Consider the following 213,205-nt stretch of genomic DNA (forward strand, 5'->3'; position numbering starts at 1 on the left):
ACAGAATCTCTTCTGTACCTGTATTTATTTTATTATTTTCAGATGTGTCTTCTCCACAGATTACAAGTTCCTGAAAGCATTGAATGTGTCTTCTGCATCTTTGTGTCCTCTAGGGTAGCCATCAGAGAGCTTTGTACAAAGTATGAGCCCAATAAATATTTGATGGATGGATTTCTGGGCCAATAAGTGGATGAAACAAAGGACAGCAAGGAAACAAAGGACAGCTAGGAAACAAAGGAAGGCAAAGAACCTATAATGGAGCTAGCGGTGCAGCAGAAAGGGCAGCAGAGCCGTCTGGCTTCACTGCCTTCCAGTGCCTTCCACTGCCTTAAGAGTAAGAAACAACATCACTGAGAGATCCAGAAGGAACTGAAATCTGAAAATGACAGTACTTTAAGTCTCTTAGAGGGAGGTGAGGTAGAGTGATAGAGTTAATGGAAGAGAAGCAACAAAGTTACTGTGATGAAGATCTCTTAAAGATGCTTTCCTCACAGGCTTGTAACTAAGCAACAAGCAGTATTAGCAGGAGGGTGGTCTGTTCGTCTTTCTCACCATCACCTCCCTGAGCCCCCCTTCTCAGAGCCCCAAGTAAAGCAGTTTCCCTGTTCCCTCTGGCTGCTGCACTTTTCCCAGTAACAGCGTCTGGGTTTTGTTAAGGAAGATCTAAGGCAGAGACGGCATCTTTAGGGCTGAAAACAGGAGAGATTATTCTTTGTCTTCAAACTTTGCTCTTCCCCACCACTGGTACCCAGTCTGATCTCATTCTCCCTGACATGTTCCTGATCGTAGCATCTGCAGCCAAACTGCATTTGAGTAAGGGAACATCTCAGGATACTCAGTTCACTACCGAGGTCACAAAGAGACAGGAAATGCCAGTGCCACGAGGCAAAATGACCTGTTACGAGCTTGACAAGATGTAGGTCAGTGTTTTCCCAACCCTTTTCATTCTTTGACTTACCTTCGGATGTCTAAATATACTAGGATGACATGTGGGCTCAGAGAACAAATGCTTTGGAGAAGCCCTGGAAAGGTCTGCAGGTGACTAAGAGAAAAGCAAAAGGGCAGGAAAAAAAAGGGAAGACTAGAAGTCCAGGGAACAGAGATGAGATGTGAAGGAGGGAGGACAGCAGGGGGCAGGAGGCATCCTGCTTCGCTTTGTCAGTGGACCTTGCCTCTCTTGTGAATGAGTGTGTTGGCTGTGGTTTGAGTTGAAAGAAAGTGGGGCTCACTTCTGTGAAGAAGGGCAAGGATACCCTTGCAGAGCCCTTTCTTCAGGGTGGATGGAACTGTTGGTTCATTTCTCTGCTTTCCCTACTAGACTGTGGGCTTCTTGCACCTACAACTTGTTGTAGTTATCTTGGTGTCCCCAGCACCCAGCACTGTGCCTGGTGCATTGGTTGATGCTCAGCAAATGTTTGTCAAAAGAAATGAGGAGAGTGGCCTTGCCAGAACTGTCTCAAGGGGGACCCCCAGAGTCCTTACCACCTTCCCCTCCAACTTTCTGTCACTGCCAATTAGACTTAATATGACTTCTCATAAGAGCTGAGGTCACCTGGGAAGCATGGCTTAGGTATCTCACCATGGGCAACAATGTTGATTCACTGAAGTTTAAATGCTTTGGGATAATGTCCGGACTCTTTCTCAAAAGCAGGCATTTTAGATGGGCTCTCTTCTCCACTAATTTTTGAACAATAATTTTCCCCCATGCAATGCCAGGCCTTAAAGTCACCCAGGTGTCTGTGTGATTTTCAGCAAGTTGCTTCACTTCTTTGTGGCTCAGTTTACCCAACTGTAAACTAGGATAATAACACCTGCCTCATACAGTGGTTATGAAGGTTAAATGAAATAATATTAATTATTGATTCAAACTGTGTCTGGTACATAGTAAACATTATATTAAATGTTTGTCTTAGAAAGTTGTTTGGGAAACACAGCTTTATATTTTAAAATCTTCTCTATGTTTTCTTGCTTTATACCAAAATCCCCGTTCCTCGTGTTCATTTTTTTTTCCTGATGGAAGGGTCTTTTAAATAGGTCTGGCAATGTGAGGATGGCCTTTTGGTTCAGCCTACTTCTAGGACAACAGAATTTTCTCCCTGAACCCCTTCTAGGTCAGGCTTATCTACTGTGGGAAGCACATCCACCTGCAGGACTCAGATATCAGGGCAGGCCTAGAGAAAGGTGCAGCTGAAAGTCAGGAAATCTGATTTTTCTAGGATAGAACCAAAAGAGGACTAATTTCCTTTACAGAAATACTACGCATTTCATAGTAGAAAAAAAAATAGGATACCTACTACGTGCCACTTAATCCTTGTCTCATTTAAGGCTTATAAACACCCCCGCAAAGTAGTCATTATTTCTGTTTTGCAGATGAGGAAACTGTAACTGGGAGAGGTTAAGTCAGTAGCCCGAAGTCACACAACCGGTTAGAGGCAGAGCCAACTTTTGAACTGAAGTCTGACTTGATTCCAAAGCCCTTTTTGGACGCCCCAATGCTGGTTCCAGAGCATGTGCTGCAGGCGTGCTACCAGAAGACAGAAGGAATTTCAACCCGGCAGGGCAGGGACCCGGGCCGAGGTTTTATTAGGACACCAAGGTTTCCAGCAAGCTGGTCTGGTTCTGTAAGCCTGTTGCAAAACCCTCCATTGCTGAGTCATTGAACAACAGCGTCCTGAAGGCTGGAAGGAAGCTTTCTAAAAGTACCTGGTCCCTCCCGCCCCCTTCAGGAAGTTCAATGCCAAACACACGTGGTAATGAAAACAAGCCAGTCCCTTGTTTAAAAAGACCAAACCCAGTCCTCCAAGCTGAAAGTTTTTTCTCCAGTGCTGTGCGCTTTAAGTGGCACAAAAGCTGACGCTGGGCAGGGGTCCCAGAGGACCCTGTGGTGACTAGAATCAGGGCAGACCCCAGGGCTTCTGCTGGGACTCAGGCAGGGCCCTGGAATCTCTTCAGCTCAGGTCCCTGCTTTGCTGAGAGACTGTCCTTGCTCCCACTTCCTGCAGGATGAACTCTCACCTTGGTTTGGGGCTCGAGACCCTCCGTTCTGGAGCTCTACCCTCCCCCATTCTCAGCTTGCTTAAGTCTCTCCGCCTTGTTCCTGCCAAGTGGGTTTGCTGTGTGTTACCCAGAGCGCACCAGCGCCCACCTGAGGCTCTCACATCTGTTCCCACCTCCCCTCCCTCTCCCTCTAACCACCCCAGCCTGCAGTGACCTCTCTTTCCTCCGACCAGTTCCAACTGGTCTCAGAATTTATTATCTTGAGCTGTTACGTAAATCCTTCTTTGTGAACTTTTCACATGTTCGCTTCTTGCCTCTCTGACTAAATCATCAGGGACTGGAGGTCAAAAGCCATGTCTGATTCAGCCTTGCATGTCCACAGTATCCTGCACAGCGCCTGATGCCAGGTAGATCTCAATCAGCATTTCTAGGTTTATTTAGAAGACTGACCAACTCTTCTCTCTGCTCCTACCTTTCTGTCTGTACCAAGTGGAATTTGAGCAAACAAAAAAGGTATTTGGCAGCATATTTCTTGCAGACTGTACTTGAAGTTTAGCATTTCAGAGGATCTCTTCTGTCTCATTGGTGGAGAGTCCACTATATGCCAAGCATTATGATAGGGCCTTACCAATAATGCTGGAAGAAACTGAGCTAACAGGACCCAAGCAGTAAGATCCCTGAAACTCTGGACCCAGTTTCCCCCAATATCCTCGAAACAAACAAACAAAAACTTGCGATGGTGAAAACTACTTCCCTCCATCGTTCCCATCCATGAACACCTACAGGAAGCTGAAGCATCCTAAAAAAGCAGAGACCGGGTTGTTTCTGCTGCAGTTGCTACTGTTCCCACCATAAAATATAGTAGAGAATCGGAACAGGATGCAGATCTGTCAACACATCCTTCTGATGTCACAAGCAGGCACTTTTACACTCAAGGAAAGGGGGCCCTCCCAGTGGAATGCAGCCAGATGTCTTATTTCCAGCAATTAGCCCTGTCACTCCACAACTACAGGAGCCTCCTGACTGGGCCAGAGTGGCCCGGGCCTAGCATCCAGAAGCTACTGCTGTCAGTCCACATCCTAAAAGGATTTCTTTCCTCTGAAGCCCTGCCTGCAGTTACCAGGAATCCCAGATCAAGGTAAGATCTTGACATTAGCATTTTAAGTTCCCAAAGAGATTTTCACGTGCAGCCAGAGTTGAGAGCCCCTGGGCTTTCTGCCATCATCTCCATCCCTACATTTTGCCCAGCTCCTGCCCCGGACCAATCCTGCTCCTCCCTAAGCATTGCCCCAGGTATTAGGGAAGGTAGATGAATAACTCTCATGTTCCCTTTCTTCATCGCAAGCATAGGTCCCTCCTCCTCCGTGAGCCTTTCCTGCACATCTCAGCCCACTGCGCCTTCCCTCTGCGATGGTAATGATCCAAGAGCTGTCCAGCACACACACACTCACCCTCTGCCTGGCAGTGGAAGGCAGCCCCTCACATGGGCATGCCTCTCTCTCCTGAAATCACAAACTTCTTGGAGACAAGAGCCATCCTTTGAACCTCTTTATGTCCTGATGGGGATGAGCATGGAATGCTGTGCACACAACAGACATAAGAGGTACTTAAATATTAATGGAAGGAGAGAGGGAAAGGGAGCAAGAGAGGATGAATTCTGATTCAACAAATATTTATTGTGCATCTATCATGAAGCAGATGGAGAAACAGTGAACAAGTAAACAAAAGATTCTATTTCCCAGCTAGTGGTAAGTGCAGTAAAAAATACATAAGCCAGGGTAAAGAGACAGGGAATGGATGAATGAATAAATGAATGAATGTCTAGTAAATGCAAGCTCCACAGACATTTAATTTACATCTATCCAGGGTTTTCCCCAACCAGCTTGTGCAAAAGCATAAAGTGAAGGGGAGAGGGTATAGCTCAGTGGTAGAGTGCATGCCTATCATGCACGAGGTCCTGCGTTCAATCCCCAGTACATCTATTAAAAAATAATAATAAATAAATAAACCTAATCCCCACTCAAGCAAAATAAAACAAACCCCCCCCAAAACAATAACAACCAAAAAAAGCAGAAGGTGGCCACTGAGTGTCTATTATTTTGCTAGGGCTGTTGTAAGAAAGTACCGCAGACTGGGAGACTTAAACAACCGAAATTTATTGTCTCAGTTCTGGAAACTAGAAGTCTAAAATCAAGATAATCAAGATGTTGGCAGGACTGATTCCTTCTAAGGGCTATAAGGGATGTGTCCCAGGCCTCTCTCCCTTGTGTGCAGCCTAATGACCTCACTGTAACTTAATTCCCTCTGTAAAGACCCTAGCTCCAAATGAGGTCACATTTGAGGTACTGGGGGTTAGGAATTCAACATATAAATTTTGGAGGAACACGATTCAACCCATTACAGTGTTCTTTCTATCAGGATTCCCATAGCATTCAGAGTTTTACCACTTAAAGGTTATTTTGTTCAGTTGTAAGCTCCTTGAGAGCAGGAACTCTGTTGTTCATACCTATTTCTCAAGTCACTAGGACCACTCCTGGCACATTCAAGGTATTTCACAAATGTCAGACTGAATTCACTTTTGTTCAAGAAAACTCAGAGCAAAAGGCAAAGCCATTTAACCCAGGAAATCAAGGAAGTTTGATAGCCTGCAGCAATTCTTGGAATCCTCTGAGTCAAAGGAAATTATGTTTCCATGACACAGAATCTGGATTTCTTAATTAGAGGTATTTGCATGATGAGAGGAGACTTGTTTCTGAATAGTCATTGCTTTCCTTCTTTCAAATCAATGGTCTCTGCTTCTGACATCAGAATTATCTCTACAGCGAGTACATGAGTCACAGAGAGGAGGTCTGGCTGTTAGTAGGGGAATGAAGAGTAGGACAGAGGGAAAGCATCTTAGGATAGAGACCTCTTACCAAGATGTACAGGATAAAAGGAGGGCCCACAGCTCAGCCCCTCAGTTACCAGTGCAACAGAAACAGCAAATTAGCTTTAACCAAGTGTTGCCCCACCTTCAGGATATGCCGCTCCTTCCCTTCTCGCTGCTCAGTAAAGGTCTCCGAAGCCCCACACCAGCTGGGCACCCTACCCTCAGTCCCTGGACCAAATGTGAAAAGCTCAACACCTAACAACCCAGAAAAAAGACACATGGGTGTGAGAGGTGCGGGCTATTACCACCATCCTGCCTGACACTGAGGTCTGTGGTGTGCTTGCGTTGTTCCCTATGGATTTCAGACATGGCGTCTCAGTCTAACCACCTCCAGTTCTCAGAATAGGGGTATTCCATACTTGAAGACATGCTTCCTGCGTCTTCTTCTACCACTTGAAATGTTGAAGGAAGATCTCAGCAAGGCTTTGTCAGAGTGGGCAGCATCCTTAAGCTCTATTTGTTCAGGTAACCAAGAAAGAGGAGTCAGGTAGTTAAGCAGGTAAAAATTCCTTCCCATGCCTGCTCTTCTGCCTCCATCAGGTATCCAGTCCTCCAGGTCGGACGCCAAGCAAAACCCTAAGAAAGGCTTTTGGAAGATGATCTACAAAGCTAAGGCATGTCGATCTGAATTCCAGCCAGTTATAAAGGCAGAAGAGAACTTTTTCTCACACTGCTGTGCAGAGGCTTCGGAAGAGCCAGAATGCAGCTGAAAATGGTTAAAAACAATGAGGGGCTGTTACTGGTGTCTCTGAGGGAAAGAGACCAAATCCTTGACCTACAGCTTCCCCGGGGAGCTGTGGGGAGAGGACTCTTACAGCAAGTGCACACAGCCCATGATTATAGGACTTTCGACCTTCACTCCAGGAAGTTGGACTGGTCCATGTTTGTTTGTTTTCCCCTACGGCCTAAGTCTTGAATCAGTGCTTCTCAAGTGGAGACGATATTTTCAAAGAACCACAAGATCTCTTTGAGATTTTTTTTGAAATTTGGCTTTTTATTTTAATGATAATATAAAAATAAATTTTAACTTGTCCTGAATCATCTAGATGACTTAGAACAGCTCCAAGAAATTTCAGTACCAAAGGTTTTACTTGTGAATGTCTTCATAACAAATGAAGCTCAAATGACGTCAAACAAGGGTTTAAGCAAGGGTTTTGAAATGATTTGAATGTAAAAAACTAGGGGGAGAATTGAATCATCACATGGTAGATGGTAAAGGTGGAAGACTTGTATTGTCCAAAAACGGGCTCAGCAATATTCCTGGTCCCATGCTCTTCCAGAACCTTGTCACTACCCCATCAAGAAGTAGAGTTTTCATTTCCTCCCCTTCAACCTCAGTGGGCCTTTGTGACTGCTTCGGGAAACAGTGCGGTTGAAGTGATGATGCATGGCTTCTCAGGCTAGGTCATAAAAAAGACAGAGCTTCCTCCTGGCTCTTCCTCTCTGAATACTTGCCTTTGGAGCATAGCTCTATATTGTGAGGAAGCTCAGGCCCCACGGAGAGACCCACAGAGGTATTCTGGCTGGAAGATTAAGATAAGGGTCGGCAGCCAGCGTCAACTACCAAGTATGGGAGTAAGGAAGCTTTTAGATCAAGGATTGGCAGATTTTGACCTGAGGTCCAGATCTGATTTATTGCCTGTTTTTATTAATAGAGTTTTATTGGAACACAACCACACTCACTTATTTGCCTATGGCTTCTTTTGTGCTACAAGGGCAGAGTTTAGTAGTTACAACAAAAACTATATGGTCTGCAAAGGTGAAAATAATTTACTATCTTTTACAGAAAAAGTTTATCAACCTCTGCATCAGATGATTTTAGCTCCTGGTCTTCGAGCCACCCCCGGTAAGTCCTAGTGGTGCAGAAACAAGCTGTACCTACCAAGCCCAATCCAAAACATAGATTTCCAAGCAAAATAAATGTTGCTTTAGCCTCTAACTTGGGTATAGTTTATTTCATGGCAATAGATGATTGAAACAGTTTTATAAGTATGCTAGATTCAAGAGGACCTTGCCATAGCAGTTGATTTTATATTCAGATTCTATTGCTCAGAGTTGATCTTTGAATGTACCAACTTGCAACAGTTTAGTAGCAGTAAGTATGGTAGGTAATTGTGATAAAGGACTTTTTCATTCCAAACTCTAATAAGAATTAGATGAGATACCTCCTTTAATTCAGATTTCAATAACATCACAATGATAATCTTATCTCTAAGAAAAGATAATTTTACATTATTATCTAGTAAAACTTTATTAAAATTAGTCTTCAGGACTTGCTTGCTGGCATCATTATGTTTCAATGTGTGGTTGGATTATCCTGCACCATCAAAACAAGTTTTGATGGTACTAGTAACATTTTCTATAATATGCTTATTGCATACAGTTATTCTCTGCATTAAAATAATTGAAGTCAAAATACAGACAGAAACTAAACATAGAACCAGAACCAAAACTCTTTCTATTATTAAACAACTTTGGGGTTTTGCAAAACATCATCTCTCACGTTAAATTTAATTATATAGGATTTTGTGGATTTTTAGGTTTAGTTTAATGATTTGGCTTTCTAATTGCCTAACTTGTAAACAGAACTATACACATAGGAATCTATACCTACTTTTATATATACGTGTGGATGTGTGCAGATGCGTGTGTAACCTGAGAACAGGTGATAGAATCAGTCTGTAATATATATATTTTTCCTTTAAAAGAGGCTTGTATAGACACAAAAGGACAAATATTGTATAATTCTACTTATGCGAAGTGCCTAGAATAGTCAAATTTATAGAGACAGAAAGTAGAATAGTGTTACCAGGGGTTGTGGGGAAAGGGGAATTAATTTAAGCTACCATTTAATAGGTATGGGATTTCAGTATGGGATGATGAAAAAGTTCTGGAGAAGTATGGGGTGACGGTTGCACAACAATGTGAAAGCATTTACTGCCATTGAATTTTATACTTAAAAATGGTTAAAATGGTAGATTCTTTGTTATTTCTCTTTTACCAAATTGAGAGAGGCCTGTAACTTACTTAAATATGAGAAATCCCAGCCCAAACTAAAAGCAGCTGAGGATGTCTCTAAGTACCTATCCTTCAAGCCGAGATGCTTAAAATCTTTGAGGTTTTAACACTCAGAAAGTGAAAAGAACCACTTTGGAAATGACACCAAAGAATTAGGGCTCCGGGAAAGAACATCTCTCGCTCAGACTGAGCCACCCACCCCTCGACTTTCGGTAAGAAGCCCTTTCCCCGCGCCTGAGCCTGGGAGGGAGAAAGTGGTTCCAGAGGGGAGGCGGGCGTTCTGCAAGAAGGAGGCCCCCCACCTGGAAGCACTCAAAAGCTTCAGCTGTAACACATCCTTTTGTCTTGCACCAAAAGAGAACTCTTAGAAGATGGGGATCTTGGAGTAACACTGGAGCCTGAGGTACGCTTCCAACAGAAGGTAGGGAGGTGCAGCGAAGGAAATGGGGTGATTAGAAGGGAGATTTGAAGGTAATGATGGAGCATCTACTAGGTGCCAGACTTTGTGCTTTACATTTCTTATCCCCTTTAAACCTTCACGTAACACTCATTGTTTTTAATCTCTGTTTTATAGAGGAGGAAACAGACCAGAAAGATGAGCTAACTTGCCTAAATGGTCATATGGGTCATAAGAAGCCAGAATGAGAGCTGTGTCTGTCTGTCTGTCTTTCTATCAAATCCCCAGTCCTTGCTCCTTCTCCTTCTGTGTCATATGCACCCTGGCCTCTCTCTCACCTGCTCTGGAATGGCTCAGCCTCACTACAGCCTCCTCATCCAAAAATACCTTCTTCACAGGCTAGAAGGAGCCCTTGGGCTCTCTCTCATTGTAAGAATTTGGCAAACAGCAAGGGACCCTGGAGAAGTGGAGTCCAGCAGGAAACAGTGAAACAGACCACCCACAACTGGCACCATGCCAGGGCCAGAGGAGCCACCCCAAATCACTCAGGGGGCACTGATAGGGAATTCTTTCTTCAGAGTGTTTAATTTAACATGCTGGTGCACCTAGGAACAAAGCCCTTCTGTAAGAAAACTAGGCATGCTAAACAATCTTCATAGCCAAACTGCACCACAGCCCTTTCTAGCCACACTGCTTGAAAGTAGCTCTAAAAATAATATCATGAGCAGCTTCTATTTGCCCCTTCCCAGGAAGGTAAACAAGTAAAATCAAAGGCAGCTGCTGCTCCAGCAGCCTCTTCCTGTATTTGTTTCTTCTCTGGGGACAACCCACTCCCTTGCCCCCACTCCTGCTTTTCCTGCTTTCTGGTTCCGCCATCAATTTCTCTCCTCTGTCAAATTAGACGCAGGCACAGGATCAGTCACTGACATTTTTTGAGTAAGCCTTTACACTTTAGTATGAATTAATGTATATACTGCTCATTTGACATTTGCACAGTTGGATCAGTATTCTCTGGTAACCCACCTCAGGCACTAGGACTCTGAAGAGGGCAAAGGAGGTTATACTAAATGACATGTATAGACTATGATGATTCCATACCTGAAGAGACTGCAGGTGCCTAGACTGGGGCTCACATTTGGGTCTGGGCCACTAGATGGCAATTACACCCTCTTCCACTATTGCAGCTAGCCCTGCACGCAGCCTGTCCCTGGAGCACTGCTGCCTGATTTCCATGTCTTTCTGGGGCAAAGATCTTTGAGAAGCTCTTAAATGCCCCCTTTCATTACAGCAATCAACTCTTTCTTATCTGCCTTCACCTTTACTAGAAATACTTCTAACATCACTCAGAGAAACATTAAAAGTGAAAAGAGAAAACCCTCATACCTTAGGAGGAGTTCTATCTGATCAAATATTTAACTAATATTGAGCAAGGGCCTTTGCTCCACTTTCCGTCTCCTTCCTGATGTGTGTTTTGGAGAACCTTGATCCAGGGGACTCTTCTTTGGAGCTGTCCTGTCCTCCTAGCTTTCCTTGTGAGGAGGCCTGTTGGGGTACTCTGCTTAGGCCACCTTCCTGTGCTCCCATGCCGTTCTTCTGTGAAGCCTTGTCTAAGTCCTTTCCCAAACCTTAGCCCTACCCTTTCACCGGGTATGTTCAAAATAGATATTTGTCATAAGACTTCTGAAGACTTAACACATCATTCCATCGTTATTTGCTCACGTGTCTTCCTCACTAGGCGGCAAATGTCTAGAGAAGAGGGACAAGGTTTTATTTATTTCTGATCCCCACAGTGCCCAGCCCAGTGAGCTGCCAACTGCCACCTGGACAGCAGGTGGAGGTTGAAAAGATCCTTGTTACCCTCTCTGAAAATCCCAGCTGTCAAAACTAACCATTATCTAGTCACTGAGCAATTTCACATCCTCTCTTCTGCCCTGTCCTAGGGCCTTGAGAGCTGACTCACTAGGTGGGTGGGTGAGAAATGGGGTGTGTTTAGGTGAGTATTTGAGGAGGTAATGTGCCATGGTGTGGAAATACTGACATATGGCTGGATTCCTCTTGGACACTAATCTGTTCCCTTATCTCTGGTTACTCCCAAAGAAATGTCATCTATCTGGGGAAAGTGGCAAAGTGAATGAAGGCCATTTCCATTTGTCTCAAAGATGACTTCCTTTCCAGCTGCAAGCAAATTGTCCATAGAATGACATAATTTGGAATCATGTCCTAGAATATTGGCCATCTGCTTGGCTTCCTTCAGAGTCTTGCTACTTGAAGTGTGGTCCTTGGAGCAGCAGTATTGATATCACCTGGGAATTTGCTAGAAATGCAGAATCTCAAGTCCCACCCAGATCTGCTGAATCAGAATCCACATTTTTACAAAATCCCCAGGTGATTCACATGCACAGTCAAGTATAAGAAGGCTGATCTAGGGGTTGGGAAGGGATAAATTGGGAGTTCAAGATTTACAAATATTGACTACTATAAATAAAATAGGTAAAAACCATATTTCATCTGTGTAGCACAGGGAACTATATTTAATATCTTATAGTAACCTATAATGAAAAAGAATATGAAAACATATATATGTATATGTATGACTGAAGCATATACTATACACCAGAAATTGATACACTGTAACTGACTACTACAATTAAAAAAAAAAAGATGACTGATCTACAGCATGCTTTGAGGTCACAGTATTTCATAGTGGGTGTGGTGTCTCTGTAAACTCTGGGGTGCTCTGTCTCATCCCCAGAAGTCACAGTGGGATTAATCAAATTCTGCGTGCTTTAGGTGTTTAACAGAAAGCCCATTATTTGGCAGTGTTGGGGCATTAAACAGCCCTGACACTTCCTCAGTTTCCTGGGAGTTAACCTTAAAGCCTCAACTGTGGTAAGCTGGACCCCAAGCCAGGGACTCTGTCAGGCTCTCAGAATATTCTTCAGCATTAACCAGGCCATGATACCTGTGGTCACCTAGGGTAGTGGATAGACCAGGTGAAAACAAAATGAAGAGTTTCTCATAGGCATTGAAGAACCACAGCAGTCCAGGTGAGGTTTTCTTAGTGACTGCATCAGACAAGTCTGAGAATGAGCAAGCCACTTGGGGTGGGAGTGAAGGAGTCATGTGATCTGTGGAGGACTGCAGCCTGGGCTTACTGGAATGATATTCATGAAGTCTGAAGTGATGCCTGACTAAGCCATGGGAAACCCCACGAACCCTCCACAGGGCAGTAGGCCCAGCAAGGGTGGCCTGGGGCTGACCTCAGCCACACTCTGCTTTCTGTAATTGGGGCAGGACACTGTTCCCAGGCCCCCCTGAGGTCAGATGAGTTATGGGTCAGCGCGGAGCCCGTTCTCAGGGATGATAGGCACGAGTCCACCTGGGAAAGGAGGCCGTGCCATTCATGAAATTGTAGAGATTGTCAGGGTGCGTCCCCGGTAAATGAACATCTATAGGGCGAGACAGCAGGTGGCAGCCTGCGGGTTAGGCAGCCAGCTTGTTCAGGGCCAGCTTAATGTGAAGGAATCTCCTGAGGGCCTGTGAGGCATTGTGCGAGCTTGACAATAAAGCCAAACGCTCAGGAAACAGGCAGAGAATAAGCTCCAGTCCTAGGAAAGTTCTAAGAAACAGAACTAAGTGTGGCAAAGAAGGGAAACATTCTTTCATAATTTTAATAAAGATACAAAGTAGAAATGGAAGAAAATGGGGTCCAATGAGATAAAAATATTGAACTATTCTGTTTATAACCCAATTTTACCCTGAGCTGACCTTGAGGGTAGAGAGCATGTATCATTTAGTTTCTTCTTTTATCTTTCTCCTGGTGTGCAGGAAGTGACTCCCTCACCCTCTTCTCCCCACTCAGGTCTTAATACAACCCTTTCTTGCTGTCTCCAGGGGCACTGGCTTTTCCTAAGAGAATTTGCAGGGGCCAAGTGTGCCTAGTGTGGAAGCTGACATTGACCTATGAAGTGTCCAGTCAGAAATTGTTCCCAGACCAATGTGAACAATGTGTGCCTTTAACTACACATATATACATACATATATATGAATGTGTATATTATATATATATAATTTTATGGTAACAATTCAATAACATTTTAATTTTTTTGTGTTTCTTAATTTTGTGGTAACAGCTTAATAATAACTATTTGTTACTAAAGATTTTATATTTTACTTAAACTTTGTTTGTTATAAAACCACAAATATTACCCATAACTTTTCACCTAAATATAACTATTTTTATCTCTCTATCATTCCTGTGTGCCCTAAGATGACAAAAAAAAAAACCCACTTCTGAATATAACCCATGCTGTCCTAAGCCACATCAGTTTGAAATAAAATAGTCACAGAAATGGTAAAAATTGCATTTCTCTGGCTCTGCTGTTACCTTCAATTTTGAGAAATCTGACCACTCTCAAATTCCACCCACCTATTTCTGACAGTCCCTAAGCAAAGATGAGATTGAAGGTGGCCTCTTGTGTTTTCCCAAGCATTTTCAGTTACAAAGCGATCTTTACCATACATCCCTCAACCCCTCCCTGTTCTAAAAGTTTTGTTGTTAACCTCCTGCATATCTCCACACCCAAATGATAACTCCTTCCCTCAATATCCCCACCCCACAAGTAACTATGCCTATTATGGATTTAGAGTCATCTCAAAGGCCCTCCCCTCCCCTTTGTCCTTGCATGGAACTCTCAATGTCTCCAAGCCTCTGGGTCTCCAACACGACCCCTGAGTACTGGGCAAAAGGGCAGGCCTAGGGAATGACGGGATGCTGCTCTTAGAATCGTACAGTGAGACACGCTCCTGGGCAGACCCACGGTTATGTGTACTTGCTGGTGCTGCAGAGGTAGCTCCCATCTAGAAAGCCTGCGAGGACTCAAGTGATGGAAGGTGGTATTAATGTGGGAAGGAATCTTAAAATTGCTTCTATTAGTTAATTATTTAAAATTTTACAATCCCCTGCTTTAATGCTTGGTGATAACAAATGGTGACATTCCTCACAACCTGAAACCACTATTGAGAACTGGAGAGCTGGATATTTTTTGCTGTAGGAATTCAAAAGATTGACTCAACTGGGCTGAGAATCATAGAAGTCTTTGCACAGAACTTGAAATTATAAGCCCAGTTTTTAGAGATAAGTAAAACTGATACGGGTAGGAAGAGCTGGTGAAAGCTTTGTATGTGGAGACTGTATGAACAGAGGCACAGAGGCAGGAAAGCACAAGGCTTGTTCAGTGACCCTTTTGGCTTTTTAGGTTCCTGTGGGGAAATAGTGAGAGACAATAGCTAGAAAGATTGACTTGGGACTGCCACATTGAAGAGAAATCTTAATGCCAGCTCAGGAGTCTGAATTTTTCTTAAAGGCACAGAGAGATATTGAAAGATTTTGTGCATGTGAATGGCATGATGAAATTAGCATTTGAAAGAAAATAGTTCTGGTGTTTGTATTCAGAAAATATAGGAAAGAAAATCTGAAAGAGCTGAAGACAAATTTAGTTATTTTACCTAGGTCTTTATATTTCTTTGAATCTTACTTTAAATTATTTGTTTAAATATATTTATTGCTAATTCTAGTGAATGTATGGATACATATTATTCTTGACAGTTTTAAAATGTCATTTTTAAATTGAAGAATAGTTGATTTACTATATTATACTAGTTTAAGGTGTATAGCATGGTGATTAACTATTTTTATAGATTATGCTCCATTAAAAGTTATTACAAGATAATGACTATAATTCCCTGTGCTATGCAATATGTCCTTGTTGCTTATTTATTCTATACACAGTAGTTTGTATCTCTTAACCCCATATACCTGTTTGCCCCTTCACCCTTCCCTCTCCCCTTTGGTAACCACTAGTTTGTTTTCTACATCTGTGAGTCTCTCTCTGTTTTGCATATACATTCATTTGTATTATTTTTTAGATTCTACATATTAGTGATACAATATTTGTCTTTCACTGTCTGATTTATTTCACTAAGCATAATATCTAGATCTATCCACATTGCTGGAAATGGCAGAATTTCATTCTTTTTTGTAGCTGAGTAACAGTTCATTCGATATATATACTAGATCTTCTTTATCCATTTGGTCTGTTGATGGGCATTTGGGTTACTTCCGTATCTTGGTTATTGTAAATAATGCTGCTATGAAAATTGGGGTGCATGTATCTTTTCGAAATAGTGTTTTCATTTTTTTCTGGATATCTACCCAGAAGTGAAATTGCTAGATTATATGATAGTTCTTTCTATCTTTAGTTTTTTGAAGAACGTCAAAATTTTTTTTCAAACAAGGAATAGAAGTGAACATAATTAATCTGATAGTATCAACAGAAACCCTACATGGATATAATACTGACTTGTGAAATGTTAAAAGTTCCCCTCTGATACCAGGAATAAGTTAAGGATCCTTGCTGTTCAATATTAGACTGGGCATTCTAAATTTAAGACAGTAAATTTAAGACAAGAAAAGAAATAAAATGACAAGAACTTGAAAGGAGACAACAAACTGTCATTATTTGCAGGTGACACAACAAAATAACCCACAAATAAATTAATTGAATTTATAAGAAAATTTAGCAGAATAACTGGATGGATTTTGTAAATACACAAAATTAAGTGTTCAATACTCAAATTTTAAGCCCTGCAAGAAAACTACAATTATATGAAGATGAATAGGTTATTACATGTTGTTTGTGATAGCAACAAATTGGAAATGATTCAAATGTCTATTAAAGAAAAACTAATTAAACTAGGATTCATACTACTTTGAAGAATTATATAGTAGTTAAATAGAAAGAGGAAAATACACATATATATATATATACCAACATGAAAAGATATCTAAGATGTATCCTTCAATAAGAAAGTTAATTCCAGAATGATATGTATGTTACATCAATTTTGTATAGATGACAATTTAATTATTCAACAAATATTTATTGAGCAGCTACTAAGTGCTGAACACTATTTTAACTATTGGGGATCTAGTGAAGAATAAAACAAGACCAAACTGCTGACTCTGTGGGTCTTAAGTTCTAATGGTGGAGACTGAAAATAAACAAAATAAATAAATTTTTTAGTTTAGAAGTGAAATGCACAAAGGAGAAAGATAAATCAGAGAAGGAAAGCAGAGAGTCTTGGGAGATGAAGGATGCAATTTTAAATACAGTGATATTTGAGCACACTTGAGAGAGGAGAGAGGACATACCATGTGTTTGCTGCAAGAAGGGATTTCCAGGCAGAGGGAACAGCAAATCAAAGGCTCTGAGGAAGGAGAATGCCTGTGTTGTTCAAGGAACAGCAAGGCCAGTGTGGCTGGAACAGAATGAGCTTTGGGTTTATATATTGAAAAATACAGATATTCACATATGTAATAAATAGTTAGCTTCCATGGGCAAGTAGACAATGGCTATGACTAAATAGTTCACATGAGAAGAAACTGAACCTCAAACCAACACCTAGAACATTTATATAGCTTCTCTAATGCAAAAATGAAATGTTTGAGTCAGACATTCTTCACAACATGTACCCTTGCCATATGCCTGCCATACAGTATTGGAATTGCCCTGTATCCTCAACTAGTCTGTGAGCTTTGTGAGTGTAGAAGCTGTTTTTGTGTTTGATGTACATACAGTTTTACCTCGGAGTGTAAACCTTTTATTTTAGCTAATTTGTTAAGTATGAAGTGTTATTTCCTATGTTCCTGATATGTTTATTGAGCATATTCATTAAAAGTCACCACTAAGGTGCATACTTTTTAAAAGCAGCAGAAAAATGCTAGCAAAAGACTAGAAACAACCTAAATATTCATCATTTTTGGACTGGTCAAATAAATAATTGTACTTCCACACAATGAAAAACTATGCTGCTGTTTTTAAAAAATGAAACAGAACACTTTGTACAAATAGAAAATGTCTCAAAGATGTATTGTTAAAAGATAAATGTGAGATACCGAACAGTATTTCCTTTGTGTTACAATTATACCTCCTCCACCTCCCAGCTTGTATGTTCATAGATTATCTGTGAAAAGAGACACCACAAACTGGTAACAAAAGTTGCCTCTGGGTACCAGACTTGGTTACAGGGACTAGGTAAAAGAGTGTATTGACTTTTCTTTATACATCTTTGCATATGTATTAATTCATAAAATATGAACAATTAGATACAAATGGAGTCCCAATCTACCTAAATTTCATGCATTGTTAATTGTTGCCAAATTATCTGGGATGTCAACCCAGATCTAAGTTTGACACTCACTACAATCTTTTGCAGGCCTCGTTCACCTCACTAATTTGGTTTCCAGGGCTGTTTTGTTGGCCTTTCTTCCGGTGCTCAGCTCTTAATTAGTTGTCTGTCCTGTTTTATCCCTGGCAATGTATCTGTTCCTGTATTTTGAAGCATTTTCATTTCAACTACCTGAGGCTTCCTGGTGGTATAATCAGCAAGAGAAGAGGCCTTTTTTTATCTTTCCACTGACCCCATGAGGTTAGAGAGACACCTGCCAAAGCAAACAAACAAATACACCCCAGAGTCCAGCACCAACAGAACACTCAGCACCATCATTTCTTATGGTCTCATCCAATCAGGAATTTCTTCTGACAATCTGAATTTTTTCTAGCCAGCTTCGTGAATCCTACCAGGTACAAATACTTCTGTGCAATGGGACTTCTTTATTGAGCCATGAAGTGTTGGGGTTTACAATGAATTGACTACTAAAGATTCCCTGAGAAAGATTTCAAGGGGGCATTTAAAACATAATTTGAACATATTTCTGCAAAAAGTAGTGGTATTTACAAACTCATAGAAGGTACAACAAGTGAACCCTAATGTAAACTATGGACTTTGGTTATTATGATGTGTCAATGTATGTTCATCAGTTGTAACAAATGGACTACTCTTGTAGGGGATGTTAATAATTTGGAGACTATGCATGTGTTGGAGTAAGGAGTATATGGGAAATGTCTACCTTCCTCTCAATTTTACTGTCAACCTAAGACTGCTCTAAAAAAAATGAAGTCTAAAAAAAAGATGGAACCTAGGTAATAAATTGAGAAACAAAATACAGAAAATTTTGGGTTTAATAAACTGTATTTTTAAAAGCTTGAAAAAAATAGTGGTATATTGGATTGCCTGAATGTAACACTGTACATAAGCGTTCAAATACCTAGTTTGCTTATAATTTCCCTTTTTTGAACATCTCACAGCCTCAAATTATCAGAGAATCATCACAGTCATAAGAAAACTGAAGAGGTCAACTAGTTTCTTCTCCCATAAAGGATTAAAATCACTGCCACACTCTTCATAGCATGTGTTTTCTGAAACTTCTAGAAAGGCACTTTCTCCCAAGGCAACCATTTTCATTTCTTAATGGTTCTCACTGTTAAAAAGTGGTTTGCATTTTTGTTTTGCTTTGTTTTTTTTGTTAATTTTTAATTTTTTTAAATTGAAGTATAGTTGGTTTATGATGTTAATTTCTGGTGTACAGCATTTGCTTTTTTTTTTTAAATGTCAAGTTGCTTTCTGTCTTTTGTAATTTCTACCCTCTGATTCTTATTTGCCTTCCACCTAGGGAAAAAACTGATATGGTCCTGATAGGAAATACATGGTATGTTCTAAATGGATGACTAAAGAGTTTAATAAAAGGACCATTAACAAATATGCCTTTTCCCTTTAAGATCAGGAGTGAGACAAGGATGTCCATACTGTATTCAGAATTGTACTAGAGCTTCTAGCCAATGCAATAAGACAATAAAAAGATTCCTGGATTGGAAAGGTAGAAATAAAAATCTCCTGATTTTGTATAGCAAAGGTGTACTGATGATAAATTCTTTCAACTTTCAGCTTTTGTATGTCTGAAAAATTCTTTATTCCACCTTTTTGAAAGATATTTTCCCTGATATAAAATTCTAGATTGACAGTTATTTTTTTTCTCTTTCAGGACCTTAAAGATGTTGTTACACTGTCCTTTCACTTATATTGTTTCCAACAGAAATTTCCTGTCATTCCTTCCTGTCTTTGTTTCTCTGTGCATAACATGTCTGACTTCTTTTAAGCTTTTACCCTTATCACCTGTTTTGAACAATTTATTGTGTGTCTTCTTGTAGTTTGCTTCAGGTGTCTTGTGCCTAGGGTTTGCTAAACTTTTTGGAGTAGGGGTTTACAGTTTTCATCAGACTTCAGACAAAGAAGGCAAGAATATACAATAGAGAAAAGACAGTCTCTTCAGCAAGTGGTGTTGGGAAAACTGGATAGCAGCATGTAAATCAATGAAGTTAGAATACTCCCTCACACTACACACAAAAATAAATTCGAAATGGCTTAAAGATTTAAACATAAGACAATACACTATAAACCTCCTGGAAGAAAATGTAGGCAAAATATTCTCTGACATAAATCTTAGCAATGTTCTCCTGGGGCGGTCTACCAAGGCAATAGAAATGAAAGCAAAAAAAGGGGGGGCGGCACTTAATTAAATTTAAGGTTTTGCACAGAAAAGGAAACTATAAGCAAAACAAAATGACAACCTGTGGAATGGGAAAAAATATTTGCAAACAGTGCAACTGATAATGGCTTAATTTCCAGAATGTACAAGCAGCTCATAGAACCTAATAGCAACAACAACAAAAAAAAAACCCCAAATGACCCAATCCAAAAATGAATTGTCAGAAAACCTAAACAAACAATTCTCCAATGAAGACATACAAATGGCCAATAGGCACATGAAAAAATGCTCAATATCAATAGTTAGCAGAGAAATGTAAACCAAAACTACAATGAGGTATCACCACACACCAATCAGAATGGTCATCATTCAAAAGTCCATGAATGATAAATGCTGGAGAGGGTGTGGAGAAAAGGGAGCTCTCCTACACTGTTGGTGGGAACATAGTTTGGTGCAGCCATTATGGGAAATAATATGGATATTCCTCAAAAAGTTAAAAATAGACTTACGATATGATCCAGCAATCCCATTTCTGGGCATATATACGGAGGGAACTCTAATTCAAAGCAATACATGCACCCCAGTGTTCATAGCAGCGCTATTTACAATGCAGTTTTCATCAAAATTTTGTCCATTATTTCTTCAAATATTTTTTTGTCCACCCTCCCTCTTTCAGTAAGTCCAATTACTGCTTAAGTTTTTCCACAGCTCACTGATGCGCCATCATATTTTTTTTTCAATTCACTTTTCTCTCTTTGTTTTATTTTGGGTAGCTTCTATAGCTGTCTTCAGGTTCATTCATCTTTCCTTCTGCAGTGTGTAATGAGTTGTTAATCACATCTATGGTAGTTTTCATCTCACATACTTGTACTTCTGATCTTTAAAATTTTGATTTGATTCTCTTTTATAACTTTCGTGTCTCAATTTAAGTTTTTGAATCTATGGAACATCATTTTAATATCTTTATCCAATGATTCTAAAATATATGTCAACCCTGGGTTGGTTTTGATGGATTGATATGTCTTTTCACAATGGGTTAAAATATCCTTCTCTTTTTATGCCTGGTAACTTTTTATTGGATTCCAGACATTGAGAATAATAACAATATGAGAACACACTACACAGACACAGACACACAGACACACACACACACCCCTGTGCAATTTCTCAATACAATGAGAAACATTCCCTAATTTTTAGTCTTCATCAGCTCATTCTCTAGGATATGAGAATGTTCTGTGACCTAAGGTTATTTTGTAGCTTATAATGTATGAATTTTTGAATCATATATTATTATTGGCAGCTTCTTTTTTCTGGTAATGCTGAAAGAACTGAGTTATGGTTGATGGAAGCAAATGCTTCTTTTAAAAATCAATGACGAGTACTAGGCGGAATGAGATTCCAGATTCTTTTCTATTCTTTGTTGGTTGATGAATGAACCAAATGGGACCAACTGTTTATTGCTTAGTAAAATCTTCCTGTTCTCATTATTGATTCTTTAAATGATTTCCTATGATTTTCTTGAAGTATTTATTTGCCTGTAGTAGCAGGTTGATAAATTGATGATTTTTTTTCATTCCTCTATATGGTCACCTGAAATTAGTAAATAGTTTAAAGGACAATTTTCAATAGATTTAACCTTTCTGATCTTCAACTTTCTTATGGGTAAAGAGAACACATAATAAATGTTATTTACTATTTAGATATAATGTATAATAATATAGTATTATTATAATTAATAAATAATAATAGCAAAACTTAGATCACAAGAATTAAATGAGTTAACATGTGAGAACCTGCCTGGGAGAATGCCTGGCATATAGAAGATCCAACATGAATGTGAGTTTCTTTATTTTGGGGTGAGTACTGTGAAACTTTGTCAATATTTCTCTATTTGTGGCCCTTTTTGTTTGAACTCTGCTCTAAATCAATCCAATCCTGAAGAATTTTTAGATTGTATGAGAAATCTGTTTGAGAAAGCTCAAATGCTTCTGCCTGGTATATCTCTTTTGATGCCACTCTTAGCTTCTACATATGGTACCTGCCATTTAGGCCACATGACCTCTGAGGAGCAGAGCAGACATTAGCTGAGAGTAGTGGTTCTCAAACTGAAGTCCTTAGCCCAGCAACATCAGCAACACCTGGGAATTTATTAGAAATGCACATTTTCAGGCCTTACTCCAGACATTCCAGATCAGAAACTCTGGAGTTGGGACCCAGTAATCCGTGTTTTAACAAGCCCTCCAGGTAATTCTGATACATGTTAAAGTTTGAGAATTAATGCTGGAGCAAAGGATGAAGGAAGAAGCCAATTGTCTTCTAATAACTGGAACAACTCAGCAATGTTGAAGGAAAATTGCAAGTTCAGAAGAAAGTGTGTGTGGGATGGGGGATGGGGGACTGAAGAAGGTAATGTATAAGCATATAGGACTTGGAGCCAAAGATACATCCCTAAAGGGCAAAGAAGAGGATGTGAGGTGAGAGGAAGAGGATCTCAAACCCTGGGGATATGTTGTGTGTGTCTACTTTTTGAAAACCAGAAACAAAATGATTTCTCTCAGCCGTGGAGAGTAAGGTAAGCCTCTTAGGTCATAGTGTAGGCAGTAACCTCTAAAAGAACGTTGAAAAGTTGTGTTCTTTCTAATATATTTTTTAAATTGACATTTAAATGTTTCACAATAAGTTTAAAGGGCTCAAAAGGATATAGTTTCCAGCATATTATAAATAAATCTATTTCATTGCTTGTAAGTTTTACCAATGATATCTAAATGCCAGGGTATCTTGATACTCATCCATTTTGAAAGTTTATACCAAACTCTCCTTTCACAATTGAAAATTTTACATGACATTTTTCCATCTCATTTCCCCCAGAGATTTTAACCTAGTGTAACACATTTCTCTGCTTGGAAGTCCTTTATTGACCACCCTATCATTCTTCAATAAACATATATGTGTAAATTGCAAGTTTAAAGCATTTCCTGTGACCATAAAGCTCTAAGTGCTGAGAAGTTTCTTTTGCATTGAGTGCTGAAGTAATAACTAGGATTGCACAATTGAGCAGAACAGTCCATAAATTTCAATAATCTTATGAAATCTAAAAAGGTTCAATGAAATCTATCCATAACAGTCTATTAGCATTTTTCTCTTTCATACAGTGAGATCTGTTGAATACCTGGTACAGTCATAGACCTATCAAGTGCCTAATTCTAGTGTCAGTTAGAAATTACAGTGAAATGGTAACTAAACTTATATTATGTTTTAGAACATGTAAGTCATATGAATCTTATATAGATTTGTTTCTTTTTACTCGCATGTATTGTACAATGGCTTCTCAGAATAGCAGTCTGTGTTTACTGCTTTCACTTCATTGCTACAATTTTAATCCTTATTTCTTAGCTACTTGCACCCTGGGTCCAACTTCACTGGAATTATTTTCTCCAAGGGTATCAAACACCTCCTCATTGATAAACTCAGTTACATCTTAAGAGCTTTTTTTCTCCAGGAGCTTTCTGCTGCATCTGATGTGACTCCTTTATCTTCTCCTTTCTGTAACTGTGTCCAGCTTTGGCTGACCCAACTCTAAAGCCATCGAATTCTCCTCATACTTTCTGAGCACTGCTCTCTCTCTAGGAGACTCCTTCTCCAAATACTGATTATATATGGCTGTTGTTAAAGATTTTGTTCTTATCCAAGGGTTTTTGTTTGTTTGTTTTGTTTTGTTTTTTGTTTGTTTGGGTTTTTTTTTTTTTTGGTCTAGATGATCTTCAGCATTCGTATTCTCTGGGTAAAGCTTCTGGCATCTCTGTTAATGACTAACAAACCTGCATTTTAGCTTTGTGCTCTAAAGTCAGAGTGTTACAAAATGTCTGTCTGCTTCTAGATATCCTCAGGCCTTCAAATTCAACATGCCCCAAACCAAGTGCTTCATTATTACCTTAAAGTCTGCCCCTGAATTTGACTAACTCTTTTACTGAGACCATCATTCTCTTAGTTGTCTAGGCTAGAAATCTTGCTGCCTTTGACTTTTCCCAACATGCTTCTATATAGTAACTAGGAAAAATACTAAAGACTTATAAGGAGTAGTATGCTTTCTTCAGGGACAGTGAGGTGGGGAGAAGCTGGGAATTAATTCCTAGTTCATAAGTAGTCTGTAGGGAGAGGCATCCACTGAGAACACATGCTAGCAGTCACTAAATCAGTGGGCTGCAAGTTCCGTTGATAATGCCTCAAATGTGTTTCTCTTCTTCTCATTTATTTCTTCCTTTCTGGCTACACTGCACTAGTTTACTACCTTGTGTCTCTGGTCCTGGGTTATTGTAATAGCCTGCTAAATGTAAGGTGTTGGGCTTGATTTTCAAAATCTATCTGCACAAGTTAAGACAGGATTGATGTGAGTAAGCCATAGAACACAGAGGAGGGTAGAGTGAGTAGGGAGGATGGACTGAAACATGAGGCCACAGTATGAAGTGGACCTCAACAAAGTTAGTGCCAACTGGGTCACACTGTAGGTCCTAGAACAAGAGAGGTGATTGGACCTATCTAGTTGGAGGGTATCACAAAGTTGGACTATTGCCTTCTATTTTTAGAACAACATATTAAAAGAAATAAAGTGAAGTTTATTTGAGAAGATAACCAGGATAGTGAAGGGCCCGAAAGTTGTATCTCATGAGGAAATGCTAACCAACTGGAGATACTTAACTTGGAGAAAATACAAGGGAGTTATTATAATTGTTTTCATATATATAAAAGACCACCTTGTGGAAATCACCTGAGAACTCTGAGTGTCAGAGTTGTCCTGAAATTGAATGTGTTCATTTCAACAAATATTTATTGTATGCCTGCTCTTTGGTAGGCACTGATAGGCCAGACAATCCCTACTCTGATGGAATTTGAGTTCTAGTCTGAAAGACAATACACGAGTAATAAACAAACAAACAACTGAGAAGTATAATTGCAGGTAGTGACGAGATCAGCTGCCTTAGGAGAAAAAAATGTATCTTTTGCTAGAAATATGTTAGCCTAAATTTTACGACCACTTGGCAGGAGGCTTTTGGAAGAGATTTAGGCATTGGATGATTTATTGGATTAGATGACCTTAGGGGACCCTTCGACTCCAAGATTTTATGGTTCCACCTTTCTACTGTCATCTACCAAATGAGGATTTCCTCACAGATACCCTAAGGCTTAGAAACCCTAAACTCCCTGCTATTCCAGGAACAAGCCCTGCACTGAGGTTAGTGAGTCAACAGTGACTCAGTGTGAGTATTTTCCCATGTGGTTCCTTTGCCCGGAATGTCTTTCTCTCACTTCTCTCACTCTCAAAATTCTCCTTGTCCATCAACACTCAAAGATAAATTTTGTAATCAAGCTTTCTGGATATGACTGAAATATGTTGCTATCAGCTCTGAGCTCAGTGGCTCTTAGCTTGTAGCACTATTAAAGCACTTACTGCATTTTAGTTGTATGGGAGTTCACTATTTCTCAGTCAGCTCCCCTACTAGCTTCTGATTTTCTTGAGGGCAGGGACCATATGTTCCTCCTTTTATAATGCTCCATAGTTCACATCTCCTAGTCGTTGCTTTGTACCCAGCAGGTATTCAACAAACAAATGTGACAACAGCCAATACATTTACTTATTATTATTTGGAGTGACTTAAACTGCTTGAAGTATAAAAAGAATAACCTCTTGGTTTAACTAATAACTTTCTCTCCAAATCTCTGCTGTATCCTAACTGTGCTGATCATGTTGCCTAAGATCTTCATGCCTCAGTTTCTTCATCTATACAATGACAATAATAATAGTATCTACTTCTAAGATTGTTGTAAAGATTAAATACAATAGTCCATGTCAAGTGCCTAGATCAGTACCTACCACACAATTAGCCCTCACTAAATATTATCAATATTATTATTATTATTGTTGTTGTTGTTATTGTTATATAGCCCTTCGATATCTTTATGGTTTAAAGGTATGGTTTAAGGGTTTAAATATTGATTTTATATGGTAAATAGGTAAAGTTTCCATCATCCTATCAGTCAAAGATAATTTGAGATACAAAATTTAAAAAGAAGCCTTTATTTGTATTGAATTGTTAAATAGTATAATAGAAAAACTAAATATAGTTAATAGCAAGAGCCCCTGTAGGGGCTGGTAATTAAAGATGACCTCTTCTATATGGAAAAGAAGCAGATGGTTCAGGGAGGTTCAGTGACTAGCCCAAGGTCACACAGCTAAGGATCAGAAGAGGGAGACTAACTCTAACATTTCAGGTTCACCTGGCTCCTTAAACACTGCTCTTTCTCCTGTACCCTGGGACCAACACAGATTAGAGATGCTGTTACTCCAAAGCCTCACAGGCCCTGATTCTTCACTGCTAGCACTCTGTGGGCAGCAAGCCTAATTTCAGATGGTTGGGGCTGAGACTGCTGATACTCTTCCGGCCGTAGGGAGAACTGACTCATGGCTCATGCAGGCTGGGGCCTGCAGGTGAAGGTTACCTAGGGCTCCATCTGTGAAAGGCTGGAGGCATGGCAAAAGCAGAGGATCTGAGGCCTGTCGGACATGCATTTAACCCAGGAGAAGAAAGACAGAACTTCACGATTCTGCATCTGGTGTGTCAGGAAGACAAACCCAGGAATGGATCACAGCACACCCGAAATGCCAAAGCCAAGCCAAAAAGGATTTTCAAATTACGCTTGGAGTAAGAAGCAAAGATCGGAAAGGACAGCCCTTACCCCTTGCTCTTAGAGAATTGCTGTGATGGTAATAAAAAACTGAAAAGAGGTAAAGTTATTCTGATCTCAAGCAAGGGAACAGTGTTCAACTACAGAGGTTAGGCTAAACAGAGAGAAGAAACTGAAGCCCACCTAAGTGAAGAAGCGGTAAAAGCACAGCTTGCTGTTGTTCATGAGTCATGGGCTTTAAAGAGTTACATACCAAAGGACTGACTGGCTAATACTGATCTTTATATTATTAATGTATTTCTGTAGACCTTTTCAGCTACAAAGAGTTCTCATTTCAATAGTCAACAATATTCCAGTTAATAAACGTTCAGCGAGCTTTTGCTTATGCAAAGTGTGACCACTTTTCCCCACTCAAATTAGATGATATGACTTGTAAAGTTTTTCCTAAACATAGATTAAGCACACCCTGCTTCTCACCCTGGGTATGGAGGGCTCTTGGTGTACCTCTGCCATGTGCCAGGAAAGAAGGAAGCCATGGACGAAATGAAGTGTCTTCCTGAGGAGTCAGTCACTCGAGGGCTTATGTCTGTGTATGTGTGTGTGCGTGCGCGCGAGTGTGCAGAAGTTGGGGGTGCATTTTTGTATTAAAACAAACAACCATTTTCCATTTTGTGGAGTAGAGGACAGAGTTTGCTCCTTTGAGCTTTGTTGTGAGCAGATCTTATTGGAATAGTTTTGTGTTTTGTTTTTTTTTTTTTTTTAGTGCTAAAGTATGAAAAGCACTAAATCTTGACCAGGGCACTCAGACTAATGCCTCACCCACTTGTAGACATATTGAAACTTCATTAATTCAGGCTCCAATTATTTGGAATTTGTAATAATCTGAATAAGTTCTATAGTCTGTGTATATCTAAAAATGATGATGAGAGATTTTTAGTTTTTTAAGTTCCAGGGTGATGCTCTAAATAATAAAGAAAACTTATTTTTAAAAAAAAACCTCATTTTATAAGGAGTAATTTATATTTAAATACTTAATACCTGAATTATAAGTATCCTTATCTACTCATCAAAGTAGATGTAGAAAGTTGATCAGTCTCATTTTGAATTACATTATGTATTTGAACATTTACAAGACTTCCTTTGATTTTCTTGAACAATTTTCATACAATCAAGGCTTTTCCTTCACTTTTTTCCTCTTCCTGCTATTCATGATAATTAATAAGTTTTAAATCACTAACCACCTCCCACTTTCTACCACATAAACTTTCTAAAGAAGGTGTGGTTTCCTAGCTTCTAGTTGGGCAAGTTGTAACAGGGTCATTGTACAGAAGTTCCTCAGTATGATTACCCTTCAAATGACCTTGTTAACTTCAGTTCAGAGGAAAACCTTGGCAACTAATAATAACCCAATGGGCCATTCCCCGGGGAAACCCTGTCATACCTTTAAACGTTTCTAGCCCTCAATAATTCATTCTATTTAGATAGAAGACAATTGTCCAAGTATTCCTTGCAAAGCCAGTAAAACAAAATTTGCAGATTAATCCCAGCTTTAGTTAATTCCCTATTGAGAGGGTCACAAATTCTACATAAAGGACATTTGTTGCAAACACAGTATGTTGCAAGCACATTGGGTTTTTAATTCTCAGTATTGCTTTATGCATCATTTATCCCTTGCCAGGCTGTTCCCTGGGTACCAGTTCTACACATCCTGTCACAGTGCTTGGGACCAGAGGAACAAGTTGTGTAGGGAATGGAAAGCTTGTTGTCTTGGCCACAGTGGAAGGGCCATGTGTGGCCTTGGGAATGTCACTTCACCGCTCTGGGCTTCAGTTTCCCCAACTATGAAGTACAAAGATTGGATGAGCACCATCTTTTTTTTTTTAAATTATTGAAGTATAGTTCATGTACAATATCATATGTTACAGGTGTACAATATAGTGATTCACAATTTTTAAAAGTTAAACTCCATTTATTGTTATAAAATATTGGCTATATTCCCTGCGTTGTACAATATATCCTTGTAGCTTCTTTATACATAATAGTTTGTACCTCTTAATCCCCTATCTCTATAGTACCTCTCCCCCTTCCCACTCCTCACTGGTAACCACTAATTTGTTTTCTGTATCTGTGAGTCTGCTTCTTTCTTGTTACATTCACTAGTTTGTTGTATTTTTTAGATTCCACATATAAGTGATATCATACAGTATTTGTCTTTCTCTGTCTGACTTATTTCACTTAGCATAATACCCTCCAAGTCCATCCATGTTGCTGCAAATGGCATTATTTCATTCTTTTTTATGGCTGAGTAGTAGTCCATTATATACATATACTACATCTTCTTTATCCATTCATCTGTTGATGGACACATAGGTTGTTTCTCTATCTTGGCAATTGTAAGTAATGCTTTTATGAATATTTGAAGCACCACCTTTTTGATGACTGCCAGCTGTAACAGTACCTGCTTCTACAATGTGAAGCAGGAAGAGGTGAGATTGGAAGGATGGTGGAGGCTTGTGGGTGAGTGGAAAGCATGCATAGTTGAAGGATGACTTTGAATACAAGAAAGAAGAGCCTGTATTTTCTACAACAGATAGAGGGATCAATTTAGGTTCCTGAGCAGCTGGGTTAAGTGATGACAGTGGTGTGAGAGTTACATCAATCTGACAAGTGTGTAGGATGCACTGGGGTGGATTTAGGGATGTTACAAATACACAATAATAGCAAAGTCAAGGCAAACATCTCATTATTTTTGCCTCCCAGAAAGGGAAAGATTCCACTCCAGTCTTATAAAAAAAAAGAGCTAATTAAATAAGAAATTGTAAGCTTAAGGAAAAATTCTGAGCTTAAGCTTTTGTTATCTCCTAATAATCACCCTCACCCATATTCCCTACCTGAGTACCGGCTTTTAAAGTTTTCAAACAGTTTTCACAGGTGCTGTCACATTTCATCAGCTCAAAAACTAAGTATTTTCCAACAGCATAAATAGTCCTAAGCCAAGGCCAAGAAGCAAGTAACCACAGATTCTTTTAGGCAGCCTGGCCATGCCAGCATTTCATTATGGAAAGGCTCACTTAGCTGATATCTACTCAGAGCAGGTATTCTTGGGCAGTGGGCCGTGAGTAATGAAGCATGGAAGTCCATCTCCTGGGGTCAGCTGAATGGCAGGTGGATCCCCAAGCTCCTGGACATCCTCATGAGTGGATGTTCACTTAGATGTGCTGCCCAACATCTTGGGAGATGAGAGTTTCTCCCACAGCCAAATGCTTTTCAGGACCATTATCCCCTCATCTAAGGGCAGACTAGGCATCATATTGGAGCAATCCATAGGCAAGGAAATAGGTTTCAAATGATCTGACAATTCCCACTGATAGGCAGTGCCTACTTAAGGTGCTGTGTAGATTGAGAAGGACCCTGAGACTGAGTTACCTGTTATCCATGTCTGCCATGTATATAGAAATGGAATAAATAGTGATTAAGGTCCTCATTTTTGCTATGCCTACTCTAGGCTTTAACACGTAGGGCTTAAAACCCCCACCCAATGATTTACCTTTACCAAGGTAGTTTCAGATTTGCCAGGTCATTAAAGTAGTGCCACGCCCAGCTATGACTATTTTGCTTTCAGCACAGTTTTCAGCATGTCCCTCAACAACTGTCTGGAAGGTCATTCCTAATACCCTCTCCCTTCTGGGTTATATGAGGCTCCTTTGCCATCCACAGTGGAATTTGTTATTTTTGGTAAATCATCATTTGGCTGTCAGCATAGTATGCACCCTCTTCCTAAAGCAAGGTAATCCTAATTTTGGCAGGGAACAAATTGTTTCCTTAGGGAGCATAATGAGGCCTCTTTTCCTAAGCTGTCATTTGAATGCCAATACATTATAGCCACAACATTATAGTTCAAGGCAAGGATCAGTGTTTTAAATGGGCACCTGGCAAAAGCACTGAAGTTTGTCCCCAGATTCACTGGGTCCTGAGCCACTTTCCAAAAGAAAAAAAAATCTATTAGATTTCTTGATGAAGCTTTAGCCAGTTTCTAAAATTTACAACTTTTGACTCATTCACTTTGGAGATAAATTTTAGTGTGTCTTCCCCAAAATCCTATAGATTACTATTGTCCCTGCAAATGTACAAAATATCAGTGAGGATTATCTCAAATTAACTGTATTTTTTTCATGAAACAGATTCCAAACTGTGCTCAATTTTCCATTGTATTAGCAAGCAAAGCAAATCTTAACTTAGAAGAATACCTGTCTCTGTGCCAACTCTTGGCTTCTAAAATGATCATCATACTGACCTCAAAGTGCTCCTCTAAGACACTATTGGTGTTAGGACAATTTCAGTTTTGCTCCCAAGATAAGGGAGCAAGTTTATCCCAAGATAAACTAGTAGCCCCATATCTTCTCAGTATACTCTTACTTATCTCTAATCCCTGATTTCCTTAGCTTAATTATTCTTTTATCTATTCAAAGTTGCTCTACAACCTGACCTCACCTACATAATTCTGACTCCACATAGTTATAGAGGAATCTAGTGACTTCTTAATGATAAATATAACATCATTTTGCAGTCTTTTTTTAAAAAATTGATATAATGGTCTGTTGTTTACCCTCTTGAACTGTTCCTTCTGCTATCTCCATAACTTCACAATCCTTAAAAATGAGGGAGGCAACATCTCAACTCTGTTCTCTAATTTCACTGTGTTTCTCAGATGCCCCATTCATCCTTACAGAGTTAGTGGATAATCTCTTGTTCTCTTGATATAGCTTCTGATTTCCTTCTAGGCACTGGCCTTGCACCTCCTGCTGCTTTTTGGGTTTGGCAAATACCCTATTGAAAACCTTTAGTTTTTAACTAAATAGGCCTATAGTGTCCAGGTGTAACTGTAGTTTTCTTCTTCCCAGTGTGCTGCCCCAGCCTTTCCTCTTAAAAAAAGTTTGTAACAGAATTCCTCTTTCTTGTGGAGAAATAACTCTATTCGCAGGAGTAAGAACAGAAGATGGGTCTGACCAGTGGCTTATTCCATTCTCTAGTTGAACTATCGCCTGATCTCTTATATAGACATTCCCTCATTTTCTTGGTATTTATCATATGCTACTTTGGACCAATAGTGAACTTTTCTAGTCATCCATCTATTCACTCATTCAATAAATATTTATTGAGGCTTTTTAATATACCTAATCTATGTCTTATCCCCTCCTAGTCAGATTAAAAATTACTAAGGAAAGTGAACATTTTCTTCTTTTTTTATGTTCTTCTTTGATTCAGTCTCATTAAGAACAGTACTTTGCCCATGGCAAGTATTCAGTGTGTTCACTAGCTAAATTCCAATTGCAACCATATTTCAAATCTAGAAGGACTTTATATGTACATCTTTCTTTAAGAAAAAATCTCTGATTCATATAGTAGGTGCCATGAATATTGCTCTGTACTCAAAGAGTATTGGTTTTCAGTGCCTCTATTTTATTCTTATGCAGCTATTAAACACAAACCACTACAACACATAAAGGGAGTAAATAGACAAATGAGAAAAAAATGCCCATGAAAAAATTTTTTAAAAGGATGTCACTTTTATCTTTATGAGAGACTTTTCTTGCCTGCTCAGAGCACATACCTTCGTGCCTTTAAAAAATATTATTCCAAGAACATAGTGGAATGCCATATACCTGTGACTACTCAATAAATATTATTGACCAATGTACTACGGTTGAGCCAGAAAAGCTAATTTTAGTTCTCCTTACCTCCATTTTTAATCTGTAAAGTGGGAGTAATATTACCTGTTTTCTACCTTATAGGTTTTGGTATATGTCCAATAGTATAACATTCATTATAAACTATGAAGCAGTACATGAAAGGTAAACCCCTGGAGTTGCCTCTTTGGCAAGCTTTAGGCTTTGAAAACAGCATTTTTTGGAGGTATACATTCAAAATTACTCTTTAAAAGACCTTAAATATCAACAAATTCAGTCCAGCTAGTTTTTTCCCCAGTATTGGAATATATCCTTGTTTCTTTGGTTGAACAACAGGTGGAGAATAGTGTTTAACTTGTACTTATGGGTCATGTTGTAAGAAAAATATGCCCTTTATCTGAAAAACTGTCAGCACTGTTAGTTCCATGAAGTGCTCACACAAATAAGAAGCACGTAGGAATGGGGAGCATTGAGTCAGATTCAGCAGATTTGTTTTTCACATCTCATATTCTTTATCAACCAAAGCCATAATTATGAACTTATTACCAATGGTTTTAAAATTCATATTTCATTGGCTTTTGCCTCTCCCTGCTGATGCAGGACCTCCAGCTCCTTGCAAAGTCCCCTGCCCATAATTTCTGAGAGCCCCTAGTGTTTTACATGGACTCCAGAACAGGTCTTATCTATGGCCACGTGGATGTCTGCTGCTGAGGCTTCTGTCGTCTTTGAACACTCCTAGTACTCATTACTGAGGCAGTCCTGTTAATTCAGGTCACCACCACCTTCTACTGGGCATTTTCATGATCTCCAGTGTGGTTCTCAAGGAATCAAAATGCTTCTGTGTTTTCTGCAGTCTCCAATACTGCAAAATTATATCATATTTCCTGCAGAAGTGGAAACAAACCCAATCACTCATCTTTGGATTACATTTTGTGATGTAATAAAGATTTCAGCACATTCTTGTTCCTGGTCATGATGCTTTCTGGGAGGAGTCCATGAGACTGTGTTAGAGTATGAATCTTCAAGGTAGGTAAGCAATATCCCCTCAACCCAAGAGTACCATTCAAAATAGGGTTCGCTGGCATGGCACAAGCATGGACCAATGGGAATACTGATTAGTGCATTGTAGCAGTGCAAACCGAAGGAAAAGTAGCCTGGCCAAACCCTCTCCTTGATGGCACCCATTTCTTGGCAGTCTTTCTGCCAAAACCCTTATTTAAACTACCCTCTTGGCAGCCTAAAGCCACCAATTCGCCAGATATGCCAAGATATGTCTGAACCCCAGAGGTGAACAGAGCTTTGTCCCAAGCTGTGATTCTCTGTTATGTTTGAATGCATCTAATTTAGAAAATTTGATATGCAAATTATATTGTAGCAACAATAATGGAAAAATTTTAAATGTAAGAAAAAACTTTCCAAAAGCCAACAAATGAATAAAACAAATATTTTTATTTTTGGACATTTCCTCAGAGTCTTGTCCATATGCAAACATTTTATAAGGTTATAATTTTAATGCTTATAATTAGGTTTCACTTTTTCAATTGTAATCATATCGTTCATTCTGCCAGCATTTACTGAGTTCCTGTTATGTGCACAGCATCAACTGAGATCAAGAGAAATGCTTCACAACTTCACGTAATTCCATTTAAGCAGGAAGAGAGTTAGATATAGAGGCAGACTGTGTGTGTGTCTTTCGGCAACTCCTGTTGACGAATTTTTCACTCGATAGTTTCTCTGGAGCTAAGAAGTACTTCACTTTAACTCCTCTCATGCTACATTAAAAGTTCAACTTCCATAGAATAGTTTACTTACATAGAGTTCCAGCTGACTTGGCTGTGTAAGAGATTTGTTTTTAATTCTAAAAGCCATATCCCTCTGACCTTGAAAATATTTTAAAAATGCAGTAAACAGGCCATAATTAGGTTTTAAAACATTTAAGCAGTTTTCTCAATTTGCTGCAAGCAAATGTGTTTCACGCAATATCTGGCATCATTCTGGGCACACGGGAGACACACAATAGGCACTTCCTAATGGTATCAGGGTATTAAATATTGTGTCTTTCATGTATTTTCCAACACAAAACACCAAAATTTATGAAATTTTATAGAATCATGGCCAAAGCATTTAACGATAAAAATTAGAGTAACTGGATCACTTTTGATTAGAGGACTAAACGTGAAAACTGTATTCAGATTGTCAAGAAAGTAGAAGAGTACTGACAGGAGGATGTGCTCAGCCGTCACAGACATGTTGATACCTCAAAAAAAAAAAAAATCTGAGTTAGTGTTTTCCTGAGACTCTTGAATGTTTCTAAACAAGTGGTAAGAATTATTTAGGGAATTAATGGTTCTTTTTCCTTAATTATTCCTTTTATCTTCAAATACCGGGCACTACCAATTCATATACAATATAACTTATAAAAATAAGGAACAATAGACATGGTGAAATAGTAATGGGTTTACAAAACTGCGCTATAAACCTCTCCCATGATAATCCTTTCTGGTCTGATATCTGCCACTTTCTACTCCTCTCTGATCCAGATGTTATACAAGAACACACATTGCTTGGGGCTTTGTGCATTCTCTCCCATTCCCTTTCAGAATTTCATCGCACAAGGCACAGAAATGAAGTCCGAGCAAGGATGTATCTTGATGGCCACAATCCCAATGAAACTGTGTCCTGACTGAGGAAGACAGGCCCTCTCTGCGTTCTGGAATTCCTTCTTGGGTAACCTTCTTGGGTAACTTCTTTTTAGGTATTTTCCCCCCATCCAAGTTAAGCTATTCAACAGCCAGGAAACAGAATGACAACTTTCTTGTAGCTTTCACATTCACCATCAATGTGATATAGATTAAATATCTTACGATTTTTATTCTATTCTGAGATGTGAGTCTTACTTCCATGTGAACAAGAAAGTATAACCTTTTCTGATTTACTGCTGGCTAATGAGTTCCTGAAGTATTTATTCCAACTGAGAATTTTGCAGGCCTATATTTAATACATTTTAATGCCCATATAATAAGGCTGAATTACCTAGAATGTTGTAAAGAAGTGTACTTTACAAAGCGTTCAGTCAACACACTTATGTTTTCAACTCATGTGAAATCACTTATTCAATTCAATGTGAAAATATTTACACTCTGGCTGGCCTAAAAAGCTCGCTCTAAAAAATATGAATAGAAAAGGAGTAAAAGAAATAAAATTGAAACAGCTCAAAATAATCTTATCAGTAAGGGTTTGTTACTTACTGAGGGTTTGTTTTCTTTTCATCTTATGCTCCTTTAGATGTTAAAATTAGAGCTACTCAGGTGGCCCATGTACTTCTTTATATCAGGTGCCTAGCAGATGTCTTGCATATAATAAATATTGGCTAGTTTCATTAATACAGTATAACTCTTATTACAAAGGATTATCAGCAAAAATGTCAGTGTTGGAAAGCTTTGCTGAGAAATTTGAAGTTTTTCCATTAAGAATTCCATGTAATCAGAGGCTAAGGAATATGTGAACAAGTGAGTTATTTTGAGAGCCAATTCCCTTTTAAAACCAACCAGACACTAATTTATTGTAAAAATATGAAATAAAAATATTTAAAGTGAATATTTTCATCTATAGTTAAATATGCCAATATATTAACGAAATTATTCTAATTTCTGTCCTTTTCAATCTTGATTCAAATGTTCATATATTTTGCAGAATTGGAAATATGGTAATATATAATCTGAAGTGCTGTATTTTTACATTAGTATTATTTCTGAGTTGCTATTAGTCTTTGCTTTTATTATTTTTATTGATTGAATAATATGAACTTAATAGAACATAATTTACTTAACTACACCTCCATTATCTGATACTGTTTTTCTTTATTTTCTCTAGGTCCAGAGCTTATGTGCTACATAATTTCAAACTACCTTCAGCTCTCTGAATACCTTGTTACCTACATTTCTGCCACTGCATATCCTCTTCTCTTTGCCTGGAATGTTTTTCCCTTCAGCTATTCCAAAATCTGTGTCATACATCACATCAACAAGGAAAAGGACAAAAACCACATGATCATCTCAATAGATGCAGAAAAAGCATTTGATAAAATTCAATACCCATTTATGATAAAAACTCTCACCAAAGTGGGTATAGAGGGAACATACCTCAACATCATAAAAGCTATATATGACAAACCTACAGCCAGTATAGTACTCAATGGTGAAAAACTCAAAAGCTTCCCACTAAAATCTGGGACAAGGATGCCCACTATCACCACTCCTATTCAACATAGTCTTGGAAGTCCTAGCCACAGCAATCAGGCAAGAGAGAGAAATAAAAGGGGTCCAAATTGGAAAAGAAGAGGTAAAAGTGTCACTATATGCCAACAACATGTTACTATATATAGAAAACCCTAAAAGGTCCACACAAAAACTACTAGAGCTGACCGAAGAATTCAGCAAGGTGGCAGGTTACAAGATTAACGTTCAAAAATCAGTTGCACTTCTTTGCACTAATGATGAATCAACAGAAAAAGAAAGTAAAGAAACAATCCCCTTTAAAATAGCACCCAATGTAATAAAATACCTAGGAATAAATCTAACCAAGGAGGTGAAAGAATTATACACAGAAAACTATAAACCATTGATGAAGGAAATTAAAGAAGACTTTAAAAAATGAAAAGATATCCCATGCTCTTGGATTGGAAGAATCAGTATTGTTAATATGGTCACACTGCCCAAGGCAATCTACAGATTTAATGCAATCCCTATCAAATTACCCAGGACATATTTCACAGAACTAGGACAAATCATAATAAAATTTATATGGAACCATCAAAGACCTAGAATTGCTAAAGCATTACTGAAGAGAAAGAAAGAGGCTGGAGGAATAACTCTCCCAGACTTCAGACAATACTATAGAGCTACAGTCATCAAGACAGCACGGTATTGGTACAAAAACAGACATATAGACCAATGACAGAATAGACAGCCAAGAAATGAACCTACAAACTTTGGGTCAACTAATCTTTGACAAAGGAGGCAAGAATATACAATGGAATAAAGACAGTCTCTTCAGCAAATGGTGTTGGGAAAACTAGCCAGCAGCATGTAAAACAATGAAGCTAGAACACTCCCTTACACCATACACAAAAATCAACTCAAAATGGATCAAAGACGTAAACATAAGACAAGATACAATAAACCTCTTAGAGGAAAATATAGGCAAAACATTATCTGTCACACATCTCAAAAATGTTGTCCTAGAACAGTCTACTCAAGCAATAGAAATAAAAGCAAGAATAAACAAATGGGACCTAATGAAACTTTACAAGCTTCTGCACAGCAAAGGAAACCATAAGTAAAACAAAAAGACAACCTACGGAATGGGGTAAAATTTTTTTGCAAATAATCTTTGTTTAAAACAGTGGTCTATAAAATTTTTTGTTCTTATACTCTACTAGTAAATAATTTTTAATGGCAGCTCCAATACACTCTGCATATTTATAAAACATATACTCTTGAACTCATATGATATGCACACCTAAGACATATATAGGAATAAAAAGATGAGGCATAATAAACAATACTTTAAAACAATTTTTATTTAAGGCTCCAAACTTTTTTATTCTCACCCCTCCTCCACACCAAATTACTAACTGTACCAGATGCATAGTCTTTAAATATTTTGGTAATTGTGAAGACTGGCATTATTAGCTACATCTGTCATACTTAAACTTAGGGTAGCCTCTGACTGTAACAATAGTAGATGGTAACTTCGTATTTCAAGAATTCTTGAGAATCCCAAAAATTTCAGGCCTACTTCTTGTCAAAGTCGATTAGCTCATTACTGTTCTTTACCCACTGATGTGACTAATGAAGGGTTCCTATTCAGGGTAGAATGTCAGCTTTGCCATTTTCTGTTTGTTCTGTTATCTATACTTTATTTATAGGAATTATTTTCAATCTGTGAGGGTCAAGTTAGTTAAAAATCAAATAATATGACTGGAAATCCACTTAATTAAGCACAAGTGCCATATGTTGCTGGAAATTTTAAAAAGCAGGATGGCACCTTGTATTCACATTCCCTTCTAGGCTGTGGAGTCATCCCTTTCCTTTAGGATAGCTCTTTGTAGACCCTGTGACACCTTTTCCTTTGACATAGGGACTGAAGAGAGCACTAGTGTCTACCAGTAAATTAACCATTAGAAAGGTAATTTCTTACTTTTTAAGATAGAAATAAGATCGAGCAGGTCTAGCATTCCAAAGGATCATCCTATACAACCTCTGGGTACATGCACTCGACTGTGGAGACCAGTAGTTTAAATACAACTTGGAAAATGATTTCTGGGACACCTCTCCTCCATAGTGCCCAGATGATATTATGGTGTTGTCTGTTTATAGGTTACTCTACTTGAGCTTCCCTAAGACTGGAGCAAGACAGTCACCTCTGAATGACTTTTATTCATCTTCACAGTCCTGGATTCCTAAGATCTGGCACAGTGCCCTATAAATCCAGTTGATTTAATCAAATTGAGCAGTTTCACACTGCTTCTTCTTTTCTTTGGTTCTTCTGCAGTCTTTGTTTTCTCTTTTTAAGTACTTTCCTATGTAAAAATGAAGATAATACTGGAAAGCATGAATACAATATCATCCACAATGTCATCAAAATTAATTATTTCCAGACTCCTGTGTGTGGGTGTGCAAGCACAGACACATATAATTTTACATAAATGGGATAAACAATGTTACTTTTTGATGCAGGATAGAGTTATCTAGTAGAAAGAGGGTGGATCAAATAGACTTGGCTATAGATTCCACCCCAACTCTACCACTTTTTAATTGTGTGACCTTGAGTAATGTACTTACTGCTCACTTTTCCCCTCAGTCTAGTGAAAAAAAAAAAGGGGGTGGGGGAAGTTAACAGTACCTATCTCTTTGGGTTTAGGGAAGAATTGAACAAGCATTCAATAAATGCAAATTTATTTTCCCTTTCTCTTAATCTTTACATTGACCTTGATAGTGGAGGGCTTTCCTAGGGTTCTCTCATAGTATCTTCCTGCAAGTATCTGGAGCAGACACATTATCTTATTAAAGTTGGAAGACTAGCACCCAACATTTAGGTGTTTAATACATATTGGCTAAGTAAATGAGATCCTAGAAAGAGCTTGCTTGTGGAGTTCTGTTTGGACTGAGTGATTCTGGGTTCATCTAAATAAACTGCATCTCATATTCCATTTGCTATCTTCATTATTAAACCTGCATATATTTTCTTCTAGTTTCAATTAAAAATGCATCTAAGTGATTCTGAGCAAGTCACTTACTCTAGTGTGCAGTTTCCTCATTTGTAAAAACAATAATGGTTCCATAATAGTACTTCCTAAGTGCGAAGTACTACGCAAATACTTGTTATTACTACAGAAGCCAGTTCATTGTTCATTTTAATTTGTTAACTATTACCTTGTGGACACCCTTACCAACCTCTTTTTTTTTCCCCTACCACACTACTTACCTGTACTGTATCACTCAGCTTTCTTGGATATTTATCTTTTTCTAATCCTCTGGTTTATTATTATTGTGGCTCAGAATCACTGATCTCTACAAGGGACCACCTGATGAGCCCTAAAGGAAACCAAACCGGTAAAAACCAAACTAGAGGATATAATCACAACTAGGCACACAGAGTTGAAAACATAAGGCTTAGACTTTTTGATAAAGGAAAATATACCAAGAGAGGCAGGGACTGTGCTTGAGAGAGAAGTACAGGGGATCTGAAGCCTGGTTCTGTTTACTTTAGCTCTGTGGACCTCAGGTAAGTTAGTACACTTTTCTGGCCCTCAGTTTTCTCATCTTTAAAACAGAGGTGATAACAGTACTTACATCATAGGATTATAATTTGAGATAGCGTGTGTGAAGCACTTAAGAATAGTGTCCTGCACATTATAAACACTCAGTAAACATTAACTGTTAAAATTACTATAAACTGATAAGTGGTTTAAAGCAGGCGGGAAGGCAAAGCAAGAGTTTAAAAGGTTGGAGAAACAATAAATGTTAATTTCAGTCATTCTGTATTTTCTCTTAAATTTCTCCCTTCTTAAGTCCTATTTCTAGACTAAACTACTTTTTTTCCTATAAAATTTCCTCCCCACCTTGATCAGATATTTTATATTAAACAGCATCAGTTCAAAACATTTGAAGGCAGCAACAGTAAAGCTACTAATCATAACCTTAAGGTAGACTATTCTTGTACTTTTTTATACACAAAACATGCATGTTTCTAATCTGTATAACCTAAACAGTTGCTATTCACTTTCCTGCTGGTATAATTGGGAGTAGGGATGGGAAGTAAAGAGAAAGGTAGGATTTCAAGCTTTGTCTCACAGCATTTTAGGGACCAGTGGCAAGTCTTTCCTAATAGTTTGCATGGAGAGGTAACAATCATCTGACAAAGCTGCCACGTAGAGTTTGCTTTTAACATTCTTTACTTTCCTCCATGACATCTAGAGAACTCACATTCACTCTTCCCTGCAAAGAAAAAGAGCCTCTACCGCTCTTGGGCTATAAAACCTATGCCCAGGTTTTAGATTACGGATTGAATGCATGTTGGCCACATCTACCCTGGGAAGTTTTTAGCTTGGCTTGCAGAGCTTGGAAATACTGCCAACATTAAAAAATCGAGAGATTTCATGCAAAAATCCTGCTTTAGGGTTTCTTTTGGGGGCGAAAAAACAGAGAATCTTAGAACACTGGATCCACATTCCTCAGGGCAGCAATCTGCTAGAGCTGAACAGCTGCTCCCTTCAGTTACAGCACGGACACTCCAATTTGCCACGTTCCTTATCATTCCCTGTTGTCTTATACCAGTACAGTTTCACTCATTTGCTTTAATTTTCTGGCCCCTGTAGACATCTGAGTTTGCAAACGCTATCTAGACCTTTCCTGTCTCCCATAAAAGCTTACTTTGTTCTGTCCCAACTCCCTCATGAGTTTCTCAAAGCAATAGCTAATTAATCTGATTAAGAATGGGTATTTCTGTATGTGCTCTCTAGCGATCGTATCTTAACAGAAAGGGGTGACTCTGCAGGTGGATATTAGACACTACGGGATTACAGTCAGGATGTTAACTGTCCACTCTGCTTTTTCCGCTATCCTTACGTAGCCATACCTCACTGTCCTTAAGGCAAACCACAGGAATCGGTTCTCTGTAGAACAATGAACACTGGCGTTATGTGTGAAACCTACTTAGATAGTACTTTTATAGCTCGCCCTAGTTCCGAAGGACCAAAAACTACTAAGGGCTATTCCCGTTTCCTTGGAGGCTTCGGGATATCCGGCCTGACGGCACTTCCCCTCACCTGCTTTCTGGGATCGTTTTGCGCTTGGCAGTCTCGCCCGAGGAGCGCGCGCATCCAACATGAGCTCATTTCTCAGGGGCGTTTCTAGAAGGCCGGGCCTGGCCACGCGCACCAGGCGCAGTCGGCCCCACTCTTATCAGTGGCCTCGGCGACTGGGCGGGGCGCGGCCGCCCAGAGACATTGCCTTTCTAGAAGCTTTGTTCTCAGTTTAGCGTCCGAGAACTTGCACGCAGCCCGGGAAGCGCCCTGCATCCGTTTGGCCCTTTCTGGAAAGAAGCCGGTACTCGGGACGTGTACCCCGGGCGAAGGGGAGCCTGGGGCGCGCAGAACGAGCCCCTCCCCGCCGAGAGTCTCTAGTGGGTGGGGAGAGCCCCTAAACCCTCAGCTCGCTGGAGCGCTCCGAGCCTCGCCCCTGCGACCGCAGCAGTTTCGCAGTGGCTCGCGCTCTCGGGCTGCGGTTTCCACACCGGCTGCGAGTAGCCGCAGGCGAACCCGTCAGACTGTCCGCCACGACCCAAGTCGCGCTTGTCCCCGCTGCTGGGACCGCCGCCGGGGGCCGAAGGCCAATCACATTGCAGCTAGGTCTTGCGATTGGACGGCAGTGAGTGCCGATTGGCTACCATTACGGGTTTCGGCCTCCCTCCTTTTCACTTTGGCCCGCACTCCAACTCCAAAGCTTCAGGCCAATGAGAAGGCGCTTTATAGACACCGTCCCTTCGCTTTCCACTTCTCCCCACCTCGGCGAGGGAGGAGACGTTCTGACTGGCCAGGCTGTCCTCGGAAGCCCAATTCCCTTCACCAATCACCAGAGGAGGTGCACTCCCAGCGGAGTTTCGGCCAATTACAACGCGGCCGCGGTGCTCAGCAGTGCGCTTTAACAAGCGACTCCGGGCTTCACTGCCCTTAACTCTTCAAGCTTTCTCGTGAGGGCCGGCGGCTCTGATTGGCCGCTGTTGCCATTGTCGAATTTCTCCTCCAGCCAGCCACAGAACGAGGCGAACCCACCTTCTTCTCTATCGGCTATCTTCGGCATTTTCCGCCCTTGGGCGTGAATTTCCAGCGACATTTTCTAATTGGCTCCTCACGTGGATCGGTTTTTTCCGGGAAGAGCCGCAAACAAACGACGTCCGTGATTGGCTCCGCTAGGGCTTCGGCTCCCTTGCCGAAGGGGGCGGGCACTCCACTCGGCCGGCGATTCCCAGACGCCTGTTACGCGGGCGGCGGGGCGCTGGGCGGTGTAAGGCTGGGTGGGGGAGGAAGGAGGCGGAGGACGAGTAGGAGGGGGGAGGGGGAGTGGGGAAGAGCTAGGCGGCTGCGCAGACGGCGCTCCTTACACAGAGCAGCCCCCGACCCGGGCGAATGCGGGTTTGTGCTGCCGCCGCCGCCGCCGCCGCCGCCGCCGCCGCCGCCGCCCGGGCCGAGTGACAAAGGAAGGAAGGAAGGAAGCGAGGAGGAGCCGGCCCCGCAGCTACTGACAGGGCTCCGGGCTAGGGGCAAAGCGCGGACACTTCCTGAGCGGGACCGAGCAGAGGCGAGGGGCGGGAGGGCGGCCGCGCTGGTGCCGTGGACGGGGGAGGGGGCCCCGAGGGACGGAAGCGGTTGCCGGGTTCCCATGTCCCCGGCGTATGGGGAGCAGTCGAGGAGCCGCTGCCTGGGGTCTGAAGGGAGCTGCCTCCGCCACCGACGCCGCCATGGCCGCTGGATCCAGCCGCCGCCTGCAGCTGCTCCTGGCGCAATGAAGAGAGGAGCCGCCGCCACCGCCCGCCTCTGACTGACTCGCGACTCCGCCGCCTTCCAGCTCGCCGGGCCCTCGCCGTCAGCCCGTCGGATCCCGCCGCTGCCGGAGCCGCAGCGTTTCCCGTCGCATCTCCGAGCCACCCCTCCTTCTCCCTCCCTCCTTCCCATCCCCCCTTCTTTTCAAGCGTGAGACTCGTGATCCTTCCGCCGCTTCCCTTCTTCATTGACTCGGAAAAAAAATCCCCGAGGAAAATATAATATTCAAAGTACTTATTTTCAATCAAGTATTTGCCCCCGTTTCACGTGATATATATTTTTTAGGACCTCCCCACCCATTTCTCCCCTCCAAGGAAAGGAGGAGGAAAGAATTGTATTTTTTCCCAGCCCCCAATCATCTATATGTTAAATATCCGTACTGATCTGTCTTCAAGGAGAAATACATCGCTCGCCTTTTTTTATAGCTATACAAAAGGACTGAAAAGCCAAGAAGACGAAGTCTTTTTCTTTTTCCTGTGGGAGAACTTAATGCTGCGTTTATCACTAACCTAACACCCCAACATAAAACAAAAGGAAGAAAAGGAGGGAGGAAGGAAAAGAAGGTGATTCGGGAAGAGAGTGATCATGTCAGGGCGGCCCAGAACCACCTCCTTTGCGGAGAGCTGCAAGCCAGTGCAGCAGCCTTCAGCTTTTGGCAGCATGAAAGTTAGCAGTGAGTATTGATTTTATTTTACATCCTTTCTCCACCTCACCCTGAAAATAAGAGACTTTGTAATACCATGATCTTAAAATATTAGACCTCCTGATAAAACAATCAGAGATAATGGAAAAGGGCAAAAACCTGTCTTCAGTCAAGGATGAGGCAGCTTCCTCTTTTCTCCTCCCATACCCCCTCCCCCGGTCTCATTAACCTTGAATTGAGAAAATGATTTTTATTTGGACGGTTTGTTTTGAAACATTTCTTACAGTTTTCTTGCTGTTGATAGTCATCCTTATCAACTGGTTGAGAATGTCCATGTTAAAATAGTGATGGAAGTGTTTACTTGCTCATCCTTTTGAATAAAGAGGACAAGGTTTATAACCATGATGTGCTTTTGCAGAGTGTGTGGCTATTGGAATGAGGGATAGTTTAGTTAGCTCAGGTCTCAGGGGTTATTATAGTTTTGTATAGTTAATAGGGGAACTAAATGTTACTGTCTCCTAACATTTATTTCTTGCTTATATGACTATACAGAGTATTTATTCTTATTCCAGACATGAACTTGCTCAGTACCAAACTCAGGTTTGGAGGCCAGCATTGATTCCTCCCTTTAGAAGGGACTGGTGGGGCTGATAATCAGTAGCAGTAGTATCTCAACACACATTGTTTTAAATTGAATAAGTGGTTTAATATGTTATCTCTTAACCTTCCTGATGTGACATTACCAGTCTACCACTATAGAGTTAATGTTTAATCAAAAGGTAATTTGGAAGTAGGTCCAAGTTTTGATTGAGGTTTGTATTGTCATGTTGCCAAATAGTAAGTTGAATGTGAATTGTCATTGACTCATCATTTAAGTTCAGTTTTGGGGTGCCATTGCATTCAGTACTTGTTAAATGATCTGGAGTTCAGGAATCCCTTCTTGGAACTGTTTAAAATACTCTTGAATTGGTTTCTTGTGGAATTTAGGTAAGAGTTAGTTAGAATAATAAGGATTTAGACTTTTCTATCATAGGTGTTGCAGAAGGCCGTGGTCCTGAATATCATACGGATATTTGGGCTCTGTTCAGGGTTGTTGCTAGGCTGTACCCTCTTCCCAGATTTGTGCAGAAAAATCTATGTTCTTGAGTGTTTCATATGTTAAGTATTCAACATTCCAGTGTATATTTATGAATGTTTATGTGATATTTAATGACAGTTTATTTAAACATACAGAATTTGACAAATATCTATTTTGTTTCCTTATTCCTTGAGAAAGGAGCACCATGAGGGTAAAGAAAAGCTATTTTGTTGCTTAGAAGGAGGAGAGAATTGAAGAACTGAGATTAAAAAAAGTGTATGCAGTTATGTGAAATTGATTACATCCTTAAGCAACATAAAATGATCACTATTAATTGAACTCAGGATTTCAATTCATACTGGCTTTTGAAACTTGCCTGAAACGGGGTAGTCTAAGGTAATAGCTGAATGGGAGATTATTTTTGAGAGTTAAATATTTTTTTGGTGACTAGCTAGTACAGAATGCAGGGTATGTGAAGAGGGAAGCTGATGATGCATCTTTCAGGGAATGGTCAAGCTTTCTAAGCACTTCATGGGGTCATTTGAGAGGAATATTTAAAAATTCTGGGGTAATTTTCAGCTATGATGAAGCAAATCTTTTAATAGCTGCTTAAGAGGCTCTTGTGGTACTGGAGTGTTTGTATGTTTTTCATCTTGGTTTAAAAACCACTCGAAATCAATTTTAGGTAATTAATTATATCTGTTTCAGAGAGCAAAATAGAACAGCTTATAATAAATTTGGGGCCTTTCGTTTCCAGGATTCTCTTTGAAAATGACCCCTTAATTCTCAATTGTGTGAATGTTGACTGAGGATGGAGTAACTTGTAAAGTGTGTAGGTTAAAATGTTGAATTTTCTGTTACCATATAGGTTGACTTAACATTTAAAAAGTTGGAGTTCAGTGCTAATAATGTGTTTTTGACAACATTGACTTTAAGGACATTTTAGAAGAAATGATATGGGCTCTATTGATATTTACTGTAGAAATTAAAACTGAGGGAAAATGTTAAAAATTGTTAATTCATCAAAAAATAAGCTTCAATAAAAAACTAAATGAATAGTAAACTCATGGTAGGGGAAATAAAAAGAAAGGGAAATAGTTAGCATTTGTTAGAGCGCTAGTGTTCTAAGGGACCCCTGTTGAAAAGAGAGATACATAAGAAATTATAGCCATCGGCCTGAAAAGCTTATCACTTAGTTGTGGAGGCAGGTTATAGGACAGAATGTGAAAACAATAGCCTGATGACTGCAAGATTATAAATACAAATAAAATGCTGTGTTTAGAGGGACAAAAAGGGGTGAACTAGATTGGTTGGAGAGAGAAGACTTCCTATAGAGGGGTGTTTTAAGACAGGCATTAAAGGAGGCAGTAACTTGAGTTGATAGAGAAGCATAAAGGATTCTAGATGGAAGGAATGGACAGAGGCACAGACATGGTGATTGTTGTATGACAGATCAATAAATTTTGTGCTTATAAAGCAGGTTGGTAAATCTGAGTTAAAGGGGTCTAAGTAGAAAAATAAGAGATGCGGTTTGAGAAATATGTTAACGTTAACTAATAGGGGGCAGAGGGGGCCTTGTAAGAGTTTGGTTGAGATTCAGGAGAAATTGGAATTTACTAAAGGTTACTGAATAAGGTGCTTGAAGGTGATTTGGGCAGCCAAGTTGATGGATTAGAGTAGAAACATTGGAGCCCTTTTAAGGAGTAACAGGGTATGTTGTAAATAATTAGAGAATATAAAGTAAAATGTGAAAGTGGGATGAAAAGAATACATTTGAGAGACAGTGTGAATGAAGAACTGGCAGGACTTTGGATTGGATCGAAGGGGAATATTTGGGAAGGAGTCAGGAGTTAAAAATAAATTCTGATGTTATTGGTCTGGAAGACTTGACCGCCAAGTTATATTGTTGATTGTAATGGGAAAGTTGAGAAAATACTGAGATGAGAAGGTAGATGAGTTCACTTTTTGAAAATTTAATATACCATAGGTTTCCTTGAAATTCAGTAGACAGCGGTTGGTTACTGGCAATGATATTTAACTTTCTAGTCTATTAATTGCACTGTTTCTAATTTTTCTACGCCTAAAAATGGTGGGTTTATTTTCAGGAGTAGTATGCTAAGGGTTTTTATTTATATGCTTTCCATTTGAAGTCCTAAAAAAGAAAATAATTTTTTATGTAGATTCAAAGGCCTCACACTTAAAACCTAGTTGTAATAGCCCCATGGTAATTTATTTGAAAATATGAAAATATTTTTTAGACTAAACTGTGACATAAAATTTTTAGATGTTTTATACAGCCTTTATTGTTTGTTACATGCTTAAAACTTTTTTTTAAATAAATAATGGCTATTCCTAGGTAAACCTTGCTTTTAAAATGATGGTAATATGAAGACTAGCAGAAATTAAAAGTTTATTTTATAACAAGCATTTCTTGCCTTTTTTGTTAAGCATTTATGCCAAGTTTAAATCAGTATATTTGAATTTTTTTAACTTAATATGGTGAAACCATTTCTTTTTTGTCCATATCCAGATTTAAGTGTTAATTAAATAAATTTTAATAGTTGTATGGTTCTTTCTGTAGCATCATATGTAGTTTACTCAAAATAGATATGTGGTGATTTTGGTTACAATATTAGTGATAAATTATTTTGATAAGCTATTAGTGAAGATTTAGCTGGTTACCTAACTAAGTTAAATCACTTAAGTTATTTCTTCATATAAAACTTTTCTAGATCAAATTTTTTTTTTTTAGTGAAGAGAGAATAATTAATACCAGCATATTACTGTACAGTATTTAGTTATATGGTGATTGAAACCAAACAGCAGGTGCTAACTTAGCGTTCTATTCCCAAAGGAGCTCAATCGCTTTTGACATGTTAAAAATTAGGTTATTAGAATTTAGCCGATTTCTAGATTATCCATGTTAATGTAGAAGAGAGCTCATGTGTGAAACTGAAAACCGAAACCTTTCATTAAATTTTCATTCCTTTCCCAACTAGACCTTTCCATAGTTGTTTAAACACTAAGACCTTCATGTAAGAATTGCATACTTTCTTGTTGCAGTGCCTCTAGAATGCTAATTGTGAAATGACTGTAAGGCAAAAGTTCTAGGAAAAAACTTGAAGGGAACCCAGGAGATTCACAAATCAGTTTTGACTGATAGGGAATTGCATTTAGAAAATGAGGGTGACATCTCATTTCACTGGGATAGTTCTATTGAAAATCAGTACATACTTGTACCCTGTGCTATCTGCCCCTTGTTTTGTACTTGGGTTGCAGGTGTGAGATAGTGTTCTGGAGAAACAGCAAGGCTGGGAAAGTGTAAGCAGAAGATTCTGAGACCAGACGAGCTCTTTTTTTGTGTGTGATTTATGATTAGAGAAGGCTATGAAACATACATGTGCTGTGTGCCAACCCTGATGCCACAGTTCCACACTTTTTAATAAGACTCATGGGAATTTGGGACAGGGATGGTGTTAGGCAGGCTGTGGAAATGCGGTGTCTCTTATGATGCTCCACCCTGCAATGGAGAATTGAAGGGGCAGAGCACATGGGTGTGATGGGACTATATGCTGATACTAACAGGACCAACCTGATTTCCCTCCCAGATATTGTTTTACTGAGACCATAATCACCATGAGTAAATGAATTTGTTGGAATGTTTAACGTCATTTTCTAGCTTATTTTGGGGGGGCGGTTTGTGGAGAGGGAATCTTGCATGATTTCAAGAATAAGAGTATTTTCATGGTTCATTGGTTTTAAAGTAGAGATTGCAATCTTTGCTTCTCTCTTGGATTGTACAAATCTTCCTTGGTTATATAAATTGTCTTTGAAATTGGTTGAGCATGATGTAGAAATGTATATTTATGGAAAGACCTGTATGAAAAGAACAGCAAGGAAAAACTGACAGTAGAGTTAAAAGAGCAATCTGTTTTCCCCAAAGCTTCCTACTATTAAATTGATAAAATAAAGGGAACTTACTCTATTCTATTATTGAGTTTTTAGCCCAGTTTTTTTCTTTAATGAGTTAATATTCAGCACATAATAGACATTCAGTAAATTATTTCAGTTTATACCCCTGACTGTAATGTACTTGGTCTGGTACAAGATATAAAGACACAACTTTGTAGATTTGGATTCTTAGTTTACAGTCAAGTCTCCTTCCCCACTTTTGCTTATGTTTTGGGGAGAAAGGACTATTTTCAAATGATATGCAAGTTAAAATTCTGTAAATGGTTGAATCTCATATTTTTGTATTGAGTAGTTTACTTAGAAGCGTTTTAGTTTGATCAGATTGAGACTATGATGTTTTGGTTTTTTTGAAACAAATTCTGCCAAACCAACTTTTCCTTTGGTCTCCAGGGTACCATGGCCAAACAGTGGCATAAATATGAACCCTTATCATGTTCCCTTATTAGCATAGTTTGGTGTTGTTAATTTCTTGATTGTCCTTTTAAATCAATTTAGTAATAAAAAGTAAACATTTCTGACGGAGGCATTATTTTTCTAGAAACTTGTATTTTAGTTGGTGGTATAATTTAAATGAATATATAGGCCAGAGAGATGGTGGGTAGGAAGGCAAAAATATTAGTAACATTGGTGCATAGCAATAACATTAATACTCCATTTTTTCATTACCATTAATTGTATTATGTTGAATTCCTTGGCTTAGGAGTCTAATAAATAAGTTGCTTTAATAGAAAGTGGCTGTGAATGATGTGATTGACTTGTGATATGCCTATTGAATGTTTACTGTGTGCTAATAATCACTCTGCCAAATTCTTTACATGCAATAGCTCATTTTAATCATTACAACTTTACAAAGTAGCTAATACTATTATCCCCACTTTATAGAAAGGTAAATGAGATTTAGAGAGGTGAAGCAACTTGTCCAAGATTACCTTGCCAGAAAGTTGCTGTCCTAGAATTTAAACCCAGGCATTCTGATTCTAGAGCTCTTGCTCTTTATTATATATGTTACAGAGAATGGATTGCTGTTAACTTAACACTTGGATTCCAGAGATAAGCTAAAATGCCTTTTGTTTTTAGGATAGTCTTTCATTGATAATTTAGCAGTGAACTGTGTAAGACTTTCATGATTAGTTCTGCTTTTGAAATTAGTTTCAGGCATGACTGTTAGCAAATATAGGTGTATTGGAAAAAATCCTCAATTCTTCTAAGATTTCAGGGAAAACATCTTAAGACTAACATTGAAAACAAAATTATTACAGCTTATGCCAGCACTAAAAGAAAAATAAGTAATATATGGTATTTTTTGGTTAAATGTTCAGTTGGAGCAGTGGTTTTTTTTTTGAAAAGTACTGCTTGTTTGTAAGTAAATCTGGTATATTTATATTTCTAGGTAATATTAGAATGTGATTCTCCAAATTAGCCATAATTAAGGATTATTATTTCTCTCTATCTCTTCCTGTAGGTTGTGAAGTGTTCTAAGTGTTCTGCTCTTTGTTTTAATATTTGACAGCAAACTTAATGAAAGTTTTTTAAAAAATTATGTACACAATCAAGTATCTATTGGACACCTGTTATGTCAGGAACTGTGAGCCTTCCGTTTTTTTGTTTTGCTTTTTTAAAGAATCAGTGTGCATTGGGAACATCACCTTTTTGGAATTAATTGATATTTGATAATCAAGAATTAGACCAAAAAGCTCCTGAGTAGCTGAAATCCCCAGACAAATAGTACATACACTTTCCTCATAGGTTATTTTTTGGCTTTTAGTTAGAGTTCTTTATTTTTTAACACATAGTTCTAAATCATTCAATTGCCTTTAAAAACACCCTGAAGATTAGAAAGAATGAATGTACACTGATATTAAGCATTACAGCTTCTAAAAAGAGTAGACAGACAATTCAGGAAAACAGGCATATTGGGATTATTTAGTATAGGCTCACACAGCTCCACGGGAAATCACTCTGATTATTGTTCAAAATGTTGATCTGGAAAAAGTTTAATTATACTAACTTCACTCTCTTTTGAAGGGACAGAAGGCAGGAAAATCTTTTCTGGATAGCTGAGTTTCTGTAATAACTTCTCACTGCATCAAACAGTCTAATTTCTTTGTCACTGAAGTGATGAGGAAGAGAACTGGGTCATCTCTGTCTGGTTGACCAACTCTTGTTGGTTCTCAGTGATGTGGATAAAGGTACTAAAGTGTAGTATTCTAGCCCAGAGAATAATTTCTAGCTCTTTCTTTCATTGTCCATCTCTGTTTGTTACTCAGCAACAGCATTTTACGTGATTTAAGATTTGTTGCCTTATTTTTTTCTTCTGTGATATATATAGAGTTGCTGTTTGGATTTTGACATGCCTATACCTTCTATTTGTGGGATGCTTAGAAGGCACTGCGTGGAGTCATTTAAGCTTTCTTATGAATTAAATTAGCTATAAGAGAGTAACTTCACCAAATACACTTATAGCCTCTGTAATGAGAATTGAAAAGGTAGGTACCTTAATTGTTGATATGAGGAAAAAGGCCAATCAAAGCAAAGTACTTTTTTTCTCTTTTGGAGGTCTAAGAAATTCTTAGGGGCTTAGTTGGCTAATACAAGTGAAAAGGTATTTCAGATTTCTTTCCAATATAGGCTAATCTATCTTTTAAAAATGTGACTCCTTCTATTTCCCCTTATTTCATAAAATCAGTTAATTCTTTTTAATTGATCAACCATTTTCTTCAAAATTTGTGTTGAAGTTACTGAGCTAAGTCAAATTGCTACTCCAGCTCTGAAGGGAAGGGAAAGCTTTGAGTTGGTAGGGCTTCAATAATAATATATAGTTATATGTATATTATATTTGCATGATATATAGTAACTACCACAATAGTATTATTAATTGGATGCTGTATAATAGTTCCATACTGTCTTATTTACATATTATGCTTTAAAAAACTGGAATTTACTTGCATGATACAGAATTTAAAAAGTATTCATGATGTCTTCTTCCTGCTTCTGCTCTGTAATTACCAGTTCCCTTTGCTGGTGACAGCCAGCATTCCAATTTCTTAAGTATCATCCATAGACATTCTGAATCTTTACAGGGTATTCCTGCTCTGGAATCATATTTTGTATATACAGACCTAAATTAACACTGGCTTTAGCATAAGAGTGTTAGAATTAAAACAATGTTTCTGTCAATTATTCTAGAAAACTACTGTTGTTTTTCATTCTAGTAGATTACTAAACTTGTTTTTTTGAATGTGATGGGGAGTAAGTACAAAAATGAGAGAGTGCTTCTGTTTGGCTATAAGAGGTAAAATGGTAATAGTCATAACTGATGAACACTTAAGCAGGACACTGAAAATATTCACCACTGTTTGTATATTGAGAAACGATTTATAGTGTCCAGCAGATACTGTCTGTGTCCTTGCTGGAAATATTTCATGGTAAAGGAAAAAGACAAAAGATTATTGATATTCTCACTTAACTTCCCATTTTTCAAACATCTTAGATGAGAAAACCTGTTCTCTTGAGAGATCAGAGGCGCAGAGTGCGTCAGTGTCAGTGAAGCCTGTGCCTTTTACCTCTTTAAGAGCGCACGGTTTCATTCTTCTCCTAAACTGAGCATTCCTTAATATTAAAAAATTAAAAAAAATTTTTTTATTTAATAATGTATTCTAGTCATATGACTTAGTCTTGTTACGGAAGCTAAACTTCTGTGCCTCATGTTTCTTAGAGGCAACCTTAGCTATGACAGCTATTTCCTCTAGGAGTTTTGTCATAATTTTAATTAGTATGCTATTTGTCTATTTCTTAAAATTATTTTTAGATATTATTGTCATCTCATTATGGTATGTATTATTTATTGTCATCCCCATTTCCCTTTTACTGATATAATTATACCACCAGTTTTAATTATTTTATTTACTTAAATTATTATTCAGATGATTAATACTCAGTATCTAAACATTAAGCAATATTCTGTGCAGAATTGAGTACTGTACAATGGTTACCTTTCCTTTAAAAAAAACTTTTTTTGAGATCTAATTCACATACCATAAAACTCATTAATTTAAGATATATAGCTCAGTGGTTTTCAGTATTCATGGAGTCTATAACCATCACTGTAGTCTAATTTTAGAATATTTTTATCACCCAAAAAAGAAATCATGTATTCATTAGTAGTCATTCCTAATACTTCCGTTTTTCTAGCTTTAGGCAACCACTAATCTCTGTGGATTTGCCTATTTTTGACATTTTATATAAATGGATTCATACAATATATGGCTTTTTGTGACTGACTTCTTTTACTTCATGTAATGTCTTCTAGGTTTGTCCATGTTGCAGCATTTATCAGTACTGCATTACTTTTTATTGCTGAGTAATATTCCATTGTGTGGAAATGACACTGTTTGCTTATCTGTTCATCAGTTGATGGACATTTGGATAGTTATCTACTTTTTGGCTATTAGGAATAATACTGCTATGAACATTTTTGAACAAGTTTTTGTGTGGACATATATTTTCAGATCTTTTGGGTACATAGGTGTGGAATTGCTAGGTTGTATGGTAACTCTGTTTAATAATTTAAAGAAACTCACATATCCTTTGCTTTTACATTTTTTTTACACTTTTTTTGTTGCCATTTTTTTCTTGCAATTTGCAATGATCACAATCTTAATTTTTTTTTGCCTCAATTTTATTAGGCATTATGTAGATTTTGCCCTGCCCTCTGTTCTTTTCCTGGAGTGTCCTTTTCCTAGAGTCCTGTCCTACTGCTGGGATCTGGCCTGGTTGTTCTCCATGCCCCCACGGTACATCTGTCATCCTCTGATTTATTTCATTGCTCTTCAGAGTCCACTCTCCTATTTCCCAGATCCCATGTCTGCATCACCATGTAGTTCTTTTCTAACTTAATCTCATGACATCAGCCTGGAGTATTAACTGTTTGGTAAATGTACCTGGAAAAGTTTTTATTTGTTTTTTTCTCTCACTTTTGGTCCAAAAGAGTAGTTAAGAAGCTGACAGGCTTTTTTGACAGTTGTCTCACCTTTCATTAATTTGTCACTGAGGCATAGATGTTTTGGGAGGTTACTTTGTGTCATATGATCAAGTGATTACCAGGCCAACATGAAGCAACAACATGAAGCAAGTACAGAAATCTGAACAATATAAATACTAAGCAGTTGTTTAAGCCAGAACTATTCAATAGAAATATACAAGCCACAAGTGTGAATCACATATGTAATTTAAAATTTTCTAGAAACCACATTAAAAAGAGTAAAAAGACAGGTGAAGTTAATTTTTTGAATGTATTTTATTTAAACCAGTGTGTCCAAAATATTATTTCAACACATAATCAGTGTAAAATTTACTAATAATAAATTTTGCATTCTTTTTTTTGGGGTACTAAATCTTCACAACCTAGTGGGTATTTTATTCTTACAGAGCATCCTAATTTGGAGTAGCCACATTTTAAGTGCTCAGTAGCCACATGTTGCTAGTTGTTACTGTATTGAACAGTGCAGGTTTAGAATTTTCCAGGAATTATGTTATTGTGTGATACTGTTGTCAGTCTGTCTAATCATATATGTGGTCTATTTATTCTAAAGGAATAGATAAGGGGAATGTAGATTAAAAACACTTCATTGATTTGTCTCATTGCTTTGTTTTGTTTTTAGTCATATCTTCAGTTTATTTTGAAATTTTATACCACATTAAAGGAGGTTGAGAGATTTATGTTCTTCAGAAAGGTGCTTGGTATAGGAGGTAATGATTTTTTCCCCATATTTTAGCATAACTATTAAAATGTATATTGAAATTCTTATTGGTATGCTTGTTAGATATTGTCATTGCCATAGTTGATCTGGTCCTCGTGGAATCCTATTAGTCTAAATATTCTTTGTCATACACTTTCTCCCCTTGCTCTTTCAAAGACCTACCCACGTTTCAGAATCTCATATGCCACATCAGCTACTTAGTCTGCTATGCCTTTTACCGTAAGGTATGAAAGGCATTTGTGTGTAACTCCTGTAGCACAATCACTCTTCTTATATTCTGCCTTGCATTCTGGTTAACTTGTTTTGTCTCTCCCCAGGTGATTATAAATCCCAGTATGGCAAAAACAATATTTTACTCATCTTTATATTTCCTGCAATGTAGATCACAGTGCTTTCTATACACTTAATACATATTTGAGTTGAAGGCAATTTGTCATGATAGTTACATTTATACTATACATGGTAGTTACATATGGTATTAGAGTTTCCAAGTCATCAAACTATTGCTGATGTTTCTAGAAACATTTAAGTTTTGATATAAGAAATAAATATATGAAGTTAAACCTGGGTTTTTGTTTAAACACAAAGGAGCAATAGTAGGAAAAAGAAAGAGACTCAGATACAGACATTTATGTTATCCTATGTGTTTAGCACAGAGTGGCTGTGAACTCTTTGGATGGATAACTGAATGAAAGAAAGAACTCCGGTGCTAGGTTGCATTGTTTGATAAGTACAGTACCTCTGAAACACTGAGCCTATCCAGGTATTATAATACCCCAAGTCCTCCAGAAGTTTATTTGGAGTGGATGAGGGTAGAAGACAGATTTAGAGTAATGAAAAGTGACAAATCAGTTTATTTTCACCAAGTAGGCTATTCTGCAAGAGATAAAGTAAACTGACTATTTAAATATGAATAGGCCCTTTCACCATGGATGTACTTAGACATGTAAATTTTTTGTGGGGATTTATGAAAACTATAATTTTTACAGGCCCTCTTTTTACATCTCTCGGATACTGTTTATTTGTCTGATAGACTAGTGTATATTTGTGTATCAATTCAAGACCTTTCCCAGAGAAAGTAAGAAATACTAATAAACAATATAGATTATCTTGCTAAATAAACCAACCTCTTAAATAGCTGTAAAGTTTGACTGTCTGTATTGTGTTTTGAGAAACCATGTTTTCAGGATAATTGGTTTCTACTGATCAACATGGTATCTACTTCTGTGACTAACTGTGTACATTGTGAGATGGTTGGCTGGCCTAGGGCATGATTCTTACACAAAAAGAGATTTATTTTACTTTCTCTAAGTAGTAAGTGTTTGTGCCCTTCTTGAAATCCAATCAGTTCCGAAAGAGCAAAGCATAATTCTATTTAAATTCAGTTGAACGTCATGGATAACCTTTATTGAAAGCCTTTTGAAGCCTTAATATTACAGTATATATTTACGTTTTATCAATTTCTAGAAAATTAAAGAATGGCTGTGCACTTTCAAAGGATAGACGAAGTGTTCTGTCTATCTGTCTATTATTATATTTCTGCTATAATGGAGAATGAGTACTTAGTAAAAAACAAAGGGTCTGTGTGTCGTGACCTCTAAAGTAAGAGCAGATGGACCAATTCCTGGGTCCTTAGGAAAGAGAAATCCCCAGTGGCAGAAGACTCTGACTACAATGTCTTCTACATGGTATCAACATAAGTTGTACAGCTTGTTAGCTATCAGTATTAATTTAGGAGTAAGATATTGTTTAAAAATCTGGCTTTACTTTATGTCCAAATGAAACATCATCTTTTTGTTTTTCACATGTACCTGGGAAAGCCTGTATACTTTCTAAAGTTTAGGGAAGAGGTAAGAAATGCTGCTGTTGATCACAGGAGTGAGGGTTGGGGAAGAAGTTAATTATAGAAAAGTTTGTAGTTATGATGAGTGTTGAGTTTCCCTGGATGCTAATTGTGGTAGCCTAGATCTTAGAACTAGGATAATTGCGATTCAGCTACCCGTTGTGTATTTACTGTGTGTCAACCACTGTCATTTCATTTAACTTTCATAATACTTTGAGGCAATATTCTCTCCCATTTAATGGATGAAGAAATTAAATTAAAAATATTTTAATTGATTTATTCAGATCTCACAGCTAGTAGGAATAGGCCTGGTGTGTGGAACTAAGGCCACCGGCCTTCAGGTAAAGACAAAAAATTTTCATTATTTACTATGTTATTGCACTGTATTAAGCAATTTATTTCTATCTCATTTAATCTTTACCACAGTCTGGTAAGGCAAATAAAATTTACAAATGAGGAAACTGAAGCTTAGATGGCCCTCCTTACACAGCCAGCAGATTTTGTAGCCATACTTTGAATCTGTTCTTTTAATTGCTACACTCTATGACCTTTATAATTTAGAAAGAGAATAAGAAGATTCTGGGAAATTGGTTGATTCAAGTTTTCTTAGGGTAAGGCTTAGGAACTTTTGCTTTTTATTAATGTTACCAAGGAGAAAGTAAATTGTCAGTCATATACAAGTAAAGTGTTTTATCCTTTTGAAATAAAAATTTTAAGAGCAAATACCTTGCTTTTAAAGTTAATACAGACCATCTATGAAACAGTGACTGTAAGATGTGGGTAATAAATACAGTCAAATCCATATTGCAGAGTCAGTTATTAGCCAGATCCCATTATCGTTTAGGAAACTGAGGCTCAGAGAGGTTGGGTAAATTTTGCTGAGGTTTTATAACCAGCAACACTGATGGCAGATGCTTGGATTCTAACCCAGTAATTTAATCTAGAACTCTTATTCTTTACTGTCCTAAGAGAATGTGAATGATGTGCAAAAATGGAGCCTTGCTACCTCTGGGAACTTGGTGAAAATTGGTGAAGACACCAATTTTGAGCTTGTTGAAAACATCATAGCTTGACTCAAGGCAGGTGTTAGACATCACCCACCTGCTTCCATTTTTATTGTTTCCTGTGGTCTCTTGTCTCAGTTTTTTTTGTTGTTGCTTTGCATTATTCTTGGACATGAAGATCCATGAAGATCCTCTTTATTTAGTTGATGCTTAATAAATGTTGAATGTTGAAAAATAAATCAGATTTAAAGCATTGAATCTTGAATGTGCAGACCAAATTTTAATACATCAGTTCATAATCATGTTTTTCTTTTTAGTATTTTTGTAGTTTTGAGGGTAGTTACATATTAATTTAAAAAGTTGATTTATAGTTTTCATGACTTGGAGAAAATTTTCTGTGCTTCTGAGGAACTTTTCTTAGTTGGCAAGTGTTTTAAATGTCAGATTATGGTAAAATTCTGTGATGATACAAAATTCAGATACAGTATAATTGGCTCTGATCCTCTGTACTGCATTTTTTTCTGCAGGTGAGGCCAGGTGCACATTCTGTTTGTAATAATTGGTTTATTTCATACAGTTCTGATAAATGTACACTGATACATGAACTTTTTTTTCCTTATCTACTCTAACTGAAAGACTAGTGGAAAAAGTTTTCTGTTTATATTGTGATAACAAGCCCTGTTTATCCTGCAGTTGGATTTTTCAGGTCATATTTGAAAGAGGATGTCTGGGTTTTAACGTATAATAGTTAATAAATGGAGTATTCATGTATCTACAAGGCATTTATGTGCCAACTCAGCAATACAGAATGTAGGCAGGAACTAGACTGGATAAAAATGAACGCTGAAGAGCCAAAAGAGCTATCATAGAATCTGAAGCAAAGTGTTGTTTTGTTTTTTAACCGAGATGAAAGTCCTTTGGTCAGCGTTTCCTATACCAGTTACTCTAAGCAATGCTGTATAATATAATACATTATAATGCTGAAATAAATATTCTTTGGCCAAAGAAGTTTAGGAAATGCTGCTTATGGGATCCCTTGAAGGATTGGTATTCCTTGGATCACACTTTGGAGGCTTTGTCTTAGGTATTTGGAACTTGCTTTTATTTTACAAGAGAAGGGAAGAGAGCCAACATTTAAAGAGCATTACTCTACAGGACTTAGGTGATATCTCCATTTTACCGACAGGGAACCTGAGGCCCTTCTGGAGGGTAAAGAACATAAAACTAGTAACAGGGCAGAACTGGGAATAAATCCCTAATGTCTCTGAGTCCTAAACCTTTGCTGTTTTGACCTTGCTATGCTACTGTGTGATTGTAATGAACTACCCATTTGGTTGGATTTTACACTTTAGAAACAGCAGTTAGCAGTAATACTAGGAAAGGGACTAAGCTGCCCTACTTAGGGAAGAAGGAAAGGATAATTTACTACCTGACACGTGTTCTGTATCCTTTGCTTTGCTTAGATGAGCTCCATGTTCCGGGAGGGAGGGGGAAGGTTTCAGAGAATACTCTGTAAGTTAAAGTGCTTTTGGAGTGAAATTTGATAGTACCTTTAGGTATGTATATCTTTATGTCTTTTTTTGACATTTTAAAGCCAGAGCCCGCTCTTTTATTAGGTATAGTGGGCTTACACAAGTTACGAACTTTTTATAGCTTCAGTTTCCTTATTTGGACATAGTGATAACAATACCTGCATTTCTGGGTGATTGTAGTCCTTAAAGGAGATAATAATGCATGTAAGTTGCTTGGCACAGTGTCTAGCACAAAGTAATCTTAGCTGCTATTAGTATTAATAAAAATAATTAAGGCTTAGGTGTAGGTTGTTACCTCTCTGTATCTTTTTTTTTTTCTTACTTTTTATTGAAGTGTAGTAGTTTTACAATGTTAGTTTCAGGTTATTTGTTTTTTTAATGGGCATGTATAGGGTGGTCATAAAGGAAGCCTCCAAGTCGTCTTTTTTTTTTTTTTTAACTTATTTGAGGAAAAACATCACCTGTTGCCTTTTAGAGTACAGTCATACCTTATCTTACTTTATTTTGCTTAGCTTTATTGAACTTTGCAGATACTTTTTTTTTTTAAATAAACTGAAAGTTTGTGGCAACCTTGTGTTGTCAGATTATGGTTAGCATTTTTAGCAACAAAGTATTTTATAATTAAGATATATGCTTTTGTTTTTAGACATAATACTTTTGCATACTTAATCACTACAGTGCAGTGTAAACATAACTTTTATGTGTACTGGGAAACCAAAAAGTTTGTGTGACTCACTTTATTGCAATGATCTGGAACCGAACCTACAATATCTCCAAGGTATTAATAATGGAGGTTCCATCTTGAATATATTTTATAGGACACTGAGAAAGTTATAGTTTGTTAGGGATCTGGCACTTTTTCAGTGAGTACTGTTTGTAATCAGCAGATGTTGGCCTAGTGCCCATGAAGTTTTTGTTTGCCTGTTTAATGTGAGATGTGTATTTTAAGTAGATCTGATGTCTATGTAGTCCGTCTTTTTTATACTGCATATTTTTCTTCTGAAAACTATTTTCAGGCTAGTCTGTATACAGTGACAGTTTGGTTTGCATTTGACCATTGGGTATTAAATGTTTAACTGTAATTGGCAAACAAGAAAGATCCTCTTTCTTCCAACTTGGATGTCTACAGTTTTGTTCAATAGAGTTAAATAATCTGAGGTACCCATTGAAAATTTGGAGAATTATTTAGAACCATTCAAAACCATCAAGGTTATTAACTGTGAGTTGATTTCAGCAGAGTATAGTCTTTCCTTCAGTTTTATTCTTCCTTCTCAATTATGAGGAAGTCGGGGAGAGAGGTCTCTTCCCCCTCTAACAATTTTTTTTCTCTTGGTAACTTTTTATTTCCTGCTTTGAAATAGCCAAGATCCGTGGGGGCTCTAAGAACATCAGACAGTTTTCACAGCTTGAGGCAGAGTGATTTTCCTAGGAAACCTTTTCTTATAAAGTGAAATACTCTGTCCTTGCCAGGACACTTTTAAAGAAGCAGCTAGTAGCAGCACCTCACTGCCTTGTCACTGACTAGGCTGAGGGAGGGGAAGAATGAGTCACAGTTTCCTTCTTTCTGCTTTTCCACTTCTCTTCTCCCTTTCCCTTTCCACTTAGCTCTTTGTGGGCATTGAACTTGGTTTCTGGTAGAATGGGATAATTTTCATCAATTTTTTTTTTAAGGGAGCCTAGTATTTCCAAAATGGTGGTGAATGTTTTTTCCATTTTGGAGTATTTATTTTTAAATTATTCATTATTAAGAAGCTTTCAATCCTATAAAAGTCAATAGAATTGTGTAATGTACCACCGTGTGTTCATCTCCAATTTCTATAATGATCTAAATGTGGTCAATTTTGTTTCATCTATACCCTTGCCACTACCAAATATTTTTCAAGCAAATTTCAGAGATCATACTTTTTTTCAAATATATTTTTCTAGGGATTTTTAAAATAAACAAACAGAACTATAGCATCATGCTTCTACTTTTCATGGAATATTTGAAAAATTCCTTAACATCAGATAGCAAGGATACACATTTCCCCCAAATTTTTCTGTTTAATGGTTTGTTTGAATTAGGATCCAAAACAAGGTCCATATTTTGCATTTGATTGCTATTTTAAAATCTCCTTATACCTGATGATAATATTCTCCCCTCTTTTCCTTTTTATTTATTTATTGAAGAATTAGATCATTTGTTCTTTGAAATTTCCCACTTTATAGATTTTGCTGATTATTTTTTAATCCCTGTAGTCATTTAATAGAGGAAGATATTCCTTTACCCCGTGTATTTCCTGCAGACCGTTGGATTCTTTTAGTCAGGTTACTTTTTTAGGTGATGCTGAGTATTGCATAATATCAGGTGGCAAATAATGTTTAGAAATCTCTCTTTTTGTGATGTTACTGTTGATTGCTGGGTTTATTGTCAGCCTGATTCACCGTCTATTCTGAAGTTCCCCATCAATCTTTCATCTACATTGATGACAATTGCGTAGGTTAAGGCAAACTTCAGCCTGTGGATGAAATCAGATCCTCTGCTTGTTTTGGAAATAAAGTTTTATTGGAATGTAGCCACACTACTTGCTTAACATATCGTCTGTAGCTGCTTTTGTACTACAGTGCCACAGTTGGTTAAGACAAAGGCTGTATGGCATGTAAAGCTTAAAATATTTACTGTCTTGCCCTTTGCAGAAGAAGTTTGCTGACCCCAGTCTAGATCATTATATCTGATAGTGGTGATATTCTATCATTACTTCTGTTTGTTTGCTGGAGTACTTCTATAAAGAACTTCTTTACCTTAGTCAATTATATGATTCTGAGGAACAGCAGGATAAACGCCTGATTCTTTTCCAGTTATTTGATAGAGGTGGCCAGTGAGGTTTATTTTTTTGTTTTTAGTATCAGTATGAACCCCTGGTTTTGAATATGTTTGTTTTAATTCATTGCAGTTATTTTTAATTCTCAAATTGTCTCATCTTTAGCTAGTGGAAACCCCCTCATGTTGACTCCTGTATCTTTTGTTAAAACCTCAGTAACCTTTGGTAACCCTATTTTCTAGTATAACAAGATGTTCCTTTCTGATATTTAAAGATCATAATCTGGGTCTTTGTTGCTATAAGTGGGTTGTTGTTTGTAGGCCCTTTTAGTGGACAGAGGTGGGTGTGTGTGTGTGTATGTGAGACTTCTCTTTTTGTGATAAAATAAACGATGTAAAATTGACCATTTGAACTATTTTAAAGTGTACAATTCAGTGGCAATAAGTACATTCACAGTGTTGTATATCCATCACCACCCGTCTAGTTCCAGAACTTTTTCACACCCCAGAAGGAATCCTATATTCCTTAAGCAGTCAATCTGTATTCCTTCCTCTCTCCAGACCCTGGCTCTAATCTACTCTCTGACTCTGGATTTGCTTGTTCTGTGCAGTTCATATAACTAGAATTATACAACATGTGGCATTTGTGTCAGCTTCTTTCACTCAGCATAATGTTTTCAAGGTTCATCCATGCTTCTATTAGTATTTCATTCCTCCATATGGCTGAATAGTATTCCATTGTAAGGATAAACCACGTTTTGTTCATTCAGTTGGTGGACGTTTGGGTTGTTTCCAGCTTTTGGCTATTGTGAATAGTGCTGCTGTGAACATTTGTGTACAATTTTTTTTTCAACACTTGTCAGTTTTTTGGGATGTCTACCTAAAAACTGGGATGGAATTGCTGGCTCATATAGTAATTCTGTGTTTGATTTACTGAGGAACTGCCAGTTTTCCACAGTGGGTGCATGATTTACATTCCCATCAGCAGTGTATCAGGGTTCCAGTTTTTCCATATCCTTTCCGACGCTTGTTTTTTTCAATGTTTTGATAATGGCCATCCTAGTTGGTGTGAAGCGGTGTCTGTTCCTTGTGCTTTTAATTTGCATTTCCCTAATGACTAATAATGTTGAGCATCTTTTCATGGGCTTGCTGGCCATTTTGTATATCTTTGGAATATCTATTCAAGTCCTTTGCCCATTTTTAAATTGAGTTGTTTGTCTTTTTGTTGTTAAGTTATAAGGTTTCTTTATATACTCTGGATATTAGACCCCTATCAGATATATGATTTGAAAATACATCCTTCCATTCTGTGGGTAATCTTTTCACTCTCTTGACAGTGTACTGTCAAGAATGCATGAAAGTTTTAAAGATTGATAAAGTTGAATGTACCTCTTTCTTTCCTCTTGTGCTTTTGGTGTTATATTTGAAAAAACATTGCCAAATCTAAAATCAAGATTTACCCATAAATTTTCTTCTAAGAATTTTATAGTCTTATTTCTTATATTTAGTTTGCTGATCCATTTTGAGTTAATTTTTGTATATGGTTGAGGTAAGGGCCCAGTCGTCCAGTTCTATTTGTTGAAGACTCTGTTCTTTCCCCATTAAATGGTCTAGGCATTCTTACTGATAATCAGTTGACTGTAGATGCATGGGTTTATTTATGGATTCTCAGTTCTATTCCATTAATTTATATATCTCTCTTATGTCACTACCACACTGTGCTGTAGCTTTGTAGTAAATTTTGACATTGGGAAGTTTAGGTAGTCCAACTTTTTTTTTTAAAAACATTATTTTGGCTATTCATAATCCTTTGCAATTTCATACAGATTTTAGGGTCTTCTTTTCCATTTTTCTAAAAAAGGCCTTTGGGGTTTTGAATAGGGATTGTGTTGAATCTGTAGATTGCTTTAGGTAATATTGACATTTTAATATTAAATCTTATGATCTGTGAACATGTCATGTCTTTCCATTTATTCAAGTATTCTTTAATTTCTTTCAGTAATGTTTTGTGGTTTTGAAGTCTTGTATCCCCTTGGTTAAATTTATTCCATGCTATTTATTGTAAAGTGAATTTTTAAAATGCTTTTGTAAACGGAATTATTTCTTGATATCCTTTTCAGAGTGTTCATTGCTACTGTATAAAAATGCAAATGATTTTATGTGTTGATCTTATATTCTGCAGCTTTGCTGAATTTGTTGTATGATTATTCAAATGAAAAAAATATATTGTGAGTTCATACCAATATTTCCAAATCTGATTTTGTTTAAAGTTTAAGGGTTAAAGATTATAAGATTTTTCCTTTAACTTTTTCAGCTTTATATTTATAGCTCTTTTCATTTATGCTGAAAGTCTTGACAGTAGTGAATTACTTGCTTTATTATTTATATTTATATATACATATTAGTATTGCTATTTTGAGCTTGTTTTAGAAAATGTTTGCTGAAAACAATTTTAAGAATTCTTACAGTTAATAAGAATTCTACTAGGGATTTACAGTCAAATTTCTGTTTTAAAATAATTTGAAATGATTTCTGTCTGAGTTTAAGCCACCCAGTTGATACATAGTTTGATACATTTGTCTGTTTTGCTGTCAGTTTTGGAGAATAACCTGTTTTCATTTTAATTTACTTTTGTTTTAAATTATGTAAAATACTTTCATGATTGCAAAACCAAAACTACAATATGAGGTGTATTTAGAAAAATCTAGCTTTTATCCTCTCCCTCTCCTATAGGTGACCATTTTTATTAGTTTCTGGGTTTTTTTTTTTTGAGAAAATGTATGTACACTTAGTTATATTTCTCTTTCCTTCTTAGATAAAACTTATACTTTGTTTTACACCTTTTATGTTTTTTGACTTAACATAAGTCCTGGAAAACACTCATAGTGTAGGGGGCTCTCCCTTACTGCTTTTTATACCTGCATAACACTGACTTTTTTATTCAGGCAGTTCCTTATTGATTACGTTAAGGTATTACATAGGGAAATTTTGATGGGACCAAGTTTTGGGTTCTGCACTGAAACTATTTTTCATTTATATCATAAAGATATTATTTTACCATAAATACGCAAACAGTATAGGAGTGTGCACAGTAAAATGTGTAAGGTTTTCTCTGATTTCCATCTGCTCACATTCTCTCTGATCCTGTTTCCAGAAATTACTATTAGTGAGTTAGTTCAAGATATTTTTTAGGAGTAGACAGCATTTAATACACTGTAAGTAATTTTTAAACCAAATTGGGATCAATACCTTGATTTCTTTAATATTATCAATTGAGCTTCAGATTTGGGTAATGAAAAAGATTCCTGAGTTTAACTAAAGACTTAAAAAAGTGATTTTGAGACTTTTTTTTTCTGTTTTCATTAACACTAGGAAATATATTGTGTGTGTGTGTATAACTTCTTAAATTTTTTATATTGTAATTTCTGCTCTAAAATCCACAAAGTAATGTGTGTAGCTGTATTCCTCTTTACATTCTTCTTAGACTCAAACTTATATTTGGAAAGAAATTGAGAAATTTTATTATATTCTACTGTGTCTTAATACTAAAAGTAAATCCAGAGAAAGTCAGGATACCTGTTAACCAGTGAACTCCATAAAGGCAGGAAAAACCTGTCTAGTTCATCGCTGGGTCTCTAGCACCTAGGACAGCGACTGCTTCCCTATTCTTCCCACTCTTGTTTTGTTTTTGCTGTAAGTCACAAATGGATCATGTTCTGAGTCCTTTTTTCATTTATTAATATATCATGGACATTTTCCATGTTAGTGCTTAAAGTATCTACTTAATTCTTTTAAGTGAGTGTATTAATTCAGGTACTATATATTACATATTAGGTAGTTTAAAATACTTTAATTTGAAGCCCTTTCCCCTCCTCTACGCACCTCTGCCCTTAGACTTTGGTACTAGTGTTCTGTTTTTAAAATATTAGTGGAAGATACTAAACTGAGGGTTATGGTGGAATGAATGTGTATAACTCCCTCTTTTAAAGTGTGTAACATAAGCAAATGTTTTTGTAGAATAGCACCGTGGGTAACATGCTTTAAACAAATCTAATGTATGACTATTCTGATCATAAATATTAGAGTAATTCATTTTTAAATATTTTGATAAGTTCACGTAAGGAGAAATAGAATTAGCATGTGAAAAAAGAATGTTCCATTTAGTATATTTGATGAAACACAAAAATGGAATGAGACAAAGTTACACCCCTTCCTCCTCAGTGAAATTGGCAAAGATTATAAGTATAATATAGTTATGACAAGGGTGTTGCTGAAGGAAAGTAAATTTATTTCTGGAGGGCAGTTTGGCAGAGTTTTAGAAGTTCTACTTCTGTGGATTTTATTTTAAAGAAAAAATTAAGGATATGCTCATAAATTTAGATATACATGAATATTTACAAAAAATTTAATCCTGGGACTAATAACAGTAAATAGTATTTTCTTCATGCCATACATTTATTTAATCCTCTCAACAGTGATTTGGTATTCATGCAATAGGATAAAAAATGATGATGTAGAAGAATATTTAACATAGAAATAAGTTCATGATGAGTGCAAATAGCATAAGAATGAGTGAAAAAGAGTATGAGCAATGTGATTGAATTGACGGCAGCAAAATAGAGAAAACAGTATTCTCCAAATATTTATACTTATGCTGATAATCCTTTATTACACTATAATCTAGTTATAATCCTGTCATTCAAATATGTTAATTTTATTCTTTTTGCTATCTTTATTTTTCTAGGTTTTTCTACAGTGAACATATTTTGTCTAACAAGAAACTTGTTAGTTTTAAGATGTTTTTTGAATTTGTAAAAGGATTTACTTCAGGATTCCTGAACACTAATTCTCTAAGCACCTTTACAGTTCCATTAGTAGCAGTTTAAATCTATAACTTTTGGTGAAAACATAAAATAGGGATTAAGATGAAGCATAGTCTTTGATTTCTGTTAATTTGATGGTGTTTCTGGGGAATAGAAATGGAAAAAGTAGGAAGTTAAGTTTCGGTATCTAAAGTTTGAAGCCTGACAATGGCAAAATGACAGTATTTTAAATGTTAGTTTTGAGGTTGCTGGCAGTGAAGTTTCATCTGAATTAAGGAGAGAGAAGGAGGGAGGAAAAAGAGGAAGAAGGAATGAAATAAAAAAGAACATGCTATATTTTCATGGTATTGTAATCAAGTATTTTCTCTTTTCCAGTTAGGAATTTAGTAATTCTGAGTTTTATAGTTTCAGTCTTGTTTCTGCCCTTTTCAGGAATTGAGAAAATTAGTTCACCAGGTTGCTGCTAATCCATCTGATCTATGTAGGACTAGAACTTGTGCTTGCTTTACTTAGTTTCATCTTTGAGACCTTGTTAAAATGTTTTTCTCAGTCAGGCCTTCTTTAACCCATTATTTTAAAAGTGTAGCTTCTCTCCGATCCTGCACTTTTCATTCCCCTCCTCTGCCCTTTTTTTTATTAAAGCATTATCACCTTGTTATATATATTTCACTTATTTTGTTTGTGCCTGCTCTTCCCACCTTCCCGGCCTAAAATATAAGTTCCAATAAGTGCACGAATTTTTGTTTCTTTAATATCTTGTGTATTTCCAGAGCTCAGACCAATGCCTGGCACATAATAGGATTTCAATGAGTATTTTTTGAATAATGAATAGTGAGTATTCATTTGTGGAATGATTAGATGTTCTATTTAAAGGTTGATGGAGGTGAATTCTAAGTGTTTACAGAAGGTTAGGATTCCATAGTTGTTTTGTAGTGTAGTTGTTTCATTGTTGGTCTAGTAGTAGAATTACATTTATAGACAAGTTGGAATTTCTGAATTAATTTCTGAATAATTCCAGAACAAGTATTATTGTTTAATTATTAATTTTTATGATATTATTTACTAACTTGCTAAATAAATAACAAAAAGACCAATAAAATGAATCGGAGAAGAATCTTTGGCTTGCTGTGAGAGCTTGGCCTTTCTGGTCCTTGTGAGGGAGCTGGATTAAGGTTTAAGAGCTCTCTTGCTCTCTCTTTGACTTTAAGATTCATCCCAGGGACTTTGTGTTTTTAGATATATTTCTTAGAAAATAACAAGTTGTGAGGAAATGAGTTGGATGAAACTTGCTACATGATTGCTTTTTTGAAATCAAAACTGTTGTTGAATGTTAATTAGTACCACAGCTTTGTGTGAAAGCTTTTATACTTGAATGATAATGAGACATTGTTAGAGAGACGGAGTGTTAGGTGTTCCAAGATTGCCACATTTATTCACCCAACACTCTAGGCCAACTCTTTGCTAGGCACTCCGCTAAACTACTGAGCAAACAGAAGTCAGTAGGACAGATTCAGTAATGAGACAGTAAAAATATTTGTTTCATAGTGCTTCTCCTAGGTATGGGGTTCCCAAAAGCAAGAGAATTTATTTTCTTGGGTATATAGGGGTTTGATTTAAATTTAAATTGAAAATGAGCCATTAACTAATGTTGAGGAGATGTATAAGCACAGCATAATTTTAATATCACTTTGCTGTTGAGCTAGAATTTGTATGAATATATATCTTTTGAAGGTATTAGCATTTATTTTGTATCTTATCCTTTTTGCCTGCTTTATTCTTTTAATGTAGCCCTTATAACAATCCTGAGAGATAGGAAATTGAGTTTCAGAGTTTAAGTCATTTGCTTAAGGTTCATAGCTTAAAAGTTGTGGATTTTAAACTAGGCCGATTGATGCTGAAGTCTATAAACTTTTTGTGACACTTCCAAAAGAAGCTGCCTTTTTTTTTTTTTAAACTCAGTAGGTAATGTTTAATAACTTGATGTACTGAAAGCTGTGCTGTAAATTTTTTCCCCCAAATTGAGTATTTGGCTTTTGAACCCCAGTATTTCAAAATAAAAATTCTTTTTTTTCTTATAAAAAATAAAATGTGTTCATTATGACAAGAAGCATAAGATGAAGGAGAAGAGAAAAGGTAAAAAGGTAGAAAGGTAGCTGGGCTGAGGAGAATGATAGTGCTGTTGATCCTCTGTTAACCATTTGGTGTACAGATGATACTTAACATGATATATAGTTTGGATTCCAGTTTCTGAGACCTGGAGTCAAATCTGGCATCCATCATCTAATGGTTTTGTGAATTGAGGCTTTCATGGTTTGGGGGCAAATTATTTATTTCGGTTTTGCAGATAAAAGAACTGAGGTATAGAGAGGGCAGCCTACATCATAAAGTTTTGAATATTAAATGTGATAAAGCATAAAATATTTAGCACATACTTAAAATTCCAGGCACATCTTAGTTCTTTTCACACAGATATATTATCTTCTACTGAAATGAATCATCAGAAATTACAACTGCCTTTTTGAAACCTATTATATCAAAGGTATCTTTTCATATAAATTCATTTTAAGTCATCAGATAATAATTAATCCATGCAGTGGGATGCTATAATATATTCAGCCATCCCCTTGGTAGATGTTTAATTGTTTCTAGTTTTCTCTTTTGCGATTGTAAATAATGCCTCAATAAGTATTCTTGTAGCGTACCTTTTCGTAAGTTTTTATCCTATTAAGGTAGAGTTGGAGGTTGAGGAGTATGTACACTTAAGATTTCTGATCCGTGTTGTTGTGTTACACTCTGGAGATATAGTGACTATTTGTGTTCCTAACTAATTTATATGGACACCTGTTCTCCTGCACTCTCACTGAATTAGATTATGTTAATAAACATCATTGTTGATTTGATCAGTTTTACATTGCTTTGATTACTAATAAGTTTGAGGGTTATTTTTCTACATGCATATTGACTCCTTGCTTATTATACTGTTTCCCCATTAGTTTTCATATTCTCATTCCCATTTTGGAGGATATTTGTCTTTTCCTTAGTGAATGTGAAAAGAGCTCCTCATACACGAATACTATGAACTCATTACTGTATATTGTGTTACCTCCCAGATTGTCAGTTTTTCTTGTAATTTTGCTTATGTTTATTTTTAGAAGCATAAAAGTTTAAAAAATTTATATCAACACATCTTTTGGTCTTCTAGCTTTGGAGTCATGCTTAGAGAAGCTTCTTGCCCTTCTCCAAACTATATATATCAGTTCTCAAACTTCTTAGCCTCAGGACCCCTTTGTACTCTTAAAAACTATTCAGGGCCCTAAAGAGCTCTTATTCATGTGAGTTGTATCTGTTGATATTTGCCACGTTATAATTTCCTTTCCTTTCTATAATTTAAAACTGAGAAATTTATAAAATATTTATTAGAAAACAGTAAGTCCTCTACATGTTAAACATTTTTAATTAAAAAAATTATATTTTCCAAATTAAAAAATTAAGAAATTTTACATTTTTGAAAATCTCTTTGCAAAGAGAGTGAGAGTGGAAAAGCATTGTTATGTGAAATATTATTGTTATGAAAATTGTTTTGGCTTCATGGGCCTCATGAAACAATTCAGAGATCTAGACTACACTTTGAGAACTGCTGATATAAATATTCAATTATATTTTCTTCTTGTACTTTTATGACTGAATTTAAATCTGGAATGAATTTGAGTATAACCCTCCGGCCCCCCATGTTAGCCAACGTCTTTTGAAAGTCCCATTTTCTTATAAATCATTGACTGACTCTAATGAAGCTGTAAACTTACCTCCCTTTTCTCAGTTGTTACTGGCTGAGCTTAACTTTCATTGAAAGCAGTGGTCTTAGCAATCTTTGCTTAATGTTGTATCTCTAATTTGGTATATTTTCTTAGGTTCCTGATGTATTCCCCCAACTCCAACTTTCAGTTTCACACATATTGTCCTTAAAAATATAAAAGATTTTTCACTTATACCCATGATTGTGGCATATTACTCTAAGTAATACTGTTGTGTTCACCAGTTACGAAAGTGATGTATAATCATTGTAGGAAATTTAAAATGTGCATAGAAGCATACGCAAGAAAAGAATGATTTGTCACTTTGAATATTCAGAGTGCTGCAGATGTGCTGTTATTGCTGTGCTGTGATGGAGATTACTTCAGTATTGAAAAATGCTAGCAAGTTGAACTATACGTAAATTCCTACTCCAGGCTTAATAAATTGTACATCTTTTGGTGTGCTGCTTAGCTTCTTGTGATTCCCTCGCTCACCAGACTTAATGTTTATTATTTTTTGTGTGTTCCTAGGTGCTTTGGATAAAAAGAACAAGACACCGTTTCCCCTGTCACTAAATTTGCAGGTTAATGAAGAGATAATAAACATGTTTTGTGATAAGTATTATTATAGCTATAGGCAATTATGAGTATTATGGGAGAGCCTAAGCAAGCTATTGTTGAAAAATGTTGGGGGAGTGAAGAGAAGAGGGTGGTCTTGAGAAGGTTAAGGCTGTACTGTCTTCCTTTAGAATTTGATGACTTACTTAGCTCTCTGGGTCGAGTGAAGGAAGGAGTCAAGAATGACTCCCAACTATTTGACTTGGAAGACAAGGTGGATAATGTTTACTAAAATAGGGCATACACTCTACTCCCAACAAAATAAAACCCCTGCACATCTATACTTTGTAAGTCTCTGTTCCTTTGCTTTTCAAGATAAGTTATGTTGTGGCCGTGTTGAGTTTGAGGGGCCTGGAAATATTCAGGTGGTGATGTGTGGGAGGCATTGGAAAGCTTCTAGGAGAGTTTTGTGGGCTAGAGAGTTAGCAGTGTAGCATAAGTGGTTGAGTGATTAAGATCATCCTTTGAGAATTCTTAATAGAAGACAAGGACAGGGACCCTCCAACATTTGAGAGACAGGCAAAGGAAAATGAATCTAGCAAAAAGTAGTCAGAAGAGGGAAAACAAAAGAGTGGTGGTGTAGAGTGCAACTGACCAGAATTTAAAGAAGGACAAGGGTAGAGAAGTAGGGGACCTGAAGTGTTAAATCCTGCTTAAAAAGATGAATAACACCTGAAAACTGTTCATTAGATTTCGGAATAAGGAGACATTGTTGATTTAAGCAATGACAGCTTAGTTGGGGATCTGGGTATACAAGCTATGGCAAAGAGGATAAAAGTGAGGAGGTAGAAGATAGTGTTGGCTACTTTTAGAAGCTTGCTTATGAAGCTAGGGAAGTGCAAATTAGAAGTGGACAAAAACAGGGATTTGAGAATGTTTATGTTCTAAGGAAGAAGAGGGGAGAGAATAAGAGATTGAACCGAGAGATTGGAAAATACCATTATCTTGAACTTTCTAGAGAAATGATTTCAAACTGTTTGCCCTTTTTGTAAAAATTGTTCTAAATATATTTTAGATAATGCTGACTATGGTTTTTGATACCTTTTAATGATAATTCAGTTGTGGATATCATTTACTCTACTGTTCTACTGAAGGACATAGAAACAGCCCCATTCCAAAATACAATAGCTTAGGGCTATTTAATATAACCATGTAGTTGTTTTTTGATGGTCAGTTTCATCTTTTCCTTGCATGTGCATTTGTCCATACCCCACCACCCCAACTTATTAATGTGGTTGGTCGTAGCATTAATACCACCTGTTTGTACAAATATGCTCTAACTGTAAGCTGGGAAGTCTATATCATCATTAGAATTGTGCTCTGAGTGAGATTACTGATTTTAATCAGTAGATTGTAAGGAAGATCTGGGGGTTGCTTCCATAAAGTTTAGTCTGTTGTATATATGTATATATATGATTTTCTGTACTGTTTTACTTAAAGGATGTAGAGCTCCATGGTTAGATTGCTTTAGAATCCCAACTCCACTTTGAACAAATGACTTACTTTCAAAACTTGAGTTTCTTTATTTTCAAAATGATAGTATTAATACTTACTACATCGCAGGATCATCATGGAGGACATCTGTCTCCAGGGTTTTGATTTTCTAAGCTTAATGCTTCTGGAAGTCTTCTTGATTAGAAGGGTGTTACTATGTTTGAAAAGGGAATAGATTAAAATAGAATCATAGAGTATGTTTTATGTGTCTGGGAGGGCAGTGAGAATTTGCAGCATATATAAACAAGGAGATTTATTTCCCCAGATAGGTTGGTTGGTTGTTATAGTTTTTTAGTGAAAGTTTTTCTCATAGGCTTTTGAAACACTGTTTTTCTCCAGTTGGTTCTGTAATCCCTTTATTTTTAGACTGAATACTAAGAAGTATTTTAAAATGGGGGGGGGGTGAAAATGAACCAGAATTATAATATGGGATGTTTTACTTGTAAAGTGTATGTGTAGGAAAATAGAGGTTGTTGTAGACTAGCTATTTTAGGACAGGAAATTAATGTAACCCAGTGAGGCTCATGCATATTGCAGGCTTAGTATCAAAACTACTGAGTAACCTGTAATTTAACTCAGGACAGTGCTTGGAGGACAGGAAGTTAAGAGTTTGTGCCATGGCCTGACAAAGCTTATATTCACCTTTTTATAAAAGACGAGCTCTTAAGAGAGACAGAGAATGAAATTATCTAGTATTAAATAACCATTGATTTAGTCATTCTTTTCTTTCTTCTTTTAGATAAACTGTACGATTATTTTAAACATTTGAGTCTGTTGAGAATCTATACCTTTTTTGGTATAGTAAAACATTGATGGAAAATCCTGTTTTGTAGCTTTTGTGAATGTACATACAAGTACATTTGTAATGTAGCCCTCATCATTGAACTCTTCTAACACCAACAGACCCCCTGTATAAAGGAGAGGAGCATTTAGTATGTTTAAAAATAGTAAGCTTAATTGTTTATTCTGAGAACTTCTCTGGATACGTTAATTGTGTTTAAAGTTTAAAGCTGCTAAACCAACACAGGATTTTCACTTGTTTTAAATGCCATAAAACAGGTTTTACTTTTATTGATAACTGGCTTAGTAAAAAGACCATGTTAAATTCAGGAATGATTTAAGAAATTATTAAAGGTTTCATTGCCTTAAAAAAAGGTGCTTCCTATTTTCAAGTCTCTCCATGCCTGCAGTCATACCAAATGAATCATAAGTTCTTTTTATGATGGTTCTTGCTTTGCATACAAAATTACCCTCTCAGCAGTAGGTAGAGCTTGTTGGCTTTGGCAGTGATAGGTTAGTGACTTGACCATTAAAGCAGTGCTAGTTTTTCATTGAAGGGGAGATGAGATCTCTGTCCTCTGTTGAAATATGTTAGATGCCTGCCAGATGAGAATACTGTTGTACCACTTGTGGGAGGTATTGAATTAGTAAGTTTTAGTTTTTTTGACTTGTTGAAGAAAGATTTGATTGTCTTGTATTTGAAAGTTGCTCTTATGATATAGTACTTTTGAAAATTAAAAGTCACAGTAATAAGACCTGGAAAATTTAGAAACCTCTGAATAATTCCCTTTTAAAAATTTTATTTTTATTTATCTATTCTTTTTTTATTGATAATTCCCTTACTTAAAAGGAAAAAACCCCTAAAAACTCCAATTTCAGTTAGCTATATAAATACCTACCCTTTAAGTACAGCCAGTGGCCAGTATGTGATAGTTGTTTTCCAAAGACATGTCATGTTATCAAAACTTGCAATTATGTTTTTAATGTTTTTTAAGTTGCTAAAATTTTAGAAAAAAGGGTGGTGTTGGCTTAATAGATTGGTATTGAGATTCTCAATCACAAAGTAATTGTAAGAATTTAATAGATTTTCTTTTTCTCTTGTAAGATACAGGTCACGTATCTATAAACACTGAACAAATGGGTATTTGATGACATGAATCTAGCTTTTATACCAAATTCATGGTCTTTACCTGACATCACTACTAGTGCTATCATTAGGGTATGTTAACTATTAAGATATAACAAACCACTCCAGAACTTAGTTTAAAACAACCATCATTTGTTACTGCTTGTGAGTCTTAGGATAAGCTGGGTAGTGCTGCTGATCTGGGCCAGGCTTAAGTGATCTTATATGGGCTTGCTCATATTTCTCATGGCTTAACCAGTAGACTGGCTAAGACTAACTTGTCTAGTGTGGTCTCAGTCATGTCTGGTGGTTAGCTACATGTTGGCTGAGGTAGCAAGGTGACTGGACCACAAGTCTTTAGATACCCTGCAGGCTGGATTGGGCTTGTTCCACTGTGGCAGAGCATATTTTCAAGAGGGAAATGTGGGAAGCATGCAAAAGTTCTTGAGGCCTAGCCTCAGAAACTGACAAACTGTCATTTTTACTGCCTTCTATTCACCAAAGCATGGCATCAGTCTAGATCAGATTCAAGAGGTAGGGAAAAACTACGAAGTCACACTGCATAGCTTGTAAATACAGGGAGACCTGAAAAATTAGGGGAGCTTCTGCAGTCAGTCTCCTACCTTTTTCAATTACCTAATCATATACTTTGTTTTTAACCCTTATTAATGATAAAGCATATATTTACTCCACTGAGTAGCTGTGCTGTATATACAACAGTTTTTGTCTTAGTTCCTTCACAGTTACAGCTTTCCCACATAATGCAGATTGGGTTCCCTAATTAAACAGTTGTGCTATGTCCCATTCTAGTTAAGAAACTGGAAAAGATGCCTAAAATTGCCCTCTGTTGTCTATTTTCTTCTGATTAATTTTTCTGCCTTTCTTTGAAGACTTTTAATAATCTGGTTTGTCATAGGCCATTCAGTTTTATTTCCCAGTGTACTGTTCTCTGGCTTGCCCGCTGATTTTTCTCCCTGTCATTTTTTAAAAATTGAGATGAAATTGACACAACAAAAAAATTAAACACTTTAAAGTAAACATGTATTTACATTCACAGTATGCAGCCACCACCTTTATTAAATTCCATACATTTCATCACCTAAAAAGAAAAATCTGTACCCATTAGCTATCAGTCCCCATTCAGTCCTCCTGTAAACTCCTGGCAAACAGCAATCTGCTTTCTGTCCGTATGGATTTACCTATTCTGGACTGTCATTTGTTTTTAAGCACTGTGTGTCTGTTTATGTTCTTTCTGCCCAGAATATCCTAAATCCTATTAGACCTCTTCAGTATTTGGCCCACTAATTTCTTCCTCCTCACAAAACTGTATCTGGTAGTTTAATTTAGCTGCAGTGAACCTTAGCACTCCACTTCACTGAAACTGCTCTTCCATCTCTCACATTGTTTCCCCTCAGTCTTTCCTGCACAATGCTTCCCTTATAGGAAGAAGAGGGAGAGCCCTCTTCCTAATGTTTATATTTTGACTTCAGCCCTTTGTTGTTACTCTATCCAGCTTCTCCCTGGATGATCTAACTGTGGCCAAATCTAGATCTGTAGCCCAGATCTCGTCAGAATTCTAGACCTTCTGGAATTACCACCTGGATATTTCACAATCATTTTAAACTGAACGTGTTAAAATTGAAATCAGTTTCTCTCCTTACCCACTCTCTTTTCTTAAACAAAATGAAACCTGAGTATTGCCTTTCTGTTCTCTATCTTAGTAAGTGGCAGCATCATCCATAGAGATCCCTGGGTTTGTTCCCAGGGGTCAGAGTTGTTTCCTCCTTATATGCATACCTAATTCTTCACTGGTAGTGATTCTTCACATCCATCCCACCCCCTAAATATCTCTGGAATCTATTTTAATTTCTGTAGCCCTCACTTTAGGACCTTATCACTTTTTACCTAGACAGGGGTTCACAAATTGTATAGCTCACAGACCAAATATGGTCAGCTGCTGCCAGTTTTTGTAGAATCAAGTTTTATGAAAGTACAGCCTTGCTTGTTGGTTTAGGTATTCATTGTCTGTGGCTCTTACTATGCCACAAAGATAGAGTTGTAGAGCTGTGACAGAGACCATGGCCTGCGAAGCCTGTAATACTTACTGTCAGACCTTTTACAGAGATGTGCCTACCATTGAATTTTCTGTCTCTAGCATATCTACTCTTCTCTCTCACCCAGGTAAATGTGCAGAAGTCAGACCATATATATACCCTTGCGTGAATATTTTATTTGCTATTCATTCCTTACAGAATAAAGTTTAAAACCCTTATCATGGTATAAAGTCCCTGCCTACCTCTCTTGGCTTACTTTCTCATTCAGAAGGCATCTCAGTCTCTCTGGTATGTTCCTGAAATGTTCTCTTCTCTTTGTGGTAAATTTATATATCTATATAAATTTATATATATCTAAAACTACTGAGTTAGTCTGGGTGTAAATGGGACCAAAAATGGCATGCTGTTAATTGCCATTAGCTGTTAGCTATCTATACTTTTTCTTTACTAGTTTAGTATGCCTGTTTGTGGGATCTAGGTGCCAGCCCTGGTAGGATTCCTACCAGTAGAAGTAGAAGAAGTAGTAGTAGGAGGAGGAGGAGTCATTGTAGCCACCTGTCTGGTGTTTTTTATGCTAGTGGCTGTTCTAAGCACAGTACAGAAATTAACTCATTTATAACCTATGAGGTAGATTCTGTTATCCTTATTTTATAGATGACAGGCTCAAGGCACAGGGAGGTGACATAAATAAACTTGGCTAAGGTACTACAGGTAGTAAATGGTGGAACCAAACTAGATGCCCTTGGTCAGTACACTGGACTTTTTCTCTATGGATCATGGAATGATTTGAGTGCACAGTTGTTTCGTTCTTTGTTTTCATCTTTAAAACAAAACACTGGGATTTGAGGCCAATGGGGAAAGGAGGAAGTACAAAATGGTTGAAGTTTTTTTTTTTTAAGACATATATCCCATTTTAGATTTATCGTATTAGTTGTAGAACTTCCTTTTAGGACCATCCTATTTTTATCTTCTACTGGAAGTTGAGGCAAGAGTTTGATTTTCTTTTGGCTTAACTTGTGTGTATACAGTAGGTACTTACTAAATGATTGGCTTTAAGCAAAGAACTGTGGGGCAGTAGAAACAAGTGCATTACAATTGAAAAGTTAAGTATACACAATGAAATAAATTCATATGCGTGGCTGTCGATGGTGTAATTTTATTTAGCAGTGAGGGTATATTTCCCCATACCTGGTAGTATATTAATAATTGTGGTAATCAGGAGGAAATCATGATTGGAGCTGGTGGGGTTGGTCTTCTAGGTGTTGCTTTTAGCAAGCTTTAAAAGATGCTTGGAGATACAAATTATATATAGCAGATTACTCAAAGCCTAAGTGCACAACTCAGTGAATATGATTCCATGCAGATCAAGTGAAGTATAGAACATTTTCATCATCATTCCAGAAGGCGCTCATGTGGCCCCTCCCAGTTAGTAAATGCCTTTACCTTGCTTTATTTATTTTAATTGCAGTTATTATCACCTGGTGTATATTAGTTTGTCTTCTGTTCTGGAGTATAAACTTCATGAAGACAGAGGCTTGATTTTGCTCACTCTTCTATTCCACTGCTCAGTATAGTGCCTGATATATAGTAAATGTTCAACAACTATTTGATAACTATAAATTAAATAAAAATACCTGATTGTCCACTGTATATGTATTACGTGATATGATACACAGGTGTTGTATAATGTACTAGGTGCTTGAGGGTAGATGGTAAATTTTAGTTTTCTAGGATGAAACTTTAGACATTCAGCATGATACTTAGACTAATTTTAAGACAAGGAAATTGAACTGTGTTGGCATTGAGTTTCATGTATGCTGGTCTTTGCTTGTGTGAATGTTAGGAAATATGAGAGATTTGCTACCAGTGAGAGATAATGGCAACCTGTCTATTGGATTGCCTTCTGGGGAGTGTCTGATTTCTTAGTTATCTCAGATTCTTAATTTACACTCTTGATGATCTTTTTCAGTACCTCAGGCAGTTGCAAAAGACTGAATGCTCTTGTTCTTGTGGGGAGAGAGTTGTGATAGAAAAAGGATTGGCTTATTTGATCAGCTAAGACAGGTTAGGTCTTGTTTATAGGTCTTGTATCACCTTAGTTAAAACAATAAAAAATATTTGTCTATCTTAAGTTTAAGTAAAGGAGCATGTGGTTTAGAAATCATTTTAGTTCAAACTTATATTCATGTAGAGGAGAAAGAAATTTTGAGCTGAAAGTGACTCTAGTATTTTGATTCATGCTCTTGTCTGTCAAGTCTAACCCCTCTCATTTTACATTTGAGGAAGTTGGAGTGCAAAGAAGTTGTGTTATGTGCTGAAGCAGCAGTCAGACCAGTCTATTTAACTCAATTGTTCCTAGCTCTTTTGCATCATGTTGACAATAGAATCACTTGGGGTGTTTTATAAACATAAACATGTTAGGTCTGACTTCCATTGGCTTTTGTTTTTAATAGGTTTGGAATGGGTACCAGGCATGTTTAATAAGTTAATAAAACAAAGCAAAATGAAAGTTCAAACTACTCTGTCCCATCAAATTTTTAATACTGGTTGAGTTTTCCAAGTAATACACACTCAAGTGGCTTAGAACCATTGTGCTGTAATGCCTTTCTTTTTCTTTCTTTCTTTTTTTTTTTTAATTAATAGAATGTTTTTTCTTAGAGCAGTTTCAGGTTTACAGAAAAACTGAACAGAAACCACCAAAGAATTCTCATGTACTCCCTCTCCCCACATGTACAGTTTCCCTTGTTATTAACATCTTGCATTGTTTGGTACTTTTGTTGAAATTGTTGAACCAATATTGATACATTATTATTAGCTAAAGTTCATAGTTTATTATTCATAATTGCCATTAGAGTCCACTCTTTTTTTGGATAGTTCTGTGGCTTTTGACAAATGCATAATGTCATCTATCCACAATTACAATATCATACAGAATAGTTTCACTGCCTTCAAAATCCTCTGAGTTCTCTTATTAATTCCTACTCACCTCATATTCCTGGCAGCCAGGAATCTTTTTACTGTCTCTCTAGTTTTATCTTTTCCTGAATATCATGTAGTTGGAATCATACAGTGCTGTAGTCTTTGTAGACATCCTTCTTTGACTTTGCAATATGCATTTAAGGTTCCTCCATGTCTTTTTGTGGCATTCATTGCTCATTTCTCTTTATTGCCTAATAATATTCCATTGTATGAATATACCAAGATTTGCTTATCCATTCACCTATTGAAGGATATCTTCGTTGCTTCCATATTTTGGCAAATATTAATAAAGCTGCTGTTAAACATTTGTGTACAGGTTTTTGAATAGTGTGTTTTCACCTCATTTGGGTAAATATCCTTGAGTGCAATTGTTGGATTGTATGGTAAGAATATGTTTAGTTCTGTAGGAAACTGTCAAATTGTGTTTCAAAGCAGCTGTACACTTTTGTATTCCCACCAGCAATCAGTGAAAGTTCCTGTTGCTCCGCATCCTAACCAGCCTTTGGTATTGTCAGTGTTTTGGATTTTAGCCATCCTAATAGATTTGCAGTAGTATCTTGCTTTAATTTGCAATTCCCTAATGATATTTAATGTTGAGCATCTTTTCATATGTTTATTTGCCATCTGTATATCTTCTTTTGTGAGGTACCTGTTTTTAATTGGGTTATTTGTTGAGTTTTAAGAGTTATTCATGTATTTTGGATACAAGTCCTTTATTAGGTATGTGTTTTGCAAATATTTTCTCCCAGTTTGTGGCTTATCTTTTCATTTTCTTAGCAGTGTATTCTGTTCTTAATTTTAATAAAGTCCACCTTACCAATTTCTCTTTCATGGGATGAGTTTGGTGTTGTACCTGAAAAAAAGTCATCACCAGACCCATGGCCACCTTGATTTTCTTGTATGTTATCTTTTAGAAGTTTTATAGTTTTGCATTTTACTTTAGATCTTTGATCCTTTTTAATACTTGTGAAAGGTGTAAACTCAATTTCTATTCAACTCTGTTTTTGCATGTAGATATTGATTTAGCATAATTTTTTTTGAAAACCTGTCATGCCTTTTTGATGTCCTCTTTCAATGGAACCATGCTCAAGTGTGAATCATGATTATTAAAATAAGAAACCTGAGATTATTATCATTATTTTGACTTAATAGATTTTAAAAATAGTTTAGGAGGTAGTATCATATTGAGTAAGAGCTTGGACTCTAGAACAAATCAGTTAATTCAGATTCTAAATTTTCCATTTGTTAGCTGTGACCTTGGACATGTTATTTAACTGCCTCAGTTTCCTCATATATAAAAACTATTCTTCTGCTAAATGAAAAATATGTAATATAAAGCATTCAGTATAGTCTATTGCTTATGTTACAGTTATGGAAGGTTATTAATAATAATAAAGAACCCCCAGATGTTTTATGTATTTTTCATTCACTAATCTCAGTTACTTTATTCCCTGCATGGTGTAAATTCTAGGGAAATAATAATGGTGATTAATCTAAATGAGAATAAACAATACGCTTGGACTGTTCCTATTGTTATTAATGACTTTCTGGCAGAAGCAGATTTACATAAGGGAGTTTAATGACTTACCTAGACTAATCATCATTTAAAGAGCATAAAATGTAAAATACTGAGTGCTTATTACTTCATTCTACATGCTCAGTGTTTTCTAAACTTAGTAAATATCAAATAGCTCAAGAATAAAGGTTATATGTAAAACGTGATGATGAAAGAAGAGCTGTGGTGTTTCATAAAAAAAATACTTTACTTCTTTGCATGTGATGTATTACACACTATCCACTTGCTTATATGTTTAGAATAATTTATTTTAGGTTTTGTTTGAGTTAATCTTTCCAATAAGAATATGAGTTCTTTAAGGTAATGTGTCTTCAGTTCTTCAATGTCATAGAACTTCTAGATAGAGAAATGTATCTTTCTTAATTGCTATGGATAAGCTATTACTTTAAAGATATTCTTTTTCCTTTATCTTACCATTTGATCCTTTCTTCCAAAGAGTAGATGAAGAAACTATTTACAGTATAGTTAAGAAATGCTTGCCTATTTTTAAAGTTAGGACTGAGTAAGATAGAGGGATAAGCAAGGGATCTTTAGGGCAACACCCTGAGTAAAAGCCAGGCAGTTTTTTTTTTTTTTAATTGCTCTAAGTAATTGCTAGTGAATAATGGATATTTCTATACTTCTATATTCAGCATTTCTGTATATTTAGTAAAAAAAAAAGATATTGGAATGATAATTGTTTAATGTACTGATATGCTATCCTGCTGAGTTACAAAGTTTTGAGTTTTGTCAATTAAAGCAGATTTGGTTTTTAGGTTAATTTTATTTCTTTGGTAAGGAACTTGTAAATGTGTCTTAACAGTGATTCTAAAACTTCTATTGAGACATTCTATTATTCTGATCTCTGTGTAACCTATTCCTTTCCTAAAACTGCTACATGACATGGATTTGTTTCTTGAATTAAATCTTTATTCTCAGAGTCATTTGGCAATTAAATGAGTCATGGTACCCTTTACCTTAGGGTACTTTAATTGGTGATACCTTGAGGATGTTTAAAACAAAACATCAAAATAAAACAATTACAACAAAAATTAATGATTGGAATTAGTTCAATAACAAATATTTTAATGAAGATATTTTCTGAATTATCAGAATAAACTAGTGTTTATATTTTTCTTATATTTTTGTGCTACATTAAAAAAAAACAAACCCAAGACACTTTTTTTGGCAAGTTGTATCTGATACCGGTTTCAGTCATTTAACACATCATATAGAGTGCCAACGAGCTACATATTGTGTGGAATAGACACTTTTAAAAGTACATTTTATTCGTGATAAAAATATTCAACAAATGAGGAATAAAAAGGAAGTTCCTCAACCTGGTAAAGAGTATATGTGAAAATACTGTGAGCTAACATCATACATAATGATGAAAGACTGTATGCTTTCCCCTAAGATTAGGAGCAAGATAAGGATGTCCACTCTTGCCACTTCTATTGAGTGTTATTTTGGAGGTTCTAGCTAGGGCAGTTCGTCCAAAAAAAAAAAAACAAACCCAGAAAAAACAAGGATATCTGGATTGGTAAGAAAGAAGTAAAACTATCTCTATTTGTAGATATGTATAGAAAGTCCAAGAAATCCACTATTAATCCACTATTACAGCTAATAAATGAGTTTATTAGCAACATAGATAAACAGTGTATAAAAATAAATTGTATTTCTGTACAGTAGAAATGAACAAACTGAAAATGAAATTAAGAAAATTCCATTTATAGTAGCATCAAAAGAAATAAAATACTTATAAATTTAACAGTAAGTTTAATAAATTGTCTAATAAATTAAACAAAAGAAATTCAAAACCTTGTACTCTGGAAATTACAAAACGTTGTTTTTAAAAACTTTATTTAAATTTTTTGGTAGGTGAGGGAGGTAATTAGGTTTGTTTGTTTGTTTATTTATTTTAAATGGAGGTACTAGGAATTGAACCCAGGACCTCGTGCATGCTAAGCATACACTCTACCATTGAGCTATATATCCTCCTCTAATAAAATGTTGTTGAAAGAAATTAAAGAAGACCTGAATAAATGGAAAGACATTTCATGTTCATGAATTGGAAGACTTAATATTGTTTAGATGCAGTACTCCTAATTGATTTGCAGAATTAATGCAATCCCTGTTAAAACTGCCTTTTTTTTTGTAGAAATTGATAAGGTGACACTAAAATTCATATGGAAATACAAGGGATCTTATATTAGTTTTCTAGGGCTTCCAAACAAAGTACCAAAAACTAGGTGGCTTGAAGCAACAGAAGTTTATTGTCTCACAGTTCCAAAAGCTAGAAGTGCAAAATCAAGGTGTTGGCTGGGCCATGCTCCTTCTGACAGCTTAGAGAAGAATCTTCCCTTGCCTCTTCAGGTTTCTGGTGTTTGTTGACAGTCCTCTGTGTTCCTTGGCTTCTTGATGTATCACTCATTCACCTTGAATGTTTTTTCCATGTGTGTCTTCACATTGTTTACCCTCTATGTGTTTGTCTCTGTGCCCCAAATTTCCTTTTTTCTAATGAGGACACAAGTCACATTGGATTAGAGTCTACCAGAATGACCTCATATTAACTTGATTACTTCTGTAAGGACCCTATTTCTAAACAAAATCATATTCTGAGAGTCTCAGGGTTAGAATTTCCATGCCTTTTTTGGGGTATCCAGTTCAATCTGTAACAGCCCCTTAATAACCAAAAAAAAAAAAAAATCTTGAAAAGAAAAGGAACAAAATTGGAGGACTTAGACTTTGCAATTTCAAAGCTTACTACAAAGCTACAATAATCAAGACATTGTGGTACTAGCATAAGGATAGACGTATAGATCAATGGAATATATTTGAGAGTTTAGAAAGAAACCCCTACATTTGTGGTCAGTTGGTTTTGAAAAGATTATTAGTCTTTTCCACAAATGGTCTGAGATAAATGGATAACTACACGCAGAAAGAAGTTGGACCTCACACCATATATAAAATTATCTCAAAATAGATTCAAGACCTGAATGCAAGAGCTAAAACTTTAAAACTCTTAGGATAAAATAGGAGTAAATCTTTATGACCTTGGATTAGGCAATGGCTTCTTAGATATGACATCAAGAGCACAAGTAACAAAAGAAAAAATAAATAAATTGAACACTATCAAAACCAAAAACATTTATGTTTCAAAACACCAAGAAAGGGAAAAGACAATCCATAGAAAGGGAGAAAATAATTGCAAATCATGTATCTGATAAGGAGCTTTCATCTAGAATATATAAAGAGCTCTTATAGTGCAATAACAAGAAAGACAAGTAACCCAGTTAAAAATTGACAAGACATTTCTACAAAGGAGATAATGCACGTGGTCCGTAAACACATGGAAAGTTGCTCAACATCATTAGCCATTAGGGAAATCTAAATAAAAGCTGTAACAAAATACTACTTCACATCTGCTAGGATGGCTAGAATAAAAAAAAGTCAGGTAATATCAGGTGTTCGTGAGGATGTGGGTAGATTGGAACCCTCATATACCTCAAGTGGAAGCGTAAAATAGTGCAGCTGCTTCAGAAAGCAATCTGGTGGTTCCTCAAATGGTTACACATTACACTCCAGCAATTCCACTACTAGATATATACCCATATGTTTGTGTATATGAATGTTCATAGCTTCATTATTCACAGTAGCCAAAAAGTAGAAACACCCAAATGTCTATCAGCTGATGAATGGAGGGAAAAATGGGGTCTATCTATACAATGGAATATTACTCAGTAATCAGCCCCTGCCAAATGTAAGAAATCAAAGTACCTCAACATGGATGAACCTGGAAAACATTATCCTAAGTGAAAAAAGCCAATCACCGAAGACTCCATGATTCTGTTTGAATGAAGTATCTAGCATAGGCAACTCTGTAGAGATAGAAAGTAGATTCATATTTCCCTACAGCTATCAGAGATGGAGGGATTGGGGAATGACAGCTAAGGAGTGTAGTTTCTTTTTGGTGTAATGAATATGTTCTGAAATTGATTGTGATGGTGGATGCACAAGCCTGTGATTATGCTAAAACTCACTGAACTGTGCACTTTAAGTGGGTGAATTGTATGTTATATGAATTACAACTTAAAGCTGTTTTAAAAAGCACACTCCAGTTCATACTGTCATAAGGCCAGGGGCAGTTCATTGTAGGGAAACATACATGCATGAGTATTAAATAAGAGATGCTATAAAATAGAAATACATAGGTTATAGATCAGTGTTGTTCAGTAAAAATACATTGTAAGACGTAAAGTTTTCTAATAGCCGCATTAGGGAAATAAAAAGAAATGGATGGAATTAACTTTAGTGATATATTTTATTTAACCCATTATATAAAAATACTAACATTTTAACATGTAATACATATAAAATTTGTTGAGGTATTTTAATTCTATTTTTTATACTAAGTCTTCAAAATCTGTTATATGTTAAAGCATGTCTTGTTTCATTCTAACCACTTTCAAGTGTTCAAAAGCCTCATGTAGTTGGTGACTGTTGTATTGAACAGCACAGGTAGAGATAGACAGTGTGACTCCAGAAGAGAAATAATCATTGTAGTTTAGAATGGTTAAGACAGGTCACAGAGGAGATAGAACTTCAGTTTACTTTGCTCATTCATTTATTTATTGATTCAGTTATTTAAGAAATTTTGAGCTCTTACTGTCTATGAAAACTGGTGTAAAGTGCAGACTGTTTCTCTCTTTGTGGACAGTACATTAAATAGTTAATTATACAATTATTTAGTTAGAGTAGGTTTCTTAAGAAGTAGTTATTGGAAAGAGTATATGCTTAGAGTTAATTATTCTCTGAAACAAAGGATGATAGGTAACTGCGTTGTGCGGTAGTGAAAGTAAGTGAAATATGATATGCCCAACAATGAAATTGTTGTCAAGTGTTTCATAAAGTCTATTTTTCTCTTTCTCTCCTCCCTCTTCTTCCTCTGTTTCTTGTTGAACGTATGCATTGGGGCATGGGGAAAAGAACCTTAGGACACAGCAGAATCACAAAACGAGAGGGCTTAACCAGGGACTCAAATAAGCTCTTACCTTCCTCTTTTATCCTCAGCGTTCTTTCACTAAGGGTCCTGCTTCCTGAACCTAGAACTCCGGTTTGTACTATTTTTAGTGCTAAAGCCTTCCTAACCAGTGTTAAATAGGGTTTTTGTGGGCTGGATTAAGAATATAAGTTATTGCTTTTTCTGTATATTTTAATCTGTTTCATTCCAAACAGTTGTTCTGTTAGTGAAAATTTGAAACTCTGCTGAATTAGTTATTGTCTCTTGTTTGTTCAGATTAAAAAGTGTTCTAGAAATATTTTGAGAAATGTTGAAATAAAGTTATTTTATAACTTTTTCCAAAATTCAGACCTCCCATTACATTTCTGAGCATTCTGGTCGTTGTAATTTTTTCATTCTAAGGTGTCTTGAAACTTTACCATATCCTTTTCCAGTAAGTATTATTAAGTCTAGTTAAATATTAAAGTTAGTTACTATATTATGTTTGAGATGAGGCATTGTGGGGACAGTTACTATTGTATGTTGAATACTGGTTTTCGGTTGGGCAGATCTTGCTTTTCTATGTTAGCTGTATGGTTGTGGGTAAATCCATTCATTGATTTTTGATTCATTTGAAAGATATAGTTTGAATACTTAATGTGGTTAGGACATTATTTTTGTATTTACTTATTTACAAATTGTGATAAGTGCTTTGAGAAAGAACTGGTTATAGTGAGAGGATAATAACATAGGAAAATTCCTTTGATAGGATGGTCACAGAGAAGGAACTGATATTCAAGCTGAAACCTAAAGGATAAAACGAGTTGGCTAGTGGACTAGAAAAAATGTTCCAGGAAGAGGAAATATGTAAGAGTCCTGTGGAGGCAGAGAGCTTTGTGTACCCAGTAAATTGAAAGAAGCCTAGTGTGATTGAATGATAGGTGGGTAAGGGGAAGAATGAGATGAGAATCAAATCAGATCTAGAAGATTCTTTTAGAGCATGTTGAACCCTTTCAAATTTTTAAATCAGAGGCACGAGATAGACAGGTGTAACAATGAAGAGGGAGGTGGACTATAAGGGTCTCCAGAGGTTGAAAGAGTGGTCTGGGCTACAGAAATAAATTTGAGAACCAATAACTCTCAAGTGATAATCGTTTAAATACCATATATTTAAAGTTCTAGGGATATGTAAGATCCATTTGGGGAGTGTATAGAGACAGAAGAGAAGGGGATCTTGGACCAAGCCCAGAAGGACTCCAACACTTAACAGGTTTGTAGAAGAGGAACCAGAATAAATAGGAGTGCCTCAATTGTAAGCAGGGGATAGGGGGTTGAGGGGGTTGTTTATTTTTGATTTGGATAACCAAACCTCTGGATGACCAGAGGTCCTGAAATGACAGTAGGGAGCAAGGAGGACATTATTTTGAGATGCATAGAGAAATTGAATAGCCTCAGTCTCATGGGATTTATGAAAGTAGTGTCCTTGGGGAAGTAATGTTTTCCTTAAGGCTGGAAGATGGAGTTCGCTGATCAGAGTAAGAATTCAGAGGACAGTGTAGAAGGGGTAGGTTGAGAAATTGACTAACACAGGGAAGATACATAGAGAATATATAGAGGGGTGACAGTTAACGGCAAATGAGAGAAGCTTGCATTTCTGGTGAAGACTTAGGTAAACAAGTATATGGGGTGTGATAGATTTAGTCTTTAATGTTTCTGGTTGGCAGGAGGGATCTAGGGCCTTAGTGGTGTAATTTGGATGATTTCAAGTAGTTTGTTGGAGAAGGAACAGGTTTTTGGCAAGGTAAATTGTCTTTAGTAGGTTCTAGTTGTGGTATGGTGAGGCTCTGGGCTGGCATCTTCAATTCTTTCACCTGTTAAATAGTAATACCTCATTGATTGTTTTATGATTTAAATGAATATTCACAGAGTGGTTCATAAAAATTGAATCTGAATACAGATAGCATCCTTTAGGAAATCTTTTATATATACGTCACAATAAGTCATGATTTATCCAGCTTATTTTTTTGTCACTCTTTTCTGTATTGAATATAAGATTGAAGAATAAACATTGACTATGAGTGAGGCACTTAATCCATGTCTTCTTAATGCTATTTATACTCAATTTTAGAACTAAGGGTAAATCATTCAAAAAGTAGATATTTGCTCATTTTTACTTTAAACAGTTCCTTAAATAAGCATATTTGGATATTTTAAAACCCAGTGAAGAGATGTTAGATTATAACAGTAATACTTATATGAAGAGAATTTTTTTTAGAACTTTAAGCAAATTCATCTTTAAAAAATTTACATGCTCAGTTGCAGAGAATTTGGAAATTACAAAGAGGTACAAAAAAGAACATAAAAATTTACCTATATTCTCACTATCTAGAGAAAACTTTATTTTTTGATGTGCTTGTCTTGTGTAACCTTTTTGTCAAAATTGGATCACACAATATATAGCAGTTTGTAACTTGCTTTTTCATGTAATCTTGTATCATGGATATTTTCTTATAACCTTAGATATTCTTTGAAAATTAATTTTAATGGCTGTTTATATTCCATTCACTGTGAGCATTATCATATTAACCTAATGATTCTCTTATTTTGGAGCATCTAGATTGGTTCCAATTTGTGAGATATATATATATTGCTTCAATGAGTATGAATGTCTGTATAAATCAATCGTTTTCTCAGTTTCAAATTACCTTTTTTCCACCATATTCTAGAAAAGGAAATACTGGGTCAAAGGGTAAGGCTTTGTTGTTGTTTGTCATTGTTGATGTTTTTAAGGAAAAAATACTTAATCAAAATAGGATTTCATGTTTAAGAGTCAATATATATGTTATGTATGTTTGTGGGTATGACATTATTTATTGCTGAGTTCCAGTAGTGGTTGGTTTGTGTATGGATTTAGAGACCCCTTTGCAATAACCAGTTCTTATAGGATCTCTTTGGCTCAAATGTTGATAACTACTCCTGGAGATATAAACCTTTAGTTCTTTCCCACACCTTATCTTTCACTGCTCTTGCTTCATTTCAGCAGATACCTTCTCATTGCCCCTAACAAGTACTCCTTCTTTATTCAGTGACCTTTTTTCTAACATTCTTGCTTGATATTTGGAACAGTTTAAACAATTTTAAGGTATTAATTTTCAAACACTGAAAATAGAAGTATAAAACTGATAAAACCTTTCTAGAACTCAGTAAGAGCTAATCATGTTTGAGGATGCCTAGTTTTATTGTATCCTTATTAACATTGAGTGTTTATTTTTTATTTTTTAATATTTGCTAATTTGCTTGGTGAAAATGGTAGTATACTTGAGGGTGGAAAGAGTGACTGAAATAATAAGATCTTTCTTTCCCATCCTGTAACTGAATAAAAATTGGAAGGTGAATATTGGGCCATAACACCTAGTGTTTGATATTGATCTTCTTCATCTGGCTGCCATGAAATTATATACCTTCAGAACTGAAAGGGATCTAAAAGCTCCTATTTATTCAATCCTTTAAGTTTACACATGAGGAAACTGAGGTCTACAAAGGAGGTTCCCTTAACTTTTCCAAGATCTTAAGCCAAACAGTGGTACAAAAAAGCTTGGCTTATTTTTTCATAACTAGTCTGTTGGTTTTTCCACAAATATCCCCTGCCCCCTCCCACCTTGTAGGTAACTAATTCTTTTTCTGTTTGGATGCCTGATAGAATCTTTTTTTATCTTTTAGTTTAACCAAGATACTTCAAATCATTCTGAGTCAGTTCTTTCTGATGTACAACATAACTTTTTGTCCTGCAGATACAGTTCGCTCAATTTCAAGGAAATTTGTATCTTTGAATAGTTTTCCTGTTTATGTGTTGGAATCCATTCTTGGAACAATAATTATCATTTTTGTTCTCCACGTTTATTATCTTCTCCAGAATTACTTTAATCTCTTCATTGATTCCCTCTGCATTATTGTGATTCTGTTTCCTCCCTGTGTTAATTTTCACCAAGTCTCTTCTATTCTTTGTTGTTTGTGGTTTATTTATTAGATCTATGGTTGTTTTGCTAAGCTAAGACACAGACTGAGAACTATGGTAGACTGAAAAATAACCCCCCAAAGGATATCCATGTCAAATTCTAGCAACCTGTGAATATTACCTTACTTGGAAAAAGGGGTTTTGCAGATTGCAGGTAAATTTAGGATCTTGAAATGACATCATCTTAGATTGTCTGGGTGGGATCTAAATCCAATTGATAAATGTCCTGAGATACACAGAAGAGAGCACATGCACAGAGGAGGAGGCTATGTGACTGTGAAGACAGAGATTGAAATCTTGTGTCATGAGGCCATGATTCAAGTAATGTGGACAGGTACCAGAAACTAGAAAATGCAAGCAGTGGATTCTCTTCCACAGCCTACGGAGGGAGCATAGCTTTGCTGACATCTTGATTTCAGGCTTTTGTCTTCCCAGATTGTGAGAGAATAATTTCTGTTCTTTTAAGCCACACAATTTGTGATAAATTATTACTGCAGCCACAGGAAACTAATACAAAAACCAAAATAATTTTACTTGTTTATCTTTCTGTTGTTTTATGACCTTATCTTTGGACTCTTGTTTTATTTATTTCATGTTCTTTTTTAAGTTCTGTAGGTAGTACTGCACTCTTGGAAGAAGGTTTTTTTTTTTTTCCCCTGTTCTTCCAGATAAATTCTTGATTTGGCTTTTGCATGTTTTTCCTGTAGTGTTTTTGTGTCAGTTTTTAAAATTTTATGTTTGAGTTGGACAGCTCTTTCTTACTCCACTCTTCTGTAGCCTGAGGGGTATTAGTTGCTAGGTAAATGGGGCAGTCTCCTAGCCATTGCAGTCCTTCCTGAATGTCTTTTCCACCACTAAGCCATGGGTATATTCCACTTTTGGGGACTTCTGTTTTTTTCCTCAGTTTAGTGCAATAACTTGGAAAATGTTGGCCTTTCTGCCTTTGCTGAGGTTAACAGGTGACGAGTAGAGGGTTTTTAGAGTAAAAAGCATTAGCTGCAGACTTTCCCTGAACCCTCCCTCCCCTACCTTACCACCCCTGCTCCATAGCTGCCTATGGCATGTTCATGTTCCACTTTATTTACCATATTGAGTAATATCCTAGAGAATTCTCAGTATTTTGTCTTTTTTACCATTTTCCTTCAGAATTGCTTTTAGAAGTATGCGCAGTGTTAGGTGCCATGCCCTCTGCTTGTGGCCTCAGTATTCTGTGTTTTACCTTGACCTCCCCTCTTAATGTGGTTTATTTCTCTTATTTCTCTTACTGTTTGGTTGGTCATGGTGAGTTTTTGATAATTTTAAAAAATAATTTTTTTCTTTGTTACTTACTGGGAGAGAAACAGTGATGATACTAATTCACTTTCTCAACTTAGATGATAAATTTTTAAATTAGAACAACGTAGATGTTTTATTTTCACTGATAGTCATTGTTTTTCTAACTTTATGAATTAACTGCTTGATTAGAAACCAGTTCTCAGTAACATCGGTTTCATTTAAAATATCTGAAAGCTTAAGTAGTCAAATTATTTCTCTTAGTTTGCTGTAAAGCCCATGTGGGAGAGAGAGTGGATCTTTCTTCAGATAACTGTTTTTGACTTGCAATGAATAGATGCTGAGGTATCAGACAAGAAATCATTTAATTAAATCTAGTGATACTAAAATGGCCTACAAAACTGCATAGTAATACAGCTCCCGGACTCTTCTCCAATCTCTCCATTCTTGTTTTCTCACTGTGCTTTAACCACACTGCCTTGGGCTTTGGGTGCCCCTCCTCGTAGGGAGTCTGTATTTTCCTACCGTAAAGTTCACTTGTTCAAATTGTACAGTTCATGTATTTCTAGTGTATTTACAGGGTTGTGCAGTCATCACCATAATCTAATTTTAGAACATTTTCATCATCCCCCAAAGAAATCTCTTACCCATTAGCAGTCACTCCGTCGTCTCTTTCCCATCTTCCTCCCCAGCCCTAGGCCACCACCAGTTTACCTTATGTCTTCATAGATTTACTTATTCTGGACATCTCATATAAACAGAATCATGGAATGCATTATCTTTTGTGACTGACTATCCTTTTATTCCCATATTTTACTAAACTCCTTCAATGCTTTCTTTTAACATGCCTTTATTATCTTTCCCATCCCATTGTCTCCTTCCCCCTTTACACTTCAGATTTCAGCCAAAATATATCACTTTCTCTAGGTGACCCAACCCTGTTTAGAGTCTAGATCCTTCATTATGAGCTTGATTGCATCCTGTAATTCTCTTTAATATACTCTTATCTCAGTTATTATATAACTGGACTTATTTGTATAAATAATCTTTGCTTTTCTTACTAGGCTTTAGGTCCATGAAAGCAAGGAGTTTGTTACTGTTGATTTTTCACAGCGTAGTCTAGGAAGAGATAAATGCTTGAATGAATACATTCAGATACTCAACCCAATGGGAGGAGGGAAGTTTTCAGAGAAGAGGGGGAGGGTGTGTATGTGTATTAACTCTTAATGTAATGGGGGGAGGGTATAGCTCAGTGGTAGAGTGCTTGCTTACCATGCATAAGGTCCTGGGTTCAATCCTCAGCATCTCCATTAAGAAATAATTAAGTAAGCAAACCTAATAACACCCCCCACCCCCCCAAAAAAGTACAGGAAAAAAAAACCCTCAATGTAGCAGCACTACTCATACTTGAAAATGTAAGCTGAAAATTAGAAAATTAGTGGTTAATTAGGCTTTGTATATGTGTATTGGGTGTAAGAATTGTCTATTATACTCCCAGAAATGTGAATCTGGAAAATTTATTCTTAAGGGAAAACTTAAGATGTCACTGCCAGGTTACTTTCTAGAGTCTATTTATGTTATTGGCTAAATTATCTGGAATATTTACCCTACCCAGGAAGTAGAATAACCCAACTAAAGTATTCTCTTTTTTATTTGGAGTCAAATATTTCAGTTTTCCAAGGACATTTGTAAATTATAAGTCCTACTGTCTACTTGAGACACCGTTTATTGCAGTTTGGTGTTGCTTCACTTGCTTTAATGGATATATTAATGAAATTGGCAAGGTTCAGCCCCTGTTACTGGCCTCTAAGGTCCACCATTTCTTCTCTGTCTGTCATGGTACTTGGATTGTTCGGTACATTTGTTCTCTTCTCCCTTAATATTTACTTGCTCCTTTTTGTATAATGCAGGTACCTAGGACAGAGGTATGTGACTATGGGTGGTGTGTATGGGGTTCTCAAAGATAAGGGAAATAGTATCATTCTTGATGAGACTTAAAGTAACACTTTAAGAGTAGTAGTTTAGATGGCTTTCTGTTGACCTCATTGATCTATAAGATTATAAGTAGAATAGGTCTTTACCAAATCAAATCTCTGAAGCCTTAAACTCTACTTACTGTGGAGTTCTTCTATGGGTACATAGTTTCAGTTTTTATAATGAAGTTAGTGAAAAAGTATGATGGCTCTACAGATACTTACTTTATAACTTCTACTACAATGTATCTAATCTGTGAAACATGTATGTACACAGAATGGGGGGCTGTATTGGATGAAGTCTTGGAGGGAATCAAGTCAGAAAAGTCTTCAGTACAATTTTGGCCCTATTATTTGCATGTATTCACACCAGAATGTTTTTTTACAGATTTTTTTGAACTTCATTTCCAATTGAAGTTAATTTCATAATCTGGATAGTGGTACTTTTCCTGTTTGGCCGTTTCTTAGAAGCAGATTGATGTATTAGTAACAGAGCTGACACTTCATGTTAGAACAGCTGTTTTAATGTGGCCCCTCTCAATAGTTTGTGATCTCCAGTGAGTTTTCTTAAATTCCTGGAGCCTGAGTTTCCTCATCTGTGGGATGGAAGTAACTACATGCACTTAATAGGATTGTTAAGATTAAGTATTTTGTGAAGACAATTAGTAAGATTCTTAGCTCTATTATGTTATAGGAAATACTGAGCCCAGGTTTTAAATAAATACTTAATTCAGATTTCATTAATAAATATATTCTCTTTGAATAGAAAGCTCCATGAAGGAAAGGGCCTTGTCTTACTCATTTTGGGGGACCCTAGTTCTTAGCATAATACCTGTCTCGTACACAGATAATGCTTATTAAACATGCAGTGGATTAATCAGTGACAGTGTATTTGAACCAAACATTCTACTGTATTTTCTTTCCTTTTCTGTCCTCAAAATTTTTGAAACTTCCTGTCAGTCTACTGTGTGCTATTAATAGGAGAGAATACTTAGAAAATAGAAAGGATGTATGTAGCATAAATACATGTGAGAATTAATATTTTATAAAGCCACACACAGATGATTTATTAAAACACAAGTACTTGAAGTGTAGGATTGCATCTCTCTGTCTCTTCCTGTCATTTTAAATGGAACTCACTTTTCCACTGATGTAGAGTATGTATTCCAATGCTTCTGCAGATTGTGGAGGTAGGGTATAAAAAAGGAATTTAGCCAGCAATTACCTAAACATAATATTTTATGTGTATTTTCACCCCAGTTTATACAGAATAGTCTTAGTCTTTGAACAGACTGTGTTCTAAATGTTCGCCAGTTGTGTTGGAACTTAGAGCATAATTTTCCATTGAAAGTTTCGTAAATATGTAAAATAAAATTAGGTTCCCAGGCTATCCTATAAAAGCCCAGCTAAGCCAAAATTAGCTCAGGTATCTATATATTACAATGAAGAATAATAGAGAATAATAATATTTTCTGTATTATATTATTACTGAACAATAATTAAATCTAACCCCCACCTAAAAATTAGTTTTACAAAATTCTGAATGCTATTACTACTAGATTGATAAAGGGATTTAATATGAGGGAGATGAGTAGAGATTATGGGAGGCTGACAGATCTTTCTGGATACTTTCAGGAGCTTTCTAGGTTGATGACAACTGGCTTTTCAACTCATGGCTTTACTTTTCTTGATACTGGTGTAACAAGAGCAAAAGTGCTGCCCTTTAGACCAGTTGTGGTTAAGGTTGGTTTTCTAGCTCTTGAGTGGAATGAAGAGATAAGGAAGAAAAAGTTCTTTCTGGTAACTAAGATTTTGGAGCGGGGTGGCGAACAGAAGGTGCAGTAACTTAGGACGTTTGTCCTCTGAGGTAGATTTAATTGACAGAATAATGTGAGTTTAAGGGACTAGGGAGAGAGTAAAGCAATGTGAATGATTCCTTTGAGGGGAGAGAGAACATAATAAGAAAGTATGTTGGCTTAGACACCCTTGTGTTGGTCGGTAACTGGGGCTGGGTGTCTTTGGAAGCTGTTTAGGACTGGGAATGAGGAAAAGTATACTACTTTGGTATTTATATATGCATGTATTTCAGAGTTGGTTTTTCATGATGTGGCAGCCACCACCCAAATATTATATACATTTGGGTCATTTTTTAAAAAATAAATTCAGTTATTATCATTATTAAGCAAATGTGCTCTGTTATGTTTAAATGTATGAAAAGTAAAATATTGTGGTTCAGCCAGATCAACAGGAGATTCCTGAAACTGTAATGTAAAGAGATTTGGTCTTCATATTCCTTTTTTGTTTCTTGCTTTGAAAAGTCATGCTGCCCTGCTTTTCCTGTCCCTGATAGTTTCTTATTTAGAATAAACTAGCACCACCACGTTCCCCCCCCCCCCCCCATCCCCGGCAAAAAAAGTTGGGGCAGGAAATGTTCCTTCTGTTCCTGCAAAAGTAGCAGCTGTTTTTAACCAGTGGGTTATTTGTATTCTGATAAATCTGTTCAAGTGTTTAAATGTTTGCTATTAGTTCACTGATTTGATACTCCTTAGGGGAATTCTGGCTCTCATTTTACTTATTTTAGATGATTTGTATCTCAGGCAAAATGAAGCAACTTTATATGGAAGGCATTTTTGCAGTTTATATTAAAATATGTGAGGACACTTACTTAAATGTGTGGTTCTGTTGGCTGAGTTATTTTTATGGATTTATTTTGGAATAGAAATAAATGACTTGGTTCACTTCCATTTTTATAGGCATTGGAAAATGTACTAAACTTGAGAATTGGGTGACCTGGGTTGTAGTTTTCAATATTACAGTATAACCTTAAGCAATTTTGCTTATCTTTTGAGCTTCAGTTCTGTAGTTCAGTATTGGGTCTACCTCCCTCATAGGATTGTTGCCCGGATAAAGTGAGGTAATGGGTCTAAACATGTTATTAAACTATAAAGTGCTGCACAGATAGACTATCTGTGATGATGTTGTGTGGTGATCAGGGGTGGTCCCAGGGAAATTGTTAAATCACTGAGTTTCGTCTTTGCATCTTCTTCTCCGTCTGCTGAGTGACTCAACCTTTTGAGAGATTACAGTCTTGGATCCTTTCATAGGAGGTAGAGGTACTTGTTTTAGTGACTTTCAGACTTTCAGCAGTTTTCAAAGTATAATGGAATCCTGTAGGAATTTGTTCACTTACAAATGAGCACATTTTCTATAGCCTGCTACATGCATAGGCATAAAATGGGATTACAGCAATAAATGTGTGATAAACATGATTGTTGGCCTCCTGGATTGGATATTAGTTGTTAAAGTGTAATTGATAAAGCATACGAAACCAACCTAGAGTAAGAAAATCTGGGAGAAAACACTCCGTGCTTCCCCTCTCCCTTTCACTGCTGTTGGAAATATAACAAAAAATTTTAGGTTAATAACCTCCACTTTAAAATGCATGTTAAAATGTATGTAAATTTGTATGCTGTGCTATAGGAAAAGCAATTTGAATTTAGAAATGGGGATAACTTGGGTGCAGAGTTCAGCAAGACTGAGTGAGCTGTTCCATTGCAGGGATTTGGGTTGTCAGAAGGTAATGTTGAGGATCAAGGGGATGTATGTTGGGCCAAAACCAGATGTAATGCATTAAAAAAAAGTTTCAGAGTGCTGATTTTAGTATTATGCTCACTAAAGACTAGAGTAAAATATATCTGCTTTAGGAGGGCTATGTTTTGGCTTTCTTCTGGATTCATGGCTGCTCAAGATTAAAGTTGCTAGAAGCGTGAGCCCTGGATCAACAAGTCATTGTGTTTTTAAAAGGAATTGTTTCCTTAGCCTAAGTATTTACCATTTACTCTTTCCATCCGTCTGTAGTGTACTATTTCTTCAGTATAAGGTCAATTTCCTTATTAAGAAAAATTTAAATGTGTTATCTACTCTCTCCCCACTTCAAATTGGGCAGTTTGTAAACTGAGCATATAAGCATGTGTAAAACTTAAAGATTCTAATGTTAATTCCTAAAAGCCAAAGCTCTTTACATACGTACTGCAAGCTTTTAGACTTTCATGGGAAATAAACCTGTTCCTGAAATACATCTTGAAAAATAAATAAATAAATAAAAATAGAAAAATAAAATATATCTTGATATTGTTTTAAGTGAGGGCTTAAAACTAATAAAATATTTATTCATTTTGAGTTTGGTTTTACTTTATTCCAGTTCACTTGAGTTAGAAAAAAAGAAAAATATGTTTGACTCCAGTTCAAAAATCGTTTGGGGGATGCTTATTAAAAGTATAGTTTCCTGAGCCCTACTGCAGATTTCCTGAGTCTGTCAGCTGGTGAAATTCTAGAATCTTCATTTTTAGTAAACTCCTTAAATTTACTGTGAGCAATGGTTGCAAATATAAAATGGTACTCAAGGAATGTACTTACATATATAGATATAAACAGAACTTCAGACCTCAGAGATGTCCCCTGCCCAGTTCTTATCCATTGCTGCATATTGATGCTCCAAAGAAACCAGAATTATTTGGAAAAGGATTATGAAGCAGAGTAATTCTCCTACCTGTAAATAAATACACATGTGGCAAATTGGATTATTTGTTTTGGCTTGTTGCAGTGTCTTCAGTAAGCCTCCATTCTGGTTTGCTACTTGTAAGACTTCTGTATACCGTTATCCCTAGGGATTTGTATCTGATCAGTGACACGCATAAGAAATAAAAGCACTGCTTAATGTTTAGCGAGAAGTAGTCATTTCTCAAATCCTAATAGTTCTGCTTGAGTGATTTTTATATAAATTCAAGAGCAAACATTTGCTGAGTACCTGCATTGTGCTGAACCCTCTGCTAATAAGCAGTGGGGAAATGTAAATGATTTAGATAATGTCTGGCTTTCCTAAGAGCTCATAGTCAAGTGAGGGACTTTTAATAATTGTAGAACACTGTGATAAGCACTGTAGTAGGGCATGTACCAGGTGGTGAAAGAGCATAGCAGAACAGAAGAATAATGTTTCTTTTGATAGCCACTGCCAGTAATTCAAAGTTCAGAGGAACTGTAATTTGTCAAGCACTCACTGTGTGGCATGCACTTAAAACACACACACACTAACAAGAACCCCCCCAAAAACAAAAAACCCCTGCTTAACCTATGTTATATAATCATCACAACAACTCTATCAAGTAGCAGCTATCTGCATTTTATAGATATTAAGTGGTAGAATATATGTGATTTAAAACCTTTGTATGACCTCAGGGCCCATGTTAACACCATTATTTCTCTCTTTAAGGACAAAAACTTGACTTTTTTTTTTTAAGAGAAATTTGATGCTTGTTAATCCCATTGGCCTGGTATCTTCCTGTGATTTAAAGTGTCAAATTAGTGTGTTGTCAAGGACTCTATAGAGTCTTTTCTGTCCCATCTTTATCCTCTGCCACTCTGCGTTTACCTTTCATTTCTAGAAGTGATACACAGTGATATATACACCTCCAAAAGCCAGCTCATGTATGACATCTGTCCATTTTGCTTCCCCTGCTTCTCCTTTTGTTTATTCTTTCTATCCCCAAAGGAAATTTAGTAAATTTTTGGTTTGGTTTTTCCAGTTCTTTGGATGGAATCATGTGGAGATTAACTGTGTCTAAGGCAAAAGGCCCTACTAGAAAGATTTTTATCACAATAAGATTACATAGAAATTGCCCTAAAATTTTATCATGCTGTTGATTGTTAGGGTTGATTTGACCTATTCATTTGCTTAGTTGGCATTCCCTTTCTTTCTTCATGATTTTACTCCAAGGTATGTGAGCAGTTGCGCTCTGGCTAGAGCTTCCACATCATAAGGTAGAGCCTCTCTTTCATAACAACAGTAAGTTTATTTTACAATTTGTCCAACTCCGATTTTCTGTGGAACTTAGTTCCTTTTTATTTGTTTTGCTTATTAACTTTTATGTTGCTTTTATGTTTGTAAGCTGCTGTGTTTATTTTGGGGAGAACATCATGCTTTAATAGACATTTCTTAGCCATTTACTTAGGGTGAAGAGTTGTTTAAACTTTAATTTAAAAACCTGAGAATTTGACAGTGGTCAGTGTTTCCCCTTGAGACTATCTTAATCATGCCTGAAAATAAGATTTTCTTTGATTCTTTTGAGTAATTTTTATAATAATATTTTTCAGTAGAGAGTTTGCTATATTGTTGGTAAACATCCAGAAAAATAGCTGTTATTTCTCTTCATAAGAAAGCATAGGCAGAGCTAGCTTCCTAGGATTAATAGGGATTAATCCTATTGTTAGGTTAATAAAAACTTCATAACAATACTTTGTAGCTTCCTCGTAGTCACAGGTGGTATATGCTGGTTCTTTAGGCTTTTGTTGAAGACTTCTAATTTTCTGTTATTTCTACATGGAAACTTTCCTTTTATTTTAGTCAAGTACAGTTGATTTACAATGTTGTGTTTAGTTTCAGGTATATAGCAAAGTGATTCAGTTATATATATATGTATATACACACATATGTATTCACATACACACACACAAACACACACATACATACTTATACACACACACACACACACAGTTTTTCAGATTCTTTTCCATTATTGGTTATTAAGATATTGAATACAGTTCCCTGTGCTATACAGTAGGTCCTTGTTGTTTATCTATTTTATATATAGTAGTATGTATATGTTAATCCCAAATGCCTAATTTGTCCCTCATCCCTTCCCCTCTTTGGTAACCATAAATTTGTTTTCTATGTCTGTGAGTCTGTTTCTGTTATGTAAATAAGTTCATTTGTATCATTTTTTTAGATTCCACATAGAATTGATATAATATAATATTTGTCTTTCTTACTTCACTTACTGTCTTACTTCGCTTACTGTGATAATCTAGGTCCATCCAGGTTGCTTCAAATGGCATTATTGCATTCTTTTTTATGGCTGAGTAATGTGTGTGTGTATGTGTGTGTGTGTGTGTGTGTACGTACACATATATACATACAAATACTACATCTTTATCTCTTCATCTGTTGATGAACGTTTAGGTTGTTTCCATGGCTATTGTAAATAGTGCTACTGTGAACATTGGTGTGTGCCTGTATCTTTTTGAATTAGAGTTTTCTCTGGATATAAGCCCACAAGTGGAATTGCTGGATCATATGGTAACTCTTATTTTTAGTTTTTGAAGGAACCTCTATAGTGGCTGCACCCAATTTACATTCCCACCAACAGTGTAGGAGGGTTCCTTTTTGGAGATGTTATTCTTGAGGTAAAGGAAGAGTTTACAAAGACAGTCATTACTGACTTTTTTCAGTTTATATCAGTAGAATTGTGTATGAACATCTCTAAAAGCCTAGTTAAGAAGTGTCACAGTTACTGCTTTTTCTCAGCTCTGAATCTTAAGAAACAATGAAATTAGAATGTCAATGTCGGATACCTCCAAAATAATTACACATATTTGAAGTGGCCTTTTCGTTTTTGGATGCTCAGTCCGTTTCTGTGTGGATCGTGTTACCCTGTGACATTTGTTCATCTCAGGGAGGATGGGTCTGAGGAGTGACTTAAGAAGACTTTAAAAATGTAACCACAGGGATTGCTCACAGGTACAAACTTGTGTTTGAGAGATTGAAAACTAGGCTGCACATAACCGTTTTGGGATACCCCTAAGGCTTTTGTAAAATTGTATTCTATATTTAATGACCTTCAATGGAGAGTGGTTCTTCTGTTGCATACCATTTTCCCATTGCTTCATGAGGAGTCTTTTGTGGTTTATATATGTAAAATTTATCTATTGTGGTAAAGAGTAGGGAATTTAATTCTGTGTTCAAATTATAGTAGGAAATTTATACCACCAGAGTGAAGTTTAATTGTAATAGTGGATTCTGGGAGTTCTCTGGCCAGAGAGAAGGCCTAGAGCTGAGTTGTTCCCACTGCTTTAATGTTGTTGCTCTTGAGAGACAGAGGCATTGTTTGGAGACCAATTTTACTGTAATTGGTGTGAGACTCACGATACCATGCATTCTGGGAAATTTAATATTAGGCAGAGTGGTGACCTTTTTTAAAAATGAGGCACATTTGTTATGAATTCTAGTTTTTCATTCATTCAGTGAATTTCTAGTTGGTCTCTTGGTAACAATGCTTAAAATGCTGCTCTATTGTTGATATCCTAAGTTATCCAGTTTCTAGTAGCAAAAGTTAAATTGTTTGAACATCACAGAATTAACTTTTTGTATTTTTGTTTTCCATATGCTTTTGTTTAGGGAGAAGTTTCAAAATCTAATGTTGCCAAAGTATTTTTGGAAATAGCTCTTTACCTATTAATAAATGAATAATTAGGAATGAAAACTGTAAAAGATTACTCATTTATTCTCTTATTACTTTGGAGCTGATCTTTTTACATTGTATTTTCAGAAACATTATTTGTTTCTTAAGGATGTAAAATATAGCAGGGATAGCATGAGGCAGGTGAAGAGTTCTATTTGAAAGCTTTATGTTGGACAAGTTCATCTCTCTTGGTCTTACTTTCCTCATTGGCATAGTAATCATAATAAATATGTCCCACCATTTATTATAAGTATTAGAATAGATGAAACAACGAGTCAGAAAGTTCTTTGTATAGTGAAATTTTATATAGCTGTTATTTTATTGCTGAGTTGGCAAATTGCAGTGCCAAATGGTGACATGCTTTTCCTTGGCACACTAGCTGCTGACTGTCCCATGCAGTACTAATGTTCATGCCAAGTCACCCCCAGCGTTATCTTACCATTCTTTACAGATAAGCTGTTTCAGGTCTCTGATGGAACAGTCTGAAGAGCTTGGTGATTTCTGAATAAAAATTCCAGGATATTTGAGACAGAGCCTGAGAACCATTGTTCCTAGTATACCTAAGATTTTCTACTAGTGGGAAGTATAACTGCTCGAAAGAGAATAGAGTAAACCTTTTAAGTTTCTTCCAAGATAGTAAGTTAGTTTTTTAATTCTCTGTTTATGGTTTTTATTAGATGTGCAAGAAGGTAAAACGATTGGTCTTTGTCCACATCCAGTTGTGGTTTAAAATCGAGGCCTCAACAATCTCCTTAAGCTATAGCATCTATAGGACCTGTGTATCTTTCTACTCTGCTTTTAATATTTTTGCAGAATTAATCTTATTTATGCCTCTTCCCATAGACAAATCATGATGCTGGGATAGACATTCACAGGCTCAGTAGCTGAGGCTGAAGAGATGCCAAATACCACTTTTGTGATGAATATCTTTCAAAGCTGGTTCTTGAAGCCTTGAAACCATTTTTTCTGAAATATGAAGATTTTTTAGAAATGCAAGCTGAGGAAGCAAGTAGGGAAAGTCATTACACATGCTTGTATTGCTTAAGTTCTCTTATGGTAGTAAGTACAAAGCTGGGGCTATTGTTTTGTTTATTGAAGTACGGTTACATAGTAGAAACGCATAATTTTTGGTTTTATATACTCCAGACGGTTTTTGTTTTCAATTAAAATTGTGGAGTATAATAGCCGTTCTTAATATGTTAATTTGCCTTAATTAAAAAATGATGATGCTTTGTTTTGTGAATTAGATCTGTAAGATTTTGCAAGCAACTTGTTCAGTGGAATTGAAATTACTAATTCATAGTTCTTAAAATATATACAGAGAGAGGTAATGTAGTTTTGACTTGGATGATACAGGTAAGAGTCAAACTGTTTGAAATCACCTGCTTTTTATTTTCTTTGGGACAGTTGGATATTGTATTCAGTACTTTGGATTTTAATATTTCTGGATCTAACCTTTCTAGATCACCTCACTTAAAGTTTAAGTTTAGAAGATTGTGATTCTATCTTTAGGAGTGCCATAATACAAGATAGGTTTAAAGATAGGTTTATTTTACAAATGAAAAAATAAGTTACAGTAAGTTTATACTCAAAAGTTGTTGAAATTAACATGGCCAGAAACAAAAGTAATATGGAATATTGAGGAGGGGAGTGAAGATTTAGAACTCAGATTAAACTAGGTTTTTAGCAAATATTTTCAAGATTTACTTTACTAGGAAGTGAGGTATGAAGGGAATATTTGAAAGCTTTGAGAACTGCTGTATATGTGTTGACTTGTGCTGGGGTTTATGTGCATTTAAAGCATATGTTGGAAATAAAAATGGTGGTGTTGACAAGATTTGAGTTATTCTTTCTACAGGTGGCGTTGGATTTGTGCTAACTAAGTATCTGTTTGGGTGTTTCACCTTAAAACTAATGACATGCATGTTTAAGATAGCTGGCTGTTATAAAATTCAGACTGCCTACTATTCACCTAGCTATCTTATGTAGGAAACATTTATTGCATTTCTATCTGTCATGAAGGCTGCCATATAAGCAAGAGAGTTCATCAGTTATGGATATTGCTTTCTGGCTTTTGTCTACATTAATACCTCTGTGAACTTAAATGACTGTAAATAATGTTACAGCATGCCTCTAACATTTGGATATTTATTTGTCTGGCAGTTTTATATTTGGTAGGGGAAAAACTCAAACCACTGGAAAATTAATTATTATATTTCTAATCTTTCAAAATGTGAGTTATAGATGAATATGTATTTCATAATCTTTGGTATCTAGGGTTAAATAGTATATTATTTTTCTTTTGTGAGGTTAATATGAATTCAGTTAACATCTTAAAAATAAAATAGCTATAATAGAAGAGTAGCAGAGGGGAAAAAACGTGTAGTTTAGTCAGTAAGCCTAAGGATTTATATTGTACTGAGAACTGGTTTTAGATTTGTCAAGAAAGAAGAAACACAAGTTATAAATTGCTACTTCACAATGATTGTAGTCACTAGAATCTGTGTATTCTGAAATCACTAAAAGTAAAATTTAAAGCTCTTTAAAATTAGGTGCTAGGCTATATACAATGGTTTACAGTAGTTTAAATTCAGAGAACAAGATGATTGTAAACTATGCTCAGTCAAGAAGGAGGTGGCTTTGAGATTAAATTAAAGAGAGTCTTTAGATTGTTACTGGCAGGGAGAGAAGGCAGAAGGTAGTGAGAAGGCCATGAGTAGGCAGAGACTCCATGGCTGCTGAGCTAGTTATGAATGAGGCTCATTTCAGAATGGGTTTGATTTTTCTTAGAAGTTTCCCATCTCTTAGCCCCAAATTAACATTCCCCTGTTTCTTTTCCCTATCTGACCTTTCTTGGACAGATATCACTGTTTTCTTAAAAAGAAGTAAGGCAGAGAAGCAAAAATTCAAAATCTTAGCTTTCTAAAGGCAGGATGGTTTGAATAGAGTTAGCATATGTAGATGTTTTCAGTTGTATGTATCTTATTTTCAAGTAAAATAAGAAAGCCTTGAGGAAAGAATTAGGACCTTTAGAGTTGGAGAGATAAGGTTGTGGGTCTACCATTCGCCTTTTGATCTGGGCAAATATAACATTCTTTTCTTTATATTTAATACAGGAACAGTACTGTGTACTTCATTGGGTTATTTTCATTAAGTGAAATCACATGTATTGACTAAACATAGTGCTTTGTCTACAGAATGACTGAATAAATGGTGGTTAAAATAATTACTTATAATTGAAACAGTTGAAGTAATTCTATGTGATAAACTAAGATGAGCATTTAAAAATAATTTGTACTAAAGAATATAGTTTACTTTGTGTACTTTGGCAATTTTCTCTGCTTAATTCTTTGCAGCTCTCATTTTTCTATCCCTTTTTACTTTTAGGAGACAAGGATGGCAGCAAGGTGACCACAGTGGTGGCAACTCCTGGGCAGGGTCCAGATAGGCCACAAGAAGTCAGCTATACAGATACTAAAGTGATTGGAAATGGGTCGTTTGGTGTGGTATATCAAGCCAAACTTTGTGATTCAGGAGAACTGGTGGCCATCAAGAAGGTATTGCAGGATAAGAGATTTAAGGTAAGACCTTCAGTATTTCATATATTTTGTTGCTGTCAATACATGTAAATGATTATTTTTTCAGTTGTTTCTTTTTGCTTCAAATTTCATTTATGGTGCACATTTTTGTTCAGCTCAACTTCTGTAGTGACTTTATTTTCTGTTGTGTATTTTGTAGAGATAAAATTTACTGAAGATTGCACTGTTAGTTTTAAACTGCTGCTATGAGTGATATATGTATTTTAAATGCTGTGAAGGGTCGATTAAAATTTCTTAATTTCTTATTTTAAAAAAGTGGCCTCTCTCTGCCTTGGGTCTCACTGGTAAAGGAGACCAGAGAAACATTGCCTGTGATAGATCATTTGATACAGTTGACTGTGCTTCTTTTCTTAAAAAATTTCCTTTGAATCTGTGTGATCATTTTTTTCCCCATAACTGACCTTTCTTTGCTATCTTCTTATGTCTCTCTTCTATATACTCATAGAAACCAGTACTTCCCACAGTTTATTTTCATTTTTTACACCGTCTCTTCAGGGGATCCTGTGCATGGATGGTCAGAGAGCATCTCTACATTATGATATAGTGGAACATCAGGAGACCTGGGCTCTAATCAGGGCTCTGCCATTAACAAGCCATGTAACTCTGTTCCCTTCCCTGCTCTTCCCACCTCTGCAACATTTTACTGAGAGTCTCCTATGTGCTAGGAACTGTACTAAACATTAAGGGATATAAAAATAAGAGGTGATTACTGCTCTGAAACAACACGTAGTCTAGTGTCTGTATGCTCCTGAATGTCTCAAACATTCTAGAGAGGTTAAAAAAAATTTCTTAAGTTTAGGTCTTCAGTTGTCTCTCTCCCGAGCATTAGTCCCATGTTGCCAAATGCCTACTGGATCTTGATATCTGAATGTTGTACTGTTGTCTCAAATTGGCAAGGCTTCTGTCTAATTCTGACATATCTTTTAGTCTTAACGGAAATCTTTTCTATTGGTTCCCATTCCTTTTTGCTTTTCCTTCTAACAGTTTTATCATTCACCCGTCATTCAGACTCTTCCATTCTCTCATATCTCGTATCTAGTCATCACCAAGCTTGGTTGATTTTTTTTTTTTCCCCCTCACTGCCTCATTGAGCTATACCTTCTTTCCTTTTCTCATCACTACTGTTTCAGTCAGATCCTTGTTGTTACTTGGTTTAACCACTGGTAAAACTCTCCCACTGATCTTCTCACTTCCAGTCCATTATGCTTGCCAACTTTAGAATAATTCCACAGTTAATTTTGGCCATGTTGTTCTCCTATACACAAATCTTCTCTGGTTCCTCATAGTCTAGAAAATAAAGCCTGCCCGGTTTTAATTGTGCATTTAGGAGCTTCCATAGTCTTGCCATACCTCCAAATACTCAGCTTTTACAAACTGTATATGTTACTGTCCTTGAGATATATTGGTTTCTATGGCTTCTCTGCTTTTATTCAGTTTCCCTTCTACCTCTCCCGTTCTCCTGCTGTCTAAATCCTGGGCATATATAAAGATCCATGTCGGATTCTTCCTTTATGAAATTTCCCAGATGATTCCAGCCAGCCATATGGATCTTCTATTCTAGATTGCTTGAACACTTAATGTTCATAAACTAGGAAATTCCAATTTTTTTCATGACAGGAACTCTATTATTACGTGCATCTCCTGGATACCCACAAATTTAATGTGTTTTTGAATTAGTAGTTGATGATAGCAAATACTTATCAAATCCTTAATATATGCTTAGTAACCTAAGGTTTTTACATGAGTAGTTTTATATAAGCCTTATCATTACTGCTGTGAGGTAGGTATTGTTATTATTTCAGATAAGGAAACCTGCCCACAAAGAGATTATAAATTAACCTGTCCAGGGTCATACAATTAGCAAGTGAGTAGATGGGCAGATACATGAATCCAAACAGTCTGACTCCAGAATGCTTTGTTACATTTTATCTTTGCTATATCAAACTAATATATTCTGTTCAGAAGTATGGTACTTGTGTTCTTCTTTTTCTTGCTTTTTAAAAAAATTGAAATTTTTTTCCTTTAGCATAGTTAAGTTATTCATTTGAAGTGCAGTTTGAGTCATCCGTTTCTATACATATCCCTTTATAGAACTTTATCCCCATTCTTTTTGACTTAAAAAAAATTATATTTTCATTGTGTGAAACACTAACATGGTCCCTAAAGTCAGAAATACACAAATGTTCCCTCTGTATTCCTGGTCTTGTTTCCATTCAGTCTCTAGATAGCCAGTCTTACCATGTTCTGGTTTATTTTTTTCTGGGTTTCTTTTGCCCAAATGAGCTGCAAGTATACCGTTATTCCTTGGTATCCAGGGAGGACTGGTCCCAGGACCCTGCCCCCTGTGGGTATCCCTGTGGATACCAAAAATCTGCGGCTGTTCAAGTTCCTTATATAAAATGGTGTGGTATTTCCATATAACCCAAGCACATCCTCCCATATACTTTAAGTCATCTCTAGATTACTTATAATACCTAAGACAATGTGGATACTATATAGTTGTAAATACTATGTAAATGCTGTGTAAATAGTTGCTGATGTGGCAAGTTCAAGTTTTGAATTTTGGAACATCCTGGAGTATTTTCTCCCCTAATGTTTTAATCTGAGCTTGGTTGAATCCCTGGGGGTCCCTATGGAGCAGAGGGCCGACTATAATTTTCTTGCTTTCTTTTTTACGTAAAATATAATATTGTTAAAGATATTTTGTACTTTACTTTTTCTGTTAACTATGGTTCCTGGAAGTCATTGTGTATCATGTCAGAGATTTTTCTCATCATTCTTACAGCTTCATAGTATTGCAGAGTTGATTCCAACCTTCTTCTATATATGGATACTGAATTTTTTTTCAATATTTTATAATCTCCAAGAAGGCTGTTATGAAAACCTTTGTGCATATGTAATTTTTTTTATTGGATGTATATCTTCAGGGTAAATTAAGAACTAGGACTGCTGAATCAAAGCATAAACACATAGGCAGTTCTGTATGATATTGCTGAGCTTCCCTTCATAAGGGGTTGTACAGATTTGCATTCTCTCCAGTAACAACATATGGATGCCTGTCTATCCACAGCTGACAATATGCATTGATTTACTTTTTCAGTTTTTGCCAGTCTGATGGGTGAGAAATGGTATCTCATTGTAGTTTTAATTTACAATCTTATAAATGTAGTTTTAACATCTTTCTATCCTTTCAGTGGCCATTTTACTTGTTTTTGTGAATGTGTGTGAAAATTGTCCTTTTTTTCTTTTTTTTAGCCCACTTTAAAAATGAATTTTTGATCTTTCCCTCTCAATGCTGAAGAATTCTTTATTATGGATGTGATGTAGTATTATTGCTTTGTGTGGTTTTTTGTTTTTTGTTTTTTGTTTTTTTTTTTTGCCATATAGACGTCCCCCCTGCCTCCATGCAGTCAAATTTGGTGTTCTTTTATCATACCTGGATTTTAGTTGTGATTAGAAAGCCTTTTCTTTAGCTTAAAGAGAAACTCAGCCATATTTTCTAGCATTTGTAATATTTCACTTTTTACATTTAGATCCCTGGTCCATCTGAAGTTTATTCATGTGTATGGAGTTTATTACTATGCATGGTTTGAAATATTGATCTAATTTTATCCTTTGTAAATCATTAATCAGTTGTCTAAGTACAGTTTATTAAAAGGTCTGTCTTTGTTCCAGTGATTTGAGGTGCTGTTGTTACTGTATGCTAAATTTCCACATATACTTGGTCTATTTCTGGACTTTCCAGTTGTGTTTTACTAGGTCATTTGCGTATTTTTATGTCAGTATCACAGTTTTAATTATGCATCTTTATAGTATGTTCTAATGTCTGGTATGGCTAATCTGCCTTTGTAGCTTTTCTTTTTCATGTTTCTCCAGCTATTTTTTGGATGTTTATTTTTCCATATGAACTTTGATATCAGTTTGGCTAACTTCATAAAAAAACTTGTTGATATTTGTAATTGGAATTTCTAAACTGTAAATCAACTTATTAGGGAGTTAAATCACCTATTGATTTGAATTACCAAGGAATAAGAGACATCTTTCCATTTGTTCAAGTTTACTTCTGTGTTTTTCAGGAGTTTTACATATAAAGGATTTTGACATTTGTTGTTAAGCTTATTCTTCCTAAGTATTTTATTGCTTTTGTTCCTATTGTATAACTTTGGTTTTGTTTTCCTTCTGAATGCTAAAAAGTGGCAGGCTGTCTTATAGTATACTAGTTCAGTTATTTCCAATGTATCACTTTTTCTTTGTGGAACTTAAGTATTCTTTGTTCTTCTTCCTAAATATTAACTATTTGCCAAAAAATAAAATTTGATATATTGACCAATTCATTTCTCTTAATTATTATAAAATAGCAACTTTCCTGACAGCTTACAATTCTATAGTTTCACCTCTGTGATTTTAAATAGCTGCTACCTAAGATTGCATTAAATAATTATGTATTTTCAAAACAAGACTGGAATAGGGTCTTCTTGCCCAGTTACGTAGACCAACATTCTGAACCTCTGCTGGTGTCAGTGAGAGGCAGTTTGTTTCAGTGAAAAAACAAGAAGGGAAAGAATGGTTAGAAATAAAAAGAAAACCAAGGGTAATTTTTCCTGCTATATCTAAAGACTGAATTTTTTTTTTGTAAATAAATTTCTAGTGTAATACTTCATTTCAGTGGTGTTTTAGTTACAATTTGAATGCCTTTTTCCTTCTGGACCCATAATACTATGGCAAATTATTTAAATTAAAATTAAGCTACCTCAACTTGCCAGTTTGGAAGTGCTTATGAAAGAAAATGCTATTGTGGTGGTGTTAGGTATAAAGTCCAGCTAGGTACCTTATGTAGGAGACCTTTGATATAAGAGCAGGGAGAAGATTAATCAATCCCCAAAGCTACTGATGATTGTTGAGGCTGGCTTTTCCAATTTGAAGATCAGTAAGCTACATTTTTAATTAATTAGTGATCTTAGCTTCATTAACTATTAATTTCAGTTCTCCTTTGAACTAGTCACAGGTTTCATATATCCTGCATGGTTTCATTTCCTCTGTGGTTGGAATGTGGGGGTAGGGAAGTGAAGTGTCACTGTTGTTCTGTTGTGAATGGAGAGTGATTTGAGCCCTACTTCTAATGTATACCATTTTGAAGAGTGAGGAGAGGTAATGTCTCAGCTCCATCCTTTGCGATCACTCTCTGCATATTCTGGAGACAATATAGAAGAAATAAGACCTTGGTCCACTACTAGTAGTTTTGTAAGCTTGAGCATATCCATTAACTTTATGAGCCTCAGTTTCATCATCTGTAAAGTTGAAATTCTATTACTACAGCAATGCCCTAGTTTGATGCATAAAAAGTTTGGTGCATAAAAAAACTCAGTAAATATTGTGCTCTCTTTTTACTCCATTTACTCATTTGATTTTTGTCTTAATCAAATGAAGCAATGTATTGAGAACATTTAATTTTAAAACTCCTTAAAATTAAGTTCTATTGTTTTTATTTTTAGGCATCTTAATTACTACAAACTGCTATTTATTTTGGACTTTTTCCTCTTTGTTTTGCTTTCTCTTAATTCTATTCTCAGGTACCTAATTATTTGTAATTATATAGCTATTTTAAGTCCTTTGTGGAAAATCTATTTCTTGATAAAATTGACAGACAACTTGAAAGAAATAGTAACCTTTAGTTATGCCATATAGAGCTGTATTCTTTGGGTCATGAAAACTTGTAGTTACCAAGTGTAAAAAAACAGGTTTTAACCTTTGTAGAGGAGATAGAAGATGTAGGAAAAGTCTTAACACTGCAGTGCAGCTCTAAGAAAGTTACAGCAAAACCAGTAGAGAATCATCAGTCCAAGGTTGAACCATTAGAGGAATCCAGTGTCTCCTGGGAAAAGGGCTTTATTAAGTACATCTGCCATGCTGAGTCATTGGCTGGGAACAGTTCGTGGGAAGCTTGGCTTGGCCCCAAAGAAGAGAATGGCTTTGAGAGCTCAGTAGCTGGGACCATTGGTCAATGAAATTTCCTGCAATGGGATATCTGAGAGGCACATTTTCATAGTTGACACACCAAACTTCCTAAGGTAACAGACTGTTTTATGCTACTTTCTCAAGTGCCTATGTAGGATGATTAATAAAATATGTTTTTAATTGAATTGAATTTTCAGAGACTGTATAAAGGTTGATGGGGAAGGATTCTGTTGATTTTGCTTTTAAAATTATATGTAGTTTTATTGCCTCCATTATCCCAGAGAGAAAAAAAGTGGAAGCATGCCATTTGTGGTCCTGAATGTCTTTTTTCTGCCTTTCAGTGATTTGAATGGCTTGAAAGAAAGAGAAATAAAACTTATTAGAAGGCAGCCAGAGCAATTAGGCAAGAAAAAGAAGTAAAAGGCATCCAAATTGGAAAAGAAGAAGTAAAACTGTCACTATTTGCAGATGACATGATATTGTGTATGGAAAATCCATTAAAAAAAAAGCAACTTAGAATAAACCAATTCAGTAAAGTTGCACACATATCTCTTGCATTTCTGTACACTAATAACAAACTACCAGAGAAAACAGTCTCATTAACAGTTGCACTGAAAAGAATAAAATACCTAGGAATAGGTTTGACCAAGGAGTTGAAAGACCTGTGTATTAAAAACTAAAAGACATTAATGAAAGGAATTGATGAAGACACAATTAAATGGAAAGATATTATGTGCTCATGAAATGGAAGAATCAATATTGTTAAAATGTCCATACTACCCAAAACAATCTAGGAATTTCATGCAATCCCTATCAAAATTCCAATGACAGTTTTCAAAGAAATAAAACAAATAATCCCAAAATTTGTATGGAACCGCAAAATCCCCCAATAGTCAGTGCGGTCTTGAGAAGGAAGACAAATTTGGAGGCATCATGCTTCGTGATTTCAAACTATATTACAAAGCTACATTAATTAAAACAGTGTTGTATTGGCATAAAAAAAGACACATAGATCAGTGGAACAGAATAGAGCCCAGAAATAAGCCCATGCATGTATGTTCAAATCATTTATGATGAAGGAGATAAGAATATATAGTGGGAAAAGGACAACCTCTCCAATAAATGATGTTGAGAAAACTGAACAGCCACATGCAAAAGAGTGAAATTCAACCACTGTCTTATAGCATATGCAAAAATTAACTCAAAATGGGTTAAAGACCTAAATATAAGATCTGAAACTGTAAAACTCCTACAAGAAAACATACATGGTAAACTCCACGACATAGGTCTCAGCTGTGATGTTTTAAATCTAAAACCCAAAGCAGAAGCAACAAAAGCAAAAATAAACAAGTGGGACTACATCAGACTAAAAAGTCCCTGCACAGCAGAGGAAGCCATCAACAAAATGAAAAGGCAACCCACTGAACGGGAGAAAGCTAATATCTAAAATATGTAAAGAACTCATACAACTCAGTAGCAAAAACCCCAACAACCTGATTAAAAAATGGGCAATTGACTTGAATTGACATTTTTCCAAAGAAGATGTACAGATGGCCAACAGGTATATGAAGATGCTCAACATCACCAGTCATCAGGGAAATGCAAATTAAAACCACAGTAAGGTATCACCTCATACCTGTGAGGATGGCTGTTATGAAAAAGGCAAGAAGTAACAAGTATTGGCAAGAATGTGGATAAAGGGAACCTTTGGGCACTGTTTAGGAGAAAATGGATGGTGCAAGCACTATGAAAAGCAGTGTGGAGATTCCTCAAAATATAAAAAATAGAATTACCATAGGATCCAGCAGTTCCACTTTTGGATATTTATCTGAAGAAAATGACAAAATACTAACTTGAAAAGATTAATGTACTCCATGTTTATTGCAGCATTATTTACAGTAACCAAGCTATGGAAACAACCTAAGTGTTCATAAATGGATGAATGAATAAAGAAATTGTGATATGTATGTATATGATGAAATAAAATTCAGCTGTAAAAAGGAAATCCTGACATTGTGATAACTTGGATAGACCTTGAGGGCATTGTGTTAAGTGAAATAAATCAGACAGAAAAATAGAAATACCACATGATCTCTTATGTATGAAATCTTTAAAAAAGGAACAGCAATGACAAAAGATTAAGTTCATAGATACAGAGATTGGTGGTTGCCAGAGGTGGGAGGTGGGAGAAAAGTGTGAAGTGCCTGTTCAGGTCTTTTGCCCATTTCTAATAGTTGATTGTTTTCTTGCTGTTAAGTTTAAAGAGTTCTTTGTATATCTTGGATAACAGTGCTTTCTAAGATGTGTTTTACAGAGATTTTCTCCCAGTCTGTGACTTGTCTTTTCATTTAGTGACTTAGAGCAGAAATTTTACATTTTAAATGAAAAACCAAATTTACAACTTTTTCTTTCATGGGTTGTGCTTTTTGGTGTTGCATCTAAAAAGTCACCACCAAACCCAAGGACATTTGAATTTTCTCCCATGTTGTCTTGTAAGTGTTTTACAGTTTTGCCCTTTACATTTAGGCCTGTGATCCATTTTGAGTTAATTTTTGTGAAGGGTGTAAGATCTGTGTTTAGATTCATTTCTTTGCATGTTCAGTTGTTCCAACACTATCAGTTGAAAAGACTGTCCTTTCTCCATTGAAATGCCTTTTTTCCTTTGTCAAAGTTCTTTTGGTTATATCTGGTGGCTATTTCTGGGCTTTCTGTTCTGTTGCAGGGATCTATTTGTTTGTTCTTTCTCTAGTAGCATACTGTTTTTTGTTTTTCTGGGCTCCCCCCCACCCCCCGTAGCTTTACTGTAAGTCTTTAAGTCAGTTAGCATCAGTCTTTTGACTGTTCTACAATACTGAAGTGTCAGCTGTTCGATAGCCACAAAATAACTTGCTGGGATTTTTATTGGGATTGCATTAAATCTATAGATCATGTTAGGAAGAACTGGCATCTTGACAATATTGAGTCTTCCTCTGCATATACAAGATAGGTTTCCATTTACTTAGATCTTTGATTTCTTTCCTCAGAGTTTTATAGTATTTGTCCTGTAGATCTTGTACATAGTTTGTTGGCTTTATACCTAAGTATTTCTTGTTGAGGGGCAGTGGTGTTGGGTACCATTGTAAACTGTATTGTTTTTTAATTTCAAATTTCAGTTGTTTATTGCTGGTACATAAAAAAGCAGTTGACCTTAATCTTGTATCCTGCAACCTTGCTATAATCGGTTATTAGTTCCAGGGTGTTTTCTGTTTTTGATGCCTTGAGATTTTTTACACAGAAAGTCATGTCATCTATGAACAAAGATAGCTTTACTTATTTTTCTTACTTTGTGTACCCTTTATTACCTTCAGTGGGCAGCACGGGGCCATCTTACTGCATTCTGTGCAGTGTTGAGTAGGAATGGTTGAGAATCTTGAGTCTTTATTGCCTGTAAAGTATAGAGTTACCTGTAGAATTTTTGTAGATGTTCTTTATCAAGTTGAGGATGTTTCTCTCTAATCCTAGTTTGCTTAGAGTTCTTATGAATGGATGTTGAATTCTGTCAAGTACATTTTCTACATCTTATAGATATGATCAAGAAATTGATCAGTTTCAGCTACGTTGTCAAATTTATGGGTACAGAGTTTGTTATGATATTTCTTTATTATTCTTTTATTGTCCATGAGATCTGTGGTGATGGCACCTCTTTGCTTTTGATGTTAGTAATTTATGTCTTCTCTCTTCTTAGTTAACCTGGCTAGAGGCTTACCAGTCTTATTGATCTTTTCAAAAAACTATCTTTTGATTTTGCTGATTTTTCTTTGTTGATTTCTCTTCTTAGTTAACCTGGCTAGAGGCTTACCAGTCTTACTGATCTTTTCAAAGAACTATCTTTTGATTTTGCTGATTTTTCTTTGTTGATTTCCTATTTTCAGTTTCTTCTCTAATTTTTATTATTTCTTTTCTTCCGCCTAGTTTGGGTTTAATTTGTTCTTTTTCTAGTTTTCTAAGTTGCAAGCTTAGATGGTTGATTTTGGATTTTCTTCTTATTTAATATATGCAATCATTGCTAAAAATTTCCCTCCAAGCACTGCTTCCACTGCATTCACAAATTTTGATTTAGCTCAAAATACTTATTTTCTCTTGAGACCTCTTTGACCCATGTGTTAATTTAGAAGTATGTTGTTTATGCTCCAAATATTTTGGGGTCTTTCTGACTGTTTTTCTGTTATTGATTTCTGGTTTAATTTCATTGAGATCTGAGAGCATACTTTGTATGATGATTATTCTTTTTAATTTGCTCAGGTATGTTTTATGGCCCCAAATTAGTTCTGTCTTGATGATGGTCTATATGAGCTTGAGAAGAATATGTATTCAGCTATTATTGAGTAAAATTTTTCTGTAAATATATTAATTAGATCCAGTGGATTAATAATGTCATTCAGTTCAACTATATTCTTACTGATTTTCTACTTGCTGGATACATCAGTAGCTAATAACTGATAAAGGGATATTGACACCTCCAACTATAATAATGGATTCTTGTCTATTCCTCCTTGTGATTCCACTAGTTTTTGCCTCAGATATTTTGATGCTCTGCTATTAGGTGCATACAAATTAAGAATTGTAATGTTTCTTTGGAGAATTGACCCCTTTTTCATTATGTAATGCCTCCTTTTATCCCTGATAATCATTCTTGCTCTGTAGTCTGCTTTGTCAGAAATTAATGTAACTACCTCAGCTTTCTTTTAGTCTTAGTATAGTATACTGTCTTCTTTCCCTTTACTTTTCTTTATTAAAAAAAAAAATATATATATATAATTAAACTTACCAACTTAACTATTTACTGTTTTTTTGTTTGTTTTGTTTTTGGCTGAACTCTACTTTTTCCCAGTTTTACTGAGGTATAATTCACAAAATAGCATATGTTTAAAGTACTGTACAGTGCGATCATCTGTTACATGTATACACTGTGAAATAATTGCCCTAATAAGTTAATTAACATATTCATCACCTCACATAATTACCTTTTTTGTGTGTGCATTGGTGAGAATACTTGAAATCTACTCTCTTAGCAAATTTCAAGAGTACAATACAGTATTATTAACTATAGGTACCACACTGTATATTAGATCCCCATCACGTTATGGCTTTGAATACCATCTTTCCATTTCTCCCACTCCCCCAGCCCATTGTAACCATCATTGTACTCTCTGTTTCTATGAGTTTGACTTTTTTTTTTTTACAGGATTCCACATATAAATTAGCTTATGATTTAATTTACTTTGATACTCAGAAGTTTTAAAGTTTGATGTAGTCCCATTTATCTATTGTTTCAATCATTTGTGCTTTTGATGTCATCAAAAGAAAGAAATCCTTTAACTTGCCACAACATGGATGAACCTCAAAGACATTATGCTAAGTGAAATAAGCTAGTCAGGAAAAGTTATTTATGTTGCCAACTTCAATATCCTGAAGCATTTCCCCTTTGTTTTCTTCTAGGGTTTTTGTAGTTTTAGGTCTTTGATCCATTTTGAGTTAATTTTTGTGTATGCTGTTAGGTAAGAGTTCATCACCTTTTTTTTTGTTTTGCTTGTGAATATTCCATTTTCCCAGTACCATTTGCTTTAAGAGATTATCCTTTTCCCCTTGTGTAGTCTTGGCACCTTTGTTGAAAATCATTTGGTCATATATGTAAGGGTTTATTTCTGGTTTCTCTGTTCTGTTCCATTGGTCTACATATCTGTGTTTATGCTAGTTCCATACTGCCTTGATTACTGTTGCTTTGTAGCTTGTTTTCAAATCAGAAAGTGTGAGACCTCCAACTTTGTCCTTTTTCAATATTGTTTGGCTTTTTGGGGGTATTTTGAGATTCCATATAAATTTTAGGATTTTGTTTTTCTATTACTGCAAAAGGTACCATTGGATTTTGATAGGGATTGGCTTGAATCTAGCTGGCTTTGGGTGGTATGGACATTTTAATGATATTAAGTCTAATAGTTTTCAGTGTACAAGTCTTTCACCTCCTTGGTCAGGTTTTCTTCCTAAGTATTTTACCCTTTTTGGTAATGTAGTAAATGATACTGCTGTCTTTTTTGATTGATCATTGTTGGTATAGAGATATACAACCAATTAAAAAAAAAACCTTTATTGTGGTATGGTTCCTGTGCAGTAAACTACACATATTTTAGATGTACAATTTTATGAATTTTAATAAATATATACATCCATTGAAACCACCACCGCAATCAAGATAACCTAAAATTTCCATTACTCCCCAAGAGGTACAATTTTCGAATTTTTGGGTGTTCATTTTGTGTACTGAAACTTTGCTGAAATTTTTTCTTAGTTCTAACAGGGTTGGTGTTTTGATTGATTGATTGATTGATTGATTTTCTTTTGGGTTTTCTGCATATAAGATCATCTCATATGTGAACAGAAATAATTTTACTTTTTTTCCCCAGTTTAGGTGCCTTTTATTACTTTTCTTGTGTAATTGCTTTGGCTAGGGTTTCAAGTACTGTGTTAATAGTAGTGATGAGAGTGGGCATCCTTGCCTTGTTCCTGATTTTTGGGAAGAAACTTTCAGTTTTTTATCATTGAATATAATGTTAACAGTGGGCTTTTCACCTATAGCTTTTATTATGTTAAGGCACTTCCTTTCTATTTCAGTTGGTTGAGCATTCTTATCTTGAAAGAGTGTTGAATTTTGTTAAATGCTTTTTCTGCATCAACTGAGGTGGTCATTTGATTTTTGTCCTTCATATTGCTAATGTGGTGTATCACATTGATTTTCTTATGTAAAACCATCTTTGCATTCCAGGTATAAATCTTTGCATTTCAAGTATGAATTCTTGCATTGCAGGTTTAAAACTTGGTAATGCTGTATAATCCTTTTTATGTGCTGTTGAGTTTGGTTTACTAGTATTTTGTTAAGGGTTTTTACACTCAGTTTCTATCAGGAATATTGGTCTGTAGTTTTCTTGTTGTGTCCATCCCTACGTTTAATGTATTTGTGTCTTTGAATTTAAAGTGGTTTTCTTTTAGATTATATATTAAAATTTATTTTAAAAATGATTTTTATTGGTTTTTAAATTATGATATAAGTGATGTATAAACCTGTACAATTTTAATGGTTTTTTTAAAATTTCACTGATAGTCTCTGTCTTTCATGTTATAGATTTAGACCATTGATGTTTAAAAAGATTATTTATATAGTTGGATCACATTTTTACCATATATCTTACTGTTTCTATTCATTGCCTTTGTACATTGTTTCTTGTTTTGCTTTTTTTCCCTCTGTCTTTAATTGAGCATTTGATATGATTCTATTTTTTCTCCTCTCTTAGCATATCTGTTATACTTTTTTTAAACCTTTGTTAGTGGTTGTACTTGAGTTTACGATATGCATTTTACAACATTTTAAAGTCCATTTTCAAGTAACAAACACCTCACTAGTAGTTAAAGTACCTTATGACAAGGTATTTCCAATTTCTCCTTTCCATTCCATGTAACATTGCTATCATCAGTTTCGCTAATCTGTTAGATACCATTACTGAATACACTGTTAGTATTATTTTGAACAAATGGATACCTGCTAGATAAATTAAGAATAAGAAAAATAAAATATATTTTACTTTTATTATTCTTTCTCTAGTGTTCTGTTTTTCTTTTCTGCAGACCTGATCTCACCTATGACATTTTCTTTCTTTCTGATGAATTTGTATTTTAACATTTTTTTGGATGGGAGGTCTACTGTTGACAAATTCTGTCAATTTTTGTTCTCCTGAGAGAAATCTTTATTTCTCCTTTACATTTGAAGGATAATTTTGCTGGATGCAGAATTCTAGATTGGTGGCTTTTTTTTTTCTTTCAGCACTTTAAATATTTTACTTTTCTTGCTTACGTGATTTTTGAAGAGAAATTTGATGTAATTCTTTATATGGCTGTAGGTGAGCCCCCCTCCCCTGCCTTCTTTCAAGATTTCCTCTTTGCCTTTGATCTTTTGCATTTTAAATATGATATACCTAGGTGTAGATTTTTTGGTATATCCTCTTGCATCTGTGGTCGGTTGTCTGATAGTAATTTTGTGAAATTCTCAATTACTGATTCAAATGCTATTTCTGTTCCTTTTTCTTTTCTCCTTGTGTTGTTCCCATTATGCATGTTACACCTTTTGTAATTGTCCCACACAGTTCTTGGATATTCTGTTCTGTCTTTTTCGGTTTTTTTTCTCTTTGCATTGCAGTTTTGGAAGTTTCTATTGACATCTTTTCAAGCTCACTGATCCCTTCTTTGGCCATGTCCAGTGTGTTAATGAAATCCCTCAAAGACATTGTTAATTTCTGTTACATTGTTTTTGATTTCTGGCATTTCCTTTTGAATCTTTCTTAGAGTTTCCATCTCTCTCTGCATCCATTACCCATCCGTTCTTGTGTGTTATTTACTTTTTCCATTAGAGCCCGTAGCATATTAATCATAGTTGCTTTAAATTCCCAGTTTGATAATTCATCATCTCTGCTGTGTTTGGGTCTGATGCCTGCTCTCTATTTATATTTTGATTTTTGTCTTTTAGTACTCTGTGTAATTTTATGTTGAAAGCTGGACCTGCTATATTCTGTAAAAATTACCTAGGTAAATAGGCCTTTAATGTCAACTTTTATGTTTATCTGGCAGGAGTTAGATTATGTTTATTGTTTGCTGTAGCTGTGTCATAAATTAAAATTTCTTCTGGTGTTCTTTTATTTTGTCTCTGCTGTTGTCTTTGGGTTTCCTGAGAGAATTCGTAAATATAAAGTCTGAAAAATGTATTTCTTTCCATGTATTTCCCTGCTGTTATAGAGGAGCATAGGGCTCCATAAGTGGTGGTAAGGTGTGGAGGGAGGGCAAGTGTTCTATATTCCTAAAATTAGGTCGTAGTCTCTTAGTGAGCCCGTGTTGTGGGCTTGACCTTTATAAATGCTTCTTAGGTTTTTTGTCCCCATCATCCGTAATAGGGGAGACAAAGGTAGAGGGGACTGGAGTTTTATATCTCCCATCCTTTACATGGAAGGCTAGATGATGTGAGAATTGGTTATTTCCCTTTGGCCACTTGAAAGTCTAGTGAAGGCTAGTGTTGGGTATTTCCTTTCCCTCAGTTCAATTAGCTCTGTAGAATAGTTTTTCTTGAGGGAAGTCTTAAGAAAAGAATGCTCTAGGCCTATTTTTAAATGGCTACTTTTTCCCTCTTCCTGCAGCCAACAGATTTTTCTTAGATCTTCATTATGTGAACCTGGTAGGACTCCTGGAGGTAAAAACTGAGAAAAATGTGGACCCCCCCCCCGCCCCGTAGTTTTTAACTCTCAGATTTGTCCACACTTGCACCCCTGTCAGTTACAGTTTAAGTCTTCCTGTACTGGTACTGGCTTCACAGGCAATTTCTGCTCCTGGGCTTCTCCAGTAAGCTTTTATGTATCTACCTGTTTGTCTCTGGTTTTTAGGGCAGCAGTTTGTCCTATGACCACAGTTCTGTGATGGACTTAAGGAGAGGACTCGTTTTCAGTTTGTTCAGCTCTTACTGTGAAGATGATAGGGATGACTTCCAAGTTCCTGCCATGCCAAACTGGAGACCAGAAGTCCTTCCTTCACTCATTTAAAAATAGGTTTATTTATCTTTTTATTGTTAAATAGAGTTCTTAATTCTGTATACAGATTCCTTATCAAATATATGATTTGCAAATGTTTTCTTCAGTCTGTGGATTGTCTTACCACTTCCTTGACAGTATCCTTTGAAGGACAAGTATTTTTTACTTTGATGAAGCCCAGTTTATCTATTTTTTCTTTTGTTTGTTTGTTTGTTTGTTTTTTGGTGCCCTGGTCTTATATCTAAGGATCTTTGCCTAACCCAAGGTCACAAAGATTTACTTTTATGATTTATTCTAAGTTGTGTAATTTAAGCTCTTAGATTTAGGTCTATGATCCATTTGGAGTTAATTTCTGTGTCTGGTGTAAAGAAAGGGTGCAGCTTCCATCTTTTTTTCAGGTAGATATCCAGTTGTCCAAGGTCCATTTGTTGAAAACATTATTCTTTTCCTATTGAATTGTCTTGGCACTCTTGTCAAATATCTGTTGGCTATAAATGTAGGCATTTCTGGACTCATATCAGTTTAATTCCATTCATCTGTGTCTGTGTCTTTGCAACTACAGTACTGACTTATTTAACTTTGTAGTAAATGTGGAAGTGTGAGTCCTCCAACTTTTTTCTTTAGCAAGATTATTTTGGATATTCTGAGCCCCTTGCACTTCTTGTCTTTTTTTTAAAAAAAAAAGACAGCTGGAATTTTGATAGGATTGCATTAAATCTGTAGATCAGTTTGGAAACATTACTATCTTAACATTAATCTTCTAATCCATGATTACAGAATGTCTTTCTCTTTATTCAGATTCGAATTTCTTTTGTTTTATAGTTATCAGTGTACAAATCTTAAACCCTCTTGTTAAATTTATTCTTAAGTATTTCATTCTTTTTGATGCTATGTTAAGTGGAACTTTTTTTCTTAAATTCATTTTCGGAGTATTCTTTGCTAGTGCTTGTTTATTTTGACACCTTTTCAATATGCATTTTAACCTTTGTTTGGAGTTTATTTTTATATTAGGCTAGGTTAAGTTTTATAAATGGTCACCATAAGATAAAAATTCATGAATCAGATAAAGCATGGTGGTGGGATATAGCAGTTCTTGAACTATAGGGTGTAATTTCTATTTTACCTAAATTATTTGAAAAAGACTTCATTGTTAACCCTCAGCTAGTCTCTTGTGTTCCTTAATGTGCTTGGTGATTATAATATCTGAAGGTACTTGTTTATGCCATTTTGCTGCTATTTCTAGCTTTTTAATTTCCTAATGCTCAAAAAATATTGAATAGAGCTCTTTATTTAATAAATTGGACAAGTTACTTCACACCTCTGAATTTGTTTTCTGTTGGTAAGATGTAGGTGGAAATATTTAGTAATTACATATTTTTTCCTTAGAATCATGTGAGGGAGGTTAAATACAATAGCTTTTTCAAGCTGTGAAGCAATATCCAAATATCAGGGGCCTTCTCTCTTCAGATTAGATTTTACCATATTTAGTTTGGGATAATCTAGCCAGATTTATCTGAATAAGCTCCTTTAATACTTTACCCTTCACTAAAAAACGTTCAGTGACTTTGAGGTAAAAGATCAAGTGTAAATTAAGGCTAGTTAACTCAGTCTGTGTATTCTATGTGCAAAGGACTAAATAGATATTATGTAGGTCACAAGAAGAAATATGATACAGTCTACATTTAAGGACTTTACAGTCCATACATTTAAGAAGTTTGCAATCCATATAGAATGACAAGACAAACATTTGAAGTGTAAAGTATTAAGCAGATCATGTATTTCGGTATCAGATATGGGAGTTCATGATTTATATGATGGAATATCTTCCTGTGGATTCTCCTCTGTTGATGGACAATTTAGATTGTTTCCATATCTTCGCTGTTGTAAATAATGCTTCAGTGGACATGAGAATACAGGTATTCTTTGAGATAGTCATTTCATTTCCTTTGGATATATACCCAGAAATGGAATAGCTGTATCCTATGGTAGTTCTATTTTTAATATTCTGAGAAACTTCCGTACTATTTTCCATAATGGCTGCACCAATCTCCATTTCCACCAGCAGTGCACAGAGGGTCCCTTTTCTCCACATCCTAACCAATACTGGTTATTTTTTGCCTTTTTTTGATAATAGCCATTCTAACAAATGTGGTTTTGATTTGTATTCCCTAGTGATTAGTGATGTTGAACATCTTTTCATCTACTTGTTGGCCAGCTGTACATCTTTGGAAAAATAACTATTCAGGTCGTTTGCCCATTTTTAAATCAATTTTTTTTATTATTAAGTTGTATGAAATCTTTATATATTTTGGATATTAATCCTTTATCTAATACATGATTTGCAAGTATTTTCTCCCTTTCCATAGATTTTTTTCATTTTGCTGTGTAGAAGCTTTTTAATTTGATGTAGTCCCCCTTGTTTATTTTTGTTTTTGTTGCCTTTGCTTTTGGTGTTGAATCTGAAAAGATCATTGCCAAGACTGATGTCAAGAAGCTTAACCCCTACATTTTCTTCTGGGATTTTTACGGTTTCAGGTCTTTGCATTCTTTGAACGTAATAGCTGATTCGTGTTCCTGTCTGCTAAATCCAACAGCTGTGTCTACTTAGAATCAGTTTCTTTTGGCTCTTTTACTTTTTTAGCCTGGATGTAGGTCAGCTTTTCCTATTGTTTTCATATCTCACAATTTTTTTGTACAGTTGGACATATTTGATAATATTTTGTAGCAACTCTGGGTTCTGTTTTTTTTTAATCCTCCTGAAACTTGTTTTTTTTGTGTGTGTGTGAGGGGTTCTTTCTTCCTTCTTTCTTTCTTCCTTCCTTCCTTCCTTTCTCTCTCTCTCTTTCTTTCTTTCTTTCTTTCTTTCTTTCTTTCTTTCTTTCTTTCTTTCTTTCTTTCTTTCTTTCTTTCTTTCTTTCTTTCTTTCTTTCTTTCTTTCTTTTTCTTCTTCCTTCCTTCCTTTCTCTTTCTTTCTTTCCCCTTCCTTCCTTCCTTCCTTCCTTCCTTCCCCCCCCCTTTCCCTTTCCTTTCCATTTACCTGCATCTAATGTATAGAATCTTCCTTCTCCACAGTTTGAAGCCCCTGAATTCTGTGTTAAATCTTTATTCTAATTTTCATTTTTAACCTGATTCTTAAGAGTTGACTCTTTGTCTGCATAGCTTAGTGGTCAACCATCTGTTGGTTAGAGATTGTCTTCAAACATTAGTTTATAAAGCTTCCATCATTTTTTGATAATTCTGTACATGGATTGGGGAATACATTCAAAATTCGGGCAGTTTTTAAGTCAGCCTCAGCTTGTACTTTCTCCCAGGCCCTCTTGGATCTCTCCTGCATAAGTGCAGAACCTCTAAATCAGCCAGGGGTATGTGGAGAGCTTATTTAGCGCCTCTCTCATCTCCAGGATCTCCCTGTTAACATTTCTTAGTGTTCTGCCAGTCTGTCATTTTTCCCCAGCTGGGACTGCATCCTCAGGGTAGCAGAGCTGTGGGCTTCCTTACTTTGTTTCCTATCGAATTTGCTATTTTTATACCAATGCCATTGGTCGTGGGTTTTTGTTCTGTTCTAAATGATGGTAGCCCCTCCACAGAAGCAAAATTCCTAGTTTTTATGGCCAACCCTGACCATATAAAACTACCTCACTGTCTGAGGTGGAAGGTGATTGTGGAGGATGGTAGTATTTCCTAGCAAAAGGTTTTACTGGCCCCCACTATCCTAACTCCAGTATCTAGCAGTGTTTAATGAATAAATGCTTCTTGATTTGCTGTTGGCTTTGGTTGATTTCCAGAGCCCTGAAATGATTGTTTTCTACAATGTAGTTCTTTTATAGGTGTTTTGGGAGAGTGAATTTGCTGATTTCTTCATTCTGCTATAGCTGAAACCTTAACACAACTTCTTATTATCTTTTTGAACTTTCTGACTTCTTAGTTCTTTCCCTGTGTCTCCCAGCCCCAATTTAATACCCTCTAGTCAGACTTTTGTCACCACTGAAATCACTCTTATAAGAGTCACTAACATTCTGCATTTGCCATGTCCAGTTGTTAGTTTTCTGTTTTCATTTTAATCAGCCTTTCGGCAGCTTCGGGCATAAATGGTCATTCTCTTTTTCTGAAAACTTACTTTACTTGGCATCTAAGATAACATTCTCCCTTGTTTTTCATCCTGCTTCATTGATTACTCCACTTGATCTGCTCCTTTTTATACCTGTAAATATATTTTTGTATTTGTCCAAACTTTTATTCTAGGTGAGGTTATGAGATCCCCTTGCTTTAAGTCCCATTTATACAAATACAGATGCATATTTCCGGCTCTATATTTTCACTGAGATGTCTAATAAGAATTTCAAACTTAATAGATGGAAAACAGAATTCTCGATTCACTTTTTCCTCCAAATTTATGCTCTTTAGGTTTTGGAATGATCGTTTAAAAAAGTAAATTAGATTATGTCATTTTCTTGGCTTCATTGGCTTTCCTTTACATTTAGTGTGAAATTCAGTTTCTTACCGTGATTAATGAGAGTTTATATGACATACCCCCTACCTATCTCTCTGAACTTGTCTCCTACCTCTCTTCCTTTTCTTAGCATATTGCAGTCACATTCTCCGTCAGGCTCACCTCCAGGCATTTACATTTGGAGTTCCGTATAGCTGCTGTGCTCTTCCCCCATATCCTCACATGGTTGTCATCTTCATATCCCTAGGTTTGTGTTCAGGTCTTACCTTCTTTGTGAGGTCTACTCTGACTTTCCTGTCTAAAATTCAGCCTCTTCTCTCTATCAAGATTTGTCCTCTTCATGTGAAAATGTATGGTTTATTCCTCCTTTCTTCCATAAAAACTTTGTCAGTCTTGGTCACTGCCCTATCCACAACATTGTGAGTGATGCTTGGCACAAAACAGGTGAACTATTTTTGTAGAATAAGTTTTTTTCTAAAGAATTATTATGTCACTGGTGAGCTCATAAAGGACAACTCAGTAAAAATGGTTAGGCTTGGGATAGTTACATATTTAAATCCATCTCAGGCATAAACTTTACCTAATATTGGCTTGATAAATACTCAGAATATTGCTCTAGAAAATTTATATTTTGGATCTTTTAGGGAATTTAAAAAATAATAGAATATGAACAGAAAGTAAGGGTGGATGAATATTAAGGTCCCGGTACTTGCTTTACTTATGAATTCTTTTTGATGAAAGATCATCTGCATAACCTTAACACAACTTCTTATTATCTGAGAATTTAATATTTCTCTGTTATGTTGGTTAATGAGTCTTGAAAAATAGATAACTTATTTTAACACAGTAGGCTATATTAAAAAACAATCTTAATATCTGAGAGGAGTGATTCTTAGCTTATTAACAGTTCTCCCACAGAACTAGCTACCTAGATGTGAATTGGCAAAGTATAGACATAATTCAGGAATAGCTTCAATTTGGAATGGAAATGGACAGTTTTGAAATTTGTAAAGTTTTCTGTGTCCTTCTCTGTAACAGTCAAAACTCCGAATCTGACATCAGTTATTATCTTTGTTGAAGCAGGTATATTGCTTATTGCTGCACATATAAACCTTTTATACTAAGTAATGGAATGAAAGATTGATGTTTTATAAAAGGATTTAAAGTATCACTGTATACAGAAGCTCAGCTCTCACAGTCAGCTTAAAGGGACAGATGGAGAGTCATCCTGAGTTTCCCATTTCCTTTTAGAGAACACACTGGAACCATCATAGAGTCTATTCAAAGTTTCTAGAGGAGAAGGAACATTTGCCGCTTTCTAATACCATCTTCTAAGAACTGGAGCCCACTCAGCTCGAGGACAGTTCTGCTTATTAGGCTCTGTCTGCTGTGCATCCCCCGCCCCCACTTTATTTGGCCTTATTTCCTAACCATAACCGCATTTCTCTTCCAAATTCCCAGGTATATACTTTATGTGTGTAACTCTTCTGAATCATTATGTTAACTGAAATTTTATATTTTCTGCCCACTTAGCAGATATTTTGGTATTCTTTCTCTGTATTATATAATTTGGATCTTATTAACTGAACTTCTGACAGCTAAGTATATTGTAATTTATCTTTGTTAATATGTATGTACTCTTCAAATTATTACTGCAGAATTAATGGTGTTAGGAATTCATTGTATCTAATGCTTTTTTTTCTTGAAGAATGAGCTTAACTTTGAAACTCCCCAAAATAAAAATTATGTGTGTGATTGTTAAATTTATCAGGACTGTACAGTTTCCAATATGCTATTTTTTAACTCTGAAACTTAGCAACTGAGCTCTTCTAATGGGACTAACTCTCAGATTTTTCACTGTTATCTTGGAAAACAATAGGGCTTGTAAGTTTTCTTAACACCCAGATTCATTTGTTTGATAAGAAGTTTGATTTTTATTATAGTTACAAAAACTACAGTAATAATAGCTCATTTCAGATATCCTCTACATACTATAGACCAGTGCTTCTCCAGCTGTTTGTAGTTAAGTATCAGTTTTAAAATTTTCCAATTCATTGAAGGCTGATATTTTTGTAAAATGCAATAAAAATGAATTACAAGAAAAGTGAAATTTAGGAGAATACAAAATATAGACCCTACTTTTAACTATAAGATTCACAGATAGAAAGTTATTCTGTCCGATTGTAATAAAAGATTCTGAACACCACTTCTCCATTTCTGTATTTACCTTACTGCAGAGCAGTAATAAATAGTTCATAGGCTAGTAACAGGTCAGCACTGGTCTACAGGTGATACTTTTTAGTAGCATATCTATAGCCTGCTCTTTGTAGTGTTTCACATAATTTCAGACGCATATTAGTCAATATGATGAATAGCAGTTATCATTTAAAAAATATTTTCATGTGTTTCCTTTTCAGAACCGAGAGCTCCAAATCATGAGAAAGCTAGATCACTGTAACATAGTCCGGTTGCGTTATTTCTTCTACTCAAGTGGTGAAAAGGTAGGTCTTACAGAAAGTGTATACGGAATATTGTGTTAGACTTCTTATTCTTCTAGAAACAGTCCATCCCCCCGCCCTCAAACAGTTTGGCTAATTGAATGGAATATTTCCAAAACACGTGCGCTAGTGATTCTGACTTTAAGATTTGGTTATTGAATATCATTAGTTATATCAGGAAAATGTTAATGAAATGATAGAGGGAATTAATTTTCAAGAATTTCCTTTTTTTTTTTTAATACTGGTGTTCTAAAGCAAACTTACATAGTTTTTAAAACCTTTTGTGTTACTTACGTGCTCCTGGAGCCCCATGATAGTTCACCTGTTTATTGGAATCAGGAAAATGATGTCATTTTGTTAAGTGGAAGTCTTGTAGGGGAAGGGGACTTTGGTAGGCTAAACATTGGGAGGCAAGTTTAACCTATCCTTGCCTGGGGAAAAAGTTGAAAAAGATACAGTATTACAGAGCTTCTTATAAGTGGTCACTGTTTATGATCACATTTAATTCTGTGAAAGCAAAGGATAATTAAAGAAGATTCATACTTTGAATCTCCAGCAGCCCTCTGCCCCTGCCTTCTTGGTCTTTCTCTTTAGGAGATGCAGTAACTAATGTCATTGTACTCACTGGAGTTGAAGGCATAGAAAATCAGTTTCTTCTGTTTTACAGTGGTCTTTTTCTTTCTGCCTGTTCACTGTCCCATCCCAGATTCAGTCTTTTCTTTACATTTTTCTTTCACTGGTTTGGAGTAAGGGGTGAAGGGGTTGGGGCGGCAAATTACAAACACTTCGTTGTTTTTGGCTAAATAAATACCACTTTGAGTAAGTTCATTTGATGTTCTGGACCTCAGATGTATATGTATGTATGTGTATACTTGTGCACACACACACACACACATATACATACACACACACACATATATATACACATACTGTCCCAGAGCCCTTAGATCTATAATATCTCTCGATTTCTAGCCGAGTTCTTTTTACTTTACATATTTCCCAGAGTACCACTGTTTAATCATTTGCCGTTAAATTTTATTTAGATTATTTCCTTAGAAATTATTTTTCATGACAGAGCCTGTAATGTAGGAAAGTAATGCCTACAGATATATATATAATTGTTGTGTATATGTGTGTTTGTGTCATAGCTAATGTTTTAATAACCATAATTAGCAAATTGGCCCTTTAGTGACTCTTATTTCTTAGGTACTTTTTTTTTTAAACATTTAAATGATACCTCTACTTGTATTAGGAACTGTAAACCTTCATAAGTATTTGAACTCTTGTTTCTAAAGCTCATTACTTGGTTCATGCTATTTTTTTTAACCTAGCTGTTAAAACTGCCTGTTATGTCTTTGATCCTATCTCTTTTGACATGGCTTTGAGAACTTTTTCCTTCCCCTTTCCAAATAAAAGTATGGAGCATCTGTTATGTTTACAGCTCTCTTATAATGGAATTTTGCATCCCTATGGCTTTTTGTTACTAGATGCTAGACATTATAATACCCTAGGGAGGAAAGTAAAGGTCAGAATTACTTGTTCCATGAACCACTGAATTGAATGTTGATTCATTTGCAAAGGCCTCCTTACAAAGCCCTTAAACATCTTCTCTTGATTACTTAATTTATATAGCTTTTCTTATATGCTAGGCACTGTTTCAGTGCCTTACAAATGTCAACTCATTTAACTCTTATGAAGATAAAGAGCAGAAGAGAAAGAACAAAACTTTTGAATGTCAAGCTCTATTTGTATTGACACCTAAAGGCTTACCTGTCAGGTTTTGGTTTGGTGGAAGCCCCTGTCAGAGTCTGCCCTCTCACTTAATCCTGCCTCAGAAGTGGCAATGGACTGACTGTTAACCTGTATACCCCGGAGGATGATTTTCTTCCCTGCTGTGGTTCAGAGCTGCTTATTTATCTTAAATGGTCTTATGGATAAAGAGCAATTGAGAAGTCATTAATAGAAGTTAACCAGAAGAACTGTACACCTCTCTGTCTATTATAAAAAATAAGTAAATATACTAATATTTCATTTATCTCAGAACTTTCTCGTAAGTGTTGTAAGTTTTCCAAAGTGGAAAAAAAGACCCATCTTATATTGGACAGCTCCGTTAAAAAAAAAAAACAGAAAGAAAGGAAGAAAAGTTGTGATACGTTGCTCAAAATAATGATCCTCCCTTGTCAAAAAGGAAGCTTTTCTAAAGATACGCAGAAATACATAGGTTTAAGAACTCCCATAATCGTTCAGCTACCAAAAAGATAATTTCTTCTAGCCTTCCTCATGATCTCCACTTCCTTGCTTTCTGAGTTGTTCTGGCAGAGCTAAACGTACCACGCAAGAGACCAGGTAGTAAACTAATACGTCCCATGTGAGAAGATGGATTCTGTTCTACGTTTGAGAGCTCAGGTGTCTTGTTGTCAGTTCTAACTTTCCAAGAGTAGGTTACTCAGTAGTGAACTTAGAGCTGATGTTTAGAAAGGGATCTAAATGTCTTACGAAATTCTTAAAAATCCTTATAGATGATTTCTCTCTGAATGTGACAGGCCTATATTAGGTTGGCATTTTTCTAACAGAGCCACTATATATTGCTTATGTGTATATATTAGAAGGGTTTGGGGGAAGGAAATAATTAGTAGTTTGAAATGCCTCGAGGACATACAAATGGAGATGCTCAGTAGACAGATACACGAGTGACTTAATAGGTGGTGGTGGTGGGACACTGAGTGGAGAGATGACATTAACGTGGGTGGGTAGATATGGTATGTAGTCATGTGGTAGAGCTCTTAGGAGTTCAAAAACGAGGGAGAGGTGATATTATTTGAGGCCAGGACAGCAGAGAGCCAGCAGTTTGCCAGTATCGCTTTCTGGTCCTAGAGTATGTTGAGGGTTGAGAGCAGTCTTCATTTGAGAGAAGTCCAGGGAAACCAGTGCCTTTGGTTGTGATCCAGGTTTTGCCTTTGGTAGGGCAGTAAAAAGAAGCCTCTGAAGAGACTGGGGTTGTAAACTCCATGAAGAGTTTCTCCTGGGGTTTCACAGAGCTCAGGGGAAGCTCTGAGCAAGAGATCAGTGGTAAGAACATGAGCCTGAGGAGATATGAGGAGGCAATTGGAAAGTGTTGAGGGCATAGTAAGGATGAGGAGAAGAATTCAGTGTTTTAGAATTATAGGGATGAAATTCTTGGTTAGGTGCCATGGATGAATTTAAATGTAAATAGGAATATTTTATAATTTTCTCAACCTTCATCGTCTCTGGATTCTCTTTGTCTCACTGTCATTTTCTGTCAGTCTCTTCTTCTAAGCCTTTTCTCTCCTTTTCCTTTAGTCTCTGTTCACTTTCTGGATTTCTGCCCCTTTCACTCTGGGCTCTAGGTCTCTATCTCTAGGTTTCTTTCCCACTCTCTTGGTCTCTGTCATCCCATCAGGTTTATTTTTCCTCTTTAACTTTGGTGTTATGTCTGTCTCTCTTTTTCTCTCTGTTGGTTACTTCCTCTGTAGATATCTAAACTTCTTTCTCTGTATTTCTGTACCTCTTACTTGTTGGGTTTCTACTCATCCTCTTTGAATATTTGATACTTTCTAAACTTTTGTGTGGCTTTCCATCTTTCCCGAGCCTTCCTCATTCTCTTTCTTGGTATCTGTTTTCTCTGAGCCTCTACTGCTCCTTTTTAGGAAATTCTTAAAGAAGAAAAAAATTTTCACTCACAATCCTGACTTTTAACTTCATTACTATGTACCTTATTCTATATGTACATGCTTTACATAGATGTATGAATAACTGTTTATAACCTTATTAAATATTCAAAATCTATTAAGCTATTTTGCTTAAAAGCTTATAAATATTTTGTCCTCCAATATTTGCAAACACACATGTTTTCTTCTGGTATACTTATAATTTTTTAAAACTTTATGTAATTTGGGCATTTATTTTTTTGAAGTTGTGGGATAAGGATGAAGCCTGCCATAATCACTGTTGTGTGCTAGATGCTCATCTCTCTTACCCCATTCCCTCCCCTTATCTCCAAGCAAAAGAATATTTCTCTTTTTCCTAGTCCACACCCATTTTACTGTTAGGATTATTCCCATCTTTAGCCAGCCTGGCACATTCATCAGAGCAAAAGGCACCACTTTGAAGGTTTTCTTTGCTAGTACAAGTTCCCTAAACCCAATTTTAAGTAGAATTCTGGGCTACCATGCCACTTTGTTGAATGTCTTATTACCAGGCTCTCTGATATGCTGCTTTGCATTCCATCAAATTTTTTAAATGATAGCATGATTCTATTTAAAACTGCAGCTTCAAACAATTTTGTTCCCTTGACATAAAAAATTATCTGGGGGTAAAAGCATTATAGTAAATAGTATCTATTTTCCAGTGGATGGAGTTATGTCAGCTCTTGTTGAATTTTTGTTAGATGTGATCAAAATTTTGTCATTTGAATTTCTTAACTGAATGAACGATTTTAGAGTGGAGTTCATAGAGGAGTGATTATCAGCAGTTAGAGAATTGTTTATTAATAAAAATGATAGGAAAGCTGAATCATTGAGAGAAACACCCCTGGAATTGTACATCATGTAATTTGAAAGCCTAGTAACTGTTCTTAGAAATTAGTACTTTTCTCATTATGTTAGTAGGCTGTTTTCAGTATTTCCATCTAAATGATACTCTTCATATGTTGTATTTTTGTACTTGACTTTTAAAACTTAGTACTAATTTGTGAATATTCAGGCATTCTGTACAATAATCCAAAAGATGGGCGCCATTAAGAAAACAGCAGACCTAAGATTTTCCAGAAAATTGCATATGATAGGAATGCTGAATTCTGATTCTTCTTTCTTCTCTGAATATTAGCATCCCCATTCTCATGAATTATCTTTTGCACAAACCTCCAAACAAGACTACTTTAGGAACATGAAAATATTAGTATTTTCCCTGCTGTGATGTGACTTCTTAGGAATGGGCACTCTCCCCTCAGGAATTATTCCTGTGACTGTTTAATTTACAGCAGAACATCTATAGGTTTAACAAGAGCATTGAAAGAATATGATATTGTTGAGCCCATTTATTTCAGATCAGTATTGATGGTAGTATTACTGATTGTGTTTGTTTTGGTTTTAGGTCTTAGGACTCGGTTACTTTTTTTATAAGGTGGATTTGATTTGAATATAAGCACAGAGCCATGAAGTAAAAGGTAGTTCACAGTGCCTTTGAGTGTAATGAGACACTAACAGCGTCTTAGAAAATGAAGACAGACAAAATGACAGCTTTTAAATGTCAAAATGTTTGTTTTATATACCTACAAAATGGACAGGCCTCTTCTGTGGTTCTAAAGAAAATTGGCAAGTTTTCGGTAGTTAATGGAATGAATAAATAAAATTTATTTGAGCAAAAGATAGGCTTATGTTAAACTATGAAGTACTGGTTCAAACATTTGACCTATTATAGCAGAGGTTTCATTAACTTTTTTTGATGTATTCTGCTATGTTAATATTATGAATAAAATACACTGCCTAAAAATGGATATCATTAGTACATCATATGAAGCCTGAACTGTACAAAGTAGAGTAGAATTATCTTTCTTCATCTGAACACAATACTTCTACTGTAACCTAATATTGCATCAAGTTTTTTCATTAGCTGCATCTCAGTGTTGATTCCTTTTGAGCTCTGTTCGGTTACACCTATCATTTATTTTCCGGATGTATTACTATCAAGTCTTATCTGTCATTCTGCATGATAAATTGATACTTTGACTTTAATCATAGAGTTTTATATTTATCTTTGTTAAATTTTACATTGTGGGTTTGGCTTACATTTTAAGCTATTCTTCTAGGTTTGCATCAATATTAGGTGGTTGTGTTGAAGCAGAAAATTGTAAGCTGACTGCCAAATCCATACCCTGATATGTGTTATTTGTCTAGCACATTGTTGCTGTTTTTTAGAAAATTGGAGTCCTTTTAGTTAAATCTATTACTATCTGATTTACCAACCACCTCCTCTTGCTGCATTACACATTTTGGCTTCACACATTGACATTTATTGTTCAGCCATTGAAGGCATTTGCAACCCCTAATAAATGAAGTCATTTACGAAAATTTTAAGGACAAGGGGAGGACAGTTTGTAGCCCTACAAGAAGGAATCTCCCTTGAACGTGGCATTCATTTTTTAATCTTCTTACTCTTCACTTTGGTATGATTATTTAGCAGCTGAATCAAATTGCCATATACATCTCCAAGTTGTTCATAAATATATCATGACTAACTTTGTCAAGTGATTAATTAAAATCAAGAAACCTTGTAGTCAAACAGTAATTAAAAGAGGATAACTTTAATGTCTGTATTAATGACTTTTCTAAAACCCAAATTACCATTACTTAGATTCTACTTAATACAGCAATCCTTTTGACACCAGTTCATCATTCTCTATGTTTATTCCCTTTGTTGGACCTCACCTTCACTTGGAACCAATTCTAGTCTAAATCTTGATCCCTGAAAATTTCTTCTCTTAGCCTTCAGGATTACTTTTACTACCGTCAGTTTTTCATATAACCTTACCTCTTCTTTTACAAGGAATAGGATAATCAGACATACATTCATTTCACTTAAAATTCTCCCTAACACTTAATCATTTATTTTAGATGTACAGGGAAAAAAATGTGTTACCATTTCTTTTTAAAGATAATAGTTAAATTGAGTCTATTATATGCCATGTAATATGCTTTATATAGATTCTCTCTTTATAATCTTCATGGCAGTCTTTTAAAGTAGCACTATTTTACAGGAATCTGAGACTTAGGTTAAGTAATTTGCTTGTGGTCACATAACTTGTAGTAGCAAAATTGGAACTTTATTGACTCATGCTAGCCTTGACTCTTAATTACTACATGATACGGCTTCTCTGTGTTCTTGTTTTCCTCTTATGATGTTCTAGAATCTTGTTTCATCAGTTATCCCTTTTCTTTCATTTCTTATGATTTTATTCTGTCTTTATCCACTCAGTCTACAAATAAATTTGGGTATTTTAGCCATTAAAAAATACAAACAAAAAAAGCACATCAACATTTTTCTTTGACTTTCCTTCCCCTCAAGTTACCAACTTCCAACTCTTTCCTTACTTTCACCACTAGGGATTTTTTAAGAACAAACTAAATTAAATGCCTCTTATTCCTCACCTGCCTTCTGCTCATTCATGAACTCAGTACTGGTTGGTTGCTACTGGCACTGTGGTCTGAAACTACTCTTTTCAGTGCCATCACTGAACCACGGTATACCAGATCCAACAACCTTCTCAGTCCTATCCTTCCTGACATTGAAATGCTTTGCTGTTCCACATCTCATTATTGAAATTCGGCTTTGGATCTCTTTCCTTGATCTTTTATGCCTCTTATCTCTCTCCCCTAGTCATTACTAAGTTGTCTCCTAATGTCACCTGCTTCTTACATTTTGAAGATTTTATGCTCAGTCCTTTCCTCATTCTCTTACTGTATATACTCTTCTTAGGTGAGTGTTTCTCTTCTCAGAATTTTGGCTATATTGCCTAAATCTCTAACTATACTCCACTGTTGTTTTCTGAGTTTGACTTGACCAGCCACCTATGTATTTCCAACCACGTGTGGGACATAGCCACCTAAAAGGTTCTGAGATTCGTTAAGTGAAAGTTCAACTAAGTTTTTTCCTCACACCTTTTTGCTCCTTATGCTTTCCGTGCCTCATTACCTGCCTAGTTGCCCAAGTTTAGAGATTGTTAAATCCAAACTTCTTTGTTTCTCAGGTTGTCTATTACTCTCTTGTTTAACTAGCCAATATACTTGCTCCCCACTTCCCTTGGTTTTTAAGTCCTTATTGCCTAGGCCTTGGATTTTTGTAGAAGGTTTCCAACTGCTCCCACTACTTTCGTTCTCGTCCTCCCAATTGCCCCCCTCTGCATGCCCATTTTTCATAGTGCTGTTTAGTTAAAATCTGGCAGACTGTCATCTGAATTTTTAAATAATATCCATTGCCTCTGAGCTTAATTTATTCAGCAAATATTTATTAAATACATACTATGTACTAAGCACTATTCAGGTGAGGATACAGTAAAGAACAAAACAGACAAAAATCTTTTCCTTCATGGAGCTTAGTCTAGTTGGGGGAAGCAGACAATAAAAAGTAAACTATATGGTTAGAAAGTGATAAGTATCATGGGGAAGAATATAATGAGAAAGATAGATGGCAATGTAGGGTGGAGGAATCAATTGCAGTTTTAAATGGGGGGAATAGGGAAAGCCACCCTAAGAGGTAGCACTTAAGCAAAGGTTTGAAGGAGTTTGGGCAAGTGAGCTATGCATATATTTGGGTGAGGAACATTCCAGGCCAAAGCACTGATCAGTTCAGAAGCCCTGAATGTGAAGACCTGCCAGATGCCTTTCAAGAAACAGCAGGAAGCTCTTGTCTCTAGAAATGAGTGAGCAGTGGAGTAGAGGTCAGGGAAATAAGGAAGTGTGTGAATAGGACCCTGTAGACCATTTATAAGAATAAATCTTAATGAGATGGAGTGGAAGAGATATACTCCACCTTATATTTTGTTGATGTTAGATTGTAAAGGGCTGAAGGGGGAAGCAGGGAGACCATTTAGGAGGTTAGTGCAGTAATCTAGGTGAGAAGTAATAGTGGCTTAGACCAGGGTTATAGCAGTGCAGATGGTAAGAAGTGTAGGTGTGATAGAAAGAGGAGAATAGGGAATTAATGATTTTTCTAAGGTTTTCAGCCTGAACGGTGTTAAGTACGCAATTGGATATACTAGTCTGGACTTAAAGGCAGAGGTCCAGAATCTATAAGAATTTGAGAGTCATCAGTGTATAGTAGTATTGAGCCATTAGAGTAGAAGAGTAATAAGCTTACACAAAGAACAGAGATTTGAGGACTGAGACTCAGGATCCTCCATTCCTTAGGAGTTAAAGGAGAATAGAAGGAACCAGAAATGGAGAGCCAGAAGAGCTATTTTTAAGGTAGGATGAAAACCCAAAGGGTGTAGTATTCTAAAACCCAAGTGAAGTGAGTGTTTCAAAGAATGGAACATGATCAAGTATGTCCGATGGTAGTGCTAAAGTCAAGTAGAAGGGAGGGGTAAGATGATACCTGAAAATCAGCATTAGATACAGCAACAAGAAGATTATTGATCTTGATGTATAATTCTGCTGGAGTAATGGTGATGAAATTATATTGGAGTGGGTTTTAGAGAAAATGAGAAGAGACAGGTATTGGTGAAAGTCAGTTTAGATACCTCTTTTGAAGAATTTTGCTGTTAAAGGGGGCCAGAAAATGCAGTGATTAGTGCAGTCAGAGGTTTGGTTTTTTTGTTTTTGTTTTTCCAACAATGGAAGAAATAACAACTTTGTGTACTGATTGTAATGCTGTCACAGAGAAAATAATTGATGAAGAAAGACAGGAAAATTACTGAAGCAATGAGTGAATAGGAAAAGCAGAATAGTTGTTTGTTTTGTTTTGTTTTTAAACATGGGGCAGAGTTTGCCTTAGGAACGAGCTTGGTCAGCTGATCTCTAGTTAGTGTAGTGAAGGAAGAACATGTGGGGATAGATGCTGGTAAAGGTAAATGGGTGCATGTGGTGGTGCAAGCAGAGACATCAGCTGAGGGTGAGGGTAGGAGAAGAGGTGTTAAAAGTTGAAGACAAAGAGAGAAGAAATCAAGTAATTTGGAAAAGTGAATGGACTAGACAAATGCAGCATGATTGCAGGGCCGATTGAATGTCTTGTTGATGAATTTAATGTGAAATCAGTCAGCACAATTTTAGGTTTCTTTGCAGCCAGGTTCAGCTCTTTGGGTACAGATATGGAATGGGGGGAAAGCTGGATCTAACCAGGGTTGTGGTTTATCAAACAAGTATGATGTAAGAGAAGAGTATATACTGGAGTAGCCTTAGCAAACTTTTTCATTAAAGGCCAGATAGTGAATATTTATGGTTTTGCAGGCTATGTGCTTTCTGTCAAAACTATTCAACTCTGCTATTGTAGCCCCAAAGCAGCAATAGACATTACTTAAGTAAATGAGCATCTCTGTGTTCCTGTAAAACTTTATTTGTAAAAATAGGCATCAGGCCTTTGCTATTATTTACTGACCCTTGTGTTAGAGAGTGAGGGCAATGATAGACCATAGAATTTAAGCTAGTTACAGAGGGAAGAGAGGAGAACATGAAGGAGTGAGGGAAAGTGAAAAGGTAGTAGGGTCAATGGCATGCTGTCTCACTAAAGTGTTTCCTGAGCTCTGCTGTGTTCTTTGACCCCACCCCCCATCTTGAATATAGTTTTCTCTCTGCCTGAAATTCCCCTTTCATACTCAATGTAGATGACATCTCTTACCTGCACCCTTACTCCCTCTGCAGTGACTAATGACATTTAGAAAATGCTCAGTAAATGCTGAAAAATGAAATTCACTTCAGTTTGGTAGGTAAGATGATTTCAAAGTGGGAAAATTGTGAAAGTTTACCTGCAGATTTTCCCACTCGGCAAGTAGCCAGTTCTAAACTTGAACACAGTGATTCTCAACTTTGTTTTCTGCTTCCATTTGCTTATCTGATATGATTCACATGAAAAGGGTAAGGGTAGCACTCTGTTTCTCTTTCCTACTTGGTACTTAGTTGGAATTCCCTTCTTTCTTTCCACTGATCTTGAATTGGTGTCTTTATGCTGCTGAGAATGGATGTGTAACATATGACCTGCAATAAACTTGTGAGTATGGTAACTCGCTGCCTTATAAGTTACTTTTTTTTTTCCAGTTAATTGTAGAAGACAAGTGGTTGTCTTATTAATTATGTACTATCAGATAACCATAGAATCTTTTTGTAGAGGTTAGAGAGATTTTGAAGTCTAACTTATCATGTAATAGTTGAAGAAACTGAAGCCTGAAGAGATTAAGTGATTTACATACATCAGCTAGCAGCAGAGCTAGGACTGGAAATGCATATTTCTTAGCTCCCTATTCTATACTTATTCTTCTACCATGACTCCTTTTGCTGATGGTGATGTTTCTCAAACTAAAAAATATGAAACTTTGTGACAGATGATATCCTCTAAAATCATATAACCAAAATAATAGTTTAAATACAATTAGGAATTTTAAGCATTGAAATGGCTGTATTTTTGCCATGAAATTGTTTGTAAAAAAAGTGTGGTATACTTACTTTTACTATTACGGTTATATTCTGAATTAATTTTGTATAATTAAAATTGAACACACGAATCTTTTCTTTAAAAATCCGAATAAATGAATATATAGAGAATTTACTCTAATTTGGGTATTTAAAGACTAGTTCCTAATCTTAGTTTTTTGGTTTGTTTGTTTTTAATAAATTCTTTCAGAAAGATGAAGTCTATCTTAATCTGGTGCTGGACTATGTTCCGGAAACAGTATACAGAGTTGCCAGACATTATAGTCGAGCCAAACAGACGCTCCCTGTGATCTATGTCAAGGTATGTAAAAATTGGGTTATTTCCTGTTTTAGAAAGTACTTATTTTGAGCCAGGGAGAATGCTTGGGTGTGTTTTAACTATATTATTACATCTCATACTGAGAGGGAAAAGCTACAAAGTAGATATTGCTAGAGCTTCATTAAATTTTTGTATAGTTTTTAAGTGTGTGAAGCTTTCACCTTTTAAACTTTCGTGACTCAGGTATTAAAAATACTTGTCACCTTTCTGACAAATGAATTTTTTCAGACAGTTATAGATCTTAATTTTGCTCACCACAGCACCTTTTATTTCTTATAACCCTTATTGAGCCATGGACTAAAATAGGAGCAAGTATATCATATAAAATTATAAAATATGGTATAAATATGATCAAATTCATTGTTTTATTGCATTTATAGATAATAGTGTGTCTGTAGCTGAAGTTTAAACTTTTGATAATTTTAAGTTTGGGCGGACTCTATTAAGATGTTACTTAATTTTTGGTACCCGATACCAGTGTCATCCTGTTTATTTGCCAGAACTTACAGCAGAGTAACTAGGATTTATCCAACATAATTGTGACTAAAGGTGTGGTAGATTATTAAAAGCACATTATTTGTTTAACTATTGACATTGAGAAAATTAACTGAGTTAAGTTTAAAAGTTCAGATATCTAAATATAATATTTTGCACTTTACCTTTTATACAAATAATTCTAGACAGTAAAGTGTTTTTATTTGTGTATTGAAGTTTTACGATTTTAAACTTTATAGTAATGAAATAGGTACCAAAGCAGGACTTTGGTAGCTAGATGATTTTGGCAAGGAGTCCAGTATTCCTATTGAATACAGTGCCGGGAATTTAAAAATCTAATTCCAGTATAATTTTATTTGGGCTTAACAAAACTTGGTTGAGGTTGTGGCTCAATCAGTGATAGTAGGAACTAAAAGACATAGTTTTTCTACTATAAATTTACTTCAGTAAAGTAAAATTTACTTTAGTAAATTTGAAGTTTACTTTTACTTTAGTACTTTATTCTGTTTTTTTGATTAGCAGATCTTGTTTAAGATAACCAGCACAATAGTATGTCCCTTTGAACTTCCTAAATCTAAAATAATCTTTGAGCTTCTTACTTTAGAATGATGATGGATTCTTTTCTACCTACACTGTGACTCTCATTGTTGTCAGTACAGAGAACTGGCCCATTTATGAAGCAGGAGAAACCCTAGATGTATTCCTGAAGACCTAGTTTTGACACTCAATCTTGCTACTTAGTTAAGTGCTTTCTGGGCAAGTTACTGATCCATTTTCTACTTGACTTCCCTGTTGGTAAAATTGTACTTATTTCCTGCATTGTTGGTCTGTAAGATGAACTTAATATATGAGAAACATTGTTGAAACTGTAAAGTAAAAGAAGATCTTAACACTGCCTTAAAAAATGGTAAGTTGAGAGCATTCACTAAGAGGTGCACAGTGGTTAGACAAGCTTTTGTTCCAGCTCTTTAATTCAAATAAATGCGAAGTGATTGCCGAATAATATGAAGCCTGATAAAATATTTCATTTGCCTCTAATAAGGAGAAAAAAGGATACACAAATAACTATGAAACAAAAAATACAGTTTCATGAAAAAGGTTATGAGGCTAGATATGTGATATTTTTTTGAATTGGCAAAATTCCCTTGGAAAAGAGAGGGATATAGTAAATACCTCTGTTGAATCTGCCTTCCAAATTTATTTACCTCTTAGCAGATATGTATTGATCCCTAACTAAGGAATCCCTATTTTCTCACCACTTTTTAACATAAAATGTGCCAAATGGTTTTCTTTTCCTTTATCTGTCTGCAGAAATTTTGCTGATTTCAGGATCTTTTTGTTAATCACTGTAAACATTTGTTTTTATTATTGAAGATTTCAAATATAAATAAAAGTAGAGAAAATAAAATAGTGAACCCCCATGTACCCATCACACAGCTTCAACAGTTATCATTTCATGTCCACTCTTATTTCATCTGTACCACCCTCTGCTCCCCCTTCCTTTATTTTAAAGCAAATCACAGTTATTGTTTTCATCTGAAAGTATTTTGGGGGGGGGTGTGTGTATAATAAATAAATAAATAAATAAATAAATAAATAAATAAATAAATAAATAAATAAATAGGACTTTCTTTTTAAAAACATAATTACAATGCCATTGTCTTACCTATACAAATAAATAGTACTTTATAGTATCATTAAATATTCAGTCATGGTTTGTATTCCTGGTATGTCTTATACATATTTTTTTAAAGTTTCTTTGTTGGAGTTTGGATCCAAGTAAAGTCCATATGTTATAATTGACAGGTGTTCCCCTAATGTTTTATAGCTTTGTTGTTAGACACTGGGTCATTTGACGTACAGTATTTCAGTCTGGATTTTGCTGATGGGATTACTGTAGTGTTAATATGTTCCTCTGTCCTCAGTATTTCCTGTAAATCAGTGATTAGATATATTTTTGTAGGAGTCAAAACCACTTCACATGTAGATGGTACCATATGTCAGTGCTTTATCTGACTTTAACTGTCTTTTTTTGTTGTTGTTGGTTTTTTACCAAGATACTAGTATCTTTGGTTTGAATCATTTCAAAAGTTCTTTCCACTTTGGAGTAGAGGTCAGGAGGTGAATAGACAGAAAAATTTATAAGTGAACCAGGACACTGACCTTGGAATAAATAGGTTTAAGCTATAATCACTTTCTTCACAAAGATCCTCTCTTTCCCAGTCAAGGGTCTAATTCTTTCTTCCATGCAGACCCAGTTTCTCAGTGTATCTTGTTTTGTAATAAAATTGAAATAAATATTCTTTTAAATTGATGTCAGTAGTCAGCTAGAATCTATTTTTAAATGGCATTTTAAAATCTACCTAATTATGAAGGATATTAACAGGAAGAGTGGTGATACTGTTAACAGAGTTACTGATGTCTTAATAGATCGTTGATTATAGATATTCTCGGTTCACATGTAAGTTTCCCCAGACCTCTATGTCAGTAACCTCTAACATCTCAGAAAAATATTACTCTAAAGATGAAACTGTAAATAGTTTTAAAGATTAATGATCTTAAAAAACAGAAGACTTGGCTTCTGGTCTAAATGTTGTTAACTTAATTAGCCACACGATTTGGGAATACCTTTTTGAGCTTTTTAATCTGTGTTTAGGAAAACACAGGCTTGTGGTGAGATGTTAGTAAAATAAAAAATTATAAAACATGTTGTAAAATTTCCTTTTTTAAACTATTAAAGGATGGTACAAATATAACACTAATTAAACTTTAATTAGCCAATTAATATAGAAATGATACGAAACTTCTTAAAGGAAGACTGAGTGCTCACAGTCCCCAGCATTTCACCTGTTCTGTTCTGAAAATCTGTTACTTTGTTTCCTGCTTAAGGATTCTGAATTGTTAGAAATGGAAAGTATTCAATTAATTTTTACTCTTTATTCCAGTTGTATATGTATCAACTGTTCCGAAGTTTAGCCTATATCCATTCCTTTGGAATCTGCCATCGGGATATTAAACCACAGAACCTCTTGTTGGATCCTGATACAGCTGTCTTAAAACTTTGTGACTTTGGAAGGTAAACTAGCTCTCTCTTCTTCTCCCTTTCTTCTCTCCTACCCCACCCTCCTACCCTATATGCTCTTTAAAATATATTAATTTTACACTGTCAGTCTAAAAATATTGTTACCATTATTCAGGGAGTATAAACTAGTGCAGTTTCTTGTTAGGGTATTTTGGTAAGTTCAAAATTATAAATGTGTATAATCTTTCATCCAGCAGTTTAACTCCTAAGAATTATTCCCTTACAAATACACATTTACAAAATAGTGTATATACCAGAATTTTTTCATAGCATTGTTTATAAATGTCAGTAGGAAAATGACCAGATAAATTACAGTACATAACACATAAAATGTAATACATGCAGCCATTAAAAAGAATGGAGTAGCTCTTTATAAATTGAAAGGAATGATCTCTAAGAAATATTAAATTCAAAAAGCAAGGTCAGGACTCTGTATAGTATGTTCCCTTTTGTATCTTAAAAACAGAGTGTAGCCATATGTGCACAGATAAATGCATGGCTTATTTCTCAAATGATATATAATAAATTCATAGCATTGATTACTCCTAGGAAGGAAAACTGGAAATGGTTGCTCCATGTGAGTTGGGAAACTTACTTTTTCGTTGATCATACTTTTTGTATTGTTTGAATTTTCATTATGTATATATATATTACTTTTTAATAAAAACTAATTTAAAAAATATGGATTATTATATATTACTGTGTATCTTCTTTAGAGTTAACCTCATTTTAGAGATGAGGTAAAAGGTATTGTAGCAGTGTTTTGTTAACTTTTTCTCTAATTTAGTGTCTTATTTCTTTCTTCTTCCTTTTTTTTTAAAGCAAATTCCAATGTACTTTTTGTCTTAAACTCATTCTGTGATGATATATAGTGTAATAAGACTTGATCCTTTTCATTTCCATGGTATTCAGCATCTTGTAGATCATCTCTGATCTAACCTTTCAACATAAAATCAAGCCTGTATCCCCATGTAACTTGGGCAGTTAATCTTCTACTTAGTCTCTAATGTAACCACCTAGAGTAATCTCTCTCCTCTTAGTCCTTAATACACCTCCACGTAACCTGGATCCTCTCCAGTTTTTTCATCCTCACTAAATTCTTACTTTTCAACTCAGTTTCTTATCAATATTGACCCACACCTGCTAATATCTGTATTCCTACTTTGTAGTACTTCTATACCAATTCACAGTTTAAATTTTAGATTTAATGCAGGATACATTCTCCACAGGCTGTCTCTTGGGAGAGTCTTAAAAAACAAGCACGTTTGCTTTGTCATAAGTTAATTCTTAGTCTTACAGGAGTGTCCTCTTTTAGACTATCCCCTTCTTACAGTTTCCTAATTTCAGACACCTATCACAGGATCCAGTTCATTTTGCAGGCTGTAACTCTGTCCCTTCAACTAACTATAAGAAAGGGTGAAGGATATTAAATCAAAACTCTTATTTGATGCTTGATTGAAGTACTACTACATATTATCTGTAGGACAAACTGCCCAAAATAGATGAATTTTCTTGCTATGGGGTTATCTTCCCCACTGAGAGTGACTGACTGGTATGGATTGTAAAAATACTTATGAGACATCAAGTTTAGTGGAGTTTCTGTTCTCCAAAACACTTGCTATGGGCCATTTTGTTGGGACATAGAAATCACTTTGTTCTAACATATTTGGAGTAGGGATTTCACTTGTAATAGTTCATTTTTAATAGCTCTTATAACAAAGCTGCCTTTTGTGCTTTTAACAGTTGGTCTGGGCAAGTAGAGCTTGGACTGCACTTTAGATTCTTAGTGCCAGGTTGGTGGTGACTTGAACAAAACAGTATTGCCTTCTTGTTCATAATTCTTTACTTAATGAAAGAGAGCCAGGAAGTATGTGAAGTGCTAGTTGGTGATTACTGTACTGAACACTCTCAACCCTCAAAAGACAGGAAGTTGCAGGCAGCCTCACCTAAAGAGAAAGAAGGTAGTGCCATCAATCAGTGAAGTCTACAGGCTGTGGAGTTTCTGATACTACCTTCTTAATCTTCAATATATTTTCTTGTATTTGAAATCTGTCTTGCTAATTTAAAAAAAATCTTTTATAAAGTAGAAAGTTTATATCAGTTATGCTGGAAATGTGTCTTACATTTCATGTAGCCTAAAAAACAGAATAATAGTAATTTATGAAATGGTTGCTATGTGTCAATAGCAAAAAAAACTACCCCCCACCGTCAAAACTTGTGATGCGAGAAGAACAGGTTATGATCAGAGTTACCATTGACCAGAAATAAATGGAAGAAAAGAAAGCCCAAAATGAAATCTTTGTGACTACTTTCACCTCTCTGTACTCTGATTTTCCTGTATGTTTACCTAAAAATTGTCTTACCTTTTTACCACTTTTTGTTTTTGTATTTATTTCCTGTATTTATCTCTATTTCTTTGTGTCACAATGGTTAGCTCCTATAGCAGTTTATTTATTTCTGTGTGTCCTCAAGAAATATCTCAAGAAACATTTCAAAAGAAACAAATTTTAACTTACTTTAATGTTTCAAATGCATGCCACAAAGTATTTGGGAAAGAAAGTTGGATTAAGAGAACATGTGATTAAACTTACAACTGCAGAGTTAGACTTCGTAGGCTGTGAATCATCCCCACCTACAGGAAAGGGCCTGTCTTTTTTTACTGGGTAATGAATGTTTAGACAGTTAATAAATTGACCAAGATTGTAGAAAAATAAAGTAGATTGGGTCACCTTGGGGTACTCTGTCAGAAGTTGAATTAGAGTGGACAATTTCTTATCCTTTAGCATATTGGATAAAAAAATTCATTCTCATATTCTATTACTATGCTTTTTGGTGAGGGGAGTACCTCTTATTTTTCTGCCCTTCCTTTGTATTTTAGAGGTGGAATTCAAGGAACAGGATTAGAAGAAATTCAGCATTTGTCCTTTTGTGATTTTTAAAAAATCTTTTTCCTTAGTGACCATTGACAAATGCATTCTCTAAGAGTTACTGTTCTTTTTTTCAGGGTGGTTTGTTAAAATTGCAGATTTCTTTTGTCAGAGATACTTAAAATGGTTCATATTTTCTTTTTCTTGTATGTTGCATGATTGAAACTGTGGGAATCCTAGATAAACATTTGGTATTGTGAATGATAGCAGTTTAGGTTCTTTTCATGGTTTAGATTTAATTTTTAAAATTTCTACTTTTTTTTTTCTTAGTGCAAAGCAGCTGGTCCGAGGAGAACCCAATGTTTCGTATATCTGTTCTCGGTACTATAGGGCACCAGAGTTGATCTTTGGAGCCACTGATTATACCTCTAGTATAGGTGAGTACTGAATCTGAATATAATGACTTGTAATTTTGTTTTTAATTGAGGTATAGTCAGTTTACAATGTTGTGTCAATTCTGGTGTACAGCATAATGTTTCAGTCATACATATATATTCATTTTCATATTACTTTTCATTATAGGTTACTACAAGATATTGAATATGGTTGCCTGTGCTATATATAGAACAAGCTTATTGTTCATCTGTTTCGTATATAGTAGTCAGTATCTGCAAGTCTCAAACTCCTATTTTATCCCTTCTCACCACCTTTCCCCCTGGTAACCTTGAGTTTGTTTTCTATGTCTGTGAGTTTGTTTCTTTTCTGTAAATAAGTTCATTTGTGCCCTTTTTCTTTTTTTTCAGATTTCACGTATAAGTGATATCATATGGTATTTTCTTTCTCTTTCTGGCTTACTTCTCTTATATAGAAGCACCTAAATATATAAAACAAATACTAACAGACATAGAGGGAGAAATTGATGGGAACACAGTAATAGTAGGAGGCTTTAACACCCCACTAACATCATTGGACAGATCTTTCAGACAGTAATTATTAATTGCATCTTATGTTTAGTAGTTTAGGATTACTAATCTATACCTAAGTATAAAGATAAATATGCCCTGAAATGTGTTTCTTTGTAAAGATTGATATACAAAGATGTGTAGAATTTTTTTTTAATTTCATGTTTTAGGATTAAAGTATATTTACTATTCTACTTTTAGGTTTCTTGGATTAAAAGAGAGGATAATAAGGCTATTCCTTTGCAATTATATGATTTCTTTAGGATTACGGTTAACTTTTAACTTAAAATTTTAAATAAGTAATAGGATGACCATATTACTGACATTTCTACCATGCCGTCTCAATTGGTTATTTAATTTTAAGTCAGCTGAAAAGGAATAATTCCAATTTTTTCATTAGTAGTTTAGATAAACCCACTGATTCTGTAAAAGTTGTTGCAAAAAAACCTCTAAGGATAGAAGGAATTAGAGACAGTTTGCTTCATTCTTCAGTGACCTCCTCTTCCAGCCCTTTTTAGCCCACCAAGGAGGAGTGAGCATACAGAGTATGGTCAGCTGGTCATAAATAGGAAGCTAAGAAAGGAGGAGCAAGAGCAACTTTAGGGTGGTGTGCAGGTGGAGGTCAAAATTATTTTATTGTTATATACTGTTTCTGAAGAGAATTCCTTAGTCCAAACCAAACAAAAGCATACAAATACCGAACAAACAAAAGATAAAATAAAAAACCCCACGGAAAACAAAGAAAAAAACAGAACTTGGATAATTTCTGTCTTTTGTTACAAGTAGAAATTCTCTAATAGGAACGAAGACCTCTAAACAGAAACACATTACTACCATTTCTATTTTGCCAAAGGGCAAATGCCAAAGAACATTTTGATTTGTGCCAAGAGGCCAGCAGTTTTACCCATCATTTCTTTTGCACCAGCAGTGCAAATGTCAACATAGTGAAAAGGGCAGATAACATCTTAATATTCTTAGGAAAGTAACGTTGTCCTCAGCACCTCTGAAAAGATCTAGGAGGCCCAAGGCTCTGCAGATCATACTTTGAGATCTGCTGCACTAGAAAACAAAGAGTATAATTATAATTGTGTGTGTTTAGTGCTCAGAGTTTCATCATGGCTAAGTTATATGGCATATGTTAAGGGACACATGAGAAATAGTGAAAGGGAGATTTTGGTTGGAGTAGACCTGGATTTGAGTTCAGGTTTATTACTACTTAGCTAGGCTGTAAAGTGGAGATTACTAACAGTTCTGCCTGCCTTTCTGAATGGCTATGAGGATTAAATAAAATGTTAGTGAAAGTACTGTAGAAATGTAAAGTGTTGTTCTTTTTGTGGTTCTTTTGTCGTATTTGTTAACTTGATTCTTCCCCAAGAGTAAATTTCAGCTCTTTATCTTTGGAGGTGTCACTGGATTTTCCAGCTGCTTTATATTTAGTTCACATATATGCGACTAATCATCTGCGTACCTGGGCTGAGTTGTGACAGGGTCACCTAAAATAAATGCAGTTTCCTTCTTTTAAAAAAGATACATCGTCTGATGTATTAAGGCATGTTTATATAAACCTTTGACCCTCTTAAAAGTACATTACTTCTGTAAATGTCCATATGCCTAGCACTTCTTCAAGAATCTTCTCACAAAAGGACAGGTATACTGTTTTTTCTATTAGGAATCAGTTTGCTGGACATTATGAGGACCTACTTTCCAGTAGCCTCCTTTGCCCGAGTAAAACCAGATTCTGACTTTCTAGGCTTAGAACTCACTTTCGAACTATTGAAATCCTAGATTTGGCCTCCCTTTTTAGATTTAGGACCCTTGCTCTTAAGACTCAAAGATTTATAAACGAAAATAAAGATATTTAGAAATGTACTAATAAAATAATTCTAGAAATATTTTTAACAGTGGTGTTTGAAAGAGTAGCTAGACAAAATCAACTTAAGAGTTTCTTTAATGAATTTTGTGTCATTATTTTTCTGGATCAGTAAAAAGAAGTCCCTGGAGCAGGAATTTCCAATTTCATCTCACTACATCAGACTTCTAAAATTGTTTGCTGTCCTCATGCCATTCACCATTCTTCTCCTTCCTACTGGTAGAAGGAAAGCTCAGCAGTGATTTATGTTCATCTTCCTAAAGCACTTGATTGTTAGTTCATTTAAAACCCAGGAATCCAGAAACTGAAAATTAGCTTTTTCTTACAGGAAGTCTTAAGTAATGCGCTATGAACAGAGTACCCATATAATTTGTCTTCCCATTTGGTAGTAATTTTAAGAGATAAGGGAGTGCTGTTCGTAATTATCCCCGGACAGTACATCTAAACCAACACTGTCTTGGGTAAGCCAGGATGCATGCTTTCGGTTATTTTTTTAATTCATTAAATTTATTTATAAATTACTAAAATTTGTTAAATAATTTTTAGTTCTTTTTTATTTTTGTGGGAGAGGTCATTGGGTTTATTTATTTATTTGTTTGTTTTTAGAGGAGGTACTGGGAATTGAATCCAGGACCTCTTGCATGCTAAGCATGTACTCTACCACTTGAGCTATATATCCTCCCCCTTGTTAAATTGTTTTTAAAGATTTCTCTTAGGATTGAGGTTTCTGCTTTGACTTAAAAGTAAATTATTTTGTAATTTGTAAAATAAAATGTATTCTTTCTTTGCATTTTAAATGGTAATATATTTAAGCACATTTTTCTATCAGTCACATTACAACATAAAAGTCAACAGTTTAAAGTCTTAAAATGTTTTCTTAGAATTTGCATTGGCTTACAACCTTGTATATAGGAGGTTGAACCCTTGCTGCTATTCTGTGTAAGCACCTGCTAATGTACAGAGATTGTGTCACTTTGACTTATTTTTAAGTATGATAAGTAAATAATCATGCCCTATGTTTTTGTACTATAAGCCCTGTCTTGGTTGTTGAAAACTTGAACATCTGATATTTGGCAATTAAATAGACATTACCATTTATTGGAGCATTCTTGTTGTCCTGTTTCCTCTTGAGTAAGTTTAACACAATTTTAAAATGCATTAGGGATAGTTTGATGATGTTTTCCTCCCTGTTTTGGATTAAACAGTCTTTCCTTGTGATATTTACTCTGATCAAAGTAAAATTAGAAAATGTGTACAGTTTTTCACGCAGCTTAAGCTGCAGAGTATTAATAAGCCTGTTTTCTTTTTTCTTCAGATGTATGGTCTGCAGGCTGCGTGTTAGCTGAGCTGTTGCTAGGACAACCGATATTTCCAGGGGACAGTGGTGTGGATCAATTGGTGGAAATAATCAAGGTGAGAAGAATTGGATCAAAATTTTTGAACTAGAAGTAATCTTGTGGCTAGTCTCTAAGAATCCGTGTCTCGCGCACACACACACACACAATTTAAGAAATGGAGAAAATGATCTAAGTCACATAGCAAGTTCAGCATAGAAGAAGTATAAGAACCCAGCCTTTTGCTTTCTAATTGAGTTATTCTTCTGTTGTGTGATATTGGAAAAGTTGTTTTGGCTATCTGATGCACAAAAGGGATATAACTATAATTTAAGATAGTTAAAGCTATAGATCACTAAAATATAAACTGAATAAAAACACAAACTGTTTTTGCTTACTGTGTACTCTCTGCTTGTAATATGGTGCTGAGCACATAGGAGATCCTTATATTTATTCAATATTTAAGTATTTATAAAATGAAAGAATGAGTATGTATGATTAGACCCCTTGGTAGAAGCAGATTTTTGACTTTAAGGTTTAATATAATTTTGTTTACTAGGTCCATCAACACCTTTATTAACAACACCAGGTTCAAGGTATTATTATCTTGGAATTAATGTTGTCCATTAAGAACAGCAGCACTAAGATTTTAAATTTTTTAATATTTGAGACTTTAGATAAGTTCTTACCCCCTTTAAAAAAAATGTAGTGTGTATATTGTATATTTAGACTACTGGGTTGGTTCATTCTGAGGTTATAGTTTGTTCAAAGCAACAATACCTACTGTCTTTTGGGCTTTATTCTTGATTTTCCAAATGTTTCATAGACACAGAAAATTGAAAATCTCCTTAGAGGTTATTTAGTCCAATTCTCCATCCAGTGAAAGAAACTTCTTAGTTACATTCTGACAATTTTTTTTATTGTTTACTTGAATACTTCCAGCATCAGATGGCTACTTTGGAATGCAGCCTGTTCTGTATCTGGACAATTTGAATTTAGTTTTTATTGTGCTGAGCCATAGCTCCTCAGTTTTTACTGGTTATACACAGGACTATGATTGTTATTTTAAAATCCTTGTACTTCATTTTATTAAAATGTTACTTTTGGTAAGATGTTTTTGCTAGGTATCATGCAAGTGTGGTTGAAAACACTAGTGTGTAATCAAGAATCTTTCTTACAGTCCATATAATCTATGATTTGTACCTGCAACCACTGGTATTTGCCATCCTTTTTTGGTAACCATCTTTTAGTCTCAAATTGAAGTTTTAACCTTAGTTTGACAGATCCACTTCTTTCCTGATTCCTACACTACATTTAGATGTAAGTTCAGATAGTTTGATTTCTTTGTTTCCTAAAAGCCTATAGATTGCTTATTGTTACTCAAATTAATGTTGTTATACAGGAGTTGGCAAACTTTCTGTTAAGAGCTAGATAAAATATTTTAGGTTTTTGTGGGCTAAAATGCAAATCAAGGATATTAAAGATATGTAACAAAAGAGAAAACAAATTCCCACAAATTTTTCATTGATGAAATTAAAATTAAGATAATAATACAAGTCTGTTAGAGGAATTGAGTTCTTTTGGGGGCGTCTATAACATTTCTCGTAATTGGGGTTCAAAATCAGTATTTCATATCATTAAATTGATTGCAAATGATTATCTTTAAAATCAGTTCTTAGTTCATGGGCCCTACAAGAACAGTGATTGTGTTGTAGTTTGCTGATCCCTAGTTAGTACAACCATTCAGCTTTTTTTCTATCCAAGACTTTGACTTGATGCATTTGAGCTCTCCATAATATGGCTCTCTGGGCATATTGCCATTCTACATTTGTCATATATGTTTAGCTTATTAGAACTGTGTCATTTGTCTACTGATTATCGTTTATAATTTTGGGTGATATATAGTTTGTCATTAATTTTAATGAATTCATACAAGATAGAAATGAAATTGCTCACGAAACTAAGGTGGATGTCTATGGTAAGTCCGTATCTCATGCTTGCCATTATATCCTATAAATCTTTAAGTCCAGAACTTATTTCGCTGCTTTTCGTCAGTCCTTGTTATTCAGTTTTCTGATAATATTATTTTGTGCTAATTTAATTTAATTTTAGTAGAAACTGTCAGTTTGTTATTGATAGCTTAAGACTTCATTTTTATTTAGGGCTTGTTGCAAGTCACTCCATGATCACTTGTCATAGTAGGCCAACTCTAAAACAAAACACTCTTTTTATTTATATGTTATCTTGTCATCTTGCCTTTATACATAGTCATCACCCTACTGAAGTTTCAAGGTCACTGTCTATAGATGTTTTAAAGATGATATGAGATAATGGAATTAACATCCCAGGGCAATTTGGAATATCAAACTTCTCAGTCCCTTATATAGTGTTAAGCAATGTTATTGCCCAGGATAGAAGAAGTATCAGTATTAGTTTACCACCCATTTGGTGACCCAAAGCTAGCTATACATTACATTGAGGTTAATAGGCATTGTTTTTTGGGGTGAGGGTGTTAGTGTAGCTCTAAATCTTAGTGCATGAAGGTTAATAAACATTGTAGGACTTTTGTGTGTGTTTAATATAGCTCTAAATCTTGTTGATCCTGTCTGTATATCTGTTCTTTAAATGTTTAATATATTTGATGTTTCATTGAAATAAAAACTCATAACTAATTCTCATTCTGATAACTGTTTGTTTTCCTGATCTAAGTTGTATGTCAGAAAAAGAGTTGTCTAGGTTAGCTTTCAAAGTTGTATCTTACTAAGACATTGCGTATTTTGAACAAATGTTGTCACTCTTGCTAATCAGGACTTCAAGAAGTAGGTTTGAGTTTTCTTTGAAAGGTGGTCTCAGAGGTACCCAATTCAGGTCTCAGTTTTTTTTTTTTTTTTTTTTTTTGAGATACTAGTCATGATCTTTTAGTCTTTTTGGTAACTAGGGAATCTATGTTAATCTCTTCTTTTCTGCAGTCTTTCCATTTTCTCTCTTGAAAACCTCAGGGGGATTCCTCTGGAGTATCTGGAGGTGGCTGACCTCCAGTAAATAGATACTCTTATCCGAATTTGAGTTTATGCAAAAAATGAACAATCATACAGCAGACTTTATATGTGGTAGACTTGCCTCATTATTTTATAACTTTCTAAGCAGGAACTTTCTTTTATTTATTTGCAATAATGAAGTTGTTATAAGGCAATTAAAATTACATAATTTCTCTTTTAAAACAACTTTACTAAACTATTAATTTTCTTTTCGCAGTAGTTACTTGATTTAAATATTTGTTTAGATAGCTCTAACACAAGTAAGAACTAGTAAAATCTTACCTCTAGCAGAAACTTTAGAAATTTGGAAGTAGAAAACAGATCTAAATAATCTTTTGATTATGTTATCATAGCTAAGTAAGTGGACTTCATTTCTTGTGATGCCTATCAAAAAAGATTGAGAAAGAAAAAGATTTAGCAGTGGAGGGTGGGACTAAAGAGTAAGGGAAAGAGGATTTTCACTTTTTAGTTTTTAACAATCATCTCTTTGCAATCCCAGAAACTATGAAAAAAATAGATGCTTTCAGTTGTTTTGTGCTGGAATGTTTTGTTAGTAAACAAATAAAAACAGTTACATAGAGAGAGAGAGGGTATGTATAGCTGGGTAGTAGAGTGCATGCCTAGCATTCATGAGGTCTCGGGTTCCATCCCCAGTACCTCCATTAAAAAAAAAAAACCCTAATTCTGCACCCCACCCAAATATTTAAAATAGAAGAAAAAATGTACATAGAGTTAAGAGAGCTGCATTCTACTACAGATGTCTGTCTAAATAATTGTTTTCTTGGTCTTCCAATTTGATGACTCTTTGGCTCCTCAGAAATCTGCATTTTCAGATATTGGTCAACTACTGCTAATCATAAAAGCTGCCACTCAGTGAGACTTTCCTCTCCACCAGGCACTGGGCTAAGCACTTTACATATATTACTACATTTAATCCTTATTTTACTCTTCAAAAGGTAATGATGATGATGATTACCACCAGTACCGTATCTGGGAGAGGTTGGGTGGTAGGAAATTCCTGTCTGATTGATCTTTTGCTAGGTTAGTGTCCTCTATTCATGGAATTTTGTAGCTCTGGGGAAAACAGTGTGATACCCAATGTCAACTTGCTGTCTACAACACACTAAGTTAATATTTTTAAAATGGGACCACAAAATAAAGGAAACAGCCCCTAAATCTTACTGTAATGAATATACCAAATCAGTCTGTGGTATCTTTGGACTAGGTTTAATTGTGCTTCATCTAAAATAATCAAGGTTGTGATAGCGGTTTTCTTTGCTTTCAAGTACAGCTAAGTCTTACTTTCATCATCTTTGCTTAGCAAACGTTTTAGATTTCAGTTATCTCCGCATTATAGGTTGTTTAGCACTCTGTCATGGCTTAACATTTTCATCATCATATAGTCTCTCAGAGGTCTAAGACATTAATTAAATCAAGATTTAATAGATATAAAATACTTTTCCAAGTTTTTTGATGGATCCATGATCTGTCTTTGCTAATGTGCATTTGGGAATTTAATCACATGTTACCTGGTGACATTTCTTGTGCTGTCATATTATAGAGCTCTTGTGTTGTTAACAGACTGCAGGGACAACATACTAAACTTACTATATCTCCTTTTTCCAATCCCCAGAACATGTAGGCACACCCTATTACACATTGTGGTACAGATTTTTACTTGTAATATATATTATATGTAATATATTAAAAAAATAATTAAAATATTTTAATTCGTTCTTGTATTATTGTTTACATTTTTCCATGCTTATTACTGACTAGAGCAACAACTGTTAGTAGCTTTTGGATCGTGGACTTCGTGGACTTCTTTGAAAATCTGTCTGTAATAATGGACTCTCCTCTAGAAAAAAGCATACATGCCAGAGTTTTGCATATAACCTCAGGTAGAACTTAGGGTTTTCTGAAGCTCATCCAGAAACCCTAGGTTAAATATCCCTATACCAGTGCAAGGAACTAGGGTTGTAATTTGTAGTAACTGCCTGCAGTATAAATATTACACACATAATGTCAACATTTTTAAAATGAGTTTTAAAATAATGATTTTCATGAAAAACTCCTCAGCTGCATCTTTACATTAATATGTTGTCCATAGACCGGAAGAAACATCAGTTTTAAGTTACTACTGTGAAGTTTTACTGGCTCTACAGTAACTTACTCATACTTGGTTAAATCTGTATACACTTACAGGTATTTGTGCTCAGGCATGGAAAAGTGGCTTGTTTCTTGACAGTGTAGCATAGTTTAGCTTTTGACTGAAGAATAATGGTATCCATTTGAAATCTTTCCTTTTCCCCAAAAAAAGCAGTATAAAATGATTTACTAAGTTGTCAGGCTATATTTTGTTTATGCAAAGAACTTTTCACGTAAAACAAGGTTTCATGACATCATCATTCAAAACTGATGTACTGATAGTTATATTTTAGGACCTGAGTCAGAAGACCATCCACAGGATTACTTTTTGGGGGATATAATGCATTTTACTTATCAATTGCAGATTCTTCTGCATGGTTGCATTTTGAATTCTTTTGTGTATTTGATTAATTTCAGGATCCCAGTTCAATTATTTTTCTTTGAAGTAATCACAAAATATGTAAAGGGACAGGTGAGAGATGGGATAGGGACAGAAGTCTGTCAAGTTAGCAGCATTTAAAATCTAGATGCTAATTTCAGGTTTTTACTAAAGAATCTGCTTCCTTATTTAGCAAAAGATTAGGAATTTTGAGAGCAATAATTCTTAACAGTAGAGTAGTGGGAAAAATATGAAGAAACACTGAAACCTTGTAGAGGGGTATTTATTTTGTTAAAAGCATACTGAGTGCTATTTCATATCTGTAAAACAATTTTTTATTGTTACATGTAATAGAAGGAGAACATGAAGAAAATCTTGGCTTATGATGCTACAAAGAACTAGAGTGTTAGTAACTCTCAAATGAAGCAAGAGCTGGGTGATGTGTGTATAGAATGTTTACATATCTCAAAACAGGGTGTGATTTTTTAAAGTTTGGGGAATACAGTATGTTTTTGTAACCCAAGAGATTCTAATCCCTGCCTGTCTCTTTTCTGTTATGGTATGCTTCCTTGAGCATACCACTGTGTCTGAGATCTACCTAGAAAAAAGGTCTTTTGACTCCTGTGCGTATATACTAACCAAGAATGACTTTTTCACTTTATGTTTAATGCTTTGCATAATCGAAACATTAGTCACCTGTTGAGGAGAAGGAGAGGAGTTATAGCCAAGTATAAAATTTTATTCAGGAAGCAAAAATGAGAGTCAAAACAATCTTTAAAACAAAGAATAAAGACATACTTCCCATTTTTGAGACTTAATACACATCTACAGCTATCACAACAGTGTGTATACTATGGAATATTATTCAGCCATGAGAAAGAAGGAAATCCTGCCATTTGTGACAACATGGATGGATCTTAGGGCATTATGCTAAATGAGATAAACCAGACAGAGAGACAACTACTACATGGTATCACTTGTATGTGAATCTAAAAAGGAAAGAAAAAAGTCATAGAAACAGAGAGTATAAAATTGGTTGCCAGGGGCTTGCAGGGTGGGGGGAAGTGAGGAAAGATTGGTAGAGAGTACAAACTTTATAAGATGAATAAGATCTGAGGATAATGTAAAACATGATGACTATAGTTGATAACACTATTAACTTAAACATTCTCACCAAAAAAGAAGGAAGGAAGAGAAAAAAAAGCCTGAGGTGTGATGGATGTGTTAATTAACTAGATGGAGGGAATCCTTTCACGATATATATGTATATAAAATCGCCACTGTTTATGTTTTCTATGTCTTAAAATTTTATTTGTCAATTAAAACTCAAGAAAAGGGAGGAAAAGACAGTATAGTATTGACATGAGTGTAGGCATATATAGATCAATGGAGTAGAATTGAGAGTCAAGAAATAAACCTTTACATTTATGGTCAGTTGACCTTTACCAAGGATTCCAAAACAGTTCAATGGGGAAAGAATAGTTATTTTAACAAATGATACTTGGGTAACTGGGTATCGATAAGCAAAAGAATGAAGCTGGACTCTACCTCCCTCCATATACAAAATTAACTCAAAATGAATCAGACCTAAACATAACCAAAACTATAAAACTCCTAGAAACAGAGGTATAAATCTTTGTGACCTTCAATTAGACAATGGTTTCTTAGATATGAGACAAAAAAAAAAAAAACACAAGTGACAAAAAAAAAAAAACAGATACACTGAACTCCATCAAAATTTTAAAATTGCGTCTCAAAGGACACCGTCCAGAAAGTTAAAAGACAGCACACAGAATGGGAGAAAATTTTTGCAAATCATATATATGAGACTTGTATCCAGAATAAGTAACTCTTACAACTCAACAATAAAAAGACAGCCCGTAAAAAAAAATGGGCAAAGGATCTAACTAGACATTTCTCCAAAGACATACAAATGATCAGTAAGCATACATACACACATAGAAAGGATTCTCAATGTTGGTAGTCATTAGAGAAATGCAAATCAATATCATAATGAATACTGTATTGCATTCACTAGGATGACTAAAATACAGACAGACAATAACTAGTGTTTGTAAGGATGTGGAGAAATTGAAACTCTCATACATTGTTGGAGCAATTGTAAAGTGGTGCAAACAAAAAATGGTTTGGCATAGCCTCAAAATATTAAACATAGTGTTGACATATGATCCAGCAATTCCATTCATAGAAATGAACTGAAGACATTTATCCATACAAAAACTTATACACAGATGTTCATAGCAGCGTTATTTATAGCCTAAAAATAGAAACATTTCAAATGTCCATTAGCTAATGAGTGGATAAATAAAATGTCAGACGCAAAGGGCCACATGTTATGTGATTCCAATTATATGAAATGTCCACAATAAGCAGATTGGTAGATACAAAGTAGATTAGTGTTTGTCAGAAATTGGGGGGAGTGGACATGGGAGTGACTGCTCATGGGTACTTAGTTTCATTTTGGGATGATGAATATGTTCTAAAATTAGATAGCAGTAATGGTTGTACACCTCTGAATATACTAATAAAAAATCACTGAGGTGTTTGTAGGAGTAAATTTCATGATATATGACGTATATCTCAAAGATGTTATTTTTTATAAAAATAAGAATGAGGACATCTGCGTATGGAACTTTTGATAAGATAATGTTGCTCTTTCTACTGTATTTTTAAAAAGGCAATAAACTCTGACCGTAGTTTTGCGAAGGACTGAGATCAAGTTAAGTGACTCGTGGTACAAGAGTGAGTGGAGTAAAGCATGGACCCACAAGGGGACCCTCCTGTACTAGCTTACCCTCCTAGGCTGAATAAATAGTTTAGCCAGATTGTTTAGTTGTGTTCAAATAACATGACAGCTTTTTCTTTTTTCCATTGATGTTCCTTATGGGATTTTAAGACTTGTACTGCTGTTGCTATAGCTTTTATTTAGTTATTTTTTGGTTCCTTGCTTTTTGGAAATCAGATGGAAACCCTGAGAAGGAAACATTGCACACACCACAAGAAGGGGGGTGTCTTATACCAAATTTCACTCATATATTATAGGAAAGGGGTAGATAGAAATTAGATAAAATCTGTATGTGTTGAGAGTTAAGTGTTTTAGCTGCCTGTATCTGTGGATTTAAAAAAGGAGAACCTGAATTTTGTAGGGAAATACCAGAGGGAATAACATTTTATATCAGTCCTCTGGAAGTGAAAATGTATAGTAGGATTCTAATGTCAGTAGAGCACTGATATTTTGAAATAGAATAGCTCAGTGACTTGTTTTCTAATTTTTTAGAGAAATTTGTTAAGTTTATGGTATAAGCAGTCAGCCTGACAGTTACTCAACTTGAATAAACAGGTCTTTTATGCAGAAAAGAAATAAAGATGTTTAATTATTCAACCGTGATGCATATAATCTCTTGTCTCTGTATTATACAATTTTTATCCATGTATTTAAAAAGTTTTAATTGAGTTTATTATATATAGGCCTGGCCATGTATCCCTTTAGTCTTTCAGAGTGCATGCCATTTTAACTACATGTTGATTTAGTGAACCATTTGTGTTAAATGCTGGTCTAGAATATAGGTGGTCCTTGGCCTCAAGGAGTTCAGAGACCCATTGAAGGGAGGAAGGGAACAACTGAGGGTGGTAGAGTAAGGCAGGTATGATCCCAGAAGTCTGAGCAGAGTACAAAGGCAGAAGCATCCTGTTTGGAAGTAGTGCTATCTGGAAAGGCTTCGTAGAAGAGGTAACTCTTAAGCTGACTTTTGAAACATGGCAAGGTTTACCACTTAGAAAAAGGAAAAGAATGGAGGACATAACACACTGACTTGGACAAAGATGCTTAGTGAAAGAAATCAGATCTATTCTGTGTTGCTTTATGGTTTGAGCCTAAGATTCTGAATGGTTAGAAGTAGTAGTATATGAGTTTACCAAGAGAGGGAAGACTGGAGCTGTCGGCAGTGGCCAGAACAGACTATCCTGTAGGCAGTTGAAAACCACTGCAGGATTTTAAGCAAAGGAATAACAAATTTATGTATAAGTATTTATATATTCATTTATTTATATTGAAGTATAATCAGCTTACAATGTTGTGTCATTTTCTGGTATATAGCACAATACTTCAGTCACATAGGAACATATATATATTCATTTTCATATTCTTTTTCACAAATTTCTAGTTAAGATTTCTTTTACTTCACATTGGCTTCAAAGGCTACACATACAGCTCTTGTTGAAGTTTGGCGACCTCTGGCGTTGAGCTATTAAAATACAAGAGTGTGAAAGCTATATTTGAGCACTTTTGTCAGACGATTATTAGCTCTAAATCTTTGGGGACATAAATCATAATTCCTGAGTTGATATTTATTGGGGTTTTGGAGTCTGGCTAAAAAAGAATTTTTTAAAATGTTATGACAAATATCATGGCACTGGGTACAAATAAAACAATTGATTTAATCATAAAGGATGAGTAGTGTCCCCAAAGGGATGGGACAGGCTAATCTCTGGTTCTTTGAGTCTTTCCACCACTACATCCCATGATATTCCAGGATGGTGGGCTAAAATATATGCTTTTTTTCCCCAATAAATGTAAAGATCTTTTTCTAATGACAAATAACAGAATACTACTCTTCCTAATGGCATGATAATTTTGAACACCCCCCTCTTATTGTGTGAGATATTATACTTACAGAAAAGTGTATAAACATTACATTCAGTTTCATTTCCTTTAAGTAGCACAGGAACTCAGCTTCTAGAAAATCTTAAAAATAATAATTTTTTTAAGCGTATCCTCAGTCTAAAAGTTTTGGTAAAAAATTACTTTCCATCTCTTAAAATTCAGGAGAACTCAAGACTTGTTTTGTGATAAAGTCCTTGTCAAATATACCTTTTTAATCTATAAATGCTTATGTGATTTCAGAGTTTCCAAATATAAATCAACTGAAATAAATCAGGTAGAAATACACCCTGAATCTAATAAAAACTTAGTATAAAACTTAAAAATATACTCAGAAGTAGAAATGGGATAGTTGATTTATTAGGATGTTCTATGTTTGTGGAATTGATTGCAGATGGTGGTGAATTCAGAATCTTTGCTCTTCATAGTCCATTGCTTGTTTAACTTGCAGCCTCTAATGTTGCCATTCATCCTTTGTCCAGTCCTTATTCTCTGTTAGCACTCTGCTGTTAACGTAGTTACCCAAATCATGCCATTTTCCACTTCATACCTAGAATACATAGAATGTGCTGCTGACCCATTTGCTTCCTAGATTCTTTAAGTAAAATTAGCTCTGTCTCTCCTTCCAGAATCCTTTCCTGAATCTTTTCCTTACTCCAGTGCATTGTTGCACTTCCACTTCACACATCATTGATGCTTATTTTGTTGTATTGATCTTGGCTGATTGTAGTTGATATATGTACAAAGTTTCTCTACCGTAGAGCTCCTTGAGGATAGAAACTCAATAAATGTTTTGAATGAGTGAACAATTTAGGAGGCTGAAAAAAAATTTTAATGCCTCTCGATTATGTCTTACCTTTGTCATCTTACATTCTTTTGCATCGTAACTCATACTTTTGCTTTCTTAAAAGATTCCACATATGTATATAAAGTAATTCTGATTATAGGGTTTGACAGACTCTGGTACTTTTAATGCGAGCAAGCTTTAAAACAGCAACAAAAGAAGGATAAACATGTGGTTGTAGTTAGTGTAGTAAAGGCATGACAAATTACATAACGTTCTGTTTACTTTTTATATTAGCATCGTAGAGATTTAATTTACATATAATAAAATCTAGCAATTTTATTGTAGCAAAGTGTACAGTTTAATGAGTTTTGACAAACATGCATAGCTATCATCCTGGTCAAGGTTTAGAACATTTCCATCACAATGAAAATGTTCTTGTGTATAGCCCAGGGTGGCCAAATGTCCCAGTTTGCCCCAGACTGAGAAGTTTGCCAGGATAGTCCCAGACAGACTGGGACAGTTGATCACCCTATTCCTATGCCTTGGTAGGCAGTCTCCCATCTTCTGGTTCAGGTTACCTCTGGTCTGCTTTCTGTCGCTACAGATTAGTTTTTCCTATTCTAGAGTTTCATATAAATGGAATCATATAGTACATTTATTTGGTATCCGGCTTTTTGGGCTCAAAAAAATGTTTTTGAGTTTCATCCCTGTTTTTGTATTACTTATTTATTCTATTTTATACTGAGTTGTATTCTGTGAATAAACCACAGTTTGTTTATCCATTCACCTGTGGATAGACATTTGATTTGTTTTTCATTTTTGGCTATTGTGAGTAAAGCTTCTGTGTTTTTTTACAAGTAGTTTTGCAGACATATGTTTAAGTTTAGTCTTAAAATTACTTTATCATTAGGAAATGACACTCTTTATTTCTGTTTAATTTCCTTGTCCTGAAAACTACATTTTCCGATATTAATGTAGACACGTCATCTTTTTTATGATTAATGTTTACATGGTGTATCTTTTTGCGTCCTTTTAATCTACATGTCTTTATATTTAAAATTCATTTCTTGCAAACAATATATACATAGGTCTTCTTTTTTTACTGAGTCTGATAATTTCTGTCTTTTAATTGGAGAGTTTAGTCCATATACATTCAATGAAATTATCAATATGGTTGTATTTAAGTATTCCAGGTTCATATTCATTTTCCTCTTACTATTCTTTTTCCCCCTCTTTTACTGCTACCCTATGGCTATAATGAGTATTTTTATTTTCCCTATTGGCTTTTTAAGCCATACCTCCATGTTGCATTCTCTAGAGGTTGTTCTAAGATTGAAAATAGGCATCATACTCAGTCACAGTCTACAAATAATAATATGCCACTTAGCGTATAAAGTAAGAACCTTAAACAGTATTATTATCATTTCCCCTTTCTGTCCTTTGTCCTTTTGTTATCATACATTTTACTTCTACAGTACTTTATTATTTTACTTTAAACACTCATTTTCTTCTAAAGAAACTTAAAAGCAAGGGGGAAATGTCATGCATATGGCTGTATATTTACCATTTTTGGTGATCTTTGTTTTTGTATAGATAAGAATGTCCATTTGGAATACTTTTCTTTCATCCTGAAGTATTTTCTTGTAGTGAAAGTTTCTCTTTTCTTCTGGCTTGCATTGTTTCTGATGTCAGCTGTCATTCTTCTTGTTAACTCTGTAAAATGTGTCTCTGTTTTGGGAAAGATTTTCTCTTTATCAGTGGCTTATGTTGATTGTGACTTGGTGTGTTATTTTTACATTTATACTGCTAAGGCATCTTTGAGATTTTTATTGAATTTTCAGCAAATTTGAAAAAATGTCTGCTGCTATTTCTTCAAATAGTTTTTCTGTGTCTGTTCCCGAAATCTCCTTTTCAGACTCCAATCATATATGTACATATGTTTTTCTAGCCTTTTTGTTTACCTCCATGCTTCAGCTTTGATAGTTCCTATTGCCTCTTTTTTTTTTTTTTTTAAGTTTATTGATTGTCTTCTGTGGTGTCTTGTCTGCTGTTAAACCTCCAGGGAAGTTTTCGTTTCACATGCCATATTTTTCAACTATACAGTTACTGTGTGGTTCTTTTTTTTTTTTTGTCTTCCATTTGTCTCCTCATTACAATAGCTATTTTAAACTCCTCTCTTGTCCATTCTTTTATCTCTGTCATTTTTAGATCTGTGTAGGTTGACTAATATTTTCCCCCCTCTTCCTTTTGGATCACATTTATTTCTTCTTTAAAGAATATTTTGTCAATCATTTTTCTAGTTGTTTATACCTAGAGGACAATTCTGGTATCAGTTACTTAGTAATGACTAGAAGCAGAAGTGTGTAATAGTCTTTTTTAAATAATGCAAACCTTTGCATGACATTCCAAAGTTTTTGAACAACTGATGGAAAGTTATACAGAATTGCACTGTGTTATATAAGATTTTTAGTTTACATTTGACCACTTTAAATTAGTTATGGCTCCCCATTAGATACACACAGTATTTATACCTAAAGCAGTTCTATAACAATGATCTCTGTAACTTAGGCCTTGAGATTAAAAATTCTTTCAGTAAAATTACTTACAATGTGCACATCCTTAGTACTTGTCCACCATTTAACATTCCAGTCAAAATTCTATACTTGTGAAACAATCACTCACAGATAAAATACTATACTTGTATGTTTGGTATTGCAGATATACTTAAGCAGTGAAAACCTGCAGCTAAAGAAGCCTGATAGTGATTTATCAAAATTGCTAAATTATTAAAATAATCTTTACAAAAATGTATAAAGTAAGTTGGAGATTTGTTACACTTTTTGAACTTGTTTAGCAAATTAGATGCCTGTATTTCTTCATATTATTCTGTTGCCTGAGATCTATAATTCATAATATTAGCAGTTCAAGATATTCTTTGTATTAAGTTGAATTACCATGATATGGATAGATTTTATTTAAATTGTATTTTTTTAAGTTGTCAAGTAAAGTCTAATCTTTTATTTTTTAACGTTTAATTATAGTCTTGTGATCTTATGAAATCTTAATATATCCTGCACAACTCCAAAGAATTTAGGTTTTATTTTATGGTATAACCAATGGAGTTTAATAAAGTGGTTTTTTAAAAGCATATATTTTTAAAAAACCTTTTCTTGTTTCTGTCCTTAATATTAGGTAGACTGTTTTAGGGAGTCAGCTACACATGCATTTGAATCCCTTATTTACCGTTGACAAACTGTAACTCTGAGAAGTCGGGTTACCTCAGTCAACCTTAGGCTTCTCTTAAGTGTGAAATGAGGTAATAGAGTATCTATAAAGTTTAAATGAGAAAAGAAAATTAATATACGTAGCACAGAGCTTTACATGCTGGGTGCTCAGTAAATAAATTCTTCTCTTTGTTCTCTCCTTTCCCTCACTGATGCACCTTTTAAAAGGAAAATATATACATGCTGTCTTCATGTAGTCATTTCAAGTGATTGCCATTCTCATGACCGATCTCACCAAGGTCAGAAAGGAAGCCTTCATGGCCAGCATTAGTGAACACCATTTGATCTGTATTTTACCTGGGCTGTTGTATCAGGTACCTACCTCTCTGTCCTTTAAATGTTCCTTGTCCTCCATGGTGTCATTGTCTGTGGGAACTTCTTCCAATCTCTTAGACTTCTATATCATCCTTCTTTTTAAATTTCACGTTTTCCATATATTTGTATCTTTTGAGTCCCCATCTTCAGCACTCTTCTTCAGCCTGCTTTGTCTGTTACCCTCGTAGCCGCCTTAATAGCTGTACATCAGGTTCTAACCTCAAGCTCTCTTCTAAATTATATACTTATATCCACCCCTTGGTGGAGAACTCCTCCAGGTTCTTCTTGAATATATTAACTACTGTTTTCTCTTCCAGCTCTATTCCTTCATGCTTAATAGCACCAACATTTTTCACAACTACCAAAATTAAAAACTGAAATTGTTTGTCCTCCAACCAAGTCAATAAACAGATTCTTCAATATCATCTCCTAAAATTGGTTTGCCACTGATAAGATTGACATATTCTAGTTCTGCCTCTGTTTAGTTCTGACCTCTGGAAAGTTGTTCCTTCTGAGTCTCAGTTTTTCTCATCTCTAGAATGTTAGGACTAGATCAAAGGTCAGCAACTAGGGCCCAGGAACCAAACAAAGTCTATTGCCTGTTTTTGCAGATTAACTTTTATTTACAGCTACTTTGTGCTACAGTGGTAGAGTTGACTAAGAGACAGAGCTGCTCTGGCCCACAGAGCCTAAGATATTTACTCTTTGGCCCTTTAAAAAAGAGAAGTGCTGACTCATAGACTAGTGGATCTCCCATCTTGGTTCTAGTTCTATTAGCCAACCTGGGGAGAATGTAGTTTTAAGGTTAAAAAAAGAGAGAGAGAAGAAAAAGAAAAATGATACAGTAGTTGGATATTTGGTAAGAGAAATTAAACATAGACTGTGACGTTAGAATCTCTCTTTCTGTATCTAGTACCCTTAGTGATTTAAGGTCATGTAGCTGTAACAAAGGTATAAAAAGGTCTCCATTACCACTTCATGGTGAGGCTAGTTTAGTTAGTTAATTGCTTATAAATAATTGATAGTGAATATATCAGTGATTCCATATACTAGTTAGTAATAAAGTTTCTTAAAAGTCACAAATACCTACATTTTTAAAGTAAAGAATACAGTTAAACTCTGACCATCAATTAAAAGTACTATTAAGAATCTTTTAATATCATGACCAGTCATCAAAGCAGGTTATTTCCCATTGTCGTTAAAGATTTTTTCACATCCATGTACTAGTGAAGGAGGATTCTAGGTATATAAAAAATGCTTGGATTACAAAGTCATTAATATTGAACCTTATTTAATTGTATGTATGCTGACAGGTACTGCAGCTGACTTTCAAATGCATCAGAAAATAAAGTGGATCAGTGGAAATGTGATGAACCAAATATAGTAAAATGTTGATCATACACATGGGTATTTGATATAAGAGGAGAGTGTTTTCACTATTTAGAAAAAAAGGATGCAACTTTTCTCATGTTTGAAATTTTTCATTTATAAAATTTGGGGTAAATGTTTAGCTCTAAATGGCTGTGAGATGGTGAGTTTAGGGAGAATGTGGGAGTTAATACACATATACACACATGTAGTATATCTTCTTGCTTTCACATAAAATAAATTATTAAAATTTTTTTGTTAAGTAAACATTGTGTATATGTCATATGTTTCTCACCTGTTTTATTGTGTATTTCACAGCTTTACTTTCATTTGGAATATTCTTAGGTTATAATAAAATGCATAATGAGAGTTGAAACACTCACTTCAGGAAGCAGCCTGCCTTTTCATTACACAGTGTGTAATTCTTGAATTCTCACACATAGCCCCTGTGGGAAAGTCAGCCAAGTGGTTGATAAGTTCAAGTGATCTCTCTCCATACAGTAAAAAGATGCATATCCTAATGGACAGCATACATCTCTCATTTATTTTGGCATTCTTACCAACTCCAAGGGAGTTAGGACTGTGCCTTGTGTTAACAGAGTACTCAATAAATGTAGGGGGACTGCACAAAAAAAATACTCACTGATTCAAGAGTGAGCGTTTCTTAAGTATCATTTTATTTATTGTGAAATATATCATATTGCAAAAATATATAAAAATGTATTCAGTTTAAAGCATAATAATAAAGTGGCTATCCATGTAACCACCACTCATATTAAGAATTTGAATTAGAGGAACTACTTAGGCCCCTCCCAGTCACAATCCTCCCTCCTACGTCCTGTCCTCTCTGTTAAGCTAATCTGTTCTTGATTTTTCTAGATATTCCTATGCTTTCAGTTTAGCTTCACAGTTTTACTATGTAAACTAAAATATAGTTTAGTGTTGCCTATTTTTAAACTTTATAAAGGGCAGGTTATATATTCATTGTTGAGTCAAACCCACCACTATGTGAGATTCAGCCATAAAGTATGTGTAGCTCTGGTTCATTTATTTTCATTGCTAGTTAGTATACCATTGGATAACTACATCACAGTTTATTAATTCAATGTTAGGTTTTTGCTTTTGCCTGCACTATTGTGTTATTACAGAGAATAAATGTATAGTTTTTCTAGATATATAGGTTAGAGTGTTTGCCTTAAAATGGAATTAGTTTGTGATAGGATTATTGAAGGTGTATACATTTTTAAATACTCATTTTTTCATATCATTGCTGTTGTTTTTCTTTAGCACTTGAAAGAATCCAGTGGAGTTGCATTTGGGAGGCAGATCAATAAGTTCACTCTCCCTTCTTTTTCACCCTTTCCCTTTTCCCCAGTACATATACACACAGACACCCTTCATCAAAGATCTAATATAGAATGTAAGTGCTTGCTTTATTATTTAAAAATAAAAACTAAGTTAAGATTCCTTTTAGCCTTCATATTTTAAGTATGGATAGTTCCTGACTTACAAATGTCTGATAGCTACAGCTGCAAAGGCCAGAGAGTTCCCCTCCCAGTGCTAGATACCTTGTTCCTCTCTGTAAAGCTGGAATTCTACTACAAGAAGGAAAGGAAGTCTTATTACTGGAAATATAACTTTATTTTCAGTACCCTAAGAGTGAGCTTTCCCCCAGAACAATGTTAGAAATAGAGGTTAGAATGATGTGTTATAATTAGATTATTTTTGCACATCTTTTTAATTTTATTTCTAATAACATCAGGAGTTTGCTCAGAAGTTATAAGGCAATTAAAGGTCAGTTTATAATTAACTAGATTCTTTTTTGACTTATACTGACAAACAATACTATTGTTCTATAGCTTAGAATGTTCTTTCCACCTGTCTTACTCAAACTTTATGTATTCTAATATTTAATTTCTGAAAGTTTTTATTTCAGGTATAATTGACATACAATAAAGTATATATACATATTTAAAGTATGTAATTTGGTGAGTTTGACATATGTATACACCTGTCATGAAACTATCACCATGAAATCAACATAATGATAACCCTCAGTAATTTCCTGGTGCCTCTTTGTAATACTTCCCTCTGGCCCCTCATAACTATGGATCTTCTTTCTGTCACTATAGGCAGAAAATTTTCTAGAATTCCATATGAATTAAATTATACAGTGGGTACTTTTTGTCTGGCTTCTTTTGCTCAGTATATAGTTATTTCAATTCATTCATGTTCTTTTTTATTACTGAGTGGTATTCCATTGTATGAATATACTACCATTTATTTGTTCACTCACCTGTTATGGGCATTTGAGTTATTTCTACTTTGTGTCAGTTACAAAAAAGATGCTATACACGTTAGTGTACAAGAATTTGTATGGGCATATGCTTTCAGTTCTCTTGGGTAAATAGCTGGAAGTGGGAATGATGAGTGTATGGTAAGTATATGTTTAACTTTCTAACAGACTGCCAAAGTATTTTCTAAGATGTTGTACCATTTTACATTTCCACCAGCACTGGATATCTTTTCTTTTGTCCATTTTTATTTGTTGTTTGTCTTCCTGTTTTTGAATTGTAAGAGTCCTTTGAATATGTTTTCTCTCAGTCTGTAGCTTGCCTTTTGTCTTCTTAAGAGTGTCTTGTGAAGAATGAAACTTAAGATTTTGATTAAGTTCTGAAAGTTTTAGTGAAGTCTGGAGAATTAGAACCAAAAACAATGACAAAAATACTGAAATTCTTACTTTGCCCTTATTATTGATTGCCACAAATCAGGTACTTATCATTACATTTTACTCCTTCTGTTCAATATCCTTGAATTGTACATGGCTTAATATTTTGTTTCAACAAACTTGTTTTAAACTGGGCCCTAGAGTTACGAAGATGGGTATTATATGTAATCTTTCTTCAAAGTGCTGGTTATAGTATTTAATGTTTCTTCCCATCGTCTGTTTTGTGCAGACAGGTCCATTTACTTTCCTTTTTCTGGTGCCTAGTACAGCTTTGGAGGCAATGAAGTGCTCAATATATTTTCATCTTGTAGTTATACTTTTTTTCCACACACAGATATGTAGGTTTATCATAGCAGGAAATCTTTTGTTCTTTGTGTCCTTCATGTATCGTGGTGTAGTTCCTAGTACATGGGGACATACACTTAATGTTCAGTGGTTGAATGAAATTATTGATGACCACGTTTGAGTAAGATTCTTCTAATTTATTGATTATAAAACTTTTGACTGACTTTACTAAATGAATAAAAGATATTCTCATTTTAGGTGCTGTCATTGCAATAGATTGTTTTTCTAGACAGAATAAAGATGCGTATTTTCACTTGAATATTTTTGAGTTATCTTTTTTTTACAACCCTGATTTACCATTATTTTTATTATCATGGAAGTCTGTATAGGGTAATATAGCATAGGTTCTGTAGTCAGTTGGGAATTAAAGGCTTTCACAAAATCTGCTCTATTTAATCAGTAAGTATTTTGTAACTTTGGAATTCCTTTTTCTAGTGAAACCAATACATTAAAACATAAAGACTGTATTTCTAAGTGTATAGAAAAATATGGCAATAACTTACTTTCTTTGTTTAGGTCCTGGGGACACCAACAAGGGAGCAAATTAGAGAAATGAACCCAAACTACACAGAATTCAAATTCCCTCAAATTAAGGCACATCCTTGGACTAAGGTGAGTCAAAAAAGAGTTTTTTAAAAAAGCACATGAACCAGTAGCTAACTAGAAGTTGGATTTCTCATTGTTTTTAAACTATTTTGAGACTAGACGGCTACCAGAGTACAAAGTACAACAGCACTTCTGTGTATGAAAATGGTTGGGTAGTTGTACTTCAGTTTTTCACTGACTGTATAGGTTCATCTCCATTGATTTCCTGTAGAAAGTTTCCAGCCTGAGTTTTTATTTAGGGTGAGAACAGTATGTATACATATCCTTCAAATAAAGAATTTCATTTAGGAACAGGTTCTTACAGGTAAATTTTGACTGGTTAAAATTCAGAAGTAATTTCTTTACATAGTTACAGATTCTTATTATTCAGTATCATACAGCATATAAAATATACATTTTATGTATTTTTATTCTTTTTTAAACTATTAATATATAGACCTTATTACAGATGATATTTTGTGTTTTTCTTCTCTTATTTACTTTCCTATTGGTGTTTTGGGAGCAGGAATGAAAATGAAGATTTGATCTTGCTAGGAGAAAGCAATTGATATGTCAACAGGATGTCTCTAGCCATTGGAAAAGCTTAACTTCAACATTTAGATGGAGCCTGTTCTAAGAGCATAAGTCTAACTTAGGAGACAACTTGTTGTGTTTTGCTTTGATACTTAACTGAAATGATTTTAGAGAGATTTTTTTAAAAAGTTGTTTTCATGTCATTTTGATTTGTGAAATTGTGTGCAGAGGGGAAAAAATTTCAGTAGGGTTTAAAGTGAGAGTGAATCTCTAGCTAAAGATACCAAATGACTTATCTAAGATTACGTAAGTGGCTGTGACAAAGCCAGGATTAAGCTTCCTTTCTTTGTGTATGTGTGTGTGTGTGTTTTAATGCCAAATCTTTTAAACTTCTAGCTATGTGCCATGTAGCCCCCTCCCCAATTACATACTTTTGTGGATTAGAAGTGTTCAACTTTCAATATGATTTCAAACAGACTTTTTAATATTAAAAATAAATGTATAACAGTTTGTTTTGAACATTGACAAGTTCATTTAATTGATTATAGATCTTTTATAGTAAGAGGTGAAGTAATTTGGGGCTATGGGTAAAAATTTACATTCACAGATTCAAAGTATGTCTCTTTCTCTCTCTAAATTGTATTATGATTCAGGTTACTTTTTTTCAGGTTACGACAATCTCATTACCTCTCTTCACTTCAGAAAATCCTTTGTTACTAATTTTACTATTTAGAATCAAAGATCTCGGTAGTATTTTAGTGCCAGAATTACAGGTTGCAGCTTTTATTGACCAAGATGTTGCCCTGTCCCCAGCCCTCTTTTTAAGTTTATAGTAAACATTAAATGTTCTGAGATAAATCATTCTTTGATCTTTGTACTTGAAATTTCTTTTGAATCCGGTCAGATTGTTATGGTCTCTCACTGGTTCTAAACTCAGAGAATCCTAGGTGTCCTATTTGGATTTAGAGAGTTAGTTGCAGTTTGAGTCCAGCAAAGTTATTCCAAATTAAGTTTTATAACAAGTGGTTTGTAGTGTACTATGATTTCAGCCATGTTAAAAAGAAACAAAAAGCAAAGAGAATTCTGTGTATTGAATTACTATAGGAAAATATTCCAAAATGCTGACTGTAGTTTGGGTAAGAAGAGTGTAGGTGATTTTATTTTCTTTGTTCTGCATTTCTGTATTTAAGCAAAGCTTTTTTTGGTTTAATCTAATCTAAGTATTCATCACATGTGACCCCTAATACAGAGTTTCTGAGCAATATAATGCTGCAATGAGGTCAGGAGATCTTATTTAGCAGTCTTGGTCCTCTTTTTTTTTTTTAAATCAAGACTGCCATCAATATTAGTGTATGTCATATTCTGCATTTTTCCCCTGGATTATATCTCTTCAACACAGGTATTAGCCAGGGTGGAATGTGAGGAATGGTTCATTATCAATTAACATGCAGGTAGCAGAAGAGTGTGTTGAATTTGCGTGCTTTACAGCTTCCTTTGCCCTTATGGACACCTGATGTTTCTGTATCCTGCACTAATCTTTTTCAAATGCAAATAAGCTATACAAAACCCCTTTTTGTTTGTTTTATTTAGGTTTCCATTCCTGTACCATATGTAGAATAATAACTCAGTTCTCCCACCTATTTTTGTCTCTTCAAACTCCTGTGAACCCTTCATTCATAGAGTGTGCCTTGACATAATTTGGTTCTCATTTGGTACAAATGCATTTATTATGTAATAGTATGTTAGTTACTCATTAGTGTACACAATTAGGTTGGTGTTATTGTGGTTGTAAACACTAAACCACATACAAACACAGAAATTCCATGGCACTACTCTGTCATCTAGGTGATCCTGAATATGCTTATATTGATTTTAAAAAATAGGTTATTGTCAAGATGAAAATAACAAAATTTTAAATTTCTAGAGGGAAGTAACTCCTCTCTCCCCTCTGTTGTAATAGTGGATACCAGCTTGAGAAATGCTCTCTTAACACTACTCAGCTCATGGAGTTTTTTTTTTTTTTAAACATACATAATACTTTCTCTAAAGAAAAGATTTTTTTACCCTTGGAAGGCAGGTAAACAGGAGTCTGCTGCTTTGCCTTTATTGAGGTCTTCTGTTAGGCTCCGCTTTAGCCCCATTTTCTGAAGCTGTGAACGTGTGAACCCTTGTTTCCTATGCTGCAGTAGTATGGCTGTATCCTCAGAAGTAGGAGCTCGTGTCTTCAAAAGAGCAGACAGACATAAACATCAAGGGAGAAAATATCTTCCATGGAAACATTGAGGTCGAGAGTATTCAGATGTGTAAGAAAGATGGCAAACAAAATGATGAAATAACCCCAGTAAAATATATGGCAGGAATCTTGAGACTTTAAAACTCCAGTAAGATGCCCTTGACTATTACTTAATGGCCAGAACAACCTCATTCATTGAATAAGCATTTGTGGCTTAAGTTGGGAAAGAAACATATACTAATGTTTTGAAATAGGGACCAACATTGGGAGTGAGGGTGGGGAGGATCAATACCTCTGCATTGGTGTATGCTGTACACGTAAAAGAATAAAATCCAGATGGAAAGCAAAAGGAAGTGATAACAAAAGTAATTTGAGAACTAAATTGAGTTGGAGATTGGTTGGAAGAGAGAGGAAGCTTAAATTCTGTGTTTAATACGTGGAGGTATGGTTAAATGACAGTCTGCTAGGTATTAAGTAAGGATCTGGTTTAAGCACTGCTCCCACCCTTTGTGCATCAAGTTTTGTCTTTTGTAAGATAGCAGTTAGCTGTTGTATCTTTTTTTCAGATTCTTTCAGAAATAAAGTATGCATATAAAGGATTATTTCATTTTCGTTCTGAATAAATGTAAAGATTGTACCTCCAGTGTAGTCCTGAGATTTGTCCTCCCTATGTCCATGCCCTGGCTTTAGTTTAAGCCATCACCATATCATAAAATTGTTTAAAAAAAAAAAAAAACAACCTCCTACCTCCTAACTGGTTTCCCTTCTTCACATCTTTCACATCCTCATTGCTGTCAAAGTCAGCTTGCTTGCTTTTTTTTTTTTTTGAGTAAATGTAGATTTATTTGCAGAGATGCGTACTGCATAGAGTGCAGGCTGTTTCAGAAGGCAAGAGAAAGGCCACGAGGTGTGGGGGTTGGGTGCTCAGTTTAAAGTAAAAGTAGATACATACTCTGTAGACAGAGTGCTGGCCATCTCCGAAGGTGAGGGAGAGAGAGAGGTGGCCTCAAAGTCAGCTTTCTTAAAAGCACATGTGATATTGTCCCTCCTATTTAAAATTCTTCCCTGCTCCCTCATTGCATTTAGGAAAATTTGACATATATGTAATGACAAGAGTGATCACATGTCTCAGTTCATGCTTGTCCAGTGTAATTATTAATTGCATGTTCCTTTACACTCTTCACTGTCCCAGTTTGGATGACAGAGTATCCAGTCACTGTTCCTAATCATTTCTACTTTTTCTTTACAGAAAAGCAAGAGATTTAGTTCTGTGTCCTGCTCTTAACCTTTCCTGAGTCATCTGGTCAGTTAAGCCCAGTCTTTCCCAATTTGTCCAGCTCTTCCACCCTTAAATGCATATGGTTGGGCAATGAGTTTAAAAGCTTAGTGTTTAGTTAGGGTAGATTAAGGGCTTCTAATAAAGTTATATTGTAATATATAAATTTCATCCCTATTTTGAGTACCTGATTCTGCTAAACCTTTTGTTTAAAGTTCTTTAAGTCAACTGTTCCCCTTTTGTCCCAGTAATAAATAATCCTGTGAGGTCAGTTAGGTAACACAGATGTCTGTATGTTCTTTCAGAGTAATGAAATTCATAAATGGTACATATAGTTAGTGGAAGGAAGTAGATTAGAATCCCAAAGGCCCTGATTTCTTCCAATTTGATTAGGGCTACTTAGAATGTTAGCTACATATGGGCGTGTTGTCCTGCTAACTTTGAAGGGATCATGTACCTTCACTGAATTTTTTGGTCTAATCAAACTATTCACCTAATTGTTCCCCAGAGAAGCCACATTTGTTTCTACCTCTTGCTAGTGTCTTTTTTTCACACTTAAAATGTTCTTCTTTTTCTCTGCTTACCAAATCTCGACCTTTTCTCAAGACCTCAAATCTCACTTCTCCGTTTGAAACATTTTCTATTTATCCAAGCTCTCCATGGTTATTCCCGTCACATAACACCTGTAGTACCTACCAAGTCATATCATATGTATTATAGCGGTTCCTAATTTCTCTTTGGTATTGGGAATGATAAAATGAGTATCAATTACTTTAGAATTTTTTTTGCTAAGTTTTTGGCATACATAGTACTTGACTTTATAGTTAAGTGTCTGTAGTAACCTACGTGGGGACCATGGATCATTGGTTAAGTATCCCAGAAAGCATTATCCACAAAAATCAATCTTTATAATACGTGATTTCTTAGAACATAGTACACATGCTGCAAAATGAATGAATACTAATATTTCCAACTAGCTAACAGTAAGTAGGATATTGACTTCTGAAGTCACTTCAGCCATCAAAAGAATTAGACTAGACTGAACTAATTATTATATTTATTATTCTGTATGCTTAAAGCTAAACCAAAAACACCGCTATACTTTTTAAGAAAGACTTTCTTCATCATCTTTTCTTTTTTTCCCTTGAGCCTCAGAATACAAGCTTTTTCACTTGGTAAACTCACCTGTTTTAACTATAGTTTCACATATTAACAAAAATGCCTTTCAGGTGGGCTTAGAATTCGTAAGTTTGCCACTTGTCTGTTTTGTTCTGTTGCTTAGATAATCAATTTCTGTATTATTACTCAACCCCTATGCCTGCTACACTCAATTAATACATTATCACTTGTCTTATAAATACACTATGTTATCTGCTGAGTTTTCTACCTACATCTTTGTTAGTGCTAGAATAGTCACTTCTTTTCTAACATCCAGTTTCCTATGTGAATAGACCTCCTCACTCTGTTTATGCTAGCATTACTCCCAGTTCTTTGGAAACTATTGCATATTAAAATCCAGCTACTAGGGTGGCTAATCCATATTTGAGAAGACTAATATAAAAAGGAAAGAATGCTAAGACAAATTTCAAGATCACTTGTGGGGCACAGGATAGGGTTGATGGTGGATTGAAAAAGAAGGCAAAACCCCTTTTTCTTTTTACATATTTGTGTTTTAAAACACATATCTTTTATGTAATCGGTGCTCTGCTGGATACCATCAAGGATGTAAAAGAACTAAAATATACAGTCTTCCTCTTTGAGAAACTTATAAGTGATAAAACTAACTTAGCTGAATCAAATATGAATACTATATATAATATATAAGCATATAATTGATTTTGTGCTATTGGTGTTCAAAGCTATTTCACATGCTGTAGGTATTATAAGGAAGATCTCCAGTGTGATTGGTAGAGGCGGAAAGGAAGCCTGCTTTAAAGGTGACAGAAGGACTAGAGGGGATGGAGGGGCAGGTACTGTTGAAGGAGGATTTGGATTTGCATAGGTGTCAATAAAGGCAGGAATTATTGTAGCTTAGGGGACTATCCCTTAAGATAAGGAGGTGTGGATGAAAAGGAAATATTCCTGTATTCTTAACCATTTTATGAATAATGAAAGATTAAATTGGATAAGTGGACATTTGGTAAATCACACTTCTGTGGGACTGTAATCAGTAATTGAGGTTAGAGGGAGAAATTACATTGCATAGTTAAATGCTAATATCAGCACATATATGATATTCCTTATGTGTTGTAGAGCTCAGGAAAACTCTTAAGTCTTTATTTGGTGCAGCTGAAATTTTCTGAATGCTAGCTCTGCTGTAGCTAAGCAAAGGATGTTTGTGTTTCTCCTGAATTATGTACTGCACACGAGCACTTCAGTAGACTTAAATTCTTCCAACTCTTCAACAAATCCATGGCATTGTCTCATTTTAGTCCTCTATTTAGGCTTACACATTGCAAATAATTGTAGATGACTAACAGATTACTTGAGAGCCAGTATTAGTGTTGCTTTTTAGGAGTGTTCATGGTTTATCAGTTTTTAACACTGGATGTTTGTGTATTTTGTGTATGACCAGAGAACAGTGTCTATATTGTACATTTATCACAATGAAAACTTGGGAAGAATAGCTGTTCAGAATAGGCACAGCACTTGCTCTGCATTCTACTTAGATTAATTATCTTTGCCTATGGGCGTTTTTACATTGCTCTGGTCGGTTGTTTAATACAATAGAATTGTTGAGAGCTGGTGCTATGAGATTCAACCACAGGCCTTCATATGGTATATATATATTTAAGAGGCTGAAGATTCAGTCATAACAGTTAGTTCCAGGTTGAAATTTGATATTTGATGGCAAGTCTGTATTCTAGGACATGTAAGGAGAAAATTGCCTGTATCATTTTTGAGTTATCCAAATGCAAATTTATTTTGAATAACTCTTCAGTTAAGGACTTATTTGCATTTGTTCAGTACCACAGAGACTTCCTTTTTGAAAAAAATGAATTTTTTCTCTTAGTTTCTTCTATGGACTAGTATTTGTGATGACAGATTGTTTCAATTTAAGAAAATGAGTTGCTGCACAGGTGAGGTAGTATTTGAATCACTTAAAAGTTCATGTCAGTGTATTGGTTCTTTTCAGTTTTACTTTTCTCTTTTGTTTTCTTTCTTTCTTTTGTTTATTTATTTCTTTTTTGCTTTGTTCTGTTTTGTTTTATTTATTTCCTTTTGGTTTTAGTTTTTACAAGGGGTGCTTTGGGCTCTTCATGGCCTTGCTAACGTTCTTGGCTGGCCATATTTAGTCTGCGTACTAATCGTTAGTCGGCCCAGTTGAGTCTTACTTTGTGCTCTCAGTTTTTTTAGTCTGGTTTTCTATTTTTGTCCACCTGGTTGTGTTTTAGTTCATGAGAGATATTTATTCTGATGGGCCGGATTTTAATCCGTGTACTAAATTTTAGTCTGCAGACTAAAAGTAATCCGCGGATTATTTATTTTTGCAAAATATTTAATTCCCCCACTGGAAACTATCCTAAAAGAATATTAAATTCTCTTAGAATAGCCAAGGGAATTCACAGCTACTGGTGAGTTCTGCCATTTTTTGTTCTCAATACCTAGACATAATAGACCCTACTACCTCCCTTGCATATTTGGCTCCGTTGTGCCTAGGTGTTGGTGTACATTACTATGCATGTCACCTATAACTGTGACTATCCCTTAGTTGTATTGTTTATTGTATATATTTTTGTTTAGCTTTTGGTGGGTGAATTGGGCATATTTTCAGATGGAATTGTGTTGAATTTGTAGTGCTCAAAGATACAGAATTTTTTTTCAGTGAGTTTTTCCAAAAAGGAATGTTCTTTATTTTTCCTAAGTAATGGGTGCAAGGGTATGAGGGGGCAAAGCCCGCAATAGAAAAAGTAAGTTTATACCCGCACTCCTGAGGTGATAACGTCAATTTGCTGAAGAGTCCTAAGATAATGAGAATGTCAGTAAATATCTTTTAGCAGGGAAGTCAATCCAAAATGGAGAATAATCCGCGGTGGCCTGATCCTTCTTAGCTCACACAAATTGAAAATATCTGGCTTGAAGTCTATAGTAATATAAATTAAATATATCTGTTACTTTCCTCTCATCACTAAAAAATGTTTATACTGTGTACTGGAATACACTGATAGAGAAAAATTAGCATATTGGGAATTCATATCTTTAAAAGCAGGCTAATATGCCCCCTCCCAGCCATGTCAATGGACGGTGAATCCAGGTCGTAGAAGACCAGACACTTTACTTTGGGAACTTTACTTCTAGATTTCATTTTGATTTTAACTTTTTTTGGTTTTGTATTTTTTTAATAAACGCACTGGCATCGGAACATAATAAACTAAAATTAAAATGTTTCTTTACTGTGCCTCACCATTGCGCAATCAAATTTTTTTGCATACACTGTGGTGAAATAATTTTTAAAACTTGGACTTGCTACTGTGGAGACTGATGTTTAAAGTTTATAACTGTATAAACATTTTCTATGTCCCCCCCACACCATGGATTTCTTATAACATTGGATATATTTTTCCTTGCTGGACTATTCTCTTTTGGATTGACTTCCCCTGTTTGGATTATTTCACTGCATTCTCATCTTTAGGATTCGTCAGGAACAGGACATTTCACCTCAGGAGTGCGGGTATGTACTTAATTTTTTTTTTTCCCAAAATTTCAGGGCAGGTCTTAAAACCAGGGGGACAACTTTTTTTTTGAAAGGTTAAACAGTTATTCATTCTTGAAATGTAATAGTGAAAACAACGTAGGTAGCTGTGATTTCTGTTTTCATTCACTGTGTGGTGTAGGTTTTGCTTATGGTATATTTAGATTGTCAGTCTCCTAAGTGATTTATTGACATCTAAGCTGAAGTTTAGGAGTTGTAGAGTTTCAGAATTATTATTTTTAAAATAATAAATATTGACAAAAATCCACAGAACCAAAGATTGAGTGTTAAGCAATTTAAATAAGTAAGGAATGAAACAGCAGCAGAAACTTCTTTATTAAAAACCAGATCTCAGTAGTTACTGGTTTCCTTTTCTTCAGACACAAAGATGATCCAAAAGAGCTGTTTCTATTTTGGCCTGTAAGTTTTGGAAGTTACATGCTACCACAACGTGTCTTATGGTCAGTAATCTGGACTTTGGGGAGATTGGGTTTTGACCCCACATAATTTTCCACTTGACCTTTATCTGTAGAGTACTGAACCAAGGGTTTTCTCATCAGGAATCTCTCAAAGAGTTTAAAGTAATAATGGATGTGTTTTTAAAAGGCAGGTTAAGTCTTGATTTTAAGGTAGGCTCTTGGAATGAATTCTTTTCTTTATCACTTTTGACTCTTTGATTCCATGAGTTAGGATTTCCTTGCAAAAATAAGCTAATATATGTCTTAGTACCAATATGGATGGTCACTTGTTGCTACTAAGAAACCAAAAAGATATGGATTTTTTTCATAATCAGAAATATGCTTACAATACTGGTTTGTTAGTAGCCTTACCAGAAAATCTTCATTAATATAACACGAATTTTTTCATTTAAAATACACTCACTGTTCGGCTACCCTACATTTGAATTTAGGAGATAGTTGTTTCTGCTTCTGGTGGTGGTACCTTTAATTCTACCTTATATGCTCCCAAATTGGTGCAGAAACATTTTGATTAGACTAGCTGGCAAAATAAATCCATATGCTGTCAAGTAAGTGCGAACTGCCCTGAGAGATAAAATATGTCAGTAGTACTTAATATTTTTATGAAAATTTTTCTAAATGTTTGCACTGATTATTTTCTTTTACGTTCTAAGTTTGATTATGGACCTGTCTGGGGAGCAAGAGTGGGGGAAATGACCAATAACAGTGGAAGATCTAAACATTTCAAATAATATAACAACTTAGCTCCTTGACTGAGGCAAGTCAGATCACTCAAAAGAATAAAGACAGAGCAGGTTTTGACCTTACAGAGAGGGTTTTCTAACATTGCCAAATAAATTGACTAAGGCTTTTAATGTTTTGAAATAAATTTCTGATAGTCTACTCAAATCAATTTCTCAGTGTCCATGGAAAATATCTTTACTAATAATAAACTTTGTGTAAAAACAAAAGAAAAAAATTTTCACTGTAGAAAGTTAGTACTCTTATAAATAGTATCTTAAAATCTAATGAGTTCTGTGGTAGTAACTGGTTCTCCTGCTTTCAGCCTAGGTGAACAGCCAGATGTTACATGAGCCTTTCTCATTAGGAAACTTTAGCCTCTCAGGCTCCTCAGTGCCTTGTCACGGTCTACATGTCCTTTCCTCACTTGTGGATTTGTTTCCCTCCATTCTTACACATCTGTTTCTCTGTGTGTTTCTTCACCCCTATTACCACCACTGTCACACCTTCTATTTGATTCTGTATTCTTCCTATCAAGGCGTGTATGTTTCATTTTTCTTCAGTTTCAAAGGCTTTCTATCCATCTTCTTATGTTTATTTCTGTTCTTCCCCTTTCTGCTTTTATTCTTTAACTGTCCATAATTTAGAACGCAGTATATTTTTTCATAGTTTTATGTATTTATTAGGAGTTTTAAGACATAAAGTGAGTAGGATTCTTTCTAGTCTTTTAAACAAATTTATTTATTTGTATTTTGCTTCAGTATAGCTTTCAGTTTACTATTCCTGTGAGTTAATGGCTCTTAATGAAAAACACATTTGTTTCTTCCTGGTTAAAACCCTAGGACATTTCAAATGAGGGTAAACTGGCCATATTCATGATAACAGTTCCTGAGAAAACAGTTTGGGACATTTTGTAAAGTTCTTGAGTATTCAAGAATTTCTTCAAATAATGATAGGCTCTGTTTATTGAAGAGTTAATACCAAATCATTAACATTTACAGACCTAGAGTAAACAGGTTTTCTTTTTTAAAAGAAATTAATTGCCAAATTTAAACAGTGCTATCCATTATCAACAATAATTCTGCTAAAAACTTACACAAAAGAAACGTTTTATCCACTGCCACAGCAGTCAAAACTTTAAAATTAATTTTATATTCTTTTAGTTGTGCTTGCCTCCAGGACCCAGGCTTGCTTTTGTGCCTGTCATATTTTATGTGCATGTTTGATTGTACTGCTTTATGATTAGTATATATAGATTTTTTTTTTTTTACCATTTCCTCTAGTTTCCTCCCTGAGCTTTTCTCATATAGTCTTTAATTAGCAGTTCACCACAGTGTGGTAAATCATGTGTAGTTAACTCCTTTCATTCTAGAAGTTTCCTTTCACAAATTCAACCATAATTTTGTATGTGGTGGGAATTAGCTCAGTGCTCAGAGGATAATTTGCTAAGATTCTTACAATAAAACATTAATTGTACTTTCTCTTCTTTATACTGTAGGTCTTCCGGCCCCGAACTCCACCGGAGGCAATTGCACTGTGTAGCCGTCTGCTGGAGTATACACCAACTGCCCGATTGACACCACTGGAAGCTTGTGCACATTCATTTTTTGATGAATTACGGGACCCAAATGTCAAACTACCAAATGGGCGAGACACACCTGCACTCTTCAACTTCACCACTCAAGGTAACCCCTAACACTTAGCTCTTCTACCATTTCTGGGAAAGGTACATATGTGTGTGAAGTGACACTCTATTAATTAAAATCTATATGGGATAAAAGTGGGCATATTAAATACTTGTGTAGGTAGGAACCATCTAACCACTTATTAGGCTACCACTTGTATGGTTTTGTACAAAATAGTGGCAGGTAAATTTTTTCAAGTAAGCATATCCTCTAATTTTTAGTAAATTATGAGTCTTCTCACGTGAGAAGTTATAGAGATTTCACTGAGTGAAATTTATCACTAACAAGACTAATTAACAACGAATTAAAGGCTAATTTAACCTTCAGATTTGTGTCTGAAACTTAGACTATTAAAATTTCTTGCTTCCCAAGGATTTATATCAAGTTTTTTAAACTTGAAAATAAATTGGTGTCTATATTTGTGTAAATTTAAATAAACAAATGGGGACAACTGGAGTCCTATAAATCCCCTCTTAAAATGTATTAAAAGGATGTAGAAGAGAAATTCTCATCCCTTCTGGGGCTTGGCATCACTGCTGCTGCTGAGAAAACATTGATAATAAAACTGAGTCTATGCATTGGTGGTTTCCGAAAAGCTCAGGGATAGTCATTTCTTCACCATTTCTGTGTTCATTTTTCATTCATTCATCAGCCACACTGGCTCTGATGATGTGATTTTTCTTCTTCAACTCAGCATTGAAAGTGTACAATTCCCTGTAGATAAAACAAGCAATAAATAGATTGCTTAAGCAATAAACAGAGAGCTCTGTGTGATCAGGAAATAGATATATTTCCTTTATTACAAGGCAGATTTTCCCCCATATTTAAACTTTTCTAAAATTGAATGTGGAAAAAATTGCATTGTTTAAGCTGTAGATTTGGAAGACCTGAGTTGCTGGTAAAATAGCTGGAAGATTCAGTTGACTGTAATCTTAAACTGTCAATATTAACTATGTAACTTCAAGCAATGCTGATGCAGTCTACACTCATAAAAGAAAAATGTTCAAAAATCCTGAAACTATCAATTTTGACTATTTAGGGCTGATCAGAAACCATTTGGAACGTTGTTTTAGGTCCTGGCTATGCCTTTTTAAGAAGAACATTTAATGAATGACAGGTAGAGTATTCAAAGGAGCAGAATTGAATATAGGGCCTGGAAAAGTGAAGATGTAAGGGACTCCTGAGAGCTGTCTAAAAATACCACAAAGACAGTCTTCTAAAGAAAAGAATAGATGTATGTTCTTTCTTCGCATTGTGAAATGAAAATGGTAGCAAAATTAGAGAGCGGTACCTATTTGAGCTTATTGTAAAGACCTCAGCCCCTGGCATAAATAGAGACCGAATAAAATTGTTGATAAGTAAATGAAGAATTTATAGTTGGTAACAGTGGAACAAATTGTTTGTAAAATATTGATCTCTGTATCAGGAAAAGGCTGGAAAGCATTACAATTCATAAATAAGATTATTCTAGTTTGGCAGAAGGTTAGACTGAGAGAAGGTGAGATCTTTTGGACCTCTTCCAGAACAGAGATTCTTTGATTCCATGTCATGTAAGTTTTAGACCTCTTGAGAAAATAAATTTTATTTTTAATTCTTACTGCTTTTGTTTTAATCAAGAATAGTACGTATAGGGGGAGGGTATAGCTCAGTGGTAGAGTGCATACCTAGCATGCGTGAGGTCCTGGGTTCAGTTCCCAGTACCTCTACTAAACAAATAAACCTAATTACTCCCCTCACTGAAAAAAAAAAATTAAAAAAAGAATAGTACGTATAGATGGAAGAAAATGTTGAAAGGACAGAGGAAGAATAGAGAAAATTAAAGTCATAATCTCAGAATAGTTACTTTCAGCATTCAAAATAATCACTTTTAGCATTTTATGGTGTAGCTCTTTTCAATCTTTTTTCTGATGAATGTGCTGATAATCATTTAATGTAAAGTGATCCTCTATTTTCCCATTTAGAAGATCCCAAAAGGGTTCTTTTTTATTAACTTGACTATATTTAAAATTATATATTAAATAAAATTAATACTAAGTTAGGGATTTTATTTTTTTAATCTTAAATTTCATAAAATAATTTTATTCAGACTTTTTACATGCATCTTTTACATCTATGTCTTTGTAATCAATAGAGTTACTTTTTGAACCATCTATATATGTATAGTTTTTTTAGGTTCCATTACCTAAATTTTTTGATATGAAGCACTTTTTGAATCTATATGAAGCTGTTGATGGAAATTCTTCATGTACCCATTTATATAACATAGTACATTTTTTTCCTTTTGTACTGTTAGGTATAATGTTTATTGTCTGCACAGTGTAATTATTTACTTGATTGCTTTTTAAAGTGGGTCTCTAAAAGGCTTTTTATACAGTGACATCCAGCACTTGCAACTGTGGAGTATTGACATCAGAAACTACTAAGTCAATGCTAAATTTCTTTCCCTCTTTTCCTATCACTTCTGTTAGGTGACTTTAAAGTTTCCCAAACTTTGAAGAAAACTTTGAGTTTTTTTTTCACACTAAGTATCTTCAGTACTTTGTTTCTCAGAATATACAAATCAGGAAAGCTGCTCGTCAAGTGAGCAACTTGGTACAAACACAAATGCATACAAGATGATACTTAGGATGGATAGTTTGGAGAATGATTCTCCTTAAATTGAGGCATATTTTGATACATATTCTTCAATGTGTATATGTACCTATATGTGTTGATCAAAACTGAGATACTAGTAAACCTTTTATTTGGTCAGGTTTTAAAATTAAGAATTCAGTTTCGCTATTCACATGCATCATTTTTGAAGTAATTACATTTGATTCTTTAGTCACCAGCTAATAATTTCCCATTATTACTCAAGAAAATAAAATGTAAAACAACTAAACTTATTATTTTATAAATTTCTAAGCTTTTTAAAAACTGAGATAAAATTCACGTAAGGTCTGAATCCTTGTAAACAATTCATTGGTGTTTAATACATTCACAGTGCTTGCAGCCACCACCTCTCTCAAATTCCAAAACATTTTCATTTCTCCTAAAGAAAACTCTATACAGGACAGAAATAGACTCATAGACAGAGAATACAGACTTGTGGTTGCCAGGGGGGTGGAGGGTGGGAAGGGATAGACTGGGATTTCAGAATTGTAGAATAAATAAACAGGATTATACTGTATAGCACAGGGAAATATACACAAAACATTATGGTAGCTCACAGAGAAAAAAATGTGACAATGAGTATGTATGTCCATGTATGACTGAAAAATTTTACTGAACACTGAAATTTGACACAACATTATTGTAAAATGATTATAAATCAATAAAAAAAGTTAAAAAAAAAAAAAAGAAAGATAACTCTATACCCATCAGTTTGCATTAACCTCTCCTTCAGAGCCCCTGGTAACCACCAATCTACTTTCTGTCTATTGATTTGCCTATTCTAGATATTTCATATAATGGAATCTATATGTGACCTTTTGTGTTTGGCTTCTTTCAGTTCACTTTGCATGTTTTCAAGGTTCGTCCATGTTGTAACATGTTACCAGTATTTCATTCCTTTTTATGGCAGAATAATATTTTACTGTATCATGTCTTGATCAGTTCAGGCTACTATAACAAAATACCATAGACTGGGTGGCATAAACGATAAAGATTTATTTCTCACAGTTCTGGAGGCTGAGGAGTTCAAGACCAATGTGCTGACAAATTCAATGTTTGGTGAGAGATCACTTCTTGGTTTGCAGATGGCTCCTTTCTTATTCATATGGTGGAGAGAGATCACCTCTCTTGTGTTTCCTCTTATAAGACCGTTAATCCCATTCATGAGGCCCTGCCCTCATGACCTAATTACCTCCCAAAGACTCCACCTCCAAATACCATCACTTTGGGGACTAGGGCTTTGGCATATGAATTTTAGGGGGACAGAAACATTCAGTCCATAGCATAAGGATATACAACATTTGTTTATCCATCCATCTACTGATAGACATTTGGTTTGTTTCTACCCTCTGGCTATTTTGAATAGTCCTGCTAGGACTATTGTGTACAAGTATGAATTTGTTTAAATACTTGTTTTCAGTTCTTTGGGGTATTACTGAGTTATACGGTAATTCTATGTTTAACTTTTTGAGAAACTGCCAAACTAGTTTGCACAGTGGCTTGCACATTTTACATTCCCATCAGCAATGTAAAAGGGTTCCAGTTTCTCCACATCCTCACCAATACTTGGTTTCCCTTTTTTTTTTTTTTTTTAAATAGCCATCTTAGTGGGTGTGAAGTGTTTTCTCATTGTGGTCCTAAGCTTATGCAGTATAATGAATCAGGACCTGGTAAATGCTATTTACCTGTTTTCTAATCAATTGCATTCATACAATTAACAAAAACAAATTGGCTTAGATTTTAGAATATGGTCTTGGAAATATTGGAAGGACTTTTGCAGATTGGCAGTTTTTATACTGTTAAATAAAAGAATCAACTAAAGTAAAGAGAAGACTCACTTTAAAGAGTAAATAGTTTAATTCAGACTTTATTCGTGTGTATCTAATATTTACAAGTTTTTAAAAAGGAATGAAGAATGATATTTTGAGATCAGATTTTTATATTTGCCTAGAATATCAAACATAAATATAGCTCTGTGTATGTCTGAATGTGCATATGTCTTTGAGGAGTTGAAGAATATTTGAATATTGGGATTTGGTGTGTGTAGGTATGGTAGGCAACCTCTGTGGCTATTAGAGTGTTTGTGTGCTTCTGTGGATGTCAGTGAGAAGGAGGATAGGAGGATGTACATGAATCTTTGTATCTATTCAAATAGACCCTGTAAATATATCCTTGAAATGGTTTTTCGTAAAATTAAATGTGTTAAATTGAACATGACATCATTTTGTGATTTGGCCCTCCTTTATTAAAGTTTTAAAATGCTGCTCTGTCTTCCAAAACTGGGCTGTGATCACTTAGAGTAGTACTTTCTCCCTTTCCTTCTATATCACTATTATATTAAAAACAGTGTTTCTAGATGAGGACACAGCTGTCCAGGGAAGAGGTGTTATTTAATGTCATTTTGTTTGATACTCCATATTCTGATTTTGGATCAGTCTTTGCAAATGGTGATCTTGTTTACTAAGGCAAAGATGTAACTGTTATGCAGATGCAACTTTAGAGCATGTACTAATTAATAGCAATTAATGGATGATCAGAATAAAACTGGGTAATTGAAGAGATTGAAGAAGAAGAACCAACTTTCCAGTTGGTTTTATAGTTAGAAAGAACACAGAAATGGGAACCACTGCAGGGTGTGGGTGGGGGTCATTAGTGAGATTCTGCTGTAGGTGGAATAAAACCTCCCTCCATTCTTGAAAGTAAATTTTCAGAAGTCTATCTTACTTCTCCCAAATGAACTTGAGATAATCCCTGGTCTGCATATAGTAGGTGCTCAGTGAATGCTTGGGTGAGTGCTACATGCCATGTTAAATACACACAGTATTTATTAATTCATGCAGCCAGTACTTATTGGGTGTTTCTAATATTCCCTTTAGTTGTTAGTTTGGTTGTTTTAATTAGTAAGGTAGACCTACCACATGAACAGAACTATGAAGGTTAAACACTTGAGTAAAATATAGTAAAGCTTACAGCTAACTAAAATTTGACGTTTGTTACTGTGCTGTGAGTAAATGGCCATAGATGGTAATTAGTATTACTTTCATATAATGAAAACAAGTATTTCTGTGATCAGCTAGAGGAAGAAGAGAGTTGAATAGATATGGGACAGAAAACTGAGATCCTTCTGACTTTCTGGATGCATAAATCGGAAGACTGTCACACCTCTCATTTTTCTGGCACTGGGGCTTCAGTGTTCTAGGATCCCCTGACTGACAGTATTATCTTCATCCAGGCATTGGAAACCTGGACAGACCTTTGGCATAACTGCTTCTCTCCCTTTCCTTCAGTCATTGGATCTCAAAGGTTGGACATAACTGACTCAGGCCTTAGGAAGCAGGTAGAATCAAGAAATCTCAACAAAGATCAGTTTTCTCTTTATTTACCAATTCCTTGCCTATTTCAGGGCTGAAATATCTTGGGAAATAGGTGATTTTGTATGTTTAAAAGTGAGTCTCCAGCTGATTTCACCACACACATCCCCAATCCCAATTTTCTATCCAATTCTTTTTTGAGATATTTACAAGTAAAATTATTTTGGCAGGCATTTTCCCCCGTAGGGCACAGGACAAGATTGGGGTTGGGCAGGCGTGAGTGAAGATTATCGACGATTTACATTAGTGTGACTTAGTTTGAAGAGCCTACTGCTCTACCACTCAGCTGGGTTATCTGAAGGAGTTGGGAGATAAGGAGGCGTAATGGCTTCTTGGTTCCCCTTCTAGGCTGGAAGGGGAAACTGCTTTTTAAATGAGAGTTAAAACAGGAAATTTAGTGGCACCCAGAAAGCAACATGCAAACTCAGGCAGACTTCGGATGTCTTGGGGTACAGGGATGAGAGTATCTAGACATGAGGAAAGTAATGATGAAATAGAAAGGGGTTCCAGAAAGCAAGCGAAAAGGACAGTAAAAGGAGGAGTAGGAGAAAACAAAAGGAAATGGGGAAAGAATCAGAGAAAGAGATTTCAAAATGAGTGTAGGAATGTGTTAAAAGGAAACGATGCAAACATGGGATTGAGAACAAGTTGTAGATGAGCAACAAAATCAAGTGTTACAGAAGGCCAGCTTATCAAAGGGGTATACTTCCTTCATTTGAAAGCAGTAGATTGCTTATTTATAAAATTTATTGTAACTCATTTACGATAATTAGGGGGTTCCATATCTTTGCAGCAATTATTTTCAAGCCAATTTTCCTATTGTAAAATAGTGATACACATAAATGTGGTCAGCCTACCTGCTTATCTGACTTTCTATGTCCTGGACATTTTCTTATAGCCTACCTTATACTCTGCCACGTCTAAAGTGGGCATAGTATTTCAACTACCTGAGATAATGCATTATCTTCTAATATTCTTAAATTACTATAAATCTTGAGTTGAAGGTCTTTGGTTTTAGACTACTGTAATTTACAATAGCAGGAATAAATTTACATAAGATAGGAACTCTTACGTGTACGATGTGAATCAGATTCTAAAGTGAAACTCAGAGTGCTCTAATTTGCAGTGCTCTCTCCATTTTTTTAAAACTAAACTTGCCACTTTTATGTGACTATCCATTTTTCTATTGTGATCTTATGGGTGAAAAATGGCTATAAAAGATCCTTATAAATAGATTTGAGAAAATTTGGGTATAAATGGATTATTCTGGTAAATAAATGAGAGGTGGAGCTGTTTATACTTATCAAAGGAACTGATGTCAGAATTGTTCTTTAATATTTTATAAATAATTGAGAAGAATAAAATTGCTAGGTAAGCTGTACTCTTCTAGATATTGAAATGATAATCCAAAGGAAATACACTCCAGGGAGAGCTGGAAGAAATTCATGAGTGCCACTAAAAGGGGTCAAGTTTGTTTTAGTTCAGCAACTAGAATACTAACAACAAATAATATTGACTGTATTAAAAATTTTAGGATCTGAATGAACAGTTATTTATGGAAATTATTTTCATTTTGCCAGAGATTATTTGTTTGGCTCTGCTGCTTTGACCACAGTGCTGGAAGGAATATGGAATGATATATAGCAACAAACAATCAAAAACTAGTATCTTAACTTAAAGATAAAACTTAAAGGTCTGTGTTTAGTCTGGACAGATACACTCCCAGGAAGACCAGAACACTGGTGGTATGTAATTTATAACCAAGGCAATAAAGATATGCAGTATTGCATATTGGAAGTAAGTCAGACCTAAAGTCTTGTTCCTGGTCTCTCTGACTAGTTGCAGAACTTGGTCAACAGTATCTCTGAGTTTCCTAATTTAAAAAAATGAGATAGCTGGATTAAAGGATATTCAAGGACACTTAGCTCTAAAATAAAAATAAGTTGACTCCAAAACGACAAAGAAAAAATGAGAAATAAAACTAAAAACTTACAGCATGAAACGGTGAGATATGTAAGATCATGTTATAAATGGATACAAAATAACACAAACTAGTTCCCCTAGAATTCAACATATTAGCAGTACATACTGTTTGTGGGGGATGGTGGGGATGTAATTAGATTTATTTATTTATCTTTAATGGAGGTACTTGGGATTGAACCCAGGACCTCGTGCTTGGTTAAGCATGCACTTTACTGCTGAGCTGTATCCTCCCTAGTACATACTATTTTTGGATGCTCAAAAAGGTTGTTTAATTGGATGAAAGAACTCATTGTAATGGTTCATTTATTACACTTCATCAAGAATGGAGTTCTGAGTGTAAAATTTTCAGGTTACTGAAGCTTATTCTTTTTAATCCCTAGGACTTTTAAAATACTACCATTTTGCTAGATAACTTCTAAAATATATCATTACTATAAATGTAGTACAAAAAATGATTTCACACATTTTTGGGTGACTAGTATAAATTATGATACCTCTTCTTGGACATTTCCAAGGCAAAGTAGTTATGGGTTTGTGCAAGTATCATATAGTTCACACAGGAAAGACTGTTAATGTTACCAGATAGCAGGAGCAAGCCTTGTAAGTTATTTACTGTTTGTCCGATCTTTTGATTAGTTAAGTGTTTGTTTATTTTTTGAATAAGTATGTAGGCAACATAAGGAGCTTCGTCAGAGAATTCCTTTGACTTTGAAATTGTTAGGGGAGAAGCAGTTATGATGGGTTTACTTGGTCATCTAAAAAATATATCCAAATAAGCAGCATTAGAATTCAATATGTATAAGATTAAGGTGCACCATCCTAGCATTTGAATTACTATTCCAAAAAAAAGTGCACAAATGAAACAGGCACGCTGTTGTTAAGTCATTTAGACCATATTGTGAAGAGAGGGGGGAAAATGGCAGTTTTAACTATATAGGTAACTGCTGACAACTTTCATTTATATTTAAGAGACCTGATACACACATGAAGACCTCACACTACTTGTAGAAGAAAAAGAAAGTCTGTCTCTTTTTGAGACTTCTTCCTGGGGGTCTGCAGGTTGAGCTCTTTCCAAGCTAGCAAAGAAAGATTTCCCTTCCACCTGATGACTATAGTCTTTTATTATCACTGTAAGAGTAGGTCTAGTCAATATAGGGTTGATTTCTTCCCTCTGGTTTGTACATTGATTATTTTTCTCAAATTTATCCTCAGCTTTCACACAACACAGTTTGAACAAACATATATACCTCTTTCCACCCCTACCCCCACCCAACTCCTGCAAATTAAAAAAAAAAAAAAAAACTAGGGAAGTTTCTTACCCTGCCCCCTTCTTATCAATAAATTCGGAAACTTTGTATTTGGAAGAAGGGAAACTTCAGGTTTTGCCAACTAGATTTAGGTTTTGTTGGGTTTTTGTTTTTGTTTTAGTTTTTGTTTTTAAGATTCCTTTACTTACAGCAGTCTTTTCATGGGACTTTCTCTTCTGTAGTTTGTAGTGTAAACAATGCAGCAAGATTTAGTTAAGCAAGTTAGAGTAACCTTTTGGTTGGTTGATATCTATATCTTGGTTGGTTTATTGATACCTATTTTAAAATTTACGTTGCTTTTGTTAAAGCTGTGGTTACGTTTTGATGACAGAGTACATAATGATTGATACACCATCAAAACATTCATAATGTTTCCCAATAAACTACTATGTGATTTTTTTTTTTGATGAATAGTTTTTATGGCATCTGCAGTTGGTTGAATATATCCTTATCATGCATGAAGTTTTCTAAAACCTTCTGGAACCTGTTGCCATTTTGTTTTGAACCGTGTCTTTGGGGTGACACAATCTATCTCTTATCCTTCTCACCGCTTCTCTAAAGCCAGCTCCGCTTCAGTATTATTGGCTTCCTTGTTTTCTTAATTATCTCCCTACTGAAGCCTCACACACGTATTCAGTAAATAAATATTAACTTTTCACTTTCAATCTCTTCTCTTCTTCACTCCTTATTCTCTGCCTTCAAGAATACATATACTTTCCTGATTCTGAAAAGTTCTATTGCTTTGCTCTTGCTGTCCTCCAACATGCCATTCTTTTTTTTTTTGCATTATTTCACTGCATTTTATATTCATACTCATTGCCTCCATTTCCTTCCTGTTCAGTGCCACGAATAGAGAGGAATATTGGGAGAAGGTTGTAATTGTTGTATACAAAAAACAATTATGAACATTTTGAACTAACTGTGACAGCCCCATAGAAGTGCCCATCATCTGTTTCCACAAAAGGGACAGATATGTAGTGTAAAGAACAGGACTTTAGTACATGGAGGCTTCCTCATTCACATAGGCAAAAGCTACAACAGTTAACAAGCTCTACAAATTAGGGAAGAGCTAATGGATGGAAAGCAATGGACCTTAAGGAGTGTCTATAATTAAGAAGAGGAAAGGGACAATGATATATAGAAGTTGGAGAGCTATATGTGGTTGTCCAGTTTAGAATTCCTTAACTTTTTGGGTGTTTGACTCAAAGCATTTCACAGAAGTCCTCACAGAGGCTGTCCACTGGCCACTCTAGGTTAAGAACCTAGTCTTTTTAATTGTTTTCATGGATTTTATTTACCTCACCCCTATGTCATTAGATGTGATGAAGCCTCGAGGATCCCATAGCTTCTCTTTTTTGGGGGGTCATCTTCTTTTCTTTACTCTTGCCCATCTTTGACTTTCATTAGTTACCCCTCTTTCTCTACCAAAGTCCGAGATGACTGTCTACTACCTAGAGAAAAAGAGTATTGTTTTTTTTCAAGCCCCGTGTGTGTGTGTGTACACGTACACATGCATGCATGTATACATACATACATACATACTCCATTATCCAGAATAAGACACAAAACCACCATGGCTCTTGAGTGGACTACAGATACACAGAAGGGTAGGTGATCTAGTAAAAGAGAGTAAATGAATGAGAGAAAATAGGCAGCATGGACCTTAAGTAGCATGACTACAGACCTCTGATGTTCAGTTTATTTTAAAGATTACCTTAATAATGGCTTTGTCAAAATGTCTTGTATTAAAATCTCTGTTCATCTTTTACTTTTTTAGATTTTTCTTTTAGATACTGGGCACATGGGCATAGAAATCTTTTAGTTTAAAAATGCCTCTGTCCTGAATCGGTTGAATGCCTTTCTTGCCAGCTAGTTTGTACAATTGTCCTTCCATTTTCTATTTCTGTTGAACCAGGCAGACAACTGTCTTTTTATCTGTCTATCCAGAGACCTAACACACTCTTTCATGCTCAGTATTATTAGATGGATGAAGGTGTGGGTGGGTAGATGGATGGATTTTGAAGAGGCTTTTCTATTTTAGATTTTAATCTTAATTGGGATGGTAAATCTGCCTTTCTTTTAGGTTACTTAAGAGTAACTCCCACATCCTGCATCTATTTTTATTCCTAGAACCATAAACTCATTAGCCCTCACAATTATCAGAGATTCTCTTGTTTTCCTTGGTATAAGATTGTGGGTTAAAATTGTACTGACATGAAGTAAAACTGCGTAAGGCCTTTTTGTTCCTCAGTGAGACCAGCTACTAAAGCTGATTATGGAAAAACAGCATCTCTTTGAACCTGATCATTAGGGTAGTGGTTTTCCAATTATCTTCCCAGGGAAGATTATTATTTGATGAACTGACCTACGTCTTCTCGTTTAAGGGGAAAAGAGAATGAATAGTCTTCTCTTAGTTTAGAGCTTTTCCTCCCATTCATTTTTCATAAATCTTAACATTAGCACATTACTTCTTTTTACCAGGTTATCATTTAGTATCTGATTTAGTACAAAATTTAGATATTTAGGCACCAAGTTGAATAAATCAATATTACCAGAGGCATTGCACCAGAAAATATTTTTAAAGTACTGCATTAAAACACCATATCCCTTGCTAGGGGCTGGAAGGAGGAATGAAAGGGAGGTAATTGCCTAAAGGTTTCCCTTTGAGGTGATGAAAATGTTTTGAAACTAGATAGGAGGTGATGGTTGTACAACATTATGAATGTACTAAAATGCCACAAAATTGTACACTTTAAAATGGTTAATTTTATATATGTGAATTTTACTTGAAAGAAAACACTATTGCCTAAATTTTTTTAGTCCATGCCATAACTGAATTGCTTGTAACTCAGAGGATAATGTCTTCCTGTAGCTGGTGTGGTCTTACAATGATTCCTTCAAATTGTGACACTTGTTAGAGTGAAAATGAGCACTCACTAGTTAAATGCCAGAACAAAAGAATAAACCAGGGTTTTATCCCGGGCAGACTGGAAGAACAGTCACATTACTAAAGTTAACACCAGATGTTTATATGTACAAGCTTACCACCATTTTTGCTATTATCTTAAAATTATTTCTCAAGGCTGATATACAGAACTGGATTCTTTAAAGAACACTAGTTTGTATACAGTTGACAGAAAATTTCCATGTGCAAATAAAAGCCTATTTCAGACTTAAAAAGTAACAATTTTACTAAGTTAAAAAGCAAAATAGGGTTGAATAAAGACATTCTTATTTTTAATAAAAGCAATGAGACTTTGAACAGATATTTCCACTAGTGTTTGGATAAATCTTAGCTGCCATTGAGTAAGCTGGTCTGTGCATGCAGACATACAGAGTACAGTTATATTCTCTTTTCTGTGACACCATCACCCTCAATTCCTACAGTCAAATACTGTCAGAGTAGTATAGGGAAACACAGTATGTTAAAGTTAATGAAAAATGGAAATATATCTTATTAATATGCTTACCCTCAAACTTTTGGCCAGTATCTTCCCCGAGGATATCTTCAGTTCTCTGAAGATAGTGCCTTTTAGCAGATAGCACCTATGTTAAGTATCACAACATTTCTCTGGGCTTTCTCTATATGTTAGTTACTACCTCATTGATTGATTTTTCAGTTGTAAATTTATCATGTCTTTTTTTGTTGTTGTTAAACTGGTGTTTTAATGCTGTTATCATCTGTTGTGTACTATCAATAAAATAGTTTCACATAAAAGTTGAATGGGCTCTAACATATATTTATCTTGCCTTTTCTCTAGAACTGTCAAGTAATCCACCTCTAGCTACCATCCTTATTCCTCCTCATGCACGGATTCAAGCAGCTGCTTCAACCCCTTCAAATGCCACAGCAGCCTCAGGTAAGAATACATAAGTCTCTTCTATAAAGCATATTCTGCTTTTTTTTCCTCTGTTTTATCTTCACATTTGATGAATGTGAACATTTAATACCTTCCAAGTTTCAGAAACACAGCACAGCCAAAAGATTAAGAATAATATGTTGCTTTATTTCTGAAAAGCACAGAAGGGCCCCATAAATAAAGGTATACAATATCTCATTGTAATGTTATGTCACTTTAGTTGTTATTTTAAAAGTCATACTTTCCATCTAATTTCTTGATTAATATATATCAGATGAGATGCTTAATAAGCAGAAAGCAATCTGTACAAATGTAATGTTGAAGATAATTCACTTTAGTTCCATCACTCTGAATGTAAATTATATTAATATACTGATAGGCAAATTTTGCAAAAAGTGTGAAATATAGGTTGATATAATTTGATCATTTGAAAGGGTTAAAACTGCAATGCAAATACATTTAACTACGACTTAGATCAGAATATGACTAAACCTTATCTATTGAAAAAAAAAAAAGAATGCCCACACAGTCTCCCAGTTTAGAGCTCAGGTACGCTGTGGTCCCTTAGCTAGCTAATGTTGGGGCCTGATTTAGCGAGAATCACTACATTATAGATATTCTGAAAATACTAAACTCTTGAATGAATTGAAGGTCCTCCGAAGGACGGCTGGATGCTGTTTAAAATGAAGTTAGAAATATAATAGCTAGTACAGTTGGGCTCAGAATTTGGAACCCTTTTTTTCCCCTACAAAAAGCGTATGTCAGGAGCTGATTCTGTTTTCATTTCTTCATCTATTACATTGAACTAAGTTGGGTCAGACCCATTTTTGCCCAAGGGCATTTATGCTACAGGAGATAAAATCTTTCGTTACTAGTTCTTAGCATTCAGTAGTCAGGTCAAAATCTATCCCATTTGACACAAAGTTATTTGTTCCTGTCCGATCTTGATCTTTAGGATATTGTTAACAAAGATGTAAAACATTTCGTTCTAATCCATGTCCTATCTTCATTCCAGAAAAAGTCAAGAAAGAAGGGTCTCTTTTCTAGTTCTAGTTTCATCAGCATTAGCTACCTTGAGAAAGTCATTTGAACTTTAATAGTGTTCTCAATCTATAAAGTGAGTGACAATATTCTCCAGAGTGATAAAGTACAAATCAAATATGTACTGAAATGTGCTTTGACTTTTTAACATGTAAAAATAGGTTTTTTTGTTATTTTAACTATAACCTTCTTATTTAGAAGACAAAATTGCTTAAATGAACTATTAATAAACTTAATAAGTCACTAGTCCAAGTTAGATTACATTGATTGTTCAAACAATTAAATAGGCCCTAACCCTGAACTAACAAGAGTTATTTGTTGAGCTAGTTTCTAGGAATTGTTTTAGACTATGAATAAAAATGAGAATTTTGATTGATAAATTCTGGGTAATTTTAAATGATTTTCTTAATGTGAAATACTAAACTAGTTTAATGATTGCAAATAAGGTTTTGGGCGAATTGTCTGCCTGGTAGGAGCCTAGTGTAACCTGATTTTTTTGTTGCTTTGATACATAGAGGTTACAGCAGTTATCAAAAAATATTTAACTGTAACCTACACATTCTAATAGCTATTGAAATCAGATTTCAATATATATATGGAGATTTGACATTGGACTTTGATCCTCAGAGTTTACTTCAAAGTTGAAGTGAATCAGGGTATGAGGAATTTAATAGAGGTATGCTTGAAGGCAGAGCTACAGTCAGCTTACAGAAATGCGTACCTTGAGTATCTTAATAGTTACCAAAGAGGATTTCAGATACTGCTCTCAGCTTCCTAGTGACTACAGTAAATAAAGAAATGATACCTGTTGAGATTTTCCTATTGTTCATTATTAGATAAAAAGCACACTGGTGGCTTAGGAGAAGCAAAGTGTTTCTGGCCTTGCTGTTTGGGAAGTATTTCTCCCTTAGGGCCTTAGATTTGGTACTAGGAGAGAGTAAATGAAGTTCTCATCGTCATTTTAGTAATAAACGTCATAATGAGTTTCATATGGATACTTTAAGTGCCCTTCAGTGTAAGCCAAAGGCATAACACCACAGTACAGTTAAAGGAAAATGGTTTTCTTTGGGGCCAAAGTTGTGAGAGCCAAGTAATGTCACCAAACATGCTTCACGAAACACTCCTGTAGGTCAAGGGATTGACAGCTGCCTGTGTTTAAGTAAATATATATATATATATATATATATATATATACACACATATGTATATACACATATATGTGTATATATATATGTATATATATATGCGTATTTAAAATAATTTGGCAGTGTAAGTTGTATTCTTTAGTAAAACTTTAAAATATACATGCTCTTTGTTACCTTTCTTAGCTTCAGTTTCTTTATCTGTAAAACAGGAATAGTAAATACCTACTACATAGAGTTGTAAGAAGTAAGATATAATATGTACAAAGTGCTTAGCACTTCATTCATACAGCAGACCTTCAGTGAAGGAAAACTGCTACACTATTTTTATTATTGTTTTTACCAAGTAAGGACAGAAGTGTTAAAAACCAGCTATGTGGAAGGCAGCGTTGACGTCCATCCTATTATAAAAAGAAGAACCTGTGACTCTCTTCACTGCATCTCTCCACCCAGGCAGTGAGGGAACGAACATGTGCAGACATGGCTGAAGCTTTTCTCACAAAGCATTTTTGAGTCTGCTCCAAGATGCAAAGAAGCAAACTCAGGCTACCAAACCTCAGACCTTAAAGGTCTGAACCTGGAAGTTTTTCAAATACAAAATTTTCAAAATTAGAAATTTCTAATCACCACTGCTAGCTGCAGCACTGCAATAATATAACCCAATATGCCTTCGGGTGAATTAATTGCAATATGTGCCTCTAACCAAATAACTGGCTTACTTAGTTGATTTAATGGAGAATGTAATACATGAAAATAGTATTTTAGAGCTGGAGCCACTTTTAGTTTATGGCAATCATATCAACAAGAAGCAGAATACCTAGTTCATTACCCTGAGACTGTGCCTCCTAGTCCTCCGTAAATGGTTTTGGATCACTAAGGTCCAAATTCAGAAGAGAGCCTAACCCTGAAATTATTTTCTGATCTGTTAAAATACCATTTCCGCTGATACTCAGCACCATTGAAGTTCAGGTTCTGTCACACATTTCTGTCTTGAGCAAGATCAGAATACAGAGACCCCTAGATGACTGCCTCAGAAGCTTTCATGAACTTTATAGCTGGCTTACATAAGAAAGGAATTTTGCAACGTTTATTTTGATCCGGGAGCAAAGCTAAATCCTGAAGTAGATGGGATAAAAGCAGAACAGAGTAGAATGATGACGTGGCCATCAACTATGATTATACTGACTATATGATCATGAAATAAGCTTTGGATTTTAGTTAATTTCTGTTGATAGCCAAAGCTATTAATGGCATTCAGATATTAGATCTTGCTGAATTTTAAATACATTGTAGGCAGAAATCTCAATTTATCATCTATATTGCTACTTCTGGAAAAGCAAAGAAAATAGACCTTTTCTTATCCAGATTGTGGCCTAAAGGTTATTATTCTGTGGTCTAAAGGTGAGATTATTTTGGGAGTATATAGATAGTTGTTATTCTCTAGGCTCTCCAGAAGAACTTTGGTACAGTAAAATGCCACAATAATAGATTTTTTTCCTCACTTTTCTTGAAAATGGTGAAGATAGTGTTTCTGTCAGTTTGATGACATTAATACTGAGAAAACTATTTTTGCAAATGTTTCAACTGCTCTTTCCATGTATTGTATTCACAGTTCAGGCAGTGACCATAGGCGAATTGATAAAGACCTGTTGGAATTGTTAACTGTGTATGACAAAAGCCATCAGAACAATTCATACTTTCATAGTCACTAATCCCAGGTTAGAGATCTTAACTTCAGGATACATCTAATAGAAGGGAGAAAGCTACATGTACAGAGATATGAATAGGAATAATTACATAATAACAAAAGGAGGGCCAATAAGATCTGAATGGTCATAGTAGGAAATGTTTCAATACATTATAAAATCTCCATTTTTATGTAACCATAAAAAATAATTATTATGAAACTTAACATTTGTGGAAATATTCATCTTAATTTATATAGAGAAAAATCTAAAAATTTTGTGTAGCATGTTGGTATTTGTGCCAAAACTTGTGTTTGCATATAGATAGGAACTAGATAGAAATACACAACAATTAAAACAGTTGTGTTAAATTAGTAGATATGGATGTTGATTTTGTTTGTTTGTTTTTCTCAAAAACTTCTCATTTTTAAAAATTGTTTTTAAAATACCTCAGTATCTGGGGGCATTATAATTGATCATGGCTCAGAGTGACATGAGAAACTCCAGAGAAGTACACATACTACTCTTGGTCCCTAAAGTATAATTTCTTATTTCAATATTTATATCTGGTTTTTCTCCATACCTGCAACAGATCTTCTTATTCATTCCATTTGGAAGACCATTCATCTGGACCATCTAGACTAATAAATCTTGAGAAATTATAGTCTTACTAATCAAATGGGAACCCCTTTGAGATCATCTGGTCCAATGCCAAATGAGTTAAGTGTGACATGTGATTGGGAATTTTAGCTAGAGCAGTATTCTATTTTGTATATTAGTCTTCTGGATAAGGTTTCTTTCAGTGTAGTGGTTCTGCTATTAAAACAAATTTGAAAACCACTGATTTCATTTCACTTTTTTTTTTCTTTTTTCAGTTTTACTAGGTAGAATGTAGAATTATTATAGTTTGCATATATAGATTATATTGCGTGTAAATATGTATATACAGTATACTGCACATTTTTTTAAGTTTGCATATATGTGCTAATTACTGTTTCTAAGAACAGATTAGATCTTTAGCTTTTTAAAGCTTACATAGTGTTATCAAAGGAATGAAGCCAACTACAAAATAAGAATCAACGGAATGCGATAATCTAATCATCAAGGACAGTCAAGTGTACTTACACATATTCAGGAAATCAAAATAATAATTAGTAAGACCAAATACTGTAAAACTCCTAGAGGAAAACATAGGCAAAATACTCACGAACATACGTTACACCAATATATATTTTTGGACCAGCTCCTGGAGTATTGGAAATAAAAGCAAAAATAAACAAATGAGATCTAATTAAACTTAAAAGCTTTTGCACAGCTAAGGATACCATCAACAAAATGAAAAGACAACCTACAGAATGGGAGAAAATATTTGTGAATGATGTGACTGACAGGGGACTAATTTCTAAAATATACAAACAGCTTGTAGACCTTAATATCAAAGAAAAAAGCAGCGCAATCCAAAAATGGGCAGAAGACCTAAACAAGCAATTCTCCAATGAATACATACAAATGGCCAATAGGCACATGAAAAAATTCTCAGTATGGCTAATTGTCAAAGAGATGCAGATCAAAACCACAATGAGATATCATTTCACACCAGCCAGACTGGCCATCATTGAAAAGTCTACAAATGATAGATGCTGGAGTGGGTGCAGAGAAAAGGGGACCCTCCTACACTGTTGGTGGGAGTGTAGATTGGTGCAGCCACTATGGAGGACAGTATGGAGGTTCCTTAAAAAACTGAAAATAGACTTAACTTGTGATCTAGCAATTCCACTCCTGGGCTTATATCCAGTGAAAAATAAAATTCAGAAAGACACATGCACCCATTGTTCATAGCAGCACTATTTACAATAGCCGAGAAATGGAAACAACCCAAATGTCCATCAACAGATGACTGGATAAAGAAGATGTGGTACATATATACAATGGAACACTACTCAGACATAAAAAAGAATAAAATAATGCCATTTGCAGCAATATGGGTGGACCTGAAGATTGTCATTCTAAGTGAAGTGGGCCAGAAAGAGAAAGAAAAATGCCATATGGCATCTTTTATATGAGGAATCTAAAAAATAAGAAGAAGAAGAACACAAATGAATTAATTATTATTTTGATTTCATTTCACCTTTCTTATCGTCCACTGAGAACTAGTGTCCCATGCTTATGTAACTTGGAACTTGTTACTGAATATTCCAGTTACTATCTTTGTATCACTATGTTAGAAATTTGTCCCCCATACCTGTTCCATTCAGTGTTCCTACTCTGGGGTTATATAGAGCCAACCCAGTTTTTACATGCAAAAGTCCTTTAAACTTTAACGATGGCTAACATGCCCTCCATACTAATGAGGATTTTAAATCCTAATTTGGAATATGTTCTAAAGTGTCAGGATGTTAGGTACAATTATCTATCACCTGTACATTTTATAAACACAAATTTTTTTGCCTCAATCCAAGCAACTAATAAAATATATCAAACAGAACAAGGCAGGACCAACTAGTTTTTTTGTTTGTTTGTTTTTTGTTTTTTTGGTTTTTTTTGCCTTTACCAGAGTTACTGATAAAATAAGTTAAATGGGACTAGGCAAGGCTTAGTAGGGATTATTCTTTTGATGGTCTCTGAATGACTGGTTACCCTTCTTGTTGTTTGCTTAGCTACAGACCAACCTTACGGTACTCGTTTATATAATAATGTTATGAAAAACTTTGTAAAATGCTTTGCTCTTGTCAAGAAAACACAGGTTTTTCCTATCAAAAAAATAGCTGTATCAAAGATAGAAATTAAATATTTGTGTGTGTGTGTGTGTGAGACATAGGGAAATTTCTACTGCCTAAATATTTGTAAACTCTGAATTTTTGTGATCCATTTTAGAATGTATTTATTGGACTATAGATTCTGGATTTAAAGCTATTTAAGGGGGGTGAGTATAGCTCAGTGGTAAAAGCTCATGCTTAGCATGTACAAGATTCTGGGTTCAACCGCCAGTACCTCTGTCTTAAAAAAAAAAAAAGATTTAAAAACAAATAAATAAAGCCATTTAAAATGTGTAGATTGCCCTCGCCTTCCACGGGCTGCATTTTGTTTATTAGGATTTTTGTTATATCCTTTCCAGGTTGAAAACCCTTCTAACAGAAAAGGGAATCATGATAAGAGTTGGACAAGGTCTGTCTTCTCTCTTTTTACCTGGTCAGGGGGCTTAACTTTTCTTAATCTTGCTTTGAAAACCTTTTGCTGTTACCTCATTTAAGCCGAATCTACCGTGTTCTTATAGGTTCATGTTATTTTCTATTCTTCCTTGGATATATGCCCTTCTTAAAGTTATATGTTTTTAAATTATGAGCTCATCAAGGAAAACCCTTTTAGTTGGTTTCTTTGTTTCTTTTACTTTGTGTTAAGATTCTGTTCAATTGCTTGGTCAGAATCCCGTTTTTTATCGTTTTCTATTTCTTGTCAGTTATTAGCCCCTTTTGAAGACTCTTACCACAGAACTATACCTATTTGTTCTCTGAACTTTTTGAAATACATTTTGCTCAAGTCATGGTTCAGATCTAGCCAGGGCTAGTAATCCCTTTTTCTTACTATTTCAGTTATTTTTACCCCAGAATCCTTGTCACCTATGTCATCAGCCAATTTTTTCTAGCTGGGCAGAATTAAACCCAGAATAATTTCTCCCATTGTTTGCTTCCATTGATTTTTGAAAGATTAGCAAGTTAAATTAAGTTGGTGTATCAAATACTTCTCTAAAATAAGTTACCATCCCTTCATCCCCTCCCCAAGTGTGATTATCCTTTGCCTCTCAGCCACTTCTACAGTGTGCATTGGGAGAGCTGCATTCATACCTTGTCTAGTGATAGAATCTGCAGTGTATGCCCCCAAGGTGTTCCTCTTCCTAACTCCTTCCTGTCTCTTTTCTCTTTATCTTAAACCAAATGGATGTGCAATTTCATAAAAATATATATAGCTTTTTAAAAAGCCAAGGATTTTTCTCTACTAAAAACATAATATATAGTTATTTTAGGAAATAAAAATCTCCCATATTCTTATTTGCAAAGAAAATCAAACATAACACTATTTTATATTCTCAAGTAGTTATGTCTATATATATAGAGAGAGAGAGGGACAGAGAGGTATGCTTTTTTTTTAAATGAACTTTTGCTGTTTAGGGGATGGAATATAACTATATAATATTCAACTAGTATTCTAAGCCTGTACCGTAATTCCAACTTATTCCTTATTCCTGGACATTTGGGTTGTGCCCTGGTTTTTAGAAGAATTGCCAAGTCAAAAGGTGTAAGGAATTTTTAACTTTTATATACATATTGTCAAATTGCCTTGCAGAAACCTTGTCCCAGTTTACACGCCCACTGGCAATTTTTTCATTTCTCCATTACTTCAGCACTAGCCAGCGCGGAGTGGGGATCGGGGAGGTGCAGAGTGCATATGCGCACATACGTACTTTTAGGCATTACCAACTTAGTAGTTGAGGAAGGTGAGTGGGTGTCTTATTTAGGAACAGTGCTATACCTGTCTCTTTCTATTGGCTTGTGTTTGACGTATAGACTTTCATCCACATATTCCACTTTGACACATTCACTGACACTAATGAGATTGTATCTACCCTGTGTCAGGATTTCAAGTTCACTTAAATAAGTTTACATATAGATACCTAAAGTCAAACCAGCTTAGTCATTATTTTCACCAGAGCAGTGCTAAGTATCACTTCTGGGAAATTGCTTCTTTTTATGCAAAACATGTTCTCTCCTATTAAGTCAAAAACTTTACTTCAGTTTTTTCCCATTCCTCCAAAAGTAAAGTAAAATCTTCTCGATTAAGTTGATGAATGTGGTATCAGACATTCTTCCAGGCATTCTTCAAGTGCTCCTCAGTTCCTTACTGTTTATATTCATGAGCCTTGTCTTATTCTTTATTCCTAAATTAAGTCTTCTAACTTAACAGTTGAAAATATATCCCAGTTCCCCATGGCCTTCAGTTTCCTACCCTGAACAACCAAACCTCTTCATTAAAATATGCTCTGGCCCTGAGCTCACAGCAGCAAAGACCTCTCTGCTGCTGGCAGATAAAGTATAAACAGTCTTGTCGACAAGCCTTCCAGGTTTGTTGGTGGATTGATTGTCTCACTGGCATCTGAATTTCAGTTCTACTTTTTGAATGACTGAAACCACCATGGCTTTTGTGCCACCTCCCTTTCCTTGGAATAATATGACAGGAGAGTTGATGATACTTTGCTGAGGAATGTTCCCTTTCCCCCTTCCTCTCCCTCATTATGACGCACAAAATTGTCAAAATGCTAGTAGACATTATAAAGAGAAAAATGAAAATTGAATCCTTTTCCTTACTAGTGACATATTAGTTTCATTTAGGGTACACTCATTTCAGTTTTACGTATAAGCTTAGGGTATACCTTTAATTCTCTGTGAGTGATGGTCTTGTTCATGTGTCAGTTAATAACATGAATGTCTGAGACATAGTTTTATAGTAGAGGCATTTCCACTTGGAACAGCTTGAATAGGAACATCCTAAGTTAGCTGCATGTTACAAACCACATAGCCCAGGCTGCCACAACTGTGTCTTTTAGATGAGTTGACCTGTCATGAGACGTTTCTCACTTATAAAAAGAGGAGAGCTGGTGAATAGAAATAATAAAATGGGCTTGGGAGAGTATAATAAAGGAAATAAGGGAATAAAAGTATACCTAAAGTTCCCAGATATACTCGTGAAGTACATGTAACACACAAAAAAGATTTGATATATCTGAAATATGCTCTTTTACGAATATACCAATAATGATTTTATAGCTTTCAAGAATCTGAAAACGTGTTAAAGGTAAATAAGGGACTAAATGTTTATTTTTATTTAATTGAAATTAAATTTAAATAACCATATATAGCTAGCAGCCGTCCCATTAGAGAGTACACAGAACATTTCCACTGTTGCTGCTGGGCTGGTGAACACTTGTGTCCATTGGAAAGTTCTAGCTTTTATAGACCCATTGTCTGCAGCATGAGTGCGTGATGGCAGAGCCTTTGGAAACCCAGCTCCTTTGTGTATTCTCTGTCCTTTCCTCCTCACCTTGTTTTCTGCTTTTTTTATTTAAACCCTTTGGTGACAGATTATAAATGTGGGACCTTGCATTCACTCTCCTTTCTCTCCCATTTGCACATTTGAACAGATACATTTGGAGGGAGAATGGACAGGACTTGCTGATGTACTGGTAGGGGTGGGGGAGTGAGGAATCAAGATGAGAACTTGAGGTTTACCACCTGAGCAACTGCCTGGGGCTGTTTCCTTAGTACTGAGACAGCTGCCCATCAAACTCATGACTCAATTATCTAGCAACTCTGAGAATCTGAAAATAAAACTGTGGAACCTCTCCTAGAAAATATATGTGTATCAGATATGGAATTTTGCACATAAAAATTTATGACAAAAATCACAGCCTGATGGACTTTATTTGGAAACCTAATACCTTAGAATTTCACCCTTAGTGTCACTGTGTGATTGCCCAGTGGGGCATTTTTACCACTGAAGTCACACAGAATAAAATTGGTCTCAGTACATGCACAGATAACCTTGCCTTATCCAAAAACCACAGAATTGTAGACTCTTCTCGGCATTAAGGAAAAACAGTTGAACATCTGATGCCGTCTTGTCCTGTACGGTTTATTAGGAGCATACCAAGGCCCTTTGTAGAGGGACTGGTCAGCAGTGCTCTGATGGGCTTGTGAATACAAACCCTAACTGGCGTTTAAGTTATTTGACATATATGTGTATATTAGTTCTATCTATTGCTGCATATCAGGATGCCCCAAAATTTAGCAGCTCAAGAGTAAACATTTATTATCTCACACGGTTTCTGTGTGTCAGACTATCAGAAGCATATAATCCTGGGTCAGGGTTTCTCATGAGGTTGCAGTCAAAGTGTCTGGCAGGCTTGTTGCCTGGGGCTGGAAAATCTGCTTCAAGTGGTTGGTGAGTCTGTGCTGGCTGTGTGTGGAGGCCCAGCCTCTTACAATGTGGACCTCTCCCTGGTGCTACTTGAGTGTCTCACATTGTGGCATCTGGCTTCCCCTAGACCAAGTGATCAAAGGAAGAGGAGGAGGTGAAAGCCAGTGTCTTTCATGTCGTAACTTTGGAAGTCATACACCATTATTTCTGCAATATCCTGTTGGTTACACAGGCCAGCCCTGTTTACTGAGGGAAGGGACTACACAAGGGCATGGATTCAAAAGACATGACTCGTTGAGGCCATCTTGGAAGGTGGCTACCACAATGTAAAAGAATGATCTTAGACCTTCCTCCCCCAAAGCTGATTATTCTCCCCATCCTCCCTCAAGTCCGTCCCTAGTTGGTATGTTTGCTGTTTGGTGTGTTTATTGTATAGCAGTATCAGAAGGTGAGTAATGGGCATTGGTTTCTAGGAAGTTGGAATTTGGTGAAATACCAGCTCTTTAGTTGTTTCCAAAACGCTTTTGTCTCTATATACCCCATACAGACTGAAAATTAGGTAATAAGATAAGTACACTCTTAATTTAAATTCACGGACCTGTTTTAATGTAGTAACCCTTTAGTTAATAGAAATAGGCTTCAAGAAATCACATTGGACTAAGTAGGGGTTAGGTCTGAATGAAAGCCCTCTATTCTCCCTTTGCTAGGAAATCTCTTCTGCTTGTCTCCTACCACCCATAAAGGTCATCATTCCTGTTCTCTGTGCACTCAGCTCTCCCACTTGTTAGCTCTGTGACCTTGGACACATTGCCTCATCTCTTTGTGCCTCCCTTTTCCCATTTGCAAAATGAATGCAATAATTGTATCTCTTTCTTGGGGTTGCTGTGTGGACTAAATGACTCACCTGTGGTGTTGGTGGTTATTGTGATCATGCTGAACTGTGACTGATGTATTTCTCTTTCACCTTTCCATTTATTGGACAGTTACTAAGCACTTCATAGGCCTTATCTCATGGATGGGTGGTATTATGACTGTTTTACAGATGAGGAAATTGAAGGTAGAGTAGAGAGGTTAAATAACTTGTATTAAGTTGTACAACTAGATTTTATGCTCAATAATGTTTGTGGAATTGGATTAGATTTAAGGAAGATAAGTCAGTGTGAACTTCAGAAGAGCATCTCAAGACTGAAAAGAAGAGACTGGACAATTAATTAGTCTTTGATTATTCACGGTTGGATCCTTTGTGGGGGAAAAAGAAAACAGACCTGAGCCTACCTTTCAATCATAATACCAGGTCGCATCACTTTTACCAGTACGTATATAAAGGGAAGGGAATGGAGGGGAAGCAAAATGAACTTTGCTGCTTTTAAAGAGTTACTGTTTAAATGTTTGAAAGAAAAGTTACAGAAATTACAGTAAACATCTAAGTCCAGCGACAATTAATCAGAATTTTAAATTAACGAACATTTTTATTATAGAGAGCCCATATTAATTCAGATTCAACTCTGTAAAATAAATTTATAGACTTGACAATGGGATCTAAATAAGCATGTACCAAGAAGAGCTTTATTCAGTTACAAAACCAGATAGTCTGTTGGAGCCACTATTAAGTTTATGAAAGCTCACTTTGTTTGTTTTGCTTTTCTCATCCCTGTGCTTTGTCTCCCTCTGAAAAGCAGAGAACTCTGTTCCTTTTCTCAGCAAGCACATGTATAATTTGACTTCAAGTGGCGTTCACTAGGCAAAGGGTTTTGGGGTTTTTTTGATGAGTGAGTCTAGTGCTGTGACTTTAGATATCAAGGATATTTGTGATCAAAATAATTAGCTGTTAAAATTTTACTCATCAGGTGATTTGGAAATAATTCAAAGAAGATAAGAGATCATTAAATTGCAAATCTGAGGAGTATGAATGTCTTTTCAAATTTTATTGGGAAGGTGAATTTGTATCTGGTTACATGCCCATTTAAAAGGCTTGTGCTTTTTATTATGATCATACAAACAGCTTTCAGTTTATCCAAGGAAGGGGAGACAAGTTTGGGGATGTCATAAGCTCACAGGTAGTAGCCAGTGAGAGACATCTGCAGATTAGTAGCTGAATAGGATGTTGCCAAAGAGTAGATTGATAAAATGGGCTGGTTGGCTGGCCATGTAGCTGAGCCTTGGTGGGTGTTGGCCGATAGCTAATGACTACTATGGCCAGAGCTGCTAATGGTGCTGGTGTGTGTGTGCTCATGAATTCCTGATGATGGGTGATCCCTATGTCCTGAGGAAGACCAGAATGCATCTGTCATCCTCACACGTTGAAATGAGAGAGAAGTGCTGTTGGATGATGATTGCGCATAGGCTGAGTGTCATCCAAAGCACAGGGAATGGTACAGTAAGCATGGGTTTGTGAGGAGCGTTTTAATTCTGAGATATCTCTATGCCTTCCAGGCTTTCTCAGGAGTGTTGTTTTTAATGCAACTTCTGCCTGGATTATGAAAGTGAACATTTTTCTGGAGAAAACCTTACAGGAACCTGTGGCCTGGACAGGAATTGATGTTAGGTTACTGATGCACAGAATTTGGATGATCATTGAGAGTAAAACTCCTACTAAGCAGGGCATATCCAAGAAAAACCAGGAGTTAAGAATGAAGTATTAGATATAGTCACTTACTGATTATTGCAAAAGGCTGTTTACCTGCCTTTGAAGACTAGGTTCTATGCTGTATAGCATATACCCTCTCTTGTCACCTGTCCGTGTGCCAGGCCAAGTAGGTTCACGTGATGCACTGCCATGGGCAGCATGAGCCTAATGCATGGACCCTGATGCCATAATGTCTGCAGTCATTTGCGTGAAAACAGGATTAGAAGCAGGTGTTGTGAAGGAAATTAAATGAACTAAGCACCACCACTCATATTAAGAGATACAAACATTTCTTCCCCCAAAGGCTGAGTTAAATGTATATAAAGGCAGATTATTTTGAGGAACAATCAGGAATTTAGAAAGGAAGCACTGTTTTTAAAGAGCGGCTATCAAAATGATAAACTGAATAGCTAGTCCTTAAGAGTTCCTTGAGCTAGAGTTGCTGTGTGTCCTTGGGGTCTTTGTTTCTTGCTCAATTAAAAAATTCAGAGTAGAAAGATCCAGGGACCAAATGTTGTATTCATCCATGACATTTATTTACTCTACTCATCATAGAATACAGGAGAGCTTCAGTCTCTAGAGAAACGAGACTCTGGATCTCTTTCTTGGTATCACCAGCCTTGATGGCCAAAGGTGATAATGACTTCTAGGGCGATGGCTCTTGGAAGTTGCCCTTCTCAGTCAAGACACTTCTTCTTGCTCAGGACTTATTGTGAAGTGTTTGAGAGAAAATTGCCTAACAGAATATTCCCAGTCATATGTGGAATGACAGGGACGCAACTTGACCAGCCACTGAAACAGGAGTCTGTGGCCAAGATGGAGTCCATCCGAGACGGAGAGCCAGTCTGGAAACAGTTAAATGCCTGTTAAAACTTTAATGGATGCTGTGAAATAATAATGAACCTTAAGGGTTAGGGGGAGGTTAAAGTTGTAAAGTTAGAAGTATTTCCAAAGGATTAGGCAAAGTAAGCTCGATGTGAAGACATTTGACTATAAGGTGCTTTATTGACTTGAATAAGAGAATTGGTACTACGAGGGCTGTTTCTTTTTTGCTGGTTGTCTTCCATTTCTATGAATAATGAAGAGGGACTGTACTTAGCAAGCATCTGAGTTTGATTTACGCTTAGTGCTTCTGCCTATCAACAGTGACCCATATTACTTCCATTGCCTCCACTCATTCACCCACTTAAGCAGATGGCACAATGTAACACTATTCAGAACGTCTAGCAAGTCTTCCCAGCTGTGCACTGTTCATTTATTTTAAAGTGAGCTAGACTCCAGGTGAGTATTCATGCTTTGCTAATCCCAGCTGTGGCAAGAGCTCTGGCAGACATGGTCTCAGAGTCTGTAACTTACTCAAAGACACTACCTTCCCTGCACCAAGACCAGGCCAAGGCACAGACTTAACTCTAAGCAGAAAGAAATTCAGACTTCATAGTACTGGCCAGATTTAAAACAACATTCCAGACACAGCTCACAGTCTGCGGTTGAGGCAGTATACTTTTCTCTCTGGGATGTGACAGCATTGCTCATGCTCTCTCTCGGGGCTTTGATTTGCAGATGCAAATGCTGGAGACCGTGGACAGACCAATAATGCCGCTTCCGCATCAGCTTCCAACTCCACCTGAACAGTCCCAAGCAGCCAGCTGCACAGGAAAAACCACCAGTTACTTGAGTGTCGCTCAGCAACACTGGTCACGTTTGGAAAGAAAATTAAAAAGAGGAAAAAAAAAAAAAACCTGTTCATTTTAGTGTTCAGTTTTTTTTATTATTATTGTTGTTATTATTTAACCTTGTAAAATATCTATAAATACAAACCGGTTTCATTGTATTCTCACTTTGAGGGAGATCCAGGGGGCGGGAGGGGTTGTGGGGAGGGGAAAGCGGAGCACTAGAACACACAATCTCTCTCCCACGACAATCTTTTTCTATCAGAAGTCTGCTGTTGTATACTTTAAAAACAGAACTCCTGCCTCATGCCCCTTCCACAAAAGAAAACTTTGTTCTGTGCTGAAGTTTTTTTGAACTTTGTTTTCTTTTAAAGTCAAGTATAAGACTTTGGCATAGTACACAGCTTGAAATTGGTTGGGAGCTTAGCAGGTGTAACTCAATGGGGACTTAAATGTCACTTGTAAAAATTAATCCATATCCTCGGGTGTTTGAAGACTTGCCTTTGGCATATTGGTGGCAGGTGTGGCAGACAAAAAGGGAAATGTGTCTCATTTGTAACCCGGGAGGTCAAAAAAGTTTGAAACTAAAGGGGGAGATTCTTAATTGATTTGTTAAGGTTTTGTTTTGCTCTTAATCAGTGCTGGTGGTGAAGAAACTCCCCTAGGAAGCTGTCAGAGAAGGAGCAAGTGTGCTCTGTGCATGGATCTTTGTTTGCCTGACCAAAGGTTCTCTGTAAATCTTAGTACAATTTTGAACTAGTGACCTAGGAGAAGACGGGAAAGGGTGTTGATCGGCCACTGTGGCTGCAGGGGTTAAAAGCCGATGAACCTGGAGGAAGGAGACAGGCCAGGGGCAGATCTCACCACTGTGAATGAATTTGTCCAGATTTTTTTCTAAAGTTGCTTCCCTCCGAAAGATACATTTGAGAGGACATTATAGTTAAATAATGTGAACTGTAACAGTCTACTGGCTTATTTTTCATATTTTTAATTGCAAATTGAGTTTGCAGAAATTGTCACATTCTGCACATAGTTCTAATTTTAAATCCAAATCTAGAATCTGTATTTAATTTCAGCTTTTTTTAACCTCATGCTTTTTAAATTTTATTTATTGATGCATGTCAGAGAGGCCATTATGATTTTAGATGGTAGGAATATTAAAAGCTACGCATCAAAATGATATAAACAGTCACTTGTACCTGCTGACTTTATAGGAAAATTGATTATATAAATGTGTGTATATATGTTATATACATAGATTCAATACTGCCTTTTTTTGTTCTTGTTTTTTCCCTTTGTCCACAGTATCAAAATTGACTGGCTGAAGCATGAGAAGAGTGAGAGTTTCCCCTACACCAAGTTAAGAGTTTTTGTTTCTGTTTTGTTTGTCTAATCAGTGAACAGTGTAAGACCCAGTCTCTGTTTTGAAGAAAAAGCAATATTCCTTGGAAAGCAGAAGGACTGAAGGATTCCGTTGGCAGTGAGGGACTAGATTCTCCCGACTAGTTTGCTTTATACTTTAAGGTTGACGTCTATGTGGGCCTTATATACTCTAAAATGAACCTTAGTCACCTTGGTGCTTATGGGCCATTACTTGACCTATGAATCTTTAAGGCACAATCAGTTGTACTTTACATTTAAAGATCACTTGAGTGATGGCCACCTTTCCCGCCTTCCTCCCTCCCTCCGGTCCTTCCTTCCCCACACACCTTCCAAGGTTAGCTGGTAACTGCAGGGCTGCAGAGCTGAGCCCCAGGTTGTGCGCAACCTCCCTTCACCCTCCTCATTGCCACCTTAGGTCATGTTAGGGGGGCTCGGCTTCCAGGTGATTGGGAAGTGAAGTCTCTTGGCAGCCAGCCCTCAGGCGGGTCCCAGCACCCTGTCCTGCTTCTTAACCAAGTGTGTGTGATTCTCCAAGAGAGTCGTACTGCCTGCTGACGTGCACCAATACCCAGAAAGGCAACTGTGAGCCATCTCCGTTTTTACTCACTGTTCAGCTGAGCTCTTAAGCCACAGAAGGGTTTCTCAGACCTCTGGTTGTATCAGAGTTCTTGAGAAAGGAAATATACTCAAACCAAATCAAATTCAGTTTCACTTTTCATAATGAGCTTTGGAGAACAAATTAAGATTTGAAAGAAGTCTGAAAGTATTTGGCAGCATAATTCCTAAAGGGAATGGCTTTGATAGACCATTTTTAGAAAGGATTTCCAGAGGAGCTGGATGGCAGGTCTGTGACAGAAACGGACCTACTTTCAGACCCAACTGCCCAGCCAAACATTTGGACACAGACACAGACACTACTCTGGGCTTGGTATACTTGCTGGAGTCCATAACAATCTGTGCTTGTTTTAGGAAACACTCCCCCCCAATCAATGGGGTAAGAGAAGAAGAGAGAAAAGTCAGACTCTTCTCTCTCATTTTATTGTGTGTGTGTGAGGGCTGAGGGGTGTGATTTTTCATTCTCAAGGATCATGGCGGGATCACAGAACTCTTTTATACAAGTGAGATCCAGGTCTCTGAATATCTTTTTGTAAATAATAATAATAATAATAAAAAGCTCCTCACCAAATTCAAGCTTGTACATTATATTTTCTTTCAGTGTTTTTAAATTTAAGTTTTATTGTTTTGTATGTAAATATGTGGACCCAGGAACTGTTATTAATGAGCAAAAAGTTACTGTTCAGGGCAGTGATTCTGTTTAATAATCAGACAAATTGTAGACGAGCTTTTTAAAGCCATATAGTTTTAACTCTGTACAGTAGGTACCGGCCTGTATTATTGTAACAATAACTCTAGCAATGTATAGTGTATCTATATAGTTTGGAGTGCCTTCGCTTCCATGTATTTTTTTTTGTTTTTGATTTTGCAAATTTTAATTGGTTTCTCTCTCCATGTCTCCCTGACCCACTCCCTTTCCCTTTGAAATAATAACTTACTCATAATACAGTGTCTTTGCCCCTTACACAGTTAATTTCAGTGATACCATGCTCAGGAGTGGAAAGAGGAAACCATGTTCATGATCTCACTTCATTCAAGCCCTGCCTTTGTTTTGGTTCTGAACCCATTTCCTCCTCAGTAGCAGTGACTGGATTCAGTTGGCACTAGTCCGTCCGGGACTTAGTGCAGTGCCAGGGAGCCCTGGAGCTGGAGGATCTCTAATAGGTTAGATGTTGCTCGTCTTTTTCCCCAAACCCTAACCATGGGTCTTACAGACAGCAGATTTCAGGAGCCTTCCACGCTCTCTCTCTCCACCCCCTCCTCATCTACTTCCCTCCCAAATGAGAGAGAGAGAGAGAGAATTGGTTTTTATAAATCGAAGTTTCTGAATTGCATCGGGCTTGGACACACCGGTGGTCCGAGATGCTGCAGTGCATCCCTGGCAGCTGAGGACTGTCATTTTCACCGGGGAGATTTCCTCCCTCCTGCCACCTCTACCCCTGTTCAGTGAAATGTCATTTTAATTTCTCTTTTTAAAAAATCAGTTTAATTCTTTCTGTGTGCCCATCATGAAGGCCTTTAAGGAAAAAAATCAGAATTATTTGTTTTGCCTCCAAGTACTCCATATAAGATGTCTTGAGTAGAAGAAAAAACTTTACCAAACCAAAGGTTACTATTTTTGAAACATGGTGTGTTCATTCCAGCAAGGCAGAAGACTGCACCTTCTTTCCAGTGACATGCTGTGCCATTTTTTAAAGTCCTCTTAATTTGTAGACACATGTTTTTGATTTGTGTTTTAACAAAGGCTGCCTATCCAGTCATCTT

General features: G+C 35.6%; 2 protein-coding genes and 2 long non-coding RNA genes across 7 annotated transcripts; 3 read left to right on the forward strand and 1 right to left on the reverse strand.

Moving 5' to 3' along the window:
* Window positions 1–34,244: 34,244 nt before the first annotated feature.
* Window positions 34,245–43,395, reverse strand: LOC140697311 (uncharacterized). The gene is made up of 2 exons (XM_072964379.1): window positions 41,491–43,395; window positions 34,245–34,416 (listed from the first exon to the last, which is right to left on the reverse strand). Exon 1 carries the CDS (start codon window positions 43,393–43,395, stop codon window positions 42,700–42,702), a length of 696 nt encoding a protein of 231 aa, XP_072820480.1. The 3' UTR covers window positions 34,245–34,416; window positions 41,491–42,699.
* On the forward strand, window positions 34,761–37,741 carry LOC140697318 (uncharacterized). The gene is made up of 2 exons (XR_012074240.1): window positions 34,761–34,886; window positions 36,033–37,741. It is a non-coding gene; the product is annotated as an uncharacterized lncRNA (long non-coding RNA).
* A 376-nt stretch (window positions 43,396–43,771) lies between the features above and the next one.
* GSK3B (glycogen synthase kinase 3 beta) lies at window positions 43,772–209,514 on the forward strand. Of its 4 annotated transcripts, XM_031680764.2 has the most exons (13): window positions 43,772–43,936; window positions 105,058–105,251; window positions 127,691–127,774; window positions 139,121–139,231; window positions 142,690–142,820; window positions 146,024–146,130; window positions 149,841–149,938; window positions 169,449–169,544; window positions 178,194–178,232; window positions 180,951–181,137; window positions 194,212–194,310; window positions 201,294–201,343; window positions 209,334–209,375. In XM_031680764.2, exons 1-12 carry the CDS (start codon window positions 43,849–43,851, stop codon window positions 201,296–201,298), a joined length of 1,239 nt encoding a protein of 412 aa, XP_031536624.1. In that variant the 5' UTR covers window positions 43,772–43,848; the 3' UTR covers window positions 201,299–201,343; window positions 209,334–209,375. The 4 variants fall into 4 exon arrangements, with proteins under 4 accessions (XP_031536624.1, XP_006210393.1, XP_031536628.1 ...); XM_006210331.4 differs by lacking the exon at window positions 201,294–201,343 and having other exon boundaries at window positions 209,334–209,514; XM_031680768.2 differs by lacking the exon at window positions 178,194–178,232 and having other exon boundaries at window positions 209,334–209,401.
* Window positions 49,986–54,701, forward strand: LOC140697316 (uncharacterized). Its single transcript, XR_012074237.1, has 3 exons — window positions 49,986–50,068; window positions 50,982–51,145; window positions 54,617–54,701. It is a non-coding gene; the product is annotated as an uncharacterized lncRNA (long non-coding RNA).
* Window positions 209,515–213,205: the final 3,691 nt, after the last annotated feature.

This window comes from Vicugna pacos, chromosome 1 (assembly GCF_048564905.1).
Source record: "Vicugna pacos chromosome 1, VicPac4, whole genome shotgun sequence".
In the NCBI taxonomy this organism is placed as follows: Eukaryota; Metazoa; Chordata; class Mammalia; order Artiodactyla; family Camelidae; genus Vicugna; species Vicugna pacos.

Excerpts from the sequence above, each read along its gene's own strand:
- LOC140697311 (XM_072964379.1), bottom strand. The coding sequence starts at position 43,395 with ATGGGAAGGAGGGAGGGAGAAGGAGGGGTGGCTCGGAGATGCGACGGG.
- GSK3B (XM_006210331.4), top strand. The coding sequence starts at position 43,849 with ATGTCAGGGCGGCCCAGAACCACCTCCTTTGCGGAGAGCTGCAAGCCA. Across the intron at positions 43,937-105,057 it reads TGGCAGCATGAAAGTTAGCA|GAGACAAGGATGGCAGCAAG; the intron begins GTGAGTATTGAT and ends TTTTACTTTTAG. Across the intron at positions 181,138-194,211 it reads CTTCAACTTCACCACTCAAG|AACTGTCAAGTAATCCACCT; the intron begins GTAACCCCTAAC and ends CCTTTTCTCTAG.